Here is a 288,358-nt window from a genome sequence, read left to right on the forward strand (position 1 = left end):
CAGACAAATGCTTATCAGTAAGCGAAGAAAGCTTTGTTATATTCACAACTATATTTTTTATTTTAGTTCACATAATCTCATTTTTTTTTCAAATAATATTATTATTAGATGTATAAATGCATTTTTCTAACTTTATTGTATCTGTAGAGTTTGTTAATTGATAAAAAAGAAACTTTATTAGTAAAAATTAATGGTACATTAATTTCAACACAAGTTTAGATGATAAAATTAATAAAAATATAACGAGTCAGAGTATAAAGCAATTACCAGGGTCAATAAGTATATAAAGAATCAAAATTTAGATCTTTCGAATTCAAAAAGACCTCCAGATATCATTGTAAACTCCCGAAAGCTTTGACCCAATTGCACATTTATTAAACATATTATATTTCAGAAACTACAAACTAATTTCCTGATCAAAATCCGCAATTTATCAATTTTATTTAGTGGGAGACAAAATACACACTTCTGTAAAAATATAACGCAGTGGCAACTATAGTTCAGTAGCTATGGTATTGACTTACCAAATCAGATGGCCCTGGTTTGATCCATGGTACAGGGGCATGAAATTTTTCAATTTCTAATTCAACTGAGCCGCCACCATGCTTCATAGGGCACGTAAAACCGTTGGTAAGTAGTCGTTAAGACGAAAAAACCTGAGAAAGAAGGTTACACTAATGGAGGATGTAAAACGGGCTGCAATATGTAGGGTTATAACAAGAAATAACTTTCGCAAAAACAACATAATAGAAAGAAAAGATTAAAGGATGAAAAAATTCAAGACATAGAAGAATGTCTTGGATGAAAACCTTAGAGAGTGGTTTAGTTCTGCACCCTGAAATAACTATTTACGAACAAAATTAGAATAGCCTAAGAAATATAATTGCAAAGGAATTATTGTTGTAGTAGCCTTTACAATATTACAGGCTAAAACGTATATTATACAGCTTTATATCTACACAAAAAGTCTGTTTTATGGAAACTTAAGGCACATAGTCTGTAGAGTCTAAATCAAAAAGGCTTATATTCATGTTAGGAGTAGACAAGGAGCTTTAAATAAATAGAAATCTTCTCGATTTTTCATCAAATGGTTGGCATTAGTTCAATGTTTGTTTCATCAAATGTCAATCTAACATCTATATTAGGGTGTCCCAATAGATAAGGGAATAACTCTCGCTGTAGGATTTTAGATTTTGATACGATCCTATAGTGCAGTTTTACACTGGCGACCAGAAAACTAGGAAAATGATCTTAAATTGACTAAAAGTTAAAGAACAACTCTTTTTGGAGCTTTTCTTGTTTGGGTGAGTAGGTGGAAGAGTTGGATATATGTATATTGCAATATGTATTTTTGCTACTGTTAGTAAAGAATTGCCACGCAATTTCTCAATTAAGTCTAACGTGTTTCTTCCTAGTGGTAAATAAATCCCATTTTGGCAAATACTGTGTGGGTTAGATACCTTTTTGGACATGCTACAGTAAACGCTTATCGATATAAAATAAAACTTTCAGAAAAACATACATGTGAACGTGCGCTGGATGTTTTAGTGTCGGTATAATCAAGAAGACATACAATTTTTATTTCGAGCCACCTCTCAACAAAAAATCACATTGCCGCAAAAAGTTGTTTCTCTCATCTATTTAAGTAGTAGAAACCCAAATCTCTTAATACATTTTATGGGAATTCTTGAAACCTACCAAAAATTTAAACTGCCTCTTCTAAACAGTGGCTGCGTGAAAGCGAAAGAGTAGGACTTTAGCTTTAGTATTTCCTACTATATTTCCTTTTTAGTTATTTGCTTGTAAACATTGCCTGTATTGTTTGTTTAAAAAAAAAGTCGCTATGACATGCACTTTAGCGTGAAGTGTGAGCAATTTAATCCTTTTTGTACTGTCACCAATAGTGTTTTCAATGGAAAGGTTAGAAAATTGAGTGAATGAACGAAATAGAAAATTTTCCGATACAAATTTAAAGGATGTATAAAAGTCTTCCATGTCGTATTTTTTTACATATTTCAATGATAAAAGAAGCGAATTATATCAGGATGCGAAAAACTGAAAAAATAAATTGACTTGGCTGAAGACTGAAGCTAAAGCAGTAAGTAGAATATTGTTGGAGCTACAGAAGGTTTTGCCAATAAAGTTTCAAAACTGGTGTTGACCTTTGCTAATGCCATAGATAAAGTGACTTATGCTAAAAAAGACTTGCGAGAGGTGTTTTCACAATTCAGGAAGGAAGCAGCTGATCTGGGTCTCCCAATAAATAAAGAAAAGACTAAATATATGATAGTGACCGAAAATAAAAGGCCTGGAAGAAGACAAAACATAACTTTTAACGATCCCAACTTCGAGGTTGTAAAGAAGTTTAACTATCTGGGGCTGTTATTATACACAAGTCTTACACCCAAGTAAAAAATATATTAGCAATAATGAATGCTGGGAGTAAAGCATTATGCTTTCTTTCAACATTACTGAGATCTACGCTGTTAAAAAGACAATCTAAACTAATATTGTACAATCAATTATTCGCCCAGATGTTACTAACGGCAGTGAAAACTAGACCCTTAATTAAGGGAAATATACACGCTGTTGTTAATTAAAAGAAAGGTTTTTAGAAAGATTTTTACCCCTCAAAGAGACAAAATAACAGAAGGTTAGATAATAATACGCAGCAATATTGAATTAATGACTGTGTATAGCAGTGAAAACATAATCAGATATAATAAAGTGAACTGGATAAGGTGGGTAGTCATTTCGTAAGACAAGAGATTAACAGAGTATTAAAAACAGTATTTTTTGAGAGACCAGATGGTAGAAGATCAGTAGACCATCCCAGGAAAAGATAAAAGGGTTATGTCGAAAGATTTGTCTCAAATTGAAGCATAAGATTGTAGAAGACGAAAGTCTGTCGTGGATGCGGCTAAGATAGTTGTGAGGCCAGACAAGAAGAAAACTAAGTTCAACAGCGGTGAAACAATCTTCCTGTCAGATTCCCTAGTTGATATTAACTTCCAATGATAGTTTATTCTCAACTTTAATTTCCTTGTTTTGTTATTAGTGTTAATGTTTTTCAATATTTTTACTTCTCTTTTCTCACATCTTTAAATTTTTTTTTTCGTCTTTATAGAGGGGGGGGTCTGGAATCTTCAAAAGACATCTCAGCCCAGGACGACGCCTGACTGACCCCTTAGTGCAGTATTCGTTCTTCGTACGAATCTACGCCGAATGCCTACCTGCTAAACCAGACCCTCCTCTGTCATCCAGCGATCCGGAAGCGGAATGACCGCTGTAAGGCCGGCATCACTTCCAAAGCACTACCTTCATTCATCCACAGCATGTCAGCAAGGAGGTTCCCTGTCTCGTTCCAGGTAGCGCGAAGACCCTCATCGCTCCTAGTACGGCATCACTCCTAGACGGGCATTTCCTCCTTCCCCATAGTCTGACTCACACACTCTAACTCGTACAGTCTGACCCACTATTTTACCTTTACCTTCCAGCAACTTTCCCTCTTACCTTTGCCATTGGTCCAGCTGTCTTTCTTCCTCTTCGTTTTTCTTGATCACTGCACGGTTTCAGTTGTGTACACTAGTCCAACCTGCTTCTAATCTAATGCAGTCAATCATGCAGACGGTTCATTATATTCTAATGATTCCACACTAATTTTTGGCGCTATGAATATAGCATCTATGTCTTTTGACAAAATAGGTCAACTATTTTATCGAAAGCCTTTTTGTGTTAAAACTAAGTATTTTTAAAAAAAATCGTATTAGCAAATATAATTGTTAGCAGTTAAAGATTTTTTGTGTTGCGTAAGGTAATTGTACGTTAATTGGTAGGATTTTTTCTTTTATTTGCATGTTTGTAATGTACTGCTAATCCTCCACTGGTCTGGTATATGTATACTATTTAATATTTCTTTAAAAAGTACTTCTGCTTTTCTATTAGTTTTTAATTTTATTTTACACCGCATTTTAAGAGTTCACTTAGTATGTCATCGAGTCATTTGGCTTTTCTGTTTTTAAATTTTCATGGGCTGTCACTGATTTCAACTTTTCTGATTTCCACATTACCATCATCTTGCTTTTTTCCTTTTGTAAAGTTCTTTTTTAAACTAGATATCCATTGTCATGTTTCTAGTTCATGTCTTTGAATTAATTGATTTTGTTGTTTCTATGTTCATATTTCTGATAGGTGCTGTTTGCTTTATTACTACAGTATTGACCTCCTTCAAGAAGATAAACTTCTAACTAAAGAAAGAATCGGTACCAATACCATATCACAATAAAAATAACTGCGCCATCTCTATCAGTGACGTTTAGCTAGGATCAGCACACTAGACCACTTATCTATTTTGGTTGTATGAACCCTAATGGACTTAATGGCACATAGGATAGGCCATGGTCAGTTGAAGGTGCTCACATCCTGTCAAAAATTGGATCAGGTCATTTTTCTTTTTGGCACCGAGAACTAACGATTATTGTCATTTATCGGTATTGTTATGTCCTGACCTAAGGCAAACAACAAGTACATTAATCACACAATTAGCATTATTTTAATGTTCATAGTAAGATACACTGTTGAAACTAGTTTAAGTTCTCATATTCTGCCTGCGATGTTAATCCCAGAGTCATTAAACGCGAAGGGGAAGTGCGGTATAAAATTTGGAGTTTTAATTTTTCTTAATATTGCTATTAAGCTGTTTTCTTGTAGCATTTTAAATATTTCAAATCATATAAAAATATTTAAAATTTTAAGATAATTAAAACAAATGACATTTTTTCAAAATGAATAATAGCATGGTATACATCAGTATGTAAACGCTTTTTGCTTGTTCTTGAGCAGCACGAGTATTAAATTTTAAATTTTTATGTCCGTTTAACCAAAAATTTTCTATCAAGAGATGATTGCAAGCAAATAAAGTTTCGTAAATATGCTTGAACAAATTGTGAATATCATTTGTAATTGATAGTTTTGTAACGATTATTTTTTTACCTACCACATAGGGTATTATTATAAGGGGTTAAAAATTGGGGACAGAAATTATTGGAGTGAAGATAGGGCAAGCAAAACAAATCAAAATTTTTGCGAACGGCTACTCAGGGGGTGAATTTGGAGAACTGCGTCGTGGATAAGTGAATGGCAAAGGGGCTTGGATTGGGACAACTACAAAAAATAAAGCAAAAAGGTACTTACATAAATCTCCTGGAACAAAACACAATACAAGAAGGTTCTCAAGCTATTTAAAATGGACGCAGCTTTGAAGAATCTTCCTGCTAGATGAAAGAAAAGGTTCTTCCTTCCTAAAAACACAAAAAGGGGTTAGAAACTTTTATAAACAAATTAGTTTAGGGGAAAAATTAAATATTTATTGTTGCCTCACCACAAACAGTTACAAATATAAATAATAACAATAAAATACAAAATATCAAAAAACAAACTTACTATGTTCTATCAGTTTACAAACTCTTGAAGTTGGAGATGCTACAAGAACTTACAATTGTTACTGGGAGATAATTTGTAGCAGAAATAAATTATTACAAATGAAAAAATATCTTTTTAAGCGAAACTATGCATAGAGGTTAACCTTTTTCTAAAAAAAAACAAAGCAAAACAAGATCTGTTTATGATTAGGTATTTACCAAATATCAGAAAAATAAAGCTAGCTGTCAGATGTCAATATTAAATTTTAAAACTGAGAACAATTAATATGACAGCTAAGAGCCACACCCTACATCTATAATTTTAATTAATACAATTTCTTAAACTGTTATGACAGTACTAGACAATATTAGAAAATGTTTATTTTTTTTTAATGTTTGAACAAATTCGTCTCCAAACTGCGGAAATATTCTGAAACGGCTTCTTAGGACAAACAAATTGAGGCTGAAAGTTATTCACTGGGACGCAAATTTTAGACTCAGCTTCTTAAAAAACTGGAACGCATGTGAGTACCTTTCAAATCTGTTGGAAACGCCGCAAACCTCTTAGATACAAATCTCTTAGGTTAGAGACAACATAAAACAAAAACAGTGATTACTCTTTTTCGAACTGACACATAACATTGAGTATAAATCACTTTTTTTTAACAAAGTTGCCGGTTCTTGACGAAGACACTCATAGCGTCTTGACTGTTTAAAGATTCTTCCAAACCTTATTTTAACTTCACATAAAACTTAACACTGCTACTACAGTACACATTTTCCCATGACAGAAGACAAAAAACACAAAACATTACATATTTGAAGAAAACTTTGGACCAACACTGAAACCAACTGCTTCTGACAGCGGCCTCAGTTAGAGTGATGTAATTCTCTTACCCGCAAAACCTTCTCAGCGATCTAAGTGGATGTTTATTTCAGGTGCAATATTTAGGGGGCTTAAAGATCAACGAAAATACCAAGGAAATACACATCTGTGATATACAAACAAACTTTAAAATGTGCTCATTATCAACTTGTCGACGCAGAAAGGATCGAAAATACCTTTTTGGCCGTTTTAATACATACGGGGTGATTTCAATACATACGGAAGAATATAAAAATGCTACAGTTTCTAGAATGTAGAAACATAACATAAGAAATAATCAAATTAGTCTAGTATATATACACTAGAACGTTTTAAGTCGAACCTTGATAAGATAAAAACCTTCAAAATTCGAAAAAATGTTTTGTTCCCTTACTGGAAGTACCAACACTCTATTAGTGGAAATAACCAGTCCCTGACAAACCATTTTCCCCCTGTAACTCGAAAAATTATATTGGATCTCTGTATCTCAAAAATAGCAATATTTTATTTTACAACCTTTACCTTTTTAATTATTTAAAAGTTACCAACTAAAACCCTCCGTGGGTCCTAGCCTCTTCAAGAATTTATCTCCAGTCGTCCGAACCCATCGCCTTCCTTCTTCAAGCACGTATTCCCATATTTCTTATGTCTTCATCGATGTTATGAAGGAAGCTTGTTCTGGGTCTATCAAGGAGCGTTTTTCTAGCTGCGTCATTTTGTTCCATCCGCATTACATGCCCTTCTTCCAAAAACTATACTTCGAAGAAAAATAAGCTATCGACTTTAAAAATTTGACAACAATGTAATTACACCATTTTTTTTAAACAATTTAAAAGTATACAATAAATAGGATTACTACTTAATGAATTTATGACATGTTAACACGTGGTGTTACTGCTGAAAAAAGCAATGGAAGCCGTTTGCGACAAGTTTAATCCGAATATAGACATATGTGTGTATGATGCATTTAAAATGCAAGAACTTCAACATCTACAATGGGAAATATTCGAGCACCCACCCTTCAGCCGAGACCTCGTGCCCCAAACTGAAAAGCAAAGAGAACTACAACACCGGCATCGAAAAACTAAACTGATTTTATGACACAATAAATACCTTGACAATCAAAAATAAGGTACTATTCTTCAAACAAATGCTCAAACCGGTAAGTATATATTTATCATCTCCAATTATGAGTCCTCCAAAATATTACCTCCAAAGAGTCCAAAGCTCAGTACCAAAGAATATGACCCGCAATAAATGCTCACATCGGAAGCTCTACATTAAAACAGTTAAAGATAAAATAAAGAAGATTGGCAAGGATCAAGAAAAACGACTCCAAAATTATATAAACAATGAAGTTTTATTACTACTAGACAATTAAAATTTAGTCCATAAACTTTCAAATGCACCAAACCTTTCGAACTTGTGTGAACAGTGAAAATTAAGATTTAATATAGAGAAGAGCGTGAAACACATGCAGCATTTATAGCTTTGGTACATCAAACATTAAATCTTCTTTTTGGTTAACTTTGGCTAATATAATTTAATAGTGTATGTTATATCTTATACTAAAACAATCCTTGACTTCTCAATTAGATTAATCAAAATATTTTCCCACGACCTATACGTATATCTACATTGCAGCGTGTTGTACTTTGATTTCTTTACTTGTCACAATTGTTGTTATTTATATCTTATTTCAAAAATTTGTTTGTGTATAGGAACATGTTTTTATGATTTTTCTGTTTATCTAAAGAAATACTTAAAATAATTTACAAATTAATCTTTTAAAAAAACAAGTGCCACAAACAAACTGCATGATTAAAAAAACAAAAAAAAAAATGTTTGTAAAAAATACGGGCAGCTGAAGATATAATTTCGCAACTAACTGATATGGACAGTACGGGAAAATTTGATTAATAAATAAAGGTATCAGGGTTAAAGAAATTTAAAACATACAAAAACGAAATCATATTTCAAAAAAATTTAAAAAGGTTATAACTTTTCGTAACCTTGGCCTGTCCCAAATCATTATTTCCTGTCTAGGGGCTGTTTTCTCTATACCCTCACTCTAATATCTTAAATCTTATCCAAATATTTGACCTTAGCTTGTCTTCTTCTTCTTTCGATAGGTTTCTTCAGCATAATTAGTTTAGCAAGATTACTTTCCATCTTTCCTCATCATGTGGTTTATCCATCTTACACGGTTTTTTGACAGTTTTAACGTAAAATTTTTATAAAAACTTTTTACCGTAACAGTACTAAAAAGTGTATTGAGTTCAAAATTTTACCGCTTTGCCCATGTTCTCTATCAGTAAGTAAGTAATGGGTGTATTATCATTTTATAAATTTTGCATTTTGTTGCTCTTAACTTACTTCTGGTTCTTAATTGAGGGACTAGTAACAATGGTAGTAGGAGCGGTTAGCCACTCATATTCGCTGTCTAATTTTTTTGGATTTATTATTTTAGCAGTCCATTAGTGACAACTCAACGCAGAATTATTCCATAATCTCTCATAACTTTTCCAATATCATTTTGAATAGATTGTATGATAGCATATCTTCCTGGCGCAGGAATATGTAGCAGCAACTTCAATTTCATCAAAACATTTGTCTGTTGGATAATATGTGACAAGTCGTAGATAGGTTTTATAAAAAGCCTTTTTGCTTCCATTGATCCACTATATTTAAATAGTTTTACTCGTGATTTACTCTAATGCAGATGATTTCTTTCTGGCTTTACAGTGGGTGGCTTTATTTATTTCTTACATGGTTTCCTTTTGTTAGAATTGTTGATTTTTTGTTTTTCTCTATACTTTTTACCCGATGTTCTTCAACATAAGCTGCTCGCTGTATGTGCTGCTGTTCGTCATGTTCAAAGATGCTGCAAAATTTAAATCTGGTGTTATTGTCTTTACATTCTTGGTGTATTCCATAAAACCCTGAGTTTGGTCTGTATATCTCTTCTTGACCTACCTTAACGTTCATATTCCCAATGATTATCTTAACGTAGTTATTTTGTCTATAAGTTTGTTTTAACCTATAGTAAAATTCTTCTTTTCCCATCTGTTTTATTCTTTTTAGAGGCATATACATTTATGAGGCTGTAGTTATAATCCACGTATTCTTAATACACATATAAAGTAGGCTCTTAAAACCTATTAATAGATTACTGATTTTTTTGCTTGCTACAAAGCCTACACTCAGAGATACTGCCTTTGATGGCAGCTCTATTATATAGCGTTCAAGTTCTTCTGCTCTGATAAATCCTACTCTATATGATAATATCAAATGTTACCTTGTTAAAATTATTCTTTTTCGATGTATAATGATACGAAAAGAGTCAAAATCCGACCAAAATATTATATTTCTTGTTTATTAGTTAAGTTGGCTGGTATCTGTCTTAGGACACTCACGTTGTCGTTGTTTCGAGTAGGGATCAGTATGTTCCTTTAACATGAAATCTTATAACATCGACCTCGTGTCACATTAAATTTAAAATTTAAGAATTTAATTATGTAATGTAAGGGTTATTAGACCTTACTATGTGGCTAGTTTCAATTAGAAATGATGTTTCATTGATGATGGTTTGATAATACAGAAAACGTTCTGAAATTTAAAATTTTTCTGCATAATTTCAGTTTTATAAAAATTAACTTTTTATTCCACTACTAGTTAAAAGAACTCCTGGATCAAGCACTTCCAAAGAGCCTACCCTGAGACGAACACCTTTAATATCGTAGGTATCTGATAAAATAATTTTTTCTTTAAAGAGACTGAGAGTCAAATGACTTAGATCTGAATAATAAAGTAGCATTAATTAAACAGTAAACGTCACCAAACGAAACTTACGATTTTCTGAAATTTACAGGCACAGGCAGTCCTTCGAATACATAACAGAATCGTTGAACAGGTGTCATCCATCTTAGGGCTAAGTGCGTTAATAAGTAGTAGCTACGATTCGACGAAAGAGTTCCTATCAAGAATTTAACAGGCTAAGAAAACGTTTATTGGAATGAAACCTTATTTACCTGGCGGATCTAGACATGGGACTTTGAATTCGAATACTGCCCTGTTATGCATTCTCAATTCTTCTATACGGCTGTCAGAGCTAGACTCTTACACCTTACTAGAAAAACGCATCGAACCTTTTAAAATGTACCTTTATAGGAAAATACTACATATTCTCTAAATAAAAAGAACAACAAATATCGGAAGTCCTTAACAGAATTCAGAAGAATAAGCTGCTAATGCCAATGATCGAAAGAGCGTAAAATAACGTACATTGGAATATAATGAGACCAGACAGATGCAAAATACCTCGGTTGATCATTGAAGAAAAAATTCAGGGGAAAAGCTCAATAGGAAGAAAACAAAATTACTGTGTTTGTCTACTGTTCTATTTGATACAAGTTTGTACATATATTGGTAACGACTTGGTATTTTTATTTTTTTAGTTATTTTTAATCAAATTTGTAAGTGTACTATCAAAAAGTGTGATTATTGTTCTTCAGTAAGTCGCACTGTGCGACGTGCTTTACATTTTGTGGTGCACATTAGCAACAGTAACAGTTTCCAGAGTTTAATAGTGTATGACCTTTTTACTCCAAATACCTAAATAAGTATTTTGTAAAGTTTTGTTCTTATTTCTTACATATCACGTATGTTGTGTTAACACGTGTTTTGTTGATCTCTAAAATAGCCCGATAGAGCATGTTTTGACAATTAAAATTTCAAGTTTAACTACTAACAGAAATTTACAGCATAAATTACCCAACCCAACGGTACTATAAGAAGTATAAGATTAAAACATAATAATATATAACTTATTTGGAATATGATTTCATGAAAACAACTGTATTTATGCATAATATTTATTACACGTGGGGATTTTTTTATTTTGACGTAGTAAAAATATGAGTTTATCTGTTTGTTTAAATTAAACATCAGGTTTTGGATAATTTTAGAAAACCTTTATTTCAGTTGTAGACTATTAACACTTTAAATTTAATTTTTTAACAAACCGACATCATAAATTAACTATTATAGTACCTTTATGAATAGTAAGTATTATATGCCAAACGGCAAACGTCACAATTCTATCGGACTGCATTGATTTAGCTAAAAATTTGGATTTAATCTTGTTTTACACATACGGAGCTGCTCGATCTTTCATAGGCGTCAACATAGTATTACAGTATAGCCCAAAATGAACAATACTGAACTTGTAATTATTTTATTGTTTTAAAAAATGCATATTATTGACACTTTATAACATGTTCTAAATGAGCTGCCCCTCTCTTAAGACAGACTTCATACCGATATTCCAGATTTCTCGTAATGTTATGGAATAAAGGTTGTCTCAAATCCAAGAATAAGGCTCTAAAGGCATCCTTTAACTTATTGATGATTTTTGGTGCCCCTTTAAAAAAGGCAGTTTTAGCCATACCCAAAATGTATGCGTCTGGAGATGTTGTCTGGAGAATGTGCAGGATAGGGGAAGTCAGTAAATCGTGAACTGAATTTGTTTGGAAAATGTCCCTGAAGAAATTGATGAACTGCGACAGCAGTATGGCTAGTTGCCCCATTCTGCTAGAAAAATTGGTCTCGAAATGCCAAATTACGTGCACGACAAAATTGACGTAGATCAGGGATAAAGCGTGTTAAAATTTGAATGTACCTCTGTTGATTAAGTGTGACTTGCCTACCATTTTCTTCAATAAAGTATGGACCAATGATTCCGTGTCCCGAAACTGCACACCAGACACTCATTTTTGCGCTATGTAAACGAACTTCTTAAACTTCATCTGGTCTGACAAAGCCCAGAAATCGATTTGTGCGACGATTTACATGGCCTGACAAATGAAAATGTGCTTCGCCTGAACACCATACATTTTTTAAAAATTCAGGATTTTCATACTGTAATGCAAGAGTTCTGGCACAAAATTCAACTCTACTGTGATAATACCTGGGATAATATTGTTGATGTACCTGAAACACATACGAAAATGCACATCCTTCAGGATTCTTTCGTTTTAAGCCAAAGAACTTAATACAGAGTCGTTTTTAGGGCAGAAAACTTAATACTACATCTGTCTGGTGTAAAAATTCCACTAAAACTTTGAAAACGGAGTTAGAACTACTTTTTTCTGATAGCATGTTGAATAAAATTGTTGAGTGCACAAATAAACAGATGCAAATAAGCCGGGAACATTATCAACGTGAAAGAGAAGCCGAAATCACAGATTTATTAGAAATCGAGGCTTCTATTGGGTTATTATATCTATCAGAAGTTCTCAAATCTAGCCGATTAAACTGTGAGAAAATATGGGACATAAAAAAGGTGTAGAGATGTTTATACTAACAATGTCTTGTATTAGATTTAGATTTCTTTTGCTGCATTTGATATATGATACTAACGGTTATTCATCTTTTCAATATATGAATATTGACGAAAAGCTCGAAACATTTCTAGGGAAATGCTATTTTCGACAGTATATACCAAGCAAACCCGCAAAATACCGGATAAAAATATTTGCAATGACGGATTTGACAACATTTTATGCATCAGACATGGAGGTTTATGTTGGTCGACAGCCCGATGGACCATTTGGAGTTAGCAATTCGCTCAAAGATGTTGTTCATAGATTATGTAAGTAAATAAAAGAGACTGACAGAAATATTACCGTTGACAACTAGTTCGCAATTTTGTAACTGCTCGAAAATTTACTTAAAGATTTTAACTTAACTGTTATAGGCACAGTTATAGAAAACAAAAAGGAGTTTCTACTTGAATTTTCTCGTTCTGCAGAACGTTTTGTATCATCATGCATGTATGTTTTTAAGAAAAATGCCACTCTTGTGTCGTACATACCAAAGAAAAATATTTTTTGACGTGACAACGTCTTAAATTAGGTTGTGGCTCGGAGTCATTCATGAAAAAGTGTAACGCCCGCTCACGTCTGTTACAGTGAGTCACCGAACGAGAGAGAGGCCCGCCGGACCGGCGAATGCCTTGCGTCTCTCTCCCACTCAAACATGATCGGTCCGCTGCGCACGCAGCACTAGAGAATTAGGCGCGTTGAATCGGTGCGTGCTTCCGTGCTTGTGTCTCTGTCTTTCTCGAGCGTTCTTGGCGTTCAAGACACATTACAGCAGAAACACTTCCTTTCATTTCATATTTCTCCTATCATCGTCCTATCCTCAAAAAAATCACTCAAATAGAAATTAGTTAAGTTTAAGTTTACATGTACAATGTTTTAGTAAACAAAATATATTTCTATAGTTAAAATTTGTGCAATTCTTATTTTCATTCAATTCCTTGTTCCTATTGTGCAATTTAATAATATTCATATCAATAAATATTCTACCGAGAAAAAGACGTTGTCACGTAAAATCTTCGCCCGTAAAACCGACTTTACAGGCAACCGATTTTTTTTTTATTAAAAACTTTTACTATCAAGTCTTCATTATGATGAAAGCATCCATAGAAAAACAAATAATAAATCAGATTATAATTATGAACTACAATTCGACAAAAGGGTCGTCGATTCTGTCGACCAATTGTGTGCTGCATATGACATTTCTCGCAATAATAGAAAGTAGCTCGTGGTAATTTTTTACTTACTGTTGAATGTAGCTAGAATAAATATATGCGTTATTAATTCCATAAACAATTCAAATTGGAATCGACAAAGAAGACAATTTATACGAATGTTATCGTTTTAACTTATAGAAAAGCCATCTTCGTCGACGAACGACTCAACATATATATCAGGGAGTATACAAATTCGAATTCAAGAAATACTAGGAATAAAACACTCCCGCCTTCTAATATCACTAATAATGAACGTGGCCGATGTGCAAAAAGTTTTTAGGTTTAGAGCACTCATTCAATATTTGTCGCGAATTTGTTAGTCCTGGATATGAAAGCGAATAATCATAATATGTATTCTAATAGTATTTATTTTATTTTTGTTAATTGATTATAAATAATTGTTTCTTTCTACTAAAATATTGTAATATTTTTAATTTTGTATTAAATTATCCCCACCTTTACATAAGTTTTAAGTAAAAAGTAAAAAAATAAGGTTTGTACGTGTGGACCCTCAATGAATTTATATTAATAACAATTCGCTTGTGAAATGATGTTTCATTGATTTTAAGTTTTTAACCCCTATAAAGCATACTTTTATGCAAAAAATACTTAAAAAGCCTCTTTAGAATTTAAAATATTTAAATTTTTCACTTAGATAACTAAAAATTTATTTTTCGTTTATAAATCAATATTTCTTTAGTTTAAACTCTTCCCCTAAAAATCACCCTCAAAGACGACTACAAATATATTCATCTACAAAACTATTTATGAGTACTTTAGATATGTGAGAACTCCAAAATACGTATATTTTTCACGCTCCAAAATTATCTCCCAAAAATATCATTGGTTTTTCCTAAATAAGTCAGTTAATTTTTAAGCTTTAATACGTAAATATATCCATTTGAAAGGTAATTTCAAGGGCTACAAGGGCTACACTACCCTTCAATTTTAAAAAATTGATGGGTATTCACACCAAGATATACATTTTAATCGGTGATATTTTTATCATCTCCATCTTCTGAAAAAACTTTATAAACAAAACTTGTTTGAAATTTATTGCTCTATTAATAAACATAATTATTTTGAGCAAAAAATTTTCATCGCCGAAAAGGGGTGCCAAATACCCCTGGAGCGGAAAAACACACCAGCGTTATTTAACTTTTGTTATTTGAGCAATTTCCCATACAACTACTCCATTACTGAAGGTTGGCTGTAACTACAGCAAATTGCTCTCTATCTTGAGTTGTTCTTAGTATTGAATGTGTGTCCATGCCTGTCCAGTCTCTTACATTCTTCAACCAGGAACATTTTCTTCGTCCTGGACCTCTTCTTCCTTCCATTATAAGTCGTAGAAAGTTGTATTTTTCTCATCTGTAAATATGTCCTAGATAATTCGTTTTTCTGTTTTTTTACAATATTTAGGAGTTCTCTCTCAGTACCCAATCTTCTTAGCACCTCGTTGTTGGTCACGTGCTCTGTCCAAGATATCTTCAGCATCCTTCGAAAAACCCACATTCCACACTAGTTTCCACATTCTAACTGGTCTTCTTTTTATGTATTGGTACAATAATATCACTATTCCACTTTGCTGGTGACTGCTTATTTAAAAATATCTTTGTTATTAGTTCATGTATTGTTTTTAGTAATGCGTCTATGATTTATTGTTTTTTAATTTGCTTGATATAATTTAATATCCTATCTCCCTCAAGCTTTTCTATGAAATGTTCTGTCTATCTTTTTAGTATTTCTTGATGTTCTCTCAATATATTACTCTTCATCTCTACCCTCTTTATCTCCACACATCGAATTTTCTGCTTTTGTTGAGTTTCTCCTAAAAGTTTCTTGTCTTTCTTTTACACTGTATTGTCCATGTTTGGAAACTTCTTCCATTTTTTATGTGTGGAATTTGAACTCTTACCCTACTTTCGAAGATAGGCAGAAGTATGTGTACTATCTAGTTCGTTTAATCTACAAATCATCATCATCATCATCATCATCATCATCATCATCATCATCATCATCGTCATCCAGCCTTCATTTATCACGTCCACTGCTGGACATAGGCCTCCCCCCACATTCTTTGCGATTTTGTGCTCTTTGTTGCAAATTTTTGGTGATACGCCTGATGTCGTCAGCCCAACGTGTAGGTGGTCTTCCTCTACAACGTTTGTCTGCTAATCTACACAAGCTTTCAATATTTCAATATTCCATGTTGCAACTCTCAAATCGTATTCTTTTTTTCTTGATTTCTTTTGTGTGAAGTATAATCTTCTATAAATCCATAGCGTTGTAAGACCTTGGAACCCATTTAAATATTTTAAAAGAAGTTGAGAAGTTAAAACAAACCTTTTGAAGACCCATTATACAAAAAAAGATTCTATATGAACATAACATAATTAAAAAAGTAAAATACTACAAAAAGATATATGTAAAACTATAACAATTCTTCTTCTTACCCTACGGAGATTAGCAGTCATAATGGTTATTTTTATTTTTAAATTTGCTGCTGTTAACAAATCAATCGATCTGCATTAAGACCAATCACGTAGATTCTTCAACCAAGAATTCTGCCTTTGGCCAACAGATTTTCTTCCTTGAATCTTTCCCTGTACTGTCTCAAAATTTCATATTTTGGTGTCCTCATCACGTGGCCACTCCAGTTTTCTGGTTTGTATAGTGGTGATTAGTTCTGTTTCTTTACCAACCATCTACAGTACTTCTTTATTTGTAAGTCTATTATCCCATGATATTTTTAATACTCTACGGTATATCCAGAGCTCGAAAGTCTAGATTCTTATTAAATTGCATTTTTTTAAGTACAAGCCTCAGCTACATCTAATAATATTAGAAATATATAACATCGAATGATATGTAGTCTGATTTCCAAATTAAGATTTCTGCACGTTAGGAGTGGCTTTATTCGTGTAAATGCTGATCTAGCAATCTCTATTCGCCTGTTCATTTCTTCATTATGATCATTGGTTCCATTGATCAAAGTACTGATATTTTCTATTTGTTCTATTATTTTACCGTTTATTGTTACTATGTGGTGTGTATGTTGTGGTCTTTTAATTATATAGCGATTATAGTAATTCCCATCTCAGTACTATTCATAATTAAGCTTTTGATTAGATATTATAGTTATTTTATGCTTTTTGCAATGATCACAGTGTTATCTGCATATCGTATCGTATTAAACGTGTTTTTATGCATTTTTTCAGAATGTAAGTTAAACAAAAGTGGCGAGTAAACGCATCCCTGTCTAATTCCTCTACAGATCTTTATTTCTTCCGACTGATGCCCATCAATTTGTACTATTCGACTTTGGTTCCAATATAATGTTTGGACTATCTTTATGATTTTACTGTCAATGTGTTTATTAATAAGTAATAATATTAGTTTTTCATGTTTTACTCTATCGAAAGCTTTTTCGTAGTCAACAAAGCACGTAGTCAAAGTATAGGTCAACGTTCAACGATCACGACATCCATGTTGATGGAAAATAGTTCACCTCGAGTACCCATTCCATTTCGGAACCCGAACTGCGTCTCACTAATCTCCTCCCTTTAACTTTGCATAGATTATCTTTTATGTATAAGCAGCACTTTAAAGTGTGACTCATGAGATTATAATAATCTATATCTGGTAGAATCTTATTCTTAATTCTCAGACCAGACAAGTTTAAAAGGTATAGAAAATTATTTTAGTTCTATAATAAGTGCAACTGTAACATTTTTCTTTCATATTTTTTTTTAACCAAGATATTGTGGAAATCATCACCAATCGATGTATTAAAAATATTTACATCGTACAACTTTATCTTGACCCAATTGTTGTAGGTTCAATAAAAAAAAAACAAGACTTGATTATCTCGGACTTTTATTTAGCAAAAACTAGTTCACATACAAAAAGCAAAAACACATAGAAAAATTGACAATATTCTCAAAAGAAAATAATCATAAATCGAACTAAATATTAGTTAAATTAATTTTCTGAACATTGCCTTTATTTACAACAACTAACTATACAAGATATTTGATACTTCACAAAACTTACGTAGATTTCATGTTACGGATTTTGAACATTAAACAATTCAATTATCTTTATCTTGGGATATATTCATCCTAAAATTAGTTTATCTCTTAAGCTTATATACACATGTAAAAACTTAAAAGCCATATTAGCACAAAAGCTTCATAATTTTTTGTCGCTGAGAACTGTGCCACTTAATATTGACAATAATTTAAAACGATTTTTTTGACTTCATATTTCCACGCGGAACTACGATCCTCTGAAGTTTGAAGTACAAAATTGCATCTAAAGAGAATTTTTTTTCACTGCCATGTTGCTTATTGTGCGGTCCAATATCATTTGTTTCGTAACCATGACAGTTTTTACGACCTATTCATATTTTACCCTCAACTTTGCTCTGAATAATTAGGCTAGTTCTCGATCTTTGTAATGACTCATATGGCTGGTGCAGAAAATTTTGTGAACTCGTCAGTAACACCGCATTTCCAAGGCTTCTATTTTATTCATAGTATCAGTTTTAAGCGTCCATGTCTCACGTTTGTAAATAATAATAGAGTGTTCGTAATCGCGTTTGAACCGAGAGGTTTCTATTTGTAATGATAGGTATCTATTTGCGAAATGTTACCTGCCATTTTTATCTCCGTCATTATCTCTTCATCAAATATCTAAAGATTGATACGAACTCAATGTTGCAACCGATGATGCGTATCCTATGTTGTGTATCATCTCACCTGTGGTCTATAAAAATCATAGATGTTTTAGAAGAAGACGATTTTATAAATTAATAATACTTTTCTGTCGAACACTGTCGAACAATGTCGATTCATCGGCTCTCGAAGTTTTTGAAAAACTAAGAAATGAAGCTGAGGCTATTTATGATAACATATGTTTGCTAAACCTTGCGTATATTTATTCTTTTTATTATTGTTGTGCTAAAAATCAATTATAAGAAAGGTTGGACTTCCAAAGAGATATTTTAGAAGTGTATTATTTTCGAAATAACCGTTTATGAGTTCACTCAATTTACTGGTATCCTTATATATGTAATTCTTCATAATCCTTAAAATTCTCTTTTAATTCTTGATTTTTAAGTATTTAACTACTTGCTTTACTATTCATCACACTCTCCCGTTTACCATTTTAGTTTTACTAGTGAGGAAAATAAGTACTTGAGTTATAGTAACCACCGGATTGTCTTTCTTGTTGCACCTTTAACGAAGTTATGAGGCAAAATATTGATTAGGAGCACTAGAAATCGAGTTGCTCACAAACTACATCAGCAAACTCGGAAGGATTTTTTTAGTTAAATATATAGTACAAAAATATTTAAATCGTTTTCAAAATCCATAACATAAAACTACATCATCTACTCAGTAATAAGAATTTTAAAATTAATTGAAACCTCTTACCAATCATTTTAAGTATGAAAAATACATTATGTTGTTTAAATATTTCCTCTTTTTACTCTTCTCTATTATCTCAGACTTTAATATTTTTCTCATTTTCTTCGCTTATCGCCTAGATAAAATATTACTAGAGCAGATTCCTGATTACGTGCGTTAGAGAAGACGGGAACCTTCTCTACGTCACTGTACACCGAAAAAGATTACATTCGAGAATTAAAGACTTTCACGATAATTCGATCAACTTACTGCTTTCGAGAACATTCGTCCCCATTATATAAGCCAGTAGGGGCGGGCTTTGAGATTAGTATTGGCGATTCTACGTATCAATGTGATTTTTTCTAAGCGACAATTATTAGTGTAATTAGTAATTGCCATATTTGTAATTGTGTGATATTTGTAATTTGTAAGTGAGTTTTTGAATTAAATAAACTAAGTTAAACCAAGTTGTGCTTTACTTATTCTTTAAACGCGCAGAAAAGTTGTTACATTTTATTTTAAACATCTAATTTTAACTTTGAGAATACTGAAATATCAATTGCTTTCGCAATTTGGTCATTTAAATATACAAACTACACTAAACATATAGACCAATTACTTAATTTATATTTAATTTTTTTGATAGTATTATTTCTGCTCTTGTATTGTAATGTTTTAACATCTTTTTGTACGTTTATAAAGGTCAGTGGATTATGCACTATAAGGTATAAGTTCCTCTACTTTTTTTCTCAATGTTTGTGTTGCGGTCACACTATAACATGTTTTGACCTATATTGGGGCGTATCAGAAAATGATAGATAACTGATAAACTAAAAGGCAAAAAGGATAATTAAACATGATACGTAGACCCTGTTTACCATGGGTCCACAAGTCCCATTAATGATTTTATTAGGGAATTTATAAGATCTATATTTCTTTCTTGTGTCATATTTCTATATTAAAAAGATACTAAAATCTAATATGCATTTTTTAGAGCATAGAAGCCTTGTTTTGAAAAAAGATACATGTTGATCCCTGATCAACAATAGGACTGTTTAAAATTTCAGCACTAAGAGTGATCAATAGATGATGACACCTGAATAAGTCTGAAAGAGAAGAGTGAAATAAAAGGAAACTTAGTTATCCTATTTTTTTATACGTTTTTTACGGTTTGTTAAATAATATATATTTACATAATGGGTATATGATTGGCATAAAAGGTAAAAACAAATTTGGAAATACCTATTTCTTATCGGTTATCGAGATCTATATTCGTATTATAAGACATTTTTACAGTCTATGTACAACAATTTGAAACTATTTAGAAACTACCTTTAGAAAGAACTATCCTGAATTTAAACAAATCATCCAAAAATATTTTTAAGGCAGTTTATCACAAAAAGCAATCCGTTTGGACATTTTTAAAAGTTTAAAAATTTGTGCAAGATTTTACTGGTCTCTTTGTATTTTTTTTAAATAACTACAAAAATAAATATAAGAATTCTTATATCTAAGCATATCACATAAATTTATACAATTTATATACAATAAGTTGTGAACATTCACCGGGGGTTTAAAAATATTTGTTAATATGTATATGTTTTTAACGATAAGTTTCCACAACTTGTTCAGGGGCTTCTGTATTTTGGGGAATTTACGATTATATTTACAAAATTTAGCGAGAAAAGAAAGTTTGTGTTTATTTTGAGTTGTACAAAAATAACTTTTTTAGTTATTAGATCAGAGTACTTGTAATGCTATCAAAATATATGTATTTTTTGTAATGCTTAACCTCTAAGGATATTTGCCTTTTTTTTACTCTATATTCTATATTGTAAGAGTAAACAAACATAAGATAAATTTTTAAAGCGTCTTTAAAATTAACCCATCAACGCCATTCAGTGAATGTGGAGATTTTCGTGGCTAAAATATCTTAAAACTTTGTTACAGAACCATTACAAATGCATTCTATAAGAACGTACAAAGATAAGTGAGAAGAAAAATTATCAGTAAAATAAGTAGGACTTTTCCCATCAAACTTACATGTTTGGTGTTTAAAAAGAACTGTTACGAGTAATATGCTGTAGGCACCAGACCACTTCTTTCATAATAGGTATTCAATCTACATTGGGAGCTCTGTAGATAAAGCCCCTTGTTTCTTGAATACTCGAAGGACCAGAATAAACCAAATCAGTAACAATAAATTAACGATGGACTCATAGCAGGACCTAAAACGAAACTACTTCCAAAAATGATATTTAGCAGACTAAGAAACAAGACGTTTGACCAATGTGTGCTTCCAGTCATGAATTTCGGTGCCGAAACACTTTCTTTAACCCAGATCATAGCAACCAAGTTCAGAATAGCTCGAAGAAGAATGCCGCTGGCTACTTGGACTGACTCTCAGAGACAGGGTTAGAAACGAAGAAATAAAAAGGACTGGCGTCACAGATGTCATAGAGTGCATCGCATGGCTGACGTGGAACATTTCGAGAATTAATGAAGGGCGGTGGAACCAAAAAATTATAGTGTAGAGCCCACGATCAGATGTAGACCACCTACACGTTGGACAGACAACGTTAAAAGAATCGCTGGGAATTGGCTGCAGTAAGCTCAAGACCGACAAAACTGGAAGAAAATATGGGAGGACTATGTTTCGTTTCTCTATAAAAAAAGGAAGAGTTAGCAGTCACTACATCAAGACTAAAATGAATATTAATATGTTTACAGAGAGCATAGTGAAAATAGAATTTCGGCAATGATTATCCCGAGCTCAAAGAAGAACGCTCAAGAAAATAAGGAAACAGAGTGATGATAATAGTAAGTTCATCATACTAATATACATATTAATAGAAACTTTTAACGACTTCTCAAGGGAAACCCATGCGACACCAGCTTTAGACGAACTGTGTCTACCAGAAGTAGTTACAATGATATAATTCTGAAAAAGTCGTTGCTTACCCTACAAAATTTCTGATATGGATGTCAATACAGCAGTGACCTTCAAGAACTACATATATGGAACAAATTGTGTCCGATAATGAAATAGGATCCATAAAAAAAATTCTAACAAACTTACATTCTAACATCGTAACGTGTGCTGGATAATCTTGCAGAAATAGAAGCAGGGATCTGAAGGTGACATTAGTCCGTCTTAATAAATAAAAACTCCAGATGAAATATGTAGATAGAATAATCAACCCAATGGAATAACGTCATTCAATTCATTCGAAGGGTCAAGGATAGAGCAGGATGTGAAGGAAAAAAAAATGATAATGATTTTTTCAAGATCTGTTCGTCAAAGGAGAATAAAGTATTTTCTAAACCAAATTTATTTTCAAATGCTGATGAAATGCTATAAAGTTGTAATTTATATCCTAATATTATTTAAACATTTATCTTCACCATAATAGTGCTGATTTTCTTTATTGCACAGTCAAATATAACCGATGTCAATATAATACCACAAATCCAAGGCGTATTCAGGCGAAAAATTCATCTTAAGATTATATTCTTGTAGAATACACACAAACTTTATCATCTCACGAAAATGGAGCGTCAGTTAGTATGTCTTGGGGGATGTGTCTATATACAGCGCTGTCATATTTCGACTAAAATCTAAAATTTCACATACTTTCTGGAATTGTATGCCCATGATATGAAAATAAATTACTGATTAAAGTCTTTATGTAGAAGGGCGGATGGCACTACTTTAAAGAACTCTTTTATGAAAAATGTACACATCTTTTTCCTAAAAATACACTTTTAAGTTACTAGAAGAAAGAGCTGAGTTTTTGGTGATTTTTAAAAATTATTTATTAACCTTTGTATAACATTTTTATAAGAAATAATTAATCTTAATTTTCCCATGTTAAAATTGTTTATATATAATTTTTGACACTTTTAACTTATTTATTGTTAACACTAAATCACTGATATATAATTTTTATTAAATATTCACAACATTCATTTACATTTGTACTGTTTTTACAAATATCAAAGGTAAACATATTTAGACGACTTGCGTAAAGCATACCATAACTAAAAGGACAATTTGTTTCTTAGTAAAACAGTTTATTTTTCAAGAACTTCCAACAACCATCGTAAGCAATTGGGTCCTCTATGTCCGTATTGACACAATTTTCATTCATGTCAGTGGCGCTTTGCGTAAAATGCATGATATGGCATTGACGACATAACTTGAATGAATAAAAAAATTTTTCACTTGCAGAATTAGATATAAAACGCCAAAATAGTATAAAAATACACTGTCTTGAAAAAGATTTTTTTTTAAGTCATAAATTCTAGAAGTATGTATATTGCCTGACGTAGTAAATGCAATATTTTTTGGTAATGAACTGGGTTCATCTAATGCAATAAAAGATTAAAGTTTATATAAATTTGACAAGAAACCTAGTAGCTATTTTAATTGCTATTGTTTGAAAGTTTGTCGTTTAGCATGAGCTTCATTTTTAATACTGTCTACAAAACATTCCTTTTCAATGGCTCGTGTACAATGACGCAATAATTTTCACTAAAGGGAATTTGAGAGGGAAAGACTAATAGGGATGCGAGAGACTCTTAGGGAAATGCTTAATAGGGTTGGAATGCATCTACTGTAATGGCATGTTGGAATATTTGGACGAAAGGACATACATACCAATGTCGTAGAGGTTCAGGAGAGTTCGCAGAACCAGTGACTGTGAAGAACACCCATTAAGACTTTTATGCCTCTCTTTAACACCAATAGATTACATGACAATCAATATATGACTGGCCACTATAGGACAACTACACATCACGCATCATTTTGCCGTTAACCGAAAGACACAAAAAAGTAAGCCTGTAGTGGTGCAAATAGCCGAGTGGTACCAGTAATAAAACCGGCTCTTATTCAGCAATCTGTTTGTGGCTCAACGATAATCGAAGACTGATAAGCTGAAAAAGCAAAGAAGGACAAAAACTTGAATTACGCGTGAAACGTGAGACACCAACTTACCAGAAGACTTATACTTTAGGATTGGATAACACAAGTAGGTCCAGTCTAGTTTCTATAAAGAAACATAAACGTCCAAAATAAACATAAAAATAGTACAAAAAAGTAGAAGGTAAGACACTTCAGGGCACTTTGATCTTTGACCTCCGCGGCTTGAACCGTACGCGTATCCGCTTTGCGCATATAATTATTTTATCCTACTTCGCGCATATAATTAGTTTTCACCATCATATTGTGCAATGTCCTTTTTTTTAAATAATATTTTAATAATAATGTCTACAATAAAGCATCTGGGAACAAGGTAAAATGTCGTATTTGCGAGAACTTAAAAACCCTATTTTCCAGCAAGCTTGTAAGCCCGATACTGCAGTTATCATTTTATTGTTTTTTCGTCAGGCTAACGTCACCTTGCTTCCATAGCCAGCAAGATCTTTCTTCCATTAAACATAGGTGATATATGTTAAGCAGATTGCTTGCTCCTTTGATGAATTTGCAGCACCTTCGGAATCCGATTTAGAATGCTTGGACCTCAGGAAGACATCGATCATCTCATTCGAGTAGAGGAGAAGCTCTTACTTAATAGGTACTGAATTGACAGCTAAGGTTATGGACTATTTTAATTGTCATGAGACTTTAAATCGTTTTTAAACTATATGTATCCAGTTTATTACCAAAAAATTATTAAAATATATTTTTAAGTTTACTGAGTATTGTCTTTTCAATATCAGGCATTATATTTATATACTATAATAAAATAAAAAATTTGCAATATGTTAATTTAGATAGTTAATATGATACTGGCAAATAAATTTTGTAAACATTTAAAAAACGATTGAGTATCTTGAACAAAACTTTATACAGAAATCTTTTTAAGGCATTTCTGTAAGTGTCATTTTTTATTTTTTAATGATTTACTTTAACATTTAGACAACTAAATTACTTCTAATAAAATATCACTAGAGATCAATAATTACATTTACCTAATAACAACTTAATTATTAAATATATAGTGAATTCAAGACAAAAAACGCAAAAAAGTGGAAGGACTGTATTAAAATGAAGCTGTGTTTACACCATAAAAGTGAAAGACAATAGAAGTGTTGAAGAGAAGGTAACTTAAGGTACAGAGGCATTCAATTGAAAATCCAAAAGAGATCCAAGAATTTCAATTACACCTCAACATCTAACATAGGATGCCTTTCACCATAATCAATAATTTTAATTTTAAATTTTCTCATTGTATACCTATAATTACAAAAAGTTAAATATCGAAAACAGTTGTTACTAGAGTAAAAAATACTGCATAATACATATAGGTATCAACCTTAATAAAAACTTGATCAAATCATTAAAAAATAAAGACAATTTTAGTATCTTTGATGATTATATTATTTAAATTTACTTCAATTGGTTATTGAAGAGAAAGTGTTTGGTAAGACAGGCCCGGGAAGACGACGTATCTCCTGGCTTCATAACTTAAGAACTTGGTTCAGTATGACAGGCACGTTTCGAGTAGCTGCAAACAAAATCGAAATTGTTGTGATGATCGCTAATATCCGAAACGGACAAGCATCACAAGAATAATCAGATATTATTTAAAAGTGCGAAATTGCTGAAGGGAATAAAGTTGTTTATGGTTTTCATTTTAGTTCTGAGTAATATAAATATTAACATACTTGATGTTAATATAAATATTAACACCGAACATATATTAGAAAATGAATTTTTCCAGACGTAAGGAAATAAAATCAAACCTATAGGTTTAATAAGGTGAATATTTCTCTGGTAATATCGTAGATCTAAATAAAACGCTTAAGGATAATTAAAAACAAAGGCATTGTTACTGTAATCATCTAATTTACAGCAGACTACGATTTGAAATCAAACCTAAAATATTGAGAATAAATGTAATTTAAAATAGAGCCAATTCAGTGGAGTTGAACAATAAAATAAAATACAACGTATTTAATTAAAAAATATGTAACTTTACGTAAACAAAACCAATTTTCGTCTCCCCATTAAAAAATTTATTGCCCACAATGGAATTTTCTTCATAAACTTCATTGACTTGGGCGCTGTGTACTATATATATTTTTTACATTACAATTTGTTGTATTTTGTTAAATAATTTTTTAGTTTAATAGTTGGATTGGAAGTCAAACAAAAAATTTTCAACCAAAAACGCAGCTGTTTCATAAACTTTTTGTAAAATTATTTTCACAGCACTATTACATACAACCACACCTCTCAACTACCATCCCTGGTAGAGAACCGTACACCACATTAAGATGTTGGTCAAAGTACAACATGGAAATACTGCCTAGCTTCCTAGGTGTGCAACATGGAGGTAAGCTCACAGGTTTCGCGATTTGCTTTAGATGCGTGTGAGCATACCTCTGCAACGTTACATAAGGGCATTCTCCTGAGCACATGTAGGCATCGTAGCGCTTGGGAGCGATTATGAAGTCCAAGCCGATGGCCTCGAAGTCGACCATTAGTGGATAGCGGCAGCAGATGGTCTCGTTGGATTCGTCGTCACAATTCAGACCGATGTTACGGCGGACTCGATGTTTGGCTTCTATGGTGGAAATTTCAACAAAAGGTGTCTGAAACGAAAAGAAAATTATTAAAGCATAAACTATAAAATAAAAGCTGTAGATTATTAGGTATAAATTATAAGATCAGTGTAAAGGGTCTTAATAGAGCTAACACGTAAATCCCTTAAGCTAGACTAGCAAATAATATAATCATAAAATTCAAGGAGGCATAACTATAACAGAATAAACTTTGATCAAATAAAAGGCAGATATCGAGTTTTATTAATTTAATCTTGCCCAAGTACTTTCGCTCCCTAGAGCATCTTCTTCAGGGGCATTTCGTCAATTGCGGCCTATCCAACAAGGACAAAATGTTATAAACATAAAATTAAACATCACACTACACTACTCAAGGACAAACACTTGGCGAAGCTACATTATGTATGGAAACCGGAGACAGAATCTCTGTCTCCGGTTTCCATACATAATCTAGTTATATTTTATTGATAATTTAATATTTAGTCTAATTTTGACAGGTCTGTCAGAAGTAAACAACGTATGCTTTGGTGATACGTTATCAGGTGGCATTGTGAGGAAATATAATGATTTATTTAATTATTTTAATATAATTTAATTTGTTTAAAATATAAATAATAAATAAATATTAAAATTACTTTTTTTATTTTAAAAATATTTCAATTTTAAAAATATAGAAAACAAGGCGCTATATGGCGCTGGTCTACTATACCGCTTACTGAACCACTTTTTTTCTATTTATTTCTTGTAACGCTTCGTTGGGTTATGTATTCTTCTTTATATTTCTGACTATTTGTTATTTTTTACTTTTGTCTTATTTTTACCTACTTTTGTGATACATTACGTCGTTCTTCATTATTGTTTTTGTGAATTCTTTTTATTCCTATGTGTACAGCAGCTGCTTCATTTATAATTTTCTTTTCTAATTATCAATAATTATGTTCCATTAAAATTTAATAAACTTTATTTAAAGTATTTTTTAAAGCTATTAATTCATTGATATAGTAAATATTTCGACTTTCGACTAAAGTAGCAAGTCAAGAAAGCATAATAAACAAATATAGCAATTTATAGTTACTATTTGTAATATCAGTGTGGGAAATAGTTCATTGTCACACGTGCCTCTAATCATCTGACATATCAGAAGTCATACACTTAGAAATAGAATAATTACATTTTACTAGAGATTAGAATTATTATAGTCTCATTTTGATGGCTAGGGTGATTTCTATTTTAATTATCTAGCAAAATGTTTCGTTGAATAACTTATCTTGAATTAATATATTACAAAGATCAAATTTTAATTTTGGTCTTTAAATAAAATTGGTCTTTAAATTTGTCTAATAAGACACATAAAAAAGTGATATAAAAAATTTAATTTTAAAAAAATAACCAAAAACCCAATATGTATTACATACATAATAAACAAAATATGGATTTCAATAACAAGATAAACAAACTTGCATGAAAAGACTGGAGAAAAAAAAAACAAACAAAAAGTCACATTCACATGAAATGTCCAGAGGAAATCGACGTTAATTTAATTACATCAATAACAACTAAGATGGTTGTGAATAGATGTAGATTTTTAACTGAAAAAGTTTTCTGTATAAGAAATTTTTCACGCGTAATTTACCCAATGTCTTGCCGTACTGCCGTACATGCCGTCTGCCGTACGATTCATATGTCGGTGTGATACAGCCATGTATTATAGTCTAAGGGCCTGTACACATGAAGGCGTTAGATGCCGCGTTGAGCGCACGTTACAACAAAATGGAGTGACAGAGCACGTCGACAGTCAGTACAGTTATGGAGTTAGCATGTAATTGGTCGTTACACCGTAGATTCAGAGCAAGGCAAAGACGACAAAGAATATTATGCGTGCACCCTTTAATTAATGGTATATTGACCATGGGTTCTTTTGTGACTCTATAGTCTGTATAGAAATTACCCTTCAAATTTTGTTTAACGATTTCCGACTGAGTCTAACATTTTTGATGAACTGTTAACTTTATTAAAATAATGCTTATCGCCATGTGAAAGGGTTGGGATTTCACCTGAAGAACAACTGGTTATAAAAATCCTCCTCCTAAGTACCTTCTCTGTTGAGGTTGGCGATCAATATGGCAAATTTCTCTCTATTCTGGGCTTGATAAATTAATTCATTTCCTTTTGTGTGGTTCCAATCTCTGATGTGATAAAAATAAGGTATTTATTTATATTAACTTTTTATATAATCAAGTTTCTTTAAATTTACAGGATTTCATTTATATGCATTCATATTATATATCAAATGAATGTATATACTTAAGAAAAATTACATTATTTAGAATAATTATTTGGAAATGTCTGAGAATGCAGAGGAAGTTTAGATGTCGTATGTGTAACTGACTTAAAAATATACGTGATGGCATTTTATGTGTAAAAATCTGTTATGTGTTATTTTTACCAGCAAATATGTCCACCAGATTTTATCAAGCCGATTTTTTTTTAATTCTATTCCTGTACTCGTCATATTCCATGTCCCAAATATATGTTCCCTTTTTCACTTCATCAATGAACATTTTACTATCTAAATCTTTTATTGTAGACTTTTCAACAAGGCGCAGCTATGTCAACTGGTTAAAAGCGCGGGCTTGACTGTGAACATAACATGTGTACGGTCACATGCCACTTCTAGTAACTAGAAGGTGCTAGAAGCGTGCTGAAGTATATTCTACGAGCGCCACGTTTTGACGACGTTGATTCTAAACGCGCCTTTGCATGTGAACGATACCATTTGCTCATTGGTACTTGCAACGCGGAGTTAGCAAACGCGGCGTCTCATGTGTACAGGTTCTAAGTAGAGATTCGTTCAGAATTTTAAACTACTACTTTAGCCTTTTTGTCTTCTGGCCAGGGTTTAAACCATCGATTCTCTAGTGCATTAAGAGTTAGAGTAAATTAACTTAGAAATCTGTATGATGTGGGGATAATAGGGACAATTTTGTCATCGTCTCGTATATTTAAATCAAGGGAGTGATTACAGAAAATTTTCAGCAACGTTAATATTACTTCTTATTTTAGTTTTTATTTCGAGACTTTTGACTATCAACTATACTTGTTTATTAGTTTAATAGATTGCTGGCGACAATAAGTGAAGTTGGATATTTCCATTTAACTTAGGATTTTATTATTAATATTATTTTCTTGACGTTAATGTTAAAAGTATTTTTCTTCAGTACTTATTTTAATCATCATCATAAGTGGCTCGACAATCCGTTGTGGATCTTGGCATGCTTACAAAGATGTCGCCACGACTGTCGATTCCTGGAAACTTCCCTCCATCTCTGACTCTTAGAATCTGTAGGTCTTTTTCCACGTCATCAATCCATCTCCTTCGTGGTCGTCGTCTACTTCTTGTGCTATCTGGTTTTGAAAATGTTAATTTTTTCGTGTATTCGTGATCTGACATCCTAGCAATGTGTCCAGCCCATCTAAGTCTCTGCACTTTAACGAATTTCACAATATCTCATAGCCCATTTTCATTTACGGCCCCAAAAATATTTCTCAGAATTTTTCTCTCAAAAATACTAATGTCTTTCATCATTTTGAGATAAGGTCCACGTTTTAGCTCTATATATCAAAACCGGTCTTATCAATGACTTGTATATATTGAGCTACATGTTTTATATTTTTATTTTTTAAATATTTCTGCTTTGAAGTCGACGAAGAGATGGTGTGTAGTTTAAGTCTTTCAAACAATACATTGCTGACGATTTTATACGCAGATGCTACCAGAGTAATGCCTCTATAATTCTTAAACTCTAGTTGATTACTCTTTCTACGCACCGGATATATTATTCCCTTTAGCCACTTTCCTGGTACCAATTCATTCTGCCATATAAATACCATTTGTTTATGGACTGCTGCGGGATAAAGGGGTAGAAGGCAAAAACACGGAGTTGATTCCAGTTTACTCCAATTAGCCTCTTCTATTCAAATATCACTCTCACCTTCACGCTGCTGTCCCCTGTAAACCGAGCAACCCAACTGGAGATCCGGTATCCAACCCGGGTGAAAAGTTGGGTCGGGAACTGACGACAGTGGGTGAAATGGTCCTACGAAAAAGGAGTTTGGCGTTGGGTTAACTACCCAACCCTGTAAAAAACCTTTTGTTATTAGAGCTGCAAAGCAAGACACCTATTTTAGTGCTGACTAAATATTGGCAAGTAGGACAAATAACCGAATCGTTTTACTTGAACGTGTTTATACGTTTTTTATTCTACACGTATTCTTTCCAAACATAAAGAGGATTTAATATTAGATAATAAGACAAGCAATAACTAACTGACACAAAGAGTATAAAGAAAGTAGAAGAAATATAACAAAAAATTGGAAAAATTAAAGAATGGAAAAGAAAATTTATTTGAGATGTGTAAAAATTTTAATTCCTAGCTGAGCGCTTTCTGCTCACAAAATATCCTCAGAGCTATAGTCAAGTTTATAAAGTACTACCTACCACTACCAAAGAGGGATCCCATTGGTGAAGAAATATAATTTTTTTCTTTTAAAAGTTAAAAAACATAAATATTGGACTCCACCAAAAAACACATTCAAAAAGTTTGTTTATGGTACAGGCGTAAAAACCCGACCATTTGGATGGAGTTAAAGCGACAGACTTTCTTTCTATCTTAGCATTAAGGTCTTCGAAAATGACCAGTTTTTGGTTGTATTAATTTTGTCGATGGTTTTTGTAATGCGTTGTAGAATGTTTTTGTTTCTTCGATGGGATTAGAGATGTCTGTGAAGTAGGCACTTATTAAGTGGAGATCTATGATTAATTAGCTAAATAGACGATCGCCAGGAACTCATGGAATCTCGAATAAACTGTTGTAGGAAATGAAACTGTAATAAAAAATATAGATTTAAAAGAATATACAAAAAATTAAAAAAAGAACTGTAGTCATTCATATCAAGCATCCTTTTTATTGTACTCCTCACATCGACAGCAAAAATGTCTTCACCATGTACGCTTATTATATCCAATATTTACAAACAAGTTGTTTATTGAAATTTTATTTATATCACACTATTTTTTATTATGCTCAAATATTTAATCTCTTGGTTTGTTGTTTTACAATTAATTTTTTTGTGGGCTAATTTATAAACAAAAAGATAAATTAAAGAAAGTTCATAATATAATTATTTGCATATCTTGACCGTTTAAATTGATGTCAATAACACTATATAAACAAAAAACTAATAAACAAAACTCCAATGCAGCTTGCTATTTATATAACAAAATGGACAATGTTCCAGATCTTTTACTTTTTAACTTTGGTTCACAATTTGTACTTACTAAAATATACAACAGATTACAAAAGCTTTAGTTATCATTACAATCGTATATATCTTTATCAGTTTTTTATCCTTTACTTCTATTTGTTGTAGAAATAGTCTGATTATGTTCGAAATACATTTTGTTTGTTTAATGTGTCTCCTATAAACTATTCCTTACAACATTTGAGTTTATGCTTTAAATATAACAATATAGACAAAATAACCTGCAGAAAAGAAAATGTACATCAACAATGATACCACGCTAATCTGTACCTGTACTAATCAAAATCAGTAAATAAGAAAGAATAGAAATGGAACAGCAACAAAAATGGAATAGGACTTTAGTTTGTCTATTCCATTTTTGTTACTAAGAAAGAACAGTATTGAAAATATTGTAATACGATTCGTAGTCGACGATGATGGCATGGAGAGAAAGAAATAAGGTAATGATGTCAAGAATGATGTATATAAATTATGAGAAAATAAAAAAATAGGAATGAACAGCAACGAAAATAGAGAAAACAAACCAAAAACCTAATAAAGTACAGTACTGTAAAAACGACAACGAATCAGGCAACGAAAAAGAACACAAGTAATAAAGATAGAGACAAAGATCAGGATAAAAATATAAATAAAAATATAAACATCGAAGGTAAGACAATGAAAATAGACAGAAAACAAAAACCTACATAGTAGCTACAGAAAAAATAGATCAAAAGTATGGAAAAAGAACATTAGAAAATACCACAGTACCCGATTGGGCAGTAGTAACTTGAACTGTTAGAGGTCTCAATTTAAAGGAGGCCGAACATGGAGAAGTCCAAAATAGACCTACTAGAAATAACAGAAACCAAAAAAACGCAAAAGTACACAGTAGCTGGATCAATTCCTGATTCTCAGCGAAGTATCTCAAATGGAAAGAACAACCGAAGATATAGGATACCTAATTAATAAAAACTTGACTATGAATATTAAAGATTTGAGTTTTATTACCGAAAGAATCCTCAAAATAAGGCTTACAATCAAAGAGCAGAAGTTGTTAATGTCTTTATTTTATATGATAAGAAAAATAAAAACATCAAAGACACTTTTTGGGAAAAACTACAGAGAGATAAGATAATAATTGAAATACTGCATACAATTAAGAGCACTTTTTTTACGTTTGTGCTAAACTTAGCATTTAGAAGTGACAGCTGTGTGCTCACCGGTAGATTAAAAAAGAGACTACAACGCAATGAGATGGAGTAATGGGCAGAATGCGGAATGAGCTATTAAGAGAACGTCTTAAAATACAACTAATCTAAAAGATAATTAAAAAAGCGCAGCTGAGTTATATTGAATTCAGATAGTGAAATTAGTATGGGGAGCAAGACATAGTGGGGCCATTTAAAAATCTTACAGCCCAACTTCTTCTTCGAGGCCGTAGAAGGTGCTGTCTGGTGGCCAGCATGCTTACCGGCCACTGTAGACTCCTTCATCTAGGCGGCACCTTCATCTGCTTGGATCAACGGAGAGCCCACTATGCCGTCTTTGTAATAAGGAAGAGGAAACCTCCTTACCTGTCCTCTGGAAATGCCCGACACTGGCCTACCAGAGGTGTCAGATCCTGGATTCGATCCTTATGCAACCGAGCCAAATAAAAAAGTTATCTTTTAAGACACTTATGACTTTCTGTGAGGTGACAAGGTTACTAGAGGATAAGACGTTCAGAATAGCAGAAAGGGCTCAGACTTGGAGCCCCTGCTGATTACTGCAGACGTGGAACAGCATGGGCTCCAGAAACGCTGAACAAAAGGTCTTTATGGCTCTATTCCGTATGAAAGGGATGATACAATGGACCCATCTTAGGAGGTCTAGGTATTTGAAAGTCTCATAAATGCATAAATGGGTCCTGCCTTGATCTATCATAACCATAACCATAGGAAACAAGAAGATTCTTTAAAAGACCAAAAGATAAACCATGAAGACGTGAGGTGATGAAATTTCCTCTAACCTAGACACAAAAGGATTCAGCAGAGAGCAATCCAAGAAGTTGGCAAGGCACAAGAAGAAATGGGGGAACTTGGTACACGAAATTTGAAAAAGACTATATATTTAAACAAGCAACCCTTACCATCTTCAAATCAAAACAGATAATTTCTTCTTAAATTCATCTAACTTTTTTATATTAATTTTATTAGTAACAAACAATTGTACACCTATTTTATATTTAGATAAGATTTATTGCGTACTATAAACAATTTTATAGTAAAAGTAAAAGACGATGTTTTTAAAAACATGCATTGTTTACACTACAGAAACTAATATTACACTTTATCAAACCTAAATTATGTTTACTTGATCACGTAGCAGTTCATTTAATGGTTCCGGAATATTAATTATGTACTAAAGTCTATAATTTAAATAAATGTTATGATTGATAAAAATACATATCCCAAAGAAAAACTCTTCACAGTATGATCTTTAATAAAAACATGAATACGCGGTTTATTGGAAAATAGTGTTATATCTTATGAATGTATAGAACAATAGGACAGGTATGAAAAAAGTATAATTTAATAAACACCTCCTGAATAATTGAGACCGCATATAATTTACACGCAGAAACACAAAATGCACATAAACACATGCACACTTACACCTTGCTCAAGCGGGGAATCACCAGATAACCACACAATAACTCGTCACACGTTCAGATTTGTCCTGCAAGTACTGCGCTTCCTTATCACGAGGTGTTACATTTCAAGGTCCAAGAAGCATAACGGTACAGTAAAAAAACTGTTACTTAAGGAATTCGCTAGACAGCTAAAAAAAAGCATTTCGTTAGGACGCGTTGGAAGAAAATAGACACGGAGATAAAAATATATGGCTCAGACTCAGAAATGATGGATTCTTTGAGTTTGTAAATAAAAATATAAATGAAACGTCACAAATAGGTCTCAACTACAGTAAGTGTGGTCTTACAGCGAACCTTCAGCACAGTAAGCCAGCTGTGGCAGAATTTTTCCTATTAGAAGTGTCGATATTCCTGCAGGCCGTTTGTTATGAACCGATCGTACTTAAGCCAATTGTCTTAATGTAATTTTTTTTCCTGGAAGGCTTCTTCCTAGATATAAAAGCCCTGGTACACCAACGCCAAATAAAAGGTCTATTGGGTGTTGGCGGAGAGCTTCTATATAACAGATCTATTGAAGTCCCGAAAACTTTTTAAATAGTTAATGGAGGTATGCATTAAGTCAATTATCTGCAATTTCACCGGTTTAGAATAAACGGCTTCCATAAAAAAGAAAGGACACTTAAGGACTGAGAGTGTCTTCATTAAATGAGCAAAAAATATTGCATTCGCAATGAGTTATGACACCGAAGTCTATCACCTGTTAAAAACAACTGTCATTTCTCGAAAAAATAAAAAGAAGCAAAAAATGCAAAAAAGAATATATACTATGAGGTAATAACCCTCTTTTTTCAAACGACACAAGTTTATAACTAAATTTTATATTACATAATTTATATTTACAACTAGCACTCTTATTATTGAAATATAATGTTTATATCTTGATCAGCTAATTCGGTTATTTTTTATTATTATCCTCATTACAATTTTACTTTCATTTCTGCTTTTTCGACCATTACCGTTTTGTGCGTATTGATTTTTGGTTTTTTAATTCAATTTTTGTTTTCCATTTCAGATTCGTTATCTTGAAAACTTAGTTATCTTAAGCTGTATTTTCTGAGATTCGTTTTTGTATTTATTGTACTATTTTAATATTAATATAGTCCAGTCATCAGAGACAAACATACCATTGAACCTCTAAAAATCAAAAGAAAAAGCTAAATTTTTCTGAAAATGTCAATTTTTAGGATTTCTTTTGTGACTTAAAAGAAAAAGCAAAAAAGTTTGCCACTCCTACCCCCGGGCTTTACCCTAAAATCCTGCCTTCTAGGGGGGGATGACGGAAAACATCGTATTACTAAGAATCTGTGCGTCGTAGAAAAAATGTTTTAAACAAGGAAAGTAGCTAAGATAATTTTGAATAAAAGTGTATATTGACACTATTTGTGTAGAATGAACCGTTCTCTCGGAAACAACGCTTGAAGCGACCGGCGATTTTGAATGTGTACTATCGACACATGTGTTTCAAAGGTAAAGACTGCAGTTTTAGTATGCAATTTTTGTATTTTGCCGTAAATGAAGTTAGTTGTTAGAAATCTGTTAAATAAATAAACGTTGCGCGATTTTTGTTATTTTTACGATTCTCGTGAGATTAATAAAGTCCATCATTTCCCTTTACCGGTCGTTGTGGAAGTTTCCGTGGTCAAAGTATGAGGCATTTGAAATATGGCTAAATGCCATATTCTTGCCTATTTCATATCACGAACGATATAAATCGTTTAAAACTAATTTTGTTCGATACCACAAGTACACTTTTTAAAACTACACAACTTTGTCTGCAAACTTTACCTAATGTAATCTTCGTGGGAGTGTTTTCCGTGACGTGAGATTATGCATACGAAAACCGCACTTTTTACCTTTAGAATGCATTTTAACTTTTGTCGATAGGACATTCTGATCAAACGATATCGACTTTTTACCATTGAGTTGAAATTTTATTTAAAAAAATTGATTTCACGCGCGTAACTGACATTTAAAATCGCCGGTCGCTATAAGCTTTGTTTCTGAGAGAACAAAGTTCAAATTTATGTCAGATACCTACAGTTTTTGTTTAAAATATTTTTTTCTATGGCGTATAGACTCTTAAAAAATCGATGTTTTCTTATTTTCCCTCCTACGAGGGAAGTTTTAGGGAGAAACCCGTTGGGAGTGAGAGGATCTTTTTTTGGGGCCCCAAAATGTTCGTCTCGTGTTTAGAGATCAAATCTCTGATGACTGGACTAATAATATTATATTAATATAATTATATTATTATATAATATGTATATTATGGTTTATTGTACTATTTTAATAGTAAAATATGGTATTGTTTTATGTAGTTCTTTTCTCTATTTATTGTTTTGTATTAAGAGATATTATTTGTAACAAATATATTTTTCGAGATAATATCAACTGTTACTCAACTTTTTAAACGCACTTTTATATATTAATATGTAAGTGGATAATTCTACTCTTGCCAAGCCCTCTCCCTGATACTTTATTCAGATTTTAGTCCTAGATGATAAATGTTTGTTTTCCAAATTTTTTAAGATAATGCTAAAAAATATATTACTTAACATTGCAACATTTTGTAGATTTATTATCCAAATTATCGTTGTATATTGTAGACTCTATTAACTCTATCTAACTACTTACTCTTTTTACTTTGTCAGCGGTAGCATCCGTCACCAAGGCTTTTTTGCCGTTTAGCGTTGCGTTTACTATAAAACCATGGTTCCCATCTGGATCTTTAAACCACTCGGAAACTGTTTCGCTGAAATCGATCTTCACCCAGTCCCCTTTTCCGTCTGGCTGAAGAAACTTTTTGGCGTAAACCATGTGAAAGGCTGCGGGATCGGAATGGTCGGTAATTTTAAACACCTCTAAGATTACGGTTTGGGGCGTCCGCCTATCGGCCCCCTTGATGTATACTGAGAGAGTCGCATTGCTCACTTGAAATTTGGTATTACTCTCGCTAAATGAGAAATGTAAGATATCACGGCCTTTATGCCTCAGTCTTGGATCTGAAACAAAAAAGGTAGAATTAGTTTATTACAAAATATTACTAAACTAAACTCATATACAAAATTAGTGCAACACTTGAATTATATTATTTAACGAAATGAAAAATAAATATTTATTTTTAAAATATTTAAATATTTTTAAACGTAAAAGGGTTTAAGTGCAGGATAGTTCTGAGATAATCAGCGTCAAAGTTGTTTGAGTTTAATAAATTCTAGAAATGATGAAACTAAAATATGTCTAGTGTAGAATGTTCTATAAGATGATAAAAATATAAGGGTATATTATTACTCTTACTATATCCATCCTTTATTTCAATTATTGAAAAAATCTACTTAAATCGGGACATGGTATTTATAGATGTTAGTAGGAAAACGGTTTAAGTGCAGATGTTAGCTATTACTATTAATTTTTAAGTATTCAACTAAACTTTATTTTGTAAACTTTTAAATACAGTATCATTCGTAATCCGACTCTAAGAAAATATCTTCTTCGGCATCGTTCCCGTCGGCGTCGTCTCTGCTGGTAGTTTATTCTGCTAATTCCAATTTTGCATCCGATGTTGATGTTCCCTTATGTTTCAAATTTCGGTAAAAGGAGTGTAGAGAGTGTAAGAGAATGTAGTCCAAGAGGCTTAGCAGATTTTTCTATTTGGCATCCTTAATTGGTAGCGTCGTGTCATTAATAGAGTTCAATTTGTAGAGCAGAAAAGATGGACGTCCATTTTGTGCTTTTTTCATAGTACACATCCAAAACTCAATATCCTGGTTTAAAGTATGCTTGTACTTAAAGCCAGTTTTTCTGTATTAAAATATGCTAACCAGGAAATACTGCGCCATTGTATTCTTTGACCAACGGAATCCTTTTTAGGATCTTTTATTATTTCATGTAGGATCGAAAACGAGTAAAAATCTTCTGTCGTCATGTTGTAAGGTACAAACTTTGGGAATGCATTTTTATAACACGTTCCCAATCTGCTGGAACAATGACTTGAGGAATTTGTCGTTTTTTCTTTTCAATTAAACTAAAACTATGACACACTCCAGATAGGTTTGACCAGGTTCCAGAAACTTGTGATGGATCTCGGTGATATCTCGGAGTAGCTTGAACGATAAAGGAGACCAGTTTGCAGATGTTTTTGTTTTTATTCTGCCCTCCACAAGAGTAACTATATGCAACTATCTTTGTTACCTTTGGTACCTTTGGGGGTAGACACCTGATAAATTTTATCAGATATGAGCCTATTTCCTGGGAATCTCTTGCTGCAATTGTTTGATTCCATAAAAACATGTGACTTTGTCCAGTAAATAAATTGTATATACAAAAATTGTACGTCCATAGTTGACGAAGGTAAAATGCCTTGGACGTAGCTACTAGTGACGTTGGCAATGTCTGTTGCAAATCAAAACAAAAAACGACAGTATTCTCAACACTTTTGTGTTTTTCAATATGTAATGTTTTAGAATCGTGAATGAAAATTGTGACATTTCTAAATTCAGCAAGTTAACCACCTTGTTAACCACCTTGAAAAAACAAAATTACGCCATAGTCGTTGGCAGTTTGGTAGATGGACGTTACAGAATAATTCAAAACGAACATTTTAAGTTTTAGTAAGTGTTTCTACGCGCACCGTTTACGCGTGTCCGCATTCCCTGCAAGCTCAGCGTCCGCCTCAAAGCGGCTTCCCACGATCGTCGATATTGCGGACGGACGCGGACCAGCTCGCACTCTCGCACCCACGCACCGTGGGAAATGTCTCGTCCGTGGTAGCACAGATACGTCTGTACTGGTACATCGTATCCATCGAGAGTCGGTAACATCAAAGGTACATACCTGTGCGACGCGATCCGAAGTTTTTTGCTAAAAAATTGAATGGACAAACGAAGTTATTTTTTAAATTTGTATCAAAATAACCAAGTTTATGAAATTCTACGGCACCAGAGCATAAGAACCGGAACGGTATATACGATGTACCAATGAACCGAATAAAAGATCAATTGAAGAATAGTACTATTTCGAATAAAGACTTAAAAAAGAAGAGAGACAATTTAATAACATAATAAATATGGTAATTACTAATTAATACCACAACCGCAGATGCGGCAACAATACGTTCTCTTTCACTTGGCAGTTTGCCTTTAACGTTAAATAAAACACTACTGTCACGGACCTACACTGACTGTCACGGACCGTAGGAAGAGCTCTGTCTGCGGTGCGTTGCCGTCCGTGCTCATCGGCTGTGCGCGATGATCTTTAGAATCTCCGATCGTGGGAAGCCGCTATCAGAGCGCGTTGTTAAAAGTTCCATATCATGTTTAAAAATTAAATAGAAACATTCACCAAATATAAAACTATTTGTTTTGAGTTGTTCTATATCTTCCATTAATCAGATTTTCAAAGTATCTAGCTTATTTTTTTTAAAGCTCTTATAAACAAATTCGCAACTTTTTAGTGAAATTTTTAATGTTTAATAGTTGGAACTTTTTATTCATAAAAATAGTTTATTTTAAAGCAAAAACCATTACCCTTAAAATGAGTGCCATCATTATTCATCATTATGATGTTCTAATTTAATCGTCGAAACTAATGTAAATTATTTTATTGAATCTTATCTCTTATAAATACTAAGATCATTAATGCAAGTCATATTTACACCTCTCTTCTCTATTTATAAAGAAACCTCGTATAAAACCTTATTATTATAAAATGAGTGGGCCAAGAACGTCAGCCACTTCTTACTTTTGGAAGTGATGATAATAGCTATTTCATATTTTGCTTTGTTGACCTATATGCTAAAAGTGTTATTACTCTTAGGCCCACTAATATTTCTGGAGGTGGAATATAATGAAACAAATCGATTGCCGTTGTTTATTACCACAAATATATTGAAAACATGCACTAAAAATAAGTCTAAGAAAAACATTGCGAAAACTCAAAGATACTGTTTTTGTTCATCACTCAACCTTGTTACTTATATACACGCCAATGGTAATATATTTGGCTTTTTCTTTGTTTTGTAGGTTCCATTTTCGCAGTTTCTTTTATTATTTTAGAGTCCGCATCAATATACAGAGTGGGTACCTGGATATTAATATAGGAACTTTGGGGAAACCACATCTACTAAATTTTGATGATTGCTTGATTATGGAGAAGTCAAATAAGAGTCAGGATAGAAAAAGCAAGAAATGCGTTTGTAAAAATGAAAACAACAAAGACCTTAGATTAGAACTGAGAGTAAGAGCCCTGAGATGCTACGTGTTTTCGATACTGCAATATGGACTTGAAAGCTGGACATTTAAGCAAGAATACATAAATAAGTTACAGTCCTTTGAAATGTGGTGTTACAGGAGGATGCTTAGAATAGCATGGACACAGAAGAAAACTAACATGAAAGTATTGCGAGAAATGGGCAAACAATGCGAAATAATAATCACAATAAAAATAAGAAAGTCACGTATCTGGGACACGTAATGAGGGGACAGCGATATGAACTGCTAAGGCTGATAATACAGGGAAAGATAAGAGGAGGAAGGAGTATAGGAAAAAGGAGAGTGTCATTGTTGAAGAATTTAAGGGACTGGTTTAAATGCAGTTTTATAAAACTCTTCAGAGCAGCAGTAGATAGAGTAAAGATAGTGATGATGATATCCAACCTCCAATCGGAAGACGGCACTTAAAGAAGAAGGAAAATTCACGGATGTCTAACATATCTAACAATGACAAGTTACACCATGCGGCCATAACCGTACTCTATAATCTATAATCAAATTTTGAACGCATTCATTTCATTCGTCTTGGTGTAATGGCCGATGGCAGGTATTCAAACGTAACGAGTTTTTTCATCGTGACAAAATTTTTGTTCAAATGGTAAGTTTTTTGCTATTATATCTATTTATGTAGCATTTGTTTAATTACTCAAACATTTATCTTCAAATTAAATGTCTTATTTCTAGAAAAAGGATTCCTTATACATTTATTTACAAATTTTATTATTTTAAAACTTTCTGCAGACAAAAAGACATACATATGTAACTGACAAAATGGTATAAGTATGTCATTTTGTCCATAGCTTTTGTATTATAGGTAGGTATGTATTTTTTCAGCTACCAACATGCTACGCGAGTATAAATGATCGACAAATAAGAAATTTTGGAGCACAGAGTCAATGAAGAAAGCCGTTGAGCCATTTCTAGATAAGAAAATGGACTGGTAATTGTCTTCAATTCAAGCAACTCTTCGTAAGCATGTTTTAGGCACTAATAAAATTTTTGAATCAAATTTAAAAGGCTTTGGTTATTGGAAAGCACATTTCCATCTGATAGGAAAAGACAATTATTAGCTGAGCATATAAAATTCTTTAGAAGTCGTTTGTTCGGATTGGTACGAGCATCGGTAGAAGAATTAGAGTTCAGGAGGCTAGGTAAAACAGTTTCGTTCTTAAAATTAACCTCCAAAAGCAAAAAGCAGGACAAGGCTGGTTCGCTGGATTTCTAAGACGTGTTTAAGATATATATTTGCGCAAGCCAGAAGCCACTTCAGCAGCTTGCGCTCAAGCTTTTAATCGGCCGCAAGTCCAAAAGTTTTATTAGTTGTACGGACGCTCGCTAGAATCTGTTGATACGTAGATTATGTTATTGTATTGTGTATGTGTTTGTATATGTTATGTATAATTATGTATGTTGTAAAACCTCAAGGTTTGTTCTGCGTTAAAATAAATATGTTCAAATATTTCTGACAATGACTATTTGCTTCTACTATACTACAATATTTGAACAGCAATATCGTATAACTCTATCCCGTTGACATTAATTTGAATCTAAAGCCAGATTTAAACAATCCAAAGATTCGAAGTTCTCAGATTTGTACGAGATTCTCCTTGATTTATCAGCAATCTAACAGTTTATAAGGACTTCAGCAAACCCTTTATTAGGGAAGGAAAAGGGTAGGCAGCTAACAAATGTAATAGTCAAACAGTTATGTCAAACATGGTTGGAAGACCACACAAAGCATTGAATTGTACCTTGTTTAAGAAGAAACATCTATGGCAATTCAACATATTAAATTTTTTAATCGTCGTTAAAAAAATTGATGATTTACTTTATATTGTTGCAATACTTAATTGCAACAGTATTTAATAAACATTTTTAAATCTTTTCACATTGAAAATAATTTCTACAAAGAGACTAACGAAATGAGACAAACATAAGTACAAAGAAAATAGGTTCGAGGAAGTTGTTTTATATTATACTAATTCCTTAGTTACATACATTTCAATTGAGAACAGAACCGAGTGGAATTAGAGAATTAGTGTGACCGTCAGAGTCGCTAGGGTAATAAAATTGCTCGTCTAGACCGTTTGTCTAGAAAGGTAGATGCCTCCTTCATAAGCAGCAAAGGAAAAATAGAAATATGCAAGAAGTAGCTTTTTTGTTATATAAAATAAACAGTTTACAGTTTTCACATGCATTATTTACTATATATATGAAAAATATAATCTTAAACGAGATTTAGTTCTTGGATCTACTCTTTCTATATTATGAGTGAAACTTTAGACCATCGGATTGCAATATGAAGTTCGACTATGATTTTACCATCTAACGCCTTTTTGTGTACTGAAAATGTCATATGAGATAAGCAAAAAAAAAAGAAAATTTATAGTTGAGGCGGGTTTATTTTTCTAAAAATCGAATTTTTCTTATTTTCAGCAATGTTTTCAAGGTAAAATTTTTCATTTTAACGACCTGTTGTTAGATCTTTTTTTACAGGTTCCTTATCGTGAAAACAACAAACTTAAAAGTGGTATAAAGGAGAAAATCACGGACATTAACTTAAAAACATTACATCTTTAGTTCACAATTAGCACCCTCAACGCACTACTTATTGAACATTTTAAAAAATAGAATCAACACTTCTCTATCGATTCGTAAAATGGCAAAAAGGGAGAAATTTCTTTTACAAAATAATTTTTTTTTTCCAAAAAAAATTAATTTTTACGAAAAATTTCCCAGGAAAAGACAGTTTTCACATATATGTTACTCTCCTTGATTTCATCTTTCAGTACTTTCAAAGATATAAGGGATAAAATCGTGGACGAACTTCGTCGGCGACGGTCTATTAACGAATAAGGTTTCTTTCTGTTATTTTTCTACATACAGTATAGGTAAAAGTTTATGGTCGATATGGACCTTACGTGAGATGGAGTGAGAAACACCTGTTTAAAAAGAGAGAGGTATATTAGGTCAGCCCTTTATATCGCCGAAAATGAATGAGTTGAAATAATAAAAAAGGGGAAATTCAACGTTGCCAAACTTATTGGTTTTATTTGACATGTTGTCTTTTTAGCATTTGAACAATGTTATAAGATAATCAAATTTGGGCGAAATGGATTTAAATGACAGCTTGCTGTTTTTTATTGGGAATATGCCACAAATTTACTTTACAATAAGTGTAATATAACATTTTGATTTCCACTTCGGAAATCGTTTTATATAAATAAAATTTATTAATGTTTCGTATTTTAAGTACGATTTCCGAATTAAAAATCTAAACAACAAAATAAGCTTATTTTAAAGTCACATTGTGCCTTATTCCCATTAAAAATAATAAATTGCATATGATGCCAAATAAAAAAGCTTAATACAAAATTATTTGGCAACGTCTCGTCTCCCGATCTGTCTATTCGTCAAAGCAACGAATCAAAGTAAGGACAGAGGTAACGAGTAGAGGTGGGTCGTTGACGTTTTTATCGTAAACCGATTTTCGTAAACAAGTTACTATGATTGTTTAACAGTAGTTTCAAGTAAGAGAGTACCTACATAAACAAACATAATGGCTATTATCGTTTATATACAATATTTATTGAAGTAAAAGAAACTAATGAAGGATATATTTATTATAACTTGAAAAATAAACTAAACAATACAACCCGATATTAGTAATTGTACTACGTCAGATACTATGGATGTAAGGTTACCGTTTACTAAAATTTTATTGCAAGATTCTTGCAGGCAGCGTACCATAACAATCACTAAACTACCCTTCAAGTATTTTTGGCCACTCATTGTACTTGTTATTTCTTTAAAAGGCCGTAAAATTTGGGAAAGTTGAGAACAAATAATTCAGGGTTCATTATTTAGATTTGGTCTGAGTTTAAGTCTGTGTTAACTAATACCAATGTGGAACGGATTGCCTCTTCTAACTCGGTCATTCTTTTTAACATGTAATACGTGAAGTTCTACCTAGTTTCCACGTCTTCGATTGGCCGTTTGGGAACTTTGTTATGTTGTAATTGATACTTTAAAAGCCTTTCTGAAGATAACGTACTTTTTTTGAAATGTGTTTTTTGCCGAATTGTCGAAAAAAAGACTTTTTATTTTATCTATTTGTACACGACAGCATTTAAGTGCGTCCTCCACCAATAAATTTAATGTATGCGCAAAACAATTTAAATGTTTTCATTCCAAAACATCTTTAATAGCTTTGACCATATTTGAGGCATTATCAGTTACTGCAAAATTTACTTTTCGTTTTAGACCCCACTGATTAATAATTTCACTAATTTCAAAAGCGACGTTTTCTGAATTATGGTTTCCAGAAAAATAACAGCAGCCTAATAAAACCGTTTTAAATTCTAAATTTTCAGTTAAATATTGTCCTGTTAATGCGATGTAACTCTCAGTTATTCCATATGTCCAGAGGTCAGTAGTTATACAGATATTTTCTACTTCTTTAACAAATTGTGATCTAATAATTTGCTCAGTTTTGATATAACATTCCTGAAGTAATGAACCTGACGTAATGAACAAGTTTTTCTTGTTGGCGGTTTATATCCAGGAATCCACCTCTAGTTTCCTAGGTATATTTAGGATCGGAACCAGAGATATGTAAAACATCTCTGATCGGAACTAATCGTATCACTAATGGGCAATGGGCGTCAATAAGATATATGGAGGGGAGACCAAGGGGAAATATAATTGTTATCTTTGTCTATTCGCTGAAAATATGATTTTATACTTATGTTAGATATCCTGTTAAATTTTACCATAACGACCATAAACTTTTACCTACACTGTATACATCCAATTGGCGCCTCATTTGCATTTCTACTGAGTCAGGTTTTATTCATAGATAATCATTCCTCCTCGTAGATGAACCGCTATCGACATTGAATAGAAAATATTTTAAAAACCAATAAGTAAAAAAACGTATATCGCGCAAAAATAATTAAAGTGTTAAAGTTCAATCTTTAATCGACTATAAATACAATTTAATCAATTATAACAATTATACGAGACTTTCTTAGCGCATTTTAATTATTGAAATAGATATGGAGGTCATAATGTATTATTTATGTTACGGTTACTAACATTGTAATAAAATTACAAACAAAACTGTATTTAATTGTTATTGCTTGCCAATAAGATCGTTTCGAGTGGAATTTTTTTTATTTATTTTTTTTGAATACATAAGAGTATAACTGTTACTAAAATCTAAAACACATGTTAACCACAGTATGAAACGGACATACCGATTTTTACCAAAATTTTTTAATGGAATATGCTATTTTTGTTGGAAATCAGCTACAATTAATTTTGCTTTAAAATTAAGTTTCGATTTCCACTTTCCAATTCAGACATATATTATACATTTTAAAGTGGATGACTTTAAAATGATATTACCAATATTTTTGAGCTGCTATTGCCTTTTAGTATATACAGTACTTTCAACCAAGTTACATCGCGAAACGATTAATGGAATTCGCAGAAAACATTTCGTTGAAGTAAAAGGCAGGGTAAACTGCACTGAAGTTCTCCATAATTCTCCACTTTTTAATTATTTACTTTGTTTAGAATATTTTTGCCTGTATTATCAGTTAGAGTTAATTTGTTTAAAACTAGGAGCAAAAATTAAAATGGAATTTTAAATATTATTGTTTATTTGGCTAATAATAAATGTATAAATATAATGGTTAACCTGCTGTACAATTATTTTGTAAATAACATTATAATAAAATCATGAATGTGTTGCTTGTGTGAGTCCATTTCAAATAGGCAAAAGAATAAATTATACTTACTCACAATCAATTTAATTTTACTACCCAAAAACGACCGGTTTCGCTTTCTACACTTTGCAAAGCATATTCAGGTCAAACGGTACAAAGTAAATTAAATGCTGAAATTATAAAAAGCCCGTATTAGGGTGCTGTTTTATAAAGATATAGATCAAAAAAGTTATAGTAATTATGCCGAAACGAAACTTCCTCGTTAATTGTCAGATAGTTACAACATTGACCGAAGATCACCCATTATCAGCAATACAGGATAATTTGAACTGTGTATCACTAATCATTACATAAAAATTTTTGTACCGGCATGTAAGTAGTATTTTGTTTATTTCTAATTTATTAGGTACAATTCAATAGATTTTCTCTTTCCAATTTGTGGGTTTTTACTTTGTCTGCTAAATCAATTTTATGTATATTAATAAACACAGACATGTAATATTGGCAATTGGCCAATAACAACGGGTTAATGACACATATATTTATTTTACCTAAAATTTAGCAAAATGTTAAACATTATGGAGAACACCAGTGCAATTTACCGTGCCTTTTACTGCAACGAAAATTCCGTTAATCGGTTAGAGTTGTAAGTTGGTTGAATGTACTGTGTGTGAAAAATGATAAAAGGTTTAGTTGTTCTGCAATACGTTTTATGAGTGTATTTACTGAAATATATTTGAAAACAATACTGGGCCTTTGATTTTGAAATTTTTTGTCAATTCCTAATGTGGTGGGTCTGTATACATTAGGATTTGATATTGGTTTTACATTTCACTTTTGCAAACTCTTCTGCTCCTATTCATACGACATATTCATAACTGATAAGACACATTTAGTACTATCTTGCCCACCAACAACTAACTAGCAACTAACGTGTAGTGCATTGGTATAGAGAATGCAGCGTGTAAAATAAACAATTTACTACAGGTTTGTTTTTGTTTTTGACAAAAAGCAAGTGTACATTACATAGCTCTCTAAATGTAAATTTAAGAATACAATGTAAGATTTTGGGTAAACTAAAGAATAACTTATTTAAAATGCATAATTCTGTAGACTTGATAAATATTTTCGCCCTCAACTTTTTTTACTGTGGATCGTGGCGTCTAGCGTGTTAAAAGCAATAGTACTTAATGCTTGACTTTTATATTTTAGAAAGTTTTTTCTCCACCATAATTAGTGAACAGAATAATTTACTTATGTAAATCATTTTTATATTAAAAAATCTGTTTTCAAAAATATAACAGAATATATGTCGTATTTTCAATGCACTAGATTTTAATTTTAGTAATTGTTTAAACGCTAAAAATACACATATTAGCACAACACAAATTATTCGTAAATAAAATACAGTTTATAACTCGCTTAGAATGAAAATTCGATCTTGGTTCCGTCGGTTTATAATCTTCCAATCATATAAAATTTTTATTCTCACCTTGACACAGATTACAAAGTTCCAGAAGAAATAAAATAAACTGAAAATAAAGTACAAAACTACGGAAAATATTAAAATGCACTATATAAATTTAAAAACGTCTTTAATGTAGTGAATATATTAAAGTATAGATGTAAATTTATACAAAAATAAACCTGCATTCGTTTGCTTTTCAGATATCTATCAAACATTTCTCATACTTTAGAATCCTGCGTGCATCCTACCACCGTGAAGTTGTAAACATAGCATTCAACCCTTCCCTACTCAATAAATAACAGATTGCAACCCTGACAGCCCTAACAAAGACGACCTCAAGAAGAAAGTATAAATGACATACCACGTGAAGCATTGAAACAACAAAATTTCCGGTTGGAAGTCGATACGTCTCTAACCGAATTAACATCATCAGATAAAGTGTTCGCTAATAAGTCAGTCAGTTTGCGTGTTGTCGAACATGCATGCGCTGCATGCGAATACATGCGTATGCAATAGTACAGTGAACGACACACAACTGGGTTAGTTGCCGTGGTTTAAATAAAAGAAAAGGGGTAAGAAGATCGAAACTTTGGAATCAGAACAATTATTCACATATATATATATATATATATATCTTATTTTAATTTAAAATATATTCCAAAATCTGAAGTCATATCATGCTTCTTTGACTGTGTAAATGCCTCCCCCTGATTTTCGACTTCGTGTACTTTATTTACTCTAGATGTTCCAAAAATAGACATCGCAAAAATTAAAAAAACGTAGAAAATTATGGTGCTAAATATACGACAAATATTTATCAATAGGAAGAAAGAACAAATACTTAAGGATAGAAGAATCAAAAGAATAAGCTTAAGAAAGTTATTTTAATTAATGATCTTTTTTAAACAGAGGCTACAAAGTTCCAATATAAAACGTTTGTGTTTTGATGTATTCTTAACATTATCTAGAAATGCAAACTGATATGCTAACAATTTGTTGTTTCCTGAACTATAAGTCACACTGTTAATTATTGTTAACTAGTCCCTGTCCTATAAATGTCAGATCTTACAGTTTAAACCATACTGAAGGAGTAAATAAAAGCTTTCACAAGGAAACAATATACAATACTCTTTGGAATTAAATCGTTATTAGATTTATTAGGAAGGTTAGTTTATTATTTTCTTATATTAATTATTCTGATCATATTAATGAAACCATTTTTGAATTTCACTTGCTAGAGATTTCACTTGCAATTTTTAGGACTTCATGTTTAAGGTACATTTCACTTACTGCATTCATGTCATTTATGTTGCTGATGATATGCTGTCAATGGGAAATACTGAAGTGAAACAAAAACTGGAACGGGGGAGAGAGGCTGGTGCAAAAGAAATTAAAAATTTTTCCAAAAGTAGGACAATACAGAATTTGTTTTACTAAGAAATGGGAAAACTGGGAAGAAACGTGGGTATATCTAGTAGAAATAATTTACAATTTTAGTTTAAAATAGGTTTACTTTAACATATCAATTTCCATTTCGAAAATCTTCTTCAAAATACGAAACCAATAAATTAAACAAATTTTGTTTTTGTTGATTGTAAAAAAAGTTTTCTATAATTTAATTTTATCTGACTAATTTTCATTGATAGTTTAGACATATATTATATACATTTTCTTATTAAGACATAATTATATGAAGGGCGATAGGCTAGAAGGGGTCCAAATGTCCAAAAAATGAAATTGAGATTTCAATGCCACCTGCTTTGTCCATGTAATATGGCGAAACGTGATCTCATAGATCAAAAAACACCCGCCTGTTTGGCTAAAAGAATGTCCCACTCGCCATAGATTGTATGCTGCAAGTAGGGGGAATGTCCAAGTACACGCTAGCCTGCCTCGGTAACCTCGTCACCTTCTGTGCTCACCAGTCAGTTACTTGTTTACCTCCGTGCATGTAGTTCATGCTCTGACAGGTTTTGGTGTTTTCTTGTACTTTCTTCAAGTTTTGGTAATGAAACCTGTAAAAAGAAAAGCTTGGGCGTGTCAGCTTTTGTCAAAGCAAAAGGTTGAAGTGCATGAAGAAAGTGGACGACGTAGACAGAAGATTAATTCTTAGAAGATAAATTCGTGTTTACCTTCTCTCATTTCTGTAGCCCAAATTGAGCGCCGCAGGTCAAGAAAGGTAGAAGAGGATGATTAAAAGACCCAATAAAGCTACATACAGGTATCGTGTTTTTGTCAAAGCCGAGAATGATCTGTTTGAAGAAATTGAAGTCTGTTACAAATTTTTCTTGGCAGTACACGGTATTTAAAAAAATGTTGAAAATATTCAACATTCGTTGAAATTAACAGGTCTTGCGCCAATAGATAGGAGAGCCTGGCATATTCAAACTTCAATGAATAAAACCACAATTGGCTTGATCAAATCGCACATCAATTCTTTCAAAACACGTAAAAGTCATTTTAGCTTAAAAGACAACCCAGGACGCATGTATTTGCCAAAAGAACTGAACATATTCAAACTGCATAATATGTACATGGGACTGCACTCTGAAAATCCTTCTTTGTACTATACACATCGCTCGATTTTTAAACAAAACTTCAATATTTAATTCGGCTAACGGCGTGTAGTTTCTGTGATGAAATCACATAAAAAAGAGTTGCATCTAGGAAAGGTCCAGACTTTTTACGACCGAAAACGAAACTAATGGTTAAAAGGAAGGTCCTACTTTCGCATATATTTTCATGAACTATCAGAAAAATGTTAATCTTTCAAATATTGCCACAAACGATGTCTACTATCGTACGCAGCCCTCAATGTTCAGCTTTAACATTCACATTTTTTCATATCATGACAGCATTTTCTACATATATCCGCAATACGTTTTGAAAAAAGGGGCAGATGAAGTATGCTCTTTTTTGTTTGATGTTTGATTACATGAAGAATCCACCATTAGTTGAGATGAGACATCTTTACATTTTACGATGGTCCGTTTCATTCAATATGTTGTAAATGTTTGATTCCGTGGAAATAACCTATTCTTGTTGGTGGGCATTCCTACCTCGAATGCGATAAGAATATGGGTGTTAGCAATCTCAAAAAAAGATGAAAACACCACACGACTGGATTGACAATATTCGCAATTTACGACGTGAACCTTTTCCTTTCAAGGTGATTGCAGTAAAGCAGAACATGTGCGCAAATCGACACCATTTTTCGTGAAGCGTTACAAGAAAATTTCCGTTTGTTACTCAAAAAATAAAAGAAATTCTTGTAAAATCTGGCCAGTGAAAGTCTGTGAGAATTCGAAATAACTACAACGGTGTTCATTCAGGATCATTCAGTTTATTAAGGAAACTACTGTGTGCCCAAGATAGTCATCTTACTCAGAAAGGTTTGTTCCTACTTCCTGAACAATCATATTAAACATTTTTACTGGTAAGTAAAGAAAAATACAATAACATATAGCATTTGTCTAAATTCTGTGACAAAAAAGCAGCTAAATTTCTTTGTAAACCGTGTTTCCCACGGTTGAAAAACCAAACCAACCAAAGCCATTTTAGTTATAGCTTAGTTATTAGCCGTTTATAAATTACTGTGTGCAGGAAATTCTGTTTGATCTGTTATGATTTGTAGATATGACAAAATTAGGGGAAAATTACTTTTAATGTGAATTTAATTTTAAAATTTTTCTAATGTTTAACCAAAAAACTTTTTATCGGAAAAACATATCCCGTTACTCTCTTGTCATCAATAATAAAAAATCCAGACTTGGTAATTTTTGATTTTTTGAAAACTATGGTTATTGGACATTCCCCTTCTAGCCTAACACTCTTCATATTATACATTTTAAAGTATATGACTTTAAAATGATATTGTCAATATTGTTGTCAAAGTAATAAAACGACAGGACAAGACTGGATTAAAGACTTTTTGAAGAGGAATCCTGATTTAAGTTGAAGAAGACCTAAGGCAACCTCTGGAGCTCGTGCGATGGGTTTCAATCAGGTAGCTGTAGCACAATTCTAATCACTGCTAAAAGAATGCATTGATAAAATATAAATTGTGCTCTTATCTTCAATTGTGATGAGGCCGACATAAGCGTGAATCCAAAAGGACATTCTAAAATCATAGCAACGAAAGGTGAAATCTGAGAGTGGTGAAACTGCGACTGTGGAGTTGTGTTTTTCTGAGAGTGGATCTTATATACCCTTATGTTAATTTTCCCCAGGAAACGAAAGCAGCAAAAGTTCAAGTTAAGTGTGTCATATAGAGGGTCAGCAGAAGTCGCTGGCTCAGGATTGGTTAGAACCGAAACATTTATTTATTTATTGATTGGCTTAAAATTTATATATTTTTTAAAGACCACAAAAGATGCTCTTATTTTGCTTCTGTTCGACGGACATTCAACACATACCTAAACCGCGAACTCATTGATCTTGCTCGATATAACGGAGTTGTATTGCTCTGCTTTCTTCCTCGCCGCACCGTCTTAAGCCTTTAGATGCTTCACTGATGAAGCCTATTAGTCTTTATTATGAAAAGGAAGTGCGAGGATAGTTAAGATCAACTCCTGGAAAAGTAGTGACTTTATTTCAGATTGCATCGTTATTTGAAGCTGCATTTATTACTGCAGCTGCAATGAAAATGGCATTGAGCGGCTTCAGGAAAACAGAAATATGGCCTATTATTGGTAATGCTTTTACTACAAACAATTCTTTCCATATGTATCAACAAATATTCAAATAGATGACAATTTGAAGCCCAGTAACGCCAATGATTTGCCAACGACAAACGAAGGAGCTGAGGAGAAACAAATTAGTCAAAATGATGCCACTACCGAACTCATGGAAACAAACTCCAAAATACCAGCATGTAACGGTGGACACCTACCCATTCTTCCTCAGTATTCATGAATGCCAGATACTGTTCCAAATCCTTCAGTTACAAGTAACATAACGTAATTTCCGACTGTCTCTCCTCAACATGTTCTACCGATACCAAAAGTGGAACAGAAAAGGCCAAGGAAAACAAAGGTTAAGGCGGTTAAAAACGTAGAGCAAGTAAAAAAGTCAACTTTAATAAAGACAGGAGTGAAGCCACTTAGGAGAAGGCGGGTAAAAAGAAGAGGGTGTTAAATAAAGATGATGACACTGAAGATGATGCCCGGTGTTTATACTGCCAAAACTTTTATTCAACTTTCCAAGAAGAATGGGTAGCATGCTCATCGTGCTATGGTTGGGGACATAAGTCGTGTGCAGATGTAGGTAGCGAGAATGATGAATCAGTTTTCATCTTTCCAGCCAATTATGTGTCAATTACAAATTATTTAAGGAATAATATTAATAAAAGTTATTTCCCACTAATTATATTTTTAATACATGCTTTTCCTATGACTGTAGAGTCCAAGCTATGAAAAAGTTAAATCCCGCTTATGGGGCAGAATGGGAAAAGTTAACTACTTCGCATATGAAATAAAATTGTCAACTATCTTGATCTTTTCTAAAGTTTTATTCTATTTATTGTTTTTACAATAATTGATTAATTTATGATGAGGGTAGGTTAAAACATTGGGTATTGTCAGTTTATCTGTAACAATTTAAGAGTTTATTATGTTAAAATTACACAAACTTTAAAATTTGCACCAGCCTATCTTAAAAATGGCACGTATTTTCTAAAAAAAACTATTATTTTAAATTAAACTTTCATTAATAACTTTCAGCAGCTTTTAAATATATAAGTAGTAACTATATTCTCCAATAGGACAGGTATTCATGCATTTACAGATTTTTAAGTAAAAGAAACAAGAAAATATTGCTAATCCAAAAAAAATCATGAAGGAAAACAATCAATGGAAATTCATAAACTTCACAAAAGGGAAGATTCCAATATTGGACAAAATGTTAAACGTAATTAGATTTGGTAAGTTTATTGTTATGAATTGCAACGAAACATAAATAGATAATAGAAAAATAAGAAAATTAATAACTGTTTTACGTTTGCCCCATTATCATTGTCAACTAAATCCAATATTGTTAATATTCTTCAGGTTTCTTCTCCTATCGGAGGTTGGAAACCATCATCGCTATTTTAATTTTATTGGCCGCGCTTCTGAATAATTCTAATGAGCTGCAACCGAACAACTCTCTCAAATTTCTTAGCCAGGATATTTTGCGTGGTCCTGGGTTTCTCTTCCCTTGTATCTTCCCTTGCATAATTAATCTAAGTAATACTTCTCGCCCTTGATTATATGACCCAGATATTGAATCTTTCTAATTTTAACAGTTTTTATGACTTCATATAGACTTGCGTCTATATTATTGTTAATATAGACGCAAGTAAAACGTGGCTACACAAAATACAACTTTTATATGAAAGTATGTTATGATAACATCCATCAAAAAACAGGAAAAAGATTGTGAACTCTTGGAAATAGCATTGCAGGAGTTTCCCAACCTATCGAGATGGATAACGAAACTGATTCAAATGAAGATGAAGAAATAGAAGACCATAAGTTAAGTAGTAAGTCTTAAATTTCTCTATATTGTCTAAATGGTTTATATCTTAATAAACATTAGCACGATTTAGGTGATTCAATCCTAATTTTATTTAACATATAATCTTTTTCCTCTAAAATCTTCCGTTCTGAATCTTCCAACGCTCCCATGGTGGTTTCTTTTATGTTTTTAATGTCATCTTTGGTAGAAATGAAACGATTATGTGTTGCATTATATCTGTCAGTTCATATTCATTTCTTAGAGCTCTAATTCTGCATATTTGAAACTAATTTTATAGTACTTTAGATGTTTTGTGTCGATTTTAATCTGGAATATTTGGGAATTTTTTGAAAATAATAGCAACAATGCAGTGAATGCCTCAGGCCATGCTCTTTTTTAAAATATGTATGTTGTTTTGTTGTCATTCTCAATTAATTATCAGTGTGGTTACAGAATTATATAGTGTTTTTAGCATTTTCATTTCTATTTATCTTCTTTTTCTTCACTCGTCGGTTATATTAAGATTTATTCGTTCTTCAAAATATGCAGTCAAGGACATATCTTATATTAACGCTTAAAACACTGTGTGCTTTATACCTACTACAATTATTTGATTTGCAATGTCTTTTAACTGTGTAGTTGTAACCACTTATAAGATGTCCGTGAACCTGCACCGTTCAATAAAAATGACAACCGCAAAAATAAACTCATTGTGTTTTGTTTTTCTAAACAGTACAAAACAACACTTAAGGAGGTGCAACGTTCTCAAATCTCTTATACAATGAGTGCATTGCCCAAAAATCCATTCACATCCTGTGTACGAGTGTCCTTCTGTAATTGCATAATAGTTCTATTTTTTTCGAATATCGTTTATGGACCTTTTGCAATTGAACTGTTTACGGACATGGGTCAGTTTTGCTGTTCATCAGGAAGAAATTAAGTATCGTAATACCTTATCTTTTAAAATTAAGTCAAACATTTTGTTTTCCATTTATTTTTGGAGCAGATTTTAGAGAGGTACTGAAAGATCTCAGAAAATATTATATTGGTACTAGAGGTGCGTTGTTCTGTTTTTCAATTATGGTTACAAAAATGTAGAGATGAACAGAAAGACGAATACAATTATTATGTATGAGTATTTTACAGAGTAAAACAGTATTTTCTAATGAAATGTCTTGTTAAATCGTAAATTAATAAGAGATAACAGATCGGATCTACTGCTATTAAAAAGAAAGATTAAAAGTAGAAGATACCATGGTATCGCAAATTGGTATTAGAAAAGGTGAAGACAGGTCTTTTATTTAAGTTCTGTACAAAAAGGACGTAAGGATATTACCGATGAAATAAAAGTCCATGCAAGAATCGCAAGAAACATTCTGCAATGTCTTTTTAGACCTCAACATACGCAAAAGACTTAATATCTATATCTGGTATAATATATCTCGAACACAGCACTGATTAGAGAGGCGGTTTTCACCAAACGTGACCGAAAGTAGAACCGGAAGTCGATATTTAAACTCTTCATGTAATTTTGCAGGGATTGATATCATATTTCACTAATTTTGGGCCATTTTGCCAAACTTCTGGTCATAACTTTTGAACCAGAATTAGTATTTCTGTGACGATAATGTGGCATTACCGGTTACAACTTTTTAACCGGAAATGAAAGAAAAACCAGAAGTATATATTTGACTCGTCTTACTAAACCGGTCGAGCAATATGTCGCTTATACCATTTTGGCGACTTTCCAAAAGTACTTCCGGTTGCAACTTTAGAATTAGAAGTTCGATGTCAACTTTCTTACCTTTAATAGAGGAAACTCGCCTAATATTAGGATACCGCCTAATATTGGATAGCTAATTATTTCAAAAACAAATGGAATAATAGGTGTAATATATCCACAGATGGCTAGACTATGATTCAAAACTTAAGTTGGAGCTCGCTGTAGAATCTAAAGATCGTCCATCTAAGCATACTTGCAAATTTATTGAAACGCACATCCCTACATTTTTTGAGTTCACCACGTTTTAGTGCTGAAAATATTTCAAATAAGTTAAGAAATTTAAATGTTTTTAATCGCTAGTGCAATGAATGTTAAAGTTGACATATTTATGTTGTTTTAGTCATGAAACCTTTGTCTGTTTATCTTGTAAAAATTCTAACCTGTAATTTAGAAATGTGCCTAATATTAGAACAGCTGTAAGTATTCTCAATCTTGGATATCCAATATAAGGACCGTTTTTTATGTATTTATACTGAAGAACGTTTTTGTTACAGAATGTCCTCTAAAAAAAGAAAGCAATGGAATAAAGCAAATATGGCCTCCGCAATTTTGGTCCTACTCAATAAGGAGAAGGGATATTTGAAAGCGGCGAAAGCATACGACGTACCAAAAGCTATATTAGAATATTATTGTAAGAAAGAAAATCCACTGGAATACCTCGAAAAATCAACTCTTGGTCGTAAGCCAGTTCTTCCCGAAGCATTAGAAAAAGGGTTGGTTGAATACTGCTTGGAGTTTGAAAGGAGGTTTAATGGTTTAACCTCAACAGACCCTTTAGCCTTTCAGTTGGCTTTGGCCAACAATGTGTCATATCCAACTCGAAGGCTACTGCAGGCCGAATATGGCTAGGAATTCCTAGGCAGGAATTTTTTAAAGCGTAACAAGGCTATTTTTTTTCGAATGCCACAAATTGTATCTGCTGCTAGAATCAAAGTATTTACTAAATAAAATCTTAAGAAATTTTATGATATTTTGGAACCAGAACTAAAAAAGATAAAATTTAATTTAAATTTTTTTATTTATTTAAGCATACTAAAGTTATAAGCTTACAAGGAAAAAAACAAATTGGGGAGTTAACAACTTCTGAAAGAGGTTCACTTGTGAATGTTGTCATATGTATGCATGCAAATGGACATTACATTCCAAAAAATTTTAAAGCAGAATTAATGGATTGAGCCCCTCCTGGAGCAATTGGAAGATGTCATCCTTCTGGGTGGATTCAATCCTACTTATTTACGCAGTGGATGGATCATTTTATTTCCTATACTAAGTCAACCGCCGACGATCCTGTCATTTTAATTTTAGACGGTAACTACTCGCACACAAGAAACTTGGATTTCATTAATAAGGCTCGAGAAAATAATATCATTGTAATATGCCAAAGTCCACACTCAACTCATAAAATACAATCTTTAGATGTAGCCTTTATTTGACATTTAAAGACATATTATTGTTAACAAATCGAAAACTGGTTAAGAAATAGTCCTAGTAGAACAATTTGCCCGTACCAGACTGCTGGTTTGCTTGGAAATGCTTATTTATCAATGGAAATCTCGTTACATGGTTTTCGAAAATGTAGCATTATGCCATTTGATAGTGATTTGTTTCGTGACCAAGATTTTGTAATCCATGAAAAGTTAGAAACTTATTTTGTTGATGACAATAGTTACAACGAAAATAAATCTCCAAACACTATTGAGAAGTCCAAGCACATTATCATTCTACAGGACGTTTTTGTTAAGCTGGTGGAATAACTACCAGGATTGATGCAATTTTATAAATCCAACTGACTTAAAACCATTGCCTATTTTACCTGGTCCATCAGGAATTAAACGGAAGAATTCTGGTGCAGTTGCTTTAATTAGTGGATTGCCTTATAAAAAAAGCTCTTGAAGAAGCACTATCGCCTAAAACTGCAAAGAACCCAAGCAAAAAATTAAATTCAAAAACAAAAGGAAAACAGAAGTCGCTTCTTAAGATTCATCAGAGTCTGAGCAAGAAATACCGTTTATTGATTCTGAAGATGACATGGATCAAGATGATATGGAATGCATCTACTGCCTTGAATTTTTTTTTCCGACAAAGCTGTACAGCAATGAATACGCTGTTGCAAATGCTACAGATGGTGTCATGAAGTTTGCGGTGGAGCTGAAGGCAACATTAATTTCATTTGTGAATATTGTACGGATAGATAGTCACTATTAACTTGTATTAATTATTTTTGTATCTTTCAGAATAATAGATATAATGTTTACATTCACCAAAATAACAAATATATTGTTTACATTCCACATGTACATGAGATAAGCTTTTCCTTAATATCGGATACTCTATCCAATATTAGGCGACTATTTCGTAAACTGTCGAATTTGGGTTTTTTTAATTAATATTTTATTATCGCCTACAGGTATGTTTTAGAGTTATTTCAATCCTACCAGAATATAATAGATAGTTATACCAATAAATTACTAAGAAAAAAACAAAATTTGAATAATTTTTTTGTAAAAAGTAGCGGTTGAAAAAAATGTATCCAATATTAGGCCACTTTCCTCTACAATTTTTGGGTTGTAACTTTCATTCGTCACCTCATTTGTTATTATATCTGTTCTAATAAGAGAGTAGTTATGTTCACGGATAGACAGACGGATGGAAAAATAGGCATGAAACCGGAAGTATATATTTTTACTCGTCTTACCGGCGTGTCAAATAATATATCGCTTGCACTATGACTTTAAAACAGTACTTCCGATTGCAACACTGGAACTGGAACGGACAAAGACGGGCAGACATGGATAATTCATGTTGTAAATAAATTAATGAGTGTAATTAATTTTGTAAAATGGATGAAAACAAAAATTAAGATTCTTTGCTATGCAGACTATAACCTACAGCTCACACTGGCTTTGTTTAGTTGTTTAGCAGTTAACAATTAGTTGTTAATATCTTTTCCCCTCAAGAACTTTCCCTTTATTCGCTAAATAGTTGCAGTAAAACCGATGATCACCTGTTACCAGTTTACCATAACACTTTTTAGCTATATTTTCTCAAAAATTTAATATTATTCCTTGTATTGACATGTAAGTAATATTTATTTATTTAGTTTCAATTTTACTAGATCGTTTTTCACTTAAGATTTATTTATTCAATTTAAAGTCGTATTTAATAATCACATACATATAATATTGGAATAATTGCTGTATATTCTGTGCCAAACAGCACCGTAATACAGGTTATTATATTTTCAGCATTTAGTTTACCATGTACCGTTGACCTGAAGATGCATTGCATGCATGCAAACCGGTCGTTAGTGGTAGAATAAATTGATTGTGAGTAAGTCTTATTCTTATTTTTTTTTTATCTATTTGAAATGGACTCAAATAGGCAACATATTCTAGAAAAGAGATTGCCTTTTTAATTTCCTGTTAAAGAAGATTACTACAAGTAGAAGATTCGTTGTATTTTCTCGTTTTTCAGAAACAAAGCTTTATAATTTGTCTGTCTACTTCCTCTGGACCCAGTTTCTTATTATTTTTAAGTATTTTTTGTGTAATGAAAACTTTTCCTGTGTTAATCCAAATGTGATTATTCCCGCTGTGGTGTCCTTTGAATTACGTTTTAGTTTTTAAAATGAGAAATATGCTTTTGAATTTACCAAATAATAATTAAGCATCTATGGTTTCATGAGAATGTTGTGTACAGCGGAATGGAAAAAATATTTAGTTAAATGAAAATCCTTTATATATACTTTTTTTGACAATTCTTCTTCTTTAAGTTCCATTTTCTATCGAAGGTTGGAAATCATGATGGCTATGAGGACTCTGTTGACTGCCCCTCTAAAAAGTTCTGAACTACTGCATTCAAACCATTCCCTTAAGTTCTTAAGCCAGGATATTCTTCGTCTTCCCACATTTCGCTTTCCTCGGATTTTGCCTTGCATAATAAGTTGTAATAATGCGTATTTTTGCTCATCTCATCACATGTCCTAAGTACTCAAGTTTTCGTCTTTTGATAGTTAATATTATTTCCGCCTCATTTCCTATCCTTCTAGTTACTTCCACGTTTGCCATTCTTTGAATCCATGATATTCGTAGGATTCTTCTGTAACACCAAAATTAAAAGGCGGCCAACTTATTCAGATGGACTTGTTTTAGTGTCCACGCTTCCAACCCATAAAGAAGAGTAGAGAACACGTAACATCGAAGCATTCTCAGGCGTAGTTCTAACCTTATATCCCGACAACAAAGAAACTTTAGCTTTAATTAGTATCTTTTAATCGAATAATTCAAATTTACCTAATCATTTAAACAATTAAGTCACAATTAAACAAATTAAAAGTGTACCTATCATAAAATCAGTGAGATGTTGCTAATCCTAACATCTACAATAATTACAACACACATTAATATTGCAAATCGCTATGGTTTATGTTAACAGGCACACAAACGATATTTTAATTTACTAACTGTTCTTACTTTCTACTTATGACGTCAATTGTCGAATTTTCAATTAATCAAGTTAATAGGATTGTAAAAATTAGGGAATAGGATATCTAATATAGAGATTATCATAATTACGCGTTTATTGCTGTAACATCATAAAAAAATAAATAAAAAAATTAGCACATTTTAATTTGCCGACGAAATATTTCCAATTTAAAAGTAAAATATGACTGCCGTATATGATTCTCATTTTTATTAACTCTGCGATATTTTGTAAAATCCTTATCCCGAAATTGTTTCACTTACCTACGTTACTTATTTTAATAAACTAGTTAAATCCTTTTTGGCTGAAGTATAATTTTAGGTATTTTTAATCGTTAAAGAGCCAGTTAATTTTTTAATCTACCAAGTGAAAATACAAAAATCCATTCATAAAATAGACTGAACTACGTTGAGTTTAAGAGACACATTGGTAAGTTACGTTGAGTATCTAATAAAATATTGCCCGCACATTTATCGTATAAATAAAAAAGTTATAATGTAATAATTAAAAATAGCGGAGTTTTTGGTTTTTTTTCTTTCACAAAAACTTGTTTTTTACCAAATTTGGTAACAACTTATTTTTTTATATCCCAAATACACTGTTATTTCCTCGATTTAAAATAATGGAAACTATGGATAACTATTGAATTTTCTAGGAAAACGCAAAAAACAAAAAAACTCAAATAAAAAACTTTTAATTTAGAACCTGCAACTTTGCTATATAATTTTTTCTAATTGGACTTCTTATCATGTTACATTTTTTTTCATTTTTTACTGGTCTATATGACCAGTTCCATAACTGGAGTAAACAAACAAAAAAATTACGAAAAGAGTACAAAAAAATGTTTTACAAAACTAACAAACTTTTCTAGTACACTTTTTGCTTCATTCAGAGAGTCTTAATTAAAATATGAAGTATTTACTATCAAAGAAATAATTAATTGTTTGTATATGTATCATGTACTATTTTTAATGGGAATTATCCACAATTTCAGTTAAAAATACGTTTACTTTGATGTTTTGATTTCCACTTCGGAAATCGTTCATAAATATTTAAATTCAAAATCTTACGATCAATATTTGAATACTTGTTTGCAATTTAATGCATTTTCGTTTAAAGGATTATGTTTTACCCATTTTGACCATTTTTGAAACCAACTATATTTTATAAGTTGCAGGGAAAATCTAAAATTTGGATTTGGAAAATACACAAGAAGATCTCTTCTTGATCCATTTTTTATTAGACGGTCACATAATCCTTGTCTACCTTCATCCATGTTAACCTCTAAATAAGCCGAAAAAAAAACTCACAGGAAATGCATTCTAGATGGAAGATATCATAACCGATTAGAGGTGCTTGTGCGATAAAACTTTAGTTGCAATTTCAAGTCACTGTCTTTTTATGTGATGACAATGGATGGAGAATTTATAAACGATGGCTTTTCTAGTGTTTATTACGGATAAACTAATAGTTGGACTGTCTATATTTATATTATAGTAGTGTTCCCTTAAAGCTGTGAAAAAATGAATGAAAGTAACGATCCTTGGGAATAAGGGATCAAGTAAATCATATAAGTGATAATTACAAAAGTAATAAAAAATAAATTAAAAGAAGATGAAAATAGGTATTATCGGTAAGTGCATTTTATTACCCCAATTCTTCAAAGTGCCGACATATGACTTCACCTGGTGTTGTTAATAAACGTAAGAGTAACAATAAATGAGTGACACTGAAACAAATTCCTTGCTGACGGACCGCCATCATAGTAGTCGGCGGCACTCAATGTGTCCATGTCCATGTTCATCACAGATTCAAGTGCAATTGTTTGCAATTGCATGGAGGGGTCAGTGTTTGGGTCAGTCCAGGCCGACATCAAGGTCACCACTTTTCACATCGACACCAGGCAGTGTCGGCGCTTGGTGTTGGTCGAGAAGGTATCGTTTATTAAGTTTTTAACATAAGAGAAAATTAAATAAATTTAGGTGGTAATATGATTTGTCCATAATTTTGTATTATAAATATATTATTTATTTTGTTGAGCTCAAACAGTTAAAATAAAAAAATATTTTTATAGAGAGCACTGTATTACGTACTAGAAAATATGAATGTCTTATGATTTATTTTAAAAGTTTACTATACTATATGTTTTGCAGTATACTGGGGATTATCAGATAGTGGTAGACAGACGACAAACTCGGAGGCAGAAAGGCATGTGTTTAATCAGACTGTATCGAGTACTGCGTAGAGCGCCATCTACCTTCGGTAGCTTAAAATAGAACACAACTGTCTTTCCCGCTAAACATTGGTTGCAAAATTACGTAATACCTACTAGATGGCCTAAAACCCTTCTTTTATGTATCTTTAAAAGTTTGTGTTTCGGCCGCGTTACTTATTAACTCGAAGACGTATAGGCAAGAGCTATCACGATTTGTTAAATCATAGGGGCAAATAGGGCGACACATTCCATTGTGTGGTTCTAGGATAAGCTTTTAGACAGAAAGGAAGGAATTTCGTGCTTTCTAGTAGTAATACTCCGTATTACCGCAACAGCATTCAAACCATTCCCTCAAGTTCTTAAGCCATGATATTCTTCGTCTCCCTATATTTCGCTTTCCTCGAATTTTCCCTTACATAATAAGCTGTAATAATGAGTATCTTTGCCATCTCATAACATGGCCTAAGTACTCAAGTTTTCTTCTTTTGATAGTCAGTATTATTTCAGCTTCATTTTCTATTCTTCTAGTATTTTCTGCGTTTGATATTCTTTGAGTAAACGATATTCGTAGGATTCTTCTGTAACACTAAAATTCAAAGGCGGCCAACTTATTCAGATACACTTTAATGTCCATGCTTCCAAGCCATAAAGAAGAGTAGTAAATACGTAAAACCGAAGCATTCTTAGACGTAGTCCTAACCTTATATCCCGACCACAAAGAAACTTTTTAAGTTTAACGAATGATGTACGTGCTATTTCAATATGTGTCTTTATTTTTTGGTTTGGTCTACATTTGATATTATCCATGTTCCTAAGTATTCGTAGGTTTTCACACTCTCAATTACAGTATCCTCAACAAACAATTGAATGTTTGCATCTGCTGATTTAGTCATGATCATGCATTTCGTTCTTTAAATCATTGTTGTTATCCGTCATTATTTAAATGCAAGTTATTCAAAACTTCTTCATTGATAGATATACCTTTTATTGAATCTGAGAGCGCTTCTTTATTTACCGCTTCACTGTAGACATTGAAGAGTAGTGGTGACAGTACGCAACTCTGGCGTAATACTCTCTTTATTTTGATATCTCTTGTGTTCTGGTTGTCAGCTCTTAGCTTGGCTGTTTGATTCCAATATAGATTAGATACAATTTCCATATGACGACTGTCAATATTTTTGCCTTTTATTATATCTACAATCTTTTTATGTTGAACTTTATCAAATGCCTTTTCAAAATCTACAAAACATAAGTACATGTTCTGATTCATATCCATGCATCTCTGAACCAGAATATTTAAACCAAACAAAGCTTCTCTTGTGTCCATACCATTTCTAAAGCCAAATTGTGTGTCACTAATTTCAAATTCAAAAGTTTTAAGAATTCTGCTGTGTATTATTTTCAAAAATGTTTGAAGTGTGTGACCCATTAAAGTCATTGCTCTGTGATCCGAGCAGGATATTGAACTTGCCTTTTTGGATATTGCCACAGAGGTCGATTGCAGCCATTGTCTGAGGATTGTGGCAGTATGATATATTAGAAAAAAGAGTTCAACCATTACATCAATAACATCTTCATCAATGAGTTTTATTTCCATTGTAATCTAATATTATTCAATAATAGACAGGAGAGATATTAGCTTCTTTGGTTAATGCGATACGTTAAAGGTTTTTGAATTATTTTCATAGTGTCACTCCCGTTAGTCTTATCCAATGCTCTAAAATTTATTTAAATCATCTTGTCATCGTTGTAACGGTCATCAAATCTTTTTATTTTTCTCTGGATATCATTTCGAAAAACTCTATCGATAGATCAGTATTATTCTACTACAGATATGGATGACTTCATTGGTGATTTTGATAATATTTTTATTGCTGATTACGGATTCATGATTATTATAGTGATATTATTGCTAATATTCCTAGTCTATATTTTACTACTTTTTTCTTACGAAATGTTTTTTGCTAAAATTGACTTCCAGAGACAGGGCAAAAAAAGTATTATTCAATAGTTTATACAGTTTTCTACGTGCTGATCAGTTTGCAGCTTTTGCTTAGCACCTTTTTCACCTTATCGATTGATCCCTTTTAATAAGCAAAAAATTTAAAAGGTAATGTTTATAGAGTACCTAATTTTATAAATTCTACCAATATACTATCTTTTTTATACTTGCGTCATAGAAAAAATTCAACGTTTGCATTATTTTTCTGTAATTCTCTTTAGATATAATTTTTGTTCTATTACAAAAAATTCGACAAGATATCAAAAACTAGTGAAAAAAACAAACAAACAGTATTCTTTCAAGTTTGCTAAAAATATAAAAAAGCTGATAATTTTAAAAGAAAGAAGAAAACCGAGTTTAATTCTATCGCTTAATAATGAGTACTTATGATCTTTTTATACATTTAAAAAAGTAATTAAAACAATCAAGGTGTTGAAATTATTTTTAGAATTAATATCGACCTAACTACGCCAATGATATTATACCTATAAGTCATTTATTTTGGAATTGTTTTATTGCTCGCTTTGGCGTTTATTACTTGCGGGATGAATTTTGTTACGGCCTTTGAGAATTGCCGATGGTGTTAAACGATTCTTTGCATTGAATGGACAGTATGCGTGGCTGCTTCAAAAACAAATTAGCGAATTCTTCAAGTACCCAATAAATGTTGTAATAAATAAAGCATACAACTGAAGAAGCTTTATTAAAGCTTTGTTGGGCATCTTCTAATCATAGTTCTGGAACAGTCGATTGCTTGCGCATGGAACGGTAAAATTTTTTTTTTTATTTATGCTAAATGAGAAAGACATAAAAACTAATTGTAAGTAAGCGGTGGAATAGGTAGAGTACGCGTGTGAAATATTTAACGGTTCGTCTTTACTCCGAATAATGCTTACTTAAATATATTTTCCCACGAGGAATTTTAACAAAATTTTTGTGGTCTTTCTTGAAAAGTCTTTCTATGGGTTTTTTCGGTAGGTATAGAGAATTTCAGCATCAAAATACTTTTGTTTTTAGAACTTTGCAAATTGCAAAACATTTGCTTTTAGAACTTTTATTTTTCTTAACATTTAATTACGCTTATTACTAGCTTGGTCCTGCTTTAGGTTGCTATAGAGACTACGCCTCGTGGCCAGTACCCCAATTGTGAGTCTTACGATGCCATAAAGTGAATATGTTAAAAACTTCAACATCATACATATAACTTTATCACCAACGATGTACTCGTAATATAGAACATATTTATTAACGTTTAAATAGTTTTTAACCACATATTTAGTGGCTTCACTTATGTAGCATACCTGGTAACAGCACTGATGATAGACTTGTTAGTCCGAAAACGTTCTGTGATGTAATTTTTTTTAAATAATAATCTTTTCTGTAATTAAACTGTGGGTGTACAGAGAAATCCTAAAGATATCATGGACCGAGTATGTAACAAACAGCGAAGTCATGAGAAGAGTCAACAAATGAATGGAAATATTTGAAACCATCAAGACACGAAAGTTGCAATACCTGGGGCATGTTATGCGTAATGAAAGATACAACATACTTCAATTAATTATACAAGGGAAAATCCAGGACAAGAGAAGTGTACGAAGGAGAAGAATCTCATGGTTGCGTAACCTAAGGGGAATGGTACGGATGCACATCAACCGAATTATTCAGAGCGGCAGCATCTAAGATCAGAATAGCCATGATGATTGCCAACCTCCGTCGCGGAGAAATTTTTTTTTATTTAATAAAACTCAAACAGGAATCTTATGATTATTGCTATCTAATCATTCACTCTGATCAATAAGCAAGTTAGTTCTATATACAAATATTACAAAAAACTTATCTAAGGTTGCATTCAGCAATATTCCTTAAGCTCTAATACATTATAGTACTACTAGCTAACGTGTACACTTTAGCCGCACACGTCGCAGAGATGGCACGTAAAAAAGAAGACCTTTCTGTAAAGGAATTTTTAAATAAAATTTCTTGTTACTAGCACAACGAATAAAGAAAAATATGAATATACAGTTATCTCTTTTTATTTCCTAAAATATATCGATATCATTTTTGTTTGCAAAGGTCTTTGATTGAATTATATCATTTAAGATTAAGTTAGATATTATAGGTTCTTTTAGCATCTTAGCATCTTAGTTCACTGGGCGACATCTTTTGTGCTGTTCCACTCTTCTTGTCATCTTTCCATTGATCTTTCCCTTTCTTCTTTTTTTATGGCTGTTGTCAAATGCTCTTATCTCTATGAGAGATGTCTTCTTTCCACTTCTAATACATACAGGGAAACGCAACCCGTGATAGTCCACAAGGCTGCCGTAGATATTGTCCTGCAGGCGTATGCCGTTCGCAACAGATTCGTTCTGTCTTCAGGAACCAATTTTTTTTAATATCTGACACAAAACGACTATTTTATTACTTGATAGGTGTTGCAGTTTCGCAACTGTATATAAACATTGGTAAAATATTATTAGACTTTTGTGTTTCTACTCTAATTTGTTCACCTTTTGTAAAGTTATCTGGGTTATAAAGAAGTACTGAGTTTTTTGTATCTTTTTCACGCATATTGTAATATGTAAATATTAGTGATTTATATAATCTTCTGTATGTAGATATATATATTTTGTTTATTGATTTTACTTTTTAAATAGAGTTTCATATAGTCCTCTTGCTTTTATTTTCTATGGTAATATACAATACCATATACCAATACGAAAGGAGAAAACCAGCGAGTTTTAGATTGAACATCGATATTTTTTACACTTTCTGATGGTCTCAATCGTTATATAGACGTCATCGTATGTGCAGAACGCAACAATACGAACTTCTATATACTAATAAATTTTTTTCATTTCTATTATCTAAAAGACTAAGCATATTCAATGGAGCCTGTATATTAAGATCATGTAATTGCTGAATAAAGTGACCTATTTCATCGTTATATTTCAGAAATTAAAAAAAATACGAAACAAATCACCTTTTTTATCACAATTTTGACAACGATCATTTTTGAGAACAAGAATTTTGTTCAGGTGTGTGGGATAACAGGCGTGACCAAATCGTTATTATTATTGTATTACAGTAATTTTGGTATATTTTCTTGAATAATTATATGGCTCAAACCACGTTCTATTCGATAATTGCTTTTGTATACTACAGTACCCAGAAGTACGTTATGACCATCATTCGTTCATGTAAGATACTTATTTAATACTTTTGGTACTTTGTGTAATTATTTTCAGGTACCTTGATGTTGTTTTCGATACCGAGATTTGACGATTAATTTATTTTAACAACGACAATTTGACTCGTAGTTTAATTTCCACAAGACTGAGATCTATCTTTCCACAAGACTATCATGCCACTAATAATAAATAAAAAAAGCACATAAAATTTTAAGATTATAACATAAAAACTCTGTCTACACGCCTACACGAAAGTAACAATTTTATAAGTTCATAATAGTAGATTGGTTCGTGCGAATAAATGGCTCCACGTTCATTACCATTTTAAACAGAAATAAAAGAAATAGATGCAAGTGATTCACGTAATTGTGTTTGTTTTCTATAATAATCTTAATGAATGATCTAGCTTTACCAAGAACGTTGAATTCACTAAATGTACAGAAAAATGTGATACAGTTTCCACAAATGCATTAACAATAAATTGCAATATTAACTCATTGCTAGTAAAACAATCAGAATTAATACAAGGAGTTACCTACTACAAAAATTATAAATTTTTATCAAACACGAAAACATTTTATATATTTTTATTGAAAACTTGATAGTTTCCTGAGATATTAATTTTCAATAATAATAATTACAGAGCCCAACAAAATGAAAGAAAAACAAAAATTGGTGCTCGAGAAGTAATAAAGAATGTTATTTATTTATTTATTTAAATTACCGTGCATGTGATATCTATGGTCAGTAACACGGGTTTCAGTTTAGAGTTTGCAGCTTACGTTGTATTATGTATTATTAATTACAAATAAGATGGCTAAAAAAACATATTTAACGTTTATATTTGTTTAACAATTGATTTGTCTGTAGTGTCTGTAGTGTTTAGGACATCTTTAAATAATTTTGATGATCTGATTTCAAAAATGCCTTTTTCTTTTTCCGTATTTTTTTGGAAAATTCAAAACAAAACTTTTAAAGGTAAAATGTCCTATCAGACATAAACCAAATTACCGATACGACAGTTTCCAAATTATTATTATTATTACCAATTCACATAAGTGAATTCGTGGAGTTAATTTGTGTTCATGGTCGATAGGGGTAACAAAATAATTAAGATCGTGACAACTATAACGGTTCCCATACCCATTGATATTATGCTGCGCTGGTTTGGTCGAACAAAACAAGGCACCAAAAAGTAATAATGGAGTGGCAAAAAGCGCAAAAACTCGCTAGTGTAGATCAATCACGGATCACGGTTGCAATGCAACCATGCCCCACTGCAGCCTTAAGGTGCGATCTGATAGAATGTAGAGCAGCATTCTTCATCGGCGAAGAGAAATAAAAAATACATCATAGAAAAAGACAAAATATAAAAATGTGCACCAACCCTACGTGGAATACCATTTTTTTCTTCTTCTTCTTCAAGTGCCCTGTCCGTTGCGAACGTTGGCTATCAACATGGCAATTCTGATCTTATTTGCGGCGCTTCTGAATAGTTCGACCGATGTGAGCCCGAACCACTTCCGCAGATTTTGGAGCCACGAGTGTCTTCTCCTGCCTGGCCCCCGCTTTCTGTCTATTTTCCCCTGGACAATCAATTGCAGTAGAGGGTACTTATCGTGTCTCAATATGTGGCCTAGATATTCAAGCTTTCTTTGTTTGATTGTGCTCACGATTTTTTTCTCCTTTCCGATTCTTTGGAGTACCTCTATGCTGGTGACATGTTCGGTCCAGGATATACGATGAATGCGTCGGTACACCCACATTTCGAATGCTTCTAGTTTTCTCGTGAGCGATACCGTTTTTACCCTCAATATTTGTGGTTTACGATCCCTGGAATGGGGCCATTGCAGCCAGTTCTGCCATCGGGAACACGTAAACTCATCACTAATTAAATGAAATCGATTTTATGATAACCGACAAGAGGTAAATCTTTAAAGATGTTACAATCCTAGTCGATAGAAATAGATCTTAGGAGAGAAAGATACCGCGCGATCAAATAAAGTCTACACCTACCTGGATAGAGCCTAATGATATAAATGCATTTGAAGAATACATCAACAGCATTGGAAAGCCATGAGAATACAGATTCAAAAATGAACCAAAGAATATCATGAACTTAGAGAGATAAATAAAAGAATACAAAACTCTAGTAGGATTGACAACCGAAAGCATAAAAGTGAACTAATCTAATAAAGGATTGAAAACAACAAGAGCCTCAAAGTTCTTAGGAGAAAATTGACAAATGGCAAAAAGGAAATGTGGACCCAAAAAATCAGATTCATCGTGTAGACCACCTACACGATGGACAGGCGAAGTCAAAAGAATAGTTGGGAATTGGCTGCAGTAAGCTCAAGACTGACAGCACTGGAAGAAATTAGGAGAGGCCTATATTCAACTTTGGACGTAGAAGGCTGGTGATGATGATTAAAATAACACAGAAAGAAATCGCACAAATCACAATAGGTACCCTAAAATTTTATAATGTTGCATCAAAAACAATACCCCCGAAGACCTCTTAAAAAATTTTAGGCAGAGTTGCTAGCAATCGATTTTGTACTCAGGACTACACGAAGAAACGCCTAAAATATGTCAAAATATCTAATATCTAATAATATCTAATAAATATCTAATATATAAAAGTCGATACTCGAACTATCGATATTATTTATTATCGAATTATCGATATTATTATCGATACTATCGAAAGATACTCTTTTGAACTAGAAGTAATTCTGGATCTAATCATTGGATATTGCTCACACAGATATCACCTCTGTAAAATTTGTGAAATTGTACATCTTTGTAAAAAAATAAACTGGGTAGAACAAATCGTAGATTCTGCGAAAATGCAGAAGAATCGGCCAAATATTTGTCTAAAACTACAGAGAATTGTTCGAATTACAGAAAGGTGTTTGTCTTCTTAGACATCCTACGTAAAATGTTTTATAAACTCACATTTATTATTTGTTTACACCTATTGCCTGGATATAAGTCAGTTCGGCAACCTCTGCCATTCTATTTGTCCTATTAATAAACAATAAGCTGTAAGTTCAGTAACTATTCCCAGATTATCTAAATACTTTGAGTTCTGTCTTACTGCTTTTATTTATACTATTTGGCGGCAGTCAAAGTTCCCATCCCACAATCAAATTAATTAAAGTAGCATCAAATATAATAAAATAATGCCTGCCCCTAATTTAAATTTTTTGGCTGCAGGTGCTAAACAACAGTTCATTTATTTTATTATCTCGCATTTGAATTGTGTCAGTTTGATTGATGTGCAACAGTTGTTACCAATTTTTACCTTTGGCTTGTGCCTGGCGCTTATCTTTGCATCTTGTTCAGTAGCGGTTCCTATTGTTAACAAATAAGGGTAAAATAAAATCATACATAAATCTGGCAAAGGTTCACACAACTATCTAAGAATAAGATTTTACAATTCTACTACCACAATAGATTGTTAAAGCGGTTGTCAATCTTATGCTGCCAGGTAGATTAAATCGGAAGAGATCACCCATTTAATCAGTGGAGAAGAAACAAAGAAGACAATAGATACCTCGTATAAAGTATGATAAAATAAAAGTATAAAATATTAAAGTTATCTAACAATAAACACTAAAAACTTTTGTTTTCAACACTTCCACAAAATTTATTTTAAATTATTATCACTACAGCTGTTAAGTGCCTTTCTCAAGTGATCTATTTTTAATACATTACGTTAATGTGTTTACACTTTGTAGTCTTTAACTGAATAAATTGAGGAGGAGAGAACTGTTTGTCTCAAGTTATTCATTTAGAATTATGTCTGTATTTTTTAATTTGTTGATTTTCATAGATTCTAATAACGATAGCGCAAGGTCTTTATTTTGAATGTGAAGAATTTGAAATTCGCTATTAAAAGAATGATTATGGTCTAGAAGGTGAAATGCGTACGTCGAGTCTGTTTTTCTATTATTGAAAGCCCTTTTATGTTCTGCTATACGTTTAATAAAAGTTCTACCAGTTTGACCGATGTAAGTTTTTGGGCAATCGCCACATTTAAGTTCGTATACACCGCTGTGTAATTGCTTGTTCGTTTGGCTTGTTGTTCTTAATATATTTGCCTAAGTTATTTTTGTTCTAAAAGCTGGTGTTATTCCTTCTTTTATGTCCAAACGTATATTATGATCTATATTTCACATGTTCTGTTCCATATATTCAAAACTCCCACCAACTAAATCTTTAAGAATGTGCAATGCAGCAGCTTTAGAGAAATCATTTGGTCACCCTTATTTCTTTTGCCAGGTTTTGTTCAATTATTATTGAACTTGCTATCAAATGATAATAATTGTATATTCCAAGGAGCTGCTACTTTACATTTTAATAAATCATTTATTAGTTTAGATGAGAAGGCTGTATTTATAACACAAACAAAAAAAATAGGATCTAAATCACTCTCCAAAAAATATATCATCATCCAAAAACTGTAATCCTTCCACCGTATTTCTTACCATTGTCGTAGGGATTAGATAGAAGAATTAAATAACACCTCTTGATAGATAAAATACATATAATTACTATCTATCTATCAAATTAGCCTTCTTCGGTCCATCTTTGGACATAGGCCTCCCCAATCCTTTCCATTCTTCTTTGTCTGTCTTGATATCATCTGCCTATCTCATTTGGGGCGTTCCTCTGCTTTGTTTATATTCCCACGGTCTCCAACTTATAAGACTTTTGTTCCATCGGTTTTCTTTTTGTCTTATATTGTGTCCGGCAAAATCTTCATTTTAATTTTGCAACTTCTTGTCTAACATCCCTCACTTTTGTTTTCTCTCTTATCCACTCGTTTCTCTTTTTATCCATTAGTCTTATGTGCAACATTTGTCTTTCCATTGCTCTTTGGGTTTTTATTATTTTGTCCATGTTTGCTTTTGTAAATGTCCACGTTTTAGAACCATAAGTGAGAACAGATAGTACGCATTGATTCTATACTTTGGTCTTAAAATGCTGCTGATATCTTTTGTTTTTAAGAATGTAGCTTAGTTTGCCAAATGCCGCCCATGTCAGTCTAACTCGTGTTTTTATCTCTGCTGTTTGGTTTTCTTTGTTAAGTTTTATAGTTTGCTACCCCAGATATATATAATCCTGAACTTGTTCTATTTCATCTTGTCCGATCCCCATTGTGATGTCTTTATCTGTATTTGTTATGATTTTGGTCTTGCTGTTATTCATATTAAGGCCTATCTTTCCAGCTTCTACGTCCAGTTCTTTTATCATTTCAAATAATTCTTCTTTTTTATCGGTTATCAATGCGATGTCATCAGCGTACCTTAGATGGTTCAGGCGTTGTCTTTCTAATCTTTTAAAAATATCTTCCAGAGCCTGATTGAAATGTTTCGGTGATATTGTGTCACCCTGTCTCACTCCTGTATTTGTTTGTATTGATTTTGTTCCTTCATATACTTTAATTGTTGTTTTGGCTTCCTTATATATATTGGCTATTAGTTCCGTATATCTGTGGTCAATTCTGCTGTTAATTAAAGAACTATTCACTGCCCAATGTTCGACACTGTCGAAAGCTTTTTCGAAATCTATGAACGCTATATATAGAGGAATGTGGTATTCATTTGCTCGTTCTATAAGTATTTTCATACTTAGTAAATGGTCACTTGTGCTGAATTCCTTTATAATTAATAGGTTAAAGTTAAATGCACCCACTAAGAATAATATTCTAACGCAACAAAGATGCAAAAAGAAGAAACGTGTAAATAAAAATAGAATTAATTAGAATCTGGAAAAACAATAATATCCTGCTAAATACCATTACATTATGATGAAGAAAATTTATTTTTTCGAATATGTACCTATCTATAAACGTATTACTCCCTTTTTTTAGTTTCTACAAATTAAAATAGCCCAGAGCATGTTCTATCACTGGCGGTACATCTTCAATATCCACCGATGCGTGTAAATGCCAGCTGTTAGCTTTAATTTCTGATACATCCTGATCCTTACAACTCGGAAAGTAGGCTTTTATTACCTACTAATAAAAAACAGCTGAGAAATGAGGCGCCTCTAGGTGAAGGGTTAGCCCTTAAAAGATCGTCATCTGCTTCCCACAGGGGCGCATTTAAGACGATTTCTGTTTTCACGTATTATTAGATATATTTTATACAACTAGACTTAAGACTAGACGATTAAAAATATATAGTAAATGATTTCAGAGAAAATGGGAAAAAGGGTCTATTATTTGTGTAAGAATCGTGGCGAATGCATTTAGAAAATTAAGAAGAAACAAACAAATTAAATTACGTCATGAAAGTGTGACAAAAAATACTCTTTAAATAAAAATAAACAGATAACCTAAAAACAGTTTTTAAAGCGAAGCTTCTCTACTGGCGTCGTATTACTTTTTTCTCTATAGTAAAATACTGAGGCGAGAGTCACGGAACTAGCGCCACGCTAAGGCGTCACGGGTAGCGTCACGAAATCGCGGCTTTTCAGATAGATTCACTACTCTCAATCAATTCGTTTCTACTCATTATATATTTATTCTAACCAGGTTTAAATTTAAAACTACATAAAAAATACAGATATTAAAGGAGAAGTAAAAAATTAAAAGAGTATCTGTCAATAAAAGATTCGATTCGTAACGGTAGTCAAAATTTAAAATCATATATGTCATCAAATTAATAACAATATTGAATCAAAAAAATTTTTTGTTAAAATCCTTTATAAAAGGTATATAAATTAAAAAAACCCAAACGGGCTATGTCATGAAGACAAAACGTTTTCGGAATCCATATTCCATCATCAGAGTCTAGGTGTACATGTTTTGAGCCATTAAATATCTGGGTAAAAACCAGTTACAAGTTATATGTTACAATTTAATTTACATTATTTGGTCTTATATATTAGGATGTTAAAGTTACCAGTGGATATGATAACATGGCAACGTACGACTCCACATGAAGTTGCTGGACCTAAGACGAAGTGTCTACGAGGACTTAATGATATTGAATTATCTGGTTAAAATTTTTATAACACTTCTCGTTTTAAACTAATTTCATATAAATACAATAATATATATGTTCAAATAATATAATATAATTATTTTTAAACATCTTATTTAGCTTTATATAATAATTAAATTTACTATCAAATTAAATTTATTTATATTTTATTATTAATTTAATATTTCGTCTAAATTTGACAGATCTGTCAGAAGTAAATAATGTATGGTTTGTAAATATGTTCGCAGGTGGCGTCAGGAGCAAACATAATAATTTATTGAAATATTTTAATACAATATAATTTCTTTAAAATCATCATCATAAGTGGCTCAACAATTCGTTGTGGATCTTTACAACTTTCCTCCATCATCTGACCCTTAGAATATGTAGATCTTCTTCCACATTATCAATCCATCTCCTTATTAAGGTCTTGTATATATTGAGCTTTACTGCATGTTTTTTAATTTTATTTTTGAAATGTTTCTGGAGACCGTAAACAGTTCTGTTTGTTATTGCTATCCGTCTTTTTATTTCGTCGCTTGTAGTGTTTGTTGCGTTTACTAGCGATCCAAGATATGTGAATTCTTTGACTTGTTCAAATGTATGGTTGTTAATTTAAATTCTCTGTTGGATATTTCGGGAGTTTTTAGAAACCAACATATATTTGGTTTTTTTCCCGTTTACCATAAGTCCTAATTCACTTGCCGCGTCCGCAAGCCTTGTAAAACAGTGCACCATGTCTCTCGTATTTAATTCTCCCTCTATAACTATATCGTCAGCGAATTAAAAATAGTTCCATTCATTCTAATATTGTCTGATTGCCTTTTCCAAGGCAATATTAAAGAGGAGACACGCCAGAGTGTCCCCCTGTCTTAGACCATTATTAATGTCAAAAGAACGTAGAGTTTTCTCCTTCAATTCTAACGCATGAGCTTACGTTTTGCGTTGTTAGTTATGTCAACTTAACATAATTAAGTGAGATCCCAAAGTCTATCATTGCATTATATAATGCAGTTCTTCCTACACTGTTATAGGCTGCTTTGAAGTCGACGAAGAGATGATGTGTATCTATGATATATTCTAGTGTTCAACAATATCCTTTGTAAAATGTTTAAATCTTTCAAACAATACATTGCCGAAGATTTTATACGCAGATGCTAACAGAGTAATGCCTCTATAGTTCTTACACTCCAGTTGATCACCCTTTTTATACAATGGACGTATTATTCCCTTTAGCCACTCTTCTGGTACCAATTCATTCTGCCATATAAGTACTATTACTTGAAAGTTGATGACCACTTTTTTTTATACATTTTCGAACAGATTTCATCAATTTCTGGGGCTTTATTGTCTTTCGAGTTTTAGGATGGCATTTGACACTTCTTCTCTTGTTAGGTTTTCACTGTGTAGTTGACGTTGTAGATTTTGTTGATTGTCTATGTTGAAACCTCCTTCAATATCGTTTATATTTAGATGTACGCTGAAATGTTCTGCCCATCTGTTAAGAACTGAGTTTATATCATGTAGAATTTCACCGTTAGTGTCTTTACAAATTTTTAATCTGTGGTTTCTCGACAACTTTTATTGAAGGATTTGTAGTATTTCCTCGTTTCATTTTTATCGAATAAACTTTCTCATTGAAAGTGATCTGTTGTTCGTTTTCCCTCTTCTTACGTCAATGGATACGTTTTTTCTCTCTTCTAAGACGTCTATACTCTACTTTTTTTCTCCGTGTACAACCTGCGTCAACGGTTTTTTGATATGCTGCGTTCTTTCTATTTGTGGCCATTTGGCACTCATGATCAAACCAATGATTTCTTTTTTCAGACTTGGTTTTGCCCATTATTTCAACCGATTTCTGTAACACAATATCTTGTATATTTGCCCACAGTTGGTTAATGTCTGTATACATTTGCAATGTCTGTATCTTTTAATTTATTAATGTCAATTTTTTCTCTCCTTCTCCCGATCTCCTTTTTTAAATTGGTTATTCTGTCTTTAAATCATGCTTTAACTAAATAGTGATCACTATATATGTTTGCTCCTCTAAAAGACCTAACGTCTAATAAGTTAGAGCAGTGTCTTGTATCGCCGATGTTGTTTAAAATATAAATGATAAATAAATAACAAAATTACTTTATTCACAAATACTTTATTTATAAATATTATTTAAATTTTTATAATACAGATAACATAGTATGAAGCTTGCGCTAGTTTACTATATCACCGACTGTACCATATTTTTTTTAGATCTGAAGCTCCACTGTATCTTAAAATTCTAAAAAGACACGGTAGAAATTTAAATAATATTCCTCAAAGACTACACGTAAATAAAATATATTTATATGCTAAATATATGGTAAAAAATATATGTAATTATGTATTTATATCGTGCACTTCAAAATCTTAATCTAAAATTTAAAAAACATCAACTAAATAACCATAAATGAGTTATGTTTGTATACATTTTTATATAAATCACCCTTATTAGAACCTATTTATTTTTTATAAATACCCATTCGCTGGTAACCTATCAGTCGGTATCCGTTTATTACAGTCATAAAATTTTATGACATGGCATGCCAAAAATAAAATCCAAAAGATCACTATCATCGTGATGGCAATTCGGTATAATAATACCCTGCACGGTAAGCGATCTGATAAATTACATTACTGTTCCACCTCTTAATTTACACTTTAAAATTATCCTAAGCCATGAATACGATACCGGTGTTCGTTCAATCAGGTATCGAGAATAGATCGTTTAGATTTAATAGATAATTGTTTGATTAAATGAATGAACATAATAATTGATCCACATTTTGTTGCATATTTACAGAACGTGAAAATCCATTTTTCTATTTTTCTGTATGTCTAACAAATGTAAAACTCACGTCAAATTCTCCAAACACTTTTCTTCCCTACGTGCCGTCTGCGTTTCGAAGTTTGGCTATCATCAATGATACTCGTATCTTACATACAACTGCCCGAAACAGTTGATTGGAGTTACAACCAAAACACTTTCTTAAATTTCGCAGCCAAGACAACTTTCTTCTCCCTATATTTCTTCATTCTACAATTTTTCCCTGGATTATGTTTCCATAAAGTTAATAAACTTATGGAGACATATGGAGACACGAAGAGAACTTAAGAACAAAAACGATACGAATACATGCGTACTACAACAACTTAATAAAGATATTAATAAAGATTACAACGGTTGTCGAGGAAAATAAAAGTTTAAAGGTGCTGAAGAGATGTCGAGCTCTAGGTAAGAAGAATATTGTTAAGCTCGCAGATCGAAATGGAAAAGTGGTAACAGATAAAGATAAGATAATTAAGGTAGTGGAAGAATTTTACACAGAATTATATAGAGAAAGGGGTAAGAAAGATGGAGAAAAGTGCAGAATTTGGGTTTAGACGATATCCCAGGAATAACAATTAAAGAAGTCTCAAAGCCATTAAATCGAATGAAAAGCAATAAAGCAGCTGGTGATGACCAAAGCGTTATTGAGGCAGTTAAAGCAGGAGGAAAGACAGTATTGAAAGCATTGAGACAATTATATACCTTATGCCTTTCAAAAGAGGTTACACCATCTCAGTGGAATAAAGCTGTTATAGTAGTCATGCACAAAAAGGGAGATATAACAGAGCTAAAGAACTATAGACCTATTAGCTTGTTATCTCACGTTTATAAGTTGTTTATGAAGATAATAACTAATAGGTTGACATCAAAACTAGACTTGTATCAACCTTGCGAGCAAACAGGATTTAGAGCTGGATACGGAACAAATGATCATTTGCAAGCCATTAAGTCGTTGATTGAAAAAACCATTGAATATAATAGACCCCTGATACTTGACTTTGTCGACTTTGAAAAAGCATTTGATACGGCCAATAAAAGTGAAATGCTCCAAGCTCTAACACAATGTAGAATAGATACATATCACTCATCAGATACATCTATCAGCATGCTACAGCCTGTGTAAGACTTAATGAAGATACTGGGACCTTTCGTATTAAAAGAGGCGTTCGGCAAGGAGACAACATGTCTCTTAAATTATTTACGACTTTTCTAGAATACGCTACGTAAAACAATAGATTGGAACGAAAAGGGCATCAATATAGATGGAACATTTTTAAATAACCTTAAATTTGCAGATGATATCGTTATTGCAGACAGCTTTGATTAGGCACAGATAATGCTCCAAGAACTACATACTGGCACAAAAAGAGTTGGTGTTAAAATAAATTTTTCAAAAACACAATTTATGACAAATTTAGTCCAAAACAAAAACATCTCAGTAGAAGACAAATATATTGAGCCAGTTCACTCCTATAAATACTTGGGCCATGAGATCAGAATAAGTCGAGACAACCAAACAATCGAGCTGAAAAGAAGAATAAACCTCGCTTGGGCTGCATTTGGAAATATGAAGGATATTTTTAGTTCTAAGATTCTAATGTGTCTCAAAAGGAAAGTATTTAATCAGTGTATTTTGCCAGTGATGACCTACAGAGCAGAAACCCTAACACTCACAAGAACAACAGTGAGTAAACTACAAGTTGCGGAAAGGGCAATGGACAGAATAATGTTAGGGATTTCTCTACGTGATAGAATACCCAATTCTACTATACGCAAAAGATCAGGAGTAGCAGACGTTATTGAAAGGATAACAACACTAAAGTGGAACTGGGCAGGTCATGTAGCAAGATCAGTTGATGACCGGTGGATAAAAAGAATTTTGGAATGGAGACCCCGAATACAAGCTAACAGAAATAGAGGTAGACCCCCAACGAGATGGACAGATGAGATAAAAAGAGTGACTACAAATTGGATTCAGATGGCGCAAAATCGGACTAAGTGGAAAAGCATGCGAGAGGCCTATGTTCAGCAGTGGACGTTAGAGGCTAGTTGATGATGATGATGAAAGTTAATATTCATCTACCTGCACCAAATGTCCAAAATGTTGAGATTTTTGAATTTTGTTGGTCAACAGTAGTTCTTTTTCGTTTCTCGTTGAAAAATAAATGTACCTTAATATGAAGGATATAATATATTACTATGTATGACTTTTGACTAAAATATCAAACAATCAAATTAGTTTATCATATATTTTGCTGTATTTCATGAATCACCACCTCTCCTAATACACGAGGTTTTTTACTACAACTAATAAATACCCTTAGTGTTTGCCCTTGACTTAATTTTGTTGTGTTCTTGAAATCTGTCGATATAAAAAGTAAACTCACAGTTGCTAAGGGAAGCAAATGTGAAAAAGGCATTTCACATATGTGCTACATATGGCGAGGGCCCGTTTTTTATTATGATGGAATGAAGGGTTGTTTCTAAGTGAAAGTTTTTAAATGTTTCTTAATGGAAATGTGTTGGTATATAGTGCAGCCAATTTTTTATCTTCGTTAAGGTTTATTTTAAATTTATCCGAAGTATAATGCATAAAAAATGTGTTAATATTATATCGTTTCTTGGAATATGATACATGATTTAATTTAAATACAACGAAGAATAAAACCCCAACCTTAACAAATAACTTTTAAAAACAAATAATAGGTATAACATAAATAAATATACATTATTTCAGTATCACAGCCATTTTAATAGCTATCCAAAAGAAAGAAAAAAAACATTGATAAAAATCTATAACATAACATTCTAGAAAAGCTTCTAAAGATTGTGGCCTACTGTGGTCGTCAGTGATCTAATTGCTTGTTCTAAGGGAGATCATGGCTCTGTTGACTTCTTTAAATACCATCTGTGTAGATGTTTATCATGCATTTTCACTTTTTTCTCAGTGATAGCCGTGTTTTATACATCGCTCTGCTGTAGCCAATGGGCTTATTCTATAACTTTTATTACCTATCATACAAGTCGACGGGACTTCGGTGGTAGACTACTTCTTCTTGCTCTTCTGGGGCCGTAAATAAGCAGCGACGTTTATGCGATTATGCTGATTGGATTGTTTTGGAAAAAGGGATCCTTTTGTTACTCTTCTTATTAGTGTACTGATATCGGGTATATCACAATATCATTCGTGACCTGGCCTTTCCGACTTTCAGTTTTGCCTATTAAAATGGTTTTTAAAAGTTTATATTTGTCGCCTCTTAAAATATGGTCTAGATATGTGACAGACGGTCGACTACACTGCTAAACTGCTAAATATAAATTCTCCTTGAACACCTGGTGTACATTTTATTTTGCCCTGGTATACCTAGAGTAGGGATGCATGCAGGACGTCCCGTCCTGTATTTTGTCCCGTCCGGTGTCACAGCGTGGGACAGCGATTTTTCTACGAATTTATACAAGTATATGCATTATGGGTTGGAGATCTTCTTCTTCTTCAGATGCAAATCCACTAATGGATGTTAGCGATCACATTTTCCATTAATTCTCTATTTCTTGCAATATGTATCAGAGATTGTATGTCGTTAATCCCTGTCCATTGCCTTATGTTTCGGAGCCAGGACATTTTATGGCGTCCCATTCCTCTCTTGCCTTCAATTTTACCCTCGATTATAAGTTGGAGGAACTGGTATTTTTCATTTCGCATGATGTGACCTAGATACGCCGTTTTCCTTTTCTTGATGGTTTCGAAAAGTTGGCGTTCTTGGTTTATTCTTTTAAGGACATCTATATTTGTGATTTTCGCTGTCCATGGTATTTTTAGGATACTGCGATAGAGCCACATTTCGAAAGCTTCTAATCTGTTTATATCCCTCGTTTTGAGTGTCCAGCCCTCTACGCCATATAGCAGCACTGACCACACGTAGCACTTAGTAAACCTTAGTCTCAGTTGAAGATCGAATTCTGAACAAGTCAGTACCTTCTTGAATTTTACGAAAGCTTGTCGAGCTTCCTCAATGTGACATTTTACTTCCCTGTCCGATGCCCAGTCTTCAAAAAGCCACGAGGGTTGGAGATAAACTAGCACAAAACAAAATACATGACGATAGGGAAAGACAACACAACAACCCAGAAATATCTAATAACACAGAACCACAACGGTATCAGCCTTTAGCTACATGGAAGTAGCAATGGGAAAAACCAGAAAAAATAGAACAGAAAAAAGAATTCTGAAAGGCAAAAAGACGTATAGAATTAATAGAAACCTGTGGGGAAGCAAGACTCTAAGTAAGAGAACAAAGATGAACCTATATAAGACCTTAAGAATATCTTAATAAGACATGTTGTTACATATGGGATGAAAACAATAACGATTAACAAGAAAGAGGAAGTAGCCTACTGAAATTTGAAAGAAAAATAATGAGAACGATATTAGGCCCCAATGTAACAAGAGAGGGAGAAAGAAGAAAGACAACAAATGATGAAATAGAAGAAGAATTAAAGGGAAAAAATATGGTCAGCTACATAAAATCTCTTCACTCAGATATGCTTTGAAGGATAACAACGGGACATTACTATGGCCCAGGTGTAGAGGAATGCCTAGACGAAGATGGCTGGATGATGTAGAAGGTGATATTATATAAGAACAATGAATGTTAAAGACTGGTAAGTTTAGGGCAAGGACAGGAAGAAATGGCAAAAAATCACGACAGCAGCAAAGATACAAATCAAGCTATAAATGACATAGAGGAATAATACACCTCACCCAAGAATAGGATTTTAAACGCCATGGCGTTAGTTATAATCCCTAGGGTTTGCAAAGCTTAATGAATGAATATGCATTATGTATTAAAAGGTTTTCTAATTTAATAATTTATATTAATAAAACATAATTAATAGTAATCGATCCTCAACACAATTGGAAGATTTCGATTTATCGAAATGGGTCGGTTCTTTTAAAGAAACAGAGACAAAAATCAGAAAATTATATAAAAGGAGATTGGATCTTCTTTTGGGTCCTTTAATGGTGAGGATGATCTCAAAATTTTGTCACTGCATATTGACCAGTGTCAAAATTCCCCAGAGTTCATTAGCTCTCGCGTGTGTTTATGTGTGATTCTCCTGCTCTTAGTTGATTAGTGGGTGGTATATGCTTATACCTTATTTATTCCGGTCCTATCGTGCTATATACCCATAGGACGCTCTCTATTAGCCATTGAAACGAGCCGTGTGCTGGATAAGAACTCAGAACAGATAATCATTCTGTCAGATTTAATGGGATAAACCTGTCAGTTCTTGTCGTATTGCCAAATCTGCTCGAAGTATTTGTTTGGAGTTTACTGGTCTTTCTACGATCATGAATGGATTCCGCAATGAATATTTTTGGTAAATACACACATGGTATTTAAGAACAGCTTCAGCGTCTACTCGGAATGTCATACATCACTATTACCCTTGGCAATAAAAAAAAATAAAGAATCATCTACAACTTCTTGAATATCTCTCGTAGATTAAATCTCAGTCTAATTCAATAGATTAAATCTTTTCGCTGATCTGATTAATCTGCAATAGGTTATTTTAAAAAAATGTACTCACAGGTCAACTGCGATTGTTGAGGTCAACCAAAAGTAAAGTGCCTGGCCGATATATAAATGGTACGTCAGACAACTACTAGACGTGTACTCTATTAGTTCGGCCTTAGAAAGGTCACCAGCGCGGACGAGGTCCGGAAAAAGGTATCGCTAAATATTGATAAAAAATTAAAAGAATAATTTTTACGACTGAAAAAAAAAATACAATGAAAAAGGTTTTATTTTCAGTAAAATAATTCTTACAAATATCTACAATCGTAAAATCTTAGAATCGTAAAATGTTTTCTTCTTCTCCCATCTGATCTCCTTTTACTAACAATGAATATTTATTTAAACTTTAATTAAAAAAATTACTACATATTTATATTTTATTTATTCGAGAATACCTCAGTCATCTAAGATATGCAGACGACATCGTTCTTATTGCTAATAATCCTGCAGAACTACAAGAACTGATAAGCGACCTAAATGAAACTAGCAATGAAGTTGGCCTAAAAATAAACTTGACAAAAGCAAAAACCATATACAACGAGCTAGTGGATTTTCAAGATGTAATAATAAACAACACTGCACTTAAAACAGTAGACGAGTATGTATCCCTGGGACAATTAATACATCTGTATTTTAATACATCAATATTATTAATGCATCAATAAATCTGACTTTTTACTTCCAGAAATCGACAGAAGAATGACGCAGTAAAAATGCAGTTATATATTCAATCAGTGTATACAACTAACCATAACATTCCGCTGCGAAACTTAGACACTAAAGAAAGAGATAATAGTAAAACTCATAAAAGTCACTCAAAGGTCAATGGTGCGATTCCTGTTAGGTATAACAAAGAGAGATCGAAAATGAATTGAATGGATCAGACAGAAAACCAAAGTCAGTGAGGTAATCCACAGAATTGTGAGTGACAGTCCACAATTATAGTTCACAATCCCTTAAAATGGCAGTGGTCGAAACATTTAGCGAGAAGAACTGACAGTAGATGGTCCACTAGAATTACACTGTGGTGTATTTAAATTTAAGATGGGACTATGACATAAGAAAACAAATCGGTACAACATTGCACAGAAAAGCGAATATTAGACAATCGTGAGCAGATGTGGAGGCTGCACCATAATCGATAGAATACGCTGAGAATGATAATAATGATTATATATATATATATATATATATATATATATATATATATATATATATATATATATATATATATATATATATATATATATATATATAATATATAAATATATGCCGAGTTTAAAATTCAAATTAATGTTAAAATCGTTTGACTTGGTATCTTAAAGGAACCTTGGTACGCCTCTGAAAACATATGGTCGCTTCTATTAAACTAATAAAGGTAAATATTGGACTATTCATTGTAAGGAAACACGTGCTTTTTAGGACTCCTTATTGTCTTCTAAAAAATGTAACAAATGAAACTTGCAATTAGAATTTTTTCGGTTTTGAATTTGAATCTTTTTAAATTAGAACATATGAAGAAACACATTGATATGAACACAGAATTTAAGGTGATGCATTAAAATCTGATTTTCAGCAATACTTGGAAATGACTAGAAAAAGTATATTCAGTAAAAAAATTGTTACCCTCCATAGGATTCTTAATAGAATCTGAAAAATTAGGAATTATTTGCTATCTTCCTTAATAATTCTCGCAGTTACCAATATGTTAGGTGTTCAAGTAATGACACTTACATAATAATTGTATTAAGTAAAACCTTCATGCCTTCTTTATGCTTTTCTAAAGGTGCGGTATCTACACTTTTCCAGATATATTATGCGTTTCAGTTTCCTTTATTATACATTTGAGCATTATCAACTCGAGCGCTATGACTTTGTAGAAGTATCATCCAAAGTCATAATAGAGTTTGTTGATAAGGCTAGGCTGAAGGGACAACTTTAATCAAGGGATAAGCCACAATAGACCTAAGGAGGGAGTGGACTCTGGAGTGGACCTAACCTAACTTTATTTACGCTTATTCCGTTATTTTTTGATAAAGAAGGGAAATCAAGAGAATATGGGCTGGATCTCAATACTAACAAAACAAAATACATGGTAGTTAGTCTTCTAAATATACCTATCTTCTAGAGATGTTGGCGACCACATTGACCCATCTTATTCTATTCACAGCAGCTCGAAATAGATCAGTTGACGTTAAACCAGTCCACTTCCTAAGATTGGCCAGCCAGGATATACGTCTACGTTCAGGGCCTCTCTTACTCTTAATCTTGCCCTGTAGAATCAACTGTAGAAGTCGGTATTTATCATTACGCATGATGTGGCCGAAGTAAGCCAATTTTCTGTTTTCTATGGCGTTAATAATTTCTGTGTCTTTTCTTAGCCTCTGTAGAATGTTACTTGTGTGGTGTATATATGAGAACCTCAACATACGTCGGTATGTTGACTACAATTTGATTTAAAATGCCTCTAATCGTTTTATGGCATCTTCTGGGTTTTAAGGCTCCAGCCCTCTATTCCGTAGAGGACACTAAAGACGTAACATCTAAGAGTTCTTATGCGTGTATTGATACTTAAAGATAAGTTGCAAAGAATCTTCCTAAGGCTGTTGAAAGAGCTTCTAGCTTTTTCAATACAAGTTTTTATTTCGTAGCTGTGATCCCTTGATATTCCAGCCCAAATAGCATATGTTTTCCAGTCTTTCTAACGGTGTATCGCCTATTGTAATTTGGGCGTTTATGTTGGTGTTCTTACTAATAATCATTATTTTTGTCTTCTTGCAATTTAGTTTTAGGCCGTATTTGTTACATGCTTCTACAACGTTATCCTTAATCCTTTGGAGTCCCTGCGCACTATCTGCCAGCAACACTGTATCGTCTGCATATCTAATATTGTTTATAAATTGACCATTTACAGCAATCACATCTTCTGATTCGTCCAAGGTCTCTCGAAAGATGTTTTCAGAGTATATGTTAAATAACGCCGGTGCCAGTTCATTTTCTAATCGAACTGATGCTTTTTGTTGGAGATATAAGTTTAAGAACAGTCTTATATCAGAAATCAATAAAACTAACATACACATCCACAGTTGACATCCATGGCTCTCTGTATTAGAACCTGCAAACTAAAAAGTGCTTCCCTCGTTCCGAGTCCTGCTCTGAATCAAAATTGAACTTCACTTAGGTGTTGTTCCAATTTGGTGTATATGCGCGAGTGAATGATAGTAAGGAGTACTTTAAGTACATGGCTCATCAAACTAATTAATCTATGCTCTTCACATTTTCTAGCGTTCACTTTTTAGGAAGTGAAATGCATATTGATAGTAGCCAGTCTTTTGGTAAGTAACCAGTCTCGTAGATGATGTTGAATCTTCTTCTTCTTTAAGTTCCGCTCCTATCGGAGATTGGAAATCATTCTGGCAATTATAATTTTGTTGGTTACGAGCCTGAATAGTTCAATTGAACTGCATCCAAACCATTCACGGACATTGCGTAGCCACGAGATTTTACGTCTTCCTACGCTTCTTCGGCCTTTGATTTTACCCTGCATTATATTCCTTAGTAGTTCGTATTTTTCACCCCTCATGATGTGTCCCAAGTATTCCAATTTCCTGATTTTTATGGAATTTAAAACTTCGCATTGTTTTTCTAGTTGTTCGAGAACTTGTTCGTTTGTTTTGCGATCCATCCATGATATTTTCAAAATACGTCGGTAACACCACATTTCGAATGCTTCTAGGTTTTTAATGTTGGACTTTTTAAGTGTCCATATTGATATCGCGATTACAAAAAAGTTTTCTCATTATATTAAAAATTGACCGTGCAATTTCTAGTACTAGCTTAACTTTGATGTTTTGTGCTTTTGTAAAAACTTGGTTTTCTTCAAATTTATTCTTAGTCCGTAATCGTTGCAATATATATTTAGTTGTTCATCAAGGTGTTGCAGTTCTTCTAGTGTTCCTACCAGAAGGACGGTGTCGTCAGCATATCTTATGTTATTAAGTAGCTCACCGTTTATTATAAGGCCCTCACTGACCTCGACAAGCGCTAATTCTGAGATGGCTTCACTGCATAAATTAAATAACAAGGGTGATACAATACGCCCTTGGCGGACCCCACGGCGAATTTGGATATCCTCGGTCAGTTCATTTTCAACTTTCACTTTTGCTGTTTGGTTCCAATAGAGGTTACATATGATTCTAATGTCTCTACTGTCTATGTTTTTATTTAATAAAATTTCTTTAAGCCGATTATGCTGCACTCTGTCAAATGCCTTTTCAAAATCAATGAAACAGGCATATACTTCCTGATTTATATCTAAGCATCTCTGCGAAAGAACACTTACTGCAAACAGTGCATCTCGTGTTCCCAGTCCTTTCCTAAATCCCATTTGTGTATTACTTATGCCTTCATCTAATTTTCTATGTATTCTGTTGTGAATTACTTTTAAAAACAATTTGAAGACATGACTCATTAAGGCTATGGTGCGATGTTTATTGCACTCCTTTGCATTGGCTTTTTTGGTTAGCAGTATGAATGTTGATTGGAGCCATTCTTTAGGTATTATACCTGTTCTATATATGGTATTGAATAGATCCAAAAGAAGATCAATGGATTCAATATTTACAATTTTGAGTAATTCGATAGGAACTTCATCAGGCCCGGGAGATTTACCACCTTTAGCTTGTTTCATTGCATATTCAATTTCTTCTCGTATAATGTCAGGCCCAGTATTATCCTTAAATTCTTTTGGTGCTTCTGTTCTCTCTTTGTCTTCAAAAAGTTGTGCTATATATTGTGCCCATCTCTGCATTTTTTTGTTTATGTCTGTTATAAGTGCACCACTTTCATCTCTTAGTTGCCTAGTTTGAAGTGTTTTTCTCATTTCTGTTAATTCTCTAATTCTTTTCACTTCCTTACATTTCTCCGTCAGTCATGCTTCTTTTACTCCTTTTATCTCCTTTAGTATAGTCTTATGCTACTTTTTGTATTCGTTACTACTTCTACCTTTTAATTTTCTTCGCTTTTCCATCATCTGCAATATTTTATCTGTCATCCATTCTTGCTTCTTTTCTCTTTTTGAGTTTAGATATTCATGCGAAATTGTGGTAATAGATGTCTTCATTTCGTTCCACTATTCTTCTATGCCTCTAGTAGTGTCTTCAACTATTTTCGCAAAATTCTTATTAATCTCTGTTTTTACCTTTTTTTGGGTGTCATTTTCTTTTAGTAGTCTTATAGTAGTTAGTAAGCGCGGAATAAAAAATACACACCTTTTGGTAAGCCAACAGCCAATTGACAGGGTAAACAGGTTCACATATATTGGTACTAACATAAACAGTCAATAGGACCACTCTACTGAAATAAAACAACGCATAGGGAAAGCAAGATCAGCGTTCGTAAAGATGAACAGCACTTTTCGTATTATAGGGAAAAAACACCAATTTATATATAAAGCATTAGTTTTAAATTCATAAAAGTCAAACTAAATCTACCTATTTGGTACGATCTGAATGACACAACTAACAATAATTGTCTCTTAGATAGAATCTTTAATTAACTTAAAAATGAAATACTGCAAAACTATTATACAAATTCTTTATTTGCCTAAATATCATTTTTACCTCGTACTTACATGACTAAACATCGGTTTATTATGTATGCTCGTTTCGTACCGTACCTCCTTACGAGGTTATTAGGATTTTATCGATATGTTATAGCTCTACCCACTGCATGTAATATTTCTTCATTTAGCGCACAAGCCAACTGGATGACTGATATTTAAAAAATTCAAGTTACAAAGCCATAACAAAGAATAGATTACATCGTACTTTGACATATGCAGTCAGAGGTCAGGGTTTACGCCAGAGAGACCAAAAAATGCGTAAGCTTAATAGAGAAATTTCTCCCACTGATCTATTTTTGGATTGAACTTAGTATAACTAATTATATTAAGCTACGTAAAAAGAAAATAAAATCAACCAAAGAACAAAGAGAGAAATATGAACAAAGAATGAATGTTAGGGACGAGGGTCTTATACTCACAGTCCGTGTGAAGTAGTTGTAGATATTTATTAAGAGAAAGACCGTTTTAGCTATTTAAAAATTATACAACATCATCGGGCCCTCAAGAAAATAAAAGGCTGAAATAGATGATATATGTATGCCAATATGTATACAACGAAAAAAATTCATTAAAAGTAGTACTAGAGTATATTGTACTAGTCAAAAGTCAACAGTTACTTTTTCTTCTTGTAGTTCCTTCTCTCATCAAAGGTTGGCTATCATCACAGCTATCCCTACCTTACTGGCGGCTGCTCTGAAAAGATCTACTGAGCTGCATCTATACCACTCTCTTAGGTTTCTCAGCCAGGAAATTCTTCGTCTTCCTATGGATCTTTTACCCTTGATTTTATCTCGGAGTATGAGCCTTAATATTTCATATTTCGCACCTCTAGTAATGTGGCCTAAATATTCCAGCCTTCTTGTTTTAATGAGCTTTATGACCTCACAATCCTGTATTTGTAACTCGTTGTGTCCCTGATATTTTCAAAATCCTTCTATAGCACCACATCTCAAATGATTCCAACTTTCTTATATTATCCACTTTTAGTGTCCATTTTTCATTCCATACAACAAAGTCGAGAATACGTAGCATCTTAAGGCTCTTATCCTCAGCTCCAGAGTAAGGTCTCGATTAACAAACATTGTTTTCATTTTTACAAATGCTTGTCTTGCAATTTCAATGCGTGTCCTTATTTCTCCACCTTGGTCATTGTTTTCGTTTACCCAGGTTTCCAGATATTTGTAGTTATTCACTTTTTTTACTTGTTTTCCCTCTACCTACTGTATGTTGCTTAGAAATAATCATTCACTTGGTTTTCGTAACGTTCATTTTTAGTCCATATTTTATACTGGCTTAATATAATCTATTTACTAAGCGTTGCAGTGCTTCTAGACTGTCTGCAAAAACAGCGTTGTCATCTGCGAATCTTATGTTGTTCAAGATTTTTCTATTTATTGATATACCCTGTTGTTCCTCTGATATTGCTTCCTTAAAAATAGCTTCGCTTTACAGATTGAATAACAATGGGGACAGCAAGTACCACGCAACCCTGTCTAACACCTCTTTTGATTTCTATAGTTTCTGTATCGACATTTTCGATTCTAACCTTCGCTTGTTAATTCCAGTACAGATTGACAATAACCCGTATATCTCGACTAACCACATTGTTTTCTTTTAACAGTTTTACGAGTTTCTGATGTCGTACTCTATCAAAAGCCTCTTGATAATCTATAAAGTAGACACAGAGATCCTGATTCATATCTAGTCGTCTTTGCGCGAGAACGTTAAAAGCGAACAGAGCCTCTCTCGTTCCTAGTCCTCCTCTGAATCCAAACTGGATGCCATCTATATCTCCTTCTATTTTTTGTATAGTCTTCCATGTATTATTTTGAGAAATATCTTAAGTGTGTGACCTATTGAGGAAATTGTTCTGTACTGGGAGCATTCTGCCGCATGTACTGGCTTTGGTAGTGTTACAAACGTGGACAACAATCAATCTTCGGAGATTACTTCTGTTGTATATACTTTGTTGAACAGATCTTAAAGTATATGCAGTGTTTTTTCGTCAATGCATTGAGCTTAGTGGGTATTTGATCGTGGCCTACTGATTTTACGGTCTTTGCATTTCTAATTGCCTGTTCTAATTCGCACATTATTATTTTCGGTCCTGTTTGTTCCTGTGATTCTTCTTGTGTCATTCTATCATCGTCGATTAGTTTCATTATGTATTCTTGCCAAAATCTTAGTTTAACTTTTTGGTATTTGTGAATTCTTTTATTTTTTTATGCATATTAAAGCTGTCGTATTTTTTGTCATACTCTTCTATTTCTAGGCATTGATCTGTTAACCACTTTTCCTTGACCTTTTTTATCTCTACTTTAATTCTACTTTGTAGTTCTTGATATTTTGTCTCATTTCTCCCTTTGACTTTTCTCGTCTCTTCCAATAATGCTAGAATTTCTCTTTTTTATTTGTCTTTTCAGGCTTTAAATTTTCAACAGTTACATAAAAATATAAAAGGTTTTCAGCAATATACAGTACCAATAGACACAAAAATGAAGTACGAAGTCTAAGAATAGTATAAAGTCTATTAGTAGTTAGTTAGTTAGTCTATCTGTAGTTAGCTATATAACATAAAGTGTGTTTCATAGAACCAGCTTCAGTTTTATTTAAAAACTGGTGTGATAGAAATGTGATAGAAAAGTATAATGGTACTTACATATTATTGCAAGGTATTATCTAAGTGTGTCATCAGTTACTTTTGCACAACTAATGTAATTGACCTTGCTTTGCCTATGCGTTCTATTATATGCAACTATGTATATCTTTCCACAATCGGTATTTAGTTCTAATCTTGGGACTAGGACGCAAGCGACAATCATGGTTCAGAGATAAAAGAAATTGGTGCGACATACCTGATATCAAAACAATAATAAAAAGCGCAGAAACAGGATCCTTGTGCATAATCCAACCAGCATGAACGCTGGATATCTACCTGCTGCATAGCGTACGGTACCAGAAGAAGAATAAATGACATGAAGAATGTCTTCTAATTAATAACAGAAGAAAATTTCTCTCTCCAATGGTGTTACAGCCTAAATCGGGACTTGCTCTCTTCCAAACTATGCCTTCAAACTTGCCGGTCCCGCGTCGATCTTCTCCAGTTTTTCACGTCTAGCAAATTTTGCGCGTGCGCTGCCACTTCATCCTCCCACGTTTTCCGTGGCCTTCATTTTGGTCTTGCTCTCTGCATTTTAGTATCTAGGGCTCTTTTTGGTAATCTTTTAGTTTCCATTCTCAATACATGACCAGCCCATCGAAGTCTTTGAAGTTTAACGAATTCTAAGATCGGTGCTTCTTTGAACAGTTGGTAAAGTTCATGGTTGTACCTGGATCTCCATACTTCGCTTTCGATAATAAGTCCAAATATTTTTCTTAAGACTTTTCTTTAAAAGACTTTCAGCTTTATTTATTCTGATAATAGTTTTGTAGACCCTGATTTTTGATCTCTAGTGTGTATTTTTGGATCGGAACACATGGGCGAGTAAAAACAACACAAGGAAATATTGAAGGAAAAATTGTACAAATGCACCTGGCGAAACAATGTGAGATATTTGATAGACACATTAATTACCAAGAACCGCACAAAATAGATAATTTGCGATAATGATTGCCAACTTTTTTTTAACGGAGAGTTATCTAAAGAATAAATAATATTTACACATAATAGGTGTCGTATTGTTGTCAAATAAAATATAAAACATTTTATCTAAATGGTCTAATTCTGACGACATTGTATGGACCTACTTAATCTATCATATTTACATTTGTTATTCTCGGTATAAAGTGTAAATATTGTAGAAAGTTATACACAAATTCTCCAGTGTGTAACGGCAAGCGGTTGTTTATTTAATACATCTATTTTTAGTAATAAATGATTAAAATAGGCAAAGCGCCGTCTAATATTATACAGAAGTATATTATGTAACTTGCAATCGGATCTATTTGTCGTTAAATGTTGAATTGTGGTTTTTACACCTCTCAATATACGTAATAGTCCATTCAATTGAGTGCTAAATGCGTGCATATACATATTTGATTAGACGAGAAATAGTACGGTGAATCCTGTATCCTACTGTATATAATGTTAACGCGGCAATTTTTATGTCATTCAAACATTTAAACTTTGAATTTGATTTAAAGTTTTTGTTGTGAATGGTCGCCCATGAAAAAGGTTAATTTAGTTTCTTATAATTTTAATAATATTTTTGTAGATACTAACATTTCGTTGTAAAACATTCGTAAAACGAGTTTAGTTCTTTGTTCGCTGTGTTGCAGTTTTAAAGCATCAGAAACTCACTTTTCAACTGTTACACAGAAATTTATATTGTGTTCTGGAGATGGATAGTATTACAAAAAAATTATACAGTAGGCGGTACTGTAGACTAGCGCGAAGCTTCATACAATGTTTTCTGTGTTTTTTAAATTTGTAGACCTGCTATATCATGACGCTACTCGTGACGACGCCATCTTGTTGAACTAGTTCCGTGACGCTCGCCTCAGCATTTCATTATAGAGAAAAAAGTAAAATACATCGCCAGTATAGAAGTTTTGCTATAAAATAAGTAAATATGAAAGTAGCGATTGTCTGAATAGTTGGTATTCTAAAATCTTTTGGAAGATCTGCGAATTGAAAACCATAATTATTGTTATTATTCATAAAAGATAATTTGGAATATCCCATATGGTTTTTTTTATATTCATCTTTTTCTTCTACGACACTACAGACCAAATTGACCCTTGGCTTCCATTATTTTTTGCCTCCACCCTTGCTTGTTTGTGGCTGATCTTCATACACGGACTCACTTACTGTGTCTTTTCAGCGCTTTCTTGGCTTTCCAACCGGTCTTTTTCCCTGCATTCTAGCATTCAGTGCTCTTTTTGGTAGCCTATTCTCTCCCATTCTCTCCTATTCAGGTTATATTTAATTATTAAAATAGAAGATTGGAAAGAACATCGTAATAACGAAAAATATTGTCTGATTTAGTTCAATGTTTAATAAACAAAAGTGGGTTAATAGTTAAATTAATAAAACCTCTTGCGCGACCCTGTAAAGTAAGTAAAAATTATGTGACATGGATTAGTATTTAAAAGCAACTTTTGGTTTTACGATATTATGATTTCTTTAGTAGTAGAGTTTACATATCATCTTTTATTTACGTTATCGAACTGATCCGGGTACGATTGTAATGTTGACTTTTCAATAAATAATGAAAAAGTACAATCTTTGTTTTCAGAAGTACAACATGGAAAATTGGAAAACTGGTTGAGCTAGCCGGACGAGGGCCCAACACCACATGGCGATCCTGCTTAAAGGATAGTAATTATCTAATCCCACGAAAGGAATGAAGATCGTCAAAAGAAAAGATGGAAAGCTCCTCCTGATATCGGAAATAACAAAAAAAAGCAAATAAAGAGCAGATTTTATTAATCAATTGAGCAACAGCTAAAACTGGGATACCAAGGAAAAGAAAAACTATCCATCCAAGAAATATACGGTTACAGCCTTCGCCATAGCTGAGATCTTAGTTATATGGGTGCTGTACAAGCGATATAAAAAACAGTTAAGACATCCCATTCCCAGGAGATCTCCAAGTCAGCAGAGCTGATTAAATTGGATGCTTAGTATTCAGGAGCCACAGCCTAAAGGAAGAGCCAGAGGCACATGTGCGCAAGGGTTATGTGAGTAAAATACAGATTTTTTTAAACACGGTAGAGTTTACCACAACTTATTAAACTTTTAAATGTCAATCCCAGCTGAAAAAAGGATTGGTAAGTTCTCCGTTTATTTTAGCTTGAATTTGGTTTCCTTTACATATGTTTTTCACAGTTTTGATTAGATTTTATGGAAATTATCTATCATAGAGGAGATAAGTAATGTCTCTTAGTTGGATACGGTCGAATGCCGTTACTAGATCAATGAAATATATACAGGCAGGCTTTTTGTATTCTATTGATTTTGTTGGTATTTATCTTAGGGTAAAAGGACATCTGGACAAGATTGGAATTTAATTGGAATCCTTGTTGGTAATCCTCTAGGGATAAAAGGCGATTAATCTTTGTCTTAGTTTTTAATCTTGTGCTTACTAGATTTATTCCTCTATAATTCAAGGGAAGAGAAGTTGCTTATCTCCCATTTTACATATAAATATGATGGCGCTAGTTCGCCATTCATTTGGGATTCATAGTTGGCAGGGGATTTTCTGAACCAATTTTGTCAATTATTGTATCAGATTCTTTCCTCTATATTATAGTAGTTCATTTGAAATTCCGTCATGTTCAGCTTTTTCTATTCTTTAATTTCTGGATGGCTAGTTGTATGTCCTGCGGTTCAATTTTGATTACTTTATTTATTATTATTTCTGGAATCTTCCTTGTCTTATACCATTAGTTTAGTGAGATAATCTATAAACTTTTATTATAATACACATTATGAGTAGAAACTCTAAATATTTGGCTGAAGTAGTTCATTACATAAAATTTAATTTTGAGAAGTTTTTACAAAGAAATTGAAGAAAGTAGTAAAATCCTGTGTCCAGAGATTGTTATATTATGATGTAATCACAAAAATATTGGAAACTATTATAAAAAATAAAATATTAGCCATATTAAAACTGTTGTACAATTAAGCAAATCTGCCATTAAAAAGAGAATGATTAGATATTTTAATGACTGATTTACTGTACTAAAATATTGAAATTTGTTTGATTGTCCATTTATATTTAAAACAAGCTTATAAAAACCGTTTTTATGTGTTTCATTTTTAGTTGAAAATTTATAAACAAAGAGGTTATAAGATCAAGGGAATTCCTTAATTTATATTGAACATTAATAATTTTAGCAATATACTTAGTTCTGAAATTACTTTTTTCTGGCATTTTTATACTAACTGTTATATTTTTTGGGAATAAAGCGTAATTTTGGAAAAAGTCAGAAGCAACGGCAGAATGTGTTGCTCTTCTTGTGAATAAATGATAAAGAATTTCGCAACATAACAGAGGAAAAGAAAAAGTATAAGATAAGACAAACCGAAGAAGTACACATGAGATTGAGAAAGGAATTATCATCATCATCATCATCTGTGGCGTTACAGCTCTTTATGAGCCAAAGCCTTCTTCTGAACAACCCTCCATTCGCCCCTGTCTCTGGCAACTCTTCTCCATGCTCTAATTCCGATAGACTTCAAATCATTTTCTAGGTTGTCTTGGTACCTAAGTCTCGGTCTTCCTCTTCTTCGTTGTCCGATCGGCCCTCTTCGGTCAAAAACTTTTCTGACTATGGCATCTTCCTCTCGTCTGATTACATGACCTATCCATCTAAGGCGTGCTACCTTAATGAATTCCACAACGTCAGGTTCTCCAAATCTTCTATACAACTCAAAATTGTAACACCTGCGCTACAAACCTTGTTCTTTTATGCCTCCATATATTCGTCTTAGTATTTTTCGCTCAAAACGTTTGAGCAATTCTTGGTCATTCTGTGTTAGTGTCTAAGTTTCTGAACCATATGTTAGCACTGGTCTTATTAGTGTTTTGTATACAGTCAGTTTAATTTTTCAAGGCATTTTTGAGGCCATCTGTCTTCTTAAGCCATAGTAACACTTAAAGACAGAAAAAAAGAGAAAACACACAAAGCTAACTTCGAGAACTAGAAGAATTGAACAAAACGACAGGATCTAGAAAATTCTTCTAAAAATTGAACAAAAGTAGAAATGTCAAAAAAGAAATAATTTAATTAAGGGATTAACATGGAAATTTCATCACCATAGAGATGGATTACTAAGGATAGTAGGAGATTTCTATACACAACTATACAAAAGTCAACCAAATCCTAAGGAGCAAGTAACAGAAAACTTAGAAAAGACCACCGATGAAATAAGTAGATGACATAAAAAGAATAGTCGGAACAAAGTGGAAGAATTTTGCTCAGGATAAAGATCGATGAAAGGAGTTGGGAGAGGCCTATGTCCAAAAATGGACGACAGAAGGCTAGGAAGAAGCATTTTTGTACTCTCTTTTGCCTTATCTAGAGCACCTGCAAAAATTTTGTGTTAGTATCTGTATTATAATAATGCAGAGAGTGTCTACTCTAGAACTCAACTTCAGTAGAGTTCATGTTTACATAAAAACTGGAACCACAGCATAAATTACAATGTCATAAAATTGCACTAGTTATTAAAAAAATACCTAAGAACTTTTCCACTTCAATTATCTTTTAAACATTCAAAAAATCTATATGCATCTCACTGTATCTTGACTGATTAAACTAATAACCTATATTAGCGAAATTCCATGTATACTTCTGGTATTTGATTAAAATGTTTATTTAATACATTGATAACTACGACTTTGACAGCGCGTGTTAGAAGATAAGTTTATATAATACTTTTCTAAATTTGATAGAGAAATTAAACGTGTACGTAGGTAAATATAGAATTTGTAGACTTTAAGGCAGCGTTATCGCTGCCTTAAAAGTGTAAAGTGTAAAAATTATCTTTTGCATCATTAAGAATGTAAAAAGTAGCTGTGTAAATAAGGTTAAAATAAGACTAAAATTTTGCACAATTAAATTTAACTTTTTTGGATTGAAAATTATTACAGATACAGTAATTAGTTAAAGTGATATTTTTTAGTAGATTAGTTTTTTATTCTTCCTAATTGCACTATTTTAATCTATCTAGGAATATCAATTAGACTTGAATAAATATTTTGACGACACGCTTTTAAGTATTTCACCAACAATTTTCAGTGGTTTTTAAGATAATTAGATATAAACTAAAAGAGTATTTTCTCGAAGTAAAGTTTATTTTTAAATTAGGATTTTGTCTCTTACAAGTGAAGAAAAACACAGAAACTGCAAAACCAACATACACACAATTTCCAAGGAGCACACCAATTATTCCACTTTTTTCAAGAAAAACTTAAATTCTTTTTTGTTAATACGTATCATTCGATTTGAAAACTTGTTCTGTACAAATCAAAGTATGCTATGAAAATTATTAATCTGTCAATTGCACTGTTTTATTAAGTCAAAAAGTGACGGCGCCTTAAATTCGTACGATTAATTGCAGCAAATTGTAAAGAAAACGTGCTTTAAATTTTAAAAATTTAAAGTTTTACTAAAACAAGATTATTAAACGCAACGATAGTCATGGAGCTTCAAGTGCTGTGAATATGATTGAGGCTGGTGTTTTACAAGCTGATGCACGTCATTCTGATGTCTCAGAGCCTGATTTTGCGATTGTAGCGTCGGTATGAACAATTTGGTAATGTCGCTGAAAGATATGGAGGTCGTGAAGTTGCACCTACTTCTCGACAGGATCGGTAAATGGTATAAACGGTAAATGTGCGTATAACTACACGTGCACACTGTGAGGCCTTAGAAAATACTCACAACATGTATGTGACCAAACTTTGAGGAATAGATAACATGAAGCTGGCCTGCGCATCAGACGTCCATTAAGGGGTTTCCATGTTACACCATGGAAATCGTGGACTCAGATTAAGGTGGGCACAGCACCATGTGCATTGGAGCTTACAAGAATGGAGTTATTTGCAGATTTACAGGTTAAGGTAGGTTTTATTTCTACTAGTATTAGAGAAAAGTGTAAAGGACCTGGTCAACAAGAAAGACCTAGGCATGATGCTTGATCTACAAGTTATGATGTCAGCTGAAATAATTTTTCATCATCGAACTTCTCCCGTTTTTGAAGAACGCCCTTTGAATCAATATCAATTATATTGATAGTAACTTCTCCTTTCGTTTGCTACTGCTGCAGATACTGACGTTATATGCAGGATAATGCAAGACCACATAATGCTACAAGAGAATGGTTTTATAATAAGGATATTACACTTTTACTGTGGCCAGCACAATTGGCAGATTGTATTCTCATCGAGCATGTACGGGATATGCTTCAGATACGGATTACTTCTCATTTGTACAATGTTCATACTAGACAAGGTCTTGAGGTTACCTCAAAATGAAATTGATAATTTAATTGTAAGCATGCCAAGACGCTTTCATGCTATTAAGGCTAAGGGAGAAAATACAGATTATTAAATACACTTGTTGTGTTTTATGATATTTATGTTTTATATTGACTTTTATGCTAAAAATTTCCATTAAATTAGTTCACTTCTTAACGTTTGTTTAATTATTTCATTATAGAGAAATTATATTATACTGAAATAAAGATAAATTCATTCACTCGAATTAAAACTGATGTATGTATGAGAAAAAAGCTTTGTGCTCCTTCAACTTTTTCGAAATACTGGAATTAAGTGCAGCAAGAACTCACCAGCCTATTAAATAGAATTTTTAATTTAATAATGCAATAAGAATATAATATGCAAAAAAGGAGAAAAAGAGAGGCTATTTATTTGGTTTTAAAACATTTTGACCAGATCATAGCAGATATAAATAGAAATAAGATGTAAATATTTGAAGCTCAACAAGTGTTGTACGACATTGGATATAAACGTCGATGTTTATTTTGCGACATGTTCGACCGTTCCCCTTCTTTTATTACACCCTATATATTCTTAGTCGTACGAATTGTATTTGCAAAAAACTCTTTTGTTTCAATAACTATGAACATGTTTATAATAGTAAATATCTCTGAAATAACTTCTGAAATTACATTATTATCCTATAGCTTATATTACTTATTTTATTTTTGCAAAAGCAAATTTTTTAGGCCATTTCTCATGACCCGTTATTATTTCATCGATATCGGGTGACTATTAAAACAGATATCATCAAAATACGTTTTTACTGGATATAAACTTAACGCAGGGTGTACGATATACTAGCACTCTTCAGATCTTCTTCTCCTTATTAGCCTTCTATTGTCCATTTTGGACACTGGTCTCTTGGAACCTCTTTCAATTTGTTCCGGCTTTTTTTTTTGATAACATCTACCCATCTCATCAGACGACTAATAAGTGCCATATGACAGATAATAAGAATTAACAGATAAAAAAAGATGACTATGGAATGACACACAACAGACTGGAAAGAAGAAGAAGATAACAACAAAATAACGATTTGACAAACGCAGTGACAAAAGAGATCACATATGAAACGAAGCCGATTTGACTGTTTAAGAAATAACAGAGAACTTTTGACATGTAGCATGAACCGTCAAAACCAGAAACGAGAATGTTCTTAAAAGAATAGGACATCAACTAACTCTATTAAATATCTAATATACTACATATAAGGACATATAATCAGAACACTAAGATATGAGTTCCTTCGGCTAATTCTTTATAGTAAAATTGAGGAAAGAAATGGATAGGGTGGAAGAAACTCTCCTGGTTAATAAATTTGCGACAGTGGACCGGTTTAACAGCATACCAATTGCTTTACGTAGTCGAAGACCGAGATAAATTTAAGAATATTATAAGCATGGTAGTCGTTGATGTTCCTTAGGAACATGGCATACTAAAAAAAAAAACAAAATATTTCTATACTGTATTTATGTTTCAGTTATATTTTTTTTATAAAACTGTGTAATTCCTAACATTTCTATTTTGGTTCTGGTTCTTTTAATATAATAAAGAAGTCGATGAAACAGGAATAAATATCTAGGTTCATATCTAAGCATCTTTGGGAGAGGACATTAAAAGCAAACAATGCCTCTCTCGTTCCCAGTCCCTTGCGGAACCCAAACTGAGTATCATCCATATCCTTAGTAGATATTTGTATGCTTTTGCATTGAGAAGAAGATTCTGATACTTAAACAGTAAATGGGAATTTAAAAACCGTATGAGTGCAGTGTAATAAAAAATCTATACTGCATTAAAATAATTATAAACAACAAAACATATCAAACATCTCGTCGTTTTATTTATACGCATTATTTTTGAAATTCAATTACAATAAATTATATACCCTGTATATTATATACTCTTAAAACATATTTATTACGTTTTGGAAATTCGGTGTATAAACTTATTGATAATTATCACTCACATTAATACTTTTTAAAAAACCTCGGTGCATCAATACTGATTATTTTTATTAAATCGTATGACGTTTAGCTGAGTCTGCAATATAATATTTATTTCGCTACTGAGAAATAATGCACCAAGGGTTCAAAAGTTGACTAACTTAAAACCAAAATATATGATATAGTTCTGTTGCTATGGCTCGACGAAAATGGAATTATTTTTTCAATCGTATTTAAATACTGTTAATATATATATTCTGGTCTTCGTAATTTGCTGGGTATAGTAACAAGGTAGAGTAATTGAAGGTATTTATATAAACTATTTTTTTCGGGAACGATGACACTAAAAACGGTCTAGTAACCTCCAAAAATAAGTGTTGACCGCATATCATTGCAACACAATATATGAGACAGGACGAAAGCATGGTTTAAAGGATGTTAGAGGTCACCACACATATTCAGATGCTTTAATGCAACATTTAGAGATAGAATTGAAAAGGCTCTGACAGTAGTTACAAAATTGACTTTAAATGTAGGACTTAACATAAGCCCTCAGAAATCCAAAAACATGAAATTTATCAAAATGACGGATTTAAAGGGATTAGATCCTATAAACCTGAATGCAAGAAATTTAAAACTGTTGATTGAAGTCAAATGCCTTGCCGAGGCTTAGCAGCAGATAGAACGCATAACCAAGAGAGCTATGACCTCAAAGGTAGCCAGACGCACTCATGAAAAAATATAAGGTTTAAAACCAGACAAGTTAAATTGAAATTATAACATGGTGGTACAACCCAAGACATAGCAAAGAAGTGTTATCGACAAACTAAGTAAGGTAAAAAGACTTGATTGCCCTGGAAATAAACCAGATACACTCTAACAGATATGGAGCCTCTACTGGAGCTACCTTAAATTAGCAATACCTTACGAATAATGAATTGTGACCAAATAGTATCCAGAAATAAGACTAGAATACCGTTTTTAGCCGATATCTGACCACTAGCTGAAATGGACCAGTAGAAACACACACTGAAGGGTGCGAAGTGCATAGATGGGTCTAAAACTGCAGAAGGGTCGGGTGTAGGAATTCACATCTGTGCAATTCTGCATTATAAAAGAAAAATTAACATGAGGGCTTTCGCACTTAAACGGATCATTTATTTACAGAGTCAGGCAGACTCTTATTCTGGGATAGAATGGGAATGTCGATCAAAACTCAATAGACAGTCGGAATATAACAGTAGCATACTGCTATAGGTGCCAGGTCATCTGAGTATGAGCGCCAAAATAGCAGCTTATCATAAGGGGATTAAGTCCTGCGGAAAATAAGCAGGAATCAACTCGGTCATAACAAGCTTCCTAACTGGTCATGCGCCAGTCAAGAGACACCTGTATCTAATGGGAATATTTTATTGAAACGTGAGCTGCAGACTATGAAGCAGAGACTTAAAAGAGTCAAAACTTTTTCTACAAACAACGTAGAAAATCATTCTAAGAATCGCAAATCCAACAAACATACTTAATGGTCATTCACTCAATTATTATAATTCGCTTGCACCAATTTGCCTTTAAATTCGTCTTTCTTCACACTCACACAAAAATTAAAAAACCCAAAACTGTGCAAATATTAAGTTCGTTTGTATAATATAATTAAAAATACTGTGATCAAAAACTAGAAATTTTTAACTATTTTTGGATAACTAAAATTTATGTTTATTTACCTAGTAATTTGTGAAATTTGGACAGTGACGTAGATATATTACGTCCACAAATACACGTTTATGTGTTTGTGAAAATTGTCTTACTTTAATACAAGATGCTATAATATAAAGGAACTATGAAATTGTCTTCTTAAGAGAGCTCTTCTCAAACCTGTTGTATACCGTGCCACTGCTCTTCAGCGTTTGGAGATATTAAATTACGCGGATACAACCGCTTTGTAATAACCCCCCACACATTTTCGATTGGGTTTAAATCTGGAGTGTAGCTGGGCCATGGTAAGGTTTCGATGTTGTTATTCTGGAGCCACTGGTTTATTATATTTGCAGTGTGAACAGGACAATTATCTTGTTGGAAGATAAAATTATTTTCTGGATACAACTATTCTACACTGGAAAACATGATGTTTTCTAGAATATTCAGATAAGTCTGTCCAACAAACCTGCCATCAATACGCCATATCATTCCCATTCCTCTAGATGAAATCTATGATTGGCGCTTAAATAACTATTTGCTCGATATACATGGTCTATACACATTAGTTTTGCCCTTTTTAGAAGACTAAAAAATTTTCTCATCTGTCAGTATTACCTAGTCCCAAAAATCTTGGTTTTGTAGCTGATGGTTTAAAGCAAATATAAGTCTTGATTGCTTCTGTTGTGGTGTGTAAGCTTGTTTTTTGCTGCAGTTTGGTAATGCTTTACTTCTGCGCCAAGTTGTTGTCTTTCTTCCCGGAAACTGTAACATAATTCTTGCAGTTTTCGCATCTTCAAAAGGATTCTCTTCTAATATCTCCCAAAAGCGTACGATCTTCATAAGCGGTAGATATTTTTGGTCTTCTAGAACCTTGCTTTCTTAAAGAGAGTTTCTTGTTTTCCCCATATTTTATTAATACTGTTGTTATTATTATTAATTATTATTTATTATTAATAAAACTGTTGTTCTGCTTACATAAAAATGGTTTGCTATGGTAAATAGTCACCAACTATCTTCTAATTTCGTTACAATTCTTGCTTTTAGTTCTTTGGTAGCATGCGAAGCCATTTTTTGAGGTTTAACAGAATAATTTATTTGACAAATTTTAAAATTTGGCAGTAAAAGTGACGGTATGTAAATAATAAGTATTTATTCTTTAAAATACACTGCTCAATTTTCTACAAAATATGCTTAAAGAGTCGTATCAGTTTTTTTTTAATCAGCTGTACATTACAATTAATTGACAAAATAAAGTGTGACATTTTTTTAAAATTGGTCTAGTTGTAGCGATTATGAATCGTAGTCTTTTAAATGAAGATGGTCTAGTTGTAGCGATTACAGCTAAATATGACAGCATGATCTTGCATGCTGAACTCATGGAAGAGTGCTTAAACCTATAGATGAGGCAATGAAGCACTAAAAGCCTGAAACCTACCAAATTTTTGAAGTCGGATGGATCTCAACGAAACTTGTTTCATTCGAATCGTAAGATTGTCAGAAAATTTTGTGAACAAAAATGATGATGTGGGAATAAAAATTGCATTATTGAACAAGGAAAATGCATCTTCCAAAATTAATTTCAAAGTGATGAAAAATGATAAACTTGTAATTCGGAAATAATTCAAACATCGTGAAGATAATGTTCTTCAAGGCACCTGGGATACCTATATTTTATTGGTGTGCAGTATTATTTATATTTTATTTATTGCAATACTGCATATATTATATTGTTGTCGCTGGTATAGTAATAATGGAATATGGAACGTTAAATTGATTGTTCAGGATTTTGTATTGTATTTAATTTAATTATAATGCATTTTTGCTTTATTTATTGTAGTGTTACTATATTATAAGTCCATTATAATTAAAAAAGCTCCAAAAGTGATACTCATGTATACATAAAGTATCATAAATATCAAATAAAAAAAAATCATCATGCTTTTATTCTACGCTACTGAATTGACGAATTTAAGAGCATATAAAAAACGGTTTTTTGCACTAAAATAAATTAGAAATTCGCATAATAATCGTGCCTGTTTAGTAATAACACGTGGAGCTTCCAAATACTTGAAATCGTTTCATTGTTTTAAAAGTTTATTGGCACCATCTATATATATGTTTATTCGAGAGAAAAAAAAAGACTTCTATTATCATCCAATCCATAAATAAAAGTGATTTATATTCTTTTGTTGGTTGTAAATCTAAAATATCAAAAGCGGAAAAAGTCAATATACCTATATATAATAGTAGTTCACAAGGATACCTGTGGGAGAGTTATCGGTCCCAAAATTTGAAAAACAAAAACAAAAGTACCATGTAACTTCACTAAAAGTAAATCAATGAGACTACAAACATAGAGAAAATTACAAAAATAACGGAATTCGACGTATTTCTTTGAATTGGTTCCAATCTTACTTGAGGAATAGGAAACAACTAGTTAGAGCAACTAGGAGAAATAGTAAAAATCACACAAAGATATTACAAAGACCTATACAGTTCTAAAAATGACCCACCACTATCATCTAAACAGAATCTCTCGAGGAAAATACAAAATGTTGGCTCAGAGGTATTACCAGAAATAACTAAAGATAAAATCGAAAAATCCATAAACGACATGAAAAGAAATAAAGCGGCTGGTGAGGACAAAATACTGGTGGAACTGGTAAAAGAAGGAGGAGACACGATAAAAAAAATGCTAAAAATACTGTTCAACAAATGTGTGTTTGAAGGTAAAATACCTAAACAATGGAGAAATGCCAACACAATCTTAATACATAAGAAAGGAGACCGAACAGACCTAAACAACTACCGTCCTATTTCCCTTCTGTTACAACTATATAAAACCTTCACAAGAATAATAAACAACCGACTAACCTATAAACTTGATAACTACCAACCAGTGGAACAGGCCGGATTCAGGAAAGGATACAGCACAATCGACCATCTACATGCGCTTAAAATCTTAATTGAGAAAACCAATGAATACAACCTTCCGCTGTACTTAGCATTCGTAGATTATGAAAAGGGTTTCGACAGCATTGAATACTGGGCGGTGGAAGAAGCTCTAGTCAATAGTAGCATAGATTCAAGATACCGACAATTGATACATGATATTTACCAAAACGCAATCATGACCGCAATTCTGGACGACAAATTAATAACGGATAATATAAAAGTTAAACGAGGAGTCCGACAAGGCGATATAATTTCACCTAAACTGTTTACCTTGACCCTCGAAGATATAATAAAATCAACAGATTGGGAAAACAGAGGAATATGTATTAACGGAAAGTACCTAAATCACCTTAGATATGCGGATGATATACTCCTGATTTCGGAACGACAAGAACTAGAATTAATGCTGAATGAAAAATCACTGCAAAAAGGCCTAAAAATCAACTTCAACAAAACAAAAGTAATGACAAACACGGAAGACCAAGAGGCAATTAAAATGCTAGTAGAAAAAATAGAACAGGTAAATGAGTATATCTATCTAGGACAAGCAATCAGAGCTAACAGAGAAAATCAAACAGCCGAAATATCGAGACGAGTAAGAATGGGATGGGCAGCGTTCGGCAAACTTTCTTACGTTCTAAAAAATCAAACAATCCCTCTATACTTACGAAGCAAGGTATATAACTCCTGTATAATACCGGTGCTCACCTACGGAGCACAGACATGGACATTTACACAGGCCAATTTGGATAGGATAAGGAAGGCACAAAGAACGATGGAGAGACAAATGGTCGGTATATCACTTAAAGATAGAAAACGTAACCAGTAGATCAGAACCAGAACAAAGATAATAGACGCGATAGAACAAGCAGCAAAACTGAAATGGAAATGGGCTGGACACAATGAACGTCTCCAAGACGGACGATGGAACAATGCCATCGGAAAGTGGCGTCCATACAATGCAAAGAGATCAAGAGGCAGACCACAGATGAGGTGGAAAGATGACATCAGGAAACAAGGAGGTCCCACATGGCAGAGAACAGCTCAAGATAGGGAAAGATGGAGAGAACTGGGGGAGACCTACATCCAACAATGGAAGGATAGAGAATAGGTTCAAAAAAAAAGTTAGAGCAAATGATACTGATTCTAGTCACAAAAGCATTATATGTGGAGTACCACAAGGTTCAGTGTTAGATCCTCTACTTTTCCTTATCTTTATAAATGACATCACCAACTTAAAATTCGATGGAACATTTTTCCTTTTTGCTAATGATACCAGTATTACCTAGAGGAACTCTAATATTGCAACTCTTTATGCAATTATAACTTCTGATCTACTTAAAATAAAAATCTAGTCCGACTCTAATTTGCTCTCTTTTAACGTGTATAAGACAGTAGCATTATCCTATAAAGGAGCTCTTCAACCCTTGGTTCTTAATACCAGCCAGATCAGTATCGTTGATTCTTTAAAATTTCTTGGTATTTTATATATTTTTAAATGGTCCCTTCATATCTCTTTGTTAAGTAAGAAACTAGCCTCTAATCTAATTACGAAAAAGAGCAATACGGTATTTTTTGGCTTCAGTAGAATAACATATTGCAGAAGCTACTTCAAAAATCACGGGATTTTAACTCTTCTCTCTTCATATATTCTAAAAACTGTTTAATTCGTAAACACCTACATGTTTTTCCAGCAAAATCTAATCATGACTTCTCCACTGGAAATTTAACCGTTGATGGGTATTTACCGTCTACTGAGTTAGTAAAGAAATCTATATTACATTCGGCAAGAAATTGTACAACCATCTCCCTTTGCAACTTAAATCTACAACTTCTTTTCTTAAGATCCTTATATCGACAAAAGCCTATTTATCTGAAAGACCATATTTATTTAGTGCAAGAATTTCTTAACGAATAACTAAGAAATTACAGTACGTTTAGGTACAAGCCACTAAAGTATTTTTATATATATTTGGGTATAACATGCAGCAACTAAAACTTATTCGTAATTTATGCAGTTTGCAATTTAGTTATTTTGCAATGGATTGTATATTTTTTACTTTGTGATATTGACGATTTTTGTAATTTTAGTAAATTTCATTTGTTATTGTTATTTTTTTTTACTTTTGGTAAGCTTTGTCCATAAAATTGTACAATTTTCAGTGACAATAAAACATAATTATTTTTATTCTATTCTAACTTACAGCAGGTTGTAGCTATCAATATCAAGGAATTGAAGCAAGTTCAACTCAATAAAAATAGAATTACAAGTTCAATGTTTTTTTTTAAGAATAAAACAGAACTAAGTTAGTTTTTATAAAAGAAGCAAAGACATAAAGTACCTATGTAAAAAATGTAAAAAAAAACAGTATATGTTCTAACATGGAGGACAAACAGTATCTAAAATCGCTGATAGTGTGGTTTAATTATCATTTATAAAAGGTTTACATTTAACTTTAGGTAGCATGGCATGGTTACGCTGTTTCAAATTAAAGCAAAAAAAGTTATCAGCGTATTCACGGAGCTACCACTTCAGCGGTTCATAAGAAAAGAGAACCCAACAAGTCGTTGCAATTCAAAGTGTTCAAACGATTCTTTTTTCCTACCACGAAACAATCAAGGAAATGACATTTCATTTGGATACAAGTAATGTGGTAATATCAAAATAGATAACATACGGGTGTACCGGAAGACTATATCTAAAGACGAATGTTCTTTCGCTGATTCCATAGATAGATCAAGTGACCCAAGAGTTTATTATGATTTTTCAATTTTTACTTGAAATCTAATGATAAGCATTAATTACTCTTTAACTGGGAATAAGCCACAATTAAAGGTTAAAATACGTTTATTGACGTTTCAATTTCCACTTCGGAAATCGTTCTCAAAATACAAACATTAGTAAATTAAACAAATTTTGTTTTTGTTACTTAGTGAAAAATTCTTCTAATAATTTAATTTTATCTGACTCATCTATATTGACAATTCAGACATACATTATACATTTTAAAGTAGACGACTTTAAAATGATATTGCCAATATTGTTGAGTTGCGTTCCTGGGACGACTTTACTTATAAGATAGTTCATTCGATTACATGAAATCAACTTTAACTTGAGAATAACAAGTTCAATGGAATGATTCAAATATAGTCCTAAAAGAAACGGATGGTAAAAAGAGAAAAATCAAAGAAGCGGCTCTAATTATGCTAAATGAGACCAATTGTGTCGCGAATTCCTCGGCAGAATGTAGTAGGATCTGGTTACCCATATTGAAAGAGGAAGTTATTAAAAAGAAAATACCAGTATTGGTAAGTCAGTAACATATAGAGAATGCATCATTTATATTTTTTAAATAACAAACATATAAAATCGGAATTTGGTATTTATTGAAGGTAAAATAAATGCAAGATCAAATACTTACCATGTCGGGATAGTATTATGAGGTTTTTTTCCTGGTTTTTCCCTCATAATTTACTATGGAATCACTAACAGGAGAATTTTACTGTCATCATGACATGTATTTGTCTTTTTAAAGACGAATTACATGTTATGATCTTTTCTGACGGATATTCTCAAGTTAAAGTTGATTTCATGTAATCGAATGAACTATCTTATAAGTAAAGTCGTCCCAGGAACGCAACTCAACAATATTGGCAATATCATTTTAAAGTCGTCTACTTTAAAATGTATAATGTATGTCTGAATTGTCAATATAGATGAGTCAGATAAAATTAAATTATTAGAAGAATTTTTCACTAAGTAACAAAAACAAAATTTGTTTAATTTACTAATGTTTGTATTTTGAGAACGATTTCCGAAGTGGAAATTGAAACGTCAATAAACGTATTTTAACCTTTAATTGTGGCTTATTCCCAGTTAAATAGTAATTAATTTAAAACGCCACAAGAAAATAGCTTCAGAATAATGAGAAGCATATTTAAAAAATATATTGTATGGTTTTATTAAAATAAAGAATATCTATGGTTTGTCAAGAACGAAAAAAACTGATAGGTTTGGTCATATCAATGTACGTATTTCCTCCTTTCGTCATAATTATAACAACAATAGAGATATATGAAAATATATTCTTATTGATTGAATCTAAATGGCTATTAAATCATTGAACCAAAAAAAAACAGTTATATAATACTGGTACATTAATTACATTAACTACATTAATTACATTAAAGTATATCTAATCCATTTATGATAAGATATACTTTTGATGTAGTTTAATTTTTTAGCAAATCATTGAAGTGTCGGTCATAAGGTTTTGTAATAATTATATATGCAGGATCGTTAAAATAATCAAGATACTATAAGTCATAGTCATAATAGCTTTAATTCTACAAGATACATATAACTGACATTCTCCATAAAAAGTACTTGTTAAATAAAGCAATTTATTGTAAGCTACTAGACGAGACAATGAAGCACTAAAACTAATGATTTTCCGCAGCAAGATGAATTGCTGAGAAACTTTTTGCATTCGATTCGGGCTTGTGTCAAGAAAGATTGTAAACAAAATTCAAAATGGTAAAATGAAAATTGCATTTTGTGCATAAGAAAAATGTATTAGAGAATAAATAATTTGCAACTCAGAAAATATTTAAGAAAAGAGTTCAATTTTGTTACTCGGGTCTACTGGAGTATGTTAATTTCATTTTAAACAGTCGACAGTCATGACTCGGGCGTTTTCGGGGTCGCTGAACACGAATATTTCTTTGATAACTGACCTCAGAATACCTCATGCAACTTTATATAAAACTTATAGAATATCCAAAACATTATATTTTCAATTTGGCGCTTTTAAGCACTTATAAAGTGCCAGGTTATACATATTATAATCTCTTCTGTAGCAGCTCTTACTTTCATATGGGCTCCTATATTTATTCTCTCATACGTACTGGTCCACAGATATCCTATAAGTTACACAGTTAACGTGCATTTATTTTCTCCCCGCTCCATTTCAAATTATAAATATGTGGATGTAGAAAAAGTGGCTTAGTTTGCAATTTGGCAAGTAAAAATTATTTTGCTGGAAAATTGCTCGAATATGAAGAACTAGAAAGAATATCAATAATCTAATATGCAAGAATATGAAGAAGAAATAAATTTAAAAAATACGATTATTTGTCAATCATCACATGTGAATTTTTACTTAGTAAAACAAATTCTTTGTAATTATATTCAACAAATCATATTTTAACCCTTATATGATACCACACTTTCTTAAAAATCTTAAACAACAAATTAACAAAAAACTTCTCCAGGTGAGGTCCACGTGGAGCACCAGATACCTTGGAGATCAGCGCCGACATAATATTCGTGTTCAGCAACCCCAAAAACGTTTTATATAAAAATACCGTAAAAAACCAGAAGACGAGGTCCACACTAGGCTTCAGGTTGCTCGAGGATCATTTTCTTTTTCTACGGTACTACAGCACAAATTAAGCCTTGGCGTCGTTTATTTTTTGTCTCCACCCTTGCTTGTCTATGGCTGATCTGCTCCATACAAGGACTCCTAAAAGGGCTTGTGCGTCGCTATTTACTGAGTCTACCCAGCGCTTTCTTGGCTTTCCAACCGGTCGTTTTCCCTGCATTCTAGCATGCAGTACTCTTTTTGGTAGCCTATCCTCTCCCATTCTTATCACATGTCCGGCCCATTGCAATCTTTGTATTCTAATGAAGTCTGACAGTATTGCTTCCTTATAAAGTTGATAAAGCTCGTTGTTGTATCGACTTCTGAAGATTTTCGTTTTCCCTCACAGGTCCTAGTATTCTCTTTAGTACTTTCCTTTCGAATTTGTCAAGTTTGCTTTTGGATTTTTCTCTCAGGACCCATGCTTCACTGTTATAGCATATTATTGGTCGAATTAAGTTTTTATAGATTCTCATCTTTGTATTTCGATGGATATTTTTAGACCGAAATATATAAGAGATAGCAAAATAGGCAAGGAGACGAGGTTCATTCTCAGAGGGATCATCATCGTTATCATATATGTATTCAACAACATCGAAAACCCACGAGTTATAACTATCGACTGATTTAGAATTAATACACTCCAGGAGACGAGGTCCACCCTGGGCACCAGGTAGCTGAAGGAACATCGACGTTATCATATTCGTTTTTAGCGACCTCGACAATCCCCGAGTAACAAAATTAAACTCATTCCTGTCGATATTTTTTTAGTTGCAAATTTTTCATTTTCTATGCACTTTGAAAATGCATTTTTCTTATGCACAAAATTCAATTTTCCGACTTTTTTCTGGTGCTATATAAACAGTAAGGTATATAAAACATCGGCTGCAACTAAAAAAGATATGAAGAAGAGAACTGGAAAATATTGTATGAGATTAAACAGAAGTGTATTAAATAGTGTAAGTCGGTCTTTTGAAGATCGTTTGCAATTATATATTGACATGGACGGAGGCCATTTTAAACATATATTATAAATTCAATAATTTTCTATTATTGTATTATTTTTGTTAAGTAAATACATTGTTCTACATTAAATTTAATTTGTATACTAAACGCCACTCCACTTTATTTTGATTTGTTAATAAAATGGTAAAATGTTAATAAAATGTCACAGTCTAATTGTCAAAGTCTTAGCTAATTTTTGATTCTATTAATATTTTGCACACCAATCTTAACTACTTAGGAATTTTGATATGTTATCCAATATTAAAAAAGTAAGAATTAGTCTGAATATGTCGAAAAATTATTTTTGATTGAATATTGTCACTGCCAACCTAATAAAATTTTACTTGATTATCGTTTTAATATTTGGCTTAAAGAATCATAACTAACTTGAAAATTTTAAAGCACTTAGGTATAGGAGTTGCTCTAGAAATAATAAGGTACAACAAAATAAAGTTTCATGCGTTAAGAGAAAGGTTTTCTATTTAAGAAAACTAAAAAAATACTCATTCCAATTTTCAACCAATTCTGTATACCAAAATCAAATATTTCTTTATGATAATAATTTTAGACCACAGTAGACTATTTTAAAAATGGTTTGAACATAAATAGATTTTTGATGTCAAATCTACAATTCTAGAATGTGTCAATGTTGTTACGAAAATAATTAAAAAAACGTAATTATCTATATTGTAAATGCCGCATAACATTCCAAAACGAGGCCATCGAGAAAAGTCTAAGAATGTGAAAATTAAACGGGGTGTTCCACCACGTCAATATGGGTATTTTCAAAGTATGGTTTTATCTATGATCCAACTTTTATCCAAAAATTTTTTTTATTGTTTCTTTTACGACAAATGATTAATTTTACTTCATAGGAATAATGCTGCACCCTGTATAAGTCCGTTTTAGTTAACTGATATATATTATAATTAATTATCAATTAATTTATCTAACAGATTTTTTTCAGATTTGAATAGTCCTTTATATTTAAAGTTTTGCACTTTTTCTCATATCATCAACAGATCAGTACCGAATTTCAAAATTTTTACAAGTTTCAGTGACGGTCCAGTCAACACTGTTAATATTCGTCGAGCTAATTCAAGTATGGAGGAAAACGATACAAAAAAAGATAACAATTGAATTATATTATTGACAGCTAATCTACCAAGAGAAACTGCTACTATTTATATTGATTATTTTGCAATATTTTATTGCCTTCCTATAAATAGGTATGCTGCATTATCATTACCATTATTCCGGTATGTTTTGTCCGTCCATTTGTTCAGATGTACAAAATGTAATTAAAAAAATTTCACTTTTAATTAGTCGTTAAGAGATTAAATATGCAATTGGAAAAATCTATTTTTATAATAATCACATATATATCACTAAAGTGCTCGACCTTCAAGAGGGTCGCAACATTAATTAAAATTGCTTTAATATTTTTATCAAATAAAAAAAACCATTAACAAGGATTTGGTGTTAAGCAAATGTAGGTAACAACAGAAGAAAGTTTGAACATATCAGACGCCAGTGGGTCTAGCTAATCTGCTTTATTCTTTATTGATAATGCATCGGGATTTGGTAATTATTATGGCAAGCTAATCATTGGCAGCTTAGACACATGCTTCGGTATCTTTGGTGGGTCAAAAATGAAGATAATCTAAAAAGATAACACAGACATTTTATGAGTATATATATATATATATATATATATATATATATATATATATATATATATATATATATATATATATATATATTTATATACAGAACATAATGATGCTATGTGGCAAGAAATTTTACAATATCTCATAAGACAAGGCGATCTCGCCGTGGTGATGACGGCCCTGGCTTCGATATATCCGAAAGAGTTGTACCATAAAATCAATATAACTTTATTTTTTTTGATCGCCATGGTATTATAACGTTATTTCTACATCCCTGCGTCTTCAGGCACTTATCCTGATACAAACAGAGCGCGAATTTGTAATGCTATTTTCACTTCAAGTGGTAGTGGGGCACTTTTTGGAGCTACCACTTGAAGTGGGAAATAGCAGGATACATTCACTCTCTGCTCCCTGTATAAGTTTGGATCAGACCAAGTGTCTGAAGACGTATGGATATGGAATTAACGTTGTAACACTTTATTTATACCGATTCTTACACGGAAAGTTTTACGAATTGTGCTTCATTTACCATATATTTGGTGTTTCAATTCATCAAAGTAGCACAAAGTTTTTAGCTGAAATCTGATATCTTTGTCTCATATCTTGAATGTCGTCAAAACAATGGTTTTTATCAAAACTAAAATTATTCAACGCGGAGACACACCCGGAAAACCTCAGAAAGCGTATATACAATATATACTCGTATTACTATTTTTATGGGAATAAACCACATTTGAAGTTTAAAATAAGTTTATGTATATATAAATATATATATATATATATATATATATATATATATATATATATATATATATATATACAAATACAGTGTAGGTAAAACTTTATGGTCGGTATGTATGTTACGTGAGATGGAGTGAGAAACACCAATTTAAAAAGAGAGAGGTATATTAGGTCAGCCCATTATATCGTCGAAATAGCATTGGTGGAACTAAGAAAAGAGGAGAAGTTCAACATTGCCAAACTTATTGGTTTTATTTGACCTGTTGTCTTTTTAGCATTTTAACAACATTCTAAGATAATCAAATTTGGGCGAATTGATTTAAATGGCAGCTTACTGTTTTTTATTTTAAATTTGCCACAATTTTTCTTTTCAATAAGTTTAATTTAACATTTTGATTTCCACTTCGGAAATCGTTTAATGTTTCGTATTTTAAGTACGATTTCCGAATTGGAAATCTAAACATCAAAATAAGCTTATTTTAAAGTCACGTTGTGCCTTATTCGCAATAAAAATAATAAATTGAAATATCAAACCACAATAAAAAACCTTCATACGAAATTATTTGGAAACGTCTCATGTCGCGTAGTCAAAGCACCGAATCAAAGTAGAACACAGGTAACGAACGAGTAGAGGTGGGCATTCTTTTTTTTTCGAATCCTGAGAAAACTAATAAATATTTTTGAAAAATTTGTGTGATTTTGAATTTTAAGTATCTAATTCAAAAAAACTTTTTGTTTATTTCGGCCCTCGGCAATAATGTCACCTTTCATTCTGCGTTTAAATTTTTCAAAAATATTTGTTAGTTTTCTCAGGATTCGAAAAAAATGAATACATTTAAAAAGCATTGGCCTGAAATTTTGCGCCTACGCTCTTAACCGATTAAACCGATTTTCGTAAACAATAACTATGATTGTTTAACAGTAGTTTCAACTAAGAGAGTACCTACATAAACAAACATAATGGCTATTATCGTTTATGTGTATATTTATTGAAGTGAAAGAAACTAATCAAGGATATATTTATTATAACTTAAAAAATAAACTAAACAATACAAATAGTAAATCGTACTTAAATTTACATTACATGTTATTCGTCTAAATTGACATTTAAAATGTTCTTCTTTTATTTATAATTAAAACCAGATTTTGAACATGTGTTCACATTTACAATACTTTTTGCTAAACCCGATATTAGTAATTGTACTACGTCGGATACTATGGATGTAAGGTTACCGTTTGCTAAAATTTTATTGCAAGATTCTTGAAGGCAGCGTACCATAACAATCACTGAACTACCCTTCAAGTATTTTTGGCCACTCATTGTACTTGTTATTTCTTAAGGCCGTAAAATTTGGGAAAATTGAAAACAAATAATTCAGTCTTCATTATTTAGATTTGGTCCAAGTCTAAGTCTGTATTAACTAATACAAAAGTGGAACGGATTGCCTCTTCTAACTCGGTTGGATTGGCCGTTTGGGAACTTTATTATGTTGTAATTGATACTTTAAAAGCCTTTCAAAAGATAAGGTACTTTTTTTGAAATGTGTTTTTTTAGAAACTGAAATTTGAAATTAGTGAAATAATTTCACTAATTTCAAAAGCAATCTTTTCTGAATTATAGTTTCCAAAAAAATGGCAGCAGCCTAATAAAATCGTTTTAAATTCTAAATTTTCGGTTAAATATTGTCCTGTTAATGCGATGTAACTCAGTTACTCCATATGTCCAAAGGTCAGTAGTAATACAGATATTTTCTACTTCTTTAACAACTTGTGATCTAATAATTTGCTTAGTTTTGGTATAACATTCCTGAAGTAATGAGCCTGACGTAATGAACAAGTTTTTCTTGTTGGTGGTTTATATCCAGGAATCCACCCTGCAAACTTTTTAAAAGCTCGTTCTTCAACTATGGAAAATGGATGAAACGAGTCTTTGCATAGGTTTAATAAATCCATATCTATTTGTTTCTTTTGTTCTAAACTAATATTTTTATTAATGGAAGTATCCATCACCTTTTGACGCTTGGGTCGCGGTGGCAGTATGTCAGTACTTGTAGTAGTAGAAGTAGTCGAAACGGGCAGAAATGCGTCAGGAGAAGTTTCAATCATTGCAATATTCAGAAAGTGGACCATAAAAGCTGCATCTTCTACAAATGAGCATTTTTTGAAAATAAAATATTATTCTTATACTAGGTCAATAATTTTGACTAAGAAAAATAATTCATAATTGAATATTTATAATAAATAAATCCTTTGACAAACTATCAATAAAGATTTGAAATCGAAAATGCAGATCAATCGTAAATCGAAACTCGTTTATTAATCAGAATACCTAGTTATAAAAAACAATAGAAAGAGTTAAGAAGCTCGTTACTTCTATAAAAAAAGAAAAAGAAGATTGTACTAGTGAAAATCAACCAGTACAAGAAAAAGCAACTGATAAAGATGACTTAAGTCCATGGTGTATTTTTGATGAATTTATTAGATATGACTCATCTAAACATACACCTGTATCCAGAGATATAAAAGAAGTCGACATGTATTTGTCTGATGATATTACCCACAAAAAATTTCGAACGGTGATTGGAACTGTCCATTACAGTGGTGGAAAAACCATCGCCATGTATATCCTAACTTAACCACTATATTCATAAAATATTGTAGTATTGTAACAAAACCTGTTCATTGTGAACACATGTTCAAAATCTGGTTTAATTTTAAACAAAAGGAGAAACAACAAGAAAAGTGGAAAAACGTATGTTTTTAAATGTCAATTTAGACGATTCGCGATTTAATAATGTGTCATGTAAATGTAAGTACTATTTGTATTGTTTAATTTATTTTTTAAGTTATAATAAATATATCCTTCGTTAGTTTCTTTCAATATAATAGCCAATATGTTTTTTGTGTACTAGTTTATTTGAAACTACTGATAAACAATCAACTAGTTACAGTTTACGAAAAACGGTTCCGATAAAAATGTCAACGACCCACCTCTAGTTTCTTAGGATCGGAACCAGAGATCTCAGATCGTTAATATATCCATAATAGATATCCTGTTAAATTTTACCATACCGACCATAAAGTTTTACCTACACTGTATATACCAAAATTAGAGAAAAACTGAATTTAAAATTCAAAAAATTTTAAATTCAGTTTTAAATCTAAAATTTTAAAATTCTGGAAACCACTATTTTATACCATACAAAACTACATCCAAAAAAGTTTTATACTATTTACTAATTATTAAAGTCATCGACATTACCTTTTCACCATACATCAGGGATACTTTTTCCTTTTAAGGCAATGAATTCATTAGAAGTATTTAACGGAACCTCTACCAAAAAAACAAGGTAAAAAATGGTGATGTGCATATATATCTTCAACTGGGGTGTTTTTTTAGACAGGTAACTGCCACTTCTGGTTATTGAACCCAAAAGGGTTGAGTATTTTTTGTACCACTGATTGCAACATGTTGATTAACCACTTTTTAGGCACGTAGGTTCCTCAAACGGATATTTCGACGGATACTAGTTGTAGAGAAAAATTATTGAGCACATTTTAAATATTTAAAAATATTATTTCGGTGTTTTACTTTTATATTGTTATGCATTTATACTTATTTGTTAGTAGTTTTTGTTGCAATTTAAAAGCATTAAACATATTTAACGCGTTCAATCAATATTTAAAGCAAACTTTGTCATATTGATATAAGCAATTGCAAAAAATCTTCATAAACAACATATTCGTTATGTCATAAAAACAAAAAATTCAGCACGGTGTCTAAAATAAAGATAAATTATTGGTATTCGCAAAAAATATTAAAAAAAGTTGTTAATTTCTAGTTAAGTTGCTAAGCAGAAACATTTGCATCTAGATAAAGAAACCACTTCATGAGCCATCATCATCACAATGAAATGAGCCATGACTATATCGATAATACAGCGTCGAACTATGGACGCTGGATTGAATATATGAGGATCGTTTACTACTAGAAATTCAGGATTAGGTGGTTCCAACGGAAACTAACTGGAATATATAATCAAAAATCCCAAATGTTAATGACAAATGCCGAAATGGATAACAAGCCCATAAAAGCATTTAACATCATCCCAGAGACTACCAGAGATTTACTGTACTTGAATATAAAAAAGGTAATGGCGTGGTAGGCAATATAATGCATCAGAAACTGGTCACTAAACTAAAACTAGATGCATTTTTCGTATTGGGAATATGTCCCTGATAGTATCCTTGACAATCATCGTATCAGATACAACGAAAAAATAATTGGAAATAGTGATATTGAAATCTAAATTAGGTGACAATAAACCACAGAATCAAAAGTGTCCAAACATTACTTACAATTCAACCAACTACTAGTACTATATGCAGTACCTACATATAGTCAATACGTACAGAATCCTATCAAATATCAAACATATAGGTCTCGGTGAATACTTTTTTAAAACCATGCAAAAAGCGGCAATGCTTGCAACTTTTAGATTTGTTACCCCAGCATACAATACCACCTAGGGCTCGATAACATTCTTCAAGAGCATAATTCTCTTAATACCTGTATGAAGTGAAAGCGGCACTGCTTAATTCTCGATAAACAATAACAATTTACGTATTACAATGACGTACTTTGGGCCCATTTCATTAGACCACAAACTTAAAAATATTTTTTTTGATATCCAAACTACAAAGTGACCAAGGAAATTATTTCCTATCATGCAACTGGTGATTTGGGAACATTTTGCGACTTTTAGATTTGTTACTCCAGCATACACTGCCATATAGAACTCGATAACATCCTTCAAGAGCAAAATCCTCACAACACCTGGATGAAGTGAAAGCTGCACTGCTTGATTCTGGATAACCAGTAATAACTTACGCGTTACATTGACGTAGTTTTGGGCCCATTTCATCAGACCTCAAACATAAAAAACCATTGGTTTGATAACCAAACTACAAAGTGACCAAGGAAATTGGTTCCTATTATGCAACTGGTGGTTTGGGAACATTTTATTTGGGCAGCTTTTTACTGCTTTTATTTTTAAATTCAAGTTCTAGTAACTGATTTTTGATTGATTTGAAACAACGTAAGAAAAGAATGATTCAAGCCTCTAATACATTGCATTCAAGTAGTCGGTGGTCATAAAGAACATCTCTTTGGAAAACAGATGTATACTGGCTATATGAGAAAAAATAACTACAATTTAACAAAGTTGCTTTATTTCCTTTAAGTTTTGGCAACTTGTTTCTCAGAAGAATTTACTATTTTGCGCGAAAAATATTAAAAGTTTGCTTCCACAGATTCTACAGTTACAATAACACATATTTATAGCTGTATTTTTCTGTTCAGCAACATTTGTAATAACCAAAATGTTTTATAGTAAATGTTTGTTGATTAAAGATACATTAACAATTCAAAACAACGTTTCAAAAAGTAGATAAAATGTCTAGTAATTTTATTCTTAAATATAATGAGGTTAAGAGCTAAATAATACAGAACCAGGTATCAGAAGTTCGATATAATCGTAAGAAAGCGAATAAAATACACTGAAGAAAACCCAAACAGTACATAACCCAACAATAGTCAAATATGAGCAAGTGTGCTTGTTCTAATACATAAAAACACTGAATGCAGTAGAGAAAAACAACAATTGCAAGACAAAATACAGCAAGATCAAATATTGTGGTTCAAAAACTGGTAAGAGCTCTGCGAGTGTTTTTAAGAACAGTTACTTCGACCTATAGTTTTATAATCAAAGACTTAATGAAGATCGTATAGAAGAAGATAGAGAACTCAAAAATTATCTTCTCTACCGAAGTAATATTAATTTAGAGTAATACAAAGGTACACCTGAAATGTAGTTAAAATTGATCAAAAATACATATTATAATGTTCACAAATATATTAATGTTGCTATTGAATTTTAATTTCCGATAAATTTTTAAATCTTTCAAGATAGCCGTCCTGGTTTTTCTTGTTTCAAAACACAAAAAAATTGTAGACTTCTTATGTAAAGAATGAAGTTTTATAATTTTGTCATGTATTAACTTCCTCTATGACTAAAAATAACTGCAAACTCTCATTGTAAAATCCGTTTAATGACTAGGTATTAGCTAGCAAAGTGATTTAAATCAACTACAAACTTTACAAGAATCAAACACCTATCTGCTGAAATTATATTAGGCCATAGGATTTCAATAAAAGTTTATCCACGATTTTATCTCTTATGCCTTTGAGAGTACTGGAAAATGAAATCAAGGAGAGAAACATATGTGAAAACTGTGGGATTTCCTAGGGAAATCTGCATAAAAATTGAATTTTCTTTTGTAAAGAAAATTGCATGTGCTACGACGATTTTCTTCTTTATAACATTTTACGAATCGATAGGGGAGTATTAATTCTGTTTTAAACAATTTACTATAAGGGCTACTGGTGCCCTAAGATTACTTATGATCTAAACATATAATGTTAATAGGTTAGTATCCGTGATTTTCTCCTTTATGCCACTTGAAAATTTGTTAGTTTTCAAGATAAGGAACCTACAAAAGGAGGCATAGCGGCAGGGAGTGAAAACGAAAAATTTTACCTTGATAAAGTTGCGGAAAATTCGATTTTCAGAAAAACAAACCCGGTTCAACTCTAGATTTCCTTTTCTTTGTTCTTATCTCATATGAAATGTTCAGTATACAAAACGGCATAAGGGATAAAATTGTGGTTGAGCTTCGTACTGAAATCCGACGGTCTAAATTGTTACATAAATTACTTACAAGCCATATTTTGCCCTCCCACTAAAACTCACAATAGATATACCACAGGTTACTATTGTAAAGAAGCTTTTCGTATTACACACTACTTATACTTATTACAGATTTAGTAAATACTTGCTTGGAATTAAAGCAAATACATGCTACCAGCTGTACAAGAAATAAAATCGAACTGGAAACAACCCAATCTTCAGGAAATAAAACAGCTTTTATTTGAGTACTACTGTACAATAAATCTGAGGAAACAAGATCTAGATCAACTGTCAAATGGGCTCAAACTAGACAAAAAACATTTTTGAATAATCATGCGAACAATGAGAACACAGCTACTATTAACTGCTTGAAAATTGGAATTACAACACTAACACAAATTTTGAAATAAAAAAGAGATAACGCCAATTTTCTTTATTCTACTGACGGTAAAACATACAGCTTCATTGCCCATACTTCAAGGAAGAAGAAATATTTAATGCAATCACAGCTGATCATAAAATCATCCTGACCAAAAGTATTTCAACAATATTAAACTATATTAATAATTAAAGTACTTAAAAGGTATAAAAAACAATATTTATATGGCACTATTTAATATAATAAATTAATGTAAATAATACTAATAATAATTGTGTAGGTATCCACTACTAATATTAAGTGGGGGAACAAATACGAAAACGAACAAAGCATTTCAATAAAGTTTAAAAAATTTTTGCAGAAATCCACAAACATAAGCTACAAGATTATGAATTCTAACAAAAAAAAATAGCCGTTAATGATCAAAAAGAAGACCATGCGAAAGATAGCCCAAAATTTTTAAGAAATCTAAAAAATTGTTTGAATATAAACCAGACGTTTTGGCCAGTTATTCAGTTATCGTAAACATGCCCCTGAATAGAAAAGGTACTTTTTTTAATTTATTTGACAAATAATTTTATTGCCGGTAAATCGATGTGAGGTAAAAACATCAAAAATCAATATTGAATAAATATCGAATCACTTTTCATCCACCTATTTTAAAGTTTTATACTTTTGATGGTATTGTTAAAACAAAAATTAATGATTTTTAAAGATTTATTAATATATATCCTGGTAAACGAATATAAACAATTCTATAAAAAATGTTTAATATATACATTAGATGTACGTATCAAAACCGATCATTTCAATCAATTTTTGTCTGATTTTATTTCTAATGTTACTATTCTAATCACATTACATCAGTGAATTTTTTAAGTGAAAATGTTACCCTGAAAACTTGTCATAATACTTGTCTTAGCAATTGTTCTAAGGTTTTTCTTATACAAATAATATAATCTCTAGATAGTTGCAAAAAATAACTGATGCAAAAATGACAAACGTGTTTCTAAAACTAATTGGTAAATATAGGTTATTAATATATCTCGAGCTTTGAACTTACGGGAGGTTAAGGACAACAAATAGGTAAACTATTTTTTTAACTAATTTAGCGCACTTATCAGTTAGTTGGACAGTCTAAATTTATGGTTTTGGTAATATGTGATACAAAATATTAACAACAAATTGACAAAATTACTACTTTTCCAAGAAAGTAAATCTGTATTTATGTATCTGAATTATATGAAAAATATATCATATAAAACCATGTATCACAGAATACCTGATTGTTTTATAAATAATATGCACTGTCCTGATTTTAAAATATACGAATAGGTAAAATGATAGTACTGAACTAATTATAGCAGATTATAGTTTAGATGTTATAGTTTTTGTTCAAAGTTGAAGATCACTTTAAAAGGAATGAAGCATTAAACCGATGTTATTTTCAGTTAAATAGGTTAATTTGAGATTGTTTTTCTTAATAAATATGATAGAAATATAGTGTTGAACGGTGAAAAACTTACATGGTTGTGCATAAGCTATGATCTGCTGCGTCCTCACATGATAGTCATCTTCCTCTTCGACCACGGTGTAGCCGCTCCGAAATTGAGGCTGGTCACTCTGCATACCGCCGTTTTCCTCTTCTATCCTCATGAGATATTCGGAAGGAACCTGAGGAAGAGCCTTTCCCGTAATATTTGGCGCTTCCTCGAAACCTATCCGCCTGAGGATTTCGTCTTTGATGACCATCAGGTTTCTCTGTTTGATCTCTTCTCTCATTCTACAACTATGGCAGCCCGAAGTGTGCCTTGGCTCGTCAGGTTCTGGACTCCGCCGTTTTTGTATACTATTTGGCCTATTGTGTTTTTCCGTTATCGAGAATGGTACCAGTAACACTAGAATGAAGTATGTTAAAATAGTTCTTGTGTTGAACATTTTTCTAAAATTGGCTAGAGTGTTCGATTTAATTTTAATTGTGTTTAGTAACATTTTGTTAAAATAGTCAGTCGATATATATCACAAAGAAGTCGAAATTTATCACAAAAGTCCGGATTTAAAATTGATCACAATTCGAAAAAGAGTTCAAAAACCAAAACGCGATATCACATCTTTCAATTTCACTTTTGTATCACTCATTTCTTCTAAAAAAATACTGAAAATTTCCAAAAGGGCCTTTAGTACAATAATCACATTCGACTTTTTGAAATTTCGTAAATTAGATCACAAGGGCATCACAATTCGTTTAAAATTTGTCACTCTAGGATTCTTCAGTCATTGGGGATTTTGAAAATGTGTGTTTCGCCGGTGACTAGCCGCGCACCTTCTCTGGGCTTTGTAAGATGTGTGTTTAACATGCACTAGAGTTTCAAACATAAGACGGCCCTATATATGTGTGGCTCAGTGCGTGAGGATCATTTTATTGGCGCGCTACCAGTTCGATAAAGTAGTGGCGATGCGATTCTTTTTTAGTTTACAGGATGTTTCGAGAATGGGCGCCACAGGTTTAAATTATTTTACGGTTAGAATAAACTCCACAGAGGTATATTTATTAAAATTTCATAAAACATTTAAAGAGAAAAAACAAAATATAGTATATTATATTTATTATAGCAATATTTGATTAATTTAAATCTGCAATTAATTTTTTTCTTCTTCTTCTTCTACTTCTATCTAGACATATTGTAACATTTCCTGTTATTAAGTTGGAATATCGTCGATCCATCTCTTTTTAGATCGACATATCCTTCTTCTGATCGGGGACTTAAATCGCGCCATTCTAATTATTCTATTTTCTGCTATTTTGTTAATGTGACTGTGTAATCTAATTATGTGTTTAATTACATAAGCAAGGAGATATAAAAGATCTAAAAAACTACTGTCCTATCAGTTTGCTTTCACACATATATAAACTTTTCACAAAAATTATCAAAAAAAGACTCAATGGTAAATTAGACTTTTATCGGCCTAGATGATAGAGGACCTAAATTAGACTTCTATCAGCCTGGGTTTAGATCGGGATACAGCACTAACGACCACTTACTAGTGATAAAAAACCTGATATAGAAGTCTGCAGAATACAACCAACCCTTGGCACTAATATTTGTCGACTACGAGAAAGCATTCGATACCATTAGCGATCAGAAAATGTTAAAAGCATTGACAGAATGCCAAATAGAACATCGCTACACTAACATTATCAAATATATCTACCAAAAAGCCACAGCTAGCGTAAGACTATCTGAACAAGAAACAAATAAATTCTGTATACAGCTAGGAGTACGACAAGGAGACACCGTCTCTCCAAAGCTATTCACGACGCTTTTAGTACATACTTGTAAAAAGTAAGCGAGATCATGGTATCAATAAAAATCAAGAGCAGCTCAGTCATTTGAGATTTGCAGATGACATCGTCCTTACAGCCGATCGTGTGGATGAGGTAGTAATAATGTTTAAAAAATTACATCAAGCTTCTTTGGAGATCGGACTAAAGAATAATATGAACACGACAGACGCCATCGAATAAATCGCGTCGCTAAAATGGAATTGGGCAGGAGCCCAAGGCAAGATGCAATCCGGAGCAGAGGACGCCGATCAACTAGATGGACTAGCGACCTGAAGGGTGTTAGCAATAACTGGATGTAAGCGGCACAAGACAGAGACAGATGGAAAGAGCTGAGGGAGACCTATGTCCAGCACTGGACGCTCTTGATGATAATGTTAATGTGATTATCCTATGTTTAGTTTTAATATTACACCCATTAATTTATTTTGTACATCCTGCAAGTGTTTCTGATGTCGTTACTTCTTGATCTGTCCGTCAGTGTCTTTCTTGTTAGTCTTTTTTGGATTAACATTTTACTTGTTTCTGGTATCGCTTTTCTAATTTTTCGATACCTTGTAAAACGATTTATCTATGCCTTCAACATAGGCTTTAGTTTCGGCGATTACTTCCTCATCTGGGCGACATCTCTTGCCACTGAGCATTTTTATTTAAAAGGAAACAGGTAGTAATGGCTGTGGGCTAGATTGGATGGTGTGGAAGCAATTCAAAGCCTAATTTATGTAATACATTTTTGTCATCGTTTTCATCTACTTATGATACGGTGCATTGTCTTGGCGCAATTTTTGCTTCAACAAACGACGACTCTTTCCTGACGATTTCGGCTTCAAACGCGTCGATAAACTTATACAGTAGTCGCTGTTGATTTTTTTTATGTTTCCATAATCAGTGAAAATAATTCCTTGCGGGTTCCAAAAGAAAGAGGCGATAATCTTTCTGCCGGTTTGTTGTGTGCTTTGGACGGCTTTTTCCGAGTGATGTTGACTACCGATTTAATTCCGAAGTGAAGTGTTAGAGTCATGTTTCATCCATTGTGACATAACGATGCAAAAACTTCGACTTATTCCAATTAAACAGGTCCAAACAGCGCCAAGATTTATGAATTCGTTATTGTTTTTGCTCTGGTGTGAGAAAACGCGGCACTCATTTGGACAACAGCTTCTCATACCCAAATGTTCATGTATAATAGTCAAAACGGTAGCTTTTGATGACTTTCGAGTGTCAAATATTTTTTGCAACTTTGAATTCAGCAAACCATCGTTTAATGATTGTAATCGATGAAGCTCCAGTAAAACTTCTTAAGACATTGCTTAGTTTGGACGTTTTTTTTTTCTGAAATCACGCTTAATAGAAACTTTAGCTAAAACCTCTTGATCCAACTTAATTCAAGCGGTCCGATTGTAGTAAAAATTTTTGAGCAATCTCATCTCATACGTATTCAGACCACCTGAGTCCAAGCATTGAAATAGTAGTATATGTGGTACTTTATCAAAGGCTTTTTCGAAATATATAAAACATAGGTAAATATTTTTCCTAAACTTAATGTTCTTGTGTAAGAGTATTTGCATGCAAAAAAGCGCCTCTCGAGTACCCATACTGTTTCGGAAACCAAACTGCTCAACACTAGTTCTTCTTCTTCTTCTTCGTCTAGCCATTCACGTCCACATCTGAACATAAGCCTCTTTAAGTCTTCCTTTCCATTGTTTTTTATTGTACGCTGCTTGTAGCCAATTTTTCCCGGCACACTAATAACACTAGTTATTCCCTCACAAAGTTTATATATTCGGCAATGTCATACTTTCATAAAAATTTTAAGCGAGTGACTCATTAAACTGATAAGTCGATAGTCGCTACACTGTCTGGCATTCCTTTTCTTGGGAATGGATATAAATATTGATTCTAACTAGTTGTCCAGTAATTTACCGCCGCTGTATATCTTGTTAAAGAATAATGTGATAATCGCAATGCTCTCATCATCTAATTATTGCAACAAGACTACAAGTATTTCGTCAGGGCCAGACGCTTTCCTTCATTTCGCTTGGTTGATGGCCCTCTGAACTTCTGGGATTAGAATCGGTGGACCAGTATCTCGGTTAGATGGTACTTCTTGGTAGATTCTTTGGTCATCTTTAAATAATTCTATTACGTAGTCTTTTAGTTTTTTACGCAAATGGAAGCTGTCGTGTTGTTGCTCCAGTTTCTAAATTTTTAACAGGATTCTTGTAGCCATCGATCTTTTGCTACTTTGATTCATTTTTCGGATTTCTTTATGTATTTTATTGTATTTTTATTTCACGTTCAGAGCGATTGCGAAAGCCGTTCTGATGAGGCCTATTGGGCCGAAATACGTATAAGCGGATGCGCAAGCCCTGTACGTGAACTTAAATCTTAACTGTCTTTTCCTTTTTATTGTATTTTTCTTTATTTATGGATTTATACTGCCTCTAATATGTCTCGTGTCATCCAGTCATTTCTAACTGTTTTTTAACTGAGATTTTCTCGAGATGCAGTGATCATTGTTGTTTTTATTTGTACCCAGCAATCATCTATGTTGCTGGTGTCTTTTAGCCTAATTTAACTTGTTGTTAATTTCTTGAGAAATCCTTTATCCCTTGACTCCCTGGGTCTTGAAGTGCATCTAGTGATATTTTGACGATTTTCTGATTTTTATAAACCCTCTTTAGTCTGATCATTCATTGACTGTTATATAATCAATTTGATTTCTTAAAATATTGTCTCCTCGATTACTTGGAGACTTTAAAGTATATAAGCTACGTTTTAGTAGACAAAACCATGTATTCATAATTACAAATTTTTTCTTTTAGTAGAACGGCACCAAGTTTGTCCTGGAGTAATATATCTAATAGTCTTGTGAATTGTACTGTCTGTTGTTTGGCCACCTTGTTTTGCACACTCCTAATACAGAGATATCGCTTCTGCCCATTTCAAGTAAGAGGTTTCTAAGCTTTCCTGCTTCATATACCGTTTTAACATTCCACGTGCATATTTTAATTCATTTACCTATGTTTATTTAACTTGCGTGAGTTTTTATGGGGATTTCGCTTGTTGGCGACCGGGGAGCCCTATGATCTTCCAATGCCAGATTTTGGGGTCCGAATCCATGATCTTGACGATTGTTCTTGGAAGATCCTTAGAGATTTTTAATATAGTGGTTTTCCATTGCCTCCTATATCTACATGCCGTTGACTGTTTATCGGCTCATTCGCCTTTTGGGACAATTTATTCTTCCAGGGACAAGGGGATCATCGTAGGGCTCCTTACAGCACACTGTCGCATCAACGGGCGTATGAACTAAATGGGACTGACAAAAAGTGCGAATTGTAGATTCTGTCAGGCTGGTGACAAGATGGCGGAACACGTTCTGTACAACTGCCTAGGATTGGATAGGATAAGCTACATTCCAGCATTATCAAGTTGAGCCCTATGACTTTATATAAGTATTACCTAAGGCCATAAGGACTTTGTTAAAGAGGCTGGGCTGAAGAGACAATTTTAGTCTAGGGATGAACACACCTATTAGGTCGAGTAGAAGTGTGGCTGACTCATATTGAATCTAACCTAACCTTAGTACTGTCAATATTGTTAAAAGCTTTCGAGGTTCTTGTTCCTTTTTGGTAAGTTTTAGGCTTAAGTAGGCCTGATGCTATTCTCTATTTTTATGTGTTACTGTTTATCTTCTCAACTATCTGTACATTTATCTGTAACTGTTTTCTTTGTTTTTTGATTATTTTTGGGCCAGTTCTATGGAATGGAGCCCAAAAATTCTGCTTTTGTGGTAGTCACCATAATATTTAAAAAAAGGTAAAATATCCTAAATAAAAACGGTGAGAGTTTAATAAGTTTCTGCGATCATATGAATTTAAAGATAATGAATTAATATTATCAGCACAAGGATATTCATAAATTCAGGTGGATTCAGCCAACGAGGAATTTGAAATCAATAATCGATTACTGTATATGCAAAGAAAACTCCACAATAAAGGTTAATAACGTTAGAGTCCATCGAGGAGCAGAATGTAGATCTGATCACCACTTGCTTAAAGCGTCACTACTATTTACATTAAAAGGAAGCCAACGACAAAATGAAAACGAAAGTTCAATAATACTGCAAGACATTTCAACAAAGAGATATAATCTACAAGATTTTGAAAATGAGTCTACCCAGTTTCTGTATCGAATGAGGTTGAATCTGAAATTGCACGATGTTTGTTACTCCTCACCAATTAATACGTACAACGAAATTATGAAAGCTCTTGACGACGCTGCAATGGAAGCTATTGGAAAAGTGGATAGCATAAAAAATAGAAATGAATGGTGGAATAAAGAAATAGAAGATCTTGTGGGGAAGAAGAAGAATATGTATAACAAATGGTTAGCAACAAAGAACCCTTACGATCGACAACAGTACAACAGCTTAAACAAAGAAGTAAAAAAGAGGTAAATAAAGCCAAAAATGAGATGTGGAATAAAGCCTGCGATAACGTAGAAAATTTTATGGGTACAGCAAGAAGTAAAGAAGCCTGGAAAACAATTAGAGGTAGTAGAACAGATAGAAAAGAATGCAGTAGGTTAACTCTAATAGCTCCAGAATTATGGGTCGAATATTATGAACAAATGCTGACAGAAGATCGAACAGAATTCCAAGATATTGGCTACCAAAAATATGATATTTCCTACCGCGAAGAAACTGAAATAACACCACAAGAAATTAAAAAACACGCCAACTCTATGAAAAATGGAAAGGCTCCAGGACCGGGGGGAGTACCCATTGAACTGATTAAATACGGCCCTGACAAACTATTTCAGCTATTGGAGAAGAGCTACCCCCAGAATGGAAAACTGCATATATCAGCAATCTATACAAAAATAAAGGCGACAGAAAAGATTGTAAGAACTACCGAGGGCTTAGTGTAACTAACTCAATCTGTAGAGTCTACGGGAAGATAACTAAAAGCCGAATTGAAGATTGTTGGGAAGACGCTGAAGATCAGAGTGGCTTTCGTACTGGTCGTTCTTGTATAGACAATGTGTTCTGCCTAAAACAAACAATAGAAAAGCGTTTGGAACGTAATATGGAGACACACATGGTATTTATTGATCTTTAAAAAGCGTATGACAGTGTCTTATTAGCCAAGCTATGGCAGGTGCTAGAAGACAAGAATATTTCACCGATTTACATTAATGCTGTAAGAGAGTTGTACGATGATATGACGAGTGTAATAAAGATTGGACAAAAAGTGATAAAAAAGATAAAAGTGACCAAAGGATTTGGCCAAGGCTGTTGCATTGCACCTACACTCTTTAAGATTTATTTGGAGGGGGTTTTGGATATTTGGAAAAGAAAATGTGAACCTATGGGTGTTAAAATTGGAGACCATACACTGTACAGCTTGCATTTTGCTGATGACCAAGTAATACTTGCAGAAGATCAAGATGATATCCACTACATGTTACGAAAAATAGATGAAGAATATACTAAGTGGGGCTTATCAATTAATCCATCAAAAACAGAGTACGTAGTAGTGGGAGGTGAAGGAAAGCACTTAGAACTAGGAAGCAAACAAATTCAAAATACTGATAGCTATAAATATCTCGGTGTAAACATTACAAACAATGGTCGGAATACAAAAGAAATAGCTACTAGAATTGGTCAAGGAAATTCAGCAATACGTCAATTGAATAGTATACTTTGGAACAACCACATCACCCGAAACACAAAAATTAGGATATACAAAAGTATCATAGAAAGCATTGCTACATATGGTTCAGAGCTTTGGGTAATACATAAAAATGACGCATCCAAAATAAAAGCAATGGAAATGAATTATTGGAGAAGATGTTGCCAACTCACTAGAAGAGATAGAGTAAGGAATACAGAAGACGTAAGGAATCAGAGAACGTATGGGCATAGACATTGACATCCTGGAAACTATAGAATGCAAAAGGCTGAAATGGTATGGCCATGTAGAAAGGATGAATGATCAACGATGGCCAAAGAGAATGTTACAGTGGATCCCCACCAACCGCAGGAAAAAGGGAAGACCAGGAAGATCGTGGTGACAAGAAGTAAAAGGTGCAATGGAAGATAGCGGTCTACAAGTAGATGACTGGAACGATCGCAAGCGTTGGAAGCTAGGTTGCGAGAAACGGCGGCAGCTGTAATAAACTCATTATATATATATATATATATATATATATATATATATATATAAATATATATATATATATATATATAAATATATATATATATATATATAAATATATATATATATATATATATATATTTATATATATATATATATATTTATATATATATATATATATATATTTATATATATATATATTTATATATATATATATATATATATATAAATATATATATATATATATATAAATATATATATATATATATATATATATATATATATATAAAAAGGGGGGTTAAGGTTAATTGGGTATACAGCTGATTAAAAGCCAAGTGTACTCTGTTTAACAATTCATTATATTTCGCCAATTTTCATTGGCATCATCAGATGAGAGCTACAATTATTTAAAACATGGTAAAATACAATTTAATTGTATTTTACCATGTTTTTAAATAATTAATTTAAATAATTGTAGCTCTCATCTGATGATGCCAATGAAAATTGGCGAAATGTAATGAATTGTTAAACAGAGTACACTTGGCTTTTAATCAGCTGTATACCCAATTAACCTCAACCCCCCTTTTTCATCTACCAGTTCAGCTGTTATTTTAGAGGATATATATATATATATATATATATATATATATATATATATATATATATATATATATATATATATATATATATATATATATATATATATATATATATATATATATTAAATATCCTAAACCAACTGGTATTTACATCACCATAAGATTCAGTGCATAAATTACAAAGGCGTCAAATTGCCTAGGAAAGATATACTTCAAACCTTTCCATTACAATTTTATACCAAATTACTTTATTGTGTTGAAATTATTTTAAATTGTGTTAAGTCATTATGCATATTTCCTTTCTTAGTGCATTCTATATTACATATAATATGTATTTAAAAACATGGTTTGTTATATTATGCATAAAATAATTAATATTCGCGAAATAGCTCTTTATATCATGCCATGAAAAATCATGAAGCTCTTTATATATTCCGTAACGGTCATTAATAGTTTTGGTGACAAAGTCGCGATAAAACATCTATAACATCGATTACCTAATAATTTTATAGAATCCGGTATTGTCCTCGGTATAATTAGCTAAATAAATTAAAAACAGGAAAATCCAAACACTTTTGTTTGACTTTTTTTTTAGAAAACTTCAGGGTCAAATAAAAGAAATTAATTATTCACTAAACGATATATCTGACGGGACCCATGCTTCAAAATCTGCAATAATTAGGTACTAACATTGCGCAAACGAGATTTAATGGTTCATTGTTACGGAAGCAACAATAAAAATTTATTATGAGGTGGTAACTGATAAATTTGCGACAGAACTATATTTTTTAAATCAGTAAAATAATAAAAATTTATTATGAGGTAATAATACATAAATTTGCGAAGAACTAGCACCATTAAAATAGGGAGCAATATGATTTAAGACATCATTACGATATACAGGGGGATATTAAAATTAAGAACATTTATGAAATTATAAAGAGCGGGTGAAATATAAAACACATTATTTTATTTTTTTTATTTTAGACAAAAATCCTGAAACAGGTCGATTTTTATTTTTAAATTCTAATAATATGCAAAAATTTGACATGATAGCGTAATCGTTGATTTTTTGAACTGAAATGTGGTTCATCATTTGACAGGTTAAATACTGTAGTCATAGACTACAAACCCATTTAAGGGGTCATTTGACACAGCATGAATCATATTTAAATCAATACTACAATGTCTAAAAACAGCTTTAGAAACTATGCCGTCAATTTTTACCGGTACAGGTGGCTACACAGGTAAGATAAACTTACCACTAAAAGGTTTGGGGAGGTTATGGTTGTATGGCATACTTAGGTAGGTGATAATGTGAATTAATGTCGTATAAAAATATTGGTACCAGTTTTAAAGACAATTTTTTATTTTGACCCAATTTTCGGCCATTTGATACAGTATGGCATTCATACACATAGTTTCGGATCGTTATTTAGATTACTTTTTTGCAGTGCCGTATATATCGGCTGGTTCGGTCTAGAATCTTAAATGCGAAGAAGGAGAGAAGTACCAAAATAAGGTCCCTTAATATTGAACTCCTCAAAAACCCGCAAACGGTAGAAAAATTTCAAAACTATCTCTCTCTCTCCTCAGTCCTAATTCCTTTTGGGATGTGGTGACACCATCAGGCCTTTACAGTTTTTACACGATTTCTCTCCATCCTTCTCTGTCCTGGGCTAGTTGTTCGGCTTTATGTAACCCTTGGTTAATCAATATTTTTGTTTGATCTACTCAACGGCTTGGAGATCTTTCCCTAGGTCTCTTTCCTTTAACTCTACTCTCGACTATTAGTTTTTCCATCGTACCTGTTCTTCTAGCAATGTGTCCAAAATACTGCAAATACCTCTGTTTTATTTGTTTAAGCAATCTATCCTTTATTTTAAGTTGTTCTAATATCGTTACGTTAGTGCGATGATGAATCCAGGATATTCAACATGTAGCGGCAAAATCGTCTAGGTTATTTTTATCCGCTTTCTTTAAGGTTCACGTTTCGGATTCATATGTGGCTAAGGGAAAAATGAGTGCCCTTACCAGCCATAGTTTTGTGTGTATTGTTATGCTAGAATTTTTCCAAATTGTTACCAGTTTCATCATAGCTATTCAAGCAATAGTCAACCTTCTACGTATCTCTCTGTCACACCCTTCGTCATTTGTTATTAGGAACCCTAGGTATATAAAACTATTTACTACTTCAAAGCCTCCAATTTCTTTAATGTGTTGAAGATTATTCCGAGCTCTGTCTACTATCATGATCTTTGTTTTACTCCTATTTAGCTTTAGTCCATATGTTTTACTTTTTTCCTCCAGACATCTCATTATGTCTTCCATTTCTGCTTGATTTGCCGCGATTATTAAAGTGTCATCCAGCATATTTCAAGTTACTTATTTTTTTACGTCCTACCGATATTCCACCCTTCCATCCATCTAGTAGTTATAGTTCGCTATAGATATTAAATAGAGTTGGTAAGGTTATGCATCCCTGCCTGATACCTGCTTCTGTTCTGAAATGATCGGAATGGGTGTTGTTTATTTTTATTGTGCACTTATTATTTTCATCTTCTTCTTCAAGTGCCATCACTGCGGCTGAGGTCGGCAATCATCATAGCTATTCGGACTTTTGGGACGGCTGCTCTGAAAAGTTCATTTGATGTACATCCGTACCACTCTCTCAGGTTGCTCAGCCATCACATTCTACGCCTCCCTATGCTTCTCTTTCCTTTTAATTATATTTAAAACTTATATTTCTTTATTCATCCTTCTCAGAACCTCTTTGTTTGTGACGTGTTCTGTTCTATTATTTTCATAGAGACCTCTAATTAGTTGAATTAGGTGGTGGGGTGTTCCCATTTCCAATAGTATGGACCATAGATGCTGCCATTTGACTTTATCGAAGGCCTCTGTATAATCCACAAAGTACATACGCATATAAGTATTGAATTCATGAGTTTTTTTGATAAGCTGTCTGACATTACGGATGCGTTCTCTTGTGCCTTTTCCTGGGACAAATCCGGCTTGTTCTTCTGATATCTGAGAAATATGTATTACATGAAGTGGAACCTTGCTTACTTACATGTGATATTAGGGTTACCGTTCTGTAGTTGCTGCAATCTAGCGGAGTTCCTTTTTTGAATACCTATAGGAATGAAAGTATATGTTGTCCAGTCGTCCAGTGGATGTTGTCCAACAAATAGTTATTCGACGAAAAATAGATGAATAAGGCTATTTTTAGTTGGTAAAACGAAATTGATAAAATTTATTTTTCGCATAGTTAATCTTCGAATAACAGTTTATTCATTGTTGGTGAATAAACCTTATTATTACTTAGGCCAATTGTTGGGCCTAAGTAATAATAATTTGTTTTATTTATTCATAAATATTAGACCAAATAAGTTAATATATTACTCAAAACTCCCAAAAATAAACTTACCAGTCGCAAAAAAATAAATATATCTCTTCTTTGGTCTGTTGGGGTCTGAGAACCCATGCGGTTGAAAATGCATTGACTTCGGATGTCTTGACTCAACGCAGGCAGATACTCGTAACGATAGCGTAGTTGGAGTACGTACATATAAATTGTCACCTCGGGGGAACAAATAAGGGTCTAACCACCTTCTGATATCCCCGGATGTTCTGTAGAGGGCTTCGAATATACTATCGAGAGCTCCTCTACTTAAGTCCATTTTCGGGTTATGGACTTGGAAAATATTTATCTTCGGTGTCTTGTCTTGAAAAGGCAAGATATTTCTTACATGACAATTTCTTCGTCGAAATAAAACACCAAGTTAAGTTGAAACAATTCTCAGCCGCAGAGTATGGAAAATAAATGCAGGAAGTAGAGCCTCGATAGCACTTAGCTCTCGGAGAGCCCGTGAGGGACTGACCTGGCTGACCTGAAAATCGCCAATATTTATATGCGCTGTTCGAGCGATAAATAGGGATTTCCAGGTCAAGACCCAATGGGAAAATTAGAGGCGGGGCGATGCGCATCGAAATGCGTCCTAGTCCACAGACTATGGCATTCGATGACAAAATGGCGCTTAGAGATTTTCAAATATTTTTATTATTTTTTCCAAATTTTTAGTAGCAAACTGTTTTCTCCATAGAAGAAATTCAATAAAATTTGAGAATCAGATCACAGGACAAGTAATTCAATTTTAAATGAGCTAAAGTTTAGCAAACGGCTCTCTAACAAAGTCAATTTCCAATAATTACGGTGGTCAGGACTACAGAGATGTTATGCTTATTATCCGCTCGATATCACTTTTCGCTTCTCGTTATTTGTACTTATATACCTTGAAGATTAAAGTTTTTACTATTTCTTTTCAAATATTTTTATTATTTTTTCCAAATATCAAGTCTTCTTCTTATAGTGCCGTGCAACTATAGTGCGTTGGCGAATTATTTTAAGACCAGACGTCTGTCTTTTGCGGCATGCAAAATATCGCCAGTGTTATTTATGCCTGTCCAGTTCTTTATGTTCCGTAGCCACGACATTTGTTTGCGACCTACTCCTCCCTTGCCTTCAATCCCTTGCCTTTTCCCTGGATGATTAGTTGGGGGATTGCGTATTTTTTTTCCTCTCAGAATATGGCCGAGGTATCCAATTTTTCGTACCTTGATCAAATGGAGTAGTTCTCTCTCAGTATTTGCCTTTCTTAAGACTTCCTCGGTTTTCACCCTATCTGTCCACGGTATGCGGAACATTCTTTGCAACTTCCACATTTCGAAGGCCTCCAACTTATTAATTGAAGGTACCTACTCTTAACGTCCATTTTTTTATGCTGTATAACAATATGGATCATACATAGCATTTAACCATCCTGTAGCGGAGATTGAAGGAAAGATTGCGGTTACATACTAGCGGTTTAAATTTCATAAAAGCTTGTCTTGCTTGTTTGGTACGGCATTTTATTCCTTGTTGAGGATCCCATTGGCCATTCATCATCATTGCCAAGTATTTAAATGTTTTCACTTGATCGATTTGAGCATTATCTACTTGCAGTTGTATTCTTAAAAGTGCGTTTTTTTCTTATTGCGATGCATTTAATTTTTCCAACATTTATCTTCAAGCCATATATTTTTCCTACGATGTTTATTTTATTTATATATCAACTGCATATCATGTTCGTTGTCTGTTATTATCGCGGTGTCGTCGGCGTAACGAATGTTACCACACAATGTTTACCTTTATTCCACACTCAGAGCCTTCCAGTACCTCTGCCAAAATTTTCTCCCCTGTCGCACCCCTCTTAAAATTTCAAATTCTTCTGTGTTGGTTGATTTGTTTAGTCTTACTCGTGCTTTTTGATTCCAATAGAGATTCTGAATAACTCTTGTATCTTTCTCGTTAATGTCAGCGTCGTGTAGCATTTTTATCATTGCGTCATGTTTTACAGTGTCAAATGCTTTTTCATAATCTAGGAATGTTATGACTATATCCTTTCGTTGATCCATGCAGTTTTGTACAAGCGTATTCAAGCAGAAAGCTGCTTCACGTGTACCCAGTCCACTCTTGAAACCAAATTGTGTCTCACCGCATCTTCTATATATCTATAGAAATATTAAGTAGCAAACTGTTTTCTCGATAGAAAAAAATCAAAAAAATTTGAGAATCAATTAACTAATTGGAACATTATTAGCTATACAGTGTTTAAGAATCACCTTATAATTTTATTACTTGATATCAATTATATTAAAAATAAATACATTATGAATCAGCCAATATTATTGTTTTTAATTCGAGTTAATAAATAATTTAATTGTTTATGTCATGAAAATTGGGTTATATGATTCAAAATCTAAATCATCGTCATGTCAATAACAGCAAATTTTCGATTTACCTGGTTTTTATATGATTCATTATCTAGTTTGCTTAACACGTTATTTAAATTTTTTGCTGTGATCAAAAAACATAATATCACAATGACGCACTATCATGTAAAACACTTACGGGATTAAACTAAATAGGTCAACAAAATAATAAATTATAGTAAAGGTACTATAGTTACTAAAGTTAATGAAGTTAAGATATTTCTAAATCATAAAATATTAACTAAATAAAAGTAGTCTACTAAAGATATTTATTTCTCACGTCTCATTCATTGTCCATTTTTTTTTCTAACCAGTCTGTAGTTCATTTGGTATAAAGGCTGGAAGTGAAGACTTTTTCCGATGTTCCAAATTGTATAATGCTAGCAGTAATATAGTAGTAGCTCAGTCTCTGAGAGAATTTGCATACACTCCCTGACAACGTTACTGTTTTCTTTACTACTTTTCCTCAGAGTCTGATCATTTATCACTTTCTTCTTTTATAGACTTATAGCTATCATCTACGATGTTTTTGATATCTTAACTTTCTGCCAATTGATCATGATTATTTTCTTGTTCTTTATTATGTCCTACTTGTACTATTGCTTTCTTATTGTTTCTGTTCACTGCCTGATTTCTTCATTCATTTACTTCCCACTTGACTGGTTAGCGGCGTTTGAAGGCCAAACTTCCCTCTTGATGAAAAGATCAAGTGTACGGCTCTCAGTCCGCGGTAGTTCCAATTTCGCTGACCAAGGTGGCGGTCAGAACAAAGATGAATAAGAGGATGGTAAGAATCACCTGTAAAAATCAGGCCACCATAATAAACGATAAAAGGATATACAACGTACAAACTTTATCAATACAAGCATTAATGATAGCTCTGAAGAAAGAACTAAAACAGATAAAATGGAATATAGTCGGTATAAGTGAAGTTAGGCGTCGAGGAGAAGACCAAATAATATTTAAATCAGGAAATATGTTCCATTTCAGAGGAAATCAAAAGGCATCTGTCGGAGGAGATGGTTTTTATTCCACAAAAAAATGGGTATCAAACATAATTACAATAAAAAGTGTGTGTACCAGAGTCATTTATCTTAATATCATTTATCAAACTATTATTTAATTAACTTCCTGATACCAACATAAAATGATACAAGCTTACGCACCAACTACAAGCATCTCAGATGAGGAAATTGATCAATTTTATGAAGATCTCAAAGCAGCTATAGAAATTTCAAACACCCAATATACAATGATAACTTTAGATTTCAACGCCAAATTGGGATTCAAACAAGATGAATCAAAGTTCACGGTGGCCAAACAGTTCCTCCTGTGTCTAATGACCTCTAATGAATTATTTAGATGATTATGTATAAGAGTAGTGTAATAAACGGGATTACCGTCATGTAAAAACCACATTCTTTATCTAATATTATGTAAACCATTTTGCAGTAGTAATGTCAAATGTAATGGAGTTAATGAATTTAATCACAAAAGTGAGTCAGAGATATGGACATTTACTGAAAATAAAGAAAACAAAATGTACGTTATAAAGGGATATAAACAGATTAGAAGCTTTCGAAATGCGGCTCTATCGCCGTATCCTAAAAATACCATGGACAGCGAAAATCACAAATATAGATGTCCTTAAAAGAATAAACCAAGAACGCCAACTTTTCGAAACCATCAAGAAAAGGAAAACGGCGTATCTAGGTCACATCATGCGAAATGAAAAATACCAGTTCCTCCAACTTATAATCGAGGGTAAAATTGAAGGCAAGAGAGGAATGGGACGCAAGAAAATGTCCTGGCTCCGAAACATAAGGCAATGGACAGGGATTAACGACATACAATCTCTGATACATATTGCAAGAAATAAAGAATTAATGAAAAATGTGATCGCTAACATCCATTAGTGGATTTGCATCTAAAGAAGAAGAAGAACGCCAAGCCATAAGCTAAATCTATAAGTATCTCCAGATCGCAATGCTTTCATATTTTTATTTGTTGTGCAGCTTTTTTTAACATATTCGCAAGTTCTCTTTTTTCATAAAACTTAAAATAAATTGTTAATCGTTTAAGATGAGATCGGTTCTCCATTTTATATTTTTTAAGCATTAGTAATTTTTATTATAGTTTTATTAGTAATAAGTAACTTTAAAATTACTAATTTATTTATTACTTGTAGTTTACCTTGTAAACTGTAAATATACTGAAGACAAAAAGTTTTTATTAATATATTAGATAAAGTATTTGGTGATTCCCATTTTCTAATACTAAACTGAATCCAGTGGTTATTTAAAAAAAAGTAAATGTTTTTTATTAATTCGGGTAACCAGAATTTTTTTCACTTCTTTTTATAACATCTGCAGAAACCCAAGTTAACCATCAGGGTCAAATGTTACGTCAATGTTTGATGGATAATTTTTAATACAAAAACTAATACAAACTTTGGTACAATGTGAAATATTTTATATATGAGTATGACTTACAAATATTCTACAAATAATATTCATATCCCACTTTCTATATGTATATTGTGTATTTCCACTTCTCAAAAATGGTTTGAAGCAAAATATTTATTTAATGTGTTTCGATTATATCCCTATATGCAGAAAACTGCAGTATCTGGGACATGTCATGAGGAGCTAGCGTTATAACTTGTTGCAATTAATAATGCAAGGAAGAATACAGGGTAGAAGGAGTCGCGGAAGAAGATGCATCTCCTAATTAAATAATTTGAGAGCTTGGTTTAACTGCACTTCTGATGACCCCTTTAGAGCAGCGGTGTCGAAAGTGCAAATTGTCATGATGGTTGGTAACCTTCTTAAAGGAGATGGCACGTGAACAAGAAAGATTATATCTCTATTCTCAAAGTAGGCGACAAATTATGTGATAGCAGTCAAGAGTATTTAATTAAAAGGATTAATAACGAAGATCTTTATAGAAGACTTAATTTAAAACTACATAAGTAGAACCAAGAAGAAGCAAGAAAAGTAATGGTGAAAATCTAATAGAAAATTCTAGTTTTTTAGGTTGGTAATTGAAACGATAGACCCACTTCTTATCATTTGAAAGATCTTAATTGGTTATTTATTAAAAGGCTCGATATCAGAATGACTCAAACACGCAAAAATGATAAATAAAACAAACAGTGACTATGGTTGCATGGATTGTACAAGGCATTGGTACAAAAGACAAGAGGTATTTAAGAAGATAGCAAGAACGAAATATTATGTTAAGGTACTTACTGACACACATAATATTGTTCAAAAATTGACAGATTTATGTTAAAAATATTAAAAGAATTCTTCACACACAACGATATTTATAAATATACCTACTAACTACCAGAGAGTATTTTTTATGATCTAGAAGTAGAAGTTGGACTATAAGACTAATCTTGTTGGATGGCCCCACTTTGTGGAGACTAGTCTGTCTCATACCTCCACAACTAGCATAGGAGTCCTGAAACATCCGCAGAAGAAGCTCTTCGAGACTATCCCGACTAGTACTCCAATCACAGGTTCGGGTCGCATCGGCAGAGTGGATGAGCTCAGTCTTGCCAGGGCCTCAGATCTTTCATTTCCTTCTACGCCTGTATGTCCCGGTAACCATACCAAGTTAACCCTATTGGTCAGCGCAACATCAGCAAGTGCTCTCCTGTACTCAAGAACCAGCTTAGAGCTGATTTGCCTGTCAGAGCCGGTAGAGATGGTCCTACTTCTAGAGATCTCAGCCTAAAAGATTGATGCATGGAAGCCGAGAGCCTGGCCAGATTCAAATCCGATTCCGTTCCCATATACTCCAGCACCAATCCGCTTGTTTATTTTGGACCCATTCGTGAACCAGGTGACCCCGCTTCGACTGATCAGTGTAGGTAGGCTCTCGTTCAATCAACTCATCCCAACCAGGAAATTAAACCAAGAAGGAGGATTAGAACTCAAATTAGGGGGCCGTGCTCTCCTGTATCATAGAGAGCACAGGACAACAATCGAGGACCTGTGTCCAGGAAAATAAACACTTAATTTATTAAAAGATTGTGTGTCTAGGTTTGAGTGAAGTACGATGGCCTAATTCAAGAAGAACAAAAATTATGAACAAAACAGTTTACTACTTATGATACAATCCTAATCATTTCATTTTAGTCAGACTAATAAAAAACGATGTATTAAGTCACCGGTTTCAAATTTTATACCACCTTCCGATAGAGCAAGGCTGTTACAAATAAGGATTTCTCTATTTAAAGTTCATATTATTAGATCTGTCGTTCAAGTTAATATATAGGCCTGTATTAACCTTTGGTTGCGAGTCGTGGGTACTAACCGAATGACAAAAGAGTATTAAAATACAGGCAGTAGAAATAAAATATCTGAGACAAGTTTGAGAAAATACCAAAAGAAATATACTAAGGAACACTTAAATAAAAGAAGATTTACAAATAGAGTCAACTTTTAGAATATATAAAAAGAAGGCAACTAAGTTGGTGGGGTGATCTTCCAAAAATGGAGAATACAAAACTGGTGAAAGAAATTTTGCAGGCAAAAACTTAAAAGAAGAAAGAATAAAGGTAGACCACGACAAAAATGGGATAAAACCTAAGAAAACATTGTCGAAAAAAGGGAAACAACATGAACAGAAACAAGGACGATGGCCAGAAATAAGAAGGAGTGGGTCAAATTGGTACATACTGTAAATATACAGTAAAATATAGTTCTAGAAATAAGATTAAATTTGATATTAATATTGAATTGTATTTGTATTATAATGTATTGCCGCCCTACACCCTATGTATTTTAAGGATTTTTAAAAATATATATAATATTCAGGTTTATGTACCAACCGTAGACAAATCAGATGATACACTTCAGAAATAGTAGAAAATCTACAAAAACGCTTATAATCAACAAATAAAGAAGATATTAACATCATGTTAGGCGACTTAAATGTTAAAATATGATAAGGCAAGTTCCAAAATTTCATAGGAGAATACGGCCTGGAAAAACGTAACAAAAGAAGAGAAAAACTGTTACAGTTCTACCAAGAATACAACATGATAGCAACAAATACTTGATAGAGTATATTTTAATTAACCAGAGATTATGTAACTCGATCACAAGTGTAAAAACATATCTTAGTGCTGATACAAACACCGACCACAATCCAGTGTAGCAAAATATTCGCACAACAATTGAGGTGACAAAAATTCAAAGCAAAAGACCAAATCTACCAAGGATTTGCTAAAAGATGTACAGATAAAAGATAAAACTACTGTAAAGCTAAACGAAAAACTATCAGAAATTAACCAAACACAAACAACTACTTAAAATATAAATATAACATGGGGACAAAATTAAATACATTCTAGGCAATCCTACAAGTCGCAAAAATACATTTATACATGCAACATGCAATATCAAAGTATACATTATGGTATACAATTAACTGTATGTATTATCCGTATTTTGATTCAGTTTTTGATAGCAGAGAACATAGATACATTATTAAAAGGCTTACTGATGTTGATGTATCTATGTAAGTTAAGAAAATGTGTAAGTGACACTTTTCTCATCGTTTTGTGCGATATAATAATAGAAACAATAATACAATCGTAGATCACCTTAGAAAATCACCCATTCAAATAATCTTAGATATTTGTATTTGATGATTTTTTTTCTAAAAAAATCTTAAAGATCTTCTGCATACGTAGTAACGTGATGTTTTAGGTATTATCGGTGCAGCAAGTGTCACTGCCACGGTTCTTATTTTTTTTAATAATGATTCAGCGTTTGTTTTTTGAAAAAAAAAATCAAATGGTGCTCTTGCTTTGCTGTGGTCAGATGCGTTAAAGCGTGAAATGTCATGCCGTTCTAGCAGCACATATCAGTGTTATTGTTCCTCAGTTTTCTGAAGACGATTCAAGTGTTATGAAGATAAGGGGAAACTGCAGCTATGCTGGTATTGGATAAGTGTGCAGTATTTGTGAAAATATGATAATTCTTATGTCGCTCTAACAGCACAATTTTCTGAGGATTTTCGGTGGTTTTCTAAAGACTAAAAGACGATGCATATATTGTTTACCACTGATTCATATTCAGCGTGCAAATATGCATTAACAAAATATGTCTCTGAATAGATAATAAGAGACTCTTTAGATAGAATTTAAAGAGAATACAAAAAGTTTAAAGTTCATTTTTGTGCAAAATGGAATCGTGGACCTTGTACTTTGCATTCATGACGCTCCTCAAAGCATTTGAAATGTGATCCTACAGACGTATACTAAGAATCTCTTGGATAAACAACGTTATTAAAAATAAGGACTTGTAAGAAATGAGAAAGGACCGCCAAATAATCTTAGTCATCAAAGGACGCAAACTGTAAAATACTGGTTACAGAATGCGTAACAAACGTCATTACAGGCTGCTCCAAAACATTCTGCAAGGCAATGTTCACGGCAAGAGAAATACTTCTTCTTCTTATGGTGCCTATCCGTTCCAGATGTTAGCGATCAGCATAGCTATCCTAACTTTATTTGCAGCTTTTCGAAATAATCCGGTTATAGACGTATTGAACCAGTTCCTTAGGTTTGAAACCAAGATATTCTTCCTCTCCCTGGTCCTTTCTTTCTTAGGAAATACCTCTTGCCCTAAAGAATGAATTGCAATAAGCCATATCTGTGTTCATTTCTCATAACGTGGCCAAGATATTCTAATTTGCGCTCTACTCCGTAAAATAATGTAGAAAATACATAGCATCTGATGATAGAGATTTTGATACTAAGTGGTAAATCGTGACTTTTGAAAAGAGACTTGCATTCTTTTATTTCAGTAGAGTGGTCCCATTGACTATTTATGTTAGTACCAAGATATGTGTAGCTATTTACTCTGTTAATTGGCTGTTGGTTTACCAAAAGATAGGTATTTAATATTTCGCGCTTACTAACTACCATGTACTTGGTTTTGTTCGTATTGAGATCCAGCCCATATAAACCATTTAGTCTACCTGCAAAAACTACTGCATCGTCAGCATATCTAACGTTGTTTAGACGCACTCCGTTAACTAAGACGCCTTCCTGTAGTTGTCCCTGTGTTTACTCGAAGATACGCCCCGAGTACATGTTAAATAGAACTGGAGACAGAATGCATCCTTGTCTCACTCTATCGATGGAGATTGTCTCTGTCAACTGATCAGCCACTTTAATGTTAGCACTTCTAGGAGAGTAATCTAGGATAAGCACTTCTATAGCAAATAGAGCTTCTCGGGTGTCTATGGTATCGCAGAATCCAAATTGTGTTCATGACACTTGCTCTTCAAATTTTTTATATATTCTGTTATGTATCACTTTTAAAAACGTTTTAAGTAAGTGGTTCATTAGGCTATTTATTCTGTAGTCTTCGCATGTTTTTGCATTTACTTTTTTTGGTCTAGTTACGAAAGTAACTAGCAAACGGTCTATTACTAGCAAACGACAACATTCCGGAGAAAAAGTTAAAACCACCAAAATAAATATCAAAAACCTAAAAAACCTAAAAGACGACAACTGTCAATAGCAACTAAACGCAGAGATAAATATATTAACTGAAGGAAGCGTGGAATGGGCAGATATGAAAAAAGTCATACTAAAAGCGGGAAAAGAGGTCCTAGGCGAAGAAGAGAAAACCACTAAAAAAGATTGGATGACACCGGAAATAGTTCAGCTAATAACTGAAAAAAGAAAATACAAAAATAAAGATAAAAATAAATATAAAACCATCAAGAATAAAATCAAATATGAAATCAGAAAGGCTAAGGAGGAATGGATGAACAAGGAATGCCAGGAACTGGAAGAACTCAGCAACAAACATGACACCTCAAACTTACATAAAAAAATTAAAAAACTTACAGGCAACACCAGACAAAGAAGAACACTCATAACAAGAGAGCAAAATAAAAGAAGTATGGGAACAATATATAATCCATCTGTTCCATGACGAGAGAAAAAAAGATATAGGTGAAGAAGAACAATACCTACAAATTTTACCCTCAGAAGTAAAGAATGCCCTACAGAATGCAAAACAAGGAAAAGCACCGGGTCCTGATGAAATTCCAGTTGAACTGTTAAGAGCCTTAGATGACGGTTATATAAAGAGACTCACAATAATTCTCAAACACATATACGTAGAGAGCAACATCCCGGAGGAATGGTTTAAATCGATATTTTTACCTCTACGAAAAAACAACAATCCCAAATCATGTATTGACTATAGATTGATAAGCGTAATGTGCCACCCTTTAAAGATTCTCTTCAAAATTGTTCAAAACCGAATTTATAAGAAATGTGAGGAGCTGATAGATCAAACGCAGTTTGGCTTCAGAGGAGGCATGGGTACAAGAGAGGCATTATTTGATTTGACGGTACTCTTGCAGAAATGTCGGGAATATAACAAGAGTGCATAAGTATGTATGCTTCATAGACTTTAGGAAGTCCTTTGACCGAGTGCAGCAGATGCAGTTAATAGATGAATTAAAAAACATCAATTTAGACAAAAAAGACATGGAGTTTATTAAGGCTATATACTGAAACCAGAAAGCAGTAGTAAAGGTGAATGATATCGATACAAATAATATACCGATTGCGAGAGGGGTCAGGTAAGAATGCGTCTTGTCTATGACGCTTTTCAACGTGTACTCACAGGTCATATTCAGAAAAGCCTTATGGAAAAAAAAAGAGGGAATAAGAATTGGTGGAGAAATCGTAAACACCATGAGATTTGCAGATGATACGGTAATTATGGCTGAGAGTATAGAAGAACTACAAACTTTACTAGATGTAATAAATAGTGAATGTATTCAAATGGGACTTGACATCAACACAGATAAGACCAAATTTATGACAGTATCAAGGAGTCCAATAAATAATGAACAACCAACCCTTGGTGGACAGCAAATAGCGAGAGTGACAAAATATAAATATCTGGGAGCTTACATCAACACAGAATTAGATCCAGACCAAGAGATCAGGGTACGAATATTGGCATTTAAATCACCCATAATCAAGGTTAGATCCTTTTTGGGAATGCATAGCATAGCTAGAATGTCGGATAACAGATGGACACAGCGAATAATACAGTGGAGACCGAGACAAGAAGCACATCGAAGTAGAGGTCGTCCACCAACAAGATGGTCTGATGACATAAAACGGATTGACAAAAATTGGATGCAAACAGAAATACATGGAAAAGACTGAGGGAGACCTATATCCAGCAGTGGATAGATCCTGGTTAAATGATGAATCAAGGTTAAATCCTTTTTGGGAAGGGGTTTCAAGGTATTGGATAATTTATTATAGAATGCTAAAGGAGGAGCATTCTTTCCAATATGGGTACAAAGTTTTTAAGATGTCTGGCAGTTTGTTGATTTATATAAGATTTATGTAAGATTTATGTAAGATATAACTTAACTTCTACAGAACTTTTTAAAGCAATAGTTAATAAAGTAAGAATAGCAGAATATCCATATGATAGCTAAAATTTGTAAATTATAGGCACTGCGAGTAGATGACTCACTTAGTATCACAAAGTATAGTAAAATGGCAACAGTATATATTTAGTTATATCTATGTATATCCTTATTCACGCACCATTTTTAGAATTGCTCTAAACAGTGAAATTTTTGCGCATTTTATACATTGAAAATTTGCCAACCAAATGTAATTTAACTTGTATTAGTGCAATTTAAATAATCTAGAAAACTAGTTACATCCACGTGCTACCCAAAATGCAAATAGTTGACATGAAAGTCAAACGATACATTTCAATAAATTAATATATGCAACTGCCTAACAAAAATACAAACTGAGTGCAATATCTAATAGAAATGTACTATGCAAAAAGAGTATTAAGGTTAGAGAGTTTAAAGAAAAAATTATAATTGTATTAAATAAATAAAACAAAGACTCCAAAATATCATACAAAATACTAATTAAAATTTAAATGATAGAAATAAGTTTGCAAATAAAAATACAAAAGCAGTTCAAAACGTAATAAATTAAGATCGTGGAAAAATTTTTTCAACAAATTTTTTTCAAATTTCAAAAGATGCTTTACGTTGATTTTTGCAACAAAGATGATTATATGTTGCTGTAAGTGGTGATATGTTTTGTGAGAATTCTCGCGTTTTTCATCGTCAGATTCAAAACTTTAATATCGAGTTTAATGCAAGTCGGGGGTGGTTAGATAAATTTAAAAAAAGGCCAAGACTGAATGAATCCGCTCAGACCATTCCAACTAGAGTTAGAGAAAGTTATCAGAGAAAAAAAATTAACAGGGGAACAAGTGTAGAATGCTGACGAGTTTGGCATATATTTACTGACGAGCTGACATATTTTTACCTGTTACTATGGTACTGCTCATTATATTCATGGCATCTGCATATGCTGCCAATTGGACTGATGTATTGATACGTGTGTTATTTCTATCTTCTGATGTTTTTCCTACTAGGTATTCCAGTGCTAAATTAAACAATGTTGGTAAAACACCATCAACCTGTTTTAATCTTTGTGTTATTTGAAATGGGTCTGCCATCTCATGTTGTATTTGTACCTGAGCCACTGTGTCCGAGATCGTCATTTCTATAAAAAAGTAAACAGACTAACTAATATAAAGGGTATTTTAAATTCACTTAATATTTTGTATAAATCTGCCTGTTTATTGAGTCATATGCCTGTTTAAAGTCGACAAAAAAAAATATTATGGAGATCTATGTCATGTTTCCAGGCTTTGCTTAAGACCTGTATAACTGTAAATAATTGATCGATGGTTGATCTTCCTTGCCTAAATCCTGCCTAATATACTCCGATGATCTTATCAGAGAGGGATTGTAGTCTATGGTTAAGTCTATGGTTAGTAAGGAGATTTCCCTATAGTTTTGACAGAGGAGCTTATTTCTCTTCTTATGAATTGGGCAGATGATACTCTTATTCCACTCTATTGACATTTTTTTTTAGACAACGTCTATTAATTGTTTGTCTATGTGTTTTTTCTTTTTTTTTTGTCTACATAGTTTATCAGCTATTCGTATTTTGTTTGCAAATACCATTTTTCTTTCTCTATTTAGTCAAATATATTCTGTGTGCCTGTTAATGTAGTTCTACTTATTAGGTTCCACTGTTCTTCTAATGATATCTCTTTATATTCTCCATATTCTCGGTTGTTGGTCGATTCTCTTTTTCCTGTCGGCTGATCCTATATCTGAAGTGCACTTAAACTAGTAAAACTATTAAACCAGTAGGTAATCTGAGCCGCAGCATGCACTTCTTTTACTTTTTACGCCCAGAATGCTTGTTTTTGATCGCTTTTCTATCAAGACGTAGTCTATTTAGTTGATAACATCCCCTTCAGGTGCCTTTGTGCTTGTTTTGTAAAATTTGTCCATTTCTTTCCAGCTTTGCTCCTAAATAGATATATTCGGAACATTCGAAATTATATTTCCATCTTCTAAGTTTAGTTCATCGTTTTCAGTTCCTCCTATGCACATGTGTTTAGTTTTTGTTGAATTAAAATTTATTCCTTATCGCTCGTAGTTCTTTATTAATTACTTTGCCATGAATTGCACATCTTCCTGCTCCGTGCGATGACTACTTGATCATCCACGAAATGAAGTGTATATAGTGTTTTTTCGTTGTTAAATAGTATACCCATTCCAGAACATGCTCTCCTCTATTTCTTCAGTGCCTCACTCAACTAATTTTAAATAGTGTTAGTGATAGACTGCAGCCTTGCGTTAGTCCCTTATTTACTCTAAAATTCTTGGAAAACTGGTTATTAATTTTTATTTTTTATCGAAGATCGCTGAAGAATCGGTTTATGCTTATATAATATTATTTACGTCTTTTTTAGTAGTCAGTGTTATTCACCCTTAGGCCTTATGCAAGCTCCAATCCGCGTGGCCATGTTCCTAAATAAAATGTTAACATTTTACTGCGGTAAGTTGTTTCCTTTCTTCAAGAGCAGCTTGTACTAGCTGTACGATGTTTTCTGGATTATCTCGGCGAGGTCTGATTCTTATTTCAGCATATTTCACAAATGCTCTATAGGGTTAAGATCGGGTGAGCAAGCAGGCCACTACAGAATAATGATATCTGTTGATACAAGGAAGTCTGTAGTGACTTTACTGGCATGTGCATGATCATGAATGAAAATTAAATTTGTTCCCACTGCACTTTTTCAGAGGCTAACTACAGGTTCTAGAACCAAATCAATATACCTGCGATCTATTAAAGTTGGTCGAATGGAAATTAAAGGAGTTTCTCCACTGAATTTTCAGTATTTTCCATATTACTTTCTCCTTTATGTCTGTGAACAGATCTGGCTGTTTCCGTTCTTGCTTATCTTCCTTGCTTTCTAAGTACACGAATTCTTGTGGAAGTTGTAAGCAATCAATCTTGTATTGCCTGGTTAACTCGGGAACCCGTAAATGTCTATTGATTTTTCTTATTATTTCAACTGAAACACACTTGTATCTTTCAAAAGCTGGTTTTGGAGTTGCGGGTGAAAAAATGTTGGTGCGAAACGATAGTTTCAAGCCATCGTTACTTTTTGGTGACTTCATCTTGGTCTTTGCTTTCTTCTTCTTGAACCTATCCGTGCCTATCCGTTACAAATGTTGGCGATCATCATGGCAATCTTTATCTTATCTGCAGCAGCGCAGAAAAGCTGCACAAATGTTGTATTGAACCAGATTCTTCGGTTCTTTAACTAAGATGTTCTTCTTCTTCCTGGACCTCGTTTTCCAAATATTTTTTCTTGCAGGATAGCTTGAAGGAGAGCATATCTGGATTCATTTCGCATATGTCCGAAGAATTGTAACTTTCGAGATTTGATGGTGGTCAGTACCTCTCGGTTCTTATTTATTCTTCTGAGGACCTCTTCATTTGTGACTCGGTCAGTCCACGGGATCTTAAGTATTCTCCGATATAGCCACATCTCAAATGCTTCCAGTTTTCTACACATATAAAAAAAGACAGAGAAGACGTAGCATCGCAACATTCTTACTTTTGTATCAAGAGAGAGGTTGTGACTCTTGAAAAAGGCCCCCATCCGATTGAAGATGGATCTAGCTTTTCCGATACGGGCTCGTATCTCCTGGTTGTTGGTCCATTCTTCATTTATTATGGTGTCGAGGTAGTTATAGTGCGTCACTTCTTCTACAGGGGATTGGTTGACGTAGAGTTGACCATCTGTTATCCTTTTCTTGTTAATTATCATAAGCTTTGTCTTCTTAACGTTTATATTAAGTCCATATTGTTGACTGAAATACGTGATTTTGTTCATAAGAACTTGTAGGTCTTCTAAGTTGTCCGCAAATACTATGGTGTCATCTGCATATCTGATTTTGTTTAGCCGGTAACCATTTAGTAGAATAAATTTTTTAGTTTTGTGCAAAGCTTCGTCTTTTCTTCGGTCTTTTCTTAAGCGTTTCTAATTCCTGATACATAGCATAGCTTTTAAGCGAAAGTTAGTTTATTTATTTTCGTTTGATTTACAACTAAAAAAAATGATCTATACCTTGCCGGAATGCGTTATCTGATAGTTTTATTGGTTTGTTTAATTTTATTAAAAACCTTTATTCTTTGCAACAATAACAAGTTTTTTTAAAAGAAATAAATATTGGTTTGAAATACATGGTAATTGCATATAAGTTTGGTTGCGTGACTTTTCGCAGTCAGTAATTGACTAAAAATATTTTTGTCAAATCGGTACTGTCGACCAAAGACATCGATTGATCGGGAAGTGCATATTTTTTGGAAAGAAATTTATTGTTTACTCTATTAAATAGTAGGTAGGTTTTTAACAATATTTTTCTAGAGCAAAAAAATGCCATGTTCGTCAAAAAAATTGTTCAATAGATCAGTAATTCTCTGCAGCAGGAATTAAGAATGCAGATGGTATTTTATTTTTGGAGTTTTCTAAAACATCAAAAAGTGGTATCTATATTTTTTGCGTACAAATATTCCTTAAGATACTACTGAACAGAATAAGTGTGAACAAAATACTGGTAAAAAATAATTTGAAATTCGTAATGGTCTAGAAACAATTGGAAAATTATTTTCTGTGAGAGTATTATTAAAAAAGAGATGTGAATTCAGGGCTTATAAATTTATGCGAAAAAGAAAAAACAAAATTTCCATTTTGAAACGTAATGATATATTTAGCATCGACGAATTAGCAATGAAAATAAACTACTCATTCATAAACCTATTGACAAATGATCCATACCTGCTACTTTAACTCACCCATTTAACTTTCAAATGATCCATATCCTGTTTCAATAAATCACAAAAACAGCTAGAAGACGGACCTGCTGAAATGCATCCTTTCGCGTGCCGATATTAGAATTTTTCACAAATCAAGGGTAAACCTGCTGCGAGCGCTTTATGTATTAGGTGAACAACACGGCTTACAGTGCAAACACTTATGTAAAATAAAAGGTGTAAATGGACGGAAACAAGTCGTTGAATATGATTATATTTTGGTATTAGATATTTGCCCTTTTAACTTCGTGACAAACTTTCTGATAAAATTAATGAATGATACAGTCACAAATATATTAGGAAAAGTTTTGTTCCGTTTTCAATTTGGCCAACAATATTTTTTTATCATAAGCTAAATAGTTAAATAAATACAAATATTCTCCTAATTTTCTTGTTCATTCTGTACTTTTCAGAATTTACCCATTTTTTTACAAAATTTCGATATAATTGAATCGAATAGTCTAAAAACTATTCGATTCATTTATATCGATAACTTTGGATACTTTTTGGCGTAGTTATATGTATTTTTACCATCATGTCAAAATACATGCAACACATATTCAATAGCATAATATGCTACTTTTTGGTATTCCTGGCATACCTAAAAAAAGTTCAAAATAAAAAACAGGTGTGGCAGTCTAGTGGGACTGCCAGTGAAAGTTACACTTCTATACACGCATGTTACAAATTTATTTGGGAGTCAATCTGCACAATCATTACATATGTAATTCTATAGGTAAGACATAGCAGAAAGAGAAACAGAATTAATAACAACTTACTAACAATGAAGGATTGAATCAATATTTTGATGAAAATGTATATTTTTATTTTCATATATTTGTATGAAAGGATTTGAATGCAAAAATTTTTTTACACATACTCTGCAGTAAAATTCAGTGTTTATTTTATTATTAATATAATAATACAATACAAATTAAACTGCAATATTTATAAGTATTTAAAAATGACAATAATATACATAAAAAATACACTACAATACAGTGCAACATAATTCCATATAATAATACAATACAAATTAAAATGCAATATCCATAAGTATTTAAAAATGACAATAATATAATAATATTAATAAAAAAGTCCTCCCCGACTTGGAATCGAACCCCGGTCTCCCGCATGACAGGCAGGGATACTGACTACTATACTACCGAGGACACAACACAGAAATATTTCAAAATTGACAGTTCTGGATCATACAGTGACTTATTGAGATTATTATTTTAAAATACAAAAGACTAATATAATTATGAACATTTAATAAATAATACAAAACATATCACATAAATAATAATATTAATAAATATTTTATTATATGTATATATATCTTTATATAATATATATATATATATATATATATATATAATATTAAATTTTATATACAAAAGGAACATTTTTATATTCGAGAGAGGAAGAGAGAGAAAATATATCTTCTGTCTCTCTCTTACTCATTATCTTACATATGTAATGGTTTCACAGATTCACTCCCATACAAATTTCCAACGTGGAGCGCGCGTATAGAAGTATAACTTCAAAAATCCGAAATTAGTTCTTGTTTTTTGCCATATTAGCATCAGTTTCTCAGACTAGACATCCGCTTACTGCCTGCTACTTTTCTTCCTTTTTAAAGTTTTAAAATATCTTTATCGATTTATAATTTAAAATGACTTTGAAGTGACAGGGACAAAAGTAAGGTACAAACGTGCGAAATGCGGTACCTAAGAGCGGTTTTGGGATTTATGAGAATTTTATACGGGAGAAATGTAATGTATGTGTCTTAGATAAAATTAAACAAAGATAGCTTGCGTGATTCGGTCTTATGAGAGTCTTAAGAGGCGTGGAATCAGTTGAAGAGAAGCTGAGTTGATAGCCAAGGAACCCCTGGCGTTTGGAGAGGCTTCTACTCCAAGACCTCTAATGGCTTAAACAAGGCTTAATGTTTAAGTCCTCTTACTTATTTCTGCAGCTCTTGTCAGGGCGTATTGACACTCTAAATATTATTAGCTTGCTGTCTCCATTTACTGCGATCCTGTGTCTTATGAACGGCTTTATGTGGGGATTTTCCAACCAGAGACTTCATTTGGTCTGCCCATCATGTTGAAGATCTTCTTCTTGGTCTTCGGCCTTCCACCTTTCTTTCTACTACCAATAAATCCATGGTTCCCGTTCTTCTAGCTATATAGCCTAAGTAAGTTAGGTATGTTTGGTTTACTTTTTTAATAGCCTATTTTTAATATAAAGCTCTTCCAGAATTGACAGGTTGGTTCTATGATCTGTCCAGGACACGCGTAGAGTTCTTCTGTAGACCCACATTTTGAAGGCTTCGTTTTTATTCCTATCGACGGAGAAGTTGTATATTAATGGTGATAGTATACAGCCCTGTTTAGTTTATTTCTTTGTTTTGAACACTTCTGAAAATATTTCGTGTACTTTCACTTTGGCTGAGTTTTTATCATACATATTTCTTATGAGGTTAACTAAGTGGTTAGGTACTCCCATATTTTTTATTATACTTCAGAGGGATTCCATTTTACTAAATAAAAAACCTTTGTGTAATCTACAAAACGAAGAAACATTGGTATGTTGTGTTTTCTCGCTTTTTCTATTATCTGTCTGGTCTACAGTATCTGCTCCTGCGTTCGTTTTCCTAATACGAATCCGTTTTGTTTTTCGGCTATCTCTGGAAGTAGAAATATCTTTAGCCCTTCATTAATTATATTTAGCAGAATTTTGCTTGCATAAGGGCAATAGTTTTGTAATTGCTGTATACGGTTAGTAATCCTTTTTTAATGATAGGGATAAATCTTGATTCGCACAACTTATCAGGCCATTCACCTGTAATCCTTATCAAGTTTCACATATCAATATTATCTACGCCAATCTCGCCCATTGCCTCTAGAGTCTCCGTTGGTAAGCCATCGATCCGTGGGGATTTTTTGTTTCTTAGTTGCTTGGGAGCCTTCTCCAATTTTGCTCGTAGAATATTGTTTCCGCCTCTCTGATTGCTTGTATTTTGTATTCTGAGACTAACGCTTTCTGCAGCTGGTTCCTAGCAATTCTTTTAACGCCATTCGTCCATCCTCTAAATGGTCTATCTTTGCTTCTCCTGTCTGCTCGTGGTCCTTACACTGTAATCTTTCTGGTCTACCGCCCGTCAATCATTCTCGCCAAATGCCCTGGTGTCCAATGGAGCCACCTTTCGATTCTTCTTTGGAATAGTCTAAGTTTGGTTCTTCTTTTTCTTCTTCTTCTTTTTCTTTTTCTTCTTTTTCTTCTTCTTCTTCTTCTTCTTCCTCTTCCTCTTCTTCTTCTTCCTCTTTATAAGCAATTCTGATTGTTCATTGGCGGATTAATACCTGTATGACAGGTTGTCACTTTTGCGCGGTTTTTCTGCAGATTATTGACTGAGTTTGGTTACTGTGACCAACTAACGATGAAAAAATCTACCACAACAACACAATACAAGTAAATGTAAAAGAAAAACACTCTGACTCAATTGAAGCTGGCAATGGGATAAGACAAGGGAATTCCTTGAGCACTCTATTGTTTATCCTGACCATGAATCACCAAATGGGAAAAAAACAAGTTAAAATAATCTGATATGATAAAACTATAAAAATACCTGCTCAAAAAATTATATCATTATGTAATAAAATTGACTCGGTGTTGTATCAGTAGACTATTGCAATTATAAATAGAGTTTAGACTTTACTAGAACTATTTTGACTGTTTATAATTCTACAGTATCAAAAAAATCTAGAAAAAGAAATCAAGAAAAAGCAATATTTTTTTGTATTCATAAGAGAGCGTTTAATATAATGAACCTAAATGCTTTGTGGTAGGCACTGAGTAGAAATATAATGAAAATTATAGTTGTCTACAAGTTTTTATGTATGTTGAATTTAAATCTACGACGCCGAGATGCAGTCTCTGTCATGTTTTACATATTACATTGTTACAGATAATCAATCCATTTATTTTATTTTTTATCTTTATAAAAAGCTTTTTTGCGCGACCAACTGGTATTCATCGAAAATTTAATGTCTCTTTATATCTCGAGAAATCTTGTTAGCAACGGTCCGTCATCAAAAACAAAAGAAAAACCAGGACACCCACGTTATAAGCTTTAAATTTTAGTAGGATGCATTGGCGCATCATATAATTTGTGATGAAGTTGACAGCTTAAGGTAATAGTTCGCAAACGTGATAAAATTGTTATGTTCTCTAGCTATGTTATGTTTTAGGTTGACATATATAACTAGAACATAACGTTGACATGCCAATCGAATATAAAAGCTCGTCGAAAATTCGTAATTTGTGAAGTTTTTAACCACTCATTTATACGTCTTTTTGGTAGTTTAGTCACCACATTACATTATGATTAGAGACTTATATGAATTATTTTATGTGGACTTATAATATGAAGGTATATATGCTCAATCATATTGAATCAATTGAATAGAATATTAGAGGAAGTGCGCCATATATGCAATACCGTTTTGTATTTGGTTTGTAATTTTTTTGTTTTTTAAAATAATGTGTGATTCTTTATTCATAAATACACATTAATGTTTTATATATCAGATTTTAATATTAAAATAGGAAAATCTGCATACTGGCATAGTCAAAAAGTGACAAGAAAAAAGGAAATTTTGCACCTAATATGGAATATGTACTTAATATGGAATATGCTGTGATCCTACTATGGAACACAGTAATATACATTTAAATAAAAATATAAGATTTAAAATAAAACACTATCTATTTTACGAAATTCTTTATTTTTGTATTTTAACTTAGGATTTAGATACTTTCTATCCCTTGACAAAGTAGCATCTTCTTCTTTAGAATTGTCTGCTGCAATATCTATCATGTCATCATCATCGGAAGAATCGTCTTTGAAACTTAGTAATTCGGATTCTGAAGAGGAATATTGAAATATTGTCTTCTTCTTCGTCTTACGTAGATGCTGTTAACTACAGGATGGTTGTTGGTTATCTAATGATTCCATTAGTACTTTTGGTTTTACTGTTTTGGCTTGTTTTGAAGTAAAATTTATTTAATTTAAGTTTTTAAACCGTCTTCGTATAAGAACTAGGTAATAATCGCTGCCTTTCCAGGTGCCCTACCCCTTCGAGGTCCTGTATGTTTTTGAAAGGTTGGCACCGGTGTAATATTTTCGGGTCCAACAAATTCATTTTCATTCACTTTGTTAAGTTTTAAAGTTTGATCTATATATATATATATATATATATATAAATTGAAATACGTAGGAAACATCAACATTATCTCGGCTTACATTGCAGCTAGAAGCCTCTTTTCTCTTTTAATCTGGTGTAGCTTGTCGAAATATGAAATACGGGAAATATGGGAAACCTCGGAAAAATTGAGTCCATTTGAAATTCACCGTAAAAACTTACTTCTTTTTAATTTGGCTGGAATAGTCTGTCGCATAATAATGTCGCATTAATAATGAAGAATGCCATAATGTTTACCCCCCTCCCCCCAGAAATCTCGGAAAATTAATATAAGGAATAATAATAATTATAATGTGTAAAAAATTAACATTAACATTAACATTAACATTTTTTAAATTTTATTTTGTTAATAAAAAAATTAATAAAATTTATAAATTAGTGCAAAATAATTGCTTTTTTGCAAACAGCTCCGTAAATTATTTATTAATTTTAATTTAAAAAACGAGAAAAAGATAACCTGGAAAAAAAATTATAAATAGATAAAAATTTGAGTACTTTTTCATCTATTCGTCATCTAGTAACCTCACCTATGACTTAAAAGCTTCAGATATCTGCAAAAAATTTTGCAGTCGACCTTTTTTTTAACCAGACCCTTTTTTTGTATTTTTGCTCCAGATATTTGCCTAACTATAATATATTCAATAACTGATTTTATGTCAATGTGTTCTGGTGCCACCTATATTTATGTATATTTTTGTGGGGATAGAATCTATTCATGAATTTAAGATCAAACTGTATACATAGGTATATAAGTTTGTTTCCGTTATTATTGTCACTTTTTCGGTGAAGTTAAATATTACTGGAATATTTTTTCTTCTTCCAGTCTTGCTTTTAGGTTGCCCGTCATTATTATTTATTTTTTATTAAACAATACAATTTTCTGAATTTTGCGTAGTTTTATCCAAAATTCGTAAACAATTTATGCTTTTTCCTAACAATTTATCTATAATATTAAAGATTCATAAGAATTGTTTAAATAGATACTTATATCATCATCATTACTATCATTCTCAGCATCATCATCATCATTTAACCCGGATCTATCCACTGCTGGATATAGGTCTCCCTCAGTCTTTTCCATGTATTTCTGTTTTGTGCTGTTTGCATCCAATTTTTGTCGATTCGTTTTATGTTTTATGTTTTATGGTGGACGACCTCTACTTCGATGTGCTTCTTGTCTCGGTCTCCACTGTATTATTCGCTGTGTCCATCTGTTATCCGACATTCTAGCTATGTGCCCCGCCCAGTTCCACTTAAGGGTCATAATTCTTTCTATGGCATCTGTCACTCCTGTTCTCCGTCTTATTTCCTTGTTCGTGATCCGATCCCTACGAGAAATGCCTAACATCGATCGTTCCATGGCTCTTTGGGTAACACAAATTTTATTTCTTATTTTCTTGGTTAGTGTTAATGTCTTAGCCTAAGGTAGCAAGTAGATACTCTTCTACTATCCCGGTAGAAGACAGATCTGCTAAAGGGACGCAACCCTGCCTTAAGCAAGCCTTGACTTTCTCCACAGTCCCCTACCAAGGAGAAGTCATGTCCTAACCAAAAATTTCCATCAAATTCGTACATATCCATTACACATCCTAACCCACTACCAATACGCACTGGCCCGCGCGGTAGTGAAACGGCTAAACCCCCCTTCTCTATTCATGTATGCAAAATTCAATTTTCAGCATATTCTACGGATTATGGTGTTCTCCGTTACATAGTCATTCTTCATTTTTGTCCACGATTGTCCACGAAGGTTACTACAAAATATCATGCAAGGAAAAATAGCAGGCAAAAACAGTCTAGGACGAAGAATAACCTCATGGTTAAAAAACTGGCGAGATTGGTATGGTGTTGATGCAAGCATACTATTTAGGGTGGCAGTGAATAAAATTAAGATAGCTATGATGGTAACCAACGTTCTGAAGGACATGGTACATGAAGAAGAAGAAGATTGTCTGAAATTCACCTTTCTGTGCCATGTCGTATCAGCTTGTTTCCTTATGTCATAGTACCATCTTAAATTTGGACGGTCTTCCGGGTCTCTTGACGCCTCTTGTGACGCCTTATATTTGAACATAACTGTATTTCTACCAAAAGATACCCAAACCAGTTTCATTCTTCTGTTGATTTCTGGAAGTAATGATACCATTAATTGTCCCAGAATACACACTCGTCTACTGTCTCAAGTGTAGTGTTGTTTATTATTACATTTTGGACATCCGCTAGCTCCTTGTACATGTTTTTTTTTGTCAAGTTCATTTTTAGGCCAGCTTCATTGCTAGCTTCATTTAGATCGCTTATAAGTTCTTGTAGTTCTGCAGGATTATTAGCAATCAGAATGATGTCATCTGCAATCTTAGATGGCTAAGGTATTCTCTATCAGTGGATATTCCTTTGCCCTGCCAGTTCATTTTGCTGAATATATGTTTTAGAGTTGAAGTGAAGAGCTTTGGTAATATTGTGTCTACTTGTCGAACACCTCTAGTACTAGGAAATTCTAGAGTGTTTTCATAAATTTTTACCTTAGCTTTTGCTGGTCTGTATATATTTGCTAAAGTTTCTATGTAAGGTTTGTCAATGTCTTGGTTGGTCAAAGCTTCAAAGCCTTGGGATATATAAAATCGAACGCCTTCTCGAAATCTTTGAAGGTTAATGCTAGAGGTATTTCAAATTCTTTAGCTCTACTCATTAGTTCTCGAAGCGTATGAATATGATCCACGGTACTCAATTCACTTCTGAAGCCAGCTTGCTCTCTCGGCTGAGCAGCATCTAATGCGTTTGTTTACCTGTTGTTGACGATATTTGTGAATATCTTGTATATAATTGGTAGTAGACTTATAGGTCTGTAGTTTTTGATATCCTCTTTGCTTCCTTTTTTATGAATGAGAATTATGTTTGTGGTCTGGTATGCATCTCGATCTTAGGCAGTTCGTAAATATGCCTACTAAGATTGGCTGCACACTGATATACCATCTATTCCACTGGCTTTACCACCACGCCATACTACTTTACTTCCACAAGTGTGTCAGGGGCTTCTACAGTCCGCTGTAGAATTTAATCACGAGTTGTATTATTTCATTTCTGTCTGTAATTCTGGTGTTTTTGTTTATTAGAGCAACGATTATTTTCTTTTCAATGATTAATGCTTTTTTAGTTTTATTATAGTTTTTCATGTTTTTGATTGCATTTTCTACCAGTCTTTCATTATATTTTCTTGTTTTACAAAGTTCTGTGTATTGTAAATAGCTATATATATATATATATATATATATATATATATATATATATATATATATATAATATAAAGTAAAGTTTTATTTTGGGGTTGCAGTCATTAATAGGGCAGGAAAGTGAAACTCTTTGTCCTTTATCTAGTTTTCGCAAAATTTATTTGCTTCTTCAGGATATGCTAAAATATGGTATCAGTAAATACAATGAAATTAAAATTAAATAGCATTGTATAAAACTAGTATAAAAACTTACAACATGAGGTTAATCCATTAAATTTTCAAATTTACAAAACATTAAAACTTAACTTATTAAAATTATCTAGTTATGTAAGTACAATATTTTAATTTTATTTAATTTTGTACAGATTCATTATGACATTGATTATGTTGATGTTTGATTTATGTCAGAAAGACACTCGTTTCTGTTTATTATATTTTTTGTTGTTGATAACTAGCTCTTGATTGTTATTATGGTTACGTACAAAGTGGCGCCAAATATGAATAGTTAAATTTTTTGAAGTTATAGTATTTAGAGTCAGAAAATATAATATTTTCTATAATATAACATATATTATAGTATATAAAATATATAATATAATATATGTAATTATAGATATTGCTTAGTTTATCAATATCAGTTTTTTTATTTCCGCATTGATATTTATTTATGCATACCATTTCTAAGAATTTTCTTTTATTTAATTGGTTTGAACCAATATACTAGTTTTATACAATGCTATTTAATTTTAATTTCATTGTATTTACTGATACCATATTTTAGCATATCCTGAAGAAGCAAATAAATTTTGCGAAAGCTAGATAAAGAACAAAGAGTTTCACTTTCCTGCCCTATTAATGACTGCAACCCCAAAATAAAACTTTATTTTACATAACGTGTCAGTCAATAATACCTAACTACTTTATATATATATATATATATATATATATATATATATATATATATATATATATATATATATATATATAATATATATATATATACCCTAAGGTACACTCGAAGAGTGGTGGGTTTTTCGGCTAAAGTGGAGAAATAAAAGACAAAGAAGGTGGCTACTTCATCTATTTATTGAAGACGTTTCGCTTTCTGCTCAGAAAGCATCATCAGTTCATCTAAAAAGAACAATATGAAACCAAACATCCATAGAGAAGTTACAATAAAAGTGTGTTACCTTACAAAGACATGTAGCAGTCAATGACGTTAAAAATATGAAAAAGCTTACGAAACTGGACATTTAGAGTTAAAGTTGTATAAAACAATTAATTGAACCTAGGTATAGTTTGCAATTTAACAAAATTAGCACAGCAAAAGAACATGTGATAAACATACATGTATATAAAAAAGTTATTATAAAAACTTAAGTAAAAAACATTAAGGTTTATTTTAAAGTGTAAAGAACTAGAAAGATCATGAGAATGCACTTCCAACAATTTATTTAATCAATTAGATTTTAATTTTAACTTTAGGTAACATTATAAGTTATTTAAGATTAATAAAGTAATAAAGATAAAATGAAGTTACTCTTTATATTGACGGTATATTATATATATATATATATATATATATATATATATGTTCGGATAAGTTTCCGCGGTCAGATAAATGAAAATTACTGAGTTCTCGGGAAGAACCGCGTTGAGAATTTAAAACTCGACGTTTCGGCACCCATTTTGGAGCCATTATCAAGAGGGATACGGTTCGGTTCGAGTTCGGGGTCTCAATCTGCCTACTCCCCTCACTCGAGACGTACCAGTATCGTGTTCTATATTGCAAGAACTGTCTCTCGGCACTGAGGTCTCAATCTGCCTACTCCCCAGTGTCGAGTGACAACCGGTCTTACCCTGTGTGGCTGCTTTTATACTCGCTGTATGCGCGGGAACGGTATGCGCTGACGTGGTCTGAACTGACGTGGCCTGAGCGGTGTGGGCGGGAGGTCGCTGGAGAAGGGGTCGCCATGTTGCCGGCAATCGTTTCGCGTCATCGCGCGTGTTCAAGCTGTGAGGCCGTTTTTCGATTTCGATAGCTTCACGAATGATTCTCGCTTTTAATGAGCGGATGGGAGCGATGGTTTTTGCTTTTTCGAAATCTATTTTGTGGCCTGTCTGAATATGATGTTGGGCTAGGGCTGAAGTGGTATCGGAATGTTTGACTGATAGAGAATGTTCGTAAATACGGTTATGGATTCGTCGGTTTGTCTGTCCTACGTATGTACGTGGGCAACTGGAACAAGGTATCTCGTAGACACCATGGTCTTCATTGGGGATTTGGTCTTTTACGGATCTAACGAGATTGGACAATTTGGAGTGAGTGGTGAAGATGGTTTTGATATTAAGAGGGATAAGAGTTCTACTGATCTTGTCAGTGACACCTTTAATAAAAGGTAGAAAGATTTTGGGTTGATCCGGCGGCAAGGTTTCTTTTTTGGATGGAATGGGGTTTAGAAGTTTTTGAATGCTTCTATTGATTTGGGTTTTGTGGTAGCCGTTTTGTAGGAGTGTTTGTCTTATTGAATTGATTTCGGATGACCTGTGATTGTTGTCGCTTAGTCTTATGGAACGGGAACACTCTTATTTCCCGTTCCATAAGACTAAGCGACAACAATCACAGGTCATCCGAAATCAATTCAATAAGACAAACACTCCTACAAAACGGCTACCACAAAACCCAAATCAATAGAAGCATTCAAAAACTTCTAAACCCCATTCCATCCAAAAAAGAAACCTTGCCGCCGGATCAACCCAAAATCTTTCTACCTTTTATTAAAGGTGTCACTGACAAGATCAGTAGAACTCTTATCCCTCTTAATATCAAAACCATCTTCACCACTCACTCCAAATTGTCCAATCTCGTTAGATCCGTAAAAGACCAAATCCCCAATGAAGACCATGGTGTCTACGAGATACCTTGTTCCAGTTGCCCACGTACATACGTAGGACAGACAAACCGACGAATCCATAACCGTATTTACGAACATTCTCTATCAGTCAAACATTCCGATACCACTTCAGCCCTAGCCCAACATCATATTCAGACAGGCCACAAAATAGATTTCGAAAAAGCAAAAACCATCGCTCCCATCCGCTCATTAAAAGCGAGAATCATTCGTGAAGCTATCGAAATCGAAAAACGGCCTCACAGCTTGAACACGCGCGATGACGCGAAACGATTGCCGGCAACATGGCGACCCCTTCTCCAGCGACCTCCCGCCCACACCGCTCAGGCCACGTCAGTTCAGACCACGTCAGCGCATACCGTTCCCGCGCATACAGCGAGTATAAAAGCAGCCACACAGGGTAAGACCGGTTGTCACTCGACACTGGGGAGTAGGCAGATTGAGACCTCAGTGCCGAGAGACAGTTCTTGCAATATAGAACACGATACTGGTACGTCTCGAGTGAGGGGAGTAGGCAGATTGAGACCCCGAACTCGAACCGAACCGTATCCCTCTTGATAATGGCTCCAAAATGGGTGCCGAAACGTCGAGTTTTAAATTCTCAACGCGGTTCTTCCCGAGAACTCAGTAATTTTCATATATATATATATATATATATATATATATATATATATATATATATATATATATATATATATATATATATATATATATTATATATTATATATATATATTGATAATGTTATATTTTATAATTTTATTTTTATTTATAATAAATGTTGTAATTTTTAAAATCTGTGGTTCGTTGTTTAATTTAATATATACCTCAGCTAGCTCAATTATGTGTTCTAAGCAATCTGTCACTGTGTGACGTCGACTCTGTAGTCTCCTGGTAGAGTTCAAAAAGAAATTAAACCAAAATTTACTTTAGACCTTTGATAAATTAACCCAAATGAAGCACGTTATTTATTAATATTGAACAAATTTAATATAAACAATAAAATTCGTCTGCAACTTGGGTTGCCTTTAAAAATTTACAAAAATAGGAATCGTATAAATCTTAATGTGGTTTAGAGTCGTGACAATAAAAATTTATTACAAAATGTGGACACTCTATACAAGTACCTAAAAACTAAATAAATATTGCAACTTTATAAAATGTTTAAATGAACTATAAAGAAAAGAAAATGAACACTTTATTCCGCTGACTTTTAACTTGCATTCAAATATAATCAAAATTTCAAATGATCCCCAAAATTATTATCCAACCTTACTTTAAAACAGTTCTGATTTATTTAAAGAAAACTGACTACTCGCAAAATAATTGGTGAAACTGGAATATCAATCCTCTCTTCGGAAGTTAAGGTACGTACTATTCTATTTTTAATTTAATGATCATTAATATTTTCAATTTTTTTAAGGCCTATCGCAATTATGTTAATTCATGAATTTTAATTTTCTCAATTTAAATGACATTTCTGTACTCCAATAATAATTTATAAGTTAAATTGTTTCTCTTACTCTCTGGAACAAATTCTGGATATCTCTGCTGTGGAAACTGTGGAAAAACTAAAATTCGCTTTAGACGAGTTAAAAAAACACTCCCGACCTATTCCACAATTTCAGGACTCTCCTTTCAAAATTTCTTGTCGGCCTCTCCCAAAATCTATCATTCCTTGCTAACAGCAACCAACGTTCTTTTTTCTTTTCGTCTTCTATTTTTTTTTAAACCATAAAACTGTCCTGTTCTGACACATTTGTCAATCCACATTAATTTCTCATAATCACTTTAATCACATCTAATTTGGGAATTTATAAAAAAAAATGTTCAGATATAAAACTTATTCTATTACAATGCTAATACAATTTATTCTTTTCATCTCCACATCATTGTAATTTCTTATTTAACAAAACCCCTATTAATTTAGCTCCCATAGACTTGCTTGACAGTTTATTTTGTGACGTTTTCAAAATTTCTCTATTTAAATATTTTTTAAGAATTCTTCTTTTTTTGTTCTTTTTAAGGTTTAGACGATTCACCTATACACTAGGCAACTATACTATTCAGAAATTATTAACACTATACCAGGTAAGTCAAAATTAATTTATTTAACAATTTACTAATCTTTTTCTCTCTTTTATTTCAGAATCGAACCCACATTGTGATGGCTTCATGAAATTCATGAACAACAAACTCATATAAAAATCCATTTAAGTTGTATACTTTTTAACATATTGAAATCATTTCAATATATATATATATATATATATATATATATATATATATATATATATATATATATATATACAGATATGTTATATATTAAGGAACGCCACTGAAAATTTATACAGCGGCATCTTATAAAGACCTAAGGATTTAAGGTCTTTTTAAGATGCAGTCAGTCAATTACAATTCATGATACCTTATTATTAAATTGCAAAAAATCGTGCATTGTTGTCGACCAGTTAAATAAAACCTGAGTGTAATAGGAAGTTTTAACCGAAAAACATTTCGACCACAGTCGATTTCGTTATTTAAAAAACTTGTTTGCCATATCGCCGAAAGCTTTGTTTTATTTTTTCCATATTGAAATTTCATCTTAAGTATGTCATGATTAATATGAAATTTTGACTTCGAATGCGTTTCTCAAGGCCGCAGCGGCTTATCGAAATTGCCAAATTAGCAGAACATCTGATCATTGTCGTTAACAGCGAAATGCAGTTTAACGTGTTCCCACGTTTACACATCGTTTACCGATTTCGCTTATAATACTTATTATCCACTTAGATATATTAACCAATAAACAAAAGAAAAAAAATTAAAATTTAAAATTTAGATAGCTGCCTTTGTTATTTATTGATCCAAAAGAATAAAAAATCAATAAACTTATAGACATATCTACCGGTTACATTTCTTTTAACATCAATCTGATTATCTTTATCTTTATCCCTATGAGGTGCAGCTTCTCTATTTCCCATGTCTTTCTAGATATATCGTGCCGAAGCGTCTCACAGCAACAATTCATTAGTCTTGCTCGCTTTTTGTTTGGAGAAACTTGCTAATCAGAAACTCTGTTGGATAATATAATTTCTCTTGGTAATCGTTAAGTTTTTGGATGAAAGATGTCTTAAATTAGATAAATGGCTGAAAATTAACGCTAACGTTTCCGCAACACGTTAAAAACTATTTTTAAACTAACATTTTTTACCAATAAATAATTAAAAAAAAAATGTTAAAACTCCCATAAAAAAAGGTGTCTTAATATGATACCATGTAGTATCCTAATATGAGATACCACGTTATACAGGCTATAAAGGTGATACAAATTATTTTAATGTATTGTTTTACATTATACAATATAAACTTTTATTACTATTACATTTTAGCGATTTTTAGCAAAAAAAATTGTTTTTTTTTGGTTTTCAACAGAAATAGTTTGCATTGCTTGCATAGAAATTTGTCATCTGCCCCACAATCTGCATGAGCTCATCAGTAATATCTTCTACATTGTCTTCATTACTCCCGCCCTTTATCAGAAGAATAAAAACATCCACAAAAAAGGCATTCGGTATCAGTATCGTCCATGTAGCCGCTGCTATCGTGAAGAGAAGTCTTTTTATCTTCTCATCGCAACATAATCTTTTCCTTTAGTTTGGTTTGATTTAGGTTTCTCTCAGAATAGTTTTCCTTTTTCTGTTGGAAATCCTTTACCCATCCCTCTACCTAAAACGTTATTATCTATCTTTATTTTTCTATTTCTTTGAGTATTTTCTTGTTTTCAGCGTTTATGGGATTTAGGCTTGCATTAGATTGCATTGTTGTGAACAATTGTTTTTTGGCTACAGATTTAGCAATACTCTCATTTAGTTTTGCTTCCGCTTTGCTAGTTTTGTCTGGCTTAAAGGGGTCCTTGGGAGGTAGTCGCGTAAGTGGGACTATGTCTTCTGGGGAGAGGATACCTTGCCCACTACAGGAGAGTTGTGGTTTTGCTTGGGACGGGCCTCCTTCTGGAAGTAGATTTGCATAGTCCGAGATGTGAGTAGGCAAGTCCTAGTCACTAAAAATATGTTTGTTTAGTGGATATAAGCCTATCTTTTTAAAACTATTGAGAAAGTTTTCGTTGTGGCGGCTCTGTTGTGGGCGATTCCTAATAACTCTCCAACCTTTAAATTTGTCACAACCTTGCCTGGTTTTTTATGAAGTTAATCTTCAATAGCGTTTGCGTAAAATGTTTTTAGTAGGATCAAAATTCTAACGTCCAGGGTCTGCATTTTGTGGTTTGAGTGAGGTGGTAGGTCGAAGATGCCCACATTGTTGTTTCTTGTCCAGTTTATAAGGTCCACGTTTCCCGTACCCCTGTTATGTCCGTCGAGGACAAGAAGGATTAGATCATTTTTTGATGTTAAAAATGTTGGTCTTAATGGGGTAACCCGGCAACAGATGTTCCTTGGGGTTTTCTGAAAGAAAGTTGGGGATGGCGCTTTAAAAAACCTTTTAGCCACTCTTTACCAACTTACTCTTTTGTTATTAAAAACGGATGCTTCACTCATCCATCTGAGCAAACTGCATTTCTGTCAAAAGCATTTTTTTTATTTATTTAATGTTTTACGAACCACTGGGATTATAGACAACAATTTAAAAACACATAATAAAACAAAGATAGGGTACAATATTAAACACATACTAACACGAAAGAAGATTAATATAATTTGTGATACTAACTAGATTTTTCTCGGTCGGCCTACTGATCTTCTACCATCTGGTCTTTCAAAAAACACTGTCTTTAACACTCTGTCATCCTCTGATCGTACCACGTGACCTGCCCATCTTATTCGGTTTGCCTTGATATGTCTAACTATGTTTTCAGGTTCATACAGAGTCACCAATTCAGCATTGGGGCGTCTTATCCAATACCCTATGAATTCATCTCTTTGAGGGCCAAATATTATTCTGAGAACTTTTCTTTCAAATATTAGAAGCTTATTGATTTCCCGCTGGTTGAGAGTCCATATTTCACTGCCATATGTAATAATTGGGCGAATAATCGACTTTTACAGTATTAATTTAGATTTTCTTTTTAGCAGCTTTAATCTTAATAATGTTGAAAGGGAGTATAATGCTGTATTTTTCGCAGCTATCCTTGCTAAGACCTTTTTCTACGTGGTTGTCCGCTGTGATTATCGTCCCCAGGTATTTAAACTCATTTACTACTTCGAAGTTGTGATCATTAATACTGATATTCTGCCTAACTCTTGGTCTTGGATTTTTGGTTACTACCATATATTTCATCTTTTCTTCATTTATTCGGAGACCCAGACTACCTGTTTTCTCCTCGAGCTGTGAAAACACCTCTATTACGTCTCTTGTAGAATGCGTGACTGCATCTATATCATCAGCAAAGGCCAGCAACAGTTTTGATCCTTGATCAGCAAATCCTTCTCTCAGCTCAGACGATATTTTACTTGTTGCAGATTCTAAAGCAAAATTGAACAACAAGGTGACAAGGGGTCCCCCTGTTTAAGTCCTGAATTTATACCAAATGGCATCGATGTTCTGCTTCCTATTTCTACTTGTGCATATGAGTCTGTCACGCACATTTGCGTTAATTCAACTGATTTTCTTAGTATTTAAATTGCTAACATTGCTATCCATAATAATTTGCTCCTTTTTATGGAATCATATGCTTGCTGGTAATCTATGAAAATTTGGTGCACATCGCGGTTGAATTCTCAGTTTTTTTCTAATATTTGTCGGATGATAAATATCTAATCTATAGACGACCTTCCAGCATGAAAGCCGCATTGGTAGTCGCCTAGAATATTTTCTGAATATGGTGTGAGTCTCTTTAGCAAGATAATTGATAGCACTTTATATGATGTGCTAATAAGAGATATGCCTCTATTGTTTCGGAATTGTTCTTAGTTTTCTTTCTTATATATGGGAATTACAACGTTTCCATTCTATTCTTTAGGCATTTCCTGTTGTTGCCATACTCTCAGAATGTCATACAATTTTTGGTGTAAAAAGTTTCCTCCTTTTTTTAACAACTCTCAATGTATGCCATCATTCCCTGGTACTTTATGGTCTTCGCGACGCGATCGCATTCTTTACTTCCTCAAGTGTTGGTGCTGGTATTTCGATATCTGCAGAATGAAACGTAACATCTGCTTCCTCCGTCTCACTTTCAATATTTAGTAAATTCCGAAAGTATTTCTTCCATCGTTCGACAATTTTCGTTTCTATCATTATAAGTTCACCTGCTTCATTTCTCATAGGCTGTGTTACTAGAATACTTGCGCCTTTTCTGACTGACTTCACTTTACTAAAGAATTTCTTTATTTGATTCATCTCGCCACTTCTGTCCATTTTCCGGATTTGCTGTTCTAGGTGGCTCCTCTTTTTAGTTCTGAATAGTCGCCTTGTTTGTGCTCTTGTTCTGTTAAAATCTGCTTTGTTAGCATCTGTGGGGTCTTGTAGCATTTTAAATCTTTTTTTTTAATTCTTATTGAAAAAATATTCGACAGTACTAATCACTCAGATAGAGTAACGTATTTTTCGCTAGTGCTGTTTCACCATTTATAAATATTAAACCATACGTATCGACGAAAAGGTGTACACTAGATATTTGCTTGATAGGGATATAGATTATTTGCTAATCTTGATGCGAATAGGATATTTTTGTGCTGTAAAAGTACACCTAGTGGTATCAGATAATCTTGAAGACGTCATCCATCTTTTGAAGAAAAGATAATTTTTTGTTCAGGTGAAAACTGTATATGTTTTCCATACTGTATGTCAAGACGTCAAATAAAATATTTACAATTTTTCAGTCGTGGTTAATTCCCAGAATATACTAATTAAAACTCACAGAAAAGATTAGCGAATTGATGTATTATAATTTATTTAGGAGAAACCATTTCATTATTTTTTCTTATTTGAAAAATATACTGCAAAATACTGCCTCTGATTTTATTAAAAAAGAATTACCAGTTATAAAATCATTCTGACAACAAAAATAAAAGAAAATCAAACATTCCGCTGAACTTCTAAACTGCATATATTTGCATCACATTATGGACTCTACCTGCTTTTACCCAAAAGAACAGGTAAAAAAGTCACAAAAAATAAAGAATATGTGATACCCAACATATCTTAATAAGGCATCAACCCTTTTCTTTTATGGAGTCATTTAGGGTCAAATATCTAACCTCTAAGCCGCTTTAGCGGGGTGCAGATCTTTTCGGTTTTACTACTGACAGTGACGGCGTTGAAAGGTGTCGCTTAATAAAGAGTGAAATTAAGCAAAATAAGCAAAAAGAATAAATAAAATTCACTACGGAGAAGGAAAAACTCAATACAATATCTTGATATGTTAATTACATATCAGGATGATTATGTATTTAAGTCAACAGAAAACCAAACCAAACCAACAGATATTTAAATTATCACACAAATCGCAACATGAACATCAAAAGCTGAATTATTAAATTATTATATGATATCCCAAAACATCTGATCTAAAGAAAATGCATTTCAGAAAGAAAAACTGATACCAAAGATTTTAACAAAAAATGATTATTCATTGTCATTTATAAAAAAGGATGCTGAAAAACCACCTATATATTTTATTATTTTAAATAAAATTGCCTCCTGTAATCACTGGAAATTTACAGATGTCCCAATACCTTATGTTATCAAAGGCTACACCTTGACATTCAGATAGCTTTCGCTTCCTCATCTATCTACCTAATCTAATTTCTATGAAGAATTGGAAATTTGAATATTATATATAATATCTATAAATAATATCATTTTCAAGTTTCCAAATTCTTTCCTAGAAATTATGTAGGTTTTTTCTATTTTATGTAAAAGATTAAAACTACAGTTATTGTATGTTGTTCTTGTAAAGAGGTGTTCAAATGTTACTGAATATGATTCAATTGTATATCTCATGTTGACGTTTTATATGCAAAATTCATAGTTTTCGTTGTCAATAACTCATCAATGCCTTTTTATTCTACTGTATACGTATACATGATATAAAATATTTTACTCGTACTGCCGGCAGATGCATTTTATCCAAGGCAGTCCTGTGAGACAATGAGCAATCAACAGCTGGAGAAAACCGACAACCCTGCGCCTTTATTCTCCATAAGAAAAGCATTGCCGTATCTTACCCGTACTGCACTCTCAGTGTGACATTTTCTATAGCCTATCATATGTAGTGACCATTTCCCAAGCCTTATTAGAAACCATAATTTTTCCTCATCAGGTCCCATATTTATATCTAAGTGGAGAATAAAATAAAGCAAATTGGTAAAAATTCTCCGAATATATGGATAATAATATTTCCACTTTGGAAACACCAGACGATATTAACTCAACTATGGAGCAGTTTAATCAACTTATCTTATCTTAAACGCTGTCCAGAAATGTATTGGTAAATTTAAGTCTGTTAACGGTCGATGTCCTCTACCGTAGTGGAATGACCGTTGTGATACATCAATCCATGAAAGTAAATAAACCGTAAACCGATACAAAAAGCATAAAACACTCGAAAACAAAGTAAAGTTTAAAATGCTAAAAGCAGCCCAGCTAACTGTCAAGACGTCTGAAACTCTTTCATGGAATAAGTACGTATCTGTGAAACTGTGAAACTTTTTAACGAGCTTATCTTCACAAAAGCCCTGATTATAAGATTCCTTTAGCTCTCTAAACTAATTAAAATATATTTGTCAGACAGAACAAAAAAGCAGACAGGACTGCACGCCATTTTAAATTCTGAGCCTATAAACAAGTCTGTTTCCAGTGACTTAAAAGTTAATTTTAAAAATAAGGTGTTGTGTTTGTGGCGAAATGAGTGATTTCCAAAAAAAGTAATGTTTCCCAGTGGATTCCATCGTCGCTTAACAGGCGTGAACAAATTGTGCTGGCGCGTCTACGTCTAGGACATACCAAGTTAACACACTTTTACCTTTTCACAAAGAATAACCCACCCAATTTTGTTCCGTCGCCAATTGCCCTTTGGTGGATGCGACGTTTGTTTCTAATAAAAAATATATTAATGCCTAAGACTTGAGATACATACTAAAAATTCCAAAAAAATATTAGAGGACTGCATTCTTAACGATATTTTATAATATCAAGGATTATATATGATAATTGCATTCCAATAGTGGACAAAATACATACAAATTTTTAGGGGTTTGCTTCACTGATACTAACGACCAGACAAGAGAAATCAAGAGGCGAATAGAGATAGCGAGACAATCGTTGGTCAAAATGAAAAAGCTCCTATGCAGCCGTTACATAAATATAAACTTAAGAACGAGAATGTTAAGGTGCTATGTTTTCTCCGTTCTGCTGTACGGCATGGAAGCTGGACACTGACAAATATAAACATCAAAAACATTGAGGCATTCGAGATGTGGTGTTACAGGAGAATGTGGAAAATACCATGGACAGAAAGAGTAACAAATCAAGATGTTCTGCTGAAGATGGGGAAGGGAATGTAAAGTCATAAAAACCATACAAACGAAAAAACTGGAATATCTGGGCCACATAATGAGAGGAGAAAAGTACTCTCTGCTTAGACTCATAATCCAAGGAAAAATCTCGGGAAAGAGAAATGTGGGACTAGGAGGATTTCCTGGTTGCGAATGTGGTATGGGTGCAGTTCAATACAGTTGTTCAGAGCTGCAGCCAACAAAGTAAAGATTGCTGTGATGGTAGCAAACCTCCGATAGGAGACGGTACTGCAAGAAGAATAGTGGACGAAAATTATAAATTGTAAGGGATACATTTTTCACATCTAACTACGCCACTGTAAGGGATGAAGTTAGAGTTTTTGTTTCTTTGTTCTCATGGAAGTCATTTACCTTTAAAAGGTTGTAGTGAACTTAAAGTATCAACATATTATGAGAACCTTAGTAACTTGAAAATTAAGTAGTTCCTGAAAGGGACAAACAATATAATGAAGCGATACTCTTATCATATTCAATGTTACAGTACATTCAGCTTAAACCCCTAAATTATTAATAAAATTCGCAGAGAACCTTTCGTTGTAGTAAAAGGCACGGTAAACTGCACTGGAGTTCTCCATAATCTTTTTAATTACTTACTTTGTTTAAAATATTTTTGCCTGAATTATCAGTTAGAGTTAATTTTTATAAAATGAGGACCAAAAATTCAAATGGAATTTTAAATATTATTGACTATTTGACTAATAATGAACGTACAAATATAATGGTTAACCTGCTGTACAATTATTTTGTAAATAACATTATAATAGTGTACTTACTGATTATTTAAATTTATAAATCATCATCGTCATTAAATTCACTACCGCTATCTTTACGTAAATCTATAATCACTAGATTAATTTCACTAATTTTATTTTTCCGGATCCACCACTCTTCTATTCATTTTTCACATTTATTTACCATATGTTTTGGCAAGTATTTCTGGAGTTGCAGTTTTAAGAGCTTCTTGCCACATTTCCCCAACTGCATCGTCACTGCATCCACTGTAACCAACGTCATTATCATAATACGTTTTACATATACCCCAGAATGTGTTCGATGGGATTAAACTGTCAGTGATACGGCGGTAACCGTAGTACTTGATGTCCATACCTTGATACAATTTGGTCAACTACATAAACTGTTGGTGTTTCATTACGTTTCGAAATTTCCAGTAACTTTGATTTGAAGGCGTATTCCGGAAAATTGATATTATTTTTAACTAACCAATTTTTTATGCTCGGTACGTTCCACGACTGTTTTGGTTGTTTCTCCAAAATCTCCGAATGGTAAGGTGCATTATATAAAACTATAACTGATGGTTCACTGAGACTAGGTAACAGTTTCTCCTCAAGCCATTTAACAAACATATCTGCATTTATGTTCATGGTAATCAGCAGATTTTGAAGAAAAAATCAAATCTGCGTTTTCTATAAGGCCCTCCCTCCTGCATGAAGAATGATATGTCTTTTGCCTTCGCTATCTGTGTGTTTTATTAATTTTATGCTGTCGTCTTGCCAAAATCTTTTAATTCCATCCTTTGCAAATATTCATGTCTCATCTAAGTATACGAATGTTACATTTTCAGATTTAAGTCTAGTATATTCTCTCAAAAATTAAATTTTTTGTGAACCTCACTACTCCTTTCGCATAATAGTAACCTACTATTTTCTTTTTTGAATTTAAATCCTAAATCTGTCAACACTTTTCAAAGGCTAGTCCTCTTAATTTCAGAAACTTATCTTTCTCTTATTTTGGCCAGTAAAGTATCTAAACTGATATGTTGATTGTTTTCACACATTCCATACAAAATATTGCGAATTTCAAATTGTTCTCCATCAGGTAAGTCAAGGCTCATAGAATGTTTACGAGTTGTTTTCTTGTCTTCGTGATACTCACTCACAGTAAGTACTTCTTGAGAATCTCCGACAGTTTTTAGCTTATTTTCACTTATCACGAGTGCGTCACAAACACGTTGATTTAGACATAATAATATATTTGCCTTTTATTATCAAATCAATTGTTTAACTAAGAACCTAAGGACCACAACATCATGGCAGTACGATGATGAGAAATCGCAAAAATCAGGAAGAATGAGACCGGAACCAGAAATAAAATCACATACGTAATAGGAAAAGTAACAAAAAGCCCCAGAAAAATTGATGATATTTGAATAGTAGGAAAACATTAGATACGTACATGAATTATATGGTTTTAAAAAAAAAACGAGAAAATTTGTTCTCAAGAGATTTTTTCAAAGACCCGTTATTGTAAATAATGCATTAATAGTAGATCCTATTTTCGAAGGAATTTCTTTTCTCGACTGGAATCACTGACGTCATTTTGTCAGTACGATCTTTATAGTCAGTTTTAGTGCGGCGAGATGATAACTCAGTTAACAATAAATATATATCTCTGTCATCAATTATGCATTTTATTACTAAAATGATTTGTTCTTACACTTAAATTTTCAATGATAAACATGTGTGGTATTCAACGAGAGATTTCTATTATCAACGGAATATGTTACAATGTATTAAATAAAATAAACAACTGCATTTGTTAACCAGTAAATTCCTGTAGAAATAAATCTAAATTCTACAATTTCAGAAAAGCGTCGTAGAGATAAACTCCCTATTAACCGCGTGAAATGATCCTTATAGTAATAATATGTGGAATAGGTGCACATTCATTTGATTTATCTAAACAGGTATTTCTAGCGGATATTTTAGTGCAAGTACCTCATCACATTGTTGTAACAAAACTCTTGGAACTTATTCAAAAATGTGTCAGTATTTACATTCTTGCTTCTATTATTTTAATATTGATGATTTATTATGCCAAAGGCTAAAATGTTTCACATTATAAATTATACTTGTTGAATTCATTTGTTGATAAAATGTTATGTTTAGACAAATTTCTGACAAATTAGGATTGTTTTGATTGATGATAACGTGCACACACTGGAGAAATATGATGTATTTATATGTATATCTAATTTTTATTTAATCATGTAACTGACAAATTTATTGCTTTTTGATTGCGTTGTGCTAGTTGTACCATATCGATAAACTAGTGATCACTAAACCTGAGAATTAAAATGTATCATTAATACTAAGAGGTGTTAGTCTCTTCTAATGTATACGGTAAAAAATAATTACATATTAAGTTAATAACTGCACTTTACCTACTGTTTTTACCAATTTTAATCCTCATAGGAATGTTAAGACGTCATTTGATGTTATGTTTGTCAATGTTTTCAAGCATTAGAGAATTAACAGCTGGTAATGATTTTAGTTTCTTTATTTTTAGTTTCTCTAGTATTTTTTCTTCTTTTTATTTAAAGATGTTTCGATCTTTTTTTACCGAGTCATCTCTGCAATGACTTTTGAGTGGAAAATTGCCATATCTTCTGGGGAGCCTTCCTTTCGTGTGCTTTTCAGCTGGTTTTAGGTCTCGCGTAAATATCTGTCAATTGTAGATTTCAAAAACTTCGTTTCTTCATCGGCCACGTAGGGGAGAGGCTGGTACAGTGGCTACCTTTCGAGTAAATTCAAGATAACTTTAATATAAATCATAATATATTAATGCGTATCAACTCATCCAACGTCAAAGCATTTGGTAAATTAAAAATGTACTCTGTAATCTCAAAAAAATACAGGTTATATACAGGTTATGCAGGAGTAACTAACTTTGTTTTTTCAAAAAATGTGGCCACTGTACCAAACTAGCTGGTACAGTGGCCACAAAGGTAAGGTACAGTGGTCATTACTTGCAATTCTTATATTTTTATTTATAATATTCATTAAAAAAGAAAAGTAATATTAATCTTTAACAAATATTATAAGATGAAAAATCCGCTTTAAAAGTAAACAAATTTGCTGTTCGTTGTGTTGCTCCAGCGCTTTTTGGTTGGGTTAAAATGAGTTCAACATCTTCTTTTGTAATTGTGGCAGAATCTGTAACTGTAGGAAATGAAAACTGTATTCCGTGACGCCTTAGAAAATTTACATTGTATTCTTGACCAGAAAAAAAGACTTCTGTAACTTGTGCAACATAAAATTTTGAAGTTTTCTTCGTTTGAGACCTCACGAGAACAAATGAATTCACTTCCACCATTCCTGAGGATATGTCTTCGTCAGAAATTTCATCTACTTCTGTAAATAGACTAACGTCGTCAGAATCCACAACATCAGACAATTCGATATCACTGTACTGTCATCACTGGGTATGCTTTTATTTTTCTTTGCATTATTCTATTCGACTTGTTTGAGCTATCAATTTTTCTTTTTACTGTTGTCTTAGCTCTTTTTCTTCTACTTTGCCTTAATATTCTTACTGCTGTTTCAGCTTCTATTCTTTTATAAATTGGTGTTTCAGTTAAAATTTCTGTTTTTTAAAAACAGTTTTCTTTTCAGGTGTTATTCTCGATGGATGTTTCTGATTTGTTTCTGGTACTTTATCTGGACAAGTTGATGTTGAAGAGAACTGAATTTCCATTTGTGGTATATCGCTAACATTTGAATTATTTGGTTGTTGTTCTTCTTGATGTATGTTTGGCATGTCTGTTACGGCTGAAGCCATAAAATCATCGTCATTAAAAATGTTATCATTGAATGGAAATACCCCAGTAGCTTTAAAAACTGAGACTACATTTTTGGGACAGAAAGCAAGTGGATAAGCGCCGCTCAAAATCTCTGCTATGTCGTAAATTGTCATCCTCTTTCCAGGATTTTTCAATAACCAATTTTGACAACCATGTGAGTAATATTTATTCAGTGGCTGAAGGCGATGACTAGTATGTGGCGGCAAAGTCAACAAGATTATAGTATTTTCTTTTGCAAATTTAATAGGTGCTAAAGAAACATGGCTCTCATGGTTGTCCATAATTAGTAAAATTTGAGATTCCTTTGTAGGATTAGTATGTTTGACAAAATGTATCATCTACTGTTCAAATAATTCTGCTGTCATCCAGATAGTGCAGTACACCCCTAAGAGCCTGGAGGTGCATTTTTAACCATATAATCTTTAAAAAATTTCCTATAGAACACTAAAAACGGCGGAATCGAATTACCTATAGCGTCCATTGCATTGCACATGGTTACCAAAGTGCCTCTTTCCATCTTATTTGTTGTTTAATCAAACTCATCTTCTATGTGGTTAAAGGAGTCGTTAACAAGAAACCAAGAATGTTGTTGCAAAATAACAATTTTATTAAAAAAATGACAATGTCACGATTGAAAGACAGATTTTGCGACAGCCCGCAACTAAGTAATGAAAAGCACCCACTATACTAGAAAAAAAAAATGACGGAAGAACAAATAATCAAATATGGACGATTTTTTCTTAAATGCTAAGCTCAAAACAAGAATTTCAACACAACAATTTTCAGCTTCATGCTTAATTTAACAGTTAGTGTTTATATACTTCTTTGTTACTTCTTAAATTAGAAAATATAAGTAAAATACTACCTTATTTTACTATTGTCATATACGTAATTCAACTCAAAATTTAGTTATTATAAATATTTTTAAAGATGTTCTGTGGATAATTTATTATTTTTATCGACTTATCCTAAAGATTTTATTTAATACATTTGCTGTTTGTACCTCGGATACGTAGGAAACTTACATGATAACTACTAGACGTCATGACTCCTAGTTTTTTTCTGTCTATTCATTGAGTAAAGCTTTTAAAGGCGTGGGATTTACTGAATGGGCTTATTTTTATATCACAAAAGCTCCCAACAGAAAATGCTGCACTTGACGTGTCGCAAACGATATCAGATGTTAGCTGATAATATAACAAACAACAGTCTGGCGAACCTAAAAAAAAACATGTCTCTTACGTTAATACTTACAATTTGACTATTCTTAGACATAGTTTTATGCTACGACGTCATCTATACGGATAATTGCTATAATAATACAATTATTTGGGTTTGTTTCACGACGATACTGAAATTATATAGATATCTATGGTCTGCTAAAATAGATATGGAGCTAGAGGATAAAGCGTAGGTTACTTTGAAGAAATAACAAACAAAACATTATCATCGGCTCGCAAAGGCTTTAAATCTTGATTTAAATGATGATCATACTATATTTAAAGTAAATAAAATTAATTACTGATATTAAAAAATACTTTATATAATAAAGGTAAAAGAAATAATAAATTAGACTTACTCACAATCAATTTAATTTAACTAATCAGACGACCGGTTTCGCTTTCTATAATATGCAAAGCATCTTCAGGTCACGATACAAAGTTAAATAAATGCTGAAAATAATAAACCCATATTAGGGTGTTGTCTAATAGAGATAAAATAAATTTTATCTTTATTTTTATTTTTATCTTTATTTTTATTTCTATTTTTATTTTTATTTTTATCTTTATTTTTATATTTAATTTTATTTTTATTTTTATCTTTATTTTTATTTTTATCTTTATTAGACAACACCCTAATATGGGTTTATTATTTTCAGCATTTATTTAACTTTTTATCGTGACCTGAAGATGCTTTGCATATTATAGAAAGCGAAACCGGTCGTCTGATTAGTTAAATTAAATTGATTGTGAGTAAGTCAATCTTTTGTGAAACGAAATCGATCCAACTTTTTAAGTGTGATTTATAAGGTAAGTAGTTTTTTATAAAGTACAAAACATTGCCATAAAAACGATAGTTTTGAAATAAACAAACATTTTTAGATGCACATGAGCATGTCCAAGTGGTCTGAAAGCATATTTCTGATTGTACATCTGTATGTACATATGGTCTAAACTTGGGTTTTAACTTAGTATTGTTGATTGCAGATAACATGGATTACAAAAGAAAAAAATATGATTTCGACAACCCAAAAACATCTCCAAGAGTTAATTGACCTGATAGAGGACGGTAACGTATCAGAAATAGACAATTTGGAAGTTCCCGGAGGAGAGAGTTCTGACGAGGAGGATGGAATTCTGGATAACTGTGAGAATAAATCTATTATAAGACCAGGGGTTGATGCTTTGACCAGACGTGACACTGAGACAGTGGAAAAAGGTGATGGCAGCGAAAATGATAATGATGATTACGTAAAAAAATTACGAAGTAAAGTATGTTTCTCAGAAAAGGATTGTTCTAAAAAACCAAAACAAAGAGAAATTAAAACAAAAAAGAGAACCGTAGAGTGGACTAAGGCATCAATAGAGACTCCTACATTTACATGGCATCCTACTTCCCCAAATACAAGTCTTACAGAGCCACTGTACCTAATTCAGTATTTTTCGAAGTATATTTCAAATGATTTGTTTGAAAATATAGCAAAATTTACAAATGTATATGCCTTACAGAACGAAAAATTTTAGACCAACTAATGAGAGAGAAATTAAAATTTTATTTGCACGTCATAAAATGATTGGAAATTTAAACAAATTCCCAAAATTAGGATGTACTGGGAAAGAAGCCTTGGTATTAGAATGTTCCTAGATAACATGTCTAGGGACAGATTTTTCCAGCTTAGAACATGTTTACATCTAGTAAACAATTTGGAAAGACCAGCAGGTGATACAGATAAATTTTATAAGGTTCGTCCTATCATCGACGCTGTCAGAAAGAGATGTTTACAGCTTGAACTTGAGGAAGTACTTAGTGTTGACGAGCAAATGATTCCTTACACAGGAAAACTTTCCGTAAAACAATATGTGAAGGGGAAGTCCTTGTAGAATAAAATTATTCGTCTTGTGCGGAAACAGTGGTCAGGCTTTTGATTTTGTTTTTTATCAGCGTAAATCTACAGAACTGAATGCAGATAATAAAACAAAACATGGATTAGGGGCATCTATCGTTCTTCAACTAGCCGAAAGAATTTCCACCAGTGAAGGCCACAAATTATATTATGACAATTATTTCTCATCCTATGAACTACTTGAAATATTATTGGCCAAAAAAATATATGCTGGAGGGACTATTCTAATAGATAGATTTTACAAACCTCCTGTGTTACCAGACAATGAAATGCTGAAACTACCGAGAGGTTCCGTAGATGAAGTCGTCAATAAAGAAAAAAATGTGGTGCTAGTCAAATGGTTAGATACAAAGACTGTGAAATTAGCCTCCAATTATGTTGGTGCAGGAAATTTAGACATAGTTAGAAGATGGGACAAAAAAGGCTCTTGTTACGTAGATGTTAACCGACCTGAAATTATCAAAGATTATAATTATGGAATGGGCGGAGTTGATCTAATGACCAGATGATTAATTATTATCGAATATTTATTAGACCGCGAAAGTGGACATTGCGTGTTATTATGCACATGATAGACTTCGCTCTCACCAACAGCTGGCTGGAATACAGGAAGGACTGCGACAAATGTAATACAACCAATAAGGATCGAATGAAATTTCTAGACTTCAGAGTCAGAGTTGCCGAAAGCCTAATAAATATGGGCAATTCAGTGAGTAGAAAACGAGGAAGATCAGCATCTTCATCTCCTAAGCCTTCTATTTCAACATTTAAAAGACGAGGAGAGACGAGACCATTTTTGGAAATACAAACGGACAATTTTGGTCACATACCGGAGTTTGATTCTAAGAAGGAGGCTACTAGGTGTAAAAACACAGATTGTAATGGACGTAGTCATGTGTTCTGTACAAAATGTAAAATACATCTGTGTTTAATTAAGGCTAGAAACTGTTTTGCAGCTTTTCATGAACAATAAATATGTAATAATAATTACTTTGTAGTAAATATATTTTTAGGCTATATTTAAAGACTTTTGAAATATAAAAACACATAAGATTTTTTTTTTGAAAATAAAAAAGTCAGGTCTCAAAGGGTTAAAAAAATTTGTTTAAACAAATTTGAACACCTTTTGAACCTTATTTAGGAGTATCTCATGAAAGTGATTATACAAAAAAATCGCATGGGAATATTTTTCCGAATTATTAGGAATTTTCAATACGTAAGTGTACACACTTTTTGTTTTCTATGAAATAATATATAAAAAATATATAAAGTAACGTTAAACACGTGGAAATATGTGTTATGTTAGTAAAGTGACCTCCAAGACACAAGCTTCCAATTTCAATACATCAGGACATTACCGAAATCTGCCAGCGATTACTATAACGCCCACTATGTCATTTGTACCCTTTTGTATTACACATGAACTAATATAGGCATATTATTTAGAAACAATAAACGTTAACAGAAACTCATAATATAGTTATAGTTGTCATAAAGCTCTACATCAAGAAAACAGTGTCTTTGCAACATTGACCTATATTTACTGGATGAAAGTATTTTATTAGCATAACAACTTACGTGAGTCTTACCCATGGAATGCAATAGAATTAACTTTCCAAGACAGGGATCACAATTTTAAATACTGTAGATCTGTAGATAATGAGAAGAATCCGTTGCAAAATTCGTTCAAAACTCTATGGACAGAGAATCGTTTCCGCCTCTGTATATAATGTGGAATTTTAATAAATATGATTTTATAAACTATCTATTTTATTTATTAAATATGAAAATTATCTGTATAAAACACAATGTGCATATATAATTCCGTAAATACCAGATACCCCTTCAATTTACATAAAATTGTTCCTTCGGTGCCGAGATATGGCGCCTGGAAAAATCCTGGATAGAGCACACAAAAGTATTGTTAACAAACAATATTAGAACTACAGAGCGAATACCGACTAAAGAAATTGAAGGAATTAAACTACATACAAAACGTTATAGTGTATTGTCACTTATTTTTTTTTCAGTATATGTTTCTAACACAAGTGTTAGTGCACACAAGTTTACAGTTAATATGCTGGAAAAGAAAATGGATGGCTAAAAGCAGTTTTACACTTAAGCATCAAAGGTAAGATGAATTAAAAAACATAAATTTAGACAAAAAAGACATTGAGTTTATTAAGGCTATATACTGGAACCAGAAAGCAGTAGTAAAGGTGAGCGATATAGAAACAAATAATATACCGATTGCGAGAGGGGTTAGGCAAGGATGCGTCTTGTCTCCTACGCTTTTTAACGTGTACTCACAGGTCATATTCAGAAAAGCCTTATGGGAAAGAAAAGAGGGAATAAGAATTGGTGGAGAAATCATAAACACCATGAGATTTGCAGATGACACGGTAATTATGGCTGAGAGTATAGAAGAACTACAAACTTTACTAGATGCAATAAATAGTGAATGCATTCAAATGGGACTTGACATCAACACAGATAAGACCAAATTTATGATAGTATCAAGGAGTCCAATAAATAATGAACAAATAACTCTTGGTGGACAGCAAATAGAGAGAGTGACAAAATATAAATATCTGAGAGCTTACATCAACACAGAATTAGATCCAGACCAAGAGATCCGGGTACGAATAGAAATGGCAAGGGCAGAGTTCTTAAGATTCAAACAATTGTTCTGTGACAAAAATCTGAATACTGCGCTGAGACTGAGGTTTGTTGAATGTTACTTCTGGTCGCAACTATTGTACGGGGTAGAAACATGGACACTAAAAGCGCAAATGGTTAAAAATATTGAGGCCTTTGAACTTTGGATATACCGGAGAATGTTGAGAATTCCATGGACTGCCAGGGTCACCAATGAGGAAGTGCTGAGAAGGATGGGTCGAGACAAAAAATTGTTGAGAACGATAAAAGTACGCAAGACTGCATACCTTGGACACATACTAAGAAATAATAAATATAGTCTTCTGCAGGTCATCATGCAGGGTAGAGTCGATGGCAAAAAGGGAATAGGTAGAAAGAGGAAGTCATGGCTGCGAAATATTCGAGACTGGACAAACATGACTGTAGACGAATTATTCCACGTTGCAAAAGTCAGAGAAGCTTTTAAAAATGTGGTCTCCAACCTCCGTTAATGGGGACGGCATAGGAAGAAGAAGAAGATCAAAGGTAATTGTACTCCCTTTAGACATTACAGGAATTTTCGATGACATCTCGAAAATTTTATATTTCTTTATTACTTCTTATTTTTCGCCAAGGTACTTTTTCTATATGAAATAAATCTCTCAGAATTATCGTAACAGTGCTCCCTCCTTTGTAGTTATTTGCCTCCAATAATTGGACTATCAAGGATCGATTGAAACCAACAAGGTGGATCAGTTCCATGGTATGGAGCTAGCCTCTAGTCTCTCGTTATGAACTACCTTGGGTTTACTTCTAGCTGAAAACTAAATGCGGTAGATTAGATCGTTTATATTTTCTACAGGATGGTGTACGGGCCTTCCCAGTGAATAACCAGACTGTCGAGTCTGGCCTTGGCTTTATCACTATGAAGCTTCAACCGTTTACGAGCAAATTCGTAGGCTTTCGCCAATTTTTCTTTTTAAATTTCAATGTACGTCAGGGATAAAAATTTTTCTTCAAATCTTTCAAAACTAATTTTTTAAGAAAGCTTCATTTCTTTTACGGTGATCATCATCGATGGAGAATAACCGGTTGCTTCATGTTCGGAACTTCTGTAGGCTATCAGAACTAGAATCTAAATCTTTTTGATTATTAGCGACAAACATCGGAATATTTTAAACAAAGAATTCCATTATGCCTTTTGACCATTCTGTCTGATTGAGGATGGAAAGGCGTAGTGCAATTTTTCTTAATACCCAAGATTTTCATTAATTCGTGCCATAATTCTAATTCAAAATTTTGTCCTTAATTGAAAAGTAACTCTAAAGGAACTTCATGTTTTGACATGACGTGTTTTAGGAATGTTTCTGCTACTGTAGTCGTGTTATTTTACAAAAACTTTATCTGCGCTTTACTTGTGACAACCTTCCATAGAAGTATCAAACCGTCAATGAACAAGCAGAATTGCTTATAAAGAGGGAGAAGAATAAAAAGATTTTAACTCTAGAACACTAACCTTAATGTACACTCCAGTAGACACTAACCATTGGTTATATTTACGATTTCTTTTTCAATTCCAAAAACGTAAAACAAAAAACTCAGATGACATTTAATTTAATTTTTTAAATAAACAAAGGAACATTTTTATGCCTTAAATATGCAAAAAAATTCAAAATTTATTTATGCTACAGGTAACCCGCCAACGAGCGAGATGTTCACCGAAAAATGGTCATTTGCAATGATTGCAATAAAGTAACGTCATTCTTCTTTTTGTTAAGGAACAAATTTAGCATGTAGTACGTTTGTTAGAAGGTTGATTGAGGTCAGTAACTTTCAAAGGAATTTTAATTAAATCGCTAATCAGAAGCTTTACCGAGCGTTGCAAAGTCGACACCTTAAAATGCTTTTCAAGCCATAATCTTGTGAGCTGTTGATGGAGATTTAACATAAAAGCCCTTCTTGTTACTAGCGTTTGATTATTTCTTGATAAATTATAATTAGATATAATCCAAGCGGTTATACACGCTATGTTAATCATACCATAGAATGTACAAAGAGGCCATCTTCGAGTTTTTCGGAAGCAACTTTAGTGGCCACACATTTGCGCCAAAGTGTCCAAACCACTCTTTGTTTAGTTATATTGCAATATTAATTCAGTTTTTTTAGTATTTGGACAAACAACTGAGCCTTCTTGCATTGTTGATAAAACTAGAACGGTTTTGTTCTTTTTGGATTTAATGGGAGTATGTCTCGTTAATTTTGCCACAAAGTACCAATAATTTAAGGTTGTAAGGAGACTTCAAAGATTATCCCCAAGATTCACTGAAGTGAGCCAATTCTGTCAACTTTTTAACATAGTATTCTCCTATAGATTCCCCATTTGTGTGAGTATTTTTGCCGAGATAAGGGTTTCCGTTTACTATGTACTTGGTACCCACGTCGCAAGTCATCACAATTTAATTCCGTTCTTGGCCGGCTTATTCGCTATATACGTACTGAAAGGGCACCGGTCCCTAAGTTGGAAGCAACTGAGACATCATGCTACCGAATCATCGACGAAGCAGCATGGGAGGATAGAGTTACAAACGCGACGATTAAGAACAGGTTAGGATACACGCCACTAAGGGAAGTGGCCGAGAACAGAACCAGGTGGTTCTTCAACCAGGCCACACGAAGACTACGAAAGACCAGGGATATCCTCGAGAAGAACAGGATCCAGAGGATATTTAGATCCACCCACCGACTGATCGACCACCTGATCAGGGTCTAACCAGGCGTGCAGGGAAGTAGGTACGTTTACCGATTCAAGTACCTACAGAAGCAGACGAGGACACCACCCAGGAAAATCCAGAAGCCGAAAGGAAAAATCTACAAGCGCTGGCGGTGCAAGAGCGGTACGCCGAAGAAGAAAGAAGGCAAAAATTTTTTAAGTTTTTGATATGTAAATATTTTTAGTATGGCAATAAACGTTTTTATTTATATTTTTATTTTTATTTTATACGGCCCCTAAAAGCTAATAACTGCTCGTGAATAATTATATAGCTACCTGGTTCATAAAACCCTTTACTATTAAAAATAAATTTATCTAAATTTCTTCTTTCAGTTCCTGTGATTTTATTATCGAACCTAATATTATGTAGAAAAGAATCAAATCTTTCGTGGCTCATTGTTGCTCTATAAACAAAGCCATACATTTTGAAATCAAATAAGAGCTTTTAATTCATCACTTGTTACGAAAGAATTAGTATGCTTAACAACTTTAAGTTTTGGATTTTAAAGTTGTTAGCAAGTTGTTAAGTTGTTACGTACTCTGATTCAGACGGGCTGAAAAAATTTAGCCCACTGTCTTCTTTTTCTGAATTACTAGATCTTTCGTCTTTTGATTGTACGCTTTCATCATCAAATTTACTCATCAATATTTTTTTCGCCTCCAATTCCAATTCTAAATTGGGTCAAATTTTCTAGCAATTTTTTAATTATATTGTTTGTGAATGACAAAAACAAAAAACAACACAAAGATAAAAAAAAATTACATTAAGAGTAAACTTTCCTAAAAAATAGGAAGCAACTGAGATTTTGCGAGTAACGACTGCTCAAAAACACAGTACACATTCACACCGTGAATGTACTCGGCAGATTGATTAGCCAGATTACCGACTGATTACTGAGATGAGGAGAATCCTTCATTCTGTTGTGCAATCGATCGTCCTCTATGCTGCGCCTGTGTGTAGTAATGCAGTTTTAACAAAAGCGTACAGAAAGCAGCTCACCATAGCAGATAGAAAGAGTCTTTTGAGGATAGCATGTGCATACAGAATAGTCTCTGCCGAGGCACTAGGAGTTATCATCGGGTGTATTCCGATGCACGTGTTAGTGAAGGAAATAGGAAGAATATAGGAGAGAAGAAATTAAGACATAGCAACAAAACGTTTAAGAAAGAAGAAAGGGGGAGGTCCATAATGGTGTGGCTAGAGAAATGCGACGAGATGAGAAGGGTGGCGCAGAGGACGAAGTCGCTGATTCTTAATCTGAGAAAATGAATACACTGCAGTCACCTGCGTTTGGATTACTTTCTGACGCAGATGCTCACAGGACATAGTTGCTCCAGAGCATACCTTTATGGATTTGGAAAGGCAAAAAATGATAAATGCCTGTACTGTGAAATATCGTACACAGTCTCACACACTTTATTTGTATGCAATAGATGGATAGATGAGAGGAGCCTGCTTGAGGGAGAACTAGGAAGTAGGGTGCAATCAGTTAAGGAACTGGTGGAGGAGATACTTAGGTCGTCAGATCAGTGGAGAGCAGTTCAGAGATATGTGAGGAGAACGTTCGAGAAAAGGAACAAGAAAAAAAGCGACCCGAAGGAAGGCAGGGTGCTCAGGAGCAAGCAAGAAGGTAAGGCAGAATGAGAAGGGGCGGGAATAAACACAAACGGGAAGGAACAGGGGAAAGAAGAATTCAGTCGTAGTGAGAAAGTGCTATAATGCGTGAGATTTGTGCGTGAATGAGAGATCGGGTGAATGCCGTGCCGATGTTAAGTTCTAATCCGGTTGAGATCCGGTCGGTAATTCACCACTGAGGAGGGCGTTTTTTTAGCAGGTAGGTCTCCAGCATTGACGGCGATGGTATCCGAACAACCCCTCACGCATGCGGTTCTCGATATCATCGTGGCCATGCTGAAGAAATGATGCATAACGAGGCTAGAAGGCGGTTCTGCACACCTTCCAGGACCAAGGTATGTTTCGAACATTTGGACGACTTTCCCTAATAAAAAAATCGGTTGCCTGTAAAGTCGGTTTTACGGGCGAAGATTTTACGTGACAACGTCTTTTTCTCGGTAGAATATTTATTGATATGAATATTATTAAATTGCACAATAGGAACAAGGAATGGAATAAAAATAAGAATTGCACAAATTTTAACTATAGAAATATATTTTGTTTACTAAAACATTGTACATGTAAACTTAAACTTAACTAATTTCTATTTGAGTGATTTTGTTGAGGATATACACTATGAGATATACAATACGCGCTGTTTCTTCTCAATCGACTGAATTACGATTGATTGCAGAGTGATTTAAACTAATAATTTACTTAACACTATCAACATTTGTCAATAGTATGACATAACCTGTGATGGGTAGCTCTTTCGGGGCGACAGACTCAGTAAAACACAGGTTTGAAATAAAAATAAATCTATTAAGTATATATATACAATAAATAAAAACTAAAAAAAGAAATTCTACGTTGTATATTTATAAAACAAAAATAAAATGAATTCTACGTTTCCGTCTGGGTCCCGCGATGAATGAATATTCCCCGGCAAACGTCTATAAAAGAAAAGAAACTAATTAGTACTACTAATATACTCGCTTTCGCTTCAATTCAGAGAAAGCTCCGTATATGCTCGCAAACAAAATATTTAGCTGTGCAGACCCACGGCAATGTTCAATACACAATGCCGACGGGTTCCGCTTGGCTAAGGACAGAGTATGATCCTCAATACGGAAATCTCTGTCCCGGTTGGTTCTGTGCAGATCCACGGTAATGCTCAATACGCAATACCGATGGGTTCCGCTTGATTAGGGACAGAGTATGATCCTCAATACGGAACTATCTCTGTCCAGAATGTCTCGCTGGTTCACTACACCGGCGAGTCAGGGAGCCTAGAGCGCTAGCTACAAGACTGTCTAATTCCGCTATTCACACGCCTTAAATAGCCGTCCTGAATCCCACTACGAAGTCACGTCGTAGAAGTGGATGCGCAAATATTGACACTCCCACGGTTCGAACTGTTAAACGATCAAAGCATCGTTACACCCCCTTCTCTTTGAAAAAAAAAAAAAAAAGTAACATACCTTTTTTTTTGTGTAGATGGTGTCTACAGCCTCGTGATGCCATCTATCCCTCTCGGTATCTTTATTACAATCTTCCTCCCCATGGTTTTAAATCTTTTACGTGCGCCGTCATCTGCTTGCGGCTACTACTATCGGCCAATTTCAGTTTTACTATTACTGGTGATATTACTGACGTTACTATGTACGGTCCTGAGTACTTCGGCGCTAGTTTGCTGGTGAAAGCTGCACTAGCTGATGATAGATGGTGTTCCTTTTTCATGACTCGATCTCCTGGATGTGGCTGCCAGTCTCTTCGTCTTAGATCGTAATGTTTCTTTTGGTCCTCGAAAGCGTGTTCCATGTGCACTTTTGCTAGTTCTCTTAACGCTTCTAACTTGTTTAAGTTTTCTGCATACCCCTGTATATCTTGTCCATTTGTTGCCTCTGTTATGTCTAATTCCCTTCCGAAATTAAGAAGCGCTGGTGAAAATCCTGTTGAATCGTGTCTTGACGAATTTATGGCGTAGCAGAATTCTGGTATGAATTTGTCCCAGTCTTTATGGTTATCCTCCACGTAAGTAGCTATCATCGTTTTCAGTACTTTGTTCATTCGTTCTACTGGATTGCATTGAGGTGAGTACGGCGGTGTTAGAATGTGATTTATGTTATAGGATTTTAGGAACGCCTTAAAATTTCCGCTTGTAAATTGCGCGCCGTTGTCCGAGATGATTTTCTTCGGAATACCGAATTGCATGACTACCTTTGATCGTAGAGTGTCGATGATTGAGTTCGTAGATGCTGCTCTTATTGGCTGAGCGACGACCCATTTGGTAAACCGGTCTTGCACGACTATTAAGAAAATGTTTCCTTTTGCAGATCTTGGGAATGGTCCCATTAAATCAACTGAGACAGTATGCCAAGGCTTTTCTACAGTGGACGGTTGCATTTTCCCGGCTGGTTGCATTTGAGACGGTTTATATTGGAGGCACTTCGTACAGGCTCTAATGTAGTCTGCAATTTGTTTAAACATCTTAGGCCAATAGTACTTTTGCGCTATTCGGCAAATTGTTTTTGCAATTCCTAAGTGGCCTGCTGTGGTCGAGTCATGATTTTCCTCCAAAATATCTTTCCTTTTATATCTTGGTACGCATAATTTCCATGGGTTATTAAACTCTGGGTCGGCTAAATTACGGCTGCTCCAAACGTGTTTATATAATTTCCCGTTTGATATTTGTAAATCCGGGAAATCGTCTGGGTTCTGGAGTACATTCCTATATAAATTATCGTACCAACTGCATGATTCCAGTTCTGATGCTAATAATTCCGACTCTGGTTCTTCGCTCTGGTTTTCTTGTGGTTGTCGTGACAAAGCATCTGCTACCTTGTTGAGGACTCCCTTTCTATATATTACCTCGAAATCGTACTGTTGCAGTTCTAAACTCCACCTGGCTAACCGACCTGACGGGTTTTTAAGGTTCTTTAGCCATTTGAGGGACTGATGGTCTGATATGACCTTAAAATTGTATCCTTCTATATACGGCCTCATTTGCTTTATCCCGTACACGATGGATAGACATTCTTTTTCCGTTGTGGAATATTTTGTCTCGGCTGGTGTGAGGGTTCGACTAGCATATGCAATTACTTTATCCTGGCCGTCGTATTTCTGTGTTAGTGCAACTCCAAGTCCACAGTTCGACGCATCTGTTTGCAGGTAAAATGTTTTCGAAAAATCGGGGCATGCTAATACTGGGGCCGATGTAAGTTTTGATTTTAGCTCTTCAAACGCGTTTTCCTGCTTATCGGTCCATTTCCATCTTATCTTCTTCTTCAGAAGCATGTTTAGCGGTCCTGCTATTGTCGAATAGTTCTCTATGAATCGGCGGTACCATGATGTTATTCCTAGGAACCGGCGGAGTTGACGCACATTTCTCGGTGCTGTAAGTCCGGTTATAGCGTTGGTTTTCTCCGGGTCGGTTTTTATTCCTTCTGCTCCAACCACATGTCCTAAGTATCTGAGTTCTGACTGGCAAAACGTGCATTTCTCGAAGTTCAGCTGTAATCTGGCTTCTTTCAGTCTTCGGAAAACTTCATGTAGGTGATTTAAATGCTCTTGGAGCGTTTTAGATATTACTACGATATCATCCAAGTAGGCAAACGCGAACTCCATATCGGGAGGTATTACCTTATCCAGTAGGCGTTGGAAAGTGGCTCCTGCGGAATGCAGTCCGAATGGGGTGGTTTTGAACTGAAAATGGCCTTTTCCGGGTACGCTGAATGCTGTTACTGGGCGGCTTGTTTCTTCTAGGGGTATTTGAAAATATCCCTGTTTCAAATCGAGGGTCGATATAAAATTTGCTTCCTTAAGTCTATCCAGAATTTCCGATATTCTGGGTAACGGATATGCGTCCTTATCTTATAGTTCGTTGACTTTTCTAAAGTCAATGCAAAATCTGTACGAGTTATCCTTTTTCCTAACTAGTACAATCGGTGAACTCCAACCACTTGTGGAGGGTTCGATGGTTCCTTCTTTTAACATCTTGTCCACTTCTTGGTTGATGATCTGTAGCATTGCGGGATTGTGCCGCCTATAAGGCTGCTTGACTGGATCGCACTTTTTCTTCAATTTTATTTCGTGTCTTATTAAGTTGGTGGGTCCTGTTATGTTCTCAAACTCCCTTAGTTCTTTTCTTAGGAACCTTTCTAAATCCGTATTTTGAGTGGAGTCTTTTAAAGTGTTACATGTCTCTTCTTGATGTTGTATGTATTGTTTGGTCGTATGTTTATCGAATTTAAGTTCGATAGAATGGTTCCTGAGGAATTCCACTCCTAGTAATGCATCTTCCGTCAACCCTGGCATTACTATGAATGTTTGTCGGGTTTGTAACTTATCGATCTCGCATTCAATTGTCAACTTCTGGTTAAGCTCAATTGACGCTCCATTTGCTAGTCTTGTTCTCCCGCTGTAGCTATCTAGAGAGTCCTTGTATATCTGAGCTATTCTATCCCCGACGTAATTTTTAGTAGTTCCTGTGTCGATGAGCGCTCTGTATGTTCTTTGCCCTATTTTTAGTGATGCGAACAGTCGAATGTCATTGCTTGCTGGCTGTGTAACGGCGAAAACGAATGGAGTCGAATCTTGTTTTACAGACTGGGACGACTCCTTGTTTCTCCAGTCTGTAATTCGTTTCCCTGACGCCTGAAACAGCAGTCGCTGCTGTAAACTCCTTCTCTGCCGCAACGCGAACAAAACTTTTTCCATGGGTTTTTGCAGTTTTTACGGCTGTGACCTGGCATCTTGCATCTAAAGCATGCCGTTTTCGCATCGTACTCTGCTTTGTCCGTGCGTCTCCAGTTTCCACGGCAAATCTTATTTGCTCGGGTCTTTTCGTCTTCTAGAGCTTCGTATTCTTGGGCTAAATCCTGTAATTCGGCTAAGTTTCCGAAATCCCGGCGGCGAGCATAAAGCTTATATTCTGGTAACAAATTTTTGTATATCCTTTCGAGTTCTTGGTTTTTAGAAAAAGATCCTTCTCGTCTGATTAATGTTTGAATTTCCGTGATATATCTATCTACTGGTTCGTTTTGTCTCTGTTTTCTGTTTTGGATTTGCTCTTCTAGTTGTAGCAAATATCCCCTGGGATAGAAAGCTTTTTTAAAATCTTCGCTGAAATCTGTCCATGACTTCCAATTTTTGTTATTGTTTCTGTACCATAACAAAGCGTGGTCTCCTAATAATTCTGGTAATGCTTTTAGCAGATCTTGTTTATCGATCTCGTAGGCCAAGCTTAATTCGTCTATCCTCTCTAAGAATTCTATTGCATCCGAATGTTTCTTGTCGAAGTGTGTGTTCCACTTTCGTACTTGATTTAGCAATTCTGGTTGCCCCATTTGTTTCGTTATTGCTAACTCCTGTAATTGTCTTCGAATGCCCAAAATTTCCTGGGTCAGTGTGTCGGATTCTGTTCCCTTGGACATTTTTTCTTTTGGGATTGTTCCTGTCGCTTCCTCGCGATTTTTAAAATAGGTTCTGAGTCGTGTTCTCAATTCGTCGACGGTTCCCTTGGGATCTAAGCCGTATTTTTCGGCCTCGCTCTGCAATTCCTCTTTGCAAAGTCGGTTTATCCACGACGTACCTGTTACTGAGTCTGTGTCTTTATCTGTCGGCATGTTATTAATTTTTGCTCGGGCGCCAGTTTGTGATGGGTAGCTCTTTCGGGGCGACAGACTCAGTAAAACACAGGTTTGAAATAAAAATAAATCTATTAAGTATATATATATACAATAAATAAAAACTAAAAAAAGAAATTCTACGTTGTATATTTATAAAACAAAAATAAAATGAATTCTACGTTTCCGTCTGGGTCCCGCGATGAATGAATATTCCCCGGCAAACGTCTATAAAAGAAAAGAAACTAATTAGTACTAGTAATATACTCGCTTTCGCTTCAATTCAGAGAAAGCTCCGTATATGCTCGCAAACAAAATATTTAGCTGTGCAGACCCACGGCAATGTTCAATACACAATGCCGGCGGGTTCCGCTTGGCTAAGGACAGAGTATGATCCTCAATACGGAAATCTCTGTCCCGGTTGGTTCTGTGCAGATCCACGGTAATGCTCAATACGCAATACCGATGGGTTCCGCTTGATTAGGGACAGAGTATGATCCTCAATACGGAACTATCTCTGTCCAGAATGTCTCGCTGGTTCACTACACCGGCGAGTCAGGGAGCCTAGAGCGCTAGCTACAAGACTGTCTAATTCCGCTATTCACACGCCTTAAATAGCCGTCCTGAATCCCACTACGAAGTCACGTCGTAGAAGTGGATGCGCAAATATTGACACTCCCACGGTTCGAACTGTTAAACGATCAAAGCATCGTTACAAACCTATAAACTCAGTTTCTTAACTTTTGTGTCAATCTAACAATTAATCAATCAATCATAGTTTACGATAATGAAATATTAGTGTACAATTATTTACCTTTATTGTTGTAGTTGTTGTAAATAACGAATCTAATCACTCCACATTTTCACTACAGACACAGCTGACGATACTTTAACCACACGTGTGAACTTGTATTATGACGCTTTCTCGGTTTTCCAACGCCAAGAACGCTCGAGAAAGACAGAGACACAAGCACGCACCGATTCAACGCGCCTAATTCTCTAGTGCTGCGCGCGCAGCGGACCGATCATGTTTGAGTGGGAGAGAAACGCAAGGCATTCGCCGGTCCGGCGGGCCTCTCTCTCGTTCGGTGACTCATCGTAACAGACGTGAGCGGGCGTTACACTTTTTCATGAGTGACTCCGAGCCACAACCTAATTTAAGACGTTGTCACGTCAAAAACGAAAAACAAAAAGACTGATCACCGAAGTCTCTCAAATACCTATGCTTCTAAAATTTCAGCGTTCGTAAATTTTACAAATAGTTAGTGTTCTAGGGTTAAGGTATGGCTCATAAAGCTTACTGATGTGTAATCTTCACAATTTTATGCGTTGGCCTTTTACATAATAGGCCTAGGTTGGCCTATAAACCTAGATTTAAGCCATTCAGATAGTATTGCTCCTTTATCATATATATTGTTAAATATATTCGATAGCAGATGGTACTAAAGAATTGCTGAAATCAATTAGATTTGGCACAGCTGGTCGGCAATTATTAAGATAGATAGTTTTAATTTATTTTTTGCAGGCCATGAAAATTTCATTATTATTTGTTGTTTACTAATAGCTATATAGCAATAAATTTAACTATGTTTGAGGCAAAGATAATTAGACCTAATATCTGGTAACTGATATTAAAGCAAATAAAATATTACTAAGGGAAGAGGAAAGGGAATTCTCACATCTAAAACCAAGATCTACCCTTAAAAGTGTATAAATTAGTGGAAATCGTAACATTTAATACGAAAATTAACTTCAATACAGATTAAACACTTTTAATTTACCACTCACTATTTAACGTAAGTTTTTAGCTTGTAGTGTAAAAATACTTCACATTTTTGTAATATGTCTAATAATAAACTTCATTATTGATTTATTACTGACGAAATCAAAAGTAAAATACTAAATTTTTTCAACACTTTTTTCTGTGTGGTCTGATTCGCTCGTCTGACCTAGAATTGGTAATAGCCTTGCTCTTCCTTTCTCTCATTATTGTCTCTCATCAGAATTGAAGACATGAAGACGACACTGCGAGGATTTTCGTCACCACGAGCAACCTGAGACTCCTGGGGGTCAGACGGCTGAGATTCCGTCTCGAGCAAATGTCTGCCTGCAAATTTCCAACAATGAATAGAAATCTAATGTCTAACAGGTTTCATCATTTAATTGGCTGTCTAGCTACGATTGACGAAGTTAAGACAATAAATAGACGTCGATTGTAGTAAAAAAAGGGTATATTTAGAAAATATGAGTTAAAAATAGCACATAATTTACATAAATTGATTTAAAGCAATGATTAGTTACTAGAATGAAAATAATTACATATGATTTTATTATTTGTCAATATAATATATTTTTATTAAGAAATATAGATCTCTGGTACTTGCCCTTTTATGTGCGTATTGCGTCTGGCTTCCTCTTTTTATGTTACCATGTTTATTAAAGGTTTTCAACAATCTCACTGAAGTAATGTTTACCTTAAGTAAAGGTAAAGTAGCTGTGCTTGAGTAGCTGGAAACGATGAATATGAATCCAAACATTTCTTTTCAGTTTTTCTTCCATTATTAGTTAAAGAATATTATTAGTTAAATAATTTCTACAAGTTTACGATCTCTATTCATACGACTTAAAAGTTATTTATTTGGAACATGAGATAGTTTATGGAATTTTTAGAATACAGTGGAATATACATCTATTAAAGTTTTTCAGGCGTCTTAACGAGCTAATTGTCAGCCTCTACGCTTCTATGTCATGTAGTAGGATACTGTGTTTATATAATTTTACCATGCGATATCGTGAATGAAGATCTTGGTTGATGAAAAATTGTTTTATTTTTATAAATGTATTTCTTGCCTATTCTACATTTTACTTTTTATTCTAAGTCTAAGGTCTCATGTATCCAGCATCCTAGATATTTAAACTTTAACTTAGGTTCAATTCAGACTTATTCAATTTTTCAATAGATATGATCGTCCAAGTTCAGCTTATGACGGCAGCCTAATTCTTTCTACAAATAATGATTTCTCTCCGGTAACAAAATATGACTTTCGTCGATTCTGTAAAATTTCTTGGTATTTTAATATACAGCAACCTTAAATGGTCCCTTCATATCGATCAGGTAATATATAATGAACAACGATACAACCTACTTTGGATGATACTTCAAGGTAAGGAGCATAGTAAAAGAGGATTATGATCATTCTTTAGTTTTTTCGTGTAGCGTATCTTAGTTTTCGTTACTTCTTCAAACCTACACCATTTATTGTGCATTCTTTTCGATATTCTATGGATTAGCAGAAGGAAAAGAAGGAATTTTATGTTTTTCATTCATTATACATGTTGGAGTCCATAGTCAGACATAGGCCTCCTCAAGGTTTTTCCATTTATTTTTATTTTGTTCTGTTGCAAACCAATTTGTCGAAATTCTCTTGATGTCATCTGACCAGCGAGACCATTAGGCCTGCTAATGCGTTCGAAAACATTATCTTGTTTCGACTTTCTACCAATCTCCTCATTTCTTACCCTGCCTCTCAGTGTTGGGCTAAGCATTGTGTTCTTTTTTTCTTTTGAGTTAAAGGTTATTCTTTTTCAATCATGATTCTTTTGTCCCCCCAGTGTAGTATTTTGAAAGCATATTCTAATACTGTCTTACCCCTCTCCCGATGTCTATTTTATTGTTGGTCTCATGGCGATTTATGGTGCTGTTATATTTTTATATATATTTTTGATGGCGTTTCTCTAATGAGTTTAAAATATTTACTGTATCAAAATCCTTGCGAAAGTCTATAAAAATCAGGATCAAAGGTCTATTATATTCGACCGATTTTTCTAAACCCTCTAACCGGAAAATTTGAAATAGTGCATATTTTCATGTATAAATTTTTGTTTCTAGTTATTCTTGCTTTGACAATGATGAATATGAAGTTCCCATAAAGATTTCCCTATTGGCTGATTCGCCAGGTAAAAAAAAACGTAAGACGTCCTCAAGGACGACAAAACGGTTTAAGTTAAATAAAACAACAGATTTCGTTAAATGTATTTCTGTTCGAACAAAATAAGAGACGAGGAAAGAATTTTCCATATTGGAAAATGGTCGTAGTTGTCGTATCTGATATCGGCTACAGGATGTTTAGCTTTCTGACCAACACTACTAGGATCAGGATATCCGGACTGAGAAGATGGTCGATCAATGTATGCATTTGTTGCGGCCATGTCTATTAGATGATAAAACGTCCGAATAATTGGATTCCTAGTCTTGAGTCTGATGTGATAACGGCCCATCAGTTCATCCATCAAGTCTACTCCACACACGTGACTGTTATACTTTCGTATTATTTTTGGACATCCTACTTCCATGTACTTTTTTTCTTTATGATCATATCGTGATATTTTAGCTGGTTGAGTCTCTACCGGATGGTTTCTAGCAAATGGTTCAATCCCAACGTATGTTGAAGCTAGTCTCACGTTTTTGTTTTCTTTCCATTGTACCGTATTCACATCGATAGCATATGTAGTGCCAACATATTCCATGGAATCTCCTCTTTCTGCATCTTTTGTTTCTTTACCACTTGGCAGTTTACAATTTGGAATTCGATTGATCCTTATAGTACCAAGTGCATAAATTCCTCTTGCACGAAGATATACTAATAAAGGTAATGAGATGTAAAAATTGTCAAAATATATTATATGATGGACGCAATTGGGCACTGTTTGAGACAATTGTACAACTACATTACCTGTAGCACCAAGATCTGGAGTACCAGGTAAAATGATATTGTCACCTGCACCATCGTATATCTCAAATCGGTAAGCGTAACCATGTGAATCGCATAATACAAAAAGCTTTATTCCCCATTTATGTGGTTTATTCGAAAGGTATTGTCTCAAATGATGCTTGATCTTGGTACTACACATTTGCCCGTCTACGCATAAACGAGCTGTTTTCGGAATGGAATCAAATCTTTCATTTATTATATCAGCCAGTTTTCTGATACGAAAAAGCTTGTCATATCCAGGCTCACGTTTTCTAGCACGTCGACTCTCATCCTCAAAACATAAATACCTTTTGGTCAGTTCAAATTTCCGTAGCTTCATAGTGGACTGGACTATTACTTATTCGCCTCCTCTTTTTATTGCTTCGGTTGTCTCTTTATCTATTTACGAGGCTTTGCGATTTTTCATTTTTCTAAGAGCATGATGTATTTTATCTATTTTTATACCCGGAATTCCTTCGGAACTTTGGTTTTTTATTTTTATTGCTACATACTACATAGTTCTCGTTGTTTTCCGTCATTTGGTGCTGGTTTACATATACGTCCTCATACAATCGTTCAAATGTTCGTAGAATATAATCTATTTTTTCCAGTAGATAGATTTTTTCTTGATATTTTTATCTCTTTGTTGTCTTTTATGGTTCGTATCATTTTTTCGCTTTTATACATCCTTAAATCTTTCTCTAAAGCTTTCCATTTTTTTATATTAAATATTAAGAATTTATACGTAAAAAGATATATACGACTTTAATGGAAGCTTCTCACACCAGTAAGGTATTAGCTAAGAGCCATCTATTTATGTAGAAAATCACTCTTCTAATAGATTCTTCTTCAGTATTAGTATAGTAACAAATGTGACTACATGGAAAAGAAAATGCGAAGGCATGGGAGTACCGGTACGGAACGAATACCTATATACGTTAAGCTTTGCAGACGATCAGGTAGTGATTGCACAAGACCAAGACAACCTCAGCTACATGACGAAGAAACTACAAAAAGAATATACCAAGGATGGCCTAGATATTAACCTCGCGAAAACAGAGTACCTATCTACAAGTGAAGAAGACATAGAAGATCTACAGATTGATGACAACGTAACAATCAAAGGAAAGGATAAATTCAAATACCTGGGGTTTATAATCACGAAAAAGGCAACAACAGAGGAAGAAATTACACAAAGATTAGGACAAACAAGAACAGCAATCCGACAACTTAACTCAGTATGGTGAGATAGACACCTAAATATGAAGACAAAAACGCAGATTTATAAAACATTAGTGCGAAGTACTATGACATAATGGGGCTGAAAATTGGATCATAAACAAGAAACAGCAGTAAGATAGTAGCAACAGAGATGGAATGCCTGCGAAGATGCTGCAGAGTAACAAGAATGGATAGGAGAAGTAATGACGAAATAAAGCAAACAACATCAATAGAAACAGACATACTAACATATGTAGAACAAAAAAGATTAAAGTGGTATGGACATGTAAGAAGAACTAGCGACAGCAGATAGATAAAGAGAATAACCGAATGGAGCCCCATAGGAAGGAGGGAAAGAGGACGACCCCGAAAATCCTGGAGGAACGAAGTAGACGACGCCATGAGTAAGAGAGGCCTAAACGATGGAGAATGGAACAACAGAGAGAGATGGAAACGGTTGAGCGAGGGAAGGCAGTGAATACTGTAGAATCCCTAAATATATATATACAAATGTGAACTGCTCTAGGGACTTCTAATTGTTCTTTGTTTCCTCTTACTCCGCACATTCCAACTACGTCCCGTTTTATCATTTTTAATTTCAGTAAGTCTGTCTTCTGATAGAAATGATAATCTAACATTACAGGTTGCAATTTTTAATCTTATTGGTTTTTTAGATAATTTGATCAACGAGTTCCTCCCCTTCCTCTTCAGATTCTATGAGCAGACCGACTTAGCGGTATGACATTCGACCAACTTTTTTTCGGAAATTGTTGTTCTCACCTTGAGAATAATTGATCATAACATGCCGCGCTGGTCAAATGCGGGTTGGCGAGTGACAAGCAAGGCAGAGGCTGTGTGGTTCATAAGATAGAATATTTGGTTTTAAACATGGTTTTCGCTAGATGTGGATGTAAGGGAATAATCAAGGTTCACGTGGCCAGGGTCGCTTCCCTAAAGTAGGTCTATTTCATACCGGGATCGTTGAGAGTGCATATCTGCTACTTACTTTATGTGGGTTTATCTATTAAACCCCAGGAAATATCAACATTTTAGTATAGTTTTGTTGCATTGGGAACGTCTTTTCAGCATTACGAAAGCATTTTCTGGCATTTGATAGCTGAATGGCTTTTCTTTTAGCATGATGCCTAGCTTGAGTCAACACAATATCAATGTCACCAAAGTGTAGTCTTATCTCCATTGGCTTGAATTTTTCTGTGCAAATCAGGATTTCTACTTTAAGGACTATCAATGAATTGTTGTCAGTAGGAGTGAAGTAGATCTATTAAGTGAATGACCAAAATATGCATCCAATGACGGTGTTTACACTAGCAATCGTGTTTATACAAGGTACTTAATTTTAATTTTTAACTTGCCAGATTTTTTATATCATCCTGTATGTTAAGTATTGTCATTTGCAAATTTTGATTATATTTATCGTTACACTCGCAAAATAATTATAATTTGTTTTTATTAAATGAATTGATACCTTTGCATCAATATATCATAATTTTTTTAAATTATAACCTTAATTTGTCTGTTATACACCACGGTCAATCGATAAAGCCAAAGAGCATTTCCCTTTTTCTAAAGGCTTTCTACTTTTAACCCTTGCTGTTTGAAGGGCAATAGCTGATACATTATCATTAACCCTGGAATAAATATGACATTAGAGATTTGGTTTAACGGGTCAGTTACTCTATATTGCATGTGTGGAAACAAGGGTTATTATTCTAAAATTATACAAAAAAGTACCGATTAAATTTCTAACTTTTTAGCCAATATTTTGAAATTAATAGTATTACTGGAGAGTATAAAAATAAGGATAATAACACTATATTATTAAACCGCCTAAATAACCTGGACAACAGTTGTTCTGTCTAAACAATTTAATAATATAGTGTTATTTTCCTTATTATATATATATATATATATATATATATATATATATATATATATATATATAAATATATATATATAAATATATATATATATATATATATATATATATATATATATATATATATATATATATATATATATATATATATATACACTCAGGTGCAAAAAAATCGATCCACTCCTTATTTCTTATTTATTTGAAGTTTTTAATATATAATAAATATATATATATATATATATATAATAAAATAATGTTTTTAATATTGCTTTTTATATTTCTTAAAACAGATTGGTATTTCAGGTTTTTGTCAAAAAGGGTCTGAAGCAAGTAGATATTTATTGAATGTTGTTAATGAATGAATTTTTTTAATTCAACAACCATACTAGTGTAGTGATTTTATTTTCAAAACGTGTTATATTTTTATTTAATTATCCTTCCTAAATGTCTCTAACTCCAACGGATGCTGCAAGGGCGGTGACTTTAGTTCAACATGGTCGTAGCCAATATTATGCAGCTGAAATGTTGAGTTTTAGTCGATCTTCGGTTCAAAGAGCAGTTCGGCGTTTTAGCGATACCGGTAACTTCACAAGAAGACCAGGATCAGGTCGGCATCTAACTTCAGTTGAACTGGCAAATCGTCTGAGCGAAGTGAGAAATGTGGATATAAGCAGATGGACAGTTCGTCGACGACTTGTAGAAGGTAATTTATTATCCAGAAGGCCAGCCCTATCTCCAATACTATCCATAGAACATCGCAGAGCTCGCCTTGCTTTTGCAAGAGACCATGAAAACTGGAGTGATGCAGATTGGGACAATGTATTGTTCTCAGACGAGTCCAGATTTTGTCTAAGGGCACCAGATGGCCGAGAAAGGGTTTGGAGAAGACACGGAGAGCGATATTTTCAATGTAATATTGCGGAAAGAATAAGTTATCGGGGGGCTCCGTTATGGTTTGGGCTGGTATCAGTTCAGAAGCCCATACTGATTTAGTTATTGTACATAGAGGTTCTATGACTGCTGCAAGATACATAACACGTATTTTAAATTAGCATGTGGTACCTTTTGCTCCTTTCATTGGACCTAATTTTATTTTTATGGACGACAACGCGCGTCCTCACCGTGCTAGAATCGTCAACCAATATATAGAGGAGGTGGGAATTGTCCGTATGAACTGGCCAGCTTGCAGTCCCGATCTCAATCCCATAGAACATCTATGGGATATTATGGGAAGACGTCTTCGAGAACGAATACCCCGTCCAAACAACTTGGCTGAACTTACAGCGGCTCTTCAAGAAATAGGGGACCAATTGGATCAATTTGATATCCAGAGGTTAATTACCTCAATGCCTAGACGTGTAAAGTCTGTTATAAGGGCCCGAGGGGGAAACTCTAGATATTGATTTATTATCAATGTTTTTCTTAATTTCAGAAAGTTTTGAATATTCTTGTATTTTTGAGTTTTGGCGTATGTCTCTATAAATAAATGATTTTTTTGGATAATCTGTAAAAATTATTTTAATCTAACATATACTTTTACATATATACCTGATTTAAAACTAATATCTTCAAACGTTTTCTTTTTTCAGCAAATAATACCCATGGATCGATATATATATATATTGTTATGATGTGTTTTTTGTTTGAATGATGAGCAATGAGTATTTTTAATAATATAATATATAGGGTTTTTATCGCGGTTCTCAAAGAATTAGCTTGTAAGTACTTTTTTAAATTATCTTTATTATAACTATTATGAAACACACATATATATCTAACCTAGTCAATGTAAATTTAAAATAAACTATCTTTAAACTGATATTCTTATAAAACTAATTAAATTCTATAGACAATCTAAAATTTAAACAAACTATCTTCAAAATTGAAATTGTTATGACACTAACTAAATTATATTAACAAAATTTTGTACCTTTCTTTCACTGAATGCCTAAATGAACCATTTTCCACTAAGTATATAGATTCTAATCACCACTGAATGTCTTCGTACTTCAGTTATCCTTGTTTTTTGTGAAATTACTTTTTTCAATTAGCAGCTTCTACCAATTTAAGATATATTTTTCTTCACCAGCATCTATACACCACCAACCAAACCAGCAAACAGCATTTATATTTATTCTTCTTTTCAATATACCAATATCCAATTATTATAAGTTGATTTATACTAATCTCCAACCATAATATAATTTAATTTCTTCCAATATACCTTTTTTTATCTTCAATAATTATTTGTGTATAATTATAAATGTGCATTAAATTATATGCATAATTTTTAATCTTCATTTAACTCACTATATTAAACTATTGGACTATCTCCAACTAACTTTCATATTTCTTATAAAACTGCTTGACTGACTTACTAAAACTGTGAACAATTGACTTCACTAATTAATTGTGTCTATCTTCTACTAACTTTCATAATAAACTGCTTGACTTCTGACTAAAAAACTTAAAAACTGCCATCTTGAATCCAAATCACGGGTATTTATATGTTTTTTGGATTTCTAGAACCATCTCGTAAGATATCATGTTCTATTCAGTTCTATTTAATACATGTCTGAATTTTCTGGAACAAACCATTTCGCAAACATGGCCATCTCCGGAGATCCAGAGAATTCCATTCTTTTCTATTAATAATTTTGTTTACATTTAGGCTTTTCAGATCAGAATATATAATTAAATTAGTAACTTAACATTCTAATTTAATAAAATACACATTTCAAACAATATATTATTATAACCCACTTTATATTCGTAAATATTCTTAAACGTCACTTCAGAGTATAAATATCTGTCAATCTCCGAGAGTATTTTTGGTTGCCTAAGCACATGGCTCACTTATATATATTTACAATATTAAAATACAACTTTTTATAATTATTATATGCTAATTTATTAAAAATGCCCTCACATAAATATATTTTTATTAAATTCTCTAGTATATAACTTATTTAAAACAACCAAATATCTAATATTATGTAGTATATAACTTATAAATTATTTTCTATAAACCCTAATCGTCACAATACCCCAAAAATAATATTTAAAATAAATAATTTACTTATTATTTTTTTAAATATTAATTTTCTCATACCTTATTAAATTTAATAAATTAATAATTCAATTTTTTATTATTATTTAAAGTGTGTTAAATACATCCCTGTTCGCTGTCTATGTCAAAGCAGAGAACAACGGAGCACAGTTCGGCTATTCTATGGTCAAACTGTCATGTCAAATGGAGAGAATAAAATATAACCTTAATTAAAAATATAATGGATATTGTGTTCTGTTTATTTATAGAAAAAATCTAGGAATTATTTCCATTCAAAATAACTTTCATCAATATAAATTGGTAAGTTTTTCCACTTTATTATATTAGAAAGACATTTTTATAGCAATTATAGTATCAATTTTGTGTCTAACCCCAAATTATGATTTTTAGGGTACAAAATAATTTCCATATGTATCAGACAATAAATATGATGTCAAATTGATTTAAAATAATGAAATCTACCATCTATTTAACAAATCAAGTCTATTGAATAAAATGGATATATCAGTAAGCTGTTAGTGTTAAGTTTATAACCTAGATATATCATTACTTTTTGAAAAATTGTATATTTTTCTTGATTTATTTTTAGTCCAACTTTGTCTAATCTATTTATTATAATTTTTAGGTGTTTCTCGTGATCTTCAGCCGTTTTAGAAAAAATTAATATATCATCAATGTAGTGAATTACAAAATGTTCATATTGATCCAAAATATCATGAAGACATCTACATAGAACACTGCAAGATGATTGAAGTCCAACTGGTACTATTTTGAATTGATATACTACTCTATCTATCTGAAATCCTGTATACTGTCTACTTTTTCTTTCTAGAGGTATTAACCAGAAACTATGCTGTAAATCGATTTTAGTGAAAAATGACATTCCTGTAATTCTTCCTAATATTCCATCTATACTCATTGGTGCTTCAAATTGCTTTTCAGTAATCTTGTTAATATTCCTTGCATCCAAACATAACCTGATTTCACCTGATCTTTTTCGTACTACTACTATGGGGTTAATAAAACGTGTGTCTGCCTTCTCAATGATCCCATCTTCTAACATATTATTAATTGTTTTGTTTACTTCTTCTCTGTATTTATATGGTATTGGGTATGATTTTGTTTTAAAATCTTTTTCCTCCTTAACTCTTATACTATGGATATAATTCTGTGCAATTCTATTTTCTTTATTGACAAGTCCCTTGTGTTGCTGCAATATGGAAATGACTATTGATTTATATTCTTCAGGGCAATTTAAAACTTTTATCACATCTTCTTCTTTACAAATAAAATTATTCTTCATTATGTACTCATTATTCCTTGCTTCCAATTTTACGCACTCCGCCTCGTAGGCATCCATCTGCTTAAAATTTCCATTCCTTAAATATTCACTACAATAATTATTCTTTACATTCTTTTGGGACATTTCCCTATCATCAAAATACATTTCTTCTTCATAAACATCATTATTTTCTTTTAATAATATCCTATCAACTCTTATTCCTTCTTCCACCTCATCTTTCTGCATAAATTTAATTATTTGCCCTTCCAAAGTTACCATTTTTTCTTCAAAATCTATCTTTACTTTCTTCTTTTCCAATTCATCATTTCCCATTAATATATCAACACATAAATCCTTGACAATAAATCCTTGCATATTAATTTCTTTATTAAGAATATTAATTTTAAAATTGGCTAGTTTATCAATTTCACCCAACTTCTTATTATTTGCACCAATAATTTTAATTTTTGGAATCTTTATTATATCTGATAGTTTTAATGTATTAAAAATAAAATTCTCCGAGACTAAAGTACTTTCTGAACCAGTATCTATCATAATTTTAATCATTTTATTTTTGGCCAAAGCATTTATATAAATTAAATTAATAGATTCAATAATTTTCTCTTCATCTAAAGAAATAAATTCAGAAGGTTTTTCATAATAGCAATGGCCTAACTTGTAATTCAGAAAGTTTACTGCACAAAATTTTGATTATTAGAATTGTCAGATTGTATCTGACCACTTGGATCTGATGTCCTATGTCTTTCCCTACTATGACTTCTACTCACATTTTCCTGCCTTGTACTACTTCGTTCCCTGTCTTCGCAGCTTCTATTCCTTCGAACACAATTTACCTGTCTGTTATAGTTATGTCGCTCTGTATTTCTTCTATTATTAAAATCTTGTCTATTATTATTAGTACTGTTATTAAAATGTTGTCTATTATAATTAGTATTATTATTAAAATTTTGTCTATTATAACTAGTATTATTATTAAAGTTCTGTCTATTTGGATTACTGTTATTATTATTAAAATTTTGTAAACTATTAACATATCTATAATTATTATATGATTGTCTATATTGTTGATTATCATTTCTATTATATTGAAAGTTACTATTTTTTTTCTGTTGTTATTATTACTTGTCATATTGCCTCTTTGTATTCTTTGAATAAAATTAATAAAACTATCTATTGTTTGAATATTTTGTACAGTTACGGTTTGCACAACATCAGCATCAAAATGTCTAGATACATTTAAGACTGTTTCATCCTCTCTAAGTGGTGGTTCTAAATATTTTGCAACTGTTATCAGTTTTAATGCATAATCTACCATATTTGATTTTAAATTTTGATTATACTTTCCAAAATATAGAATTTCTCTAAACTTTGCTTGCTCTAATTCACCCCAATAATAATTTAAAAATTTATTTTCAAATGTTTGAAAGTTATCTAAATCATTTTCAATACTAGCAAACCAAGTTGCTGCATTGTCATTTAATGTCATTCTAATATAATCTTTAATATCATTAATATTATTCACAAATCTTAATTTATGTTTTAAACTATTTATGTATACTCTAGGATGCAAATTTTTTATATTACCAGAGAATTTAATCCCAGTCTCATTTGTTAAATTTAAGTAAGGTCTCCCTATGTCTCTCATTTGTGAAATATCATCTATTCTCTGTTCCACATTTCTTATTTGATTACAATTTATTTGGATATTTTGTTGTATATCGTCTAATTTTTCTTCTGTGTTTCTCCTGTCTTCGTTAATTTTTACTTCTAAGTTACATTTCTGTAACTCTATTTTCTGTTCTATATCTATCTTATTATCTTGAATAATCCTCTTTACTTCTGTCCTCTCATTGTCTATCCTTTTCTTGTAGTCATTCCGTATACTTTTTATTTCATTTGCTACTTTTTTCTCTGCAGCTTCAAGTTTTTTATCCATTTGTTTTACAATTTTATTATTATTATCTTCTATTTTCTTTTCTAATTTTCTATAATTCTCTTCCAATTTCTGTTCCATTTTTTTCATGTCTTCTTTGACTTCTTTTGAATTCTCTTCCAATTTTTTCGTATTCTCTTCCATTTTCTGTTCCATTTTTTTCATGTCTTCTTTGATTTCTTTTGAATTCTCTTCCATTGTCTTGTTCATCTGCATCATTAATGACATCAAAGCTGCCATATTGACATTTTCCTCTCTTTCTGGATTCATTTCTGCAGTATCTTGTGGAACTTGAACTAAACTCTCCTCTTGTATAGGTTGTGTTTCTACTTCTACATCTTCTTCATTCTTTTTGCTTCTTGTACCTTTCTTTCCTTGAGACATTTTGAGACCTTACTTGTTCAAATATAATTAAAATTAAAATCTATACTTTTTCTTTCTACTGATAATTAATTTAATTATATGAGAGCACTTATCTTCCCAAACTAATTCTTTTAAATAGAGAGCCACCACGTTGGGCGCCAAATTGTTATGATGTGTTTTTTGTTTGAATGATGAGCAATGAGTATTTTTAATAATATAATATATAGGGTTTTTATCGCGGTTCTCAAAGAATTAGCTTGTAAGTACTTTTTTAAATTATCTTTATTATAACTATTATGAAACACACATATATATCTAACCTAGTCAATGTAAATTTAAAATAAACTATCTTTAAACTGATATTCTTATAAAACTAATTAAATTCTATAGACAATCTAAAATTTAAACAAACTATCTTCAAAATTGAAATTGTTATGACACTAACTAAATTATATTAACAAAATTTTGTACCTTTCTTTCACTGAATGCCTAAATGAACCATTTTCCACTAAGTATATAGATTCTAATCACCACTGAATGTCTTCGTACTTCAGTTATCCTTGTTTTTTGTGAAATTACTTTTTTCAATTATCAGCTTCTACCAATTTAAGATATATTTTTCTTCACCAGCATCTATACACCACCAACCAAACCAGCAAACAGCATTTATATTTATTCTTCTTTTCAATATACCAATATCCAATTATTATAAGTTGATTTATACTAATCTCCAACCATAATATAATTTAATTTCTTCCAATATACCTTTTTTTATCTTCAATAATTATTTGTGTATAATTATAAATGTGCATTAAATTATATGCATAATTTTTAATCTTCATTTAACTCACTATATTAAACTATTGGACTATCTCCAACTAACTTTCATATTTCTTATAAAACTGCTTGACTGACTTACTAAAACTGTGAACAATTGACTTCACTAATTAATTGTGTCTATCTTCTACTAACTTTCATAATAAACTGCTTGACTTCTGACTAAAAAACTTAAAAACTGCCATCTTGAATCCAAATCACGGGTATTTATATGTTTTTTGGATTTCTAGAACCATCTCGTAAGATATCATGTTCTATTCAGTTCTATTTAATACATGTCTGAATTTTCTGGAACAAACCATTTCGCAAACATGGCCATCTCCGGAGATCCAGAGAATTCCATTCTTTTCTATTAATAATTTTGTTTACATTTAGGCTTTTCAGATCAGAATATATAATTAAATTAGTAACTTAACATTCTAATTTAATAAAATACACATTTCAAACAATATATTATTATAACCCACTTTATATTCGTAAATATTCTTAAACGTCACTTCAGAGTATAAATATCTGTCAATCTCCGAGAGTATTTTTGGTTGCCTAAGCACATGGCTCACTTATATATATTTACAATATTAAAATACAACTTTTTATAATTATTATATGCTAATTTATTAAAAATGCCCTCACATAAATATATTTTTATTAAATTCTCTAGTATATAACTTATTTAAAACAACCAAATATCTAATATTATGTAGTATATAACTTATAAATTATTTTCTATAAACCCTAATCGTCACAATATATATATATATATATATATATATATATATATATATATATATATATATATATATATATATATATAATGTATATCTGTACCTCGGAAGGTTACATCACTATATCCGTTTTCATAACTTTACAGGAGAGCAGAACATTTTTTCACCAAAAAGTGCAGCTATTTATTGAGATATTACAACAATATTTTAACAGAACATTCTATCTATTGTTATCTACATAATGCATTTGTTATAATTAAAAAACAAATTTTTTTTCTGTGTTTTTTAACCGTTTTAATAGCCATGGTCTTGTATCCCTCTAATAAAGTTATTTTAGTGTATGACGTAGTTTGGGGTATTCAATAACAACTAAAATACTATTTGACAAAATTTATTTAACCGTACAATTTATCTTTACAAATACAAATAATGCATCTATGCATTTAATCAAAAGGGTATTGTACGTACAAACGACTCAGTCATCGTCAAGTAAGTCTCCTTCTGGATAGTTACTATTAGTATTACTATTATTATGCTTTAAGTTTTTATAAAAATCATGGCAAATTTGGGAACAGATGGCAGTAATGCCAATAAATCATTATACTTTTGTTGTGATATAGGTATTGGACTTTGTGATACCAGTTGCAAATCTTTTGGCAATGTAAGGTGTCGCCTTCGAAACCTAACAAGGTCAATCTCCTGATTTTCATCATGAAAATTACTTTTCAATAACAGAGTTCCCATGCTGTTTTGTTTTACTTACAGTTAAACACAGTTTGACAGAAGAACTTGTTGTTTGTTATTGTCTTCTTTTCTATTAATTAAAGGCGGATTTTGAGATGTTTTGATATCATACAAAGACCTAAAATTTTTAAAATCTTCTACTTCCATATTATATACGGTATATTACATTGAGTTTTGTCTGACCAACTGCTGCCAGTCCTAGGGCGTTAAAATAGAAATTCTGTTAAGTTTTTTTCTCTTTTGCTCTATCAGCGCATGATCAGTGTCCGCCTCTATGTGGGTGTGATCCTTTAGTAGAAACTTCTGAGTAACGATGATTCATTAAATGATCCACCTATTTTATTTAAATGAGTCAATTTACAGTAGGTAATTGGTTATTTACTTGACCAATTACTTCCTGATATAGTCTATAATGCTTTCTATATGTTTTGTTGTCAACTAATTAAATACAAGTATGTGACTCATTGCAAGTATTTGGTTCAAAGAATATTTTGAAGGTTGGACGTTTAAAATTAGTGCTTTTTGTGATTAGTCGATAATGAACCTGTCTTTAAAATGTATAAACTAGGTAGAAAAAGTAAAATAGAAACAGTTGTTTTATGATTTGGATATTAATTAATATATTTATATTGTTTGGTTGTATTTTCTAATGTAATGTGAGTTTCGGTAATAGGAATTTTCATTCTGTTGCACATAATTTTGTTTTTAATAATTTTATAATATATATTTACCTTGGTTGGAGATTTACTTTGGTAGTTATACCGTTGATTGAGTTAATCAACGGTTATACATAGAAGTTTGTAGTTTGTTCTTCTCAGATATTTCAAATCATTATACCTGTGTTTTTTTTATTAGAAAAGTTGTTTATGTTAGTAAAGTATAACCATATCAAACATTAATAACATTGGATTGTGAGTACGAGAATTTGTGTGCACTGTGCTAGTATAGTTATATGGCAACTCTATTTTATTGGATTATTTTTATCATGAACATTTTGGTGCTGAAACACATAATAATGCTGACATTTTTATTCTGGCCGTACCGACCATAGTATGATTTCTTCTATCTCACTGCCAGGAATGACGGTATCTGCCCATTCCAGTAATACACATTCATAAACACCCGATTTCATTTCCACTACGAGTAGTTCATCATAACTTTTATCTAGATAAGACTCATCTTCTTCATCAAAACTCAAGATATCTGTAATAATATGCTCTTCATTTCAAACATCATTGCTTGGTGTATTATTTCTGATTCTGAAATAAAACTAGGCTTATAATATTGGTTGTAGAATATTTAATAATATTGCTTGTCTTAGGTTGGTACTAAATCACTACATTAACTTTTTGAGGTTATGTTTTTTAATAATTTAAAAATAATACAGTAGAATTCAGTAAATACAGTAGAAGAATTCGCACAACATTTCAGTAGTTCAAGAATAATGGTACATTATTCGAATTATTAGTAACAAACAACATTAAACACACCATAAATGGCAAAAGTACTATTATTAGATCACTAACAGTCTACCTGCCATCATAGAAATATGCAACACTATGTGCGGGGGTAATTCACATGTGTAGAGGAATAAAACAGTCCACATGGTGTTTCTATCTGTTATAAGTAAAAATGGACTTGGTATTCTTTTAAAGGTCAATATTTCAATTAGCAAATGGTTTAGGACCTAGTGCTCTATTCCTTTAAATAAAGTGATTATTAATATTATTTATATTGATTATTAATGAAAAAAAAATGTCATTATTTGAAAGAACTGAAAGAGCTACTTTAGACTAATTTCTTTAATATCACATTCATTGTTACATTCATTACATATTATTAGGGTTTATATATTTTTTTAGTTTTTGTGTTTTTGTGCCTTTGTGGGGTGTGTTCGTACTTTTTGCTGAAGATTTTTTATATCCGCTTTTGTCCACTTAACAATACCAAATGAGTAGCTAAGCGCGAAACATGCGTAGGTGTTTAGTGCCAAACAATTTTTTACTGTAGAGGTGTGAACGAAGCAGCTGTTTTACCCTTCGTATAAACTCAGTAGTTATCTCAGTTTTCATTTGCTTATGTTCAATCTCTCGCGCTTGCTTTATTTCAAAATACATATCATTTTTACCCAATGCCTTGATGTTCTGGCCATTTTGCATATCGAATCCACTGTGCTGAACCTTTCCTTTGATTATATTTAAGAGAAATTTTAGAAATTTTCTACTGTTTTCAGCATCTGATCCAGGTGACTTCGAGTGAAAGCCAATAGTTTTAAATCATCCACATATAATAGATGATTAAATTTTGCCACAATAGTAGTTATATTTTTGATGCTAAAACCTGTGTCTGTTGAATTCAATAGCTGTTGTGACAGGGGGTTCATCGCTAGAATCACAGTGAACTCAAAGAATCTCCTTGGAATAGGCCCCGGTTGGTTGCAGTGTTTTCCGTTTCGATATTTTTTTCATCAGGTATTTGAAGGTGAAGTTGTGTCTTCCAATCTGACATTCTATGTTTTAAAAAGGTCACTATGTTTTTATCAACTTTATATATTTTTAATAGACTTATAATCCATTCATGTGGCATTGAATCAAATGCTTTCTTGTAGTCGATGAAAGCAGTAGATTCCTTTTTTTGCTATATGCTTGGTTAGAAATGACAGAGTCGATGATAAGTTGTTCTTTGCAGCCCATGGAACCCTTAGCGCATCATTTTTGTTAAGGGTCTATGATGTGGTTTAGAGCACAGTGTTGGTAGATACGCCGGGCTACAAAGGATGTGACCAATTTATACAGAGTTGAAAGACAAGTAATTGAACGATACTTGGTTGGATCTTGGGTGTTATTTTGGTCCTTTGGTATTTAATTTAATGTTCCCTGGGTTAGAAAAGATGGTATTTCCTGCGGATTACTCCAGAACTTCTTAAGTCAGAAGTTTTGAACGCCGTCTGGTTATTATTATTATTATTGTTACTACGACAAGTTAATAATGTTCTTCGCAGTTTTCTAATTTTCATTCATTCCAAGAAATACAGGTAGCATAATGCTATCTATATTTTTTCGTTAGCTGCCCTATAATGAATTGAATATTGCGTCTGTTGTTAATCTGTCTTACATCAATCCAAATTTATTTTCGAATATTTCGGTTTCTTTACTTATCCGTTCATAAATTATTACTCTCTAACTTAAAATAGTAACTTAACTATTCAATTCAAACTAAATACACCGAGAAATAAATCTGAGTATCAACTTACATTAATAAATTTAGAATTGTGGTACGAATCCTTAAAAAATTTTAGAATTTAATTATAGGACACATGTTCTTTTATGAAAAAGGGAAATGAGTGATCACAAAACATGGATACCTCTCATTCGCCCTTTTACGCAAAATATTGACTTACAGTGTTGGTTTCTGCATTTTATAGGCTTTTGGGATTACTAGAGTACTGTTACATATTTTAATTAACGCACTAGGTAATTGAGACAGTAGAAAGTGAAATAAGTGTAAATAAACAAACACAGAATTTTATGTATACAATGTATTCAAGTTATTATACTTATCAGCTACCTTTATATCGACTAAACATCACTATTCTGTAGTTATTACGATAAACTGTTGGTGGTGGATATTAGTAGGCTTTTATTATTTTCAAACGTTATGCAAGCAGATAATAAAAGCCTAGTGTATTTTCATAGTTTTACCTCTTCATTTCTAATAAGTTTTAGTCTCGTTTATCTGTATCTTCTGCTCTTAAAGTCCACTTCGGTTGCTCTATTAAAGATTATACTCTTTACTTTTTTGTATTCTGGTCATCTCTATATCCCATAATAGGCCTATGTCTTCTTCTTCGCCTGCCATATCAGAATTATCCGACGTTGGCGATCACCATTGCGAAGGCTTCTCGATCTTCTGCAATATGGAATAATTGTCCTGCATTTGATATCTGACTCCATTTACGAATGTTTTTTAACGAAGAAACTTGTTTTCTTCCTACACCTCTACGGCCCTCTAGTTTGCATTTAAGGAGCAATTGTAATATTTTATATCGACTTCCCCTTACTATATTTCCCAGATAAGACATTTTTCGATGTTTAACAGTCTTTAGCAGTTCTCTATCTTTGTTGACGCTTCTTACTACTTCTTCATTAGTTCTTCAGCATTCATCTATGAACTCACATTTCTAATGCTTCAATTTTATTCATGATCGATACTTTTAACGTTAGGCCTATGTACTAACTTTTTTAGTGCCTTTGATTTTTTTCTTTTTAATATTCTTAGCTATGTTTTGGCAGTTGTTTGTCAAGTATTCCATCTTTACGTTTAATTAAAACCGTGTAAGAACTCTATAAAAACAATGAAAACAAAATAAAAATAAAGAAACTAAGTTTGTATATACCTATTAGCCTAATCTGTGAAATGCCACAATATGCGAAATGAATCTAGATATGCCCTCCTGCAAGCCATCCTGCAAGGAAAAATATTTAAAACGGGAGGCCCAGGAAGAAGAAGAATATCCTGGTTAAAGAACCTCAGAACGTGGTTCAACCATCGAGCAAAAAGACAAAAGAGGGAATGTAAAGGTAGTGGGGGCAAAAATATTGTTAGACAGGAAGTGCCATCTTGAGAGGCCAAATTAAACAAGGAAAGAGCGTCTTTCCTTGTTTAAGAAATCAAATTTAGTTGGGTTATGTTATTATTTGTCCCAACTGTCACATAAAATCTTATTTATATTGAAGTTTTTTTACAATTGTTTCACATTTTAGACTGTTATCGTTAATATTTAATTAAAATTTTCTCGTCTAAGACACATTCTGAAAACTATTTTATAGCTACTGTCAATAAGTGTTGGAAAATTTAACTTTGGCGCATTCGCATTTCCGGATATGTCCGCCATCAGAGGCCACTTTTTTGGTCGCCTTTTCATAACGATTAGATTCCCTCTTTTGTCTTTTTGCTCGATGAGTTCAACACAACATTGGTGCAGCTTTTCTGCGCTGCTGAAGATAAGATCAAGATTGCCATGATGATCGCCAACATTCGTCATGCAAAGGCACATCAAGAAGATAAGCCTATTCTTCTTTCTTTTAAAAAAATCAAAAAAATACTAAACAGGTACATAAAATCGAAAAAAGTTCTTGTATCATGTCTGCATAAACGTTCTTTAGTCGTCGGGCCACTTGTCAGTTTCCCAAATTTTTTTGTAGATCAGGGGCATAACATTTTCTCCAAATTTTTCTTTTTTTTTAACCTCTGCTGTAATCTGGTCTGCACCAGGAGATTTTTGAATCTTTAGCATTTTAATTACTTTTTTACCCCTGAGTTTAAGCCCACTTTCCAGTTTCCAGTTTCCTAAATTTTTTTGCAGATCAGGGTTAACATTTACTCCAAAGTATTTTGGGTTTAAAATGTTAGGTTCTCTTTCCGCAGTAAACTAGTCATGATTGGTATCCTGAGGATTACCTGCATACAGTCTGACATTTTTGAAAGTAATACACAGTAGAATTGTTAAAACTCTTAATATTAAAATATTAGAATATTAAAATAGTGAAACACAATTTGGCTTTAGAAATTATAGGTTCACAACATATTTTTATTCGGCTTAAATGTGCTGGCCTAGAGATGCATGAATATGAATTAAAACATGTAGCATTTATAGGTTTTGAAAAGGCATTTGATAAGGTTCAACAAAAAAAGCTTGAAGATATATTAAAAAGCAAAAATATTGATAGTCGTGATATGAAAATTATATTTAATCTATATTGGAATCACACTGCCAGGGTAAGAGCTGCCACAACTTCACTGCGCTCACAATACATGAAAATGAGAAGAAGCAGAAATTTGACTTCGAAAACAATCAGAATTTTAAAAACCTAACAAAACAAAAGGAAGAGGGAAATATACGAATCAATAGAAATAAAAAGTAATACCAACGCAATCAATGACCAAAAAGATGCACAAAACCTAAATAAAATATATTTCTATCTGATTTAAATAATAATAAAAACACCATAAAAAGCTCTTAAAGTCATAACATATCTCCACTTTACCTTTTTCAAAAACATCAAGGATACGCTCATATAAAAATAATTATACACTAATGACAGTAAACCATGAGATATCAGATATCAACTTTTACTTGTCAATTCATTAATGTCAGTGTCCCGTTTTACGTTTGACTAAAGATGAATTTGAAAAAAACTTAATGCATGACCATGACTAAATGAGCAGATGCAAACGTGCATTTGATTGTTGAGGATACTGTAATTGAGAGTGTGGATCTACAAATACTTCATCCAGTACTTCATCCAGCAGATGCATAACATCGAATGTAGACCAAACCAAAGAAATTAAGACACGTATTGAAATAGCACGTGCTTCATTCGTTAAGCTTAAAACGTTTCTTGATTGTCGGGATATCAGGTTAGAACTTCCCCTAAGAATGCTTCGATGTTACGTAGTAGTAAACGCTTCTTTATGGCTTGGAAGCATGAACATTAAAACAAATGCATCTGAATAAGTTGGCCGCCTTTCAATTTTAGTGTTACAGAAGAATCTTACGAATATAAAAATTTAAAGAATATCAAACGCAGAAGTTACTAGAAGAATAGGAAATGAAGCTGAAATAATATTGACTAACAAAAGAAGAAAACTTGAGTACTTAGGCTTGAGTACATGCTATTAGAAGGCAAAGATACTCATAATTGTAGCTTGTTATGCAAGGCATTCGAGGAAAGCGAAATGTGGGAAGGCGAAGAATATCGTGGCTTAAGAACTTGTGGGAATGGTTTGAATGCAGTAGTGCACGACTATTTAGAGCGGCAGTCAACAGGATCCGCATAGCCATGATGATTTCCTACCTTCGATAGAAGGTAGAACTTAAAGAAGAAGAAGTCTTTGACAGTATTTTCACCATTTATAATGTGCTGGTTGTTTATAATGTGCTTCTCTGTGCCGGTTTCTCCCCATTATTGTTTGTGTGACTGATTTAAAGCTCTAGCTAGATATCGACTGTGCTTTAAAGCTCATGGGATTCATAACGGTTGGAATACCTCTCCAGACTATTGCCTTTTTAAGTTATTGTTGTCCTCCCTAAATTTGTTTTATTTTTATTTAACCTACACAATTCTATTTTTTGCTATCGTTTTTATGTATAAGAAATTTGATTTTTCTACACTCAAGAAGCTGCACCATTTTTGGTTCTTCCTGTAGAGGTTTCTACAGAATTTCGAACTCATTTTCACATTTTTTCTAGTCTGCCTTGTGTCTCTACAATGCTAGTTTCCTTTAATAGGACTCTAAATGTTTCTGGATTTAAAATCTCCGATCCAGTCTGGTGCTGCTTGTTTCTTCTTAGCTTCAGCTTAAAGCAAGTCCATAACAATTTTATGATCAAATCCATATTCTGCTCTTGGACTTGCTTTTATGTTTACAAAACATGTCTTCCATCTGTTTCTAATCAATATGTAGTCGATTTTGTTCTTATTTTATCTATACCTAAACTCCAAATAAATAAATAAACAGAAAAACCCTAAAAAACACATCATAAATCCAAACCATCCAATAAAAGATTATTTAAACATAAACATACATTTATGTATATATAGCGTTAACAGGTCTTTAAGGTCCATTGTTCTGTTCTTAGCTGTCAGCTTCCAATCTTTGATTCCGATCTCTCTGATATCTTCCATCACTACATCTCTCCTTTTCTTTCTTTGTATTTCTCCCTTTTTTTGTTCTCAGGTACTCCCCAACCAATATTCTTGACTTGTCTGTTAGCTTGCGTTCTTTCTAGATGTCCGAGCCATTCTAGTCTACGTTTTTCCACTACATTTGTTATTGTAGGCTTAGCATACAATTAGTACACTTCTACATTAGTTCGTCTTCTCCCCTCTTCCTCTATTACTTTCCCACCAAACATTTTGCGAAGCATCTTTCTTTTCCATGCTTCCAATCTATTCTGTATGGTTGTGTTCATACTCCATGTCTCCGCTCGCAGATCTGTTTTAAAGGAGCCCCTGGTGTTTATTCATTTTTTGCTCGAGATTTCCATGTACTTTTATTTATTAATATTAACGTTCAGTCCCATTGTAGAGCTTTCCCAAATCAGTCTTTTTGCTATACTTTTCAGGTCTTTTCCATTTCTTGCAATAAGAACCACATCATCAGCGTACACTAAGCATTTGTGCTCTTTGTATAAAAGAGTGCCGGATCTATTTATCACACTAACCCTTAAAATTTTTTCTAGAACTATATTGACTAGCAAGGTAGACAACGGTTCTCCTTGGCGAACACGTTTTTTCACTTGGAATTCTTGTGAGACTGTACCGTTACATTTCACAGCACAAATGGTTTTTCTAATTGTCATTTTTTCAATTGTAATATTTTTTCTTCTCACTTGAAATTCTTTTAGCCTTTCTATTAATTTGTTTCTGTCTATCGGCTTTGTAAGCTTTTTGTATCTGTAAAAAGTACTTGTCCTTAAATGTATTCATAACAATTGAGCAGGATTTGATTTAGCATAAAAATTTGATCGATTGTTGATCTTCCTTTGCGAAATCCTCCCTGGTATTCTCCTATGGTTTGTTTTTTAACCAGAAGGAGTAAACTAAAAAGACAGATTGACACCCAAGAAAGTTACTAGAAAAGTCACTAAACACATCTTCTTTTTTGGTTTATTATCTCGGCCTTGCGGTAATCCAGTAATCGATTCTAACTAACTTTGTTTATGTTTAAATAATAATTTTTTGCAATTCACTTCAAATGTATATTTTTTGGTTTTTCTAATCACAATAAAAAAATGTTGGATTGTTATGAAGAAGTTAAAGAATTTTTAGAGTTTATTTATCACATTGTAGAAGAACCTCGTCCGGAACGTATACGAAAGCGATATATTCGTGATTAAATTATATCTAAAATCCAATTGAATTTTACAATATTTCATCAGCATTAACTGAAACAACAAATATTGTATGCTACTTTATAGGAATATAACCAGTTTTTATGGGATTGCTCATTTTTTAAATATATAGGTATAGACTTATGTTCATACATATTGTTTAGGACATCTGGATTATCACTGTTCCAGTCTGCTTATATCCCTTAATTGTTCTGTAAATAGTCGAATTCGCAACACCTAAAATTAGCACATTACTTTAGTAAGTCTTGATTTTAACAATAACTATTCTGCAAAACTAACCCGTTGCCTATTTTATTTTTGCTACCATGGCTGTTATTTTTATTCCAGGATTGTCAATTTTTATTTGTTTGTACCTGTTTATAATGCACTGTTTTTCATTTGATGATAAATGACCCAAATTTACTCGGCGTTTTTTAAGTGGGAAAGGATAATTACCACTAGTACTTGGCATTGAATCCATATTGTTAACTTAATAACACTAATAAGTCGCTAAATAGTTCTGAAAATAACTGTCCTTTTTTTATATAAATGCAAACAAAAAATCTAAAAATCAAAAGAATAACGCAGAAAATACAAAAAATCGTCGATATAAATTTTGAATTTTAAAATTTTATAAATGTCATTAGTGTCAAAATGTCATAATTTAGTGGAGTAAACTTGCTTGCGGTTGGACCAATTACAAACAAACATTTCGACGCGGTAAATTTAAATTACTCCTCCTGGTTAAAAAACAAACCATAGATTCACATATATTTATAATCGTTTTTGAAATATTATGGCGAGCGCATTGTGTATTATCTATAACAAGAATATTTCTCTCTAGTTTGTGCATTTAGTTATATCTTCCTTTTTGTGTATAGAAATTATAATAGATTTGTTCCATTCTTGAGGTATTTCTTTGGCATCCCACACTTCTATTATTAGCTCACTAAGTTGGTTTTTTAAAGTTTCTGTGGATTTTTGGTATGTCATATCTTTTATTATTTCTTCAATTTCTTCTCTTGTAGTCTTTTGTATTTCTTCTACTAATATTTGGGGTTTAGGAACATTATAAATTTCTTCAGTAGTCCCTCCATTATTTAGATATAAAATTAAATTTAGATATATAAACATACATACCTACTCTATATATTTATCGTATTTACACATTCCAGAAAAAAAATAGCCATTTAATGATAATTATAAAATTTTATAAACTTAAAAGATTTGAAATCGCTGATAAATAATTCTTAATATAACTTCTCTTAACTCCTAACTTGCCATATATATTTTGATTTTAAATGTAGGATAGAAAATAAAATTTATAAAAATAATTTATAAAGAACAATTTTTTAATTGGCTATAATTATAAATTAATATTTTGTTAATTTTAAAAAAATATAATTTTCTGTCCTGGTATGCCGACAACCACCAATACAATAAACTAGTTAAAACAGATTACTGTTAAGCGCGCGTTCTAATGTTTACAAACTTGCAATAGATGTCACTGATGGCAATATTGAACTATTGTGAATTCGGTCAATTTAAAAATTGGCAAGAGTTTCAGCATACAATAATGATTTCAGGATTATGCAATCCTTTGCAGAATACTTAAAGATTTTATTACGATAATATGGCTTGACGAAATAAAACCACTTCAAATTCCTGATTAAATGACAAAAACAGTTGTATCTACCGAAGTGTAAAACATATAAGTACCATTTTGGCGCCGAAACTGACTGCTATGTCGAAACTAAAAGTTAATTAATCGGTAAAAATCAAATCATATGATAAAAATAATATATTTATGGTTTTAATAAAATGTAATGAACCGCATAGCTAATTGCCGTTTGAATTTGAACCTAAAAGTTCTTCGTCTAATAAATTTCCCGTATTATCAGACCATGGATTTCATACTACCCCTTGTCTATATTTGTGATTTAATTAGGGATTCAATATTTAAATTATTAATGAGTTAAACTAATGACTAATAATAATTAAGTAGTAATTAAGTTAAGTAAATACCTAAATTCAAACAGCAGAACAAGTAGGTACTGAATTAATAATCAGTATTTACTCTTGAGTTCTAAAACAAATCAAGATGTCGTAAGAAAATAGCTTCAAAACAGTTTTAATTTGTCTTTAATATTTTCTATGCTTCTTGTTTTTTAATGTGCTTCTTGCTTTTTCAAATTTTATTTTTATTGCCCTTGAATAGTCACCTGTTTCATTTTATTTGATCCCAAATAGATATAATTTTGTGTTAGCTCTATACCTTTGTTCTTCACATGAATATTAATATTTGGAATGTATATGTATGAATGTAATGTAATTACCATAAAAGTTTTTTTTATTTAATATAGACCGAACTCTGGTCATACCTGGAACATAATTCATGTTCTCTGTTATCCGTATTGTGTCGTCAGTATAGCGGACACACTACGCCATTGATTTTTATACCAGCTGTTTCGTCTAAAAGTCTAAAAAAACTATTCCAGAGCCTATGTTTTGGAATACACCCTATGACCCTATGACGTGACGTGTTTATTTCCCTATATTTATGAATGAAACAAGTGTCCTTTTTTTAAACAGCAGGTAGTTACTAGGTTTAAGACGCCATACATGAGCACGAAATCTTTTTTTTTCAGCTTTGTTAGAAGATCGTCAACCAATATTATCGATTACAGTAAAGACTTCTTCTTGAGAAAATCCTTTTAATGCTTTCATAGCAACCTTCTAGAGCAGATCTTCTACATTGATAATTATATTTCTAATATTGAGTATTGATTGAATCCCTTGAATGATAGAAGATGGTAGAAGTTTTTTCTATTTCGTCATTAATAAGCTCCAGTGAGGTATTATTAAATGCCTTCTCTATGTACGCGAAGGCACATAATATCACGTCTCATGACGATATGGCTTATTTAAAATTTTTAAAAAGACAATGCGAGGTGTTTTAATAAGAAATGTAATAAGAATAATTGTAGAATTGTAACAAAATGTAACAAGAATAGAAGTAAATGTAACAAGAAGTAGAAGTATGCTCACAACATAAAATGTGTGAGACGTAATATAGCTTGACTAGCAGACTAGGATGGATAATGACCAATGGACACTCAAGAAAGGATTCGGCAAATTTGCATGCCCTTCAAAGAGAGTAAAAGGAGAATAAATATGGAAAGGAGATAGAAAACAGATACATTGATGTGAATGAGCGTAATAAAATAAGGAAATTGCTTTAAAGAATATTTGATAGCGAGGAAAGTAACAACGTAAACTTCCCAAGGTATCCTGTACTGCTATCAAAGTTGTCTTAACCTCTTCACCAGTTATGACGCATATATTCGTCGTGACCAGTGGCAATACACTGCGTTCATGACGGACATATCCGCAGTTTAAAAATTCAAGTTAAAATTCATTAAATCTTTCTATTGTTGCGTGATCTACATCACACTCCATGTGAGTATGGCCAGGCACTAAAAATTTATGATCAATTACCTTTAAGTTATTATTTTGACTTAATAAAAGCATAAACATTGCTGTCACAATTGAGTTTTTATTTTGTCCGCCACAAGTATCACTGTATAAAATGACGTGCTCTATTTCAGAAGGTAAATTAGCAAAACTCTTAAATAAACAAGAAGCAATTTCGTTGGCACCTCACCCGCGATACCTTCATGCTATATATAATGAGTGGAGACCTTTGCAGAACAATCATTAATTGTTAAGTTATAGGTATTTAATTGTCGTTTGTAAAACACGGTCTAATCTCTAAATTCTCATACTTTTTCCTTGCATCAGCTGTCTTACTGATATTAATATGATTGTGAAAAATATCACAATTGTTACAGGTATCGTTGCTTGGTTTTTTAAACTTAAGCCTCATTTATCGATTGTTTGAGAGTAAACTTTATAAGAAATCGGTTCAGATGTTATGTCCTAGGTATACAATTGATACATCTTAGCTTTTGTTAATTCTGCTACTAGATACTTTTTACTAGTATGTTTTCGTAAGTAGTGAGACTCATAGGCAGGAAATTTTAATATATGTGGCTATAGACGAGTTCCATTCTTGATTCGGAAATTTTAATTTTTGGTTCATGCTTGCCTCTGATATCAGCCATAGGAATACCACAGTTGGATGACATTTTCTTTTTTGTAACAGTTTCTATAAATTTATTTCGTCAAAAATAGCAAAAAAACATACCTTGCAGCATTGGATTCTTCCTCCTTGGATTTCTATAAAATATGTAAAACACTTTTCCCTAGTTTTTGAAGGTTTATCAGTATCACTTCTGTTAGTAGTAATCTTCTTGTCAGAAATTTGAATTAATGAGGCAATACAACTTACCCTTCTATCGTAGTTGCCCATTCCCCAGTAATTTTGAAACAGAGATAATCTATGTTCATCAAATATTTTTTCTTTACACTTTCTTCTACAATCTCGCAGTGACCGTGACTGCCTAGCTTTATTGCGTTTTCTTTGTTTGTTTCATATCCTTTACCCGTATTTCGTAAAACCTGTCTATTTTTTCTTTTTCCTACTTTTCGTTTCAATATTTTGTGCATTGGTTGACCATGTTCTTCATTGTTTACAAAATTTGGTTCATCTGAGCCATTTTTCTCCTGTTCGGTGTCAAAATCACTATGGTGGTCTTCTTGAATGTAATCATAGGCCGGGTCTTTAACGCTGTCGTCTGGGTCAAAATCTTGCTGTACATTTTCTTCTACTAAAAAAAAATATGGAATGTAGTGATCTGTAATCAACAATTATACCACACGTGGAGGAATAATAATTGTTATTTCGAGTTGCCATCGTAGTGAACGTTCCTTCATAAAATTTGCGTGTGCTCTCTTCACAATCTAGACAAGTACTGACAAGAAACTGATACGAATATGATTTGCGTGGACACCGCATTCTTGCAAAAAGGGATAAATTTGTATATCCTAGCAATACTTTTATATATATTTCTTCTATCAAATTCCGGCAAAAGGGGATATCTTGATTTAATGCCTTTTACTAGCACACATTTCGAATAATTCTCAAGTTAACATGTCTTAAATCGTTTTGCTTCTCAGTTAATTTAATAATGTTAGAAAATATGTGCACATATACCATTTTACTAGTAATTACTATTTTGCTCTCCAGAAGATATCTTGACTTATATACTTAAAACAGTCATAACGATTAAATTGTAGCCAAGTTACCCCTTTTTGATCAATATTAATATTTTAATTAGTAAACTTTCACTTAACTAACCAAGATTGTGCAGAATAAAAAATGCTGTCGAATGATATACATAACACTATTTTGCAAAAAATCGACTTATCCCCTTTTGCCTTCCAGCCACAGATATGAAATTAGCACTTACCGATTAAATAAATTAAAATGAAAATAATTTTTCTTAGTGTATGTGTCTAATATCGATATAAATCTAAATGGGTAGCGCTTAACTTTCTCTAAAATCGTCTCGTCGAAGCCCATAGCAACAACTTTAAACAATAAAAAAATACATTTCTCTATTGTTAACTTAAAGGTTGATATACATATACCTGTTGTAGTGTTTATTTGTGTTTTGTTTAAATGGTAAGTAATGGTCCAATACTAAGGGGCTTGGTCCAACATACATGGTGACCCTAATTTATTACTGTAGATACTGCACGTTGAATAATTTTGGTTTTGATAGAAGCCCTTATTTTGACGACGTTTCGGCAAGGTCGCACTTGCCATTGTCAAGTCAGGTAGTAACTTGCTGGTACTTGAAGTAAAGTGACTCTCCTAGTCGATGCGATTACGGTGCTTGGCAAAGCTTCTTGTGATTGGTCCTGTCCGTGTGTAGGTAGAAGAATATTATGCTCAATGGCTTCAAACAACATGGAAAACGGTATTAAGGAAAAAATCAAAAGTACATCAGACTATCAGACCACAAGACCGACTAGTAGGACCGCTCCTACCTACACACGGACACGACCAATCACAAGAAGCTTTGCCAAGGACCGTTTGAGAGAAGTGTACCTCGATCAGCTGTATAAGTGAACGCATTGACCAGGAGAGTCAGTATGCGGAGATAGGAGGCTGAAACATCTAAAGCAATTTCAACACGAAGGGGCAAAACCGTTTACTCTGGAGGTGGTTAAACTGCAAAGCAACACAACCGCAAAGTCTACGAAAGCCAACCCTAACTTAAAGATTCCACAACCCCCCAAAGTGAAAGAGTGGAAAAAAGCGGCAGAAAAACGCGTTTTCACCGAGGAGACACCGAAGGTTAAAAACCTAAGACCAAAGACGATTTCCTGTCATTACCAAATAGAGGACCTCAAATACAGCAGGAAGATAATGCGTACGCTTTGCCACTACCAGACATAGACACTGGCGACAACGCCAGTAGTCTAACAGAAGACACCGTGTTACCTGAACAACACACAACACGTCAACAAAAACTGCCTGTAATAAAATTACAGAGCGTAAATAAAACCGGAGCGATCCTGAACATTGCACAACAGCAACGAGTAACCACAGTCAATAAGATAGCACGAAATGAAAGGGAAACTCTTATTCAGACAAAAAGCCCAGATGACTACAGGAAAATGGTCAAAATAATAGTGTTTACAACACAAAACCAATCTAGTAAATCGCCTTCCACATAAAGGAGGATATAAAACCAACGCTGCTATTGGGGGGCTTACTCGAAAATAGCTTGGCACAGGGCATATATAACAATATAATATGCGAATACGAGATTCAATGTATATCTGTAAAAAACATGACATCAAGGAAAATGGATAGAAGGAAGCTCCCCATGTTCGTGCTATCTGTCAAAAAGGAGGACGTGGCAGAGGCAAAAAGCATCACTTACCTGATGTAAATAAAAATAGTCATTAAAAACCTACAAAAAACAACTAAGTCTATGCAGTGATTTAACTGCCATGGCTATCATCACGCGCAAAACGCCTGTTTTAAAGTAGCAAAAATAGTAGAGAGGACCACTCGAGCAAGGAGTGTAAGATGGCCCCAGAACAAAAGACAAAATGTGCCAATTGCCAAGGCCAACATCCTGCAAATTTCGGAGGATGTCCCAGATGCCCTATCTGGGGAAGATCCCAGAGACAGCAAGCATGAACAAGGAGGCCACAACAACAGGCTACCGGGACATTTTATGCACAGGCAAAGAGGACAAACCAATAGGCGTAGATGAACCCTATCTTGATCTCCAACAACATGAACAACAGGATATGTTAGTGAACTCAGTGAAAGAACTGGTAACTAAAATTGTCAACGAGGCGATAGCAGATATAAAGTTAGCGTTGGACTAATACAGGCTAACAGGGGATACTTGAGGTTAGGCTCTTGGAAGCCAGGCGGCATAAGAACCAACCAAAATATTTTTTTGGACGAGCTGGTCAATAGTTGCAAAATGGATGTCGTAGCAATTTAAACATAAATTTTCTGGCTACGACATCTATGGGAACGACAATACAGGAAGACCAGGAGTCACAGCAATCCTAGTCGGGAAAGGGATTAAACACATGAGAATCATAACACCAGGGCTAAATAACTTGGAACAAATAGCAGTCTGACTACAAATAAGACAAGAAAAATTTAGGATCACCTTTCCCTACGTAAGATATCAGGACCCACTAACAGATGACGATCTGAACGCATTACTAAACATAGCCGAAACTTTAATTGTTATAGGAGACTTTAATGCAAGATCCTCCAATTGAAATGATAAAACTACGAAAAAAAACGGAAGACTACTAATTAACTATATAAATAATAACGACGACATCATGTCAATGGGCCCCACTGAACCAACACACTACTTAGGAAATGGACTTCCCAACCATATCGACATTATAGGACTCAAAACAGAAATCCACACCTTAAATTATTCAAACATAATGACATATGTAGGAACAGGAATTGCCATATTGGACATAGAAAAAGCCTAGGACAAAGTTTGAAAAAAGCCACAATTTACAAAATGGAAAGAACTAGGCTACTTCATTACTTAGTCAATATATGTAATACCTACTTGACTAATAGAATTTTTCAGGTTTCAGCTTAAAAAACATACCCAAACATTTTATCAACAATACTATATAATATTTTTGTTCCAGATTTGCCCACTGCCGCCAGAAGAAGCACAACTCTATAGCAGACGACACAGTAATCTATGCGGCAGCCAAAGACAACAGAAGGATCGTTGAGAGACTTGAAACCCACCTAGAGAGAATTGCAGACTACACAGGTAAATGAAAGTAGAAGATCAACAGAGAAAATATCCAGTTCATCATCATTATACAGCATTATATCATACCAACCAGAGAAGAATTGACGACGAGAGAAAATATATTTCAGCAAATCAAGAAAAGGCATTAGCGGCGTAGAAATTAATTAAACCGTACATATACAGCCGTACTCTATCACAGGCCAAAAAGATTTAATTATAACAGGCCTACGTTAGAGCTGTAATACATGCAGTCCCAGTATGGAGTTTAACAGTGGAGACTAACTGAAAGAAGCTTGTAAGAACAGAAACGACATGCTACAGGTTAATAGATGGATCATCACTGCAAGATAGAGTTTCAAACGCAACCACAAAAGAAAAATTCCAGTACACGTCACTGAGGGACGTAGCCATGAACAAGACCAAAAAATTTTGCCACTAGGCCACAAAAAGACTCCTTAAGAGCAGGGATATCGTCGCTAGAAACAAAGTGCAAAGGCTAAACCGTGAAACCCATTAACTGATTGATCATCATAACAGCCCAACAGAGAATTAGGTACAGTACCAAAAATAGTACCTAGAGAAACAGACGTTCAGAAGCCTAATCTGAACGTCTGAACGTCTGAATGTATGCTGATAATGAGGTATCGGTCCCACAAAATAAGCGACGCAGAAGTGTAACGTTGGCAGAATTAAAAAGGAGACTGTAAAATAATGTAAATACTGTTTGACATATACATATTAGAGCAATAAACGTTTTTATTTTTTTCTGTATTAGGGATCGTTTCTGCGATAGTTTTATTTGTTAATTCCGCTATTCTTGAACTGGCAAATATATCATCCGGATTGTACCTTCTCCATCGCCCACCTTTAAAAAGAAATTACGTCTGACGAAAGGTTAAAGCCGCCGATATTACAAGGCCATTCCTTTTAAGGCATTATTTACAACAGTCATGGATATACATGTAACGAGACGTCATGTACATGTACTTTGGATATGTGATGAGAGATCCTAAATATATGTTGTGTAAAATATTATGCAAGGGAAAATATCAGACAAACGCAGTACAGGACGAAGAAAGAGTTCATGGTTGAAGAACTTGCGAGATTGGTATGGTATTCACACAAGCTTGCTAGTTAGGGTAGCAGTGAATAAAATTAAAATAGCTATGATGGTACCTTACCATCATAGCTATTTGGTATCCAACGTTCTGAAAGGTCATGGTACATGAAGAAGAAGAATACATATACACCTCTAAACAGGTTATAAATGAAATATACAATAAAATGTTATAGGTATTCTATAACTTTTAATTTACTTTTTTTCTTAGATCTAAAAAAATCGTTGTTTTATAAATATTATATAAACTTACTATAATTTTACCGATAGCGAAAGCAAAATATTTTATATATAGCAAAATTTTTAAGAGTCAAATCCGAAATATATTATCATGTGTCGACCACCTACGGATTCTGATCTATTATGTGGAGATAAATCGCTGTTTTAGATTTTTTCACTTTGTCGTACAATCCTTAGTTTAGATAAGTGATCCTCTCAAAGATAAAAACTGAATAAATTAACTGGTTTTTGATCTTTCCTCCCACGCATTGCGATACGCATATATAAGAGTTTGTTAAGAAAAGTTCAGAACTATTGCCATATTTATAAAGTCACCGATTATAACAAAAGGGTTTGGATTATATTAAGTGCCAAAAATTTTAGGGGAGTAGTATTTAACAATTTAATAGTTTAAAAATAAGTGTAACTAATAATAATGCACAAGAAAACTAAATTCCTGTAGCTGGCTGTATACCATGTATCGTATGTATGTAAACGTATAATATTAATTAATATACCCTTTATAAAGGAATTTTTAAATAAATTTTTTAATGATAGTACCTGATCGGAGTAAAACCTTCCAAAAACTTCTTATTTAAAGTATTCATCTATTTTAAACTTTTTTTCTTTCTTGGCTTATAGACCAGGGCAGATCAATGAAAAAAACTACTACCTTTGGATGTAAGAGGTGACATTCTGGTTTTTCCAGAAAAATTTGTATACCAATAGGTCGAAAATAATAATAAAAAAATCAAAATATTTAGAAATGATTAAAAACATTGTTTTTTTCTCTACTTTGCTTACTTACTGTTTTATTTTGGAGCAAAGTTGTAAAAAAACGGGTAGAAGTTATACTTCTATACACGCGTTCGCCGTTACAAATTTATATGGGAGTCAACCCATATAGTTTACACCATTATGGAGTTTATATGGGAGTTGAAAAAATATTTCAACAAAAATGTATATTTTTATTTTCATATATGTATGAAAGAGATTGAATGCAAAAAAATTTTTTTTACGCATACTCTGCAGTAAAATTCATTGTTTATTTTGTTATTAATATAAAAAATATAATAATACAATACATATTCATAAGTATTTAAAAATGACAATATACATAACTTACTTACGCATATGTTTAATTTATCATGATAAGGTCCATTCGCTCAACTCAGGCATATTTTGACAGATTCATAGCTGGAAACCTACAACAAAAAAGTTCCTAGCTCACAGTATTAACAGCTTAATAAACTTTTATTACAAACTTCTTTCATTGAAAAAGGAAGAATTATTATAAATAGTGGAAGTGTATACTAAATCAATAAAATTTTGGGTAGTGTATATTTAAAAGATATATTTTAGTTGTTATAATTTAATATAACTATTTATTATATGGTGCAAATAAATAAATATTGATTGCCGGTAATTCGTAAAGTTCTATTTTATATACCATTTAGTTTGTTACCTATTAATATTGGCTATAAGTACGTGTGCTTGGTTGTATAGTAATTTCCAGCCTTTTCTAGTATGTCAAAAAGTAACTTCGCAAAAAAATAATTACCAAATTCACTAGACAGTTCGGACTGGAAATAGCGAACCGACTATAATAATAATAATAGAATAAAAATATTGTTTCGTGATACAACTGTCAATTTGTCTGACATTGACAGATGTCAAAATTTAATTGTTGTTTGTTTGAACTTTCTTGAGATATTTGCAAATTTTAATTTATAATTAAACATGCCTAACGAGGCCCAAGACAAATCTGAACAAAATGGAAAAATAATAATAATATTAATAAATATTAAATATATTTACAAAAGGAACATTTTTATTCTCGAAAGAGAAAGAGAGAGAAAATATATCTTTTGTCTCTCTCTTACATATATCTTACATATGTAATGATTTTGCCGATACACTCCCGTACAAATTTCCAACTCGAACGCGCGTATAGAAGTATAACTTCAAAAATCTAAAATAGCGATGATTGAATTTCCTGTAGGACACGAATGGTTAAAAATGTAGTAATTTATTAGCCTTTATTAGACTACACGTCCATACCACTTTACTCTTTTTTGCTCTATATGTTAGTATGTCTGTTTCTATTGATGTTCTTTGCTTTATTTCGTCATTACTTCTCCTATCCATTCTTGTTACTCTGCAGCATCTTCGCAGGCATTCCATCTCTGTTGCTACTATCTTACTGCTATTTTTCTTGTTTATGATCCAATTTTCAGCCCCATATGTCATAATACTTTGCACTAATGTTTTATAAATCTGTGTTTTTGTCTTCATATTTGGGTGTCTATCCCACGATACTGAGTTAAGTTGTCGGATTGCTGTTCTTGTTTGTCCTAATCTTTGTGTAATTTCTTCCTCTGTTGTTGCCTTTTTCGTGATTATAAACCCCAAGTATTTGAATTTATCCTTTCCTTTGATTGTTACGTTGTCATCAATCTGTAGATCTTCTATGTCTTCTTCACTTGTTAATATTTACTTTGTTTTCGCGAGGTTAATATTTAGGCCAGCCTTGGTATATGCTTCTTGTAGTTTCTTCATCATGTAGCTGAGATCGTCTTGGTCTTGTGCAATTACTACTTGATCGTCTGCAAAGCTTAACATATATAGGTATTTGTTACGTACTGGCACTCCCATGCCTTCGCATTTTTTTTTCCAAGTAGTCAAGGCTTTCTCTAAGTATATTTTGAATAGGGTTGGAGATGTGGTGGAACAATCCTGCAGGAGGCCTTTTGTTGTGGTGAAGTCTCCTATGATTGTTGTTCCCATTTTAATGGACACTTTATTTTCTTTATACAGAGCTTTTGTAGCTTCTATGAGTTCCGTCTCTCATAGAAAATTTATAATACTTTCCCTTTTAATTTCACAGACTGTGAATAAGTTTTGGGCACTTGAGGTAACAATGATGTAAGTCTACTTATGGATGTCATAAACTCGGTCAAATCTTCTGAGGTTTCTTTTAATAATCCATTTATAATGTTTAATTAATCAATAAAAATTTTTTGACCTGTTCACTTGTTAGAAAACAGGCGTAGTTCTTTAACATCTGTTCCAATATATTTTTTAATATAATCTAATAGAAAGCTGCAGACTTCATTCGGGCTTTTTCGTGCCTCTGCTTCGTGGAGAACATAAAGAATGGATTTTCGTGACTTAATATTGGTGATGCAAAAAACAATAACGGTAATCTGCTACAAATAAAATGGGTTTTGTACAGGAATTGCAAAGAGTTGAAAGTTCTGCATAAAATCGAAGGCAATTGCTTCTACATCATCTGTGTACGACTTTTTCGGCAAACCGCTACTTATTTTGCTGCTTCACCAAGACTAAGGCTTTTAATTTTTAAATTAAGCTCCTTACAGATATTGCATGTGTCAATGTATGGCCTACCAAAATGTAGGTTAAAATTTTCATGAAAAAATTTATTGTAGTATTTTACTGTACTCTCATAACTGTCTAATAAATAATTCGTTTATTATTTTTATATTAAGCTTCGCATCTAAGTACATAAATTCCTTACCAGAGTAATGAGACTCTTTGACTGGAAATGCAGTTGTGTGGCTACGGATAAGTTCCCTAGTTCCTGAATCAATAATGTTCCCTTTTATGTTTTTTCCACGTTTATCTATAGGTATCACACCACATACCAGAAGTCTTTTAATTCTCTTTAGCCTTTCTCTTTCAATGGTGTGACTACTTAAAAAAGCTCCTTCGCATACCTTTTTTTTAGTCAAATCAACATTAAAAACGAGCTTGTAACTTCTTGTCCTATCTTTACCTCCCTCATTACGTTTTCTTCTTCTAGACACCTCCATTACTTCTAATAATCCTTGTAGATATATATCCTGTTCGTTTTTTGTTGCCATACCAGAAAATAATATTCCTTTGATCTTCATTCACTTTTTCAAAATATTTGAGTAGACACCAAAAAAATGTATTTTAGAAACTCAAAAATATTATATTTTTATTGTCTTGCTTGCACTGAGGTCCTATTTGCTTTGCTTCCATGGTCTTGCTTGCACTGAGGTCCTATTTGCTTTGCTTCCATGGCCTTATTTTTGTTGCCAATATATGTTTGCCCTTTAACTCTGGAGTTTCTGATAACATTACGCTGATATTCATCCGATTTTCTAATTCCCTTACGCCTTTTAGTAGCAGGCTCTACATCATTAGCGTTTTTAGCACATTCCTTAATTGGTTGGTAGTTGTTTATAATAATAATAAAATATAAACGTTTTTTTTTTCTACTTTTCTATACAGACTACTTTTTGTAAACAGCAGTAAGAACAATCAACAGAAACACTATGAATTTTATACGTTATGGTAAACGTCGATATGCAAAATGACAACTGACAATTACGTGCAGAAACAACCTTAGTCCGGGACTAAGGTGTAAGAATATTTTAAATCGATATAAAGTCAACTATGCTTACGGGACTTAAGTGTATTCTGCATTAAATTGTGTGTAACCCACAGAAATACATGTTGGTGTTATAAACTCAAAATTGCCAAAATGTGACATGTTGTTTCTGAAATAAGCGATTCAATTGTAGTGTAGACAAAGTTGTGCACTAGACTTGACCGTGAAAATGGATGCAATCCTTCAGTTTAATTTGCATAAATTAGCATGCAAAAGTCAATTTGCGCAAATTGCATGAAGTGAAAACTCATTACATTTGACTGTATATACAAGTTAAAATGAGGAAAGCTGACAAATAATCTGGTAGCTGTATAATTCACCGTTGTGCAGTGCCACCCCGTAGTGCAAAATTCCTTTTCAGTCTAGCGCCATCCATTTACATGTTACTACGTCGGTACGGGATAACTGTTACTCATTTTGAATGCCATCGTCTGTTTATGAATATTCGAAGGTGTCTATAATAGGAAACAAGAAATATAATAACAGGCGCCAAGATATCGATACCGAAGATATAATACGAGACTAGGGAACGGGTTTGACCCTTTAACAGTGTATTATAACACCATGGATACATGACTCATTTCTATCTAGGTCATATTACTTTGTGCAAGTGGGAATCTTGTGGATTATTATTAATTAAAACCATAATATTAATTTAGTTCTTAGATGAAATTGTAAGTATTAAAAAATATTAGAATTTAGGTGAACTATTAGAATATGTGCCCAACTAGTTGACCCTGTGTAGAACAAAATGTTTGGAGATTACTTAAGTGGATCTAAAATAGGCAAATGAAATACATAATACAAGAACAAACATGCCAAAAATCCTAAAAATATAACAAATTTGAAAATAATCTTAATCTTAATCTTGGTTAATAACTAAAAAATTAATAAATAACTGCAAACTTTAAGAATGCAGAATATAAAGACTTCTTTAGACATCTACCAGAAAAGTCTTTAATTGGAGGTGACTGAAATGCCAAGCATACATACTGGGGATTGAAACTATGTACGACAAAAGTAAAGAATCTCGGACAAGCAGTACCTAATACAAACAGTTCTTACTTATCTACAGGGCAACCCACCTACTAGCCATCAGATCCAAATAAATTACAAATCTGCTCGATTTCTTTATCCTCCACAGCGTGGCCTTCTTTTTCTTAAAGTGCCTATCCGTTCCGGATGTTGGCGATCATCACGGCTATCTTTACTTTGTTTATTGCATCGCGACACAGTTCAGTGGTAGTCGTGTTATACCACTTTCGTAAATTTTGAAACCACGAAATGCGTCTTCTTCCCGGTCCTCTCTTACCATTTACCTTCCCTTGAAGAATCAGCTGGAGAAGGCCGTAACGTTCTTGATTTCTCATTACATGTCCTAGATATTCCAACTTTTTAGTTTTGACGGTCATGAGAATTTCACATTCTTTCCCCATTCTACGTAGGACCTCCACATTAGTAATTCTGTCAACCAAGGAAAAACCCAGCGTGGCCTTAAATTATTTTAATAAATAAGCATCCTGGAATCTGTCCAATGACCATACCCCCATAATTGTCACACTATCCACACACATTATTATAAAACCTTCAAATGTCCCTAAGTTGTCAACAGCAAAGACCAACTGGAATGTATTTGATTCCTAAATAAATAGCTACACCCCCTCAGAACGACAAAGAATAGAGTGACAACATACCCCTATACATAAAACGTCTTCTTGTACAAAAAAAAGAGCCAGATGCATATTGTAGAGAAATCGCAATCCTATAGATAAAATGAATATAATAGATTAACACGGCAACTTAAAACTGCTCTACAAGATGCGAGGAATGACACATTTGAACTATTCATCAACAGCCTGTCAAAAGACGACCACAGCATTTGGAAAGCAAAGAAGTCATTCAAGGGGCCCACACAGCACATATCGCCTTTAAGAAGAGCCGATTTAACCTGGAGAAAACTAAACAAGAAAAGGCGTCAATATTTGCAGAACATCTATTATACGTTTTTGGTGCACCTGAATATAACAATAATAACAACGAAGAACAAGTCAATAACTTCTTTAATACTCCGTGCTCAAAGATGTTCCCGATCAAATGCTTTAATTCTAATAAAGTGACAGAACAAATGTCTAGATGTAATAACTACAAAGCAGCAGGTTTCGACATGATCACGGGGCTAATATTAAAAAAATCACCAAGGAAAGCAATTGTCCTTCTGACCACGAAATGTAGTAAGTACCATAAGATTGGCATATTACCCGATTAATTGGACGTTCGCACAAATAATTATGATTAGTAAACCAAAGGAACCAACAAATATTACCACCTTATATAGACCAATCAGCTTACTTCCAATAATAAAAAATCTTAGAAAGGCTTCTGCTCCAAACAATCTCAGAAGATATCAAAATTAATTCAGTGATTCCAGCACATCAGTTTGGTTTTCGCGAAGCCCATTCAACTCTACTACAGTATCATAGGATTGGTAAAAAGATTAATGTATGTCTCAAAGAAAAAAATATGCACCGCTGTCTTTCTGGATGTAGAACAGGCCTTGGGCGGTGTTTGGCATGACGGCTTCCTATATAAACTTAATTCATCATTTCCCACACCTCACTATATACTATTAAAATCATACCTCACAGTAACGTTTCAAGTCCTCACTTTCAAGTCAGATTACTTACAGAAACATCTCATTACTATCCCAAAAAATCCGGTACCTCATATACACGGCCAATATCACAACAACAAATACTACTACAGTATCCATGTTCGCAGACGACACCGCCATAATATCCAACGATGATGACCCTCAAATAGCATCAGGAATCCTTCAAATACAGCTGAATCTACAACAGAAACGCCTTATGCCCGAAAATCACACTAAACGATATATTACTACCAGTAAAAACAGAAGTCAAATGCTTGGAAATAACACTTGACCAAAAGCTCACTTGGAAAGTACATATCTTGGCAAAAAACCCATATCAACATGAAAATACGTAAAATAAATTGGCTAATTGGCCGAAAATCGGCTATTTACAGATGATAAACTGCATAATAAAGACCATATGGAGTGCAAATATGGGGCTGTGCCAAGCCTTCTACTACCAAAATCATTCAGAGAATCCAATCCAAGAGACTCTTTTGATGAGAATGCATGACGACCCTGATATACCGTTCATTGCAGAAGAAATAAAAAACAGTTTGAAAACCGACTTTTTAGCTTATAAACATTTATAATACCTTTGACATTTTTTGCCACAGGCTTGTAGGTGAGCTCAATGAAAAGCTGAACGGATTCTAAATGAAAATATAAATTTTATAATTCAACCTATAGATGGCATATACTGTAAAGGAGTACAGAGTTATAACCCGTTAAAGTGACGGTATTTGTAAAATAACGACACGGAAAAGTGGAGGGGTTAACTACAAAAATATTACTAAATTTAAATTTTAGAGCCTCTGCATATGACGCTCTGATGATACTTAATAAGGTTAGAATACTTATAAGCGGATGGCAGATGCTCTGCATTGAAATTAAATCTAAGACCGTCTTTCTATAAGTAAAAATTTAACGTTAAAATCATACTTTAGAGTAAAATTATAACGTTAAAGTTTTACTGTAGAGTAAAAATTTACCGGAATAAAAATATAACGATACGCCGGGTTATTAAGGAGATCCCTTTAATTTCTTACCAGTAATACTCGGCATTTTATTCTGTTGTTGTTTTCTTAATAGTTCGTTATATTATTTTTTATATTATGTGATTTCTACATTTTTATTGTAGAAGAAAGGTTTGTTTTGTTTGTTATTGATTAATTAACTAGGCCATACAATAACAAACTTACAAATGAATCATATAATTTATTAATTTTATACTTTTTAACACTGTTTTCTTTATTACCTTCTTTAACTCCTTAATTGTACAATTAAAAGTATATCTACCGTTTAACAATATTTATATAGTAAAAGTTGCTGCAACAATAAAATATGGGATAAGAAATTCATATTTCATTTAAAATGCAGGTGATAATTAGATTTGTTATTGGATAAGAGGTCGGCGCCATAGATGACAACTTCAACATTTCATTACCTCTGACTTACATTCCTTTATGTCTCTTAGTTGACGTACAATATTTCTCATAAATTAATGCCTTTTGAATATCAGGACCGGTTGCAATGGTTGAGAATATTGACAATATTTAACCAGTATGGTTTTTATTAGTTGGTTATTATTCTACCACAGCACGTTTAAATATTGTACTGGAATATGAGTGTAACTATTTACGCATGGCGGTAAAAGTGCTTGTCTCAACTTGGTTGTTAAGAAATATTCCCTGTGCTTTTTAATTATCTAAGTTATAAATAGTTTTACTCTATGTTTTTTAGAGCTGCTTGTTTTGTAGAACTATACACCTCAAATCACAAATCACAAAGAAACGATGGACAAAATTTTATATAAATACAAAATGAGTAGTTAATTTTTTAAACACTTAAGATTGTTAAAAAATTCATGTAACAGAAATCGATTTATTTGTGAAATTTTACCAATTTAAAATAAAAAACTAAAGTTTGTTAGAGTATACAAAAGTAATATATTAAAAACAAGGACAATCTTTTTGAGGACGAAACGAACAACACTAAAAACATGGACATTTCAAGATAGGTAATTTCGTCTATACTTGTCCATTTATGTTCCATAAATAAATCCATATAATGCGCATTTAAAGTCCTGCCATCTTCCTCAACATATTTTGTGAACTACAAAGACTATTTTTGCCCAAGGTGAAGTCGACTAAATCCTAACCAGAATTTAAATTACACTTGATATATTTTTTTTATCTTCTTCTTCATGTGCCTTGTCCGTTCCGAACGTTGGCAATCAACATGGCTATTCTGACTTTGTTTACGGCAGATCTGAATAGTTCAGCAGATGACAATCCGAACCATTGCCGCAAGTTTTGGAGCCACGAGTGTCTTCTCCTCCCTGGACCCCTTCTGCTGTCTATTTTCCCTTGAATGATCAGTTGTAGTACTCTATATTTATTATGTCTCATAACGTGACCCAAGTATTCCAACTTTCTTTTCTTTATACTTATTCCTACCTCTCTCTCTTTACCTATCCGGCGTAGTACCTCTTCGTTGGTCACGTGCTCAGTCCAGGATATACGTAATATACGTCGGTAAGCCCACATTTCGAAGGCCTCTACTTTTTTCATCATTGTTGCGGTCATTGCCTCCATTCCATATAACAAAACCGGGACTACATAACATTTCAGAAGTCGAATTTTGAGAGGTAGGGTGAGGCTTTTAGAGGTGAAAATTTGCTTCATGCTAGTGAACGATGCTCTTGCCTTTTCTACTCTTATACGTATTTCCTTTGCTTGATCCCAATTTGAGTTAACTGTTGTTCCCAAGTAGATGTACGAATCCACGTGTTCAATTCTTTCATTGTCTAATATCAGTTGCTGTGGTGGTTGTTGGGTTTTGCTTACTAACATCCATTTGGTTTTTGTGATATTTAGTCTGAGTCCGTATTGTGCACTTGTTTTTTGTATCTTACTCATTAGGCAACTCAGTTCCTCCATGCTACTTGCTAGAATCACAGTGTCATCAGCATACCTTATGTTATTAATTATTTCTCCATTTATCTTTATGCCTTCTGTGCTTTCCTCCAGCGCTGTCTTAAATACTTCTTCTGAGTATATATTAAAGATAATAGGAGACAAGATACAGCCCTGTCGTACACCTTTCTTGATCTCAATTTTATTGGTCAATGTAGATCCTACTTTCACTTTAGCTGTTTGGCCCCAATAGAGACTCGCTATTGTTCGAATGTCTCTGTAGTCGACTCCGATCTTATGGAGAATTATTTTTATATATATTTCAATTCAAACCTAAAGTATGTTTCGCTCATTGTTTATTTTCTAAGTTTTGTAAATTAGTATTATAAATTTTTTCATGACAAAGACTTGAAAAATGATATTTTTGTACCTTCTTCTTCTTTTTCTCAGCCTTCTATCGTCCGCTTTTGGACATAGGCCTCTCCTAACTCCTTCCATCGATCTGTATCCTAAATAATATACTTCCAATTTGTTCCCGCTATTTTTTATGTCATCTACTTACCCATCTCTCTTATTAATTTATATTTAAATAATAATATTATTTTAATTCCTTTCTAATTTATTAATTTCTTTATCTCCAGTTTAGTTTTTGATATTTTTTATTCAAAAAGTAGTTAGCGCCGTCTGTCTTTCTTTTCTTTCTCTTTCTCTCCGATAGAATAGATATTTGCCTTCTCTCTCTGTCCGATAGACTAAGTATTCTGTTCTATGTTGACAGAAAAGCTTATTCCATCATATAGGAACATTCTATGACATCTGTGCTAACTTCAGTTTAGTCTCCCTACTTTCTGTCAATCAACTTTTCCAACGTAGTGGGAATATAATTTTTTGCCTATTTTTGCAATTTATAAAAGAAAGCAAAAATTATTATAAGCTTTATTTTATGGTCTGCAACATTATCTTGGAGAGAAAACAGCTCACAGGAGGACCTAACCGTCTAATTGGGAGGACACACAAGCAGTCCATTGATGCCAGTGTTGCCTTAGGTATCACCCTCATTATATTTATTGTTAAGCATTGGTAGGATTGATTATTTTCTGTTTTTGGTAATAAATATGATTGGTTAAAATTTAATTTATTTTCTGTCAACTAGGGGTTCAGATTTGATTCTACTCGTTAAGACGAACTCACACTTGAGATACTAAGCTAGGCGAGGCATAGGCGATAAGCTCCCATGGTTGATTGAGGTATTATTTTTATATTAGTATTTCAATTCTCTTTGGCAGTCTTATCGTTACAATATATCTCAGCTAAGCTTTTTTCTTTTCTTTACATTTTTATTTACTTCTGCACAAAATCATGGAGTCCCTTGTATAAATTGGAAACGATTTATTTTCATTTATATTTCTTTGACCAAGAACTTCTTTGGTTGAGACAATTCCACAAGAATAAAATGTGTTACAAACATATCTTGTAATAAATAAAAAAAATTGGGCTATTCAACAACACAGAGCTACTCAATGAAAAATAATATTTAAAAGAGAACGACAGCTGATCTGAAGTCTCGGTTAAAGAATTTTATTTTTTTACGCATATAGTCTCCGTAACATTTTTAGTTCCATTATTTAATTTATTTTTTCAGATTTTCCAGTATAATTTTACATTGAGCCCTTCAAAAGCAGCTTAAATATAGCACAGGCCCTGTCTTTCTATGCAGTCGTCCTCATCAGTGTCTCCAATGCAATCGGCAGATTCCACAACATTTCATATAGCTATTTCGAAAAAAGTGATGTGCTGCTCTTTGTACGTCCGAGCATAAATTTGAATATTTAACTGTTACAACTTAATTATGTGTACGTTATGGTTATAGGTACGGTGTGTGGCAGCCCATGGGGCAAGTCAAGGCGGTAAAGTACGCTCTGGTACCGGCACATCGCCGACAATTGCGTGAGGTCGACCAGTGAAGCTCCTCGGGGATACCTGCTCAATTTATTGTCGCATAATAAACTATATTTTGAAATAAAAATCAAATCGTAAATTTTTTATATTGCGTTGAAGGTAGTTTCTTTCGTATCAAGATTAAAAAAGTCTGTAAGTTTATGAAATCAACTATATTAAAGTTGGTATATTGACAACAGACAATTGAAATTAAAAATATTAGAGAAGGAATTGTTAAGAAAAGCATATGGCTACCTTTTAAATTTAAATGTGAATTCAAAGTATTAACATATTATTCCAGTATTATTAAATCTCTAGAGTATAATAGACCAGCACTTCTGTGTCTGAATGACCTAATGCAAGCGTTTGAAAAAGTAAGACTTAAAAATGTAATCCATCTGTTGTGTAGTAGAAAAATTCCCCTAATTATTATAAAAACTATCGAAAACAGAACCTATAAAAATAAGTAGCGGAATAAGACGGAACAAGGGAAGTCATTGAGCCCCATGCTCATAAATTTGATCATGGATGAAGTCATCAAAAGCATTAACAAAGGTAGAGGTTACGAAATGGGAAACGAAGAAGTAAAAATCTCTGTTACACAGACGACGCAATATTGATAGCTTAAGATGAAGGTAGTTTGCCAAGCTGGTCCTCAGATTTAACATCAGAGCAAAATAATTTAATATGACAATCTCATCTTATAAAACTAAAACAATAATAGTCAGCAAAGAACCAACTAGATGTAAAATAGAAATTGATGGCATCAGTATTAAACAAGTAATGAAAATAAAATACTTAGGAATTACACTGTCTAGCTATGGAGACCTGGACAAAGAAGTGAGAGATCAAGTACAAAAAGCAAATAGACTAGCAGGGCCTTAATAACACTATATGGCGAAGCAGACGCATTAACACTGAGATGAAGTCAAGAAGTTATAAAGCCAGTGTAAGACCAATAATGACATATGCCTCAGAAACAAGTCCCGACACAGCCACAACACAAAGGCTACTGGAAACGGCAAAGATGAGAGTATTGAGAAGAATTACAGAAAATACGCTCAGAGATCGAAAGAGAAGTGAAGACATTAGAAGAAAATGTAAGGTACAGTGTATAAACGAATGGACACAAAATAGAAAAAAAAATGGAATAACCACATAAGCATAATGGAGGAGACCCATGACGACAAAATAGCAAGAGATAAGTCAAAAGATGGAGTGACAACTGACAACTTTCCATAGAGGTATTAATCCGCCAGTGAACAAGAAGAATTGCTTATAAAGAGGAAGAAGAAGAAGATGTCAGATATAAGTAGAGAATATGGATAAATTTCAATACAAAAAAAAAACAAAGTACATGGTAGTCAAGCGCGAAATATTAAATACACGGCTTTTGGTTAACCAACAATCAATTGATCGGACAAACATCTACACATATCTTGGTACTAACATAAATAATCAATGGGACCACTCTACTGAAATAAAACAACGTAGAGGAAAAGCAAGATCAGCGTTCATAAAGGTAAAGTCTCTTTTCACAAATCAGGATTTACCACTTGGTACCATAATCTCTATTATCAGATGCTATGTATTTTCTACGTTTTTATATGGAGTAGTGACTTTGACATTTTTTTCTGCAAAATCTATTGGACGAATATATACTGGTTTGTTGTATTTCAGCGACTTTTCTCTTATCTACCTTATTATGATGCATTCACTGACGATCTTCCAACCCGAAATGCTGGCTGTTATTCCTGAAGACCCTTATTAGGGTCTTTCTTATCTTCTTTCTTGAAGGACATCAGCATGATCGTTCTCCTCCATTCGTCTGATATTCTGTTGTTGTACATGGCAATTACCTCCATACTTTAAGAGCTCATTTGTTATTTGGTGTTCTTCTGGTGACATTCGATTTTTTAATTCATCGATTTCCTGTTTTACAATCGTTTTATCAGTTACTATATTGGGCGTTTCTAGTAAGGATGCTTCATTTTATCTTTTAAACCTTTCTGCAAGGAAGGTCACTCATATGTCCTCTTTAATGTGTTATTTTAACCAGTTCGTTCATTTAGATTTTTTGTTGTCTGATGAAGAACCATACTCGATGAGTTTCAGTTTTTATTCGGATTTCTTAGTATGATTCTGATTTCTATTTTAGGAAAGCTTTCTTTTTTGTTATTTCTTGTGTAATCTCTAACGTAAACCAAAGTGTTTTTGTTCACCATTTTTTTTTGTGTATTGTTCTCATTGTGTATTCTGAATGCTTCTCGGATAGCCTCCAGATCAGATTCATCTTGTATTGAATCTGATTTTACCACGCACCAAAGAATGGTCGCTTTCAACATTGGATGAAGTCAGTCTTCTCACATCCACTATCTATTCATGGTGTATTTTTCTGTTTATAATCATATTATCTAGGTATCGTGACTTTCCCTGGAGAAAGATGAATAAGAAATTAGGATGGCGATCTTACTACCATTAACAATTCACTAAACTAAAGATCAAAGGACCACCCACGGATGTGGGAATAAAAGAATAAAAGAATTAGAAAATATTTTATCTAATGGAAAAATGCATTACTTTTACTAAAATAAGGTCTAAGTCCCTTCGGAAAGTTGTTCGCTGACCTATTTAAACTAAGAATTTCACCGAAACACAAACACACTAACACTTTTTAAAGTTAAAGGTAACTAACTACAATATGAACTAAAGACGTTGTCTTTAATACTAATTAACCTATTAACTATGTAATAATTAGCAGTAGCTTTCAAAGTATAAACTACACACCAATAACTGAGAGTAGTTATTTTAAATAAAACTAAATGTGGCATCTACACTCGGTGGTGTCTAAACCATTACTCTAAACAAAACTGAATGTTGCGTCTTCACTCGGTGGTGTCTAAACTATTACTCTTAACTAATTGCCCCTCCTATCATGGTTCGGGAACAACTACCCGATATACATAAATATTACGGTGAAAAATATTGGACTATCAGAGACGTAGCAATACTTCGAGAAATTTCTTAGAGAAATTTATTCATACTGAGGGTGCGGGGCTAGGTGAAGTATTCTTTCAGCTAGAAATATCCTAAACTTAATACTTAAGTATAACTACGGAAGATTATCGTTTTTTGGCAATGAAAAAGAAATTAACTTTATTGTAGGGCGGATATATTCTGCATCAGCAGTACAAACACGGACAAATTTTCCATCTTTGCTGCTAATTGGCTAATTTTCGCCTTTCTTAATCTAGAAGCTCGATTAGACAGAGGGCATGAAAAATCTATACCTATTGTGTAAAACGCGAGCGAGATTCTAACTGTGAACCGAGGCCTGGCTATTAAATAACGGGACTGTTTATGAAAAAGAGTTTTATTTTAAAAATTATTCTACAATCGAATGCTCTCCTTCAATATATTCCCCTTCCCTCGCCACCACACACGGTTCCATTCGTTTTTTTTTTTATTTTATCAAAGCAATGCTGGAAGTCTTCTTTTGTTAGAGCTTTTAGGAGCTCCACCGTTCTTCGCTTCACCTCTTCCATCGACTCGAACCGGATTCCTTTTAAGGCAGACTTAATCTTCGGAAACAGGAAAAAGTCGCAGTGTGCTAAATCAGGCGAGTACAGTGGGTGTTCGGAATGAACAGTGAAGTGAAGCAACGGAATGCCTCTAGCGGCTAAAGACAGCGCGTTATGGGCAGGTGCGTTGTCCTGGTCCGTGATCCATGGCTTATTTTTCCACAACTTCACAACACAAAACTTTCAAATAGTAAGTTTGGTTTACAGTTTGACCCTCTGGAACCCATTCAGTCATCACGATGCCGTTATTGTCGAAAAAAAAAAATGATTAGCTTTGCTTTAAATTTTGATTTCGACATCCTTGCTTTTTTCACTTTTGGCGATGCAGGAGTTTTCCAGTGCATGGATTGTCGCTTAGTTTCAACATCGTATTTAAATATCCAAATTTCATCGCAAGTGATGAGATGTTTTCCATTAATTCAGGCTCTTCATGTAACGTCTCAAGAAAATCTGAGCAGATCTGTTGACGGATGAGCTTTTGGTCAGGGGTCAAATTTTTTGGGACCAACTTCGCACAGACTTTCTTCATGTTCAATTCGTCATGTAAAATTTTTCTGACAGGATCTTTATCGGCGTTTACAGTCTCAACAATCATCCGAATGCTCATACGACGATCTCCGCGCACAATTTCATTTATTTTGGTCACTGCTTGCGGAGTTGAAACAGAGAGAGGTCGACCTGGACGTTGGTCATCATCGGCGTTCTCTAGGCCTTCAGAAAACCGTTTATACCATTCGAAAACACGCGCATGAGATAGAGAATTCTCACCATAGGCCTCTTTCAACAAATTATAGCACTCAGTGGGAGTTTTTTCTTTAATTTAACGAGAAATTTCGCATTAATCCGTTCCTCATGTTTTTCGTCACACGTTGTTACCGGCACGAGAAAAAACATGTTCGTTTCTAACCTCTACAGAAAAAATACTACTACAGTGACAAAAACGTGTTTTCGTACCGAAAGAGTAGACACTTCTAGCTATCCAATGCTGCATTCGTTTCCCACTCTTCCCCTCTAGGACGCCTTCTGCGCGCGTCTTGTTATTTTATAGTACACATTATTGACATTAACATACTTGACGTCACTTAAAGGCGAATATCGTAGACGTAAATTGCCTAACACATTTTGGCGACCGCTGATCAACAATGAACAATATGATCATTTTCGGACAAGAATATGAGAGATCTGCATGATTTAATTGTGATTTGGTATGTCGCCACTTTATATTTTAACTAACATTTTGAATATTGGCCAGTCGATTTGAGACAAATTATAATATAATTATTAGCAGGGTGTTTAATCCAGCTAAGAGCATTTTGTAAATCTGGCCATGTGTTTATAGAATTATTCTTTATACGGTTAAAAAAATTTGTTTGTGAAAGATAAAGGTAATTCAAAAAATAAATATTTAACTATCTTTGCAAACCATGGTATTGACCTAAATTTTACGTAAGTAAATATATCATATTTACTGCTTTGATTACGCTCTACACCACTGAATTTTCAGTGGTCCTCCCCGAGTCTGCACGCTACGAGAGGGAATAATCTTCATCTCCATTGGTTTTGTGATATTTATTACACTAATAAAACTGGTAACAAGCCGACAGACACTCTTTCACTTTTGACCACACAACCGATCGGTATTGTTCTCATGATTTTTAAGATCCTTGTACATGCTATAAGTAATAAAATTTTACGGAAAGTATAATATTCTTTTTTAATAACATATATTATTATATAAAACTACGCCTTAATTTGACCAACTTTGACTTGTATAAATGTGCTATGTACTTTTTTATTTTACCAGTGTGGCCCGCCCATTGATCTGCATATTGATAAATATTTCACTTTGTCGTTGAGATTACTTCAATTTGAATCTGTCTGATATAGTCTGGTGGTCTAGCAATGATCTTAGTTTACTCTATCAAATTGGTTTTTTTATATGCACTATCAAAGTGCGTACTTAAGTTTGATCCTTACAAACCACGTAGAGGTTATGTCAAATATTTGAAAAAAAAAACCTTTACCTGGTTATAAATTATCTAAAACCGGATATGAATATTTAGTTTCTGAAGGATTTTTTGATCCGGCTCATACGAACCTTAACAACTATACATATGTTGGAACAAGCAGATATTTTGCGAATAAAATACCAATTTACCGAAATTCTTTTATTTTATTTTTTTTTTAATTGTAAATATGAAATTAACAACATTTTTATGATGTATGGAAATATTTTTACAGTTTAATTATATATTTTATGTTGATCAATATTTAAATAATTGTTTGATAGCCAAGAAATGCTGACTCTAAATATTGGAACAAGAGGTTTTTAACAAATAAAAATAAAAATTAATAAGGCGTAACGTCGCCCTTAGCTTGAATAATGGCCTGAACTTTATTGGGAATTGCATCAACTATGCCTTTACAGAATTCAGAGGTCCTATCCCCTGGGTAGGTAGCTATCCTGCCATTCTGCTTATGTGGTTATTTAATTCTTTGTTTCTATTTTGTGTCCATTGATTTATACACTGTACGTTACATTTTCTTCTAATATCTTCACTTCTCTTCTGATATCTCAGCGTATTTCCTATAATTCTTCTCAGTACTCTCACCTCTACCGTTTCCAGTAGCCTTTGCGTTGTGGCTGTGTCGGGTCTTGTTTCTGAGGCGTACGCCATTATTGGTCTTACACTGGCTTTATAAATTCTTGACTTCATCTCAGTGTCATTGTGTCTGTTTAGTGTAGTATTATTAAGGCATCCTGCCAGTCTACTTGCTTTTTGTACTTGATTTCTCACTTCTTTGTCCAGGTCTCCATAGCTAGACAGTGTAATTCCCAGGGATTTTATTTCCATCACTTGTTCAATACTGATACCATCAATTTCTATTTTACTATTGTTTTAGTTTTCTGAGATGAGATTGTCATATTAAATTCTGTTGTTAATTTGCTAAACTTATCCTACGATTTATTAGCACTCGTAAAATTTTAGTTGTAAGTTTTAGCGTAGTATTTAACAAGTTTATACCTCTGTAGTTTTCTGACTGTTTTTTATCTCCTTTTTGAATATTAGAATTATTTCGCTCGTTCTCCATTCTTCCGGTATTTTATTGTGTTTTATAATTTTATTAATTATAAATTTTCAAGTATTGTCCGAACTTCCTGTACATTTATAAACCCATTAAGGGCCGAGACAATAAACAAAGAGAAATTTGACAATTGATTTATTAGATTGGATTAAAAACACATAAATTAAGACTAATTTACAACCAAAAAGAATTTTTTTTTCTCATGAAAGGAAAAACAGGTGGGTGCGTATACGCACCTTTGGCCGAATACGCATACAATTTTTAAAAAAGGAACATATTGTATCTTAACTGTAAATTAAATTTTAAGATGAAAATTTTCGAAACATTCGGGGTGTAGCTGCACTGTACACTGTTTACATAAATAAATAGTATTACTTTTGCACATCCGACATTTTCTTCTTGCACTATTATCGTCTCTTTTTATAATGTGGCCAATATTGTCGAATATAGTTTCATCTGGTAAAGCAAATTTAGATGGACGTCCATATACTGAGTTTGACAATGATGTAGCTGATTCTTCACTATTCTCTGTCCAATATATTTTAGTAAGTTAAGAACCAATCTCGAACGAAACTCCAGTTGGGAAATTTTAGAATCATTCGCAATTTTAAAAATTTTCCAACTATTGACCACCATACTGTCAATCATGTTAGTAAACAACGGCCACCACCACTTTTTTCCTCTTATTTTAATACGGTAATTCGCAATGCCATTATCATGCAGATCCACTCCACCCATGTATTGGTTATATTGGTAAATTATATTAGGCTGAGGGATAAGAATTTCTTTGTGTTCTTTACGGTTATAACGTTTAGTTTGCATAAGGGGTAAAACGTCACATGTATTTGTCATTACAGTCACTACTGAATTATCGTTCCATCTTGTCACCAAAACTTCTAAATTGGAATCGAATGCACATGTATATGAACCTCTTTCCTTTTTTTTCATAAGTTTGTTTTCTTCTAGAGGACACTTAGCAGTGCGATTTTCCCTTACTGTTCCTGTTGCAAAGAATCCTTTTTCTTTCAATAGTCCAAAAAGAGCTTCGACCAGTACATATCAACTTGGGGCAGAGTGTGATAACCAGATAATATACATATGCCAATAAATTTTTTTAAATCTGTATCATTCATTTCAAAATCGTGACGGTTATTCTGCAATGCATAAATATTTGTAAAATATTGAATGCTCTCACTTACTTCTTTATCAAAAAAGAGTGAAAAAAGATCAATAGGTGACTTGCCTCCATGGTTGGCTTTTATATTTTCTAAATATCGATCAGACTGATGTTGAATTACTGCCGAGTACGAAGGAGTATCTGTTTTTACCCAACTTGGGACAAATTTGGATTTATTATTTTTGCCTGGTTCTTTCTTTGGACGTTTGGATCTGTGGTTCAGAGGAATATCATCATCAGAATCGTCAGAATTCCCATTCACTTGTATTTCATATGTACCTGCAATATCTGTTTTTATTCCTTCTTCACCAATAATATCATCAATGTCTTCTACATCGGAAATTTCATCTGTTTCCGGCGTCACATAAACCACATCAAGTGAGTCAGCATTTTCACAGTCTGAGTCTTCTTCTAACAAAGCCATTTACTCTTTAGTAGTTAGTGCCCTCTTCATTTCATATTTCGAGAATTTACTAAAATAAACAAAAAAATGCACTACTACTACTATATACACGCATTCATATGATAATAATTCAGCTTACCTCATTTCAACTTATATAGAATATAAAACAAATAAACACAAGGAAACTTTCAAACTGATTTAAGTGTATTAAAGTGTATTGACTATTGACGAGATCGTAATTTCAGATTGTTTAGTCTACGAAAAAAATATAATATGGTTTCGGCCAAAGGTGCGTATACGAATCCATCGTATAAACATGCAATTATAGACCTTATTTTTAAAGTATGAATGAATAAGTTTTTAGAATAATAAAAATTTCAACATATTTTTATAATAATAGAATGCAAAATATGAATTAAGTTTATAATTAGTATCGGAAAAATTTTTTGTATGAAGATGTGCATAAATCATTAAATTATGAAAAATTGTAATAATCTTAAAATATTTAAAAACTAATATTTTTGTCAAAAGAAAAATGATACTATATACCTTAGTCTATTGAGATGTTACTTCAATAAAAAGAAAACATTAAAAAAATTATTTTCGTGCCAAAAAAAAAATTAACAATAAAGGTTGCGTTTACGCACCTTTGGCCGTAAATGGGAAGTTCTTAATTTGAGGTATTTTGGTGTTTCCGGTTCTAGCGTCGTTTGTTCTTCCTCTGCATATAGCTTTGTTAGGTAGTCAATCCACTATCCTTTTCTATGTGTTTTGGTTCTATTAGTTCCTTTACCTCCGTTCTTTGACCTCTTATGAAGCGCCATATTTTCTTTTGCAGACCGTAAAAATCATGTTTCATTTCTTTCGAAAAGCGTTCCCAGAGATCATTTTTTATTTTTCTTACAAGTGCATGTGTTTCGTTTCTAATTGTCTTGTAATTATTGTATGCCTCTTGTGTTTTGGTTGATATGTATTTCATGTACAAAACCACGGAGTTCTTCGCCTTGTAAACGATTTTTTTTATTTATATTTCTTTCACCAAGAACTTCCTTGGCCGAGGCTAAGATAGACTTAATTTGTGCCAAGCTTTCTTCGACTCCATTACTTTCTGTGATATATGTATTTTTGCTTTTTTCGGTTATTCACGGATCCACCCAACAAAACTGCAGGCGGTGTTAAAATATTTAATTAACTAAAATATATAATTAAGCCGCAAAAATAATTTCATACATCATAAAAAATGTTAATTTCATATTTACAATTAAAACTAATTAAATAAAAGAATTTCGGTAAATTCGCATTATATTCGCAAAACAAAATAACTGCTTGTTCCAACATATAGTTGTTAGGGCTCGTATATGAGACGCTAGTCTATAGCAGAACCGGAAATATTATAGACTATTGGTCACATAATATATGAGACATAAAAGAAATTTTAAAATTTACGTTAATTAAAATATAATTAAAAAAAAAACAGAAGTAAAGAACAAAAAACAAGAAATGAAAAAAAAACAGAAGGTTCAAAAACAACCCAAAAACATGATTATGTAAAAAAAAGTAAGTATTAAGTATTTACTCGCCGCCTTTATGGTATTCTCGAAAACAAGGGTTCATATGGTTCATATTTATGCCAATCATATGCCCATTTTTGTAGTAACAGTTTTCATAAACAAAAAATGTCTGACTTTTTGAGATGCAAATTTCAAAGTCAAAGTGCGAAATGAAGTTAAATGGAATCAGCATTCAATTTAACGTGACAATCGACTACAGTTTACAGCACATATTGTTAAAATTGTGTATCTACATTGCAACATGTAAGTTAGAAGGTTAAGCCACTGGATTGTGTTGCGCCAGTGGCCAAGTCAAATTGATGACATATATTGGTTTCCGGATTAATTTTTTGACTCATATAGCTAAGACATGGACAACTGCCGGGTCAGCTAGTATTATAAAATATTTTTGGTGGTATGTTTCTTGTTATTTCATAAATCTGAGTAGCAATTTCTAAGTTTAAAACTTAATTCAAAAAGTTTAATGGCGTGGTCCGAAGAGAAAACTTTTGATTAATTTTTCTTGATATTATTTTAATTTTAATCCTACAAAATGTATTACGGTTTTAAATTAACACAAAACAAAATGTTAGCACAACCTTTATTTCGATTAAAAATACTGAATTATATGCATTTACATAAATAGAGACAGACATTTTATTTTAAAATTAATTGAAAAATAAAACTAAGATCAGGAACAGAAAATGACCTAATATCTTCCAAATTTGTTTTGACGTGACAACGTCTTAAATTAGGTTGTGGCTCGGAGTCACTTATGAAAAAGTGTAACGCCCGCTCACGTCTGTTACGATGAGTCACCAAACGAGAGAGAGGCCCGCCGGACCGGCGAATGCCTTGCGTCTCTCTCCCACTCAAACATGATCGGTCCGCTGCGCGCGCAGCACTAGAGAATTAGGCGCGTTGAATCGGTGCGTGCTTGTGTCTCTGTCTTTCTCGAGCGTTCTTGGCGTTGGAAAACCGAGAAAGCGTCATAATACAAGTTCACACGTGTGGTTAAAGTATCGTCAGCTGTGTCTGTAGTGAAAATGTGGAGTGCTTAGATTCGTCATTTACAACAACTACAACAATAAAGGTAAATAATTGTACACTAATATTTCATTATCGTAAACTATGATTGATTGATTAATTGTTAGATTGACACAAAAGTTGAGAAACTGAGTTTATAGGTTATGTCATACTATTGACAAATGTTGATAGTTTTAAGTAAATTATTAGTTTAAATCACTCTGCAATCAATCGTAATTCAGTCGATTGAGAAGAAACAGCGCGTTTCAACTGCAAACAACTATTGTGCAATTTAATAATATTCATATCAATAAATATTCTACCGAGAAAAAGACGTTGTCACGTAAAATCTTCGCCCGTAAAACCGACTTTACAGGCAACCGATTTTTTTTGCTTTATCATATTGGTTGAATCTTTAGTGCTTACATTTTTTATTATTTTAGATTTTATTACAACATTTTTTAGGAATACAATACAATATGGATGTTTAGAAAATGGAAAATCCCAAGGTCATGTATCAATGCCATCATGGTAATCGCACACGGTTTTCTGAACGTGTTAGGTAAAAAACCACTTGCTAGTTCTAAAAACTGTTAATAGAAAACAGTGGACTACAACAAACCGCTGTTTTTATTGTTTGTAATCTACGAGAATGCGTTTGACTTGAACTAGTATGAAACTTCATACTAGTTCAAGTCAATACAATAACATTAAAATGGTATGCTGAGTATAGCAAAGTGATAATGACGACCACGGAGAAGTTGGCGCAACGATATTGATGAATCAATGGCGGCAAGAGACTTAGAAGAGGCAACTGCATATGACAGAAAAAGATGGAAATTGGGGGCGGAGAATCGGCGACAGCCGTAATAAATCCGTTATTATATATATATATATATATATATATATATATATATATATATATATATATAAAGTAGTTAGGTATTATTGACTGACACGTTATGTAAAATAAAGTTTTATTTTGGGGTTGCAGTCATTAATAAGGCAGGAAAGTGAAACTCTTTGTTCTTTATCTAACTTTCGCAAAATTTATTTGCTTCTTCAGGATATGCTAAAATATGGTATCAGTAAATACAATGAAATTAAAATTAAATAGCATTGTATAAAACTAGTATAAAAACTTACAACATGAGGTTAATCCATTAAATTTTCAAATTTACAAAACATTAAAACTTAACTTATTAAAATTATCTAGTTATGTAAGTACAATATTTTAATTTTATTTAATTTTGTACAAATTCATTATGACATTGATTATGTTGATGTTTGATTTATGTATATATATATATATATATATATATATATATATATATATATATATATATATATATACGTTTTTACAATTATACTGAAAGTTAAGAAGTTAGAAAGAAAAATTAATACTCAAGTTTCTTTATTTAATATTGTTTTAGCAACTAACGTCAAATCTAAACAAACAGTTTTATCATCTTCCATTGATGAATTGGTCTTAATTGGTACTAGCAAAATTTTAAAACCACCCTTATTCGATAGTCAAACAGTATGACACATTTATCGTTTTTAATTCCAAGCTGCAGCTCCAATGGTTGGACTGTGTAACCATCTTACAATTTCTTCTCCAGGGTGCACTCAGTTGTACCTCTCTAATTCAAGCTTTGGAGACAAAATATAGCCAGCAGCATCTAAATCAGGTTTTTCCAAGTCAGTTGAAAGTTTGATATCAAAAGCATAACGAAAGCCTTCAAGAATATGAAGCCGATAAGCTACAATTAAAGGTTTAAATAAGTTTATTGAAGTTTTAATTTCTACTTCGGAAATCGTGACTTATTCCCATTAAAATAGTAATTACTTTAAAATGCCACAAGAATATAGCTTCCAAACGATATTAAAAGAATAATACATTTGGCACCTAAAGATTTTCTGGAACACATTGGTATACAGATATTAATAGATGGACTACAGGCTGCTGAAATGAAACAAGCTATTTGATTATAACATTACCAAACGCTAGATAAAGCACAAATCGCAGCCCAGGTATATAAAGCAGAACAAGATATTTTCAGAATAAGCCCAAAACTAGAAGAAATAAGATTTGGAGAAAATGAAGAAGTCACAACCGCATATAACCAACAACCTAGATTATCCTTGAATTTAAGCATACTGCAGAATCTTTAACAAAAGTCTCAAAATCAAAACAAAATATGTTTTAATTGCGAGAGAATAGGGCATTTGCAAAATAATTGCAGAATCCGATATCAGGCAAAGATCGAAGAACCAAATAATGAGGTCAGAAGGTCGCCCAGAGCGACAGCTAAAAGCCCACTACATAGTCCTACTAAAAATACCAGTAGATAATTGTTGTCCTGAGACAACCCAATGATATCAGTAAATGACAAGTACTGATGAAAATAAATCACTAATATAATGGTTAAAATCTGACGCCTTGGATGTAATAATATTTCTACAAAAATGCTACAGCTCTCCCTCTCTTTTACTGCTTCTTATATTACGCACATTATTAATTGTTGTTTTTAGAGAAATTAATTAAATTAATTAAATTAATTTCCAAGAAATATGCACACAAAATAGAGCAATTCGTAGGAACATCTGAAAGAATTGCAATGACTAGGCTAAATGTAAACGAAAACATCTCCCTGAAAATTATTCAAGTATACGGTCCAACCGCAGCACATCTCGATGAAGAGATAGACGAATTTTATGAGAAAATTGCAAAAACTAGTACGAATCAAACTATCACAGCACTTATATGATGACTGAAGATGAAAAAAGGACTGAAAATGAATTTCAGCAAAACTAAACTAATGTGAAACAAATATGACAAACCGATGATAAACATCCAAGGGACAGAGACAGAACACGTAGATGAATATACATATCTGGATCAAAATGTTAAGATAAGCCAAGAAAATCAGACTACCGAAATAAGCAGAAATGAGATAGGCAGCATTCGGAAGACTCTCATACGTACTTAAAAATAAAAATATACCTTAAAGACTACGAACCAAAGTGTTTAATTCCTGTATTCTACCTGTACTTACATATGGAGCTCAAACCTGGACATTCACTAAAATAAACATGGAGAAAATAAGAAAAACTCAGAGAGCTATGTGATGACAAATACTCACTCAAAAACCATAAAACCAATGAAGACATTCGTAATGGAACAAAAGTAACAGATGCTATCGAACAGGCAGCTAAACTGAAATGAAAATATGTTGGACATAACGAACGTCGTAAGGATGGCCGATAGAATAAAGAAATCGGAAATTGGAGGCCATATGAAGCCAAAAGATCACGAGGAAGACCGCAAATTAGGAGAGGCCTATATTTAACAATCCGAAAAGAGAGAAGGGCTTAAAAAAATTAATTGTTATTTGTAGATAGGTTATTTTTCGGACATTTGGAAATACGCCTTAGTAAAACCATTACCTAAATCAAAAAAACCAGAATTACTTATGATCTTCGCCCAAGAAGCATTCTACCGGGACTGTCTAAAATTATAGAAAAGGTTGTTTATAAACAGATAATATGATTATATTTTTAGAAATAACGTAGCTAGGTATATAAAATCAGGGTTTAGAAAAGAGTTAAGTACGACGAGCCTGCTTCTTAACTTAACAGATAATATACTTCTATCATTGGATGAAGGAAGAGCAACCTCAGCCATCTTGCTGGATTTTTCTAAAGCCTTCGCACTATTAATTATGCTCTTCTGTGTGCTATATTGAAATATTTTGGATTTGATAATACTTTCTTACAGTTTTTCAAATTTTATTGGGTAAATCGTTATCAAAATGTCATAAGTCATAATTCATCAGATTTTATATTTGTCACTTTAGGGGTACCACAAGGTTTGTTTATTGGTCTTCTTCTTTTTCAATATATACAACTGAAAACAACTGGAAAAGTTACATTTTCCAGTCCAAGAAAAAACTTAAACTGTTAAACGGTTAAATATTAAAATTACAGAGGAGTTAGATATTCATATTATGTCAGGAACTTCATTAAGAAGAGTTTTTAAAAAAATTCATTTTAAATAGAGAAAAACACGAAATAATCGTAAAATTTTGGTGGAAAGAATGGGAATAAGAACTTTAAGAGTAAAGTATTTGAGACAGATAAAATATTTCAGAAGGCAAAATAGACCGATCGTTTATTTAAATGAAACATATATACACAAGGGACATACTCTCTCGAAAAATTGGACAGACGAGTCCACAAAAGGTTTATGTTTGTTATTTCTAAAGGCCAAATGCTTATAATGGTTTATGCTGGAGGAAAAATGGGTTTAATTAAAAATATTATGTTGATATTTAAATCAGGGACCACATCTAGAGATTATCATTCCGAAATGAATTCGGTAAATGACGAGAAATGGCTAAGAGAAAAGTTAATACCCAACATACCACTTAATTCAGTAATAGTTTGTGATAATGCTCGTTATCATTTTGTACAGATAAATCGAGCACACAATTCCAATTGTTTGAAGAATAAAATTATTAAATGGTTGACACAACACAATATACCTTTTATTCCAGTTTAAAACCAGAATTATATGCACTCATTAAATTTCATAAGGGCCGATATGTAACATACGCATTTAATGAGTTGTACCGAAAATACGGCCACACCGCTTTACGGTTACCCCCGTTTTACCCAGACTTAAACCCAATCGAATTAATTTGGGCAACTGTTAAGAATAATGTCAGTCAAAGAAATGTCACGTTTAAACTTGAGGACGTAAGAAAATTAGCAGAAGAAGAAAAAATCGGTTTTAAGGAATGGAAAAAAACGGTGCAATGATCTTATAAAGATAGAAGATGAATATTTTGTAAGAGAAATACAAACTGATCTATATTCAGAAATTAATCCTATCGTCATTAATCTTGGGGACTATTCAAGTGATAGTGACTGTGAGTCTTCTTCTGACGAAGATATATGAATATTATTATTGTAGCTAGTATAATGGAACATGGACAACATCAGATGTAGACCAAACCAAAGAAATTAGGACAAGCATTGAAATAGCACGTGCATCATTCAATAAACTTAAAAAGTTTCTTTGTTGTAGGGATATAAGGTTAGAACTACCTGAGAATGCTTTGATGTTACGTGTTCTCTACTCTTCTTTATGGCTTGGAAGCGTGGACACTAAAACCAGTCCATCTGAATAAGTTGGCCGCCTTTGAATTTTGGTGTTACAGAAGAATCCTACTAATATCATGGATTCAAAGAATTTCAAACGTGGAAGTAATTAGAAGGATAGGAAATGAGGCGGAAATAATATTAACTATCAAAAGACGAAAACTTGAGTACTTAGGACATGTGATGAGAGGGCAAAAATACGCATTACTACAACTTATTATGCAAGGCAAAATCCGAGGAAAGCGAAATGTGGGAAGGCGAAGAATATCCTGGCTTAAGAACTTAAGGGAATGGTTTGAATGCAGTAGTGCAGAACTTTTTAGAGCGGCAGTCAACAGAGTCCGCATAGCCATGATGATTTCCAACCTTCGATAGAAGATGGAACTTAAAGAAGAAGAAGTATAATGGTAATACTTGTAAATAATTTAGGTTGTTATGCTCTTAAAGATGATTATTAGTTTTTTAAGTTGTGTTGTAATATATCCAACTAAAATATATATAACTCTGTATTAAAAACACTAAAAATCCTAAGATTTCCTGGTTGGCGAAACTAAGTTTAGATTAGCAAAGTAGAAAATCTTTGGATTTATAATGTTGTTATTAGATGGCGTTGTAACGTCTGTGAATAATTATTTTTATAATTATTGTACTAAGATGGGAGAGATTTAATTTCGATTCAGAGCCTCTGCATATGTCGCTCTGAGGATACCTAATGAGGTTGAAATACTTATAAGCTGCTGGCGGATGACCCGAATTGAAATTAAATCTAATACTGTCTTTCTGTTTTAACTCTGTATTAGTTTATCTAAATAGTCCTTGAAAATATAATTTCGGTATTTGTTTTATAAAAATACCACACAACAACCCAGTCACTTTTCTGTTAAGTTTCAAAATATTCTTCATTCCAAATGAAGGATTAAGATACGTAGGATTTAAGTTAAGCTAAAAAATAAAATTATTGTAGTAATTTTGTTTGAAAATATATTACCTGAAAATAATGACTTTCTATTTTATCCTATAGCATTACCCCTTTATTTCATGTCTCAAAATATGCACGCCACTGTTTCACAATGTTCTACGTAACGTATGTACCAATAAAATTGTATCTACCGGTGGGCGTGCTCAAAGTATCATAAATGCTGGTCTTTGGTTCTTCATATTTGGCGACTACTGTATCATCTTTAAAATCTTTTGTTGCTTCTGTTCTCTCTTTGTCTTCAAAATGCTGAACTATGTATTATGCCCATCTCTACATTAACTGGTTTATATCTGTTATAAGTGCTTGTACACCACTTTCATCTCCAAGTTGCTTAGTTTGAAGTGTTTCTTCCATTCCTGTTAGTTTCCTATTTATTTTATACATGTTACTAATTTCTTTACACCGATACTTTTTAATTGTTATTCAGTTCAATACAGTCTTCTTTTTCTTCAAGTGCCATCTCCGCGGCGAAGATCGGCAATCAACATAGCTATTCGTACTTTTGAGACGGCTGCTCTGAAAAGTTCATATAATGTGCATTCGTACCACTGTCTCAGGTTGCGCAGCCATGACATTCTACGCCTCCCTATGCTTCTCTTTCCTTAGACCTTTCCGTGCATAATCAGTTGGAGCAAGGTTTATTTCTCTCCACGTGTAATATGCCCAAGATATACCAATTTTCTTGTTTTAATTGTATTTAAAATTTCTATTTCTTTATTCATCCTTCTCAGAACCTCTTTGTTTGTGACGTGTTCTGTCCACGATATTTTCAGAATTCTTCTATACACCCACAGCTCGAATAATTCCAGTTTTTTTATTGATGTCGCATTCAAGGTCCAAGATTACATTCCATAAAACAAAGTCGGAAAAATATTTCACCTCGCCAACCTAATTCTTAGTTCCAATTTTAAATCCCTTGTACATATCACTCTTCTCATTTTGTTAAAATTTGATCTAGCCTTTTCTATTCTGATTTTGATCTCCTGAATGTAATCATTTGTGGAGTTAATAATTGTTCCCAGGTATGCATATTTGTCCACTTGTTCGACGTTGGTTCCATTTATTAGAAGATTTTCTTTATTTCTTTGAGTTTTAGATATTCTCATAAATGTTGTCCTCTTGACGTTTATTGTTAGACCATAGATACTTCCATACTCCGCTATTCTGGTCACCAGTCTCTGAAGACCTTCAATATTTTCACTAAGGCTAAGATCACAGTGTCGTCCGCATATCTAATGTTGTTACTGGGAACTCCATTTACCTTTATTCTAGCTGTCTCACCCTCAAGAGCGTTTTTTAGGATCTCTTCGGAGTAGGCATTAAAAATAATTGGCGAAAATACGCATCCCTGTCTCACTTCACGTCTAATTTCAATTTCTTCTGACAGCTGTTCGTTAAAACGTACTTTTGCTCGCTGTTTATAGTATAAATTTGATATGATCCTGAGGTCGCTGTAGTCAATCTTCTTTGGGTTCAGGACATTCAGTAATTATTAATGTCATACTTTATCGAATGCTTTATTATAGTCAATAAAACATGCATATATATCTTGTTTTATATTGACGTCTAGGTCCAGTTTGTGATATATTCGGTTATGGATGACTTTTAGTAGTAACTTTAGCACATGAGACATCAAGATAATGGTGCTGTAGTTGCTGCATTCTCCTGCCTTTTTCTTTTTGGGGAAACAAATAAAAATCGACGTTAACCACTCTTTGGGTAATACGCCTGAACTATAAATTTGGTTCAAGAGTATGACTAAAACATTAATGTGCTTCTTATCTAGAATTTTTAGGATTCAATACAGTCGCTTCACATTAAAGTAAAAATTTTCAATAATTTTTCTTGTTTGTCCCAGTTCATACATATTTACTAATTAATTTTTTCCTAAACGTATTATTTTATTGACGGTCAAAGAGAACTTCCACTCGTATAAACATGAGATTATCCTATCACTAATCAAGATTCAACAAAGTCGCCTTTAATCAAAACCCAGTGACCTACGCCAAAATGTAGGGTTGTTTTTCTGACGAGTATTCCGTACCAGACGAGGATATGGCTCATTGTTGTCTAAATTGCCTGAGCCGAAAAAACTTTTTTAAATGGGTAAATATATAACCAACACAGTCATTTGTTACAAATAGTATAACTCTCAGTTCGAGATTATTCCCGGAGAAGTTTTCCTTTCAATTTGTTTCTTACCGCATTTAACTGCTGTTCTCTCAAACTTTCAAGGAAATTAAATAAATTATAACTAACAATAGGATTTATGTCGCCAATATAATTCAAATCGTTTGCTGCAATCTTTTCACAACTTAAAGGGTGTTCACAATAGCAATTAGTGGCTGTATATAGGCAATAACAATACAACACTTTTGAACCTCAGTTTATATTAATTTTTGATGATTTATTAACATGTGTGGTTGGCCGCATAGGTGTGGTGCATGTCCATTAGTAAAATCAAAAAGCAGAGGTATAGTTTAGTTCACGAAAAATGGTTGAGTGCTTAATGATTGCAATAAAACCCGACCGCAAGTACCCCAGCTTAGTCAACATTAGTTGAGCAGGTAAGTATTCAGGTAAAATTGAAGCTACTGTGGAGTGTCGTTATTTTGTTTGTATAATAAATTCCTGGTAATATAAAAATGATTAAAAAATCTTATAAAATTATAAAAACGATTAGAATACATTTTATTTCATATTTTAATGACCACAATAAATTTGTTGATCGTTAAGTATTTCCTGGAATAATTATACAGGTTTTTTCTATTCTGTATAATTTGTAAAAGTATATAAAACCGATGAGAAATTTTTAAATATACATTTTGTTTCATTTAGTTGAAAGTGTTACAAGTGTTACCAGTGTTATACCTATAAAACAGCATTATGTGGCGTCTGTGGAAAAACATTGATGGTGCTTCTTTCAGTGTTCCAGCAAAGAAAAAGCATTTATCTGCTGACGCTAGAGAAATCGTAAAAACAATATATAGTTCTTTACTTACAAGAGGACTTACTGCTAATACTGCTGCCAGTGAAATATCTGATTTAACGAAAATACCTCTAACCACAGTGAAAAGAATTACATCAAATCCCATTAAGTCAAGAAGGAAGCGTAAGGATGCCGGTTCCACCAAATGTATTGACGAAAGTGATAAGGACTTAATAAGACGAAAAATTTACACAATGCACGAAGAGCAACGGATACCTACATTAGATGCTTTAAAACAACAGCTTACTAATGATGATACACAAATAAACTGTAGCCGCATTAGTCTTTGGAGGATTTTGTCTAAAATGGGCTTCAGATATCGTACAATTGACAAAAGGCAAGTGTTTATGGAGTCCCATCGTTTACAAAAGTGGCCAATAATTTATCTGGACGAGACATGGTTTGACACTCATGAAACACCATCCAAAGGATGGTCCAATTCTTCCAACAGGTGTCAAACAAAAGCTCCATCAAACAAAGGGAAAAGATTAACAATTTTACATGCAGGATCAGAAAATGATTGGGTCCCAAATGCCTTATGGCTTTCTGCAAAGAACATTATAGACTCCTGCGTGGACTACCATGAGGATACAACGGCAGAGCTTTTTGAGCAATGGTTTAAGAATTGTCTTATACCTAATCTTCCTCAAAATAGTGTGATAGTCATGGACAATGCAAGTTACCACAGTCGTCAATTACATAAGTCTCCAAGTGCAAATAACACGAAAATTAAAATTCAAAACTACCTGTTAGAAAACGATATATATTTTGAAAAAAGTTATTTAAAAAATGAACTGTAAGAAGTGTTAAAATCATTTTCTATTAAAAAAGTATATGTTTGTGACGCATTGGCCGAGGACATGGGACATACAGTGTTACGGCTTCCGCCCTACTATTGTTTATTTAATCCCATAGAGCATATGTGGCACCAACTAAAGTCAAATGTTAGGTCACAAAATGTTTCTCCGACTTTAAGTGGCAGTGTAGTCGAATTAATAAGGAAATGTGTTGACGATATCTCCCCAGAAAGTTGGAAAAATTCAGTACGCCATGTAATAAACGTAGAAAATTCATATGTTACTTTAAATCACATAATTAAACCAATTGTTATTAATCTTGAAGAGGATAGCGACAGCGAAACAGAATTAGGTATTTAGGAATTCATAAATCTATTTTGGTTATTTTGGGTATTTTTTTTTCAATTCATCTATTTTTTGTACATTATGTATTCGTTTGTATGTATATACTGTCAATAGAACTATTATTACTGTACATTTTTAACGATATCCGATTAGGAAGAGCAAAAACTTTTAAACACGCCAGTTTTTTGCTGACAGTCCTAAGCCTGTAAAAAGTGTGAAGAAAAGTACCTTTCTGAATTTAGATCCATATACTCCAATTATTCACGTAGAACAAAAAAACTACTTTCTTCATGTTAAAAATTGTTCAATTATCAAGTATATTCACTTGAACAACCTGAAAATACCATATGAAATAATTTAATAAATTTTTATAATCGTGTATTACACAGCTACCAATGAAATATATTAAATCACAAACTTTCTGAAGTGCGACCCTGTGTACTTCGGTAGTTTATTTTTTATTTTTAGAATAGGAATTTTCGTTTTTACGAAAAAAATGCGAATTTCGGCGAAATTTTGAAAATAAATACGAAATATGGAGTTTTTGTTTATTTCCGCGAAATATCTGCAGGTGCTCAACTCACCCCTAAATAAGAAGGTAGTTACGAAGGTATGGAAAGACTTTAGGGAAAGTTTTCTATTGTAATTTTTGAAAGGATTGTTTCTTGTAACACGTGTTGAAACAGAAGGATCTTTCATTGTTCATCATTAAATAGATAAAAATAAGATTAAGAATTGATATTTTTCAATGTTGATTCTATGAGAAATATAAATAAGCCGACTGTTGTTATCTGCATTTCGGTCTTTTGTATTGATAAAAATCTTAGTAATGATAAAAGTCGGCTAATTCCTATTTTCTAAACATATAAATTAGTCAACCAGGACAATCAGTGCTCATTCTGTCAATTTTTACTAAGTCAAAACATAGTCTATCAAAAAAATTTTCATAGTAAAATAAAGTTACTTAAAATGTCCCCTAAAATAGGATCCCTAAAACAATTTTGACTAATCGAGTCAAAGAATTTGCAACAGATGGCCTATGTGTGACACAAATATTGCGATGTGTAAGTTTTGTAATATTCGTTTGGAAGGTGATAAAAAGGACACACTGCAGCATCATGTGAAGTCGACTAACCACATTAACAAGAAAAAATCTGTAGCATCTATTTCAGGAACTAAGCGACAAATGTCAATTGCTAGTGGCTTTGAGTGACAGAAACGAGCAAAAGAAGAAAATGATACTCTTTTGAATGAAGCTAACATTCCACTTCTTAAATTGGATTATCCAGCTGTGCGTGAATATATTGCTAAATATGTGCCGGAGTCGGGTGCTTGTCTATGTGCGGACACTTTAAGGAGAAAGGTAGTGCCACGGTGTGGGCTGTCTGAAAAAGCCAATACAAAGCAACAGCTGAAGAACAAGCCCACTGTAGTAGTACCAGACGAAACCTCGGATGGACAATGAAGATGTGTTTTTGCTATTCTCTTCAGAACTATAGATTCTACACTATATCAAAAATGTTTTTTAGCAAGTGGTCACTTCCTTGATACTGCCAATGTATCAACGTATTCACAGGCAATTATAGATACATTAAAAGACTTTGAAATTGATTATTCACAAGTTAAAGGCCTGGTATCAGATTCAGGAAGATACTGAACGATACTGATAGATGACTGCTTACTGAAAACGAAGAAATTGACGCTACACTGAATAAAATGCTTATGAAAGCAAACGAGAAAGCCTTAAATAAACTCTATATGACTTTAAATGACACAAACGAGACTTTCTTACACATTGGACAGTTATTTAACCCATGTATAGCTGCAAGTTTTACTGTGAACCCGAGTGTACTCTCAGAAAGCTTTTATAAAATTCCTTTTTTAGAACAATGACACAATTGGAAAACATAGATGGATATACTCACTTTGATAGATTAATCCTTCAATCGATACGAAGGAACGAAGATCCGAATATGAAGGATATTTTGCTTGCTACACAGTGCAGTTTTCCGTCATTTGCTAAAGCAGCATTACAGAGCATCTGTAGTGCAAAGAACAGCGTAGGCACAGAACGATTCTTTAGCAAATATAATATTGTAGTGACAGATCGAAGAACAGCTCTTAAAGAGTCGAATGTCGAAATTACAACGATGTTAGATTTTAGTTAATGTTTTTTGTTGTTTTACTCGTAGTTAAAAATAAATGCGAAATTTTGTATTTATAAAAAAATAAATGCGAAATTTATTTTTGAATAAAACGTTCTATATGGAATAAATAATAATTAATAATAATAATAATAATAATTTTCCAAGCTTTCGTTGACCTTGCACATTCTTTCTCAGTGTCCATTCTTTCTGAGCATTAATATTATTTACTTCAATTGTTGTCTGAGGAAAACATATTCTTCTTGTGTTCCTGTGAAACATATTTTTTCCTTTTAAGCATCTCTTCTAGGTCTTTACTGTATTTCTCTAAATATTAATTCTTGTGTTGTTCAATACCCAGTACTTCGTTAGCTGCTTTATTTATTTTTTCCTTTAGGTGTTAATACATTTCTGTTAAGGTCCATTCTTCGTTCATATGTAGCATATTGTGTAGCATATTCTAGAATAGTGTTCCAATACTAAATTGTTGTAGAAGTATTACTTTGTGCCTCGTATTTGCGAATTATCATTAACAGAAGGTTTAGAAACAGTATTACATCTGCAAAAACATTCCCAAGTGCAGACGCAGCAACTAATTATAATCTGTTCTGTGCTGGATTTAAACTAAAATTAAAAATAATAAAAACCCCAACAGCTCAGAAAAAATATAATCGACTCATAAGAAATGCCGAAATAGCAGATGATTTCGGAAATAAGATAAATCATGATATTAAAAAACAGCTAGAAAGATGTGAACAAGAAAATATCGGATAAAATATAGATATAATGAATTACGCCATGGTTTCCATAGCAGACGAAGTTTTGAAATTAGAAAAAGAGTCAGTAAAGAGAAAGGATTGGATGACCGATAACATACTAGAACTTATTCAGCAAAGAAGAAATTGTTAAAATAAAGATGAGACTCGATATAGAGAAATATATCGACAAATAAGATACGAGGTTAAGCGAGCAAAAGAGGCCTGGATGAAACAGAGATGTCGTGAGATGAAAGAACTACAAAGAAAACATGACGAGTTTAATATACACAAAAGAAATTACCTACACTCAGAGAAAAAGAACTCCTCACTTTATGAGAAACTCCAAAGGTAAAATTATTCTCGACTTAAACGAAACAAAGGAAGAATGGACCAGATACATAAAAGAGCTCTTTCTGGATACGAGGCCACCATTTAACACCACAAAGTATACGAATACTGGTCCTAGTATTCTAAAAGCAGAAGTAGAGAAAGCCATCAAACAAAGCAAAATGGGAACTCTCCAGGCCCTGACCAAATACCATCAGACTGGCTCAAACTTCTAGACGACGACAATGTCTCTGAACTAACAAACATTAATACTAATACTACTTCAACGATCATGGGAAGTGCAGAAACCAATTTACGTCTGTTTTATAGATTTTTAGAAGGCGTTTGATAGGGTTCAACATGCTAGGCTGTTTGAATGTCTAGAAATGATTGGAATATCATAAAGATCTGAGACTTTTATAACATCTATATCAGAATCAAGAAGTTTGTATTCTGGTAGACGGTAAAGAAACAGACAAAATATTTGTATTCAAAAAGGTGTTGTGACAGGGTTGTGTGTTGTCCCAACTTTGTTTAACGTTTACTTAGAAATAATGTTTAATGAAGCCTTGGAAGAGCAATGTGGAGTTCAAATCAGCAAAGAAACTATTAACAACATCAGATATGTAGATGACACTGCGATCATGGCTGAAAGTATCGAAGATCTTCAATTCCTTATAGATCAAGTTACTAGAGAATGTACGAATAACGGACTAAGCATAAATACAACAAAGACAAAGTTACTTTTGGTTAGTAAACAAGACCTCGGCGCTATACAACTAATTGTTAATAATGAACCGATAACAAAAGTTAACCATTTTAAATACCTAGAATGTTAGATAAACGAGACACTAAATCCGAAAGAAGAAATTAAAACTCGTATAGAAATTGGAAGAGGAGCAGTTATGAAACTTAGTTCCATTTTGAGCAATTCTCAGCTGAACTTACAGCTGAGAGTTAAGTTTCTAAAATGTTATGTGTATCCTGTATTGCTGTATGGATGTGAAACCTGGATTATGAAGGTTAACATGATGAACAAATTAGAAGCCTTCGAGATGTGGTTATATCGTAGAATGGTAAGAATATCATGGGTTCAACACATTTCAAACAGAAAAGTCTTGAACAGAGTAGGTCAAGGTAAAGGCGACTTAATAAAGATGATAAAAAAGAGAAAACTCGAGTATCTGGGGCATAAAATGAGAGGAAGCAGATACAAGATAATGTAGTTGATACGGAAAGATCGACGGAAAAAGAGGAATTGGTAGAAAGAAAGACTTATGGTTCCAAAACCTTCGTCAATGGACTGACTTATCAGCAGATGAATTATTTAATGCCGCGCAAGATTGAGAACGATATCGGCAAATCGTCATGGAAGCTACCCACGCTCAAAACTTGGGCACGGTACTTAAAGAAGAAAAAGATTTGCGAATTGTAGCATCTTCTTATCTTTCTGATATTGTATTTTTGTCTACTTCTCGTGTATATTTCTTTACCTAATACTAATCGGTGGTTACTTGCACATTCTGCTTATCTGTATACTCTTACATACTGTATTATTATTTTGCTGAATTTTCTTATTATTCTTAAATCAATATTTGGTTTCTATTAGATTCCTCCCATGTGTATCTATAAATATTGTTATGCTGCATTCTTGTGTTGGTTATGGAAAACTCGTATTCTCGACATATTTTAATTAGATGACTTCCATTATCGTTTCTGATTTGGTATTCCCCAACAATTATTGTTGGTTGTCCAAATATGTTTATCCTAATTTCTATTTTTCGTTCATTTATGATAATCTTGTATGCGTGTTCTCTATTTATTTGGCGAATTTTATTAGACGAATCTACAACACAATAATAAAGCCAGAGTTAACATATGAGGCAGAAGTATGAAAATTACCCAAAAAATATATCTCCAAACTAGTAAGTATGGAAATAGGCGTTTAGAGGAGATCCAATCTCGGTAAGAGCTCATAAAAAACGACGATATTAGCAGTCAAATGTAAATAAAAAGGAATATAATACAAGAACTAGAAAAATAGCAACTTGTATGATGGGAACACGTAGTGACGAATGGGAAAAAGCAGAATTCCTAAAAAAATATTAGACTTGACCGCCAAAGAAAAACAAAAACAAGGAAAACTGTCCAAAACATAAGGGCATCGCCAAGGTAATGTCTAAAAGAAAGCTTAGGCAAGAAGACTGCCTAAATAGAGTAGCGATTTTTGACGAAAAGGCCTATTACGCCTATTACGAAACTGCCTATTATTATGAAAACCATTTTATTATATATCTGCTTAACCCCTAATCTCGAGACCCAAAGACACTACTATTGAGATTAACATATCTACGTCTAGTTTAATTCTAGTGTAGTGTTTTATTTTTAATTTACCCGTCGCGCATCGTTCTTGTTAAAGCGTTTTTCTATCTACCTATAGATCTACGCTGTTAATGATTTTTAAATTTATTCCTTTAAGATCTTTTATTCAAATACTTTTACAATTCCATGTTTAAAGTAATAAAAGCGCTTAAACATCGGTTAACATTGGCTTTGTGGTGATAATTTTACTTATGTATAAAGTCTAATTGATAAATTTACGATTATTACGCTATAAGATTAGCATTTACTACTTCCATAATGAAATCATTTAATATCTGCAAGTAAGTTCGCATAGCAATGATTGTAATTTGTATTAATAAAGTGATAAATTCTTATTATTACCCCTTAATAAGAAATTGTTATTTTCGATATTGTTATTTTCAAATTTCCAATATTAGAAAGCTTTTTACACTGTATTACAATATAATAATTTATATATTGAATGAATTGAAAAGACAAGTACTGTAAAAGTATGTAAAGGCGCTCTTATGTACAGACTCATACGTACTCTTCAGATTACCAAGGCATCATACATTGCTTTTGATTCTTCTTCTTCTTTAAGTGCCATCTTCGCGACGAAGGTTAGCAATCATCGTGGCTATTTTGACTTTCGAGGCAGCTGCTCTGAACAATTGCCTTGAGCTGCAACCAAACCACTCTCTCAGGTTCTTCAACCAAAAAACGCGTCTTCTTTCTACGCTTCTCCTACCCTCTACTTTTCCTTGAATTATGACTCTCAAGATATTGTATCTTTCGCCTCTCATCACATGTCCGAGATATTGCAATTTCCTTTCTTTTATTGTATTTTCCATTTCCCTCTCTCTACCTATTCTCCTTAACACGTCTGTATTCGTAACTCTATCTACCCATGGAATCCTTAACAATCTTCTAAATGTACACATTTCAAACGCGTTAAGTAGATTTATTGTATATCGGTTTAATGTCCATGATTCACCTCCATAGTAGAGTACACTGTGTACATCGCATTTAATTAGCCTTATTCTGAGGGTTAATGTTAGATCTTTGCTGCATAAAATCTTTTTCATTTTCTTAAGTTGACAGGAGCTTTTTCAATTCTGACTTTTATTTCTACAGTATAATCGTTAGTTTCTGTGATTATCGTTCCCAAGTAAGTATATCTTTTTACTCTCTCAATCTGCTGGCGGCCTCCCGTTAATATTTTGTCTGTATTGTTGTTCTTGCCAATTTTCATGAATTTGGTTTTTTTGATGTTAAACGGGAGTCCGTATTCTCCACTATATCTTAATATTTTGTTCATTATTCTTTCTAAGTTTTCTAAGTTTTTGGCTATTATGACTGTATCGTCGGCATTCCTAATATTGTTAATTAAACTTCCGTTTACTTTTATGCCGACTGTCTTGTTTACCAAAGCTTCTTGTATGATTTCTTTAGAATAAGCATTAAACAATAAAACCGATAGTATGCAACCTTGCCTGGCCCCTCTCCTTATCTCCACTTCTTCTGACACTTCTCTTCCAATTTTGACATTTTATCGTTGGCTGTAGTATAAATTTGGTATTAATGTTATATACATCACAAGCAGATTCTTGTTTTTGAGTACTTCTATAAGTCGGTCATGTTTTACTTTAGCGAATGCCTTGTTGTAGTCTATAAAGCATACATAAAGATCTCAATTAACATCCAAACATCTTTAGGTTAGCACGTTAAAAGAAACTAGTGCCTCTCTTGTGCCCACTCCATTCCGAAATCCAAACTGGGAATCACTAATATCCATCTTCACCTTAACGTATATTCTTTTATGGATGATTTTTAGCAGGGTTTTTAAGGTAGGTGACATTAGACTTATCGTTCGTAGGTATTTCATCTGGACCAGCAGCTTTATTATTTTTCATGGACTTTACTGCATGCATTACTAGTGACTTTGTTATTTCGGGCCCCACGTCTTTACTCTGATTATCTTCATATGTATTTTCCTGTCTCTGGTCATGGAATAATTCCTCTATATATTCTTTTCATCTTCCTAATTTTTGTTCTGTCTCCACCAAAATGTTTCCTTGTTTGTCCATTAGTATGCTTGAGGTTTTTTGTTTTGCTACCCCAACTAATTCTTTAACTTTCTTATGGAGATTGAAGTTATAATATTTGTTTTGTAAGTCTTCTATTTCTGGGCATTTTCCAGCGAAATAAGTCTCTTTAGCTTCTCTTATTTTCCTTCTTATTTTATTGTGCAGCTGTTGATGAGTTATATTGATATTCTTTTGCTTTCTTCTGTCCTCCATCATTTCCAAGATTGATTGATTGATTCCGGTGTGGATTCTAGGTTTGCATCAATTTCTTGTTTCAGTTTTTCTTTGACGCCTTCTAATTCTAATTTGTGTATATTTACTTTATCACTTTTGTAGCTTTTTTGTATCTTTTTTAAGTGAAGTTGGAATTTTGCTACAAGTGGATTGTGGTGCGACGCCACGTCTGTACCTGGGTACGCTTTCACCGATTGTATTGCGTTTCGGTATCTGTGGTTTATTAAAATATAGTCAATTTGGTTTCTAACGATTTTATCGACCTTGTCAGCTGGCGATTTCCAAGTGTAAAAGCAATACTCCAATATAGGTTTAAATCTCTACAAGATCAACGCAAACATACACTTTAGTTTTATTTGGGTTTTCACTATTCCATTTATTGTAATACGCTTGACCCTTCCGATTAGTTTCCATGACAATTATGTTTAGAGTTTCGTCTGAAAAAAACAGAAGGAAAGCGTTTTTGATACTTGATATATTATCACTGTAATTTGTAAGTCCTAGAGCATGTTTACGAATATTGGCCTTTGCATCTTCTAAATCACTTGCTGCATCCTCATTTATATCAAGCTCTGGATCATCACTTTCAATATATTTATATATATAACGAGTTTATTACAGCTGCCGCCGTTTCTCGCAACCTAGCTTCCAACGCTTGCGATCGTTCCAGTCATCTACTTGTAGACCCCTATCTTCCATTGCACCTTTTACTTCTTGTCTCCACGATCTTCTTGGTCTTCCCTTTTTCCTGCGGTTGGTGGGAATCCACTGTAACATTCTCTTTGGCCATCGTGATCATTCATCCTTTTTACATGGTTATACCATTTCAGCCTTTTGCATTCTATAGTTTCCAGAACGTCAATGTCTATGCCCATACGCTCTCTGATTTCAGTATTCCTCTCTATCTCTTCTAGTAAGTTGGCAACATCTTCTTCAATAATTCATTTCCATTGCTTCTATTTTGGATGCGTCATTTTTATTTATTACCCAAAGCTCTGAACCATATGTAGCAATGCTTTCTATGATACTTTTGTATATCCTAATTTTTGTGTTTCGGGTGATGTGGTCATTCCAAAGTATACTATTCAGTTGACGTATTGCTGAATTTCCTTGACCAATTCTAGTAGCTATTTCTTTTGTATTCCGACCATTGTTTGTAATGTTTACACCGAGATATTTATAGCTATCAGTATTTTGAATTTGTTTGCTTCCTAGTTCTAAGTACTTTCCTTCACCTCCCACTACTACGCTCTCTGTTTTTGATGGATTAATTGATAAGCCCCACTTAGTATATTCTTCATCTATTTTTCGTAACATGTAGTGGATATCATCTTGATCTTCTGCAAGTATTACTTGGTCATCAGCAAAATGTAAGCTGTACAGTGTATGGTCTCCAATTTTAACACCAATAGGTTCACATTTTCTCATCACTTTCAAGTAAACCTAAAAGTTCATCTTCACTCAGTTGCTTTCGGCTAGTTATAAATGAAACGTAACTCAAATTTTATGCACTATTCACAAATATGACAAGAAATCAATTGACACTGGAACTCAATAAATTTATATTATTTCGTTAAATTTTATCGCAGCTTGGGTAATTCCCCATTTAAACAAAAACCCTTACATAAAACGATAGTATACTCATAGTCGGTACTAATCCGTAAAATCTATGGGATTTCCACATTATTAGAATTCATTTTATATGACATAAAAGGCTGGCCGGGATATTAGGAGACCCCAGCCTATAAAATTAAAGTTTAATTTTAATCTAACCGTTAAATGTTCTTCTAACCGTTAAATGTTCTTGTATTTTTTTATCAATACAATATATAAACTACAGATAGAAGGAAGACTGTCAAATAAAAATTAAGATCTATAAAGTAACAGCCAAAAATTGTGATCTGGGGTCAAAATAGACCTCGACCAGTCCAATGAAGGTTAAATAAATTTAGTTTTTATTTAATTTTGAGTTCTTATTTAATTTGTAATTTTTTTAATATTTTTAATAATTTATAACGTATTAAAGTATATTTAAAATTATAAGGAGTAAAATAATTTAATAATTATTGCCCCTAATTACAAAATATTGAGTTTATAATAAAAACTCAAAATAAAAGGAATCGAATTATAAAGTATTTAACTGTAAATCCTTAAATCGCATCGCTAATCTCCATCCGTCAATAAATCATAGTAGTCCTGCTGCCAAAACAATCGACAAAAGCCATGCTCTTAGGAATCAAGTAAGTTACGATAGTCAAGCCATAATAAAATTGACACATGCAAGTGAGTCCAGCAGGCCATGGAAGCATGGAGTTAGTCAGTTGCCATCCGAACGCCGCATTGGTAACAAATGATCGCGAAGCGTGCGCCAACTAGACACGGGGGAAACTTTTAGAACTAGTTTTAGAAAAATGTAGATGACAGTTGGAAAGTTATTCGCTAAGATTTTTGGGGTGTTTTTTGATTTTAAGAGTGACAGAAGACTGATTAGTTATTTTTCAGTGGAGCTGTGAAAATAGTGCCCTAGAAAAAATGTGCGAATTATTGGATTCCGATAAAAAGACTTTTTCAAAAACATCGACGGCAAAAAATTTTGACTGCAGCAAGCGGTAAAATCAAAACGAAAATGTTAGAGGTGAAAGAATGTAAAGTTTTAGATAGAAAATATAATAATTCAAGGTAATAGGAAATTTTTTCAATTAAAAAAATTACCGTCCAAAAAGCAGAAAAAATGGCTGTTTACAAAAACTACTATAACCGTAAAGCCCATTGGACTATTGCAGTGTCCTGTTTGTACCTCCTTTGTAGTACCATTTCTTGTAGCATAGTTAGTGCAGAAAGGGTGAGGCACCCTCACATGAAGCGTGGCGGTGAACCCGGCTGGTCTCAATTAGAAAAATCCAGATTAGAAGATAGTTCAAAAAACTCCATCCTGAGTTGCCCGAATTGCCTTTTTGAAAACGAGTTAGATAGAGAAAAAAAGGAAACAGACAAACTTAGGTTAGAAGCTATTAAAAAGCAAATTTTACAAAAATTAGGTTTGCGGCAAAAACCGAACGTGACGCATAGTCTTCCAAAGGAGGTTATATTGGAAACGTTGTACAGAGCTGAGGATGAGGATAGTGATTTTTTAAGGAATTTTGATAGAGATGACAAGTTTTCTACAACTAGCGCTAGGAATAATATCATGGAAACTGTTGATGCGGACGACTTCTATGGAAGGACTTCGGAGATCATCTCGTTCGCTGAAGAAGGTGAGTCCTAAAAATATATAATTAAGTCTGTTAAACACCGGTAGCGTTAATAGACTAGAGAAATTAGCAAAACAAGACTTTATCGTGGTACTTTTAGTATCTAACAACTCGTTTTGATAAATTTGGTAATATCAATTGGTAATAAACAAAATATGGAAAAGATTAAACGTCATTTTTTACTTATAAACAATATATAAACAATGAAAGATCGATATTTGATTTTAAATAGTAAAGACCGGCAAAAAAATGAAAACGGACACAATTTTAGTGAAAAAGCATAGAAAATCCTTTAGCATAAGAGTCTGTACAGTTATTTTTGTTGATTTGTTGCTTAGTTATTGTAAAAATAGCTTTAAAAGTCGTTTTGTTAAATACTATTAATAAAAACTACATCCTTAGTTGCCCTAATAACCTTTCTAAAAATGCACTTGTTTTGCTTTGAGACTCGGGACAATATTTACCGATACAGTTTCACTTTATAGTTATTGCAAAATGAAATTTTTTTATCCCGAACGCTTTTATCTACAAAGTTATTATACGTAAACTATTGGGTCTACATGAATTTTGAAAGCACCAAATTGAAAAGAAAAGCTTATATTATCAAATTAAATCACTTAATGATTAAAAATTTTTTATTAAATATGTTAAATATTGCAAAATAGGTTTGATTTTAAGCTTATAAATATTTAAAATAACACATGTAGGAAGTTATTTTTTTTATTAGAAATGTTTGCATTTTTACACGAATTAAAAAAAATACAATGAAAAGAGATTTAAATAGCATCGTTTGACAGTTTCGACAAAAGAAATTTAAAACGAAATATTTAAAAATCAGCAGTCCATAATGCGCAAATATGAAGGGTTTAAAAGCAAGGCGATTTACATCCTCTGGATTTCATTATTTAAAAAACTGAATTCATAACTTCAAATTTACAAAAGTCGCAATATCTCTGGTTCTTATCAATTAAAATTGATTTTTTCTAATTTGGGCTAACTCGTTGCATAAATTATACAAATGGAATTAGTTAATTTGTGAATTGTTTATCTAATTTGTTTAAACAATTTAAAATAAATATAATAAAATGTAAATATTTTGTGAAATTTGACTCTTTTCGTATTATTATTATAAGAAAAGGTTATGAAATGATAGGTAACTTAAATATTTATATGTGATTGTGATAAATAGTATCTTTTAACAATAAATTTTTCAGGAAAATTAATTTTTTATTTGATAAGTCAAATCTATACGCGTTAATTTTACTTAAATTACGCTTATTATTTTTACAAAGACTTCTTAAAAACATTACAAATATATTTTAAACAAATTACACTAAAATTAAGTATGTAATTTGTGTGATATTACCACATGGTATGGGCCACAAAGTCATTAACTGTTACAATGTTCAATAGGTTTAGTAATTTAAGTTATTAACATTTATAAATTACTGCAAAAGTAAGGGGTTTTAAAATTTATCTCGATCAATTCTCTATGTATTTTTATTGACTCTCAATATTAAAGAACTTTCTATGATATATTACTTTTATTTAAACCATTTTTTTCTAAATATAAAAAAATCGATTTTAACGCAATATCTGTTTTTACGATTTACCGCAATTTTTTCGATTATGCAATAAAACACAAAGCAAAATTAGCAGGGCCTCTTCACATAATTGTCACGATCTACCCCTCATATACCTTTTATAACCTTTAAATACCTGTATAAGATTTTTCAGCTTTTTTTATTTTGACTGGGGTAAACCAGTGTAAAGTTAAAAACTGTCAAAAAATCAATAACTTGACGTTAAAATCTTATACAGATATTTGAAGGTTCCAAAAGCTATATGAAGGTTAGATGATCAGAAATCCGTGAAGGCGTACAACTAGGTTTTGCTTTATTTTTTTTTTTAACTTAAAAAGTGAGAAACATATTTTTGCCTATAAAACTTTTCTTATACATTTTAGAGTAAAATTGTTTAAATAAAAGTTGTTGAACGTAAAAAATTATGTAATTTTAAAAATTAAAATACATAAAGCATTGACCGAGATAATTACAAAAAACTTTATTTTATAAGTATATGTAAAAAAACTTTTAACATTTTATTTAATTTTTTTTACAAAAAACACACACTTTCAAAATAAAAAACAGAACCTTCTATGACTAATAGGAACAAAGATAGCATTTTATTCTTAAAATCATAGCGTTTTATTCTTAAAATCATACCATTGTTTATTAACATTAAGAGCTGAAAATTGAAAGGATTCTACATGAAGATCAAAATATTATGATCCAACTTATAGATGGCATATACAGTGAAGGAGTTAAAAGCTATAACCCGTGAAAATGGTGGTACTCGTAAAATATCGCCACGGAAAATTGGAGAAGAGAACTGTCCGAGCTCCGTTTCTTTAAATTCGAAATTCAAATTGAAGCGCGCTCGTAAAATTTGCAATATCTTGGCTTATATCGCAAGTAGAACCTGAATTTTTTTTAAACTGGGGTAGCTCAACAAAATATTGGGAATTGTGCTATTTTTACCTCTCGGAAAAATAAATTAATTAAATTTTGTATTCGAAATTTATTAAATTTTAATATTATATCGTATGGATATTTAACTTTTATAAATAAGTGTATATTATTTAAATAAATATATAATAATAATTATAAATTATTAAAATATATTTATTTCTTTTATTAATTTTATAGTTTTTTTCAAAATAATTAATTTTATTAAATTTAATGAAAACAAATAGCTAATAAGTATAAATGATATTTTTGTAGATCACCGCTCCACTTTTACGCTGCGATATTTTACGAGTATCATCATTTTAACAGGTTATAACTTTTTACTTTTTCTCGGTATATACCATCTATAACATGGATAATTAAATTTAGATCTTTATTTATAATATATTCACTACTCAGCTCTTAATGTTAATAAATAATGGAAATATGCTTGTTAGAAAAAAACGCTATTCTGTTTCCTATTGGTCATAGAAGATTTTGTTTTGTTCTGGAAAGTGTGGGTTTTCACCAGCTTTTTATTGAGCCTACTAAGAAGTTATTACAATTGTTTATAAGCTTAAAAGTCAGTCTTTTTGAAACTGTTTTTTAATAACAATTTTAATAAAATGTTTTTTTAAATATACCTTAAAAATATACCTACCACTATGGAATCGATTTAGATTTACAGAATACCTCTTGAGCGAGCGTCCGGGTAACAACAGTTGTTTAAATAACCGCTCTCCGGGATAAACAATTTGAATAACTTATAAATTATTTGGTCGATCAATCTGATATTTCACACACTTTATTAACACTTTAACTGCCATAATTTTAGCATAGCTATATTACATACCATTATGCAAAAAACTATGTTATTAACATTTATAAATTTTTGCAAAATTAAGGGTTTTTTGCAACTATCTTGGTGAATTCTGTATGAATTTTAATTAAGAAACTCGCAAATTAAAGAACATTTTAAGATTTACAATTTTTATTGGAAATTGTTTTCTACAAACTGCATAAGAAACGTTTTATAGGCCAAAAAACACGTTTTCATTTTTTTAAGATTATTTAAAATAAAAACTAAGCAAAGTCATCTGTAAGTCTTCCCAATTTTTTGATTAGCTACCCCTTATATACTTTTCAGAACCTTCAAATATCTTTATACGATTTTTACGTAAAATCAATTATATTTTCCCAGATAGACTGGTGTATATAATTTACGCATAATAGCGTTGTAGATAAAAGCTTTCTGGGATAAACAATTTTAGTTGAACGAACTCTTAAGTGAAACTTCTTGAAATTTTATAGGTGAATATGTATGATACTCTCTCCATTCTCATGCGAAAATAAAATTTTTTGTGCATTTCTAGAAAAGTTCTTAATAATTATCAACAAAACAAACTTTTGATGATATCTTTGCAATTATTAAGCAGCAAATTAACTAAAATAAATTGAGATAACTTTTGAAATGTTCATTTTAAAGCATTTTTTAATCATTTTCAGTAAAATTATGTCACTTTTTTATATACTTTACCACTCTTCACCTTTAGCATTTAAAATCAAATGGCGAATTTACATTGTTTATGTATGATTTATAAGTAAAAAATGACGTTAAGGGCCGATTGTACGAACTCTAATCAAAACTTGATTGTAATCAAATATTTAATTAAAATAAAATACGTCACATTTTGAGGTTATATTGACTGATTTATTTTATTCAATTTTATTATTTTGCGTTTTAATTTAAAATAAACCATAATTAAACTCTTTCTGATGTTAATTTCTTGTTTTTATTTACAAATAATACAAATTACAAATTACAAATAATAATAAGCAATTTTCAATAATTTTGACAGCTGCTGTGACGTATTTGAGTGTAATTAAATATTTGATTACAATCAAGTTTTGATTAGCGTTCGAACATATTTATTTTACATCGGTTTAGAACGTCTTTCGACGTTGTCCGATACCTAAACATCATCTCTTCCTATCTTCGCAGTCGTTTGTTGTTAAATTTCTTTCGCTTATGGACTTGTTTACGCTGTGTTGCCATTCTAATCTGGGTCTTCGTCTTTTCCGTCGACCTATCGGTTGCCATTCTATTATTTTTTGGGGGAGTCTTGTTGCTGGCATCCTTTGAACATGCCCATACCACGTTAGTTGTTTCTTCTCTATATCTTGAGTTATATTTCCTTCTATTCCCATACGTTGTTTTATTACATCATTTCTGATTCGGTCTCGTCTGGAAATACCTAAAGATCTTCTCATTGCATCCATCTCTACTGCTTCTATTCGCTTTTTGTTCTTTTCACTAATTCTCCATGTTTCAGCGCCATAAAGAAGAGTAGTTTTAATCATGGTCTCATATATATTAAATTTTCTTCCTTTCGTTATCTCTTTACTCCACAGTATACCATTGAGACATCCTAAGACTTTCTTTGGTTGAGTGATTCGTTTTTCTATTTCCCGTGTATCAGTTCCTGTATTGTCAAAGGCAAGACCCAAGTAGTCATAGCTCTGACAGCAGGAAATATGTTGTCCGTTTTCGAGGTCTATGTTATCTGACTCGTTTCCAATACAAAGATATTTGGTTTTTGTTGTATTGACATTCATTCCCCAGTCGTTATATTCTTCTATCAGTTTTCTAAGCATGTACTGCATGTCTTCCCTGTCGGTCACTAGCACTACCTGGTCATCAGCAAACTGGAGTGTAGCAATGAATATATACATTCATTGCTAAGTTCTATACCCATCATATGCACCTTTCTTTTCCATCTTTCCAATGCGTTCGAACAATAGGCCCTAAATGTTTTGCATATTTTTATTATTATATATTTTTATCAACAAATTTATCAAAAACAGTTGTTAGATACCTATATCAAAGAGTGTTTTGAAAACATCATTATTTGCTTGGTCTATTAGTTTAAAAATATTTCTAATAAATGTTTATAACCGGTAATACCAAAGTGACTGTGTACGAGTATATCAAAAATAAGTTGAAGTTACATTTACTTCAAACTTTTGCCTTTTATTTTTACACTTATTTATTAATTTGTTTATATGATTAAATACCGACGTTATGAATTTTAAATATAGGTTTTACCCCAGTAGATAAAAAAAGTATATATATATATATATATATATATATATATATATATATATATATATATATATGTACACTAAAAGAAATTCGTTAATACCGATGCGTAAATTATGCAGTGTGTCAATTTTAAACAATGGGCTATATCTCACGAACAAAAGCTGATATCGAAAAATGCTTGAAACTGTTTCTAGGGTAGTAAGGTGGAACTAAAATGACATGAAAGAGAACTCACCCTCATCAACCCCCTATGCCCCACCCATCGCAACCACAAAAGTTGAAATTGAAAACCCCTACTTGTTGAAAACAAGTCATTAAAAAGAGTATAAAAATGCTATCCAATGGTATAAATAATAATTATACAGAGTGAAGCCATACTTTTGAAACTTTGGCTTAAATGGAAAATTTAATAAGGTTTTTGTTGATTATGTTGATGACCCTGTACAATTATTGTTAAATAATTATACAAGGTGTTAATATCAGCCGGCTTACTACGACTTTGTATTTGTAATACTATCTCCGGGAACATTATTTTTAATGATAAGTGGCCGTCGGAATTTTTTTTAAATCATCATTTTCATATTTGCCTCCCAGAACCAGTGTTATTTACGAACAACTCGTCACGTGTACGCCCGCGATTTAGTTGAAAAGTTTAGAGAAACGGGATTAGTGCAAAATAAAAAAGGATGCCCTAAAAAAAAAGTTTACTGAATGAAGCATCCCAAATTGAGGTCCTTGGAAATTTTGTAATAGAGCCTACCGCATCAACACGTCAAGTATCTGCAATGACAGGACTTTTACATGAATCGGTTAAAAGGATGTTGAAGTTACATAAGTTTCACCCTTACAAAACACAAATTCTTTAAGAACTACGCGATGATAATCCAGACCGACGAATTGAGTTTTGTGAACTCATTACTGAAAGAATTCGCGTTGAACCGAGAATGTTAATAAGGTAATTTCTTTCACTGATGAATGTATTTTTACGCTAAATGTTAATGTAAATAAACAAAACTGTCTGTACTGGAGTGATACGAACCCGCATCGACTCAGAGAAGGTCATACACAATATCCTGAAAAACTAAATGTTTTGGCAGGAATATTAGACGATGCTATAATTGGTCCCTTGTTCATACCAGGCAATTTAAGTGGCAACATTTATCTCGATTTGCTGGAAAGCACTATCGAACCGGTAATTGTGCATGAATTAGAGAACCAAAGGGACGATCAAGACAACCAAGCTTTAGACGAAGATTTGCTGCACTTCCAAAAAGATGGAGCAACTATGCAGCTTCAGTTAGGCACTGGTTGGATACTAATTATCCGAACAAATGGATTGAAAGAAGAGGTCCTATTGAGTGACCACCAAGGTCATTAGGATTACCGCTACCTGACTTTTTTCTATGGGATTACCTCAAGTTAGTTATGTATAAAACTCAACCTGCGTGACTTGAGGAATTGTGAGAAAGAATTACGCAATCATGTCGCTCTATTACTAAAACAATATTTGCCAAAGTTCGTGCAGAATAATTGACATTTTTAACAAATTTGTAGTTCAATAGAAACCTCATTAAATTTTCCATTTAAGCCAAAGTTTCGCAATTATTGCTTCACCCTGTATAATTATTGTTTATACCATTGGATAGCATTTTTTTGTCCTTTTAATGATCTATCACAAGTAGTGGTTTGCAATTTAAACCTTTTTGGTTGTGGTGAGTGGGGCGTAGGAGGTTTTTTGTGTGTACCTACACATAAAAAATAAAATAGTAAGAACCCTATCAATTATAGTACATATCATTACTCAGAACAACTTTTAAACTACTAACAAGTATATTTGCCAATAAGATTAATAAAAAGTACATAATTAGACCGTTTCTTTATGAACACACTGTATAAAAAAAGCAAATAAAGCAGCTGATATATCAGGACGACTAGGGCATGTCATTTAGCAGAAAAATTATATGGGATAAGATGGCAAAATCAGCATATATAATTCATGTGAAAATCTAATAATGACGATATAAACCAATAACGATAACGAGGAGAGCAGATCTAACAGAAAAAAAAAAGAATACTTAGAACGTTAGAAAGAGTCCCTTAAGATCAATTGCTGGGAAAACATAAGGAGAGAGAATATCACATAACCAAATAAGCGAACTCTGTAAAGTACAGGACATTATATGATAGCGAAAACACAAAGCACGGGCAGGTCACGTGCACAGACTGCATAACGATAGACTTGTAAAACTGGTATGGGAAGAGATTCCCACAGGCAAAAGAGCACTCGGACGTCCCAGAATGCGATGGAGAAATAACATCCAAGCAGATCTCCGGAAAATGAACATTTCATTTGACCCTAGGTTGATGGAAGACCGAACAAAGTGGAAAAAAGTTGTACAGTCAGCCAAGACCCACCCAGGGTTGTAGCGCTACGTGATGATGATGATGATGAAAACACAAAAGAGATTAATGAAACCAGCATGTGTTAGGAACGAATTATGAAGACTGGCCCAAATAGCAAATCATTTAAGATCAAGAGAACTAGATTACTAAAAGATTCTTCAAGAAGAGACGTTACAGCTAGCAGTTGTTGTCACAGATACAAGAATAGATCTAAAGCTTAATAAACGAAGAATAAAAAGGATCATTAAATACTGCCGCAGCTTTTTGTACATTTTCATCTAATTTCGCTTGCCGTAGGATTGTTTAAATTCTCTAAAGAAAATATTTTATAATGTCGATCTATTATCTCTAAACCCTATTGATATCTACCTTCAATATCTTCTTTAAGAAAAAATATTAAATGATATGATAACACAAAATAATAAATAGTTCTTTTTAACATTCTACTTGCTTTAAATACAATATAAAGATAAGATTGTAACCTAAAAATATTATTATTAAAACCACATCCAAAACCCTTAACGAGCTTTTGTTCTACATTTACAGTACTAAAAATAGTTTACTACAAAAATTAAATTTTTAATTATGTGTAGATACTTTTCCTAATATCTATATTTAGTTAAAATGGTGGCTCACGTTTATTCATTATTAATGTGCATATTGATTCTTCCGATACCAAATCGAAACAGAAACACAGTTCCGTGCATTGTATTTGTGCATACTATGACTAACCTATTTTCTACGAGACGAAAACATATGCTCAAGATATATTGGCTTATTAACGAATATTGTATCTAAGACTAAGATGTTGATATAAAAAGTGTATATATATATATATATATATATATATATATATATATATATATATATATATATTTAAAAACAAGAGAAATCATAAGATTTCCTACTTGGCGAAACTGAATTCAAATCTTTACCTCTTTCCTTTCTACAAGTTGCAAAGCAGACAGATTGATGAATTAGTCGGCAAGGGAATCTAAAATTGCATTCCACATGCCGTTCATCATGATCAAAATTCGTAGTATATTCAGTTTCTAGTACTCCAAACAGAGTAAAGAAATAAGACATAATGACGTTATTAGAATTTTATTTCGATGCAGGGCAGCGGTAAGCCGCTTATACGTATTTCAACCTCTTTAGGTCTCATCAGAGTGGCATATGCTGCTGCTCTGAATCGAAACAAAATCTATCTTGTCGTAGGACAATAATTATCGAAATAAATATTTACAGACATTAGAACGCCATCTAATAACAACATCATCTTGGTTCATAACTGCGTCAACTAATTTAAACAAAAACAACTTTCCTGGAAGAAAATTGTGAATGATCACATTAAGATCGTCGACATTTGTATTTTTTGCCGCTAATATTACTCACCAAGTCAATTATAGTTATTAAACTGTTGCCGAGTGTCTGAAAAAACACGTTCAATAAGCTTTCCTTTCGAGCCTGTGACCGGTCGAGGTGTCAATAGCGTCTTTACCATTTTTAATGTCTAATAACTGCTGTCTGTTGCTCCAATTGATAACTAACATGCAACACTCTGACCTTATTACATGTTAGTTGTCAATTGAAGCATCTTTACGTATCGCCACAAATTTGATGATGTTAGACATGTGTTAAGTTTGTCCACAGCAGTTGATTGGGGAATATTTGGAAGAGTTTGTCCAAGAATAGAATCATGGCTCCACCAAAAATGTTTTGGTTGCCACGAATACCTTTCAAAATTCTATTCAGTGCCTATAACTCTTGCGAATGTACGCGAGCGTACATTCGCACCAAAAGATTAATTTGCATAACTGTAAAATCTTTACCATTGCTCTATTTTTGGTGTTGTTGTGAGCTGGTGTTTCATTGATTTGTATGTTTAATGGTAATTTTTAAGCAGAATGTGTAGTTCATCCTCCTTGTAAACAAGTTGCAACTTTTCCAGATAAAGCCAACGCTAGGGTTACTAAAATCTGATTCGCCAATGATAATAAAATTTGTAATGTTGCTTCTATCTCTTCTGGAGCATAAATTCCACCAAATCCAATGTCCACAGCCTTTATCAAAGTATTATACCACTAAATATCCACTAATTTGCCCAAAAATGTGCATTACATATTCATTTCTTTTAGAAAAATTCAATTAATATGCATTCTTATTAGAAAATATGTCAATAGTAGGTTAAATAATGTTTGTTTTAATATTTAGAAAACAATATAAATAAATTTAAAAACTAAGTAAGTAATTGTAATTAAAAGTAACAAAGTAAAATACTCTTCCTTAGAATTATGGAAACAATAAATGACCAAATGTTTTTCAATATTTTCTCATAAGAACATGGCTTCTATCTGTGTAAATATATTTGTAAATTAAGAAACCTATTTTCTAATTTCTTTCGCAACTCTGTGATTCCATGTGCTAAACAAGTAACTTGTCTTGAGTTAGTATAAAATATTTTTTAATTTTGTCCTACCACGACCATAAAATTGGATAAAAAAAGCAATAATTTATGGCTAGGAACAGCTGAGGAAGAAAAAACTTTGATATTTCTTTTTGTACACAACGTGATATTGTTGCAGAGTTATTTTTTCTAATTGCTTGCATGAAATTAAAGATCTTTTGATAAAAGAAATCTTTTGGTAAGATCTGATCGCTTCGAACACCAACTATTAATTGAGCGATATATCTTCCTGTCAACACACATGTAGAAATAATTGACACTAATATGGTAACGGTGCATTCATAAATTTCTTAGAAAGAAATATCAAGCTACAGAAACAACTACGTATTGATAATAAACTAAAATAAAAAAATTACATGAAAGAGTAAATGACAGATCAAACAATTGAATGATCATACTACGGATCTTTCAATATTCCATAGTCTAAGGCAACTTACTGAACGCACCCTACCGATACGAACTCTTTTTATGAGAAGATTAAAGTATAAAATTTAAAATAACAAAAGATTAAAAGTTAGTGGATTCGAAAAAACAAAAAAATCTCCTTGGCGGGGGAATCGAACTCCAGGCATTCGCGTGCAGAGTAAAACATGTAAGTAGACGTGAATATAGACACGATTTTATTGACGTTAATCTAAAGCAGTATTCTAAAGTTAATCTACGGGTAAAAATATCTTTTAAATACATTTTCGACTTTCATAAGAATTTACCTAGTAGAAGTTAAAAATTGTAAGTTAAGTGCTACCAGTGGCGTAGCAACACTTGGATACATTTCTTACAGAAATTTATCCATAAAGTATAGAATAAATTCGATATTTCCTAACTGAAAATGTTTTTAAAAAAAAATCTAAAACACGTCGATTTTTAAATTTAATGTTCTACATTTTACAATAAAATTTCATTAAACAAGGTGATACACAATACAGTGATGACGTCATCGGCTCTTTTCTACATATAACACCCTGTATTTTAGGAAATTTTTAGATCGATAAAAATGAGCTGATTCCAAAAAAAGTATAATACTGAGGTCTAACGGATATAAATTGAAATATATGCGCTTAGATTCATTTTTATTGATTTATAATATTAATAAATTAGAAATAAATTATAATAAATAACTTGAAAGTAATCCAGTAATTAATACATGACTTAATCTTAAATGTTCTAATTGTAGCCCCTGTTGTATTTGACAGTAAGCCAAACGTTGTACAAATTCTTATAGAACCTTGTTTATGCTTTCTTGAGAAATATATTTCTTTACGAATTCTTGTTTTTAAGTCTCCAATCTTTGCAGGTTTCGTTTTATAAACAACATTCTTTAAATGACCCCACATAATATAATACAAAGGATTGAGCTCTGGCGACCTCGCTGGCCATTCAATATGTCCACCTCAATATGTCTTCCAATCCACCTGTTCGGAAAAATTTCGTTTCGGTGCCTTCGAATCTCCAAAGCATAATGCGAAGGCGCACCATTCTGTTTAAACCATAAAATTTTATCAAAACCTTCAAGAATAATTGTACTAAGGAATAAATTAACCAAAGTAGGTACAAGATACCCACTTAAAAACTGAAGGTATGCTGGCCCGTTTAAATTACCTTCGAAATAGTAGGGTCCAATGAATGTATTTCTTACAATGCCAGCTCACATGTTTACCATTTGCGGGTATTGTGTATGATGTTCCCGCATCCAGTTGGAGTTTCTTTTGTCCAGTATCTACAATTCTGACGGTTGACCTCGCCATTTAATTTGAATGTAGCCTCATCAGAAAAAATAATATTTTGAACCAAGAGAGGGTTTCGGTGGCTGTTATCCATCATTATTTCGTAAAATTGTATTCTTTTATCTAGGTCATCCTCGTTTAATTCCTGTACAACTGTGCATTTTACTTACTTTACTTACTTTTACGTATATTGTGTACCGTTATTTTGCAAACATAGAGATCGCTACTAACCTTACGAACAGAAGTGTACGCATCTTTTTTAAATGCAAGTAGAACATCTAATGTTGTAACATAATTTACAGAGGGACGACCTGATTTGCGTGCATTTTCAACCGTACCAGTTTCATGAAATTTCTTTTTAATCTTACTTAATGTTGACTGCGTGATGGGTATTTCTGGATATTTATCATTAAATAAATTACACACTAACATCTGAGTTCGAAATTTGTCTTCATACCCAATCATCATGAGTATTTCAATTCTTTGCTTTACACTTAAATTTATTTCTACTTAAAATTAATTCTAAGCAATAATACAGAACATTCACGAATTAATACAATTATTGTACTACTTAATTGTTATTGAACGTTACTAAAAATAATTACAGTTTACCAAAAACTAGAAGTAGGCTTCTTTTTTGCAATTGATAATAAATAATTGATTTTTTAAGCGCATATCTTTCAAATTATATCCATAAGATATTATACTTTTTTTAAATCAGCTTATTTTTATCGATCTAAAAATGTCCTAAAATACAGGGTGTTACATTTAAAAAAAAAACGGATGATGTCATCACTGTAATGTTTATCACCTTGTATAATGAAATTTTATTGTAAAATGTAGAACATTAAATTTAAAAATCGATGTGTTTTAGATTTTTTTAAAAAGGCTTTTCATTTAGGAAATATCGAATTTATTCCATACTTTACTGACACACTGTACGTATAACTGTTGGTATGTGAAAATAAAGTTGTTCTATAAAAATTTCAAAATTAATCGATATAGTCTTTTTGAGTTGTTATAAAAAAGTAATAACAAAAATAAAATGACGGTTGTTAAAAGTCATTTAATTTTTATATATGGATAAAATTACCTACAAATGTAGAGGTGGAGTCTTATAAAAAGTCTTTAACTAAAAACAAATAAGGGTCATTCATGGAAAATAAAAATATTCAATTAATTAAGTTAAGGACCAAACAATACACTTTCAAAAATTTTTATTGTATCTGTTCAGAGTCGTCTTTTAATGACCTCGTCCACTTCATCCCTCCATGACTTTCGGGGCCTGTCCCCTTTCCTCTTTACCATTGTACTCCAATCGAGAATGCTTTAATATCCATATGAATGTGCTAATCTACGTTATTTCGTGCTCAGTGGTGCCATTTTTTAAGATTAGGAATCCCAAATATTTGAATTTTTCAGTGCCGTTATTTTCCTATCTTTCCGTTCCAAGTTTTTTACTGATTATTGTTCTGTTAAGTATTCGGTCTTTTCTAGGATTATTTTCAATCCATTTTTTGTGTACTTCTCTTTTGGTTTTCGGAGTATATAGGATAGATCTTCTTTATCTTCAGCTGTTTCTACTTGATCATCTGCAAAACTTAGTATGTACCCTCGGATTGGTCTTCTATACCCTCAAATATCGTTTTCACTTTAATATTTTTTCTAGGAATATTTTGAACATTATCAAGCAAGTAGAGGATCCCCCCAGTAAGTAAGTCTTATGTGGAATTAAATTCGTTTGAGTACTAATTGCCAGTTTTAACTTTTGCTCCGTTGTTGTTGTATAAGTTTTTTACGAATTCTATTAACTCCTGCGTTATTCCGATTTCCTTCATCGTTTTCAGTAGTTGTTTTTGGGAATTATCATCACTCATATCAAACTGACATCATCATTGACATTGTGTTGGCAAAATTACGCTATTTTTTTTTTAAATAATCATTAAATAAGAAGAATTCTTTGGTGACCTTTTCGTTGTTTATTCATCATTTCTGAATTCACATTTGTATTGTGCCTTTTCAAGCTGTGTTTTGAAGAAGCGCATTGGCGCAATTGTCCTTGTTGATTTTTCATGATTATGTTTTTGTTACTAAAATCGGCTTAGTGTATTTTATGAGCATAGTCTATGACTTTTTCTACAAGGTATTTCTGATGTTTTTATTACGTTTATTTATTAGTTTTTGCATTCTTCGATTAAGTTCTTTAAATTAGCTGTGTTTATTTCTATTCTGTCGCAAAAACACTTTTATTTATTTTGACTTGTGCTGCGATTCTATACGTATTTTTGAATTTTGTTTACTATTTCTTTTATTATGACTTTAACAAATCAATAACAAGCTGAATGTGTATAATTAAATACATAAAAAGTTACATGTGCAAAAGAGCTCTTAAAAAGTTAAAATTTTCGACCAGTGTATTATTGTTTTAGAAAAATAACATTTAATTACGTTAAAAAAAGTATTAACTATTTAGTAAGTATACTAGTAATAATAAAAATGTTCCCTAGAAAGCACTTTTGAGGTTATGGTTATAACTTCTCGAAATTTATTACCACATAAACAGCTAACTTAATTGTAAGTAATTTTAAATTTAATTTGAAATGGCTATTAAACCGATTAGTGAGTCTCGAATGGAATTAGCACATGTAAATAACGCCAAACACATAGTTACATTGAGTATTATTACCCTAGTATCTATATATTGATCATATCAGATATAATGCCGTTATATAGTTTGTAGACCAATCCTTTTTTAATCCCAACAAGTGTTAAATGGATCATGAATTTTAGTAAATATAGGAGTTTTTACAAACTTTCTAACATGACATTGATTATCTGTTAAATTTTATACTGTCTCAATTATGCAAGGTTACCAAATCACTGAATAATGGAGGAGACTAATAAAAATTTAAGAATATAACTAAATTCGTTTTAAATAGAAACAGATTAACATTGGACTTTGTTCTAGGCTATTCAGCTGTATTTCTGTTTTCACT

At 32.7% G+C, this 288,358-nt stretch overlaps 2 protein-coding genes across 2 annotated transcripts in view; one reads left to right on the forward strand and one right to left on the reverse strand.

Annotated features, from left to right (window-relative positions):
- Positions 1 to 18,677: 18,677 nt before the first annotated feature.
- On the reverse strand, positions 18,678 to 124,485 carry myo (growth/differentiation factor myoglianin). Its single transcript, XM_072527164.1, has 3 exons — positions 123,664 to 124,485; positions 37,496 to 37,863; positions 18,678 to 26,898 (listed from the first exon to the last, which is right to left on the reverse strand). The coding sequence occupies exons 1-3, from the start codon at positions 124,127 to 124,129 to the stop codon at positions 26,521 to 26,523; spliced, it is 1,212 nt and encodes a 403-aa protein (XP_072383265.1). The 5' UTR covers positions 124,130 to 124,485; the 3' UTR covers positions 18,678 to 26,520.
- Positions 124,486 to 272,638: 148,153 nt separating this feature from the next.
- Positions 272,639 to 288,358, forward strand: part of Actbeta (inhibin subunit beta) — a 221,951-nt gene continuing 206,231 nt past the window's right edge. Inside the window, exon 1 of the mRNA XM_072524795.1 lies at positions 272,639 to 273,161. Within this exon, the coding sequence (XP_072380896.1) occupies positions 272,639 to 273,161 (523 nt within the window). The remainder of the gene's footprint in view (positions 273,162 to 288,358) is intronic.

This window comes from Diabrotica undecimpunctata, chromosome 3 (assembly GCF_040954645.1).
Source record: "Diabrotica undecimpunctata isolate CICGRU chromosome 3, icDiaUnde3, whole genome shotgun sequence".
Lineage (NCBI taxonomy): Eukaryota > Metazoa > Arthropoda > Insecta > Coleoptera > Chrysomelidae > Diabrotica > Diabrotica undecimpunctata.

Excerpts from the sequence above, each read along its gene's own strand:
- myo (XM_072527164.1), bottom strand. The coding sequence starts at position 124,129 with ATGTTACTAAACACAATTAAAATTAAATCGAACACTCTAGCCAATTTT. Across the intron at positions 37,864-123,663 it reads CATAGCTTATGCACAACCAT|ATCCAAGACTGAGGCATAAA; the intron begins GTAAGTTTTTCA and ends TTTTTGTTTCAG. Across the intron at positions 26,899-37,495 it reads CCGCTGACAAAGTAAAAAGA|ACACCTTTTGTTGAAATTTC; the intron begins GTAAGTAGTTAG and ends TTTTCGTTTCAG.